The following is a 203037-nucleotide window of genomic DNA, read 5'->3' as shown; positions in this document are numbered from 1 at the left end:
GAGTTAAAGGAGCCTGCAGACCCAGACTGAACGATTCAGAAACGCAAGAAAGTCTAGAAATCCAAAGCAACACACACAAATCGCTGCTGCCTGACCGACTGAATGCCTCCAGAGTTTTGTGTATGTTCCTCCACGATTCAGTACGGCTTCTTCCCCTCCGTCACCAGATGTCGTTTTGCACTAATTTATTTTCGCATTTATAGCAATTTTATGTCTTTTGCTGCCGCAAAACAACTAAGTTCACGGCAAATGACAGTGACAGTAAACCTGACTGAATCTGAATTCGGATTGAGACAGTATCTTCTTATTTACTTTCATTGTAAAAATGCACTGTATAAAAGAAATACAAACATTCGTTTTGTACATTTATAGTGTTCAGTCTATACGTTTGTAATGTTATTGATTCTATATATATTGTGAGTTTGCGAATCACCATAGCATGCATTTATCATGGTTGATCATTTATAGGGGATCTGTGTACACTGTATAAATTATTTTGAGTGAATCAAAACTCAGTAGAGATATGGCCAAGTGGTTAAGGCGATGGGCTAGTGATCTGAAGGTCGTGAGTTCGAGCCTCAGCTGAGGCAGTGCCCTTGAGCAAAGCACTTAACATTGCTCCTGCACGTTTATAGCCCAGCGGCGGCAGTTGGTTCGGTATGAACAAGACAAAACTATACAAAACTATCTGAAATACTATCTGAATATAGAATATGAAATGCTGGAGGAACTCAGTCTATGTCTATGGAGGGAAATGAAGTTGATGTTTTTTTTGGGTTGAGACCTTTCAACTGGATTGTTAAGCTGCACAACTTCTCGTGTTTCAGGTTTTAAGCCTTTTAGGAGGTAGCTCCAAATTTCAGTGCCTCCCTTAGCACGTATCCCCACAGCCTGGAAAGTGTCCGTTGGCATTCTGTCGTACTGGAAAGCCAAAGTACATTTTTCACCTCATTGACTTTCGAAAAGCACACAACATTTGTGTCAGTATGCATCCTTAAGAATAGTCTTTAGATCAGAATCAGATTTAGTATCACCGGCATATAACATGAAATTTGTGGCCTTTGCGGCAGGAGTACAATGCAATATATAATAATAGAAAAATCATGAATTACAGAAAATATATATATAAAATATTAAATAAATAGTGCAAAATATAATTTTTTTAAAAAGTAGTGAGGTAGTGTTCATGGGGTTTCTGCCTTTCCAGTATTCATGAGATGTGGGCTTAGCCCACTGCTCTGCTCTCTCTACACACATGACTGTGTAGCTCGGCATAGCAGAAATGCCATCTATAAATTTGCCAGTGATGCAACCATTGTTGGCAGAATCTCAGATGGAGATGAGCGGGCATACAGGAGTGAGATATACCAGCTAGTTAAGTGGTGTAGCAGCAACAACCTTGTTTTTGAATCATTGATTGTGTGGCTTCAGGCTTCTGTATCTCCTCCCTGATGATAGCAAAGAGAACAAGGCATGACCTGGGTGATGGGGGTCCTTAATGATAGATGCCACCTTTGCAAGCGTCTCTCCTTGAAGGTGTCCTTTGTAACACAGCTGCTCGAGACAAACCTTGACAAGGACACTTGCATCTTTTTTCAGACATTCCTTGCAAATGCGCAATCCACAGAGATGAGAGATAACCTCGTCCTCGATCTGAGGGCAGCATGGATTGAGAGTGAACCTCCAAATATGCAGAAGAATCAGACAGGAAGAGCTTCTTTTACTGCCAGCCAAGCAGTAAAAGACCAAGCACCTTGGTGCTCATCGGTGAGTTCTGGTGATGCCAAGTGTATTGACAGTCTTCCACAGAATTATCCTGCGGAATCCCTGAAGTCCTTCTCCCACAGTGCATGCTAACTGCTGCCTGCTGAACTTGTGTTCAAAGATGTTTTATTGAAAGAACTTTTCCATGAAGGGCAAATAATGCAGCAGTGTACTACTGAATGGGTCATTGCTTAACAGTGGGGCCAGGCAATCCTTTGCAATACGAGTCAAGTACAAGGCTATGTACATCAGTGTTAGATATAGCTTGGTGCATCCACACACACAAAAGTGTCATCAGGGTGAGTGTGATGGTGGGTATGCTTCCCCCCACCCCACTGTTGAGAGACTTATCTATGGTCACCCATCGGACACATTACTGTTTGAATCCCTAAATGAAATAAAAAAGGACTGACTTTGAAGAGGGTTCAGAGAAGATTCACGAGAATGATTCCAGGAATGAGAGGGTTACCGTATGAGGAACGTCTGGCAGCTCTTGAGCTGTATTCCCTGGAGTTCAGGAGAATGAGGGGGCATCTCATAGAAACATTCTGAATGTTAAAAGGCCTGAACAGATTAGACATGGCTAAGTTATTTACCATGATAGGGGATTCTAGGACAAGAGGGTACGACTTCAGGATTGAAGGATATTCATTTAGAACTGAGATGCGGAGAAATTACTTTAGTCAGAGGGCGGTAAATCTGTGGAATTTGTTGCCACAAGTGGCTGTTGAGGCCAAGTCATTGGATGTATTTAAGGCAGAGATAGATAGGTTCTTGATTAGACAGGGCATCAAAAGGTATGGGGTGAAACAGGGGAATGGGGATGACTGAAAGAATTGGATCAGCCCATGATTGAATGGCAGAGCAGACTCGATGGGCCAAATGGCCTACTTCTGCTCCTATATCTTATGGTCTTTTGATCTTAAGAAACATAAAACAGACTATTAACATTTCCATAGTTGTGTAAGTAGGCAATATTTATCTAAAGTTAACACTGTTACCTTGTAGAATGAGACAGAAAAAATGTATTGTGAATAAGGGATTGACAGAGAAACAAATATTTGTAATTGTATTTACAGAAGAAGATAGTAAAAAAACCTTCCAGAAATAATGCAACACAACAGTTCTTGAGTGAACAAGGAGCTGAAGGCAATTATCATTACAAGGAAAGTATGGAGATACTGAAAACTGATAAATCCCCAGGAACTAATAACCTGCCTCTCAATTAACATGTGCAAAATGTAGGCAGCATCTATGGAGGGGAAAAAACAGTTGACATTTTGGGCATCTCAAGATTTTGAAAGTAGTACCTTAGAGTTGTGTTTGCACTGTTCAACATTTTGTGAACTGCCATCGATTCAGGAAAAGTTTCCATAACTAGAAGACAGGAAATGTAATCCCAGAAGTTAAGCAAAGAGATCATCATCATCATTATTGCCTGTTTCACTGCTGGCGTTTAGGGCAGCAATGAAGGCCTTTCATCTCTGGCTGTGTTCAGGGCTTCCTTCATCATGCCAGTAGCTTCCTCTCGGTTTTCACTACCTCTGTCTTGCAAGTTATGGGTGGAGACTCAGGAATACCATCGCACACAGGTGAAGAAGGATTCTTCATTGCTGTTTCCGTAACAATTTTGTTTTGGCAGTCAGGGTTGTTAGCCCTGAGCTGACCCCCCCCCCAAACCTGGAGGACCAGTGGACCACTCTTAATCTGGCCTCTACCCTTTGACCTGTTTGGCATGGGTGACCTTACCAAGAGCCAAAGCATAAAGCCCTGACTCCAGCCAACATAGCTCTCTGGGTGATTGAGGCACACAAGCCTCCAAACCATGACTAGGTTTTGGTCCTCTTGGAGATAAGGAAAGAGAGAGAAGTGAAGAACAGCTTAATATATGCAATAAGGAAATTCAAGAATATCGTTAAGGGAGTTGCTGGGCAGTAAAACAAGGAATAGGCTGAATCAGCAAGGTTTTATGTGTCACACAAGAGGTTATTAAACAGAATTATCCAGCATTGTTTGGGGTAATACACTGGCATGTTGCTTTGATAAAATAATGCAGAAAAGATTCAGGCATTAAATACAGTAAATGAAAAAAGGTGTGGCATATATAATGTGGAAAAATGTGGGACATCCAGTTAGATAGAAATTGTATGGCCAAGATATATTTAAATGTTGGAGACTGAAGGATGTGAATGTTCATTGAGATCTGGGTTACTTTGAATCTGCTTGTTCTCTGAAAGACAAACCTCCATTCCAGGAATCAATCTGTGAAACTTTATTGTATTCCTTCTAATGTAAACATATCCTTATTTAGATGGGCACAATATTCCAGAAAAAGTAAAACATCAGTCCCAATCCTAATGAATGACAGTAAGCATGACCCTGGTCCTGCTTTTGTTTCTTACACCCTTACTGTATGTTTTTAACAAGGAAAGTTGATTGACAGACTCGATGGGCCAAATGGATTAATTTTGCTCCTGTATCTTATGGGCTTATGGACAGAAAGTTAGAGAGTAGTTGAAGAAAAGAAAATTCCAGCCTTTGGTGTTTCTTGTCTCAAAGGATAGACTAGGCAGAAATCCTCACTGCATTTATGAGCAACTTGAAACACCAAAACCTGCTGAAATTGGGATTAGCGTCATCTTTTTTTAGCTGGTCTAGACCTCATGCACCATAAGTAAGTATGTTTATGGATTTATTCACTTGTTTTATGTCTTGTATACAAAATCCTCGAAACCAAATTACAAAGTCCAAACACAAAAGCTCAAATACGCATTCATTACAAAGTCCAAATGTAAGTTTTTTTTGTATAATCTTGGGTGAATACTAATTTACAGAGATTACAAAGTAGAAATGTTTTAGATCCTCCGGCCACTGAGTCTTATGTCAACCTTCAACCACACATTTACATTAAATCCTTCTTTTATTCTACCCACATTCTCCTCAACTTCACCCAGAAGATGTTCCAGATTGTTTTAACTATACTTTTTTTTTCAAGTGCAGTCACAATCGTAATGTAGGAAACATGGCAGCCAATTAACCTGCCTTAGTGATGTTTATCTAAGGGTAAATATTAACAAGGACATTGGGTTAACAATTTTGAAATCCTTGATATGATATCATGAGAGAGGGCTATGATACTGGAAGCTCTAGCCCATGCTCCATTATATGTCTCAATAGTGGGCAGATGAGGCCTCATCTTAACATCTTATCCCAAATATGACATCTCCAATAGTGGCTTACCTTCATTGTTACTTTGGATTCCAATGTACTTCTTGTGTTAGAATCTCTGGACTTTGACATAAAGCTTTTGGACACAGAACCTAGAGTGCTTCCAGTGGACCCCAACTGCACACTAACAATAAATGTCTAAATGCCAGTGCAATATTCAGAGTGGAGGAAAACTAGATTAATTTATGCTGAGGGTAAAGATCTGTACGGAATCAAATTAGCTTTATCTTGAAGTGCAATAAGACTTTTATGGCCTTTCAGGCAGCATATTACCTTAGTATTAAGTTCCTTTGCTTGGAGTCAATATAAAAGTCCAGAATTCCAGAAACTCCAGAACTTTGGCCGTTAATGTTGTCGAACTGTCGGTTCTAACGAGAAAGCTAAAACAACACAATGAGACTTTTAATTTACATTCTTTTCATTATGAACTGTGGGATCATTTCTAGACAACAAGGTAAGACTATTTCTGACACTATTTGATTCAGTTATAGTTGAAATTTGTTCCTCTGGTTAGCTAATTAAATCATCTGTTTTAGCTTTATCACAGTGGTCATCCATCCTTGATCAGAGTGTTTTCTTCTCTTCCTAAATGTTGGGCTTGAAATTCTGCCCTGTGTTCGTTTAGGAAGAGAGACAACCAACACCGGAATATTACAAAACTTGGGTTTATTGCAGAATTCGTAACTGGCACAGCGAATCCACGGAGTCGCTGGAGAAGGCGCGTTCCGTCTTCCCCTTACAATCTGCTCTTATTTATATCCCTTTTCCCCCCAGCACAACCCCTTGCTACACATATTTGGTAAGGCCGAACTTTGTTGTACGTATTAGGTAATATCGGGCACTTGTGTCCATCTTATTGGCCCGATGCCATTCACTCACGAGTTACCTGTTTCTTTTGTTTACTGAATCGCGTGACACTAGCAGTTTCGGTGTAGCGGAATCCCCAGTTTCGCTTCCCCCCTCCCTTGCATTCCGGTCTCCTAATATTACGTGAGCCACTCCTGACCTGTAATGGCAGTCTCGAATTAACCCTAACATTAACCCTAACACTAAGTTATGAAGGAATCCCTTTTCCCTTTTCTCCAGTGCATTATCCCTAATCCCAGAGCTGCCTTACAGCTCCAGAGACTCTAGTTTGATCCTGATCTCACTTTGTGGAGTTTGCACATCCTCTCCATGGTTATGCAATTTTCCCCCAGTTGTTCCTGATTACTCACACACCCCAAAGATGTGTTGGTATTTTAATTCATGACTGTAAGAAGTTTATTAACTAACTATTCTTAGTTAAGCTTAATGGCGAAAGGAATCACAGGGCTTTAATGAGCATGTGGAAGAGAAAATAAGTAGCGGGAGTATAAAGAGAGAGGGAATGGGACTAATGATATTGCCACCTTAGAAGCTGGCATGCTCACGATGAGCTTAATGACCTTGTGCTATGTCATTGAACACAATATTCCAGGTATGGTCTCACTAAGCTCTGTATCATTATAGTAACAAATCCTTGATGCTGTATGCAAAACTCCTTGCAACAAAAGCCAGTAAACAATTTTCCTTCATAACTGCTCCTGGAAAAGCATGTTTGCTTGCAGTGAAAGCTATACAAAAACACTCGTATTCCTTTTTTATATCGATATGTCCCAGTTTGTCATTCTGAGAAATAACAAATGCTCTGACTTTCTGTTTTCCTTTCAAAATGCCTAACTACATTTGTCTGCATCAGATTGCAACTGCGATGTATTTGTCTACTTGCTCAACTTGTCTAAGTTGCCTTGAAACCTCTTTCTATTCTCATCATAACTTTCAATTATACATTGTAAGCAAATTTACAAATACTACATTCTGTTCCCTCACTTGAATTATTAACATAAATTGTAAATAGACTGATACCTGTGGTAGCCAGGTAGTCCACTACCCACCCCATTTATTCCTCCCTTTTCCTGCCTGTCAATCAATTTTCAATCTATGCAACTACCACATGCTTTAATGTTGCGTTCCAATCTCTTTTATGAGACTTTATCAAAGGCTTTCTTAAAATCCAAATACATCACATCCGCTTGTTCTCTATTATTTATTACATCAGTGAAGAAAAAAATAACTCATGCATATTTATGAAATGCAATTTCCCATTTATAAGTCCATTTTGATTTTGGGTAATCCCATTGATAGTCTTTTAGTTTCCTGTTATCATATTCTTTATAATAGATCCTATATATTCCCTACTGCTCTTGTTAGGCTTATCAGGATATCGTTCCTTGTTTATTCTTTTCAACATTTTTAAAAATAATGCATTTGTGTTTGCCATCCTCCCAGAAACTCTTTCAAGCTAATAACTTTGACCAGTGTTTTCTTCTATTTATTGATACTGAAGCAAATGATAGCCAAACAACTACTTTAAGGTACTTAAAGTATTTGTCTATTCTTTTCCATAGATGCTGCCTGGCCTGCTGAGTTCCTTCAGCATTTTGTGTGTGTTGCTTTGGGTTTGCAGCATCTGCAGATATTCTCATGTTTGTACATTAAGATATACTGCCCGATGCTACGTACACCAAGATTTGGACCTAGGGTTTCTTACTTATTGATTTGGGAGTTACGGGGATTACTGTAAGGCTAGCCTCATTGAGCACCCACAACAGCCCTTGAACAAAGTGGCTAGGCCATTTCAGAGAGTAGTTAAAGTTCCTGAAGTCTGTTTTAAGAAAAATACTAGATTATTTGCTAGATGGAATGGTTCCAGTTTTGTGGTCACCATTGTTATTTATATTTTATTCAATATTTAATTAATTAATTGAATTTCAATTCCTTTATGCCGTTGTGGGAATTGAACTCCCATCATTAGATTACTGGGAGAGCCATTCTGTTTTTTCTAATGTTTGCAAAACCTTCGTTTGTGTTACTTTTTCAAGAAATATTTAAACGTGGCATTTTCTAAATATAAATTTGGTTCATTTTGCAGTTTCAGAGACTATGCCCTCTTGTTTAAAGCTCTCTGCACTGGAAAAATACTGATCTACTCCCCTCATGATTTTATGTACCTCTGTGAGTTCATAATCAGCCTCCGGGAAAAAATCCCAACCTCTCTACCTTCTCCTTATGACTCAAGCACTCGAGACCCAGTAACATCCTCGTGAATCTTTTCTGTATCCTTTCCAACTTATTGACATATTTTCTATAGCTGGGCAAAAAAAAAAGCTGCACTTAATACTCCAAGTGTGGTCTTACCAACAGTTGCAAAATAATGTCCCAACACCTGTACCCAGTGCCCTTTCTGATGAAAACAAAAATGCCAAATGTTTTCTTCACCACCATGTCAACCTGTGTCGCCACTTCCAAGAAACTATGGAGCTATATCCCTGCAACATTCTCCAGGGCCATATCATTCACTGTGTAAGTCTTGTCTTAACTTACCAAACTGCAAAATCTCATACTCTCCTGAATTAAGTTCCATCTACTATTCATTAGCACATTTCTCTAGTTCATCTACATCCTGTTGTAATGTTATATAACTTTCTTCAATGTTCACAACCAAACAATTCTGGTGCCATGATGAACTTACATACAATATGTCAACCACATGATTAATATAGATGACAAACAACAGTGGACCTAGCACCGATCCCTGTGGCACACCCATGCATCCAATCTGGATAAGAACCCTCTACTATCATCCTCTATCTTCTTCCACCTAGATAATTTTGTATCCATTTTTATAGCTTAGCCTGCATCCCATGTGATTCATTCTTCCATACCAGACAACCACATGGGACCTCGTAAATGTCCTTGCTAAAGTCCATGTAGACAACATCTACCACCCTGCCAACATCAGTCTTCTTTGTTAACTCATCAAAAAATCAAATTTATGAGACACAATTTCCCACACAGCAGTCAATGCTGACTGTCCCTTTTCAGTTCTTGCCTTTCCAAATCTTGTAGATCCTGTCCCTCAGATCCTCTGCAGTAACTTTCCCACCACTCACCAACCTATAGTTCCCTAACTTGTCCTTGCAGCTCTTAAGTAAATGAACAGCATTAGCTATGTTCCTGTCTTCCAGTACTTCACCCATGGCTAAAAATGATGTGAGTATCTCTGCAAGGCCTCTGTAATTTCTTCGCTAACTTCCCACGATGTTCTTGAAAACACTTGATCAAGTCAGGTGGAATTATCCATCTTTTTGCACTTTAAGATCTATAGCACCTTTCTTTTATAACATCTTCTAATACATTACTATTTATTTTCCTTAATTCCTTGGCCTCCATGACCTTCTCCATGGTAAAAATACAGATGAAAAAGACATTTAAGACTTTGATATCTCCACATATAGATAACCACATTGATCATTAAGGGGGTTTATTCTTTCTTTAGTTACCCTTCTGCTCTCAATATACTGCTATAATCTCCTTATCTGCCAAAAGCTATCTTTGCCCTCCTGATTTTACTCTTAACTATACTCCTACATCCCTTATACTCTTCAAGAGATATACTTGAGGAATATAAGAGATTCAACAATTTCCACCTATCAAGGCCTTTTGCACAGTCCCAGTCAATTTGAAATCACCTCCTAATGCAACCCTATTATTCTTACAGCTATCTCTGATCTCCCAACATATATGTTCCTCAAGTCTAATTCCTGCTGACTGTTGGGGGGCTCATAATACAGACCTGTCAAAGTGATCGACCCCTTCTTATTTCTAAGTTCCTCCCTTATAGTCTCATTGGATGATCCCCAATAATATCATCTCTAACTACTACTTTGATGTTCTCCCTTATCAGAAATGAAATTAACCCTCCTCACTTACCTCCACCTATATCATTTCTGTAGCATCTATACTCTGGAACTCTATACATTGGAGTTGTTAGGCCTTCCCTCAGCTATATTTAGATTAAGGCTAAAATACCCTAGTTCCATGTATAAATCCATATCCTGAGTTCATCTACATTACCTGCCAAGCTTCTTGCATTAGATATAAAAGTATATTAATAGATATCAAAAGATTGAAATCACCCCATTTGCAAATCCTTTATTGTATTGAAAGTAATAACTACGTCAGAGGAAGTGAGAGGTAAACATTCATCCCATCTACATATTTATTTCAGGTTACTTCTGGCATATCACAGATCTTCATTGGGATCCAGATTATAGTGTGACAGATAATCCAAAAGCTGTTTGCCCTTCATCTTCTAAACCCGTACCAAACCCAGGGAAGTGGGGCAGTTACCTCTGTGATTCCAACTGGGACCTTATCAATCTGTCCATTTATACCATGAAAAAGCTTCATCCTCATCCAAATTTCATTCTTTGGACAGGGTAAGTATTTAACTATCTGCAGAAAGCAGAATTTACCAGCTAGATTACAAAATCAATATAACTGAGATTGCCTAATAATTACCACCAGTTACTATAATTAAGGGGGTAGTGCTAATGTGTGATAGTGGACTATAAACATTAGTTTGCACATTAAATATTGAAATAGGAGCCAAAAATGTTGAAAATACTCAGTAGATCAGGCAGCAACCATGGAGAGAGGAAGTTCATGTTGATAAGCTTTAATCATCATCATCTAACTAATGATTTCCAACATCTGTTAGACTTGTGTTTATATATTTGGAGTTTGATATCATAGAGCAGTCCTTTGACAATAAGGATGACTTGCTTCCACTAGAATTCTATTGGTAGTGAGATGACCAATGAGGCTAATTTGGAAATGGCAGGATTTACCCACAGTTGGGGCAGGCAAGTGGGTAGTTTATAAAGTAGCATAATCTTTCTGTCATTTATGCAGGGCTTCTGTATGCTCCCAAAGCATGAACATAAAATTCTCAATGTCATCCTGAATACTCCATCTCTACTTTGGAGAGTCATAGAGAAGTGATTTTTCCAAGGAAGCTCTGGGCAGATCCTTGAATTTCTTTCTTTGTCTGCTTGCTGAAATTTGGCATTAGTTTTGTGTTGGGCAGTCAGTTGATGCAGCCTACCAATGAAGCCAACTAAGTATGCTAGAGGAACTCAACAGGCCAGGCAGCATCTATGGAAAAGAGTCAACGTTTCAGGCCGAGATCCTTCATCAGAACTGGAAAAAAATGTTGAGAAGGTGGGGGAAGAAGAAATACAAGGTGGTAGATGATAGGTGAAACCAGGAAAGGGGAGGAGGTGAAGCAAAGAGCTGGGAAGTTGATTCGTGAAGGAGATAAAGGGCTCAAGAAGTGGGAATCTGATAGGAGAGGATAGAAGGCCGTGGAAGAAAGGGAAGGGAGAGGAGCACCAGAGGGAGGTGATGGGCAGGGAAGGAGATACAGTGAGAGAGGAAAATGGGAATGGGGAATGTAGAGGAGGGGGTTCGAAAAATCAATGTTCATGCCATTAAGGTGGAGGCTACCCAGATGGAATTTAAGGTATTGTTCCTCCCACCTGAGTGTGGCCTCACCGCAGCAGTGGAAGAGGCCGTGGACTGACATGTCAGAATGGGAATGGGAATTAGAATTGAAGTGGGTGGCCATTGGGAGATCCCATTTTATCTAGTGGACAGAGCATAGATGCTCAGTGAAGCAGTCTCCCAATCTATGTCAGATCTCACTGATATACAAGAGGCCACACCAGGAGCACTGGATACAGTGTTTGACCTCAACAGACTCACAGGTAAAGTGTTGTCTCACCTGAAAGGACTGTTTGGGCCCTGAATGGTAGTGAGGAAGGAGGTGTAGGGGCAGCTGTGGCACTTGTTCCACTTGTAAGGATAGGTACCAGGAGGGTCGAATGGACAAGGGACTCGCGTAGGGAGTGATCCCTGCAGAAAGTGAGGGGGAGGAAAAGATGTGCTTGGTGGTGGGATCCCATGGAGATGTTACAGAGAATTATGTGCTGGATGCGGAGGTTGGTGGGGTGGTAGGTTAGGATAAGAGGAACCCTAACTCTGGTGGGTTGGTGGGTGGGTGAGATGAGGGATGACTTATGTGAAATTGAAAAGATGTGCATAAGAGCAGTGTTGATGACGGAGGAAGGAAAGCAGCTTTCTTTGAAGAAGGAGGACACCTCATTAGGTCTGGAATGAAAAGCCTCATCCTGAGAGCAGATGCGGCAGAGACGAAGGAATTGAAATAAGGGGGTGGCATTTTTACAAGTGACAGGGTGGGAATAGGTATAGTCCAGGTAGCTGTGAGAATCAGTGGGTTTAAAAAAATATCAGTGTATAAACTGTCTCCAGAGATAAAGACAGAGAAACTGAGAAAAGGGAGAGAGGTGTAAGAAATGGTCCAGGTAAATTTGAGGGCAGGGTGGAAATTGGAGGCAAAGTTGATGAAGCTGATGATCTCAGCATGGGTGCAGGAAGCAGCACCAATGCAGTTGCTGACATAATGTAAAAAAGTTGGGGAGTGATACCAGTATAGGCTTGGATCATAGACTGTTCCGTGTAGCCAACAAAAAGGTAGGCACAGCTGGAACCCATGCAAGTGCCCATGGCTACACCCTTTGTTTGAATGAAGTGGGATGAGCCAAAGGAGCAATTATTAAGAGTGAAGACCAGTTCTGCCAGATGGAGGAGAGTGGTGATGAAGGGGAACTGGTTAGGTCTGGTGTCCAGAAAAAAGTGGAGGGCTTTGAGACCTTCCTGATAAGAGATGGAGGTGTATGGAGACTAGATATATATAGTGAAAATGAGATGACCAGGGCCAGGGAACTTGTCATTGAAAAGGTGAAGAGTGTGTGAAATTTCATGAATGTAGATAAGAAGGGACTAAATCAGGGGAAGGAGGGGATAAGAATCAGTCAAGGTATGCAGATATCTGTGGGGGGGGGTCATCTACAAACCCCATTTCCAGAAAAGTTGGGATATTTTCCAAAATGCAATAAAAACAAAAAATCTGTGATATGTTAATTCACGTGAACCTTTATTTAACTGACAAAAGTACAAAGAAAAGATTTTCAATAGTTTTACTGACCAACTTAATTGTATTTTGTAAATATACACAAATTTAGAATTTGATGGCTGCAACACACTCAACAAAAGTTGGGACAGTGGCATGTTTACCATTGTGTTACATCACCTTTCCTTTTAATAACACTTTTTAATCATTTTGGAACTGAGGATACTAATTGTAGTAGATTTGCAATTGGAAATTTTGTCCATTCTTGCTTGATATAAGACTTCAGCTGCTCAACAGTCCGTGGTCTCCGTTGTCTGATTCTCCTCTTCATGATGCGCCATTCATTTTCAATAGGAGATAGATCTGGACTGGCAGCAGGCCAGTCAAGCACACGCACTCTGTGTCTACAAAGCCACGTCGTTGTAGCCTGTGCAGAATGTGGTCTGGTATTGTCCTGCTGAAATAAGCATGGACATCCCAGGAAGAGACGTTGCCTTGATGGCAACATATGTCTCTCTAAAATCCTAATATACGCCTCAGAGTCAATGGTACCTTCACATACATGCAACTCACCCATGCCGTGGGCACTGATGCACCCCCATACCATCACTGATGCTGGCTTTTGCATCTTTCGCTAATAACAATCAGGATGGTCGTTTTCATCTTTGGCATGGAGAACCCAACCCCCATTTTTTCCGAAAACTAGCTGAAATGTGGATTCATCTGACCACAGCACACGGTTCCACAGTCTTTCGGTCCATCTGAGATGAGCTCGGGTCCAGAGAACTCACCGGCGTTTCTGCATAGAGTTGATGTATGGCTTCCTCCTTGCGTAATACAGTTTCAAGTTGCATTTCTGGATGCAGCGACGGACTGTGTTAAGTGACAATGGTTTTCTGAAGTACTCCCGAGCCCAGGTGGCTATAATTGTCACAGTAGCATGACGGTTTCTTAAGCAGTGCCGCCTGAGAGATCGAAGATCACGCACATTCAACAGTAGTTTCCGACCTTGCCCTTTACGCACTGAGATGTCTCTGAATTCTCTGAATCTTTTCACAATATTATGTACTGTAGATGTTGAAAGACCTAAATTCTCTGCAATCTTGCATTGGGAAATGTTCCTTTTGAACTGACTAACAATTCTCACGAATTTTGGCACAAAGGGGTGAGCCACGACCCATCCTTGCTTGCAAAGACTGAGCCTTTGATGGATGCTACTTTTATACCCAGTCATGATACCTCACCTGCTACCAATTAGCCTGCTTAATGTGGAGTCTTCCAGACTGGTGTTACTTGAATATTCTGTGCACTTTTCAATCTTATTTTAACTCTGTCCCAACTTTTGTTGAGTGTGTTGCAGCCATCAAATTCTAAATTTGTGTATATTTACAAAATACAATTAAGTTGGTCAGTAAAACTATTGAAAATCTTTTCTTTGTACTTTTGACAGTTAAATAAGGGTTCACGTGAATTAACATATCACAAATTTTTGTTTTTATTGCACTTTGGAAAATATACCCAACTTTTCTGGAAATGGGGTTTGTACTATAACTGGTGCTCCCTGTGTGGCCTCCTGTACGTAGGTGAGACCTGATGTAGATTGGGAGACCGCTTTGCTGAGCATCCACTGTCTGCCAGAAAAAGCAAGATCTCCCAGTGGCCAGCCATTTCAATTTTACTTCCCATTCACATTCTGACATGTCATTCCATGGCCTCCTCTACTGCTGCGATGAGGCCGCACTCAGGTTGGATGAGCAACAGCTTATATTACGTCTGGGTAGCTTCTAACCTGATGGCATGAACTTCGATTTCTTGAGCTTCCCGTAATTGCCCCCTACCTCTGGTGCTCTTCCCCCTTTCCTTTCTCCATGGTGTTCTATCCTCTCCTATCAGATTCCCCCTAATCCAGCCTTTATCTCTTTCACAATTGACTTCCCAGCTCTTTACTTCACCGCTTCCCCTCTCCTGGTTTCACCTATCACCCACCACCTTTACCTCTTCCTCCCCTCTGATGCACCATCAATAACTCTCGGAGACGTGAGGCGAGGTATAGGCTTTTATTGGCTGGAAGAAAGAACAAGCAGCAAGTGACCACCACACTACATCCTGGAGACTGAGGCCGGGGCTGTGTCTCCAATCGCCTTTATACCGGGGTCTGTGGGAGGACCCACAGGAGCAGTCAGCGGGGGGGGGGGGGGGCTTGTCCAGACGGGTATATGTAGTTCACCACACCCTCTCCCCACCTTCTTACTCAGACTTCTCAACTCTTTTTTCAGTGTTGATGAAGGGTCTCGGCCAAAACGTTGACTACTCTTTTCCATAGATGCTGACTGGGCCTGCTGAGTTCCTCCAGCATTTTGTGTGTGTTACCTTGATTTCCAACATCTGCAGATTTTGTCTTGTTTGTGGTTAGCTTCTATACAATTTCTTTACCTTATTAATTTCTTCATAATTTTAATTACCTCCATCAGGTCACCTCAGTCACATATTTTCTCACTTCTGGTATTAGCTCTGTGAATCTTTATTGCATTTTTTTCCAGTGCTTCACCATCCCTTTCTAAGTGTGGAGAACTCCAGTACTCCGGATTTGTTTTAAATTGGATTGATATATGCTTAACATGACCTCTCTGCTTTTAGGTTCTGTCCAAGGTATTTTACATAGAACCATTCCAATAATTTTAATAGAGTATGATGCAGAGTGTCTGACATTGTGGTCAATTTCTGCTACTTCTTTTTTCAAGTCATAATCACTGACATTGCTAAACCACATGGGAAATTAAACTAACATAGCTGTAATCTTAAGGTTATAGGGTGCACAAGGAGAGTGGGTCTGCTATTTATAATAATTAATTATGTTATTCTTCTTGAAACATTCAGTGATGACACCCCTCATGTTGCTGATGAAAAGCTTGGTGAGGATGCAGTGCTGAGTATAATTGGCAATTTGACCCATCTTATACAAGAGGTGTTTCCAGGTATGTCAACCATAAACAATTAAGTAAATGTTAAGTGTAACTGTCTAGGCCAGGGGTTTCCAACCTGGGGTCCATGGACCCCTTTCTTAATGGTATTGGTCCATGGCATAAAAAAGATTGGGAACCCCAGGTCTAAACCATGGTGGTGTCTACATAAAGCTAGCTTGAAATGAATGGTACCACCGAACAGAACGACTGGCATTTCCATTGTCGAATGTACTTAGTTCACCTCACCATAATGATTTTGAAAATTTCTTCTAGTACAAACTGTGCATTTCTTGAACACAATATTCTAAATAAAATACTTTTTGTGAAAGAAAACTATTGATAAACTAAAGTTGGATGGAGAATGGCACTGTAATACACTGTAATACATAATACACTATAATTACATTTACATGTAATACATGAAAACAAGGAGATTAATGCATTTACTATTATTTGATTTGGGCACTTAAATGTTTTGTTTTTTTGATTTTTACAGTTTTATAAGCAAACCATAGTTAATATCTGCTGTTGGTTCAGGATCACAACTAAATGAAGTTTTCTATAATAGAGATTGAAAACTGAAATTAATCACAAAGAGATCATTTGCTAGTTTGTTGGAGATTCCTGTGAAATAGTAATTCATAATGAAGCCATATATTCTCCAGAAACAAGCACCACAGAAATATACTCATGTTTACAGGGCCCTAGAATGAATACACAGACTTGGAGTAATTGTCTATTGCATTATTATGTCATCTCATCTCGACAATGAGTGTATATACTGTTTGCACTTCTTTGACATAGTTTTTGAACATACTTTGAGACAATGGCCAAAGAAAATTTCAGTGTTTATATAATATTCAAAGTGTAGAATAAGATTCTGCAGGTTTTCTCCTATCTCCATTGCTATCCTATATCCATACAGTGTATTTATGTAACACAAATATCCAATATTGGGGTTGGAGGATCAACACCTCATGTTTTGTCTATGTAGCCTCCAACCTAATGGCATGAACATCAATTTCTCTGACCTGGTAATTTCTCCACCCTCCCCCTTCCCCCATTCCGGTTCTCCTCTCACCAATTCTCTTCTGCTCACCTGCCCATCACCTTCCTCCAGTGCCCCTCCTTCTCCTCTTTCTCTCATGGTCCACTGTTCTCTCCTATCATATTCCTTCTTCTTCAGCTCTTTACTACTTCCACCTGTCACCTTCCAGCTTCTTACTTCATTCCAACCACCTTTCCCTCACCTGGTTTCACCTATCAACTATCAGTTTGTACTTTTTCCCTTCCCCTACTTTATTATTCTGCCTTCTGCCCTTTTCCTTTCAAGTCCTGACAAAGGGTTTCAGCCTGAAACATCAACTGTTTATTCCTTTTCATAGATGCTGCCTGACCTGTTGAATTCCATAGCATTTTGTGTGTGTTACTCTAATATTGGGGTGTCTTCTTTAAGAATTGTACCATATGACCATTTGTTCTTCATGTATTTGACTTGCATTGCTGGTACTAAATTGGCTTGAATGGATTGTTTGCCTGGCAGTAAATGCACTGGAAAAAATGCTCCACCTCCTTAATAGATATGTTTGTTGTTTTATTGCTCAATCTAACATATTTTAGAGAGAAAATGAAAGAGGGACTGGTTATATACTTATCAACAGATGATAAACTATTTAAGCAATTTAAGAACTGAAAGTCCACATTTTATCATTGAACTTTACAGCACAGAGGAAGGCCAGAATTATTCAATTAATTCTTCCTTTGGACCTCAAAATCTTCTCTCCAAGTGTTTCTCCAATTCCCTTTTGAAAATTATTTTCAATCTGTTTCTACTTCCTTTTCAGATAACACATTACAGAACAGTATATAAATCTTACAGTTCTCTGCACCAGGTTATATGGGTAATCTAAAGAGCTTTTTCTTCTCTTTTTCCCAGGTTTTCTTAATTGACCATCAGTTCAATGTGATAATGATATAAATAGCTGGGATTCTTCCAGCTTATCCAAATGATCATATTCATTTCCAAAGATTACCCTTTGGGGATAACTGGGATCAAGCATTCATAATGTTATTGATTAGTCTTTTTTTTGCAGCTTTTTAAATTACTTATCCATTGTTGCCTACATTAAGCCAATCAACACTGGCTAAGTTATTTTACACCACTGTGACTATTTTCAAGGAAGTTTGCAGACCAGACTGATATTGTCATTTAGCACATCAAACATGGTCACAGGTCTCTTTGCTTCATTAATAATTAGATATTTGTGTGCTCAGAGTCATTAATTTTAGTGTCTGTGTTTTCTATCCTCTGAAGATTTTAGACCATCCTTGTGAATTACTTTGTCCCAGTCCAGTATTCAGAAATGTCTCCTATTGTAATACATAGCTCCACAGAAGCATTGTCAAACTCAAATTTCAGAGTAAATGTATTAGTGAAGTACAAATATGTCACCATATACAACCCTGAGGTTCATTTTCTTGCAGGCATTCACAGTAAATACAAGAAACACAACAGAATCAGTGAAAGACCACACCCAACAGGGAGGGCAACAGCCAATGTGTAAAAAAAGCTGTGCAGATACAAAAGGAAAGAGGAATAATAAATAGATTCCTTGAAAATGAGTCCATGGGTTATGGGAACAGTTCAGCGATGGCATGAATGAAGTTGAGTGAAGTTATCCCCTCTGATGGTTGAGGCTGTTGCTGAACCTGGTGGTGTGGGTCCTGAGGCTGTTGTACCTTATTCCTGATGGTAGTAGTGAGAAGAGAGCATGTTGTGGATGCTGGGGGATCCTTGATGATGGATGCTGCTTTCCTACAACTGCACTTTATGTAGATGTGCCCAATGGTGGGAAGGGCTTTACCCATGACTGGGCCATGTCCACTACATTTTGCAGGCATTTCTGTACGACTTTGGTGTTTTCATACCTAGCTGTGATGCAACCAATCAACATACTCTCTACCACACATCTATAGCAGTTTGCCAAAGTTTTAGATGGCATGCCTAATCTTCACTTCTAAGAAAGTAGAGGCACTTATATGCTGGATTCAGGACAGATCCTCTGAAATGATAAAGTTGCTGACCCTCTCCACCTCTGATCCCCCCAATGAGGACTGGCTCATGGACCTCCTGTTTTGCTCCTCCTGAAGTCAATAATCATCTCCTTGGTCTTGCTGACGTTGAATGAGAGGTTATTGTGCCACCACTCAGCCAGATTTTCAATCTCCCCCCCCACCCCATATGCTAATTCATCTCTGTTGTGGAAAAAAAATCTCAGGAGTAGCAGAGAGAATAGATCAGGCCGACTCAGAGAACTGTTTCAGACTAAAGGGTCTGAATGATATCATGGAGAGCCCAGACACCTAAAGTGGAGTAGTGAGACTCTACTCAACAATGGATTACACTCTTATTTATACCCCAGGTGTACGTGACAAGAAGCACTTAAATCTGAAAAAGGAGGGAACTTCAACTACACCTCGTTGGAATAGCGAAGTTGCACTATATATCCTTGATCAGTTATACATTTTCTTAAGTGTTAGTTCTCAGGATGTTATATCAGGCTTTCCCAAGCACAGACATGTGATGATTCGTAGAACAAGGAAGCACAGACATAGTTATTTTCCCATCCCATCTACAAAGCACATTTCAGTCACACAGATGTGCATTAGTCGCAGATAAGTGATTAGAGACTTTGAATTCACACACTAGAAGAAGGTCATTAACCCCTTAACGTTCATCACAATGTCTTACTATTTTTCTTCCACAGTTACCACCTTTGATTCAGTAAAGACAGTGGTGTTGTCAGCAAACTTCAACACAGCATATTATATTAAATATTAAATTCTAGGTCTCCAAAAGAATGCCTGCTTGTAGTAAAGAGTTAACCATTTATATTAACCAGTTTCAGTGACTCATTTTGTCACAACTGTTGAATCAACTACACAGTTAACTTTCTAATCCGAACCTGCTTTCTAAAGAAGTTACCTACTGCTATATTTTTCAATTTTGATCTAAAGATTTGTGTTTGTAAACTGAGTATATGTTCACAGATACTAAAGTCTACTCTGCAATGGGAAATCATGACTTTCACCCAAAGAGTCAGTTTCCTGATACCTACCACAGGATTTACAACAGAACTGCAGATCTCTGGAGACCTTGGATGGATTCTCAGTCTGTCTCCATGTTTAACAAAGGTATGACCAAAGGAAATCACTTCTCAGGTTACTGAATGTGAATATAAGTTGCTCTTTTATCTTCCAGATCACTGAGTCCTGTTACTTATAGTTTTCTTCAGGTCTTCTGTAATCTTACAGTACCTTGTCTACTTCACCACACTTAGTATGTGTATATAGTCATTAAATGTACATGGCTGGCTCTTTTGCAAAGGCAGACATCAGAGCTGAGTGCAGTGCTATGAAGTGAACACATTGCTGCAGTTAGTATTGTAAATAGATTTCTCCCTGTTAGTAATTTGTTGCCTAACAAATCTTTGCTACAAAGTAGGGTTTTATAAATTTAGTGTTGATTTTGTTCACTACCATGAAGGGTAGGGAACATATCTGGATCCTGTCTTTCAAACACAGGTTCGAAAAACAGTAATGAACAGTCTTTTTGATCAGGTTAAAGGGAAGCAGATGGTAAATAAATAAGCTAGTTAAATAGAGAGAAAAAAAAACAAACCTCGTGCTCTTCCTTCTGGCAGCAATGACCATCACATTCAAAGATTCAAAGTACATTTAATATCAAAGCATGTGTGCAGTTTACAGCTCTGAGGTTTGACTTAGTCACGGACAGCCATGAAGCAAAGAGGAACAATGGAACCCTTTCAAAAATAAAACAACCCCCACACACAAAAAGAAACAAATCAGGGAAATGGCAACCAGAAAAAAATGAGCGAAAGCACAGATTTATAAAACACAAATTCAAAAGGCATATTCATTTCAGCTCAGTGTTCGTTTTCTTCAGACCGCACCGATTCAAAATCACCCAAACTAGCAACAAAAACAAGAGCAACCAGAAAAACTACAAACACACCATATGGAATTAAGAGTCCACAATCCACAAACCGTGTTGATTAAACCTTGCTCTGGCACCATCCTCCGACAACATCAGGGAAGAGAGATAGTTTGAACGCAAGGACCTTCCCTCAGGAGCAATGAGCAAGAGGGAGAGAGAGATTGTCACATGCAGACACCTTCCTCCCGCAATAGCGAGCGAGAAACTAGTAGATGGCACTGAACACTCACTCAGCCTCCACACCTACCTTGACAATTTCAATTTTCCTCAGCGCCTTAATTGGCGAGATCGGTAAGAGATGCAGTTGATCATGGGCTCACAACCTGTCTCCTGGTTTCCTAGCCTCCATGCTCAGAGACAGCAAAGCTCCAGATCGCCTAATCAGCCTAAATGACATAAGATTTTGCCTGTCAAAACAAAATCTACTGTATTTTGTTTTTGTTTTGCTTTTGATGTACTGCATCCTGCCTAGAAGAAGGCTGACTAACTGTGGGTTTCTTCTCTCACTTTCCCCAGCAACTGGTATTCCCCACATAAGTTAAAGGTTTACTATTTCTCCTCCAATATGAATATATGCCCAAATATATGTTCTTTAGGAACCTAACAGCTGTGTTGAAAAGACGGATGAGAATATTTTGAAGAACAACATGGAAGTTCTTCTAATTCTGCATATTTCTCATCTCTCAGCCAAGAAGGCAAAGTGCTGCTCATGCATCTCACGGCTGCTCTGGGACTTACTGGAGTATAAAATTATTTCTCTAAGAGTGACTTCTAGTAAAAGTAAATGGCTATGAAACACTGAGCTCATCAATAACTACATTTTTTCTGCCTTCTTCTTGATAGATAGATAGATAGATACTTTATTCATCCCCATGGGGAAATTCAACTTTTTTCCAATGCCCCATACACTTGTTGTAGCAAAACTAATTACATACAATACTTAACTCAGTAAAAAAAAATGATATACATCTAAATCACTATCTCAAAAAGCATTAATAATAGCTTTTAAAAAGTTCTTAAGTCCTGGCGGTAGAATTGTAAAGCCTAATGGCATTGGGGAGTATTGACCTCTTCATCCTGTCTGAGGAGCATTGCATCGATAGTAACCTGTCGCTGAAACTGCTTCTCTGTCTCTGGATGGTGCTATGTAGAGGATGTTCAGAGTTATCCATAATTGACCGTAGCCTACTCAGCGCCCTTCGCTCAGCTACCGATGTTAAACTCTCCAGTACTTTGCCCACGACAGAGCCCGCCTTCCTTACCAGCTTATTAAGACGTGAGGCGTCCCTCTTCTTAATGCTTCCTCCCCAACACGCCACCACAAAGAAGAGGGCGCTCTCCACAACTGACCTATAGAACATCTTCAGCATTACTCCCTTTCTTGTGTCAAGAGCATTGAAGCCAATTTCAACAATCCAGATACTGTATTGAATACTTTATTTTCATGAAGTCCATGCTTTACTTTCAGGGGAATCTTGGATTATCTTTCCTCTTTATTCAGCCCCACATGACACACCGCATCTGTCCTTCCAGGGGCTGCAGGAGATTGGAACATTGAGACAGTGGGTTTAGCTATCGGAGGTGTCTGCCCTCTATCTATATATCTCTCTCTCTCCCTCTTTCTGCCTCTCTCTGTTTCCCTCTCTGTCTATCTGTGTGTGTGTGTCTTTCTCTTGCTCTCACTCCACACTCTCTCCCTCCTGTTTGGGGGGAGAGTCTGCTGAGCTCTAATAAATGACACCTCAAACTGTAACATTGAAACAGCGAGCTGTTTGTCTCCCCTCTTGCTGTGGAAGGGGTGACACTGCACCCTTGTTGAGAGAGAGAGAGCCTATGGCATGTGAAAGTGCTGGGCTATGAACTGTAGTTTTTCATAGGGCTAGATCATCATCTGTTTAGAGGCTTCACTATTGCCTGCATGGTGTGTGGAGGTGGGGGGGGGGGGGGTGCTGATCCTTCCGCTGGAACAAGTGAGGAAGGGGAAGGGTTGATGCTTTGCTGCTGCTTGTGTATGGGAGGGGGAGGGGGCTTTGGGGTTCTAACATCTTTCTTTCATTTTTTGGGGTTTTCTTCTGTTTCGTGGATGTCTGTAAAGAGTAAGAATTTCAGGTTTTGTACTGTGTACATTCTCTGATATTAAATGGAACCATTGAACTATCAACTCTAGACCATTTCAAGCCCGGATTTTAAAATTAAAATCATTTGGATCAATGGTTCCTCTTGAGTTGATGGTGATAATTGTTGACCTATATTATCTTGGTAGATTTTCAAGAGTTAGATCAATAGATGTTTAGAAAAATACGTAGCAATGAGTTAAGGTATAAATTAGTCAAGACTAATAGAATGATGGTATAACCATGAAGACAAATGGCATTCTCTTGATTCTATAGAAGTAATAGATTTGATAAGTAGACAGATAGTAGAAAAGAGAGCACATGATCAGTACTTCCTGTAGCTAAGCAAATGGCCACTGAGTATATGTTCATGATCTTCTGCTGCAGTAGCTCATCCACTTCAAGGTTCGACATGTTGTTCATTCAGAGATGCTCTTCTACACACCACTGTTGTAAAGTGTGGTTATTTGAGTTACTGTTGCCTTCTTGTCAACTTGAACCAGTCTGACCATTCTCCTCTGACCTCTCTCGTTAACAAAGCTTTTTCGCCCACAGAACTGCCAGTCACTTCATGTGTTTTGTTTTTCCCACCATTCTTGGTAAAACTCCGGAGACTGTTGTGTGTGAAAATCCTGAGAGACCAGCAGTTTCTGAGATGCTCAAAACACCCCGTCTGGCACCAACAATCATTCCATGGTCAAAGTCAACTTAGATCACATTTCTTCCCCATTCTGATGTTTGGTCTGAACAACAACTGAACCTCTTGACCATGTCTGCATGCTTTCATGCATTGAGTTGCTTCCACATGATTGACTGATTAGATACTTATATTTATGAGCTAATGTACAAACGTTTGTATATGTGTGCCTAATAAAGTGGCCACTGAGCATAGAAACAGTAATAATAAACTAATAGAAATTTATAGAGTGGAAGCTATGACATCATCAGTATTTGCTTCTTCCGATGCTTTTCTGATTGTGAATCCCTTTTAATGAATGCTTGTATTTTATCATAAGGATTTATCTTAAACAAAATATCCACAAAATGTAACAGAAAAGATGTCATCTCCTTGGCCCTGCAATATTCTATGGAGCATCTGAACAGTATTGTTTATTGACTACAGCTTCGCTTTTAATACTACTATTCTGAGAAAAGTCATCACCAAGCTCCAAGATGTGGGAGTCTTCCCCTTCTGCACTTATCCTCGACTTTCTAATCAACAGAGTAATGATAGGCAAGAACGTCACTGCTACAATTATTCCCAACACTGGTGCTCCACAAGATTGTGTCCTCAACTCCCTACTCTACTCCCTGTACACTCAGGACTGCTTGGCCAGATTCTACTCTAACTCAATCTACAAATTTGCAGGTGATATCACTTTAGTGGGCCATATCTCAAATAATGATGAGTCAGAGCTTGATAACAACCTTTCCTTCATTGTCAGCAAAATAAAAGAGCTGGACATTGACTTCAGGAAGGGAGGCAGTGCATATCCTCTTGTCTATATCAACAGTACCAAGATTGAAAGGCTTGAGAGGTTCAAGCTTCTAGGAGCTTGCTGAACATCACCAATTGCTTGCTGACTGGCTGCATCACTGCCTGGTATGGGAATTGTACCTCCCTTAATTGCAGGATTTTGCAGAGAGTGGTGCAGATAGCCCAGTTCATCTGTAGCTGTGAACTTCCCATGATTCAGGATACTGTATTTACAAGGACAGTTGTGTAAAAGGGGCCCATAGGATCATTGGGGACCCAAGCCATCCCAGCCACAATCTATTCCAGCTGCTACCATCTGGGAAGCAGTACCACAGCATAAAAGCCAGGACCAACAGGACAGCTTGTTCCACCAGGCCATCAGACTGATGAACTCACACTGACTTGAGTGTACTCTACATTACTGTTGTATTTATTATAAGTTATTATAAATTACTGTGATTGAACATTGCACATTTAGATGGAGATATAACGTAAAGATTTTTGCTCCTCATGTATGGGAAGGATGTAAGAAATAAAGTCAATTCAATTCAATAGCCCATCTTCATCCAACCACATAAACATCATGGCCGAGAAAGCTTACCAATGCCTCTACTTCCTCAGGAGGCTAAAAGAATTTGGCGCATCCAAATGGACCTTCATCTATTTTATCGTGAACCATAAAAAGCATCATCTCCAGATGTATTATGTTTTGATATTGCAGTTGCTTGGCCCATGATGCAGGAAGTTGTGGACACAGCTCAATACATCACAGAACCCAGCCACCCCTCCATTGACTCTGTCTACACTTCCCACTACCTCATTAAAGCAACCAACATAATGAAAGACCCCACCCAACCCAGTCATCCTCTTACCTACCCTCTCCCATTGGGCATAAGATATAAAAGCCTTAAAGCAAGCACTACCAGGCTCAATGACACTGTTAAAGGCTATTGAATGATTACCTAGTGTGATAGATAGACTTTTGATTTCACAGTCAACCTCATTATGATCTTGCACCATATTGTATGCCTGCACTACATTTTCACTGTAACTGTTACACTCTGTTCTGAATTCTGTTCCTTGTTTTCCCTTGTACTATCTTAATGCACTGTGTAATGATTTGATCTGTATGAACAGTTTTCAAGACAAGCTTTTCTCTGTACCTTGGCATATATGACAATTATAAACCAGTTCCAATTCAAGGTGCTTTAGATCTTTAGGATTATGGTTCATTGGATATATTATCTGGCAATAGAAGCTCAATCATTGTTACATTCTACTCAGCATAAGGAATAAATGGCTTTCATCCCCTTTGTGTGATCATAGGGCTGCCTTTTCTTTGTTCATTAGGAAGGTAAGAGCCAAATGCAAAAAAAAAAAGCAAAAAACTAAGTCCAGTCCAACATTGAAAAGAATGAACAAAGGAGAACTCAAGTAGTAAATGGCCCTTCTTACTGGATCTTTTGATTATCTTTAGGAGCTTTCTACACTGAGAAGCTGCAGAATCGAAATGACCAGCGTATTATTGTCTTAAACACAAATTTGTATTATACTAAAAATAAACTTAATGTTGGCCTAAGTGACCCCGCTGGTCAATTTCAATGGCTTGAAGAAACACTTTCAAAGGCAATGACAACAAAAGAGAAAGTAAGTACTGTCTGTTTACTGAGTTCAAACACAAAAAAGAAATGTCTATATTCAGAAATATGGATCTCCTGTTTAGGTCTCTTTTCCTATTTAAAAAAAATCATGAGCAAATAAACCTAACATTATTTATAAGGTAATTGTTAATCATTTTGCAATGGATTTCTGAAGGAATTTTATGGAGGCTATTACTCATGATGGAATAGGGAAAATCAGCCTGGAACATTATTGTAGGATAGGTCAGTAGGTCAGGCCAGCATTATTGTCCATCCCTAATTTGCTCTTGAACAGTTGGTAGTGAGCTATTGGTAAAAGTACTTGCACAATGCAATTGGGTTGGGAATTCCTTAACTTAGACCTAACAAAGATGTAGAAACAGAAACATTTTTTTTCAAATCAGTTTGGTGTGCAACTTCAAGGTTCGAAGTAAAATTTATTATCAGAGTACATACATGTCACTACATACAACCTTAAGATTCTTGGAAGCATTCCCACAGATGATGGTGTTCTCATGTGCTTGCTGCCACTATCCTTCTTGGTGGTGGAGTTGCAGATTTTGAAAACGCTGTTAAGTAACTTAGGCAGGAAACTACAATGTATTCTACAACACTGTAACTGGTGATTGATTAAATATGTGTTTAGGGTGGTCGGTGAAGTGTCCTTTACATGGGCTGCTTTGTCGTGGGTGTTGCTGGGTGCTTTTTAGTGTAGTTGGAGCTGCACTCATCCAGGCCAATGCAGAGTATTCCATCATGCTGGCTAATACAGATGAACCCTGCTTCTAAATTAATGACAGCAAGAGTCAAAGTGATGTTGATGGGCATGAATGGGAGAGAATATGTTGCAAACGTGCATGGAGATCCTCCAGGAAGACCACAGCCAATGACCTGGAGAGCTATGTTGTCTGGAGTCAGGCCTTTATGCTTTGACTCTTGGTAGGGTCACCCATGCCAAACAGGTCAAAGGGCAGAGGCCAGATTAAGAGTGGTCCACCAGTCCTCCAGGTTCAGGAGTTCAGCTCAGGGCTAACAACCCTGACTGGTAAAACAAAATTGTTACGGAAACAGCTATGACGAATCCTTCTACATTTGTTTGTGACGGTATTCCTGAGTCTCCTCCGGGACATGCATGACTTACGGTAGTCCTGTAAGCTATTGACACGATGAAGGAAGCCCTGAACACCGCCAGAGATAGAGGACATTCATTGCTGCTCTAAATGCCAGCGGTGTAACGGGTATTAGAGCTGCAGGGAGGAAGAAGGTTCACAGCAACATGACGAATGGGATTTCTCCCTTGGATATCAGCATGAGCTGAATAGCTTCCTTCAGTGACATTGAATATAATCTGTTAAAATACACATGAAATAATAATCATATTGAGATGCATGCAGAATCAACTAAATATCTGTTAATGCTCTGCATTCATAGGTTTACATTATTGGACATGTACCACCAGGCTCTTTTGAAAAGAAGAGAAAGGTTTTCTGGTTTCATCAGCACTTCAATAGAAGGTACACTGAAATTATTCAGAAGTATCACAGTGTGATAGCTGGTCAGTTCTTTGGACATCACCATACTGACAGCTTCAAGATGTTCTATAGTGATTCAGGTAGTGAAATACATTTTTATTCCTTTTTGTTATTTCCCTCCAAACAGTCATCAGAATCAATTATATGTTAATTGATCTGCTTTAAATTTTCATTGCTTTTCAGGCACAATTCAAGAATGGAGATCAAGTTATTAGTAATGCCAAGGATAACTAAAGAGCCAGGTGGAAAAAAAAATGACTTCTGAGAAGGTTTATAAAGAATAATCTCAAAAATATTCAGGAACGATATTCCAAAGAATAGAGCACTACACCACAGAAATAGGCCTGTGGCCCATCTACCCGGTGCCAAACTAATAGGCTACCTAGTCTGAAACTTTGCCACCAGTAGTAAAATGAAGCAAGTGTGGTGATGAGAAAAGATGAGGATAAAGAGGCTATGATTAGATTAGATTTATTTATTTATTTATCACTCGTACACTGAAACAGAGGAGTCCATACTAGTAACAATGAATTTATAGAGGTTATAAACTTAGGAAAATATTTAATATGCATGGTTGATGCATCCAGCTGATCCCCTACCACTTACCAATGATATCAAAGATTCAAAGTACACTTATTATCAAAGAATGTATAAATTATACAACCTTGAGATTTGTTTGCTTAAGCAAGCAAGAAACCCAGAAGAGAGCAATTATCAAAAAATAATGACCAACCCCGAATGTTCACAGAGGAGAAAAGAACAAATCATGCCAATAATAGAAGTGAGCAACAGCATTCTGAATCAAACTGAGTCCAAATACATAATTTATGTTAATGACAGAGTAGGAAAAGAATTACAGGTGCCCCTTCCCCCTTTACAAAGGTAGAGCATTCCTATGAAACCTTTCTTAAGCCAAAATGGCGTAAAGTGAAGAACCATTAATTTATATCGGAAAAATTTTCGTAAAAGCGAAAATCCTCTTGGTGATGCGAAAACAGGTTACTAATGTAGGTCTTTTGTAAAAGCGAAGTGGCGTAAAGTCAACATTCGTAAATTGGGGGACACCTGTATTCAAGAGACTGCAGCTGAAAGAACAAAAAAACCATAGGGAATGTGGGGAAGTAAAGCTTTAAACAAGTAGGAGGGGTGAAATGTGTATATGCATGAAGAGGAGGATCTGGAATTTAAATAGTATGCTTTAGTGAGTAGGTAACTAGTAAAGGTCTGTAAGGAAAGAAGCAATCAGTGAGAGGCAGGATACAAGAATTTTAATTTCCCAGAAAACATTTGAAGATCAGGATGTATGATAATATATCTTAAGTTTCATAGTAAGCCAACAGAATGCAATACAGGCTGACCACCACACACCCAGAATGATTGGGATGTGTGCAGTGCCAGATTAGTGATTTTGCCGAATCACAAGTGGCTAGGTTAGGATTAAATAAATAAACCCCTCTAATCCACTTGACGATCACCTTTAAAGTACTCTGTAAATAGTACAAGTTGGATAATAAAGAGAAAATAAATAACAAACAAAAAGCAAGTGAAATTTCAAGTACAGTACAGGCAAAATAGCTTACAAGGTTATCTCTATTTACATACATCAGAAGGTTAGTTATTGCCACTTCCAAAGTGAAGAGTTGGATTGTACAAATAATCATTCATGTCTTTCATTATTTTCCTTATTCACACCTGTTTTTTTTTATTCACTGTCAGCAAAGAACTGGAGCAACTTTTTTTTCCGTTTCTTTATATCATAAACTGAGGAAGAGCCGAAGTTATGCAAGTTGCATGTGCTTTTTACAGGCACGCCATTGTCGAGTCCAGCTTCCACCTTATCTTACTTCTTTTAAAGACAGTGCCAATAGCTGGTTCTGCTAATGGTGCCACCAAAACAGTGGCAAAAGGTCGGCACGTCGATGCGGGTAATTTGAAATTAGGCTGGTGTAAGTTATGTCCGAACCAGCTGTGGAATTGGATTACTGATTGCTGGAGTTGAGGTGGTCGACCTGTACAGCGTACTATAATATACATCTTTCAACCTTTTCTCAGGTTCCCCCATTGGAGTTATGTTTATTGCACCTGGCATCACTCCATGGAAGACAACACTACCTGGTGTAGAAAACGGAGCTAACAATCCAGGAATACGGGTATTTCAGTACAACACAAATACACTGGAAATTCAGGTAAGAGGGATCCATACTTGTAGCAATGAATTTGCAGAGGTTATAAACTTACGAATATATTTCAAATGCTTGTTTGATGTACCCAGCTGATCCCCTGGCAGATACAACTGATATCAAATCATACAGGCCCTAGATTTAATCCCTTGTCTATATAGGGTCAGCTGGAGTTTCGGTATGAAGTAAACTCAGAATCCACAAGATAAACAGGGTAAAATGACACATAAAAGGTGTGATTGATAGATAGATAGATACTTTATTCATCCCCATGGGGAAATTCAACATTTTTTTTTCCAATGTCCCATACACTTATTGTAGCAAAACTAATTACAACCAATACTTAACTCAGTAAAAATATGATACTCTCCAGTACTTTGCCCACGACAGAGCCCGCCTTCCTTACCAGCTTATTAAGACGTGAGGTGTCCCTCTTCTTAATGCTGCCTCCCCAACATGCCACCACAAAGAAGAGGGCGCTCTCCACAACTGACCTATAGAACATCTTCAGCATCTCACTACAGACATTGAATGACGCCAACCTTCTAAGGAAGTACAGTCCTTCCTGCACAAGGCATCTGTGTTGGCAGTCCAGTCTAGCTTCTCGTCTAACTGTACTCCCAGATACTTGTAAGTCTTAACCTGCTCCACACATTCTCCATTAATGATCATTGGCTCCATATGAGGCCTAGATCTCCTAAAGTCCACCACCATCTCCTTGGTCTTGGTGATATTGGTGATGTTGCAGTTTGGAGGCATTTTTTAATGGGATAGCTCGTAGTGACTGGGATGATATATGGAATTAATATTTTAGTTACCTTTACAATAATTGACATAGACTCACTGTAATCACAATAACTTTTGACTTTCTTTTAGAATATGATGACATATTACTTCAACTTAAGCTATGCCAATACAGTGACTCCAGAATGGCATTGCGAATATGGACTAACAGAGGCATTTGGCGTTCCGGATGGTACAGTTAAGTCTATGCAAACGGTTCTGGATAAGCTGTACAAAGATGACTATTACCTACAGAAATATTATAAATATAATTCTGTCAGTTATGATTTAAGTGAATGTGATAGGAACTGTAGAATAGATCAGATTTGTGCAATTAAAGCAGTCGACTTTGGTGAATATGAGGAGTGCGTGCAGAGGGAGAGCTCTTCTGCCACTCATACTGCAGCATGGTCTATCATTTCATTTCTGCTTCATTCTTTGCTGTTTCTTCAGTTCTAATATTTACCAGATCTCTATAAATCAGGGGCTCCAACCTGGGGTCCATGGACCCCTTGCTTCATGATATTGGTCCATGGCATAAAAAAGGTTTTGAACCCCTGGTATAAATGTACTAAGATATGAGGATTATTGATTAATGCACAATTTTAAAGTGATAATGGTTGTATTTCAATATATATATATATGTATTTGAGTCTGATTCACACAAAAAAAAACCTTTGACAGTTCTTTGACCATTGTTTCTGCATAATTGTGAAATTGACCATAAAGGAGGAATTAAACAGCTATTGTTACGGTCAATCAGTGTGAAAGATGATCTTCCTGAGTGCAGTTCTGAAGACAACTAACTTTGTGACATCATTGAAATTCTCAAAATGCTATTAAAACTCTGTATTTCAGAACATTGTTTGTTTGGTTGGATGTAAATAATTTGATGATGATTTATTCATATTTGTCACCATTATACTTGCCCAGTGTACAAAGAATGGAGGCCAACCCAACATATTGTGCCTAGGATGACTCTTGAGAATATTGTGGTAAAACAAGGGTATGACCAGTGAGGCAACGTTAAGATTAGCTTTATTTCATATTTCACATGTATGTTGAAATATACAGTTAAGTGCATCATTTGCATCAAATCAAATCAGTGAGAATTGTGCTGGACAGCCTGCAAATGTTGCTATTATTCCAGTGCCAACAAATCACTAGGAATCTGGGGTAAAAAAACCTATGCAATCACAGAGAGAAAGTACAAACTCTTTAAAGGCAGTGATGGGAATCTAACTCTGATCTTACGGGTGATACTATAATAGTGTTTCACTAACTACTACGCTACCATGCTACCCTTGGCACAGAGGGATAAGACAGATATTACCAAAAAGATTTTGTCAAATTGCCAAACCTGACCATTTATTCTCACCATTTTGGCTGAGTGGTCAAATATCAGCCTGTTGGATGTGGCTGGGATTTTTAATTAGGAGTGAATTGCAGAGTTGTATTTATTTGATCAAAAACCTGGGAGTAATTGTCAAGTGCTAAAGTCACCAAATATTGTATAGTCAACACTGCCTGGATTCTCTTTATTGTATCTGTTTTTTAAACTGATATGTAACGTGTTGATATGGAGACAAAGTTTAATGAATATTGTATTAAAATATTTTTGTCAGTAATTATAGTTTCTCTGTACATTGACTGAACAAAAAGACATACAACATTGTCAACAAACCTGATGGCCCACAGAGTCTGTGCCAATTACACACTAGTCTTCCACGAATCCATTTCTTTTCACATTACCTCCAATTCTCCCCAGATTCTACCACTCATGTGCACATTAGGCCAACTAGCACATCCTTGTGATGTGGGAGGAGACCTGCAATCTTTTACCCCTATTCTCTGTATTGGTCTCTCATATAGCTATCTCAAGTACAAAATTATGGTGTTTGTCCCATCAAATCTATACCACCTCAATGCCAATCCCATACCCCTCTCCCATCCCCAGTCTTGCAAATTCTCCAATTTCAGATACCTATCCAGCATCCTATAGAATGCTACAAAGTTTCAATGGTTCAATTTAATATCAGAGAATGTAACAGTATACAACCTGAAATTCTTACTCTTCACAGACATCCACGAAACAGAAGAAAAACCCCAAAGAATGAAAGACAGGAAACTGTTGGGGACCCAAAGCCTCCCTCCCCACTCCCACACACAAGCAGCAGCAAAAGCATCAACCCTCCCCCACTTGCTTCAGCAAAATCATCTTTCTCCCCCGCCCACCATACAAGCAATAGCAAAGCCCCGAGAGTCTATCAAAAAAAACCCCGTCCATCCCAACACATTGACATCCCACAGGCTTTGTCTCTCACTAATGAGGGAGAGAGAGGTATTGCTCCTGCCCAGCGACAGGGGAGACCAACAGCTCGCTGCTTCAATGTTACAATCTGCAGCGTCGCTTATTTTGACAGCTGCGCCGGCTGTCTCGATACTTCAATCTCCTGCGACACTTAAGTCGGTAACACTGGTGAGGAATTGGGTCATCCGCAGGGCCGCATTCCAAAGGTGCACATCTTCCACGTGCTCCCGGAGAATTGAAGCTGTCTTCAATACCACCTATGAAAGAATTCTAGAATCGGACCACTCTGTGTAAAAAAAAAAATTCCTTGTCGCATTTAGTTATTTTGTCTCCTTCATTCATTTTCTTGTCCAGCAGTGTGTTACAGTCCAAATTTGTAACTTTTGGAAAAAATAACTTAGCAACTGATCCCATGGGAGCTGGTGATGATATAGACATCGTAACTTAGGAGACAATATCTTAAGGAGAAGAATGTGAAATCTAAGATCAGAGAAACAAGACATCTTAAGGGCATAAGATATTTACGTTTCGAATAATCAACATGTATATGCGCTTAAAGGTGAAAGGGAGAAAATGGAAAACAGCAGATGCCAGAAATCTGAAATAAAAACAGAAAATGCTGAAAACACTCAAACGATTAGGCAGTATCTGTGCAAAATTAAATCCTGTAAATTTGTCCCCTTGTTCATAATTCTCCCATTAGCAGTAACACCTCAATGCCTGCCTTATCATGCTCCCTCAGGATCTTATATCCCTCCAAAATCACTTTTCAGTCTTCTAAACTCCAAAGAATATAGACCTAATTTATTCAGCCTCTCAGGATAGTTGTCCCAGGTATTAGCCAAAGTGAATCTCATCTGGACTGTTTCTAATGTCAGTATATCCTTTCTTAAATAGGAACCAAAATCATGCAGAAAGCTTAAGGTGTGGCCTCATCAGTATCCTACATAATTGTTACAGTAGTTACATCGGTAGCTGAGCGAAGGGCGCTGAGTAGGCTACGATCAATTATGGAAAACTCTGAACATCCTCTACATAGCACCATCCGGAGACAGAGAAGCAGTTTCAGCGACAGGTTACTATCGATGCAATGCTCCTCAGACAGGATGAAGAGGTCAATACTCCCCAGTGCCATTAGGCTTTACAATTCTACCGCCAGGACTTAAGAACTTTTTTAAAAGCTATTATTAATGCTTTTTGAGATAGTGATTTAGATGCATATCATATTTTTTACTGAGTTAAGTATTGTATGTAATTAGTTTTGCTACAACAAGTGTATGGGACATTGGAAAAAAGTTGAATTTCCCCATGGGGATGAATAAAGTATCTATCTATCTATCTATCTATCTATCTATTTCTAATTTCCAATCCTTCATTTGACTTCTTAAACACTTGCTGCACCTACCTGCTAACTTCCTGTGCTTCAAGATTCAAGATTCAAAAACTTCATTGTCATTCTAACCGTACATCAGCTCTGCAGGGCAGAATGAGACAGCGTTTCCCAGGAGCAGTGCAATCATAACATGACAAATGCAACACTAAATAATAAACATAACAATAAGTAGTAAAACACAACAGCCACATGTCAGTTAAAAACAAGTTAAAAGTGTCCAAAGCAGAGTCAGGTAGAGCAGCTATTTAGCAGTCTGACTGCCTGTGGGAGGAAGCTGTTTAGTAGCCTTGTGGTTTTAGTTTTGATGCTCCTGTAACGTTAACCTGATGGCAGAAGAACGAACAGTTCATGGAGAGGGTGTGAGGGGTCTTTAATGATGTACCGTGTCTTCTGGAGGCATCGACTCTGAAAGAGGTCTTGAACAGAAGGTAGGGAGACCCCAATAACCTTCTCTGCTCCCCTAACCACCCTCTGCAAGGCTTTTTTGTCGGCAGCACTGCAGCTGGAGTACCAGGTTGTGAGGCAAAAGGTCAGCACACTCTCAACCACTCCTCTGTAGAATGTAGTTAAGGTGTTAGTGGGGAGTGATGCTTGTTTAAGCTTCCTCAAAAAGTGCAATCTCTGCTGGGCTCGTTTCACAATCCCAGTGGTGTTCCTGGACCAGGTGAGATTGTCCGAGATCTGCACCCCAAGGAACTTGATGTTTTCCACTCTCTCCACTGTGGAGCCGCTGATGCTGAGGGGTGTGTGCTCAGACTGAGACCGTCTGAAATTGACGATCATCTCCTTGGTTTTGGTGACATTAAGCATCAGGTTGTTGTCACTGCACCAGCTCTCTAGGTGTTTGACATCCTCCCTGTACATTGTTTCATCATTTTTGCTGATGAGCCCCACCACTGTGGTATCATCAGCAAATTTAATGATCAGGTTCTCCTTGAATCTGGCTGCACAGTCATGTGTTAGCAGTGTAAACAGCAATGGGCTAAGCACACAGCCTTGTGGGGATCCGGTGCTCAGTGTGATGGAGTCAGAGATGTTCCTGCCAACACGGACTGACTGTGGTCTCTCTGTCAAGAATCCAGAATCCAGCAACACATGGCAGTGTTAAGGCCAAGCAGTGACAGTTTCTCCACTAGTCTCTGCGGGATGATGGTATTGAACGCTGAACTGAAATCAATGTACAAGATTCTGGCATAAGTGTCTTTGTTGTCCAAGTGAGAGAGAACTGTGTGCAGTGTGGTGGATATTGCATCCTCCATAGAGCGATTTGGACGATAAGCAAACTGTAGCGGATCCAGCGATGAGGGGAGGCTAGCTGTGATATGAGGCTTGACAAGCCATTCAAAACATTTCATCACTATGGGGGTCAGGGCAACGGGACGGTAATCAGACAGGCTACAACTGATTTCTTTGCTACAGGGATGATTGTGGAGGTTTTGAAGCATCTGGGGACAATGGCTTGACTAAGGGAGATGTTGAAAATGTCTGTTAGGACATCTGCTAATATATCGGCGAATTCCTTGAGCACACGTGATGCACAAAGACACCCAGATCCCATTGCATTTTGCTTATGTGTAATTGTTTTCTACTTCAAAGATGCAAAACACACTTATTATCAAAGAATGTATAAACTATACACCTTGAAATTTGTCTGCTTACAGGCAGCCATAAAGCAAGAAACTCGAATGACGCTGTTGTTTTGTATGGTGGATGTTTTTCTCTTCTAATTAGTTTTTGTCAAATCACTCCTCCAACTTGTGATTGCATTGATGGACCACAGCAAAGCTGTCTTGGATCTTGGTGAGAGGGCATGTTTGGACCAGGTGGGGGAAGTCCTGGGTTGGGGCACCACAGGGCCAAGGTGGGATTTGTCAGGCACCCCATCAGTGTAGTGTTTGCGCTGTTTTGGCATGTCAAATTCTGAGTCTATTTGCAGCTGTCCAATTTTTTTCTGGAAGCTGTAGTAAAACCCGGGAGGAGTGAGGTGAGGACATTGATCAGAAATTGAATAACCCAATTTTTAAAAAGATAAAAAAAACCACTGTGCAGAGAAAGAGAGCGAAAAAAATCCCTCTCATGCAAACAATAGAGCAAGCCAACAGCATCCCCATCAGTCTGAGTCGAAGATCTGCTCTCGGAGCAGCCAGAGGAGGCCTAAGCCAAGCCTCAGTTCCCAGTTTTCACAGCAGTGGGGCAGAAATGCAGAGCAGCTGGATCAATTCACAGCCTCGAAGCTGTGGAGAAAGGAATGAACATTTGTGGGAGAGCGAGCGAAATCAGTCCAACCCTCGCCTCCGTACCTGACACTTGGGCTTCCAGTCTATCTGTGCCAGCGTTTAATTGTCCAATGATCGAGTAGCGCCATGTTCTAGGACCTGGATCCTGGCACTCCGATACACCTGGGCCACCCAGCCTGAAGCCATTCTCAATCTCACCAGATCATTTTGGTGCTCGGAGCGGACCAACCTCGCACCCGGGTTGGGTGGACAGGCATCAAAACTCTTCCACATCGACTCCTCACCAAATCACTCACTCCACCTCCGGCAGCGATACGAATTCCGTCTCCGTCTACAGCTCAAACATGAACACATTGCGAGCACGTTGAACATGCAGATAATAGTTTACCTTAAGATTCCTCTTACTGAGGTGCATTATCTCACACTTTGCCATAGGATGAGTGAGAGAGCAATGGCCTGGCAAATGGCATAACATGGCAAATGGACTCTCCCTAGATGGAGAGTCCATAACTTGGGGGCATTAGTTGGGAGGGCATCCTCTTGCAGAGAGCAAATAACCTCATCACAACCTGTCTGCCCACCTATACTCATCTCATTAGCAAACTTAGATACCTTACAATCTGCTCCAGGTTATTGATTTTGAAGGTGAGGGGGGGGGGTAGGTTCAAGGGGGATGTGAATGGTTGTGAATTCCTGGTAGTGGCAAATACATTGATGCACCATCAATATCTCTCTGAGACGTGAGGCGAGATATCGGCTTTTATTGACTGGACGAAAGAACAAGCAGTGGTTGACCACCATGCTACATCCTGGAGACTGAGAGGCTGGGCTCAGGCCCCAATCGCCTTTATACCGGGGTCTGTGGGAGGAGCCACAGGAGCAGTCAGCAGGGGTCTGTGGGAGGAGCCACAGGAGCAGTCAGCAGGGGTGGGGGGAGGGGGGGGTGTCCAGACAGATATATGTAGTTCACCACATACATCAGAGGCTTTTAAGAGACATTTGGATAGGCACATAGATGTAAGGAAGATGGAGGGATATGGACATGGTTTGGGTGTTTTGGATTTGCTTTTTATTTGGTTGGCACGACAATGTGGGCAAAGTGGCCTGTCCCTTTTTGCTGTACTGTTCTATGTTAACTGAGGTGTTCTACTAGACCAGGGGTTCCCAACCTGGGGTCCATGGACCCTTCGATTAATGGTAAGGGTCCACGGCATAAAAAAAGGTTGGGAACCCCTGTTCTGGATATATTCTTCCAGCCTGTAAAATACTGTTTTGTTTTGACTCTCTGGACCAGTGTGGTTAACACCACTCACCACTGATTCTACAATCTACAGGTTCACTTTCAAGGACTCTTTACAATTCAAGTTATTAGTTTTTTAAAAAATATATATTTACGCTGCCTTTTTTACACATTGGTATTTATCAACTTTCGCTTAAGTATAGCTTACCGTAAAATTCTATTGTATTTATTTTTCCCTGTGAAAAAATCCCGGTAAGAAAATGAATTTCAAGGTAACATATATGCATTTTGATATTAAATTTACTTTGAACTTTGAGATATGGGATGAAAAAGCCACTTGTAAGAGTTGCAGGTTTTTTCTTAAGAATTTGGGAAATAACACTAGAGGGTGCCAAAGGCAATACTGTATTTAAGGCGTGTCCACTCTTGGCTATTTTCGTTTCCCCCGAAGGAAACTAAAAATTGAAGCGAAAAAATGCTTGGCGACTTAACAGTGGAAGAAAGTTAGTTATGCAGAGCGGGCAGCGACGACACGGAGCCGAAGTACGTCGGAAGGGGCAAGTGTTACAAAGAACACTAAGATATTAGCTCCAGAATAAATAGCAGTTAACTTTCCCCCGGAAGTTTTGTACAAAGAAAATGTACCCGAACAGTGTGGTTCGTTTCACTGTCTGCGACCTGCTCTTTATCGGTCTCGGTATGGGCACTTTCTTTCTGGACCTTGGGACTGATGTTTGGGTGATGGTCTCCTTCTACCTAGCTGGAGATTATTTTTGGGGCAGCATGGTGTTGAGTCTGGCGCTGTTGTGCTCGGTGGTCGTCCAACTGTTCAGCTGGTTTTGGTTTGCCGGGGACCGGGAGTCGGGTTCCAGCTACGGATTACCGAAGTTGAAGACCACGCCAGGAGACTGCGTCTTGGGCCTGTTGCATTGGCTGCAGCTGGGATTCCTGTTCAGGTCAGTATCGGCAAACCGAGTCACTTTACTTTGGGCGTCAGGGCAACAGCGTAACACCGGGACAAGAGAGAGAATAAACGGTACTGTAACACCGGGACAAGAGAGAGAATAAACGGTACTGTAACACCGGGACAAGAGAGAGAATAAACGGTACTGTAACACCGGGACAAGAGAGAGAATAAACGGTACTAGGAGGGAGTGAAGGAAATGGCGAGGATCGAAAACAGTGAGGATCAGGTGAAGTAAGTGACAGATTAGCAAAAATAAAAGAGAACAGACTATTATCCAGAAGCTTAAACTGTTGATTCAGGTTCTCAGGTTTTAATCCCACCAGCACCTCAGGGAATTTTAAAATTTAGGAAATGCATTAGTATAATGGGAGTGTAGTGGTTAGCCCAGCACTTTATAAGTCCTGTGGACCCGGGTTCAATTCCCGCCGCTGTCTGTAAACAGAGTTTATACATTCACCCCGTCGCCACGTGTGTTTCCTCCCACAGTCCAAAATTCACTGATCATTGTAAATTGTCCTGTGATTAGGCTTGGATTAAATAGGGGGATTGCCAGGGCCTGTGCCTCAATAGTTTTAAAAAACTATATTATTGAAAAGAAAGATTGTTGTCAAAACCCATCTGCCTCACTGATACCTATCTCTGCTGTCCCTGCCTTGCCCAGCCTAGGATGGTTGACTCTAACCTGGCCTCTGAAGGTTAAAATTATTATCAAAGCATGACACTGCACACAACCCTGAGATTAATTTTCTTGTGGGCATACGCTATAAACCTATAGAACAATAACCATTATAAATAGGTCAGCAAGGCACTCTGTTCCGATGGGCCATTAGAGATGGACATGAAATGTTTGCATTGTCACTGACGTCAATGTCCTTTAAGATCATGATGTAAATAGGTACAGAAATCAGATGGACATTTAATATATCCAATAATTTATTGCACTACAGGTGTAGTATTGTGTTTGTATTTGCATTTTACCAACTGAAATTGTTGTATGCAGTCTTGGGTTCCTAGATTGTTTTCAGGTAAACCATATTTTTCCCAAATATTAATTGCCTCCCTTCACCCTTTCTCTCTCTCCCCCCCCCCCCCAATTCCTGTTTTACCCCTCTCACCTTCTCTTCAACACCTTGTATTCCGTCTGGGTAGCCTCCAACCTGATGACATGAACGTCAATTTCTTGAACTTGCGGTAATTATGAACCCCCTTCGCCATTCCCCATTCTTGTTTCCCACCCTCACCTTATCTCCTTGTCTGCCCATCACCTCCCTGTGGTGCTCCCCGCCTTCCTTCCAGGGCCTTCTGTCCTCTCATCAGATTCCCCCTTCTCCAACCCTTTATCTCTTTCGCCAACCAATTTCCCAGCTCTTTATTTCACCCCTCCCCCTTTCACAGTTTGACCCATCACCTACCACCTTGTACTTCCTCCATTCCTTCTCTGCCCCCAAGTTCCTGCCCTGACTTCCCTTTTTTTTCCCAGTCCTGATGAAGGGTCTCGGACCGAAACGCCAACTCTTTTCCATAGATGTTGCCTGGCCTGCTGAGTTCCTCTGGAATTTCGTGTGTTGCCTAATGTTAGATAAGTTATTTTGTGGCAGTGGCACAGTGCAGAGATACAAGATCTGTAAAATAAATAAATAGCGCAGAAAAAAAGTGTTCATGGACCATACAGAAGTCTAATGGTGGAGGGGAAGAAGCTGTTTCTGAGTTGTTGAGTCTGTGGGTCTTCAGCCTCTTGTACATTCTACCTGGTGGTAGGCAAGGGAACAGGACACACACTGGAAGGTGAGGGTCCTTAGTGATAGATATCACCACATGAAGCACTGCCACTTGAAGATGTCTTTAATAACAGGGTTTGCTCACGATGAACAGTACAGTTCAGTATTTTCCCTTTATGAAGGCCCCATCTTTCCGCATGCTGCAGCTTGTACTTGGAGCAAAAGAAGCGCTAGGTGTAACACAGTGTGGGAAATTCATGGTCATGCACGTTGGTGGAAGTCTAAAAGGCAGATTTGGCAGGTGCTTTTCCAGTCATTGGTCATCTCTTACCCAGTCGAATGAAGTCACTAATGTGGGTGATCTTCTCATTTCTGCTTGTGGGACTTTTTTTGACAGTTTGCCTCCAACACGAGACGTCAGTAGTTCATTGGCTGTAAAGTGCTTTTAAGTCAAGTCAAATTGAGTTTGTTGTCATTTAATGTAATACCTGTGTGTGTAGACCTCCGTTAGTCTTGATAGACCATGGATTTGCGCCTTTGGAAAGTTCCCAGGGCGCAAGCCTGGGCAGGGTTTTTTTTATGGAAGACCGGCAGTTGCCCAAGCTGCAAGTCTCCCCTCTCCACGCCACCGATGTTGTCCAAGGGAAGGGCATTAGGACCCATTCATGTAATACCTGTACATGTATACCGTCGAACAAGACAACGTTCCTCTGGGTCAGGGTGTAAAGCGCTGTAGTACATATGACACAGAATAACTTACGAAAGTAAGGGTGAAATCTACAGGTGGATCGCACAGAAATAAACTAAAGTGCATAGATTAAATCTTGTAAGAATCAGAACAGATTAACCAGTGACACTTTGAATGCGATGCGGCAGCGAGTTCAGAAGCCTGATGGCCTGAGGGAAGAAGCTGTTTCCCCTCCTGACTGCTCTTGTCTTTACGGATCGGAGTCTCCTGCCTGATGGTAGGAGGTCAAAGAGGATGCTGGATGGATGGGTGGGATCCTTAATACTAAGGTCCCTGCGTATGCGGCATTCCCGTTGGATGGTAGGGAGACCCCTATGATCCTCTCAGCCCTTTTTAGGGACTTCCAGTCTGATGACCGTCTGCGTCCATATCAGATGGAAACGCAGCTTGTCAGGATGCTCTCAACGGTGCTCCTGTAAAATGCGGTTAAGTTGGCGGGGGTGAGGAGTTGGATGACGGAAGCCTTGCTTTCCTCAGTCTCCATGGTCCTGAAAAACGTTGTCTCGTTTTTACTGTGTACTGTACCAGCAGTTACGGTCGAAACGACAATAAAAAGTAACTTGGCTTGGGAAGATGGTTGTGTCGTAAGAGATGGAGCTTTCTTCCCCCTTTTCTGACAAAATGGGTTACAATCCACAATTTAAAAATAAGCAAATTAAGCCTAGCTGTGCAGAATATAGAACATAGAACAATACAGCACAGTACAGGCCCTTCGGCCCATAATGCTGTGCCGACCCTTAAACCCTGCCTTCCATATAACCCCCCCACCTTAAATTCCTCCATATACCTGTCTAGTAGTCTCTTAAATTTCACTAGTGTATCTGCCTCCACCACTGACTCAGGCAGTGCATTCCACGCATCAACCACTCTCTGAGTGAAAAACCTTCCTCTAATATCCCCCTTGAACTTTCCACCCCTTACCTTAAAGCCATGCCCTCTTGTACTGAGCAGTGGTGCCCTGGGGAAGAGGTGCTGGCAGTTGACTCTATCGATTCCTCTTAATATCTTGTATACAAATATCAGTGCAATTCTCTTGCAGATCATTTATCAGATCTTTGCTGCAGTCCTGGGGTCGATGCAGAGGCTGATTCCTGCAGATGGAGGGTTGAAGAACTGGCTTGAAGGAAACACACCAGATACTTGCCTATGTCGAAAAGTACCTGCAGATCACTGCATTAGTTTAGGATAAGAGTCACTAAGCTGTATGTAAAAATTATGAAAACAACCTAGGGCGGGTTCTTGGAACAAGGTGAATTTTCAGTAATTCATTATTCTATATATAGAGATTAAAACGCAGAACAGGTCCTACTGACCCAAAGAGCTGTGACACCCAGCAACTCACCTATTGAACCCCAGCCTCCAAGATGACCACAACCTTGTCATTGGGTTTGTAGGCTTGCGTGTCTCAATGACCTGGAGAGCTATGTTGGCTGGAGTCAGGGCTTTAGGCTTTGACTCTTGGTAGGATCACCCATGCCAAACAGGTCAGAGGCCAAATTAAGAGTGGTCCACTGGTCCGCCAGGTTTGGGGGTTCAGCTCAGGGCTCCCAGTGCTGACTGGCAAAACAAAATTCTTATGGAAACAGTAGTGAAGAATCCTTATGTGGATTTTCTGGTGAAGTCTGTTTTGTCTTGTGCTTTTGTGATATCATTCTGGAGGAACATTGTTTCATTTTTTTAACTGCATTGCAGTCGTGGTTTCTAAATGACAATAAACCGAAATTCAATTCAATTCTAAATCTGACTATGACAGTATTCCTGGGCCTACGCCCAGGACTCACATGACTGACAGCAGTGAGAACCGAGAGGAAGCTACTGACACAGTGAAGGAAGCCCTGGACACTGCCAGAGATGGCGGATCTTCATTGCTGCCCTAAATGCCAACAGTGTAACAGGCAGTGAGAAGAAATCACAGGATAATTTACAATCATCAATTAACCTACTAACCGGTGCGCCTTTAGACAGTGGGAGGAAACCAGAGCACTGGGAGATAACCAACGTGATTCACAGGGAGAACATACAAACTCCTTACAGCCGGCACCGGAATTGAACTCTGAACCCCAGGCTGTAGCAGTGTTGCGCTAACCGCTATGCTACCGTGATGCCCTAAGGCGTAGCCTGGTGCTGTAGGGACTGTAGGCACCTGAACTTGATTGGTGGGCTTGAGCTGAAGGGCTTTTCCTGACTGCATCCTCAAGGTTTTGAGGGACATCGTATGTTGGTTTTATCATTTGAATTTTGTTCCCTCAGGTACGTAACAGCACTGGAGCTAGGCTTCCGCGCATACAGAGAAGGCGAGCCCATGGGTGTACTCGGTGTCATTTACCTGGCCTGTGATATCAGCATGCTGCGACTCTTTGAGAGCATCTTTGAGAGTGCTCCTCAACTCGCATTAATGCTCTACATCATTATGCAGAAGAACCACGTGGAGATCCACCAGTGTAAGTGTTTAATCAACTTGTTTTTTTTTAAATTAAACAAAATATACTTTATTCCAAAATAAAATTATATACAATAACCATTCAAAGACTTTCAATTCTTTACAGTTGGTACCATTACTGTCTTTACATTTTCAAAGTTCTAATGTTTTGCCGCCCACGTGGCACTTTATTCTTTCATATTTACATTCACTGGGTATACCCCCAACCCCTCATACCTCAACTCCCGCGGGAGAAGGGCCCTAGACTGTGGTCCTTCCCCACCGGGCCCTTGCGGTGGCTGCACCGAGTTTGAGTGCGTCCCTCAGCACGTACCCCTGCAGCCGAGAATGTGCCAGTCGGCAGCATTCCCACACGGACATCAACTTGTTCAGTCACCTTTGTTGGCTGAGCTGTCACTTCATTCACACTTCTGCCCGCGGCCGCCTCTACTGTCGCGATGAGGCCACGCTCGGGTTGGAGGAGTAGCACCTTGTATTCTGTCTGTGGAGCCTCCAACCTGATTTCTCAGACTCCCCCATCCCTTCACCATTCCCCCATTCCCCTCTCTCACCTTATCTCCTTACCTGCCCATCACCTCCCTCTGGTGGTCCTCCCCCTTCCCTTTCTTCCGTGGTCTTCAGTCCTCTCCTATCAGATTCCCCCTTCTCCAGCCCTTTATCTCTTTCACCAATCAACTTCCCCAGCTCTTTACTTCACCCCTTCCCCCCCCCTCCCAATTTCACCTATCGCCACCTTTCCTACTTCCTCCCCTCCCCCCCCCCATCTTATTCTGACCTCCTCTTTCTTTCTGGCCCTGATGAAGAGCCTCAGCCCAAAATGTCAACTGTTTTCCATAGATGTTCCTCCAGCATTTTGTGTGTTTCTCTTTGATTTCCAGCATTTGCAGATTTTCTGCTGTTGGGAATTCATGCTTCTAGTTGCTCTAAGACTGAATGAGTGGCTGAACTGGAGCAGAAGGCAGTTAACAAGCAATCAGATTGTGCTGGGTCTGGAAACGTGTAATACTACCTGGTTGGATTTTGTTTATCTAAATGAATCAGTAAATTAGGTGACTTTCTCTGACAAATCAGTGTTTTGAGAAGATGTTTCCTGTGGTGGGGGAGTCTGAGAACAGAGGGCACAGCCTCTGAATAGAGGGACGTCCATTTAGAATGGAGGTGAGAAGGAATTTCTTTAGCCAGAGACTGGTGAATCTGTGGAATTCGTTGCCACAGGTAGCTATGGAGGCCAAGTCATTGGTACAGTATATTTAAGCAGAGGTTGATGTATCCTTGATTGGTCAGGGCATGAAGGGATATGGGGAGAAGGCAGGAGGTTGGGACTGAGAGGGAAAATGGATCAGTCATGATGAGTGGTGGTGCAGACTCGAAGGGCCAAATGGCCTAATTCTGTTCCTATATCTTAATGGTCTTAAGGTTTTCGTGGTCATTATTGCTGATAGTAGTTTCACATTCCAAAAATGTTTAATTAATTAAATGTAAGTGCCTTCTGTTGCAATTGTAGGATTCATGGGGGTCATGTAACAATACTGCAAGGATACAGGCCCTTTTACCCAACCAATTTCCTGTGTTTAGTCCGTACCCCACCAAGCCCTGCCCCTTCCCTGTACCTATCCCAAGTGCTCCTTAAATGTCACCGTTGTACCTGCCTTAACCACTTCCTCTGGCAGCTTGTTCCATATACACATCACTCTCAGCATGAAGATTTGCCTGTCGGGTCCCTTCACATTGTAAACCTATACCACCTAGTCTTGGACTCCTCCACCCTAAAGACTGTTTCATCCACTTTATCTACGCTTCTCATAATTCTAAACACTTATAAGGTCACCCCCTCGTTTTCCTACGTTGCAAGGAAAAATGACGTAGCCTTGTCTAGCCTCTTGTCCTGGCAACATCCTCCTATATCTTCTTTACACTCTTTCCAGTGTAATGGCTTTTTTCTTACAACAGGGGGAACTGAAACTCATTTTCCAGAACTGGAGTCTTATCCAAAGTGTTACATAACATGTTGGATACTAATCCAATAAATTAACTATTGACACCCTGGATACTGCTTAAGTAACTGAAACATCTGGCTGACATACCCTGCAAGCTCGTCCAGTTTAACTTCAGAATCGGGTTTAAATTTGTCAACTTTGTGGCAACTGTACAATGCAATACACGGTAATAGAGAGAGAGAAGTAAGCTGGGAATTACAGTCAGATATATAAATAGAAGTTTAAAAAAAGGTAGTGAGATAGCGTTCCGCTTTTAACTTAGCAAAGCAATGCACACACAATGCAGGAGGAACTCGGGGCAGACCAGGTAAAGGGTAAACAGCTGATGTTTTGGGCCCAGATCCTTCTGAAATAGGTTTCAATTGGTACATTTAATGTCAGAGAATATTTAATATACATCCTGAAATTCTTTTTCTTCCCAAACATCCACGAAAACAGAGGAGTGCCCCAAAGAATGAATGGCAGTTAGATGTTAGAACCCCCTCCAGCTCTGCCCTCATAAGCAGCAGTGTTATGAGTTTAGGGGGGGGTTATGTTACCATACCTGGATATACTAGTCAAGTAGCTTAACTACTGTGTTACTACACCCTGAACCCTGGTTTTAAGTCCAGTAACTTAACCGCCCCGCTAACACACTTCCGGATATTAGTTCAATAATATAACCACACCGTTTATATCTTCTCCTTGTGAGGAAATTCTTTTAAAGAGGAACAATGAGCGATATACTGAGTGTTATACTGAGTAGTAGAATTACAGGCAATGGTACTTTACTCTATCCAGGATAGAGCTAAACTAACAATGGTCTCATAAAGAGGTGCTTTGTATATTTTCAATGTCTGTGGAGTTGGAAGAGAGCCAGTGGAGTAAGTGTGGTGCAGATGGGATGCTTCTGTGGATCAATAGATATGGAGAAGGTAGAAAACATCCAAATTACACGGGCAGGAATCAGTATTCGTACGGAAAACCTGAAGCTGATCAGGGCAAGGAGGGTCTTGACTGGGATCTCCATACGGTCAGCTAACCCCTTGAAGCACACACACAAAATGCTGGTTGAACACAGCAGGCCAGGCAGCATCTATAGGAAGAGACACTGTCGACGTTTCGGGCCAAGACCCTTCGTCAGGACTGATGAAGTCAGTCTCGGCCCGAAATGGACTGAAGTGGACTGGAGATGGACAAGATCCTCAATGAATGATTCTCCTTTGTCTTTTTAAGAAAGACCTGAAGACATTCTAGGGATGTTAATGGGAATTTTTTTGGGGATAGCCTGCGTTACAGTAGACAAGGTGCTGGACATCTCGAAACAAATCTCCAGAACCTGACTGGATACATCAGAGGACAATGTGGGAGACTCAAGAAGAAATTGTGGGAGGCATGTCTGCATCATGGTTAGACAGAAGACAGATGTTGTGTCTTTAGTTAAGAAGGCATGCAGCAAAAATAAAGGGAATTGGGTCAGCATGGCTTTGTTAGGGCTTTTATGCTGTAATTGATCAGCATGATTTTCTTCATGGGATATCGTGTCTGAAGAACTTGATTGAGTTTTTTTTTTGATTGTGGGGTGAGGGCAGGGCGGTACACGTCTATATCGACTCCAGGAAGGGCTTTGATAAGGTGTCAGAAATTACTCTGAAGGTTAGATCGTATGGAAGAGCTAATGAACTTGGATACACAATTGGCTTGAGGGGAGAAAGTGGAGAGTGATAGCGGGAGGTTGTTCTCAGACTGGAAGCCCATGATCAGTGCAACACACACAAACAAAATGCTGGAGGAACTCAGCAGGCCAGGCAACATATATGGGAAAAAGTACAGTTGACATTTTGGGCTGAACCCCTTTAACAGGACAAGATTTTCATGGTTAGTGGTATGTCGCTGTGTATTTGGTGCTTGGCCCATCAGTATTTGTCATTGTTTTGGCCGTAAGATGCAGGAGTAGAAGTAGGCCATTTCATATTTCATCATGTCTGATTGATTTTTTTTTTCCTCCTCAGTCCCAAATTCCTGCCTTCTCCCCATCTCCCTTTATGCCCTGACTAATCAAGAATGTATCACCCTCTACCTCAAATATACCAAAAGACTTGGCCCCCTCAGCTGCCCGTGGCAACGAAGTCCACAAATTCACCACTCTCTGGCTAAAGAAATTCCAACTCATCTCTGTTCTAAAAGGACGCCCCTCTTCTGAGGTTGTGTCCTCTGGCCTTAGACTCCCCCACCATAGGAAACGTCCTCTCCGCTTCCACTCAATTGGAGCCTTTCACCATTTGATAGGTTTCAATTAGGTCACCCTTTATTCTTCTGAATTCCAGTGAGTACAGGCCCAGAGTCATCGAATGCTCTTCATAGGACAAGCCTTTCACACTCGGAATCATTTCCGTGAGCCTCCTTTGAATCTTCTCCGATGTAAGCATGAGAATATACAAGGCGTACTTTGTTTGCAGGCCTCACTAAAATAGGTGGTTATGTGGACGTTGAAGAAGCTTATCAAAAGTTACAGGGGGCTCTTCATCTGCATAACTGGGCTGTTGAATGGCAAGTAGTGTTTAATTCAGATAAGTGTGATAGGTGAGTTTTGGAAAGACAAATCAGGGGAGGGCTTTCACAGTGAATGTAATATCCCGGGGAGTGTTGTAGAACGGGGAGTTTGGAGTTCAGGTACGGTTCTTGGAAAGTAGACTCACAGGTAGACAGGATAGTGAAGAAAGCTTTTGACACACTGGGCTTCATCAGTCGGGCTGTTGAGAATAGAAGCTGGAAGTTAACGTTGCAGTTTTATAAGATACTGATGGGGCACGCTAGGGAGTATTGTGTCCAGTTTTGGTCATCCTAATGACGTTACACTAGGAAAAAGAGCAGAAAAGATTTATAAAGGTGTGTTATAGAGAGAGGGCTAGCACAGTTTTTTGGAGTGCAGATCTTATAAGGTAATAAGAGCAGAATTAGGCCATTTGGCCCATCGAGTCTGCTCCGCCATTTCATCATGGCTGATCCAATTTTCCTCTCGGCCCCAATCTCCTGCCTTTTCCCCGTGTCCCTTCATGTCCTGACCAACCAAGAATCTATCAACCTCTGCCTTAAATGTACATAAAAGATATGACCTCCACAGCTGCTTGTAGCAAAGAGAATGTTATAGAGGTCTATACTATCATGAGGGTGAATGCACTCAGTCTTCTTTCAGGCCTCAGGAGGATCAACAATTAGGGGCAATATTTCTTTTAGATAGATACCTTATTGATCCCAAAGGAAATAACAGTGTCACAGTGGCAATACAAGTACAGTGACATACAGATGTTAGAAGAGAAGAACTCAAAGATGGAATATAGATGGAGTGAGTTGCCAGAGGCAGTGGTTGAACCACGTACAGTAACAACTTTTATTTAAAAATAAAGTGAACAGTTACACAGGTAGGAAAGATTTAGAAGAATATGGACCAAATAGAGACATGGGACTAGCTTGGATGCGTATTTGGGTTGGTATGGACAGCTTGGTTCAAAGGTCATATTTCTGAACTCTCTAACTAGTAGAGACTTCATAATGTTAACTTGTGACTAAGAGTGTGGCGTTTGTTAGAACATTCCACTGGGCTCTGCTGTATTTAAATATGTTTTACTAATTAACCCTTTCAAGCGTGTTCTGCTCACTGTGATCCAATTTCCACAGATTTCTCCCTTGTGGCGTCGTTCCTCTCCATCGCCTGGGCTCTCCTGGACTTCCAACAATCCCTGCGCACCTCTCTTTCTGACAAACTGCAGCTTCGATTCAAGTCGGCTGTGCCTTACTTCCTGTGTAACCTGCTGCTCACCTGCCCCAGGATTATAAGCATTGCCTTGTTTGCAACTGTGTTCAGACAATACATCTTCCTGCACTTTGCTTTCGTTTGGCCGCCGATGTTCTTCTGGGTGTGGCAGCAAGGCACGAGCTTCATGAACCGATTTCCAGAAGAGGTCTTCTATCGAGGTACAGTGGCCGTGGTCTTGTATTTCACTTGGCTTAATACTGCCGAGGGAAGAACGTGCGTCAGACAGATTATTTATCACTCGTTCATAGCAGTGGATTGTGGAATTCTTATTGGATTTTGGTGGATCCACAGAGACCCAGTTCTAACTGCTCCCTACACATTTCTAATACTTATTGGTGTACCATTATCTTACCTCGCTGGTGTGATTGTGAAGTGTCTTTATTACGTGTTTCTCCATCCCTTAGTTGCAAAGGAACACATACCAAGTGATGATGAAACAGACAGTTTACAGGAAGATGGATTCCGATCGTTTTGTGAGAGGCCACCTTTCGTGAACAAGAGGATGAAAATCCTTTCCGATAGTTTTTACTATTTCCTACCTGAGGGGGAAAGTTCCAACACTAAAACAGAGGAAACTAAAATCTAAAGATGGAGTATTTTCTTAAATGCATGTTTGCACAAAGGAATTCCCTCTGCAATTGAACTAATGTTGGATTGATTTCAGGGCAAAAATGTGTTTTATGGGGCATATCTCAGCTTGAGGGAGCAAAGTTAAAGCAAGTTGTTGTATCGTTATTATTGCTGTAGATGTGTCTCCTCCTGTCCTGCCATTCTCAGGTGCCATGGGGCTGGAAAAGGAGTCAGTCAGTTAACTAACTATAATGAGTAAGTTGCAACTTCTCACTGTGAATCTTCAGGTTTGCACGTGCAGTGCAGCTAGTTCTTCCTTGCTGTCCGTTGCAATGGAGCGATATTGATTAACCACAAAGCTCATTAGTTCACAATCACTATTAATGATCCGTAGACGATAATGACTCTAAACCCTATTTTCCAATATCAACCTCGGCATCTGTTTAAGCCGAGAGCAAGGAGGTCACATTTTTTTGTCCAGACGATTGATAAACAGGTCAGGTCAAGTTTCACACACAAAATGCTGGTTTATTGTCATTTAACTATATACATGTATACTGTCAAAACGAGACGATGTTTCTCCGAACCGGGGTGTAAAGCACAGTAGTAGACGTAAACATACAATAACTTATGAAAGTAAGGATTAAATCTGCAGTGGATTACACCTGAATAAACAGCTGAAGTGCATAAATTAAATATTGTAAGGTACAGAACTGGTGACACTTTGAATACGATGCAGCAGGGAGTTCAGAAGCCCGATGGCCTGAGGGAAGAAGCTGTTTCCCATCCTGACTGCTCTTGTTTTTATGCATCGGAGTCTCCTGCCTGATGTTAGAAAGTCAGAGAGGATGCTGGATGGATGCTAAGGGTCTGCTCCTGTGAGAATCAGTTAAGTTGGGTGGTGAGAGCCTTGCTTGCCTCAGTCTTAGGAAGCAGAGGCACTGCTGTGCCTTCTTGTTCAGGGAGGTGATGTTGAGGGATCAGGTGAGGTCATCCGTGATGTAAACTCCCAGGAACTTTCTCTCTCTATGGAGGAGCCATTAATTCACCGAGGGGGATGGTTCGTCTGCACCTTCCTGAAGTCCACAGCGATTCCCTTTGTCTTCTCCACGTTCGGGCTTAGGTTGCTCCCCTCGTACCAATCCACCGGCCGCTCCACTTCCGCTCTGTACTCCATCTCGTCACCGTTCTCGATAAGGGCACCCACTGTGGTGTCATCTGCAAACCCGATGACACGGTCTGAGCTGGATCCGGCGACACAGTCGTGCGTCGGCTGTGCGAACGGCAGCGGGCGGAGCACACAGCCAGTGCTCAGTGTAATGGGACAACAGATGTGGCTGCCCACACGGACTGACTGTGGCCTTGCTGTTAGGAAGTCCTGTAACCTATTGCAGAAGGAGGTTTCGCAGAATTACTAGGAGGTACCTACTTAGTAAAAGGGCCGCTACCAGCAGCTTGGGGAGCGTGAAGCATTTATGTAAGATGATCAATAGAAAGGTTTAAAAGGAATTAATCAGGTTTTTATTCCCCACTCAGAAATTGGCAGTAGTGAGGAACCCACGGTCAAACCACATTTAATAAAGTCAATGGACAAGCTCTTGAGGTTCCTTAGCTTGCAGGGCAGTGGACTGAGAGATTAAAGTGGGATTGGACTGGATCGCTGTTCCATGGCCAACAAAATTATCTCCTTCAAAGCTGTACATCTCCAGTTTTTTTAAAAATCTTGTTTTTGTAAGGATTACAAGTGTACCAAATTTATGCCAATTAGAATAAGGTCTGTCAATATAATTTGAGGGAACAAAATTAGGCATAAAGAACTTAATGACTGATAATGCTTTGCTAATTTTTTAATTGCCTAAAGTATTAAAACAGTACCTGATTTCTCTTGCTATTCTACAATAGTGTCATAGAAAAGTACAACACAGAAACAGGCCTTTTGGCCCATCTAGTAGGTCCTGACTCATTTAAAACTGCCTACTCCCATCGACCTGCACCGGGACCATAGCCCTCCATCCCCCTCCCATCCAAGCACCTATCCAAACCTCTCTTGAACAGTGAAATCGAGCTCACGTGCACCACTTGTGCTGGCAGCTCGTTCCACACTCTCATAGCCTTCTGAGTGAAGATGTTTCCCCTCATGTTCCCCTTAAACTTATTGCCTTTCACCTTTAACCCCTGACCCCTAATTGTAGTCCCACCCAACCTCCGTGGAAAAGTCTGCTTGCGTTTACCCCATCTATACCCCTCATAATTTTGTATACGTTTATCAAATCTGTCATCAATCTTTTAAATTCCAAGGAATAAAATCCAAATACAAGGAACCCAGAGGAGGTGAATTGGAAGGACCTATTTCCCTTGGCATGGAGATGCATTGGCACTTAGTAAATGCACAGTTGGAATACTTAGTTCAGTTTTGGTCTCTGCACCATGTGGGATCAGTGCAAATTCACAAGACTGCTGCTTGGTGTGAATTAATACAACTACAAGGGCCTCATTGCACAATTCTCACTGGAACATAGGTTCAAAGAATGATTCTATAATTAGATTATGAGGGGAATTAAAGATTGTAGGAAATGGAATGAGTCATGAGTTTGCAATTACAGCTCGTGTTGTGTGGTTGAATGGTGAACTTTGTTGGTAGAATTTGCAATTAATGTCTCCTGCTCTAGAATATAGCATAGGAACAGGCCATTCAGCCCACACTGTTGTGCTGAACCAACCAGCTAAACAAAATCACCCAAGCATAAATCCCTCAGAATATCCATATCCCTCCATCTTCCTCATATCTAAACATCTCTTAAACCCTCTGTATTTGCCTCTACCATCATTCCAGGCATCCACCACTCTGAGTAAAAGAACTTGACCCTCAAATCCCTCCCTTGAACCTAACCCCCCCCCCCCCAATCTTCAATGCATGCCCTCTGGTTTTAGGCTCTTAACTCAGTGAAGATAAAGGAGTTCTCCTTCACGGCTGAATACTGATTTCAATTTGCTATTAAATAGCTCAACAACAGATGTAACGTGCGTTGAAGCTGAGCATCCTGAGGTTTTTAGCAGATGGAAGATGTCAGTTTTCTTCACAATGACTAACAAGGAGGAACTATGGAAAACACATTGGGTTTTTTTTTCAGATGTGCAACAGACAGCTTTTGCACTTTTATTCCTTTCTGCTGGTACATCACCACTGAACACGTTCCTAGGAACTCTGCAGGTTTCCACACAGTAGTGCACCAAGTTCCTGAGAGCCCACATCGCGGGTGACCTCGCCTGGTCCCTTGATACCACCTCCCTGAGCAAGACCCAGCAGCTTCATCCGTAGTTTTTATTCACAACTTCATAAGTTATCGTGTGTTATGTGCTTTACACCCTGGTTCAAAGAAATATCTTGCTTCTATATACATCGTATGGTTATATACATTATATGTATGTGTGTAGTTAAATGACAAACTTCATTTGACTTGAAGGTCACTAATAATTTTGTAACTTTATGAGAATATTTTTTGTGAAACCAAGGAATTGTATAGTACTAACAATAACATTTATTATTGATTATTAGCATACATAGATTTATCCTGTTCTGTGGTTACAAACCATTTCTTGATAATAGATGAAAGGCTCATTTACGCCTTCTGAATAACACCGATCATTGCTAGGTTCAGGGTCGTGGACTCCAAGGTTCGACTCTGCATCTCTGACTCTGATTGCTTTCTTAAGTAGATTACTTCATTGACTTCCATTTCTGCCCACCTGCAAACAGCATCCTTTAGCTTTTTGGTGAAATAGCTTGGATGTCATTGCAAAAGGCGTCCTACTACTGTAGGATGGTCCGTTCGCTATGTTCGGTGTCACTGCTCAAAGTAAAATTTATTGTCAGAGTACATACACGTCACCACACTCAACCCTGAGATTCTTTCTCCTGCGGGCATGCTCAGCAAATCTATAGAATAGTAAATGTAAACAGGATCAATGCAAGGGCATAGAAGACAACAAACTGTGGAAATACTGAATATAAATAACAAGAGCATGAAATAACAAGAAAAAGAGTCAAAGTGAGATAATTGGGTTCGGGAACATCTCAATGGATGAGTGTAAATACCCTCTTTGGTTCAAGAGCCTAATGGTTGAGGGGTAGCAACTGTTCTTGAACCTGGTGGTGTGAGTCCTGAGGCACTTGTACCTTCTAAATGATGGCAGCAATGAGGAAAGAGCATTGTCTGGACCTTTGATGATGGATGGTGCTTTCCTATGACACTGTTCCATATAGATGTGCTCAGTGGTTGGGTGGGCTTTACCCATGATGTATTGGGCAAATCCATCACCTTTTGAAGGATTTTCCATTCAAAGGCATTGGTGTTAGTCAATACACTCTCCACTACACATCTGTAGAGGTTTGTCAAGGTTTTTGATGTTGTGCCAAATCTCTGTGGCCTTCTAAGGATAGTGAAGGATAAAGGAGTGAAAAAAAAAACAAGGCCCAGTCCTTGAGATTGGAGACCAAGAGACTGCAGGTGTGGAAAGTCTGAAGCAGCACACAAAATGCTGGAGGAATGCAGCAGATCAGGCAGCATGTCCCGGCGAGTTGTGCCGGCTCTCGTGTTGCTCAACCCTTGGGGCTTCTCGAGTTACCTGATATCAGCGGCTGGGACTGGAACACTTCAGAGAAGGTTACTAATACACCGGACGAGCTCTGATGCCTTGTTGAGTTTCCTGATAAACTGTGAAATTAATACATGCAATAAAATAACCGAAATTTAAGTAAGATGCACCAGCTATAGAAGTTAAAGCAATAAATGAATGGATTGAATGGGAAAAGAATAGTGTTTAGGAACAGGATTTTACCCATTCAGGGCACAGTAACTATGCTCCCTATACTGTGCTGGTGATAAGTAGACTTTATGCCAAAAACAAGGGATGAGTATAATTCCTGTAAGGAGCTGTATGGAAACCCCCTAACCACTCCTCCTTTGTCATGGTGATCACAGGGAAATGTGTCAGAGCTCAAATAACACTCAGTGGTATGAACACTGAATTTCCAGTTCCAGCCGACCCCCACTTCCCGTGTGCCCTGCTTTCTCAGAAGTAAACAAGATGCTAGAGGAACTCAGCAGATCAGGCCGCAGGCGTAGAGGAAAGCGGCCATTTGCCGTTTTGGAGTGAAACTCTTCATCTGGATTTGGAAGGGGTGGTGGGCATGGTAGCATAGTGGTTAGCACAATGGATTACAGTGCAGGCGACCCGGGTTCAATTCCCGCCACTGCCTGTAAGCAGTTTGTACGGGACTGACTTGTGACCTTGACTGTGTGGGTTTCCCCCCAAAGACCAGTGGGTAGGTTGATTTGTCATTGTAAATTGGGGGTTGCTGGTGCAACCCCGCATTACTGGTGCTAGCCTACCAGCTCCATTTAATCTCAGAGAATGTGTACAATATGCACCCTGAAATTCTTACTCTCCGCGGACATCCTCGAAACAGAAGAAAAACCCCAAAATAATGAATGGCAGGAAAGGGCCAGTATCCTCATGAAGGATCCCACTCACCCTGCCCATGGACTGGTTGTCCCACTCCCATCAGGGAAGAAGCTGCATACCATCCACACCAGGACCACCAGACTCAAAAACAGTTGCTTTCCCCAAGCAGTAAGACTGATCAACACCTCCATCAACTACCCGCCTCCGCCACTACTTTATCATTCCGACAGTCACCTTATGTACAAACACACCTGTGCCTCACTTTATGCAATTGTTCTACAGTATGTATATAACTACCTTACATACTTATATTTATTGTGCTTTTTAATTGTTACTCTGTTCCTTATTGCGTTTTTATTGTGCTGCATTGGACCAGGAGTAACAATTACTTTGTTCTCATTTACACTTGTGTACTGGAAATGACATTAAACAATTGTGAAATTTTGAAAAAACACTGCCAGCTTCTGTATTCACTGATGCATTGACATTCTCAACCATCTTGTACAATGCTTTCTAAAGAAACACACAGAACTTAACCAGAATCCTTCATCGAGCTCTGAGATGCTGGGCATACTCTTGACTGTGCCTGTAAGTAAAATGTGCTGAAAAAGTACATTAGTTATCTTCAGTCCACAATTACAATGTTTCATCACCTTCTTCTCTAAACCTGAAATTTCAGACTTGTGTAACGCTTACGCGATTGTCTGGTGTACGTCTAGGGGAAGATTTGTCCACCCGCCAAACCGCACCTCCCGTATACGTGGATGCTGTGAAATGCACACTAATACAAACTTGCACACACAATATCAAGCGCACACCAGGTACGTTTACAGAATACACTTTATAAATCACTTGGCGATGTATCATTGGCCAAATTTTGTAGGCTTCTTCTCTGGTGGTTTGGCCAAATCCAACTTGAAGACTGCCTGTACTTTAAATCATCTCTAGATTACTTATAATACCTAATACCATGTAAATGGCTATGTAAATAGTTGTTATACTGTATTGTTTAGGGAATAATGACAAGAAAAAAGTCTGTACATGTTCAAACAACGAGTGCTGGAGAGAGAACTTCCGGATCTTCCTGATCCGCGGTTAGTTGAATCCGCGCATGCGGAACCTGCGGATAAAGAGAACCGTATTCATTTCCTGAAAGTCAGATGGAGCTGCACTCATCACTCGCTCCACACGCTGAGCCTGGCTTCATTCGAGATTAAAACTTCACTTGGATTTGTGTCTGGTTTAACAAAGCCCAGGCAACACTTAGATAAGGGAGGGAGGCAAAAGACAGGAAATTATAGTCGTTAGCTTGGCTTCAGTGGTTGGGAGGATGTTGGAGTCCATTATAAAGGATGAGGTTTCGGGTTACTTGGGGACATGATAAAATAGGCTGAAATCAGCATGGTTTCTGAGGAGGAAATCTTGCCTAACAAATCTGTTGGAATTCTTAGAGGACATAACAGCAGGCTCGGCAAAGGAGAATTGGTGGATATTGTTTACTTGAATTTTCAGAAGGCCTTTGATAAAGGTGCTGCACATGAGGCTACTAAACAAGATCATGAAAAAATTTATTTCTGGTATGTATAATCTGATTCAAAAACAGGCAATTAAACAAGGAAATTCATAAGTCAAGACAAAAATGGGAAACTGATTTGAATATTAAAATTGATGAAACAAGTTGATCAAGATTATGTCTTGACAGTATGACAAATACAATAAATTTTTGACTAAGTACAATATAACTTTTTACATCAAATATATATTACACCACAAAAAATAAATAGATTAAACTCAAATTTATCTGATCAATGTTTTCAATGTAATCAAGAAATTGGTACTTTTTTATACTCTACTTGGTCTTGTTTTAAAATTCAACCTTTTTGGATAAATTTAAGAGTTTTACTGGAACAAATTATTGGAATACAACTTCCACATAATCCAATATTATTTTTACTAGATGATATTGAAGGGATAAAATCGAAATCCAAATTGAATAAATATCAGAAAGAATTCATAAAAATTGCATTGGCAGTAGCCAAAAAGGCTATTGCAGTTACTTGGAAATCGGATTCATACTTAAGTATAGATCGTTGGAAGAATGAAATTTTTAGCTGCATTCCACTTGAAAAAATTACATAATTTAAGAGATAAATATGAAATATTTCTGAAAATTTGGCGCCCTTATTTACAAAAGATAGGATTAAATATATAGGTGCTCCGAAGAGAAAATTATTGGTTATCTGGGGAAAGAATTAAATATACATATTAAAGCTATTATGACCTCCATGGAGCATGTGGGGATCTTCCGATATCCAGGCATTCTTTCTTTTTTCTTTTCTCTTTTTTTTCTATAGGGATATGTTTGGGGGGAGGGGGGAAGGGTTGACAATTTTTTTTCCTTCTGTAACCTATTTGAAAATTCAATAAAAAAAATTTTTTTAAAAGATCATGAATAGGAGATTGGCTGACTGGCAGGAGGCAAAGAGTGGGGATAAAGAAGGCCTTTCTGGTTGGCTGCTGGTGTTCCACAAAGGTCTGTGTTGAGACTCGCTTCTTTTTACATTATATATTAATGATTTGAATGATGGAATTGATGGCTTTGTGGCCAAGATTGCAGATGATACGAAGATTGGCAGAGGCAGGTGATGTTGAGGAAGCAGGGAGGGCTGTAGAAGGATATAAACAGATTAGGAGAATGGGCAATGAAGTAACAGACGGAATATAGTGTCGGGAAGTGTATGGTCATGCACTTTGGTAGAAGGAATAAAGACATAGATTATTTCCTAAACTTCAGAAATCAGAGGTGCAAAGGGACTTGGGAGTCCTCTTGTAGGATTCCCTAAAAGTTAAATCACAGGTTGAGCTGGAGGTAAGAAAGGCAAATGCAATGTTAGCATTCATTTCAAGGGGACTAGAATATAAAAGCAAGGACGTAATGCTGAGGCTTTATAAGGCACAGGTCATACTGCATTTGGAGTATTGTGTGAGCAGTTTGGGGCCCCTTACCTAAGAAATTATGTGCTGGCATTGGAGAGGATCCAGAGGAGGTGCATGAGAATGATCCCAGGAATGAAAGGGTTAACATGTGAGGAGCGTTTGATGGCTCTGGGCCTGTACTCACTAGATATTAGAAGAATAAGAGGGATCTCACTGAAATCTATTAAATATTGAAAAGCCTAGATAGAGTAGATGTGAAGAGGATGTTTCCAACAGTAGGATAGTCTAGGACCAGAGAGCAAAGCCTTAGATAGAAGGATGCCCCTTTAGAACAGAGACGAGTAGCAATTTCTTTAGCTAGAGGGAGGTGAATCTGTGGAATTTATTGCCGTGGATGGCTGTGATGGCCAAGTCTTTGGGTATACTTAAAGCAAAGGTTGATCGGTTCATGACTAGTAAGGGCATCAAAGGTTATGGGGAGAAGGCAGGTGAATGGGGTTGAGAGGGAATATAAATCATTCTCAAAGGGTCAATTGGCCTAATTCAGCTCCTAAGTCTTATGGGCGACTTCATTCAACATTGAAGGTGCTAATGTCGTCAGTCTGGCTGCACAGACCTGAGACCCTCAACTAATTATTTTCAAAATCGACCAGTTCCAACAGGATAGTCGCATTGTGTTAGGAGACCAGGCTCTCTCAGACTCTGCGGATTAGCTCTGCAGCAGGATTTGAGACTCCATCGATTGCAACCTGGAACTTGTGGCTTGTAGATTATGGGGCAAAGGTGAGTCAATTTAAAAAAAAAATTATTTCAAAGTTTTATTATATTTGAGTCTTTTTAAAAAAAACACTCAACAGGGATACAGTAACAAGTGTCTACAATTACCGAAGGAACTCAGAACTTAGGAGAAACATTTATGAGTTTGAATTCCACAGCTGGGACTGTCCTCCCCAACACCCCTCCATCAGCTGGCAATGAACTCAATGGGCCAAGTGGCCTTCTTCCCTGAACTTTGACAGGAGCTAACCCCCTTAAAACAACAAGGGTCCGTTTCCCACATTCCCTTTCAACTCATTGCACCTGTTGTCAGGGTAATCTCTCCTGAGTTCCCTTTAAATTTGCCCTTTTGCTGGGAACGATATCTCTGCCATCCAATTTCTGAACGGACATCGAACCCATGAACACTACCTCACTTTTTGTTTCATATTATTTCTGTTTTTACACTATTTTTAATTTAACTAATATACATATATATTTTCTGTAATTGATTTTTTTTCTCTATATTATCATGTATTGCATTGTACTGCTGCCGCTAACAAATCTCACGACCTGTCTCAAAGGTGTTAGACCATTGTCTAACACCTTTGCTACAAAATACTGAATTAAATATGCAGAATTAAGCTGCAGAAAGTTGTAAAATCAGTCAGCTCCATCATGGGTACTAGCCTCTGTAGTATCCAAGACATCTTCAAGGAGCAATGCCTCAGAAAGGTGTTGTCTATCATTAAGAACCCCCATCACCCAGGATATACCCTTTTCTCATTGCTACCATCAGGATGGAGGTACAGAAGCCTGAAGGCACACACTCAGTGAGGAGAACAAGTAGGAGAAATCTAAAGGCAGGCCCTTACCTAAATGGGAGAAAATTGCTGATGAGCAAAGTACAGAGGGAAGTAGGGTTTCTTCTGAACAACTTTGTACGAAGTCATCAGTGGATACAGCAGGTGGTTAGGAAGGCAAATGGTACTTTGCAACAGACACAAAATGCTGGAGGAACTCAGCAGGTCAGACAGCATCTATGGAAAAGAGTAAACAATCGACGTATTGGGCCAAGACCCTTCATCAGGACTGAGAAGGAAGGGGAAAGATGCCAGAATGAAAAGGTAGGGGGAACAGGAAGGAGGCTGGCTGGAAGGTGATAGGTGAAGACAGGTGGGTGGGAAAGGTCAAGGGCTGGAAGAGAAAGAACCTGATAGGAGAGGAAGGTGGACAGTAGGAGGAAGGGAAAGGGGAGGGGCTCCAAGGGGAAGTGTTATGCAAGTGAGAAGAGGTAAAAGGTGAGAGTGGGGAATAGAGGAATGGGAGTGGGAGGTGGCAATTTGTTTACCAGAAGGAGAAATTGATATTCATGCTATCAGGTTGGAGGGTACCCAGACAGAATACAAGGCGTTGCTCCCCCACCCTGGGGGTTTTATAGAGTTGGAGTTCAGGAAGAGCACAATTTTATTACATTATGCAGGGCATTGAAGCCACACCTGGGGTACTATGCTGTTTTGGAAATTACTGGCATCAGAGGCAGTCCAGAAGAGAGTCATTTGATTAGTTTCTAGGATGATCTTATCACAAGCAGCTGAAGTAATTAGATTTTTTTTTGGAGTTTAGAAGAACAAAAGATGACCTTACTGAAACACAAAGCTATGAGGAAGCATGAAAGGTCAACAGGAGAATTTAGAAAGATGTTAAAATATTTGGGGCTGTCACGTGCATGAGGGTAACCACTCACAGAGGGTGGTGGTTCGCTGTAGTTCTCTATCCTGGTGAGGCTAAATCATCAGGTGTATTTAAAGAGGAAGCAGATATTAAAGATCAAGGAACTGAAGGTTCTGGGAAACTAGTAGAGTGAACCCTGGAACAGATCAGGCTTCATATTGAATAACGTGATAGATACAAGGGGCTGAGGGGGGGGGGGGGGTCTCCTAATAGTTTCTTCCATTCTTTGTTGGACACTTTAGAGGGAAAAACAACACTTGAACCTTAGCTGAGACACAAGAGACTAGATGCTGAAAATCTGGAGTAACACACATAGGCTCTGTAGGGACTCAACGGGTCAGACAGCATCAAGGGAGGGAAATAAGATGGTCGATAATTTTGAGTTGAAACCCTTCACTTGGACTCTAGATGAAGGGTCTCACCTGACAAGTCAATTTTCTATTGCGCTGCTCCCTGAAACGTAAATTGTTTTTAAAGTTCCAGATCGGCCCTAATTTAGCATTCAAAAAGTAGTGCCTCCTTTTACATGGGATGGGACAACAGTTTGTTATCAGATGAAGATGTACTTTGAAATCTGGAGCAGGGTTTGAACACACACAAAATGCTGGTGGAACACAGCAGGCCAGGCAGCATCTATAGGGAGAAGCGCTGTCGACGTTTCGGGCCAAGACCCTTCGTCAGGACAGGGTTTGAACACGCCTGATTTTGGTAAGGCTGACACCATACAGTGGAACAAGAAAATCCCAGCAGTGTAAAGGAAGGTACAGTGGCCGTTGCTGGAGATGGTGTAACTACATAAGAGAGGAATATGGATTAGGTAATAGAGGGATCGAATGGCTACGTAGACAATGGATAGAGGTGTCGAAATGCATGACAGAGAACGTCATCAAGCATTTATATTATGTTTTTAATGCTGTTAACAGGAGAACAAACAGATTAAATTCATCTAAGGCAATTGATCAGATACGAGTCAGCTAAAGGCAGATGATTTGGGAGTGGTTTACGAAGAGAGAGATATCACAGGCTGAGGTGCTGGAACAAAGGAAGTGGGGTACTGTTCTCAGGGGTGGCAAGACAGGGATGAGCAGAGCTCTGGAACTACTTGAACACACCTATAATAATTTGAGAGGTTTTGGTAAAAATAGGCTTCAATGTAGGCCATACTGCAGAGGGGTGACAGTTGAATAGAGTTACTTAGTTAGAGGCAACACACACAAAATGCTGGAGAAGCTCAGCACGTCAGGCAGCATCTCCTGTGTTGTTCCTTGTGGTGCATCGGGTGGGATTTTTGTCGTTTCCATAGCATTTGACTGTTTTTTTGTGTGTGAGGCCGAATTGCTAGCTCAACGCTCAACCTAGCATAGATGGAAAGTGTGCAAGTTGCTGGCCGAACCTGTAACCATTTAGATTGAAGTCCCGTGCTGATGCTATACACCACCAGCCAGCCCAGGCAGCATTTATGGAATAGAATAAACAGTTCGATGTTTTGGGCCGAGACCCTTCTTCATAACTGGAATGGAAGGGGGAAGATGCCAGAATAAAAAAAGGTGGGAGGAGGGGAAGGAGGATAGTTAGAAAGTGATAGGTGATACAGTTTCATGTTTCAGGCCGAGACCCTTCTTCAGGATTACCACTCGGCTGGAGGCCGAGGGGACATCTGAAAAAGCTATATATTGCAGGGTGGTCTTGCAATGGTAATGGGGGACACCTCCCTCTCCCTTATTAGGGAGAGAACCTGTGGTTTGTCGAATGCCGGATGAAATGCGATAGTCTTTGGGGTAACTGCAAGGTCTGCGTCTTTGCCATCGCCTAGCTCACGCTTGTACTCGGTAGCGGGTGCACATTTTTTTGCCGGGGAGAGGGGGACTTGGCGGTTCTCACATTTAACTGTCGTTCATTCTTTGGGGCACTTCTCTGTTTTTGTGGATGTTTGCAAAGAAAAAGAAATTCAGGGTGTATATTGTATACATTTCTCTGACATTAAATTGGACCTTTGATGTCTAATTAAATAATTTCCATATGGTGAGGGAATAATAATCTTCCACTGAGAGATGACAAAAACAACCCGTCAATCTAAAAGGAAAGTAGCTTCAAACAAAACCTCAATCAGCTGACTAATTTGCATTCCTGATTTGACTGGTATTAGATGTTTATTACCATCTTTAGCAGTACAAATTGGACAGTTGTTACATAACTGTATTTCATTACTTTGCTACATACAGTAGCTACCTGAATTTATGAAATATTTAAGCCAAGCACTCGACTTGAAATGAACTTTTATTACCTACATATACAGTAGTCGATTGGACCACTACGACCATTGGAACACAACAATTCACACAGCAGTGGTGTTATGGGTAAGTATGTATGGGACTCAAGTACCAATGCCATAGTTTGTATTCATGGTATGAACACAACAGGCATTAAGGAGATGAAGCAGAAAAAAGCACACATTACATTAGCTTACAAATCACAATGGTATCATAGAAAGCTTAAGGGAATTAGGTCAGTGCATTAGTAATGGCATTAGCCAAGAAGTCATGATACTGTTTGTATCACACTCAGAACTATTAAGTCCTGGGAGAGGGGAAGAAAAGGCAAAATGGTCTTCACAGTTTGGATAGTTTGTGTTCAGCTCTTGTCAAGTTCACCAACTTGGCCTTAGTATTGTACGTAAACCTCCAAGAGGACCGCAACCTTGTCATGGTTTGGTTTGCGTGCCTCGATGACCTGGACAGCTACGTTGGCTGGAGTCAGGGCCATTGGTAGGGTCAAACGGCAGAGGTCAGACTAAGTGTGGTCTACAGGTTCTCCAGGTTTGGAGGTTCAGCTCAGGGCTAACCCTGACGGGTAAAACAAAATCGTTACGGAAATAGCGATGAAGAATCCTTCTACATCTGAGTTTGACGGTACTCTCGAGTCTCCAACTGGACTTATAAGGCCGACAGTAGTGAAAACCGAGAGGAAGCTACGGAAGCCGACAGTAGTGAAAACCGAGAGGAAGCTATGGATACGATGAAGGAAGCCCCGAACACAGAGAGAGATGAAGGACCTTCAGTGCTGCCCTAAACACCAGCGACATAACGGGCAGTCAGTAAGTTGTACATAAACTCAATTTGTTGGAATATAAAACATTCATCTTGGGCAAGACGCAAGATATCTTAACGCACTATCTTGGTGAAACATCATAATTGAGCTTCGTTTGTAATATTTCTGGTACTTATTCCTGAACTTGAAGGGATTTAATTCTAAATGAAACAACTGATCTAAGTGCAGAGTCGTCTTGGAAGGGTTGAGAACTGCCTGGGGCTGGGCGGCAGGATACGGGCCCAGAGCGTTTCGCTGCGGCGGAACCCCGGTCGCAGTGCGCTCCAGATAGACCGAAAAGGCAGGGTGTCGGGACCGGAGACGAGAGTCGGGCCCATTCCACCCAGTCTTCCGCAACGTTTACTCCACTCTCCGCCGTGATGCCGAGGCCGTGAGACTACTCCAGCTGCTAGGTGCTTTGTGACCACGAGATTTGCGGCGATTTACCCCGCTGAGTGATGAACTGTCACCGAAGCCATGGGTCTACAAGGGGCTCCAGGTCTACGGACTCAATTTGGTTCAGAACACTGTTGCTTTCTTTTATTGTTTGCATGATTTGTGTTTTCTTTCCCCCCTTTCTGCGCATCGGGTGTTGGTCTTTTTTTTAATTGGGTTTTTCCAGTTTCTTACTTCGTGGCAGCCTGTAGGTTGAATAATTTATACAGTCTTTGATAATAAATGTACTTTGAATCGTGCAAACTTCAAAATGCAAGGCAAACACTGATCAAAGAGAATGAAAACTAATTTAACATTCCACTTTCATTCAAAAGTTAATAAATATTTTAAATAAACAGCATTGGGACCAGCCAACTATTTTTTTTTGTGTTGCTTTATTTACTCAGGGATGGACTAATACACTTTTTATCAGCATCTCAGATATCCACGTTGTTCAAGTCAGGTATTTTCTGGGTGACAGTTGACTAAAAAAAAGGGAAAGTAGCAAACTCTGCTTGTAATATCATAAAAATATGCCTGAACAATCTGACCGGAGCTGCTAACAGCAAAAATAAATCACTAATATAGTGATTCTGTTGACACTAAAGAGGACAGAATGAAGCTGTGAGGGAAATGGGAGAAGAACAGGCACTGTTAATCGGCATATTTCTCGTACCGTTACTGCCCTTTGTCACGTCACCTCCTATTCCATTCCTAACACACACCTCCGTTATTCCTCCACATCTTTGCAACACACCTTCTTCCCCAACACTACCATCCCCCCCCAACCCAAACATTTCCTGCTTCAAGTCAGTTCCATTTTCCAGTTTTGATAAAAGGTCCTCAACCTGAATCATTTCCTCCTTTCTATGGTTTTAGCCGAGGCTCCATCCTCTAGGTCACCGAGCAGTGTTAAAAAAGGAAGATTGGCGGCTGAGTTCAAGGTTCTATTTCACGCTGTGCCCTGCATCAGCATGGGAGCATTCAGAAATAAGGTATTTATTAAAAACTCTAATAGAATTAAAAAGACACCAACTAAAATGAAGTTTTTTTTTTAAATGTAGATAGGCCTGCTCATTCAAATTTTCCACACAAAAAAAAATCTCCAATGCATTTCTGCAGCCAGTTTCCCTATAATAACACTGCTGGATCGGATAATGCTGAAGAAAAGATGTTCAGGAACATTTACACAGCAAGATTTCCAAAGAATGTCTTGCACAAACTCTCCTTATTAATAACAGCAAAGATTTCAGTGCATTTAAAAAGGAACAGACACTGGCTTGACTAAAAATTCAACACAAGATTATGACCTTATTTTAAAGGTCCAATTCAAAAGATTTGGATAGATTTAAAATTTTAAAAAAAACAAAGGTGGTAATTTCACTCTATAAAGCTCTTGCAACCTGTGCATGTCTATTCTTAAGTCAATGTCCAACGTTAATAAGCAGATCACTCAGGTAGCTGGGCTGCTCAATGTCCTCAACGTTTTGTCCATGGTTGACAAGACACGTTATCAACAAAGTTAGTGGTCCACACTGAAGCAAGATGCAAGCCATTTGTAGCAGTAGTTCAGATTTGTGTTCCTTTCCAGTTGTTCACAGATAGTCCAATTCCAGAGCTTGATGCAATGACATCAGGTCACCATGATTCAAAATTCTCCAAAATGGCATGTTGTGCTAGAATTGAAGAGCATGCAGTAAGGAAGCTAATAGGCAAATTCTAAACAAACTTTGCAAGACAAACATTATTTTTAATTGGGACAAATTATTAAATCTTTGATGAATTTCACTGTTTTACTGCTTCCTCTAATTCTTAATGCGATAAGGACGTGTAAGACTGAACACTGAACTTGTATAGAGAAGAGAGACTGCAGATGCTAGAATCTTGAATGCAAACAGAACACTGGAGACAGTATCTGTGGAGTAAAAGGTATAAGTTGATGTTTTGGGGCGAGGCCTTGCATCAGTGCTATGTTTGCAAGTTGTTGCATCCACAAAAGAGGTGATCACTGGAGTCAGAAACCTGAGTGGTATTTTTATTTTTATTTTAATGAGATACAGTGTGGAATAGGCCCTTCGTTTGGCCCATTCAGACATGTTGTTCAGCAATCGCCTGATTTAATCCTAAAGTAATCATGGTGCAATGACCAATTAACCTACCAACCAGTACGTCTTTGGACCGTGGGAGGAAACCGGAGCACCCGGAGGAAACCCACGCGGTCACAGGGAGAACATATAAACTCCTTACAGGCAGCGATGGGAATTGAACCACAATCACCTGTACTGTAAAGCGTTGTGCTAACCACTACGCTATTGTGCCGCATCTGTTTTTGAGCCTGTGCTCATACTAACAAAAAACTTCGCATTTACAAAAATTTGTGTTTAAGGATTGCAACAAATCTTACACACGCTCCCAAAAAATTACTAATCTTTCATGTGATCAAAGCCAATGTTTTATCAAACTTAAAAGATCAGTTAATGCTACTTATGACACTTATTCCTCTTCTGTGCCACACATTACTTTCACTGAAAAACGTAGCAAGTTAAATTTACCTGTTTTGCTGCGTACTCCTCATCCCGACCATCTCCAATGACGACGTATGTAACTTTCTTTCCAAATCTGGACACAATACGTTCAAAACAGCTTTCTTTACCTTCAAACACAAAGTCATCGAATAGAATGAGTCTGTTGCTAAAAGTATGGAATTTTTCTCTACCAACACTGCACAGTCAACTTTACAACGGTGGCTTCAGTAAAGCAATTGCTATTGCTTAGTAGGACAATGTGAAACATAGGGAAATATTCTCCAACATATAAGGTATGGAATACCTACCTTGTCAAATGGGTTCTCCTCCCAGATTATCAAGGAAAAAAATTCCAGTGCCTTTATTCACATTTCTCTCCAAACTACTGCTCAACACAGATCTATCATGTGCTTCATCTCACTGTATGTAGACCATTGATGCAATGAAAAACTATCTCATTTACCCACTACAATTAATGCACTCCATGAAAATCAAAATTAAAGTTATTCAACCTATTTAGAATCAGAATCAGTTTTAATATCACTGGCACGTGTCGTGAAATCTGTTAACTTTGCTAAAGCAGTACAATGCAATACATGATAAATATAGAGAAAAAACTGAGTTACATTAAGTAAATATACATATAAATAAAAATGTGGTCTGATCTTCATCTAAGTCACAATAATAGACTCTTGTGTGTGTATCTCTATATAGTCACACAACATATTTTACTTTAAATAAATACTGCAAAATTAGAAACAAAAAAGTAATGTAGTATTCATGGATTCAACGTCCATTCAGAAATCATATGGCAGAGAGGAAGGGGCTTCTATTTTGGCTTACACTGGGAAGAAGAGTAAATCTCATTCTAAAGCTCTTTACCTCAGTGTACAACACAGACACAGATCAAATCACATACACTGACAGATTATAGGAGGTCACTGTCTGATACATAGGGGAATGTGCTGTAGGGGAATAAAGGGTTATAGTATTAGATCATAGGAAACAGGAGCAGGAGTCGGCCATCTGGCCCATTGAGCCTGCTCCGCCATTCAATAAGATCATGGCTGATCTGACCATGGACTCATCTCCACCTACCTGCCTTTTCCCCATATGCAATTCCCCTACTATGCAAAAATTAGGCAGAAAGGAAAATTTGAAGCCAAAATCAGATGATTGAATGGTGGAGCAAATCAAACGGCTGGATAGCACACTCCAGGACTCCGATTCATTATGTAATAGAATGAGTTGAAATGAACCCCATGATATTCTTCAGTGTGATAAATTCATAAGCTTTGAAGAAATCCATCTTACACATTTTGAAAATGTATAAGATAGATACCTTCAATGGGCAGCACAGTAGCGTAGTGGTTAGCACTACGCTTTATAGTACAGGCGACCCGGGTTCAAGCGACGCTGCTTGCAAGCGTGACCACATGGTGGAATTTAAACATCTGCCTCAATCAATTATTTAGAATATTGGCTGTTAGTTCAGTATCATCCCCTGCAACACTGGCATCCAATCAATCAGTCCGATTGCATATGATCTGAGGTGGCGAATCAAACCACCATCTCCTCAGGGGTTTTAGATTGCATTGAGCACTGATAGCATTGGGTAAGGCGCCACATCGGTGATGATTCTTATTCAATTTACACTTAGAACAACAAAATATTTTAAACCACACCACAAAGGCAGTGGATTGGCTATTTAAAGTTAAAAGTACATTTTACTATCAAAGTACATATACATCACCATATACAACTCTGAGGTTAATTTTCCTGTGGACATACTCAATAAATCTCTAGAACAGTAACTATAACAGAATCAATGAAAGATGATGCAACTAGGGCGATCAACTGGAGTGCAGAAGAGAACAAACTGTACAAGTACAAAAAGAAATAAATAATAATATACGAAGGGTGACTGATAAGTTTGTGGCCTAAGGTAGAAGGAGATGAGTTATACAGCTCTCGTTACATGCACATACAGTTCAACTCTTTGAGTGATTATGTAGAAAGTTTGAAGTTAATAATCATCTCCTACCTTGGGCCACTAACTTATCAATCACCCCGATGAGTTATTAACTTCAAACTTTCTGCATAATCACTTAAAGAGCTGAAATGCATATGTGTGTAACGAGAGCTGTATAACTCATCTCCTTCTACCTTAGGCCACAAACTTATCAATCTCCCATTGTATCTGAATGTATAAATCTGACCTGCACGACTGGCATGCAAATGAAAGCTTTTCACTGCACACACAAAATGCTGGTGGAACACAGCAGGCCAGGCTGCATCTATAGGGAGAAGCGCTGTCGACGTTTCGGGCCGAGACCCTTCGTCAGGACTAACCGAAAGGAAAGATAGTAAGAGATTTCCTCCCCCCACTACTTTCAAATCTCTTACTATCTTTCCTTTCAGTTAGTCCTGACGAAGGGTCTCGGCCCGAAACGTCGCCAGCGCTTCTCCCTACAGACGCTGCCTGGCCTGCTGTGTTCCACCAGCATTTTGTGTGTGTTGCTGTTTGAATTTCCAGCATCTGCAGATTTCCTCCTGTTAGCTTTTCACTGTATCTTGGTACAAGGGGCATTAAAGGAATACTTATCTCGTTCCATCTACCACCATGAACCTCTGTGCCTACCCTTTCTCCTTTCCCCCCTCATTTGGCTCCATAGGATTATTATAATCTTACTGTGATGAATGTATTGGTGGACATTTGTGAAGCAAGATGTGAAATCCTGTGTTTTGGTTTTTGTGTAATTATAGGCTCATGATAACAACTCCCCCGCATTCTAAAGAAATGGATCTCCTAGAGTGCAATGATCCTTTCTTAAAGGATCATGTTGGTATAAGTGGGGAGGGAGAGAGAGTGTGGTATGGTGAGGTGTATTTCTTCAGTCTGAATTTTTGGAGCTGCAGTCCTAAAGGTCAGATGGTATATGTCTGCATTTTTTTCTTTTGTCACTTTGCCATTTTTTTTGCACTGCACTGTAAATATTTTTGACCTTTTTCTAAAAGTTTTCCACCTCTGGCACACAATAAACGCCTTTGTACTGAATGTGCTGTTGTGGCCTGCTGTCTGATTTTTAAAATCCACACCTTCATAACAACAATGGTGTTACACTGAAACATCAATAATTCTTTACATTGTGATACCGTGCGGTCTCAAAATTTTCCAGTTAGCTGTATTACATGCAATTGTCTAACACAGGGGTTCCCAACCTTTTTTATGTCACGGAGTGTTCCATTAACTCTGGGGACAATGGACAATGGATTGGGAAACCCTGATAACAGGAAATAACTGAAAGATAAATTCCTTACCTATTTTCGTGGCGCTGTAGATGTTTTCAATAGGGAAGATCTCACCTAATCCATACAGCAACACTTTAGCCAGAGCTGGAATCAGTTGCGTTGTGGTGACCAGGATATTAATGCAATTTCTTCTGAAATGGAAAGAAAAAAAAAATCAAACTGGTCTATTTACTGTTTTAAACATTCATTCTCTTGTGTTCGTCCTTTGGTTAACAAAACAAGTTCAACTTCAAGTCTATTGTCACACATATACAGCTAAACAAAACACTTCTCTGTGGCCAGGGTGCAAAACACTGTACATATAGTCACGTACAGCACATGTAATTATGATCCAGCACATATGCTCACAAGATATTTGCACACATCCCAGAACAGCATGGCCTGAAGCCTGACAGGTTGACATAAAGTGTGAGATACATGTTTAAAGTTACTGGCATTATTATAGTAAAACAAGAGGTCGAATAACTATGTGAAACAGTAGGAATAAAAGATGAAAAGTGACCGGTGCAGGATGAGAGTGTGTCTGTGAGTTGAGGGGGTGGAGATTAGGATAGTCAAGATACGGTGTACATTTGTGCTGGCTGGCAGCAGGGTGTTACAGCCTGGTATGGTGGGGGGAAGAAGCTGTTATCCAGCCTGACAATTCTGGGGTTGTGCTGCGATACCTTATGCCCGGCAGGAGGTCAGAGGATTTGAGGAAAGGATGGGAGGAGTCTTTGACAATGCTGGATGTCCTGCGTATGTAGTGCTTCTGATACACGTACTGAACGTGGGGGAGGAGAGAGACCCCAATGATGTTTTCTGCTGTCCTCACAATCCACTGCAGTCTTGTGATCCGATGCACTGCAGTTCCCATCTTGGATGGTGATGCAGCCAGTCAGGACGGTGGTGGGAGGTGTGGAGGAACCTCGCTTGCCTCAGTCACCTCAGGAATTGGAAGCACTGCTGTGCTCTCTTGCCTAAAGAGGCATTGCTGAGGGAGCAGGTGAGATCGTCAGAGATGTGCACGTCAAGAAACTTGGCGTTCCTGACTCTCTCTGTTGATGTGCAGGAGGGAATGAGCAGCCTGCACCTTCCTGAAGTCCACGATCATCTCATCAGTCTTGTCCATGTTGAGACTCAGGTTGTTGTGTTTACACCAGTCCACAAGCTGCTCTACCTCCTCCCAGTATGCTGTTTCGTTATTGTTACTGCTGAGCCAACCACTGTTGTATAGTCAGCAAACTTAATGATGTGGTTAGAACTGGACTTGGCATGCGTTAGCAGTGTAAAAGATAGTGGGCTGAGCATACAAGCTTAGGGTGGAGGGGGGGGGTAAGAGTACTAGACCTCAGTGTGATGGAGCCAGAGACGTTGCCCATATGGACTGACAGCAGTCTCTTCAATGGGAACTCCCAACATCCAGTTACAGAGGGAGGTGTTGAGACTCAACATGGACAGTTTTCCCACCAGTTTCTGGGGCGTGATCGTATTGAAAGCAGAACTGAAGTCAATGAAAAGCATTCTGACATTTTCCAGGTGGGACAGGTGTGTGTGTGCGCGATGGAGACTATGGCATCGTCAGTGGACCGAATTGGGTGATATGCAGACCGGTAGGGGTCCAACATGGGAGGAAAAGCCGGATTAATTAAGCCATTATTATCGAAAAAGGTCACTCTCTCATTTGGTCATCCAAAGTTCAAAATAAATTTATTAGCAAAATAAGCATATGTTACTATATACTGCCATGAGATTCATTTTCTTGCAGGCATTTACAGGAAAAATAAATAAAATAGACAGCCTTAGCAACATCCTTGTAAATTTTCTCTGTACTCTTTCAGCCCAACATGTGGTTTGATGACTCTAATCCTATTTCAATGTCACAGCGCTATCTAGATGTAGAAAGCAACAGAATGATAAAATAAACATTTTGACTTCATACAAAAAAGCATATTTTGATCAGCTACCTTGATTGAATTAACGTTAATGATTTCAATGCAGTTGCTAGCCAGGAGTCTGTCAAAGCTTCTACATCTGCTTTTAATTGTTGTAATGAATCCCTCTTGGCTGGGTTGAGGAGTTCTGCGAATTAAAAAAAAAAAAAGCATTTATTTGTTCCTTCCCGCAGCAAACAAGAATGAAAAAAAATTCAAAGGAAGTAGCTTACCTTCAACGTTTGTACTATAAGTGTTGTAAATTTTCTTCACTTGTCGATATCGAAAGGCCAGCTTTCTCATCCAATCAACGCCTCCCTGACCAATACCTCCTGAGGAGTGGCTCGAGCCAGGCACTGATCCATGGAAACCATCAGCAGCAAAGTCATAGTTCCTGAAACCAACATGTTACAATAGATTAAAAGTTAAATACCAACAAGAAAATCCAAGACACAAGGGAGGCTGCAGCTGCTGGTAATCTGGAGCAACACAAAACGTTGGAGGCACTTACTGGGCCAGGCAGCCTCTGTGGAGGGAAATGGACTGTTGATGTTTTGGACTGAGACCCTTCATCAGGACTGATGTCTACCTGTACTGCACTTTCTTTATTCCGCGTTCTGTTTCGTTTTGCTTCGCTTCATACTACCTTAATGCACTGGGCAATAATTCGATCTGTACTCTACTTGGCCCATGTGACAACAATAAACCAATTCCAGTTCCTACTGATTTCATTCCAGTATGTTATTGGAAGCCATTGTTGGATCTCTGTTTATTTTCTGATCCTTATGGTTCTTCTAGGAGTCAGGAATGACGAGTAGTCTTATTTCTAAGATTTCAGTTTACTTTAGAGTACAAACAAACACACAGATACTAAGGAAACTAAATAAAGAGCTGAGAAATGATGCTGAGAGGTGAATGCATGTGGAGTCGGCTGGTGGCGCAGTGAGATCAGCACCGGGCTTGAGAACGGAGGTTCCCTGAGTTCGATCCAGTGACAGACCACTCCCGAGCACGCTCTCCATCCGTGCTGGGTTGACGTCAAGCTGGCAACTCAACCTCGTAAAAAAAAACACTGCCAACCTCCAGTTTAAATTCCCACATGGAATATTGTGGAGGATACCCAAACCCAAACTCAAAAGGAATAAAAAAAACAAAGAGAAGATGGTGTCTCTGCAAAATCCATCAGTGTTATAAGGAAAATTCTTTAGATAGGAATTAACTAACTAACAGGCTACATAATTAAAATAATTACATCATGTGGGTAATGTGCTAATACTTAGCCAATGCAAAATGAGAAAAGTGATAGTTTAGCTGCTATACCGCTTTCTGCCAGTGAGTGGGGATGAGCCACCATGTACAGTGAAAAGAACATGAGTTTGTTAAAAAGTACATATCTTATAAAAAGTATTTTAAAAAGCAGCTGTTTCCAACCGCCCAAAAAATTAGATTTGTTTATAAACACAAGAAATTAATAAGTTAAATGAGAAGCCCAATTCTCCACAAGATGTTCAGTACTGCCTTTATAATCAATTTACCTATTCTCTATAGCAGGGATTCCCAATCTTTTTCATGCCATGGATCTTTAAGCAAGGGGTCTGTGGACCCCAGGTTGGGAACCCCTGCTCTATAGGTAAAGTTGTGTAGAATTTGGCTCTATCCGAATTCAAGACTATGTTCACTCAGTCCTTGTGATCCATGTACTCGCAAGCCGGTGTTTCTAAACATTGTACAGTCCTCCAGACCGCTGACCTTTTGAGCTTATGTATTACGACAGTACAGTGTAAGGCTTCCCAGAAAAAAAAAGATGATGTATCCAGCCTCTCTCCAATTAGAATGGAACCAGTAACATTAACTGGGAGCAGGGTGACCTCGAGTGGCAGCTGCATCACCTAAAAATCTTCCCTGACTCACTAGCTTCAGAATAAAACATGGCGAAGCTCCAGAAGTTAAAAGCAGTGGTGGCTTGTCACCTGAAACGGATTATCTGTGGAGTCTGAGAGGTTCTAATTTAGAGCTTGTTAGGATGGAAGTTGCTATAGAGAGAATCACAGGATGACACCTCCCTTTCACAACCACCACTGAGATTTCACAAGGTTTAAAACTTTCTGTGATTTAGTCATAGGTGGTGTCAATTCATTTTAATGTTTTTATTTATGACAGGGAGAGTATTTGAGATATCTGTGTTTTTTTTGTTATCCAGCAGAAACCAATGCCAATTGCATTCAGATATGTATTGAAGCATTCAAATTATCTGCACGATGGTTTATGGTTTTCTTTCCATCTCTACAGAATCAGAGTTTTGAGTAAATAAACTGGCCTTTTGGCCCATTACATACATTCCTACCCATCATTTTCTGGTGGCTACAGAGAGTCACTTTTTAATGAAGATCATGTACGTAAAAATGCAAGCCATCAGCCAAGTACAGTCGGCCCTCCTTATCCACAGGGGGTTGGTTTCAGGACCCCTCGCGGAAACCAATATTCGCGGATGCTCAAGTCCCTTATTCAACCTGTCTCAATACGGTGGACCTTATGACCTAGTGGAACCCCAGACCTTATTTAATCTGTGTCAGTGCTGTGGACATTAGGATCCCGCTACAGAGCTCTGAATCTGCAGTGTTTCTGTTCGCGAAAATAATCACGAACACGATTGAAAATAAAGTGAAAATAATAAAGCGATCGGAAAGAGGTGAAACGCCATTGGTCATTGGTAAAGCGTTAGGCTACATTGGTCAACGATCGGAACAATTTTAAAGGATAAAGTGAGAAAGGCTCTGCCCCGATGAAAGCTACAATTATTACTAAGCAACGCAGTGGTTTAATTATTGGGTTTTGGGTTTTTGATCCTCCACATCAACCCGGCACGGTGGAGAGTGTACTCGGGAGCGGTCTGTCCCGAGTCCCGAGAACTTCCGTTCCCGAGCACAGCGCTGAAACATACGTTCTTAAGTGTTTTATATGCATAGAAAGGTAAAATATATACTATATACTAAGACAAACGTTTGACTAACTGACGCTAAATAATACTGGATGTATCTGTTTCGACTTACTTAGTAAGAGAACTTCCGATTTTTTTTATCCCGATCCACGATAATGCACGCACATCCCCCCATATACTTTAAATCATCTCTAGATTACTTATAATACCTAATACAATGTAAATGCTATGTAAAATTGTTGTTATACTGCATTGTTTAGGGAAAAATGACAAGAGAAATAAAGTCTGCACATGCTCAAACAACAAGTGCTGGAAGAGCACTTCTGGGTTTTTTGCGATCCGCAGTTAGTTGAATTCGCGCATGCGGAATTCGCGGATGAGGAGGGCCGACTGTATATCCCAAGAAATGAGAGTAAATCTTTCCTTCCCTCTGCAACGAAAAATTCCCAGCAGATGACTTTGTACCTTCCTCAGACAGCCTAAATGAAATTGAATTTGTGGGCTATAAATTTAACAATTACAAGTGTAAATGTATATCATAGTTACATCTGCACATCTGTACAATTACACAGAGGAATCGGCCATTCGGTTCTTCAGATCTGGTCCAGCAATCGTTCAGATCATATCTGATCTGTACTTTAAGTCCTTTCACGAATGTGAGTAACAGTGGACAGCCTTGCATTAATAGAAATCTATTTCAGGTTTTTAAATTTGCATTTTGATCCCAGCCTCAACAGCATTTACAGGAGAGGCTGGACTTTGTACCTTTTGCATGTGAAGTAATGTAGTTCAGAATTTAAAAAAAAATTAAGTAGTGGAAAATGTTCAAAATCTAACTCATTTATTAATCCTGTGTAGTAATTAATCTTGAGTAGTCAAAATGAGCAAACAAAACACTTTGAACTATGAGCAAAAAAAAGTTTAAATGCATTACGTTAAATCTTGTCCGTTGTCATCAGCCGCAACGTCCTCCACGTGAACTTGGTCACACTCCTATTGAATAAGCAAGATAAAGACTGAATGTATCAAATTAACATGTCTAATTTTCACTATTTACTAAAAGCCTAACAAACCGAGGAAACTTGACCTGAATTGATCACTAATTACGACTTTGCTTGAATACAATATCCTTCGCCAAATTCTCTTCGCCAGTATAAAAGCAATCCATATCTGACTTCAAAATGCCGAACAGGAGTGTAGAAACAAACACAATCTAAATGGGAGAGGACGGTTGGGGGTCAATGATCGTTCTGAATAACTGCCATTCTGTTTTTGGTGTCAGTGGGGTGGGTGGGTTTGCTGTTTCTCTTTGAATGACTTCTATGGTTTTCTTTTGTTTCATGGCTACCTGGAGAAGACAAATCTATACATACTTTGATAATAAATGAACCTTTGAACCTTTAGAACATTAATTGGAATCTATCATTAACCAATTCCAATTGCAAGCAGATTAGAAGATCAAGCTTTATTCAATCTCAAAGCTTAAACAAAGAGATGAACACAAGTATTTCCGATACATCAATATTATGCAGTTATCCAATATTCATTACCTCTAAATCGTTGAAGAATAAGTGAGTGTCAGCAAGATTGAAGATCATTTCCTCCATCCGCAACCCTAAGGTCAGAGCCGACGCAGGATCCTGTAAATTAATCAATAATATAAATTGGAATTAAGTTATATTAATAGTAATGCTACCTCCTCTAGTTCTGGAAGGAGTGACTGAAATGAGTCAGAAAAGATAAATTAAACTTTGTTTTTGATCGGTCTCCAGTTATCATCGCTGCAAGATTCATATGGTATCAAACAAGGACAAGAATGCACTCGGCCACAAAGCTAGGGATCAAAAACACAGAAAAATTTACATACGGGAGATTACAATGTCTTACTGGGACAGTAGGACTCATCAGTGGTAAAACATAACTGGAAAACAGGAGGTATTAATGAGATATATTTCACTAGGTTGCAGCATCAACAGAACAACATAGCACTGGAACAAGTTTCTCGGCCCGGGATTTTATGCCAAAATCCCAAGCACGGGTAGGTCTGCAGAGGTTAGAAATCCAAAGCAAGACACATAAAACACTGGAGGAACTCAGGCCAGGGAGCATCCACGGAAAAGAGTAAACATCTGATGTTTCGGGCCAAGATCCTTCATCAGGACTGGAAAGGAAGGGGAGAAATCAGAGTAAGAAGGTGGGGGGAGGGGAGGGAAGAAATACAAGATAGGTGATAGGTGAAACTGGGAGAGAGAGAGAGGGGGGGTGAATTAAAGAGCTGGGAAGTTGATAAGTGAAAGAGATAAAGGACTGGAGAAGGAGGAATCTGATAGGAGAGGACAGAAGTCCATGTAAGAAAGGGAAGGGGGAGGAGCACCAGACAAGTATGGGAAATGTTGAAGGGGAGAGCAATTACTGGAAGTAAATGCCTCCCCTCCCCCTATCTTCTGACTTGTCCCCTTCCTTTCCAGTCCTGATGAAAGGCGCTGGCCTGAAATGTCAACTGTTTACTCTCTTCCATAGATGCAGCCTAGCCTGCTAAGTTCCTCCATTTTGTTTTAAGTGCTGATGTGTCTGTAATTAACTGCTGAACCAGCTTAACACCACACAGTTTAGTCATCTCCTACCTTTCCAAATCTTTGTGCATATGACCCAGTTAGCAACGAATGAAAGACAATAATGGTTTCATCCAAATCCCAAACAAACACACGCTGCAAAAGAGCACATAAATAATTATATATTTTCCTATATGCATCAGAGATGTTGCCATTCTAAAGCTGTCTGTGTGAGGTATCTATTATTCTGAAGACAGCAATTTTGTTAACGCTCCTTACCATTACTCTTGATCACCATTATTCAATGTTAGAAATGGAAATAATTTCCGATCAAGTTTACAAATTCTGGTTTACGTCTTAGTTTAGAATATGACTCTTGCAGCACAGTGCATTGCAAGGAAAAGCTACACTGGGACAACTCTTCCACCTCAGCTTCCACATAGAGACAGATCCAAATATCTATGTGGAAGTTCCTGCATCAGTAGTTGGGATCGCGTTAAATTGGAAGCAACGTCTTTCAACTGAGCACATCTACATGAAATGCTGTCGCAGGAAAGCAGCATCCATCAGAGATCCACACCACCCAGGCCGTGCTCTCTTCTCGCTGCTGCCATCAGGAAGAAGGTACAGGAACCTCAGGACTTGCACCACCAGGTTCAAGAGCAGTTACCACCCCTCAACCATCAGGTTCTTTAACAAAAGGGGATAAACCACACTCCCTTGCCTATCTATTGACATGTTCCCACAAGCAATAATCATGCTCTATGAACATCAATTTCTCGAACTTCTGGTAATGCTCCCCCACCCCGGCGCTCACCATTCCCCATTCCCTTTTCCCTCTCTCACCTTATCTCCTTGCCTGCCCATCACATCCCACTGGTGCTCTTTTTCCCCCCCTTTCCTTTCTTCTGTGGCCTTCTGTCCTCTCCTATCAGACTCCCCTTTCTCCAGCCCAGTATCTCTTTCACCAATCACCTTCCCAGCTCTTTACTTCACCCCCTCACCCTCTTCTGGTTTCACCCATCACCTTGTGCTTCTCTCTCCCCTCCCCCACCTTTTAAACCTACTCCGCATCCTTTTTTCTGCAGTCCCATTGAAGGGCCTTGGCTCAAAAAGTCAACTGTACTCTTTTCCATAGATGCTATAGATTCCTCCAGCATTTTGTCTGTGCACTTTTAAGGACTCTTTACCTTGTTATTTCCTGTTCTCATAATCTATTGCCATTTATTTATATTTGCATCTGCACAGTTTGTTGTCTTCTATGCTCTTGCTCCTTCATTAATCCTGTTTATAGTTACTATTCTATAGATTTGATGAGTATGCCCACAGGAAAATGAATCTCAGGGTTGTATGTGGTGACATATATGCACTTTGATGATAAAATTTACTTTGAACTTTGAATTTCATCCAGCCCCGCCACTTGTGACTGACCTTATGCTGATCTGTACCCCATGTTGCAATACAACTTTCTCTAGGCCTCTCAGCTCCCAAACTGATAAACCTGCTCACTGAATCAAGCTCAGCTGTACCCATGCAATGAGTAGCAGCAAGCAACTGTTTATCTTTCCTCTAAGAGTTCTGCTTCTTATGAAATTATTTCAGTTTTCCAAAAATAGTTGGCTTGCCACCATTAGCATCTCCAGCTCCATTTCTCTTCAAAAGGTTAGTGAAAAGCTGGACGTACCTCCAGTTTATTATCAGGTGGTGGGGATGAACAGCTTTTCTTTCCTTTCCCCCGGGACTTCCCGCTTGGAATTTTTTGGGATTGTTCCTTAAGCTCCTTTATTACTGTGGTTGACAGAGTTTGATCTGCAGCAGAAACTCCTGAAGAATAATCAATGTTAAGTGGGAGCCTTGGAAAATGACAATACATTTAAACAAATACAAGTCCTTAAAGTCTGCCAATTTTAATTTTATACTAGTGTAAAATCCTGGTTTCAAAGCTCTCCTGATTTTTTTTAAAAAACCAGCTTTACTCAGTCCTGTTCAAAGCTAAGCATTTGTAAAAAAAAATTGGATTTGTTTTCCATAAATGTAGAAGACCATAAAATATAGGAGCAGAAGTAGGCCATTTGGCCTATCAAATCTGCTCCACCACTTGGTCATGGCTGATCCAATTTTCCTCTCAGTCCCAATCTACTGCCTTACCTCCTCCTGTATCCCTTCATGCCCTGACTAATCAAGAATCTTTTGACCTCTGCTTTAAATATGCTTGGCCTCTACAGCTGCCTGTGGCAATTAATTCTACAGAGTCACCACTCTCTGGCTAAAGAAATACTGTTCTAAAAGGACGCCCCTCTATTCTGAGGCTGTGTCCTCTGGTCTTGGACTCTCCCACCATAGGAAACACACTCTCCACATCCACCCTATCAAGGCCTTTCACCATTTGATAGGTTTCAATGCGGTCCCCCCTCACATACTTCTGAATTCTAGTGAATACAGCCCCAGAGGCATCAGACACTCTTCATATGATAAGCCATTCGATCCTGGAATCATTTTTGTGAACGTCCTTAGAGCCCTCTCCAGTTTCAGCACATCCCTTCTACGATAAGGGTCCCAAACCTGCTCACAATACTCCAAGTGAGGCTTGCAGTGCTTTATAAAGTCTCAACATTACATCTTTGCTTTTATATTCTAGCCCCCCCCACCCCCGAAATGAATGTGATAGCCATAAAGAATTTAACTTGTAAGGTAAATAACTTTCTTTCAATTAGTGTTTTCCTTCCACATGCTGTTAGACTGTTGTCTGCAGGATGTTAATGAGGTATTAGATCAGCTCCCTAGTGGATGCTATGACAATTTTTATCCCAGTAAAAACTGCCATACCATCCACAAAACAACAACAAATAATCTAACAGAACATAGAACATTACAGCAAACCAGGCCCTTCAGCCCATGATGTTGTGCCAACCCTCTAATCTACTCCAAATTCAATCTAGCCCTTCCCTCTTACATAACCCTCCATTTTTCTATCATTCACATGCCCTTCGAAGAGTTTCTTATCACAACAAAAGTGCAACCTTAATTTGTAGCCTAACTGAAACATAGAAAATTCTCCTGCAGCATGAGAAAGAAACCTTGACCGAAATCATGAAAGATTATATTTGGATTATTTATAGGGGAGATTTTAAACATTTTAATTCAATGCTATAAACCTGGAGACGTTTTGAGGAAGTTACTAGTCAATGGTCTGATAAATCTCATTGCATTCGCATCTGCAAAAATAATTGTAATGTTCTTGATCCAGCAAAAAGGATTATGGAATTCTATTTTTACTATAAGCCCTATCCGTCATGACAAAATAGTCAAGGCTGGTAAGGAAGGCGGGCTCTGTCGTGGGCAAAGTACTGGAGAGTATAACATCGGTAGCAGAGCGAAGGGCGCTGAGTAGGCTACGGTCAATTATGGATAACTCTGAACATCCTCTACATAGCACCATCCAGAGACAGAGAAGCAGTTTCAGCGACAGGTTACTATCGATGCAATGCTCCTCAGACAGGATGAAGAGGTCAATACTCCCCAATGCCATTCGGCTTTACAATTCAACCGCCAGGAGTAAGATATGTTAAAGTGCTGGGGTTAGGACTCAATGTATTTAAGTAAACTACTTAAGAACTTTTTAAAAGCTATTATTAATGCTTTTTGAGAGGGTGATTTTAGATGCATATCATATTTTTACTGAGTTAAGTATTGTATGTAATTAGTTTTGCTACAATAAGTGTATGGGACATTGGAAAAAATGTTGAATTTCCCCATGGGGATGAATAAAGTATCTATCTATCTAAACTGTTCAATATAAAAGTTTAATGACATTAATCCTTTGAAAAATAGATACTTGCATGGAAATACATACTCTCAGGCTTGATTACCTTGGAATTGTAAATTTTAACCATGAAAATAGCATGCCTTACAAAGCCTCAGCATGAAAGAAACCGAGATCATCGTCACTCTCTGGATTTTTCCCAGGTGGAATATGAAAAGAGGCCGTAAGATCATAAGACATAGGAGGAGAATTAGGCCATTCAGCCCATTGAGTCCACTCTCGTCATTTCATCATGGCTGATCCCAGATCCCATTCAACCCCATACACCTGCTTTCTCACCATATCCCTTGACTCCCTGACCAACCAGGAATCTATCATCCTCCGCTTTAAATATACCCACTGACTTGGCTTCCTCTGCAGTCTGCGGCACAGCATTCGACAGATTCCCCACTCTTTGGCTAAAAAAATTTCTCCTTACTTCTATTCTAAAAGGGTCATCCCTTGAATTTTGAGGCTGTGCCCTCTAGTTCTGGATACCCCCACCAGAGCGAACATCCTCTCCTCATCCACCTTATCCAGTCCCTTCAACATTCAGTAGGCTTCAATGAGATCCCCACGCATTCTTCTAAATTCCAGTGAGTACAGGCCCAAAGATGCCAAACACTCATATGTTAACCCCTTCATTCCCAGAATCATCCTTGTGAACCTCCCGTCCAATGACAATACATTCTTTCTGAGATAAAGGGCCCAAAACTGTTGACAATATGCCAAGTGTGGTCTGACTAGTGTCTTATAAAGCTTCAGCATTATCTCCTTGCTTTTATATTTTATTCTCCTTGAAATAACTGCCAACATTGCATTTGCAATCAGGAGTTGATAAGAACATGGGCAGAATAAAATGGGATTAGTGCTTAATGGTTGGCAAGGACTCTGAGGGGCCTGTTTCCATGCTGACTGACTCCAAATATGGAAAAACTACCACTTCCTACAAGTCAAAAAAAATTAAAAGCCCTCACAAAAATAAAACTGATATTAGTACCTGGAAGAATCCAAATAGTGAAATAATGATTTTTGTGTCTTTCATGCTGAGGCTTTACAAGGCATTGGTCAGACCACATTTGGAGTATTGTGAGTGGTTTTAGAACTCATATCTAAGAAAGGATGTGCTGGCCTGGGAGAGGGTTCAGGAGAAGTTTATGAGAATGATCCTGAGGATGAAAGGGTTAACGTATGAGGAATGTTTGATGGCTCTGGGCCTGTACTCACTGGAGTTTAGAAGAATGGGTGGGGGGTTCTCATTGAAACTTACCAAGTATTGAAAGGTCTAGATAAAAATGACAGTGAAGAGGAAGTTGCCATTAGTGGGAGAGTCTAGGACCTGAGTACAGCCACAGAATGCCTCACATCCCTTTAGAACAGAGATGACAAGGAATATTTTAGCCACAGGGTGGTGAATTAGTGAATCTATGGAATTCATTGCAACATATGGCTGTGGAGGCCAAGTAATTGGGTATATTTAAAGTGGAGGTTGATGGGTACTTATTTAGTAAGGGCATCAAAAGTCATGGGGAGAAGACAGGAGATTGGGGTTGAGAGGGATAATAAATCAGCCATGATTGAATGGAGGAGCAGACTCAATAGGCTGAATAGCCTAATTCTGTTCGTGTGTCTTATGATCTTAAAACTGTTCAAACTTCAGTTGGGACTAGGCAAAACTTCAGTTCGGACTAACTTTAAAGATGCTTCCATATACTTACAGGCTTCAGTAGAAAGAAGATTGCTAAATGTAATGAAAATTGCTATTTTTTAATGCACCTTAAGATATAGGAGCAGAATTATGCTATTTGGCCCAATGAGTCTGCTCTGACATTTCATCATGGCTGATCCATTTCCCTCTCAACCCCAATCTCCTTAACTGCAACCTTTAAGTTTTTTGGGAGGAATAAAGGCTGTTGTTTTTTTAAATCTTAGTTAATTTGAAGTTAGTCCAAGGTTCAAATCCCACCTCCCCAGACCTTGAAATATTAAAAGTTAAGTTTGCCAAGGAATTTTACGTAGAAAGCACATTTAACGTAAAGTAATACAGCTGCAGATTAGTACTGTAGAGATTAATATTTTTGAAAAGAATGATATTATGACATTACCTGATTGAAAACTCTCATCTTTGGAATTAGAAACCTCTGCTTCTGTTTTTTGCAGTTGGTAAGTGACAGTTGTGGTGCTGGCAGGTTGAGGGTTTGAAGTCACAGTTGACGCATAATTTGAACTCTGAAAATATGGCACATATTGGTTTTGCCCAAGGGATGTGTAGGAATGGTACTCCTAGGTAAATAAAAACGAGGGGCAATTTTTGTTTTATTTTTAGCATAGTTCAAGATAAAATTACAAAACTAAAACCGGAACAAAAGACATGGTGTACCTGATTAGAACTGCTGGGAGTTGCTACATTGGCAACGACAGCGCCACCAGAATAAATACTAGTTCTTGGGAATCCTGCACCTGATGGAAAGGAAAATTAAAGCAACTTCAAACACAAACGTGCTACAGTAAAACTGATAATCAGCTATTCATTGTTCAGAAATTCAGAAGGTAAAGCACCTTGCTCAGCAGGTGATGTTTCTTGTGCTCCCTTTCACTCAACAGAGCCCATTCCCACACTGCCTTTCAGCTTAGCCAACTGATCTAAAAATAGCAGATTCAAGGAGCGTTGATATCTGATTAGCTTTTCCCCCTTTCCGCGCCTTGTAGTGCATCAGGCGGCACCTTGTGATTTCCTTAGCATTTGTCTGTTTTATGAGGCCAAGTTGCTAGCTTAACACTCGACCCAACACGGATGGAAAGCGTGCAAGGAGCTGTCTGGATTCGAACCCAGGACCATTTGCTTCAAAGTCCAGTGCTGATGCCTCTACACCACCAGCCAGTTATAACATCTAATATTCTGGAACATCTGCAACCCAGCACAGCCAATATCATCAGCATGTCAGATTAATAGGTCTTTACTGTGCACACTATCTTACAGATTTAAAAACTATTACAATAAAACTCTGTATAATGTTTTTTTTTTCAGAAATCCTGATGGTTTAGCATCTGGCTCACTTATGGGTGTGGACGGAACCAGGGTTGGAGCCGGGGGCACCTGGATTAGAAACATGGGCAGGTTTGCAGCTGGAAACAATACCCTGGAGTGCTTGCCTGTTTCAGCTGACAAACTGAAAACAGACAAGCTGAAGCATACAGGACTGTATTTTCTACTAGATTTTATCACACCGGTTCACTGGAAAATTCATTACATTATTGTACAATATGTGAATTCTTTTGTTGTATCATTAAGAGTAACATCAAATAATCTGGAAAATACTTATGTCTGTTTCCATCAAAATGGCATGATTGGTTTTACTGTAATTAATCAGAAACGTTACTAACATTTAGAACATTTTACACAGTAAAAAATGCCTAAATTGTGAAATGTGGTAGCGTACACATTTACTATACATAATCCTTTTATGCAGAGACTTTAGGCATAATACCATTGTTGATACAGAGTCAGAACATTCATGATGCAAGTTGGGAGTGGATTGGGGAAATATAGAATCCCACGTTAAATGCTATTGAAGAGTCTACCTACAGACCCCACCCCCCCACACCAAATGCTTCATTACAGCAGAGAGATGTGAAAAGACATAATTAATAACAAGGTAAGCTATGTACTTCTACCTTGAACAGGGTATGTATAGTATGCTGGACTGGTTTGGTCTGAGCTAAATCCTGTACTGTAACTGAGGTATCCCGGGTGACTGTGTGATCCATCTTCTGTTTTCACACCAGGCCACAATGCATCTAAGATTAAAATAATTAACATAAATATACATTATGCACTTAACCACTTCACAACATAAAAGACAAAACTGAAGAGATGTAGGTATAAATATTCAAGGATAAGCTACATTATGGAGGGTTTAAAACATTAATGAGAGAATTTCAGCCTTCTTGATTGCACACCATCTCTTCTATATCAAAAATTATAGTCTGTACCTAAACCAAACATATCAAAGCCATTGTAAAAAAAGGCATGACAGTGGCTATATTTCATCAGGAGTTTGAGGAGATTTGGTATGTCACCAAAAACACTCGATGTACCATGGAGAGCACGCTAGCTGGTTGCACCAGCGTCCGGTATGGTGGAGGGGGGGTGGGGGGGGCTACAGCACAGGATCGAAAAAAGCTGCAGAGAGTTGTAAACTTAATAAGCTTCACCATGGGCACTAGCCTTCCCACCATCCAGGAATAATGCCTCAAAAAGACAGCGTCCATCACTGAGGGCCTCCGTTACCCAGGACATGCCCTCTTCTCATTGCTACCATCAGGAAGGAGGTTCAGAGACCTGAAGGTACACACTCAATGATTCAGGAACAGCATCTTCCCCTCTGCCATCCGATTTCTGAATGGACAATGAACCCAAGAACACCACCTCAATATTTTTTTTATTTCTAGTGTGTGTGTGTGTGTGTGTGTGTGTGTGTGTGTGTGTGTGTGTGTGTGTGTGTGTGTGTGTGTGTGTGTGTGTGTGTGTGTGTGTGTGTGTGTGTGTGTGTGTGTGTGTGTGTGTGCGCGCGCGCGCTCATACATATTTACTGTAATTCAGTTTTTTTCTATTATGTATTACATTGTAATGCTTCCACAAAGTTAACAAATCTCATGATATATGATGGTGATATTAACCCTGATTCTGACCTACTTAAAACACAATTCAGTCTGAAGTCAGTGACTTTTTTAGCTTGAAACTGTTACTAGGGCTTACCAAACAGTCCAGATAAAGGCTATCAACCCAAACCATCAACTGCCCATTTCCTTCTATAGATGCTGCCTGACCTGTTGAGCTCCCCCAGCAGCTTGTGTGTTGTAACTGTTAGTGTAGTTGGATTTTCAGAAGATCTTTATTAAGCAGCCGTATTAAGAGTTTATCAAGTAAAATCACAATGTGTAATAATGGGGTAGTACACTGACCTAGATCAAAGATCAGTCAACAATAAAACACACCTCATTTTCAGGTTGGAAGGCTACGACCAAAACGGTACCACTGGGGTTATGAGCAGCTGGAGCCCCAGAGTGAACCTTATCAATAACGTGGCTGAAAGAAACTTAGTATAACAGATCCAAGTTTGCCAGTAACACAGAAGCAGATGGCAATTGGGCTGTTGATTCTTCACGGAGCTACAGACTTAGCATATGGTAGATAGAACATAGTGCATGGTAAAAGTCACTTTGACAAGAAAATTGAAAGGTATAGTATTTTTTAAATGGCAAGCCGCCAAAACATGTTGGTGTTCAGAGAGGCCTTTGTGATCGCGTGCTTGAATTAACATAAGAAGACAAAACAGTACATTAGCCTTTGTTGTAAGCTGACTTGAGAGGTAAAGTACAGATGCCTTGCTTGTTGTTACATGCAGTCTTGGTGAAGCTGCACCCATAATGTGCCTTGTTGTACGACTCGGGCGATCTTGGTCTTTCCACGACCATGATTGTTCTTGGCAAATTTTTCCTACAGAAGTGGTTTGCCATTGTCTTCTTCTGGGCAGTGTCTTTTACCTCAGCCACTATCAAGACTCAATAAACCAGCCTACCAGATTGATTCCTGCAATGCACTCAGAGGTGTAATAGAATGAACCCATTTAGAGCAAAGAATGAGTGGATGAGACACCTGTTCCACCCAGAGGATAGTAAATCTTTGAAACTCACTACTCAAGAAAACTGTGGCAATTCAATTACCAAATATCGTCCAGAAGTTGTAGAGTTTTATTTGTGATAACTTGGGAATCACGAGATACAAGTTCAGTGCATGAAAAATGCCAGAGTTAGTAGATCAGCCATAAATATATTTTGAAAGGTGGAAAATACAAGCCGAATAATATACTTCTGTTTCAGTCTCCTCAATGCCCTTTAAATGGCCTTCACATTCTTCCAAATATATTTTTATAAATTTTATTGAGATAGGGAGTGTGGAATAGGCCCTTCGAACCATGCCACCCTGCAACCCCTGATTTAATTCTAGCCTAATCACAGGACAATTTAGAACAACCAATTACAGGCAGCAGCAGGAATTGAACCCGGGTTGCTGGTACTGTTAAGTGCGTGCTAACCACTACACTATCAATGTTGCCTGGAACTGGGTTTAATATTCCAGTGGGGAGCAAATGTGTTTGCAGGTTCAGAAGTTGACAACACTACATACGAAGCCCCAATATCCCTCCCCCCATTTTTTAAGCTGCTTTATTCACCTGTCTCAATACTTCAAAATATTTTGTGCAGGATTTAATTCAAATAGATTATATCATTGCTAAGACGCATGTTGCAGAATGAAACATTTATGAACAGCTTTCTAGATTAGGTTTGGAAATATTTAATTTCAATACAACCAATAGTAAAGCAAATAAAGAAAGCATATTTGAAAATATTTTAATTTATTTTACATATATGAAAGGGTGGAAAGTCCCCTTACCAAATGGAGGTAGTCCGTAAGGCTGACTTGACTGGGAATATGCAGGGTAAGATGCTGACTGCTGCATTGCTGAATACCGTGCCTCTCCTATGTAAGAAGCTTGCACTATTGGTGGAGAGAAAAGGTGTGGATATGGCCTAAAAAGATGAGAGATTGTTGAAATACCAATAACCTTTAACTCTCTGCATATTTGATTTAAGTAAACTTAAAGCGACTTAGAACTGCCTTTAATTAAAACTCTATTTGTCAATAGTTTGACGAATTCATAAGCAATAATTGCAGAATAACAGCATAATGAGTACCAGAAAATTATTAATCCTTTTGAAATATTTGCTGAGGAATTGAACTAAGAATGAATTTATTTCTTGCCAATAATGTAAAAGCATATAAAGTTATGATTGTACATGCCTACAAAATACTAAAAGCCATTACAGAAACTATTTCAACAAACACTAAATATTAAAACACTCGCTTTAGTAAACCAGGGTTCAAATAAGTTCCAAAGACATTATGAACAAGCACTACCTATACAATCCCATTTAGATGAAAAGGAAAAGTTATCGGGGCACCGTCATGACGGTGTTTCCGTAGCAAGCTATTCTTGTTTTTACGAGGCCAAGTTGCTAGCTCGACGCTCAACCGACTTGGGTTCAAACTCGGGAACCTTCGCTCCTGAGTCCGGCGCTGATATTATTGCACCACCAAGCGGGACCATTTAGATGGAAAATGATATTTATTCTTCCTTTGGGATGCAGGCATTGCTGGCCATAACGAAATGTCTTTGTGAAAGTGGCGGTGAGCCATTTTGAACCATTGTAGTTTTTGTTAACTGTGCCATGGACAATCCCAAGCCCGGCTGTGAAAGGAGGAGGGCTGGGCATGGGGGCAGCAACCCCATCCTGTAAAAACCCAGTTCTACAGAAAAGGAAGCTCCTGAGATCTCATCCTTGGGATGAACTACACCAGGGGGACAGTTTGAGGGACTGGCCCAGGACCAAGGACTGTGGTGAGCTGCTGTCAGCAGCCTATACCTCAGATCAGCTTAAGTATGTAAGCAGTTCTTTGATGAAGGCAATTCCCACATTGTTGTTGGGAAAGGTGTTCCTAGACTTAGACCCAGTGGAAATATAGGAATGGTAATACATTTCCAAGTCAGGGTGGATTGCAGCAGCAGAACCTGCAAAAAGTGGCATTCCATTCACCTGCTGCCCGTTACGTATTATAACCCAAGTAATTGGGAGAGTTCATGCAGAAAATAAAAGAGAATAAAGTACAATGTTTAAAGCAAATTTATTATCAAAGCACATACATGTCACCATATACAAACCTGAGATTCATTTTCTTGCAGTCATTCACAGTAAATACAAGGAAGACAACAGGATCAAAGAGTGACTGTCACCAACCAAAAGACAACAAGTACAAAATGAAACATTATTAATAAAAATAAATATGCAATAAATATCAAGAACATGTGATGAAGATTTCTTGAAAGTGAGCCCATAGGCTATGGGAACAATTCAGTGATGAGGTGAGAAGTTGAGTCAAGTTATCCCCTCAGGTTTAAGAGCCTGATGGTTGAGGGGTAATAACTGTTCTTGAACCTGGTGGTGTGAGTCCTGAGGCTCCTGTATCTTCTTCCTGATGGCAGCAGCGAGAAGAGAGCATGTCCAGGGTGGTGGAGGTCCCCGATGATGGATGCTGCTTTCTTGCGAAAGCTCAATGGTGGGGAGGGCTTTACCTATCATGGACTGGGTCGTATCCACTACTTTTGTAGGATTTTCCATTTAAGGGCATTGGTGTTTCCATACCAGGCCATGATGCAATCAATCAATGTACTGTCCACCACACATCTATAGAAAATTGTCATAGTCGTAGATAGCATACCGAACCTTCGCAAACTTCTAAGAACATAAAGGCGCTCTCACATGGTGGATTGGATAGTGGACTACTTGACAGATAGACCTCAGTATGTGCGGTTGGGAGACTGTAGGTCTGACACGGTGGTCAGCAGCACAGGAGCGCCACAGGGAACCGTACTCTCTCTGGTCCTGTTCACCCTGTACACATCAGACTTCCAATATAACTCGGAGTCCTGCCATGTGCAGAAGTTCGCTGATGACACGGCCATAGTGGGGTGTGTCAGGAATGGACAGGAGGAGGAGTATAGGAAACTGATACAGGACTTTGTGATATGGTGCAACTCAAACTACCTGCGTCTCAATGTCACCAAGACCAAGGAGATGGTGGTGGACTTTAGGAGATCTAGGCCTCATATGGAGCCAGTGATCATTAATGGAGAATGTGTGGAACAGGTTAAGACCTACAAGTATCTGGGAGTACAGTTGGACGAGAAGCTAGACTGGACTGCCAACACAGATGCCTTGTGCAGGAAGGCACAGAGTCGACTGTACTTCCTTAGAAGGTTGGCGTCATTCAATGTCTGCAGTGAGATGCTGAAGATGTTCTATAGGTCAGTTGTTGAGAGCGCCCTCTTCTTTGTGGTGGCGTGTTGGGGAGGAAGCATTAAGAAGAAGGACGCCTCACGTCTTAATAAGCTGGTAAGGAAGGCGGGCTCTGTCGTGGGCAAAGTACTGGAGAGTTTAACATCGGTAGCTGAGCGAAGGGTGCTGAGTAGGCTACGGTCAATTATAGAAAACCCTGAACATCCTCTACATAGCACCATCCAGAGACAGAGAAGCAGTTTCAGCGACAGGTTACTGTCGATGCAATGCTCCTCAGACAGGATGAAGAGGTCAATACTCCCCAATGCCATTAGGATTTACAATTCAACTGCCAGGACTTAAGAACTTTTTTTTGAAAGCTATTATTAATGCTTTTTGAGTTAGTGATTTAGATGCATATCATATTATTACTGAGTTAAGTATTGTATGTAATGAGTTTTTGCTACAACAAGTGTATGGGACATTGGAAAAAAAATGTTGAATTTCCCCATGGGGATGAATAAAGTATCTATCTATCTATCTATCTATCTTCTAATGGTATTTGTGTGCTGGATCCAGGAAAGATCCTCTGAAATGGTAACATGAAGAAATTTAAAGTTGCTGACCCTCTCCACTTTTGAACCCCCCCCCCCCCCCCAAATGTTGACTGGCTCATGGACCTCCAGTTTCCCCCTCCTGAACTCAATAATCATCTCCTTGGACTTGCTGACATTGAGTAAGAGGTTGCTGCTGGCAACACTCGGCCGGATTTCCAATTTCCCGCCCATGCGCTGATTTGACATCACCTTTGATTTGGCCAACAACGGTGGTGTTGTCATCAGTTTTAAATATAGCATTGGAACTGTGCTTAGCTACACAGTCATAAATATAAAGTGAGTAAAACAGGAGATAAGCACACAGTCTTGTGGTGCGCCTATGCTGATGAAGATTGTGGAATAGATGTTACTGCCAATCTGAGCTGACTAGGGTCTATAAGTGAAGAAGGTTTTTAAAATTATTGATTAGTTCTGAGGGGACGATAGTATTGAATGCCAAGCTGTAGTCAATGAAGAGCATCCTGATGTATGCATCTTCACTATCCAGGTGTTCCAGGGGTTGAGTGAAGAGCCAATGAGATGGCATCTGCTGTGTGGACCTGTTGTGATGGTAGGCAAAATGGAGTGGATTCCAGTCGCTTCTCAGGCAGAAGTTGATATGTTTCATCACCAGCCTCTCAAAGCACTTCATCACTGTGGATCCAAGTGTTTCTGGGCGATAGTCATTGGGGCAGGTAACCATGTTCTTTTTAGGCACTAATATAATTGAAGGTTGCTTGAAGCAGGTCGGTACCTAAGATTGCTAAAGTCAGAGGTTAAAGATATCGGTGAACACTCCAGCCAGCTGATCAGCACAGCTCTTTAGTACTCGGACAGGTACCCAATCTGGGCTAGATGCTTTCTGTGGGGTCACTCTCCTGAAGGGTGCTCTTACGTCAGCCACAGTGAACAAAATCATAGGGATATTGGGGACTGTATGGAGTTTGTTCACGATTTGATGGTCAAAACAAGCATAAAAAGCATCAAGCTCTTCTGGGAATGAAGCCTTGTTGTCACCACTTTGTAGGATGTGATATAATTCAACCTCTGCCACAGCTAACAAGCATCATTCAGAGATTCAAGTTTGGTTCAGAATTGCCACTTTGCATGTGAGAAGCTTTCTGGAGATTGTACTTGGACCTCTTGGTCACCAGACCTGAATGCCACTGATTTGGCCCTGAGCAGATGCGGATCCCATGGTTCATTCAGGGCTTCTGGGTGGGGAAACCTCTGAATGATATTGTGGGGACACACTTGTCTGTGCCTGTTCTTATGAAGTCTGTGACAACCGTGGTGTATTCGTTCAGATCCACTGATGAGTCGATGTCCACCAACTCAAAGCAATCCTGTAGCTGCTCCTCTCCCTCCTGCGACCACCTCTTTGTTGTCCTCATTTCTGGAGCTTTGTTCTTTAGAATCTGCCTGTATGCAGGTAGGAGGAGGACAGCGAAGTGATCAGATTTCCTGAAATGTGGTCTAGGCATGGAACGCCAGGCATTCTAGATTGTAGTATAGCAGTGGTCAAGTGCGTTGGCACCCCCTGGTGCTGCAAGTGATATGCTGATGATAAGTAGGAAGAGATTTCTTCAAACAAGCCTGACTGAATGTCCCCGACAATGATTTGAAAGGAGTCGGGGGAGATGGTTTGCTCTTTGCTGATGGCGACACTCGGTGCCGAGAGCACCTGCTTAACGAATAATGCAACGCTGCTCTCTTCCATCATTTCCCTTTCACATTATATAGTGACAGTGGAGTAGAAAGGAGGAAAATTGAAACCAAAACAAGTAACATAATTTTCAATAAGCTTTTGTAAATATTACTCTAGTCAGAGCAGCAGAAATGTTTAATTTTATCAACTTCAGAAATTTTGCACTCAGGGTTTTATCTAGTGAAGAATAATAATAAAAGTAAAATCTTATGGAGTGAATTACGATAGAATAAAGTTATTTAAGAGCAACTAGGAGGAAGGGGCATGGAAAGGAGACTTAAGTTGATTGTTCTTCCATCTTTTTCTAGAAAATATCATATATGTTGTAGCTGGCCATGATTTGAAATTATTCAATAATGAAAATCCTTAGTAATTTCAAGTCAACACTGCATACTTAAGCTGAAACTTACTTCGTAGGAAATAACAGGGCACTGTCTTGATTTGGTACCCGAGGATTATAACCCGTGCAAGTTATAACTGTAAAAAGCAGAAGTTATTCATTTTAGTTATCTGGAGTCAGTGCTAGAAATACGGAACCACATTACTATATTGCTAAATGAAAGGTAAATGCTCTTGAAACTCAAAACCACTAAATCACTTGTCAAACCTTTTGAGAGTCCAATCATCTTGGTTCTAGTTCACTGTATAATCTGCATGACTTACAGAGAAACAAACTGAGCTGACCTTCCATATCTGGAAGGAGCCCAGCAGAGTGTGGTGGGGTGTGAGGCAATTCACTACCAAAATTCTACTCCCAAACCAACCTCACTGCTTGAGGCAGGAGACAAAATGGAGGATAATCTTCATTTCCTGTCAACATCTATGAGAACTGTATTAAAGTATTTTTTTTTAAATGTCTAATTTAAAAATTAATACAACTGCAATATATATTCTTAAAATATAAAGCTTATAAAAATAAAATTAACCAGAAGTACATACTACCAAGAAATACTGTAATTAAGGTTAAAATAAGTAGAGCAAAAATTGTAACACTCCTTATCACAATCTGGTCAAGAATGTGTTGGCTTTCGTTGCTCAGGTATTGAGTTCAACAGCCATGAGACAATGCTGCAGCTCTATAAAACTCCGGTTAGACAGCAGTTAAGAGTATTGTGTTCAGTTTCTGTTCGCCTCATTACAGGAAGGACGTGGATGTGAAGATTCACCGGGAAGCTCCCTGGATTACGGAGCATGTCTCATGAGGAAAGGCAGAGCGAGCTCTTTGGGGTGAAGGAGGATGAGAAGTGACTTGACAGAGGTGTATAAGATGGTAACAGTCATAGATAGAGTGGACACCCACTGCCTTTTCCCCCCCAGAGTGTTAATATGGGGGACATATTTTTCAGGTGAATAGAGGAAAATACAGGGAAGATGTCAAAGATAGTGTTTATTTTCATACAGAGAGTGCTAAGTGCATGAAACACATTGCCGGGGTGGCGGTAGCGGCAGATACATACATAGAAACATAGAAAACCTACAGCACAACACAGGCCCTTCAGCCCACAATGTTGTGCTGAACTTTAGAAATTACCACTGTTTATCCATAGCCCTCTATTTTCTTAAGCCCCATGTACCTATCCAGGAGTCTCTTAAAAGACCCTATTGTATCCAACTCCACCGCCGTGACATTAGAACTATTTAAGAAACTCTCACAGACGCACTGTTGAAAGAAAAATGGAGGACTACGTGGAAAGATTGATCTTGGAGCATGTTAAAAGGTCAGCATACCATTGTGGGCCGAAGGGGCTGTATTGTTCAATTCCCATTAAGACGAAAGGCGTCTCCGGCCCATGGTCAGGATCAGAGAGGCGAATTCCTTGACATTGCCAACAGCGATTCAGTGTAACCCAACTTTAAACCCAGTGTTTACAAGTCTAGGACTTGCTTATGTGGCAGTACAAATCCAAGTAACAACCAGCACACCACAGCCCAGATACACAACAATAAATCAATCTAACCATGTATTTTATCTCAAATATGTCAAGTTTAAAAAAATAAAAAATTCTGAAGAGGGTTTAACTGAAAAATAGAAACTTACAGCTGTGGAGGAGGAAGGGGGTGCAAACAATAGACTTGGGGTTAGAACACTAGGGCTTGGGTAGATTTGTGGCTGGAACCAAGGTTCAGACTATGTCACAGAATCATACAGCATAGTCACAGGGCCATTCAGCCCATCTATTAATTGTGTATTTCCCACTCCATTTAAATACACTGGGGTTATTGGAAGATTTATTATACTACTGCACAATCTGTGAAAAAAGATAAAAGTGAGTTTGCGAGATAACAGGAGTAACATAGGATAGTCTGGTAAATCTGTTGTCCAACACTATCAAAGTTCCAAGGGTGGGAGGTTATTAATTTTGCTGTATCACCATACATTGCTGTTATCAATCAAGAAAATTACAATATCTTTCCCACGAACGGAGAGCTAAGAAATGCAAAGGAAAGCAATCTCACTATGAAATGGATTTTCAACATTGGATAAGAGCACAGTGGAGCTCAGTATGCTGGAGAAATTGACCACACTGATCAACGGCAGCATTTAAGTTCCACTCCAGCTATTATTCCCCCTCAGACAAGTGCTGCGTCTTTTGTGGTTAAAGCTGCTACAAAAAACAAATTTGATGATCTTCTAATTGTTTTTCAGACTTATTCAGCTGATAGTGGAGCTACGGCCTTTGTGTGCCTCAATGACCTGGAGAGCTATGTTGGCTGGAGTCAGGGCTTTATGCTTTGGCTCTTGGTAGGGGTCACCCATGCCAAACAGGTCAAAGGGTAGAGGCCAGACTAAGAGTGGTCCACCGGTCCCCCAGGTTCTGTGGTTCAGCTCAGGATTAACAACCCTGATTGGTAAAACAAAATTGTTAAGGAAACAGTAATGATGAATCCTTCTACATCTGAGTGCGACGGTATTCCCAAGTCTCCACCTGGACTTCATGACTGACAGAAGTGAAAACCGAGAGGATGCTACTGAACATGATGGAGGACACCCTGAACACTGTCAGAGATAGAGGACCTTCACTGCTGCCCTAAATGCCAACAGCATAATGGGCAGTAAGTAAGATAGTCATTTAAAAAACACTATTGTTCCTATATTTCTGGCCTCATATGCTCTACCACTGGCAGCATGTACTCAGCTGATTAGAATTATTAATTTTTATAATTCTTTTCTGAAATCCTTTAACCTTGTTTTCCTCCTCTCGGACATTTTTGAAACATCAGCATCTTTGATCAAGGTTTTAGTCAACTGTCCTAACATCATAAGATTCAGATCTAATTTTGTTTTATATTGTGGATATTTGGGGATTCTTTATCATGTTATATACAGTGAATAAAAGCGACAATGAATACAGGCAATATAAATTGACAGACATTGCCAATATCAAATGCATGGCATGCTGCTTTTCAAGGGTTTCAGAATGGAAGTGAAACGAGTGTTTCAGCTTCCAGCAATGGTTACGTTCTCTCAAACCAAGTCCTGCTACTACCTGGGCTGCTCCCAGTGGAATTATTCGTGAAGTTCATTCTATGAAACTCATTCTTTATCATTGTGTATGATCCATGCTAACCAGGCAAACTGATGGATCTAACTCTACTGCAAACCTCCTCCAGAAAATACCTTTCCTCTTTCAGTTCTGAACCAGCTCCACTGGGGCAAAACTAGAAAACAGGATGGCAAAGCTTGGTGGTGCTTGGCCAGTCCAGTGGCATCTCCCATCACATGACAGTTGTGCCTCTCAACTTCACATGATCATCCCGGGTTTTAAATGCTTTACCAAGAACCAAGTTTTGGCTACATCTTTTAAAAGATGATGCCAAACCTTACCCATACAAGCATTTACCAAAATGTCTCTGTCAAACTATACCAATTTTTTCCCCTTACAGGTCTTCTAATGTAGTTAATATTGCCTGCCTTCATTTACTTGTTGCTACTTCTCTGCACTTGGGAGATGGGAATCTTGCCTGGCTAAAGGGGGAGGGAGTGGGAAGCACCAAAGGGACATTCTGTAATGATCAATAAACCAACTGTAATCAAATGACCTTGTCTGCTGTCTCAGGGCTGGGTGTGCCAACTCTGCTGCCCCAGCACTCCTTCTCCCTGCCCCACACCCCTCCCCTAGCGCTCCACCCTCACCATTCTCAACATCCTTTGCTCCCGCCAGATTTACAAACTGCTCCCCACTCCACATTGACAAATACAGTACTGTTTTATATAAAAGTTTTATATATATCTATGGTGCTTAAGACTTTTGTACAGTACTGTAGCAAGTCTGAATTTGAAGGAAACAAACTTGACTGCAAGTGCTTTTCACCTTTTTAACCGATCTTTAGCAACAGTTTTGATTTCTTTCATAAAACAACAATTTTAGACAATGTAAATACGAAGATCTTACCTGAGCCCGGATATGCATCAGCAGATCTGACTTCTGTTGCAGCCTCAGATTCATTGCCTTGAACTACTTCACTTTTAACTACACAGAAAACACAAGTTATTCAAAATAATCTCTGGTTCCGAGAAATGGAAGTTTTCCATTTTGATATGCAGTATATCAGTTATCACATAAAGAAATACTCCATAAAAATGGGAAAGCATCAATGGATGGCAATGGTCAGTGAAGAACGTGATGGGAAACGTTTTAACATAAATGCAAGAAGTTTTAATCCAGTGGGCCGAAAGAGTTGGAAAACAAAAGGATAAGTGTACAAATAAAGCTTGTAGGGATGAACAAAACTAAGCAGAAGATGATCAAAAATATGTTAAACGAGAAGGTAAAGGAAAATTGGATTCACTTAAGTCAATAGCGGATGAAGCTATGAAGTGGATGAAGTGGATGAGGAAAATTGAAGGTTTTGTTTAAATTCAAATAATAAAGCTGAGCTCAAATGAATATCCCTGGACTCTTTAAGATTTTGTGTTTAATATTTTGTAGTGTTTGCTTGTTTTTTTTTGCCGATTGTGCAGTTTGGGTTTTTTTGCATGTTGCGAGGGGGTGGGGTTTGATGTCTTGCTTTGAATGGGTTCCATGGTTTCCTATGTTTTGTGGCTGTCTATAGGAAGACTAATCTCAGGGTTGCATACTGCACACACACTTTGATAATAAATGTACTTTGAATCTTTGGAAAAACTCCCATCAGTAATGGTCACTTTGAAATTCCCAGATGGTTTCAGTATTCACCTGGCTTGGGAATGCTAACTAAGGGAAAGAAGTTGCCATCTCTGAATCTGATCTACTTGTCACTCCAGACCCAACAATAAAGTTCATATTAAACTATCTCTTCAATTTAAAATTAAATTGAAATGGACACTATGTGTCAGCCTTGAGAGGGAAACCTACATCATGTGAACAAAAAAAAGTGTAGCTCAAGATGCAGAAATATTCATTCACGGAGAATATTTACATGTTTAATTACTGATATGTGTTGTCTATTTGTTTGAGTCACTGCGGATAAATATAGTAATTCTGAATCAACTACAGTAAGTGTGTGTGTATGTATATATATTCAATGTAATACATAGTATAGAAGAAAAAAAATAAGTAAATCAATTACAGTATACATATATTAAATAGATTAAAAATCGTGCAAAAAACAGAAATAATATATATTAAAAAAGTGAGGTAGTGTTCAAGGGTTCAATGTCTATTTAGGAGTCAGATGGCAGAGGGGAAGAAGCTGTTCCGGAATCGCTGGGTGTGTACCTTCAGGCTTCTGTACCTCCTACCTGATGGTAACAGTGAGAAAAGGGCATGCCCTGTATGCTGGAGGTCCTTAATAATGGACGCTGCCTTTCTAAGGCACTGCTCCTTGAAGATGTCCTGGGTACCTTGCAGGCTAGTACCCGGATGGAGCTGACTAAATTTACAACCCTCTGCAGCTTCTTTCAGTCCTGTGCAGTAGCACCCCCCCCCCCCCCCCCATACCAGACAGTGATGTAGCCTGTCAGAACGCTGTCTATGGTACATCTACAGAAGTTTTCAAGTGTATTTGTTGACATAACCAAATCTCTTCAAACTCCTAATGAAGTATAGGCGCTGTCGTTAGGTCCTCAGAGATCTTACATTTACATATTATATATATATTTTTTTCTTTCTATATCATCATGTATTGCATTGTACTACTGCTGCAAAGTTAACAAATTTCACAACACATGCTGGTGATATTAAACCTAATTCTGATTCTGAAGTGAACCTGAGTGAATATATCCCCTTGGTTCAAGAGCCTAATGGTTGAGGGGTAATAACTGTTCCTGAACCTGGTGGTGTAAGTCTTGAGGCTCCTGTACCTTCTTCAGGACATAAGGGGAGAGAGGGAGTAGACTGGGCTTACTTACTTGGGATGGGGGGGGGGGGGGGTGGTATAGGCAAGATGAATTGATAATGCAGACAGCCAGAAATCAGAGGGCAAAAGTCAAGAGGAAGCAATTTTAAAGAGGATCTGAGGAGAATTTTTTTAAATATGCAGTGCCTATAAAAGGTATTCAACCCCTCCCTGGAAGTTTTTGTGTTTTATTGCTTTACAACATTGAATTACAGTGGATTTATTTTGGCTTTTTTGACACTGAACAACAGAAAAGACCTTCGTGTCAAAGTGAAAACAAATTTCTACAAATTGGTGTAAATTTATTACAAATATTAAACACAAAACAATTGATTGCATAATTTATTACCACCTTCAAGTTAGCATTTAGTAAATGCACAGCCTTGAGTCTGTGTGGATAGGTCTCTATCAGCTTTGCACATCTGGACACTGCAATTTTCCCCCATTCTTCTTTACAAAACTATTCAAGCTCTGTCAGATTTCATGGGGATCTTGAGCAAACAGCCCTTTTCAAGTCCAGCTACAAATTCTCAATTGGATTGAGGTCTGGACTCTGACTTGGCCACTCCAGGACATTAACTTTGTTGTTTGTAAGCCATTCATGTGTAGCTTTGGCTTTATGCTTGGGGTCATTGTACTGCTAGGAAACAAATCTTCTCCTAAGTCGCAGTTCTTACAGACTGCATCAGGCTTGATTTCCCTGTATTTTGATGCATTCAGTTTACCCTCTACTTTCATAAGCCTCCCAGAGCCTGCTGCAGTGAAGCATCCCCACAGCATGATGCAGCCACCACCATGCTTCACAGTATGGATGGTGTGTTGTTGACGATGTGCAGTGTTTGACTTACACCAAACATGGTGTTTAGACTGCCAGGCAGCATCTATGGAAAAGCGTCGGCAGGACTGGAGAAAAATGCTGAGGAGTAGATTTAAAAGGTGGCGGGAGGGGAGAGAGAAACACAAGGTGATACGTGAAACCTGGAGGGGGAGGGATAAGGTAAAGAGCTGGGAGGTTGATTGGTGAAAGAGACAGAAGGCCATGGAAGAAAGAGAAAGGGGGGAGAGGAGGCTTTTCTACTACTACTCTTACTAAATCTACTCAACTTTTTTCCTCCATCCTGCCAAAGGGTTTCAGCCCGAAATGTCGACTGTACTCTTTTCCATAGATGCTACCTGGCCTGCTGAGTTCCTCCAGCACATTGGGTGTGTTGCTCAGATTTCCAGCATCTACTGATTTTCTCTTGTATAGCATTTAGTCTGATGGCCAAAAATCTCAACTTTGGTTTCATCAGACCATAGACATTCTTCCACCTGACTTCAGAGTTTCCCACATGCCTTCTGGCAAAGTCTAGCTGAGATTTCATGTGATTTCCCCCCCCCCCCCCCCAACAGTGCTTTCTCTTTGCCACTCTCCCATAAAGCTTGCAACTGGTAAGGCACCCAGGCAACAATTGTTATATGCGCAGTCTCTCCTATCTCAGTCACTGAAGCTTGTAGCTCCTCATAGGTTGTCATAGGTCTCTTGGTGGCCTCCCTCACTAGTCCCCTTCTTGCATAGTCACTCCGTTTTTGAGGACATCCTAGTCTAGGCAGATTTACAGCTGTGTCATATTCTTTTCATTTCTTGATGATTGACTTAACTGTACACCATGAGATATTCAGTGACTTGGAAATTTTTTTGTATCCATCTCCTAATTTGTGCTTTTCAAAAGCCTTTTCATGGAGTTGCTTGGAGTGTTCTTTTGTCTTCATGGTGTAGTTTTTGCCAGGATACTGACTCACCAGCAGTGGGACCTTCCAGATCCTGGTGTATTTTTACTACAATCAATTGAAGCACCTTGACTGCACACATTTAACTAATTATGTGACTCTTAAAACCAATTGGCTGCACCAACGATGTTTTGGTGTGTCATATTAAAGGGGTGAATACTTATGCAATCAATTATTTTGTGTTTTATATTTGTAATTAATTTAGATCACTTTGTAGAGATTTGATTTCACTTTGACATGAAAGAATCTTTTTCTGTTGATCAGTGTCAAAAAAGCCAAATTAAATACACTGTGATTCAATGTTGTAACACAATAAAACATGAAAACTTTCCGGGGGGGGTATACTTTTTATAGGCACAATAAACACACAATGTGGTTGCTATCTGCATGGTGCAGTGAAAAGAAATAGTGGAACCAGGGTCCATTTAAGAGGCATTGAGACAGCTACTTACCTAGGCAAGGTATACAGTCCTAATGGGTAAATGGAATCAGTGTAGATGGGAATTAGTGGAATTAGTGCAGATGACATAGTGAAGGGCCCATTTCTATAGTTTGCAAACATTTGGTCCTTGATTTGAAAGATAAAGTGTGAGAGAAAAATAGGGTAATTATTAGGATCCCTACTGAAAATGGACAGAGAGATACAGGCCTTCACAAAAATGAAACAGGTAGTCAACCAAAACTCTTGGTAGGTAGAAGTTCAACTCACCTTCCGCTTCATTCAGCACGGTTAAATTAACAGCTTGACTACCATCCTCAAACTTTTGCTTATCGTTTCTATTGGTTTGATTTGGCAGACTCATAAAGTTCTGCAGTTCCCTAGATCTGAAGAAACACGAGAAAAATTGTTATCCTTGGGAACTTTCCTTTTCCTCATCTTTACAGTTCTAACTCTGGGGTATAATTAAGAATCACCTCCTTAACCACTATTTTCTTTTAACAAAGAACAATAGTGAAAATCCTGTCTGATCTCTTTCTCTGCTGATGGACAATTTAGTAACAATATTAATTAGATCTCGAGCAATCAATATGCTAAAAGAGTGGGCCCTGGCAACCTGACATTAAAGCAGAAAATACTGGAAATACTCAGTAAGTCATTGACCTGATGACAATTTCCTGCATTTTCTAATGTAGTCAGCAATTAATGTATCCTATACCAATTCTCACTATAAATTTTGTGTCAAATACTTACATAAACAAGATGTTTATTTAAATGTTGTTTGTAAGTTAATGCCAGTTATAGCTGTAAGTACATATATTCAATACATCAGTCCACAGAACTTCAATATATAAGATGGCAGCCATTCAATTTCAGCTGCTTCCACAGAGTCAACCAAAGGTGTTACCATCTTTTTTATGATTGCAAAACATTGTAGAACATTGAGAACTTAAAAGTACTGCAAGTCTACCTCATCAGCGAATTGCGCATTGGTGGAGAAACTGAAGGAGCTGGATTTGGGGTGGATCACGCTGCCACCCATGTTAGAGAGTTGTCGGGGGAGTGGTGCACAATGCAGTGGTCATTTCAGTCACTTTTCTTGTGATTGCAAGACCCTGTTTCACATTGTTAATGAGGAATGTTGCAAGTAATATTCACTAATTTATTGGCGAACGGCAGGGGCGGACCGCGGGGGAGCTGCGTGGCCTGAGTCGTAGCTAGGACTGGGACTCAAGCCGAGGTACCACCTGTCTGTGGCCGCTCAGGAGAGAGGTGGTGTGGCATGGCGACCAAGCTTGAGTCAGTGCTGTCTCTCAGTGTTTGCTTGTGTTCAACTGCAGACTGCTGTAACATTCATGGACTTGGGGTCTTGGATTATAGTTTTACTGTGTATGTATTTTACTGATATCTTATTATGTGCTTGCTATATGTGCCTTATGTGCATTGTGCTGTGAATTACTGTTGGTACTGTGTTTTGCACCTTGGCCCTGGAGTAATGCTGTTTTGCTTGGCTGTATTCATGTATGATTGAATGGCAATAAACTTGAATTTGAAGAAAAACAAGCTACTTAGCAGGCTTATTGAAAAAAAACAATGATAAATAAAGTGAGGTGATGTATTTTGGGGTGGGGGTTGCACTAGTAAGGGCTTAGACCATGTACTACAAACTGTAGGGAGGACTGAGAGATCAAAGTGTACAAGATCATGGTGTACAAGCCTAAAGATTCATGAAGGTGGTAACATGTGAACAGGTTGGTGATGAACACATACAAGATGCTTAACTTCATTAACCAAGGCATAAAATATAAGAACAGGTAGATCTTGGCACAACCTTATAAATGCTTTGGTAGGCTGGAATGTTATGCACACACTATGGAAAGGGCATTATTTCAAAGGACAGAGGATTCACCAGGGTATTACCTGGGACAGAATGTTCAGCTAGGTGGAGAGTCAGATAGATTGGGACTGTTTTCCTTGGAAGAGGTGAAGTTGGGGGTGGGGGCAACCAGCTGGGGGTATACAGAATTATGAGGGGCATAGATAGGGTAGATATTAAGAAAATATCTTGCTGACAAGAAATATGTAAATAAAGTTGAAAGAATACAGAGAAAATTTACAAGGATGTTGCCAGGACTGGAGGACCGGAGTTATAAGGAAAGATTGAATAGGTTAGGACTTTATTCCTCAGAACATGGAAGATTGAGGGGAGATTTAATAGAGGTGTACAGAATTATGAGGGGTACAGCTGGGTAAATGCAAGCAGGCTTTTTTCCGCTGAGACAGGATGAGACTAAAACCAGAGGTCATGAGTTAAGGGTGAAAGGTGAAAAGTTTAAGGAAAACGAGGGGAAACTTCTTCACTCAGAGGATGGAATGAGCTGCCTGCATAGGTGGTGCATGCGAGCTCAATTTCAACATCTAAGAGAAGTTTGGTTAGGTACATGGACGGTAGGGGTCTGAAGGGCTATGGTCCGGGTACAGATCCATGGGATGAGTCAGTTTAAATGATTCAGCATAGATAGATGGGCGGAAGGGCCTGTTTCTGTGTTGTACCGTCTTTTTTAAACATATGACTATGACTCTAAACTTTGCGTCATGACAAAGTTGTCTAAAACCAGAAGGCAGAAATTGAATCCAAGTACAGATGTCCCCCGCTTTACGAATGTTCATTTTACACCACTTCACTTTTACAAAAGACCTACATTAGTAACCTGTTTTCGCATTACAAAGAGGATTTTCACCTTTACGAAAATTTTTCCCATATAAAATTAACGGTTCTTCGCTTTACGCCATTTCGGCTTAAGAAAGGTTTTGTAGGAACACTCTACCTTTGGAAAGGGGGAGACACCTGTGATAAGATATTTAGTGGGCACCAAAGAAGATTTTTTTTCACCATGCTCGAGAAGCTGAAATCTGGAACACACTGCCTGAGAAAGTGGTGGAGGCAGGTATTCGCGCATTGTTTAAGCAGCATCTGGATGAGCACTTGACAAGCCAAGGCATAGTATGCTACAGATTTGGAATAAATACAGATATAACTCTAATGGTGAAAGGACTGTTCCTGAATGACCCTCCCTCTCCCACACATATACATAGTTTTATACCTTATAGAATCTACAATACTTAGTAACAACATCTTGATCCTTTTGGTTTTGGGTAATTAAAAAAATTAGATGAGTATTTTCACTAAACCCCTCTTCATTTTTAACAGCAGGCAACGCAACCCACTTCTTCCACACAGTCCTGTAACAAGGTCTTTTATTAGTTCAACAAATGCAATTCTAAACTTGCTTACTGGGAACAAAGCCTTTCGATTCTGAGGTGGGAATACCATCTTGCATCAAATTGCGTTACTTAAAACTTGGACTTCCACATATAGCAGAATAGTGACCACACTTGCTGATTCACTATGAAACAAAATATTTACAATTGGCCAGTTAAATGGGTGAAGGCAAGCTAACCAGCTTCAGTCACTTGTTTTGCAGTATTTATTTATTCATTCATTGATATTCAATGTGGAACAGACCCTTCTGGCCCTTTGAGCCATGCTGCCCAGCAATCCCTCAATTTAATCCTAGCCTAATTGTGGGACAATTTACAATGACCAGTTAACCTATGAACCGGTATGTCCTTGGACTGTGGGAGGAAACTGGAGCAACTGGAGGAAACCCACGTACAAACTCCTTACAGACAGCAGCGGGAATTGAGCCTGGGTTGCCTGTACTGTAAAGTGTTGTGCTGACCAACGGATATGAATTGAATCATTTACTGTACATACACACCAACCTTAATCTTTGCTCATCTGTTGTGTCCAAATCATGGCGTATTTTTTTTACCTTCAAAAAAAAAAGAAAAATGAACACAATAGTGGTCATCAAAATTTACATGTGCTAAAAGTCACAGATTAGATTCCCCATCACTTGTAGTTGGCTTATTATTGTCAACTGTACCAAGATACAGTGAAAAGGATGTTTGCATTCCATGTTTCCAACCATTTTAATGCCATGGACCAAGGGTCCGTGGACCCCAGGTTGGGAAACCCTGAAGACGGAAAGTAATAAAAGAAAATAGAGAACACTGTGTTACAGAGAAAATGCAGTACAGGTTGAAAAATACAGTGCAAGGGCCGTGATGAGGTACATTGAGAGATTAAGAGTTCACTTTTATCATATAAGAGGCTTTGTTTTTTGTTAGGTACAGTAAGGTGCAAGGCCACAAGGAGGTGAACTGGTTATGTCTGGACTCCTCCAATTTTGTGTTCTATGTTCAGTGTTTCTCGCTCGTTTCTTTTTGTTAATATTTGTGTGATTTGGTTTTTTTTGTGTGTGGCGGGGGAGGGGTGTTGGTGTTTCTCTTTGAACGGGTTCCATGGTGTTTCTTTGTTTTGTGGCTGTCTGTGTGGAAGATGAATCTCGAGGTTATATACTGCATACATTGTTGTTGTTACTGTTCCTTTTCATGCCTTGTGGTGGAAAGGGAAGAATTTTTCCCATTTTCTTAGCATTTGTCAGTTTTTTAAAAATAAGGCCAAGTTGTTAGCTGAACGCTCAACCCAGCATGGATGGAAAGTGTGCAAGAGGCTGGATTCGAACCCGGAACCATTCACCTTGAAGTCCGGTGCTGATACCACAATACCACCAGCCAGCTACACTGCATACATACTCCGATAATACATGTATTTTAAATCTTTGAATTGTGAAGTCAAGAATCCATCCTATCGTACTAGGGAACCATTCAATAGTCTTATAATGGCAGGATAGAATCTGCTGCATTGTTTTGCTGATATTGAGAGACGGGTTGTTGCCACGACACTGTATCACAAGGCACTCTTATTTCCTCCTGTACTCCGATTTATCATTACGTGACATTCAGCCCATTACCGTTGTATCATCTGCAAACTTGTAGATGGAGTGAGAGGAGAATCTGGCTATAGGGAGTAGAGTAAGGGGAGCTTTGTGAGGGAGCAGTATTGAGAATAATCCTGGTGGAGATGTAGTCCTCGAGGCTGCTAGTACATATTCTCATGCGTTTGTATCTTCTGCCCAGTGGAAATGGGGGAGGAGAGAGAATGACTGGGGTGGGATTATGTTGACTGTTTAGGATGGTGACTGCATGGATTGAGGCGTTTGATGGTGTGGTGTTTGCCAAGCTTGGCAATTAGATTGCAGGTGTTTTGTCACCAGTCGAGGTAACATTCTCACAGCACAGCTGTTGGTGTTTCTGTCTGGGAGCGCTCATGTTTATATAGCCCCCTGTTCGCTTGCCTCGGTCCTGATTGGCTACCCTTTCAGATCACCTTTGAATTCTACTGCCTCATTTTTCTTTGGTTCTTGGGTTTTTGCAAATGGCACCTCATTTGATATGATTGTTTACGGAGTTATCAGAAGAGAACCACGCTTCTAAAAATTATTGTGCCTGCTTCATGTTTGCCTGCGCCAGAACCTCTGCGGTGTCCCAGTTAAAGTTGGTTGTTTTCCTAAGGCAGCAAGAATCAGTGGAGGGGAGGATTGTTTTTGAGATGGTCTGGGCTGCATTCACAACTCTCTGCAATCATACTAAAATTGCTATTCGATTGTGAAACGTAAAATGTCAGTACATAAACATTGTCCCTTTTTCCTAATAAAACAATTCTGTAAAAGGGGCTCTTTCCTCCCATGTGACATCAATGACAGTAAATTTTCCAGGGAGGAAGAGATCACGTGGTATCAATTACTGCCTCAGGAGCTGGATGATCACCGATATCAGGTATTGAGGATTGAAACTATATTAACAATTCAATCATTTTCCAGCTATAGAAAGGAAAATAAAAGATAGAGGTTTATAATGTTGGAAGGGCAGGGAAGGAGGTCTGCCTGTTCCAAATGAATAAATCACTTTTGGCAGCAGTGTTATACAATTCTTCTCTTTATTTTGGAATCACTTTCCCATCTTGGGTGAGTGTGTGATTAGTTAAGTTAAAGTTTACTGTATACAAGACAGTAAAAACTTTGGCAATCTATCAATATAATGCCAGGGATAGAAAATATTGGCTGTGAAGAAGGGATTATTGACCTAAACAAAGGCTTTTGAAGGTACAGAAAATGCAAAAAGTCCATTACTCTGTGATCTTAGTAATCTACCGTAGATTCCGGACTACAGAGCGCACCTGATTAAAAGCCGCTGGCTCTAATTTTAGAAATAAAATCAATTTTTTAATTGTACAGGCCGCACCGGATTTTCGGCGCACCTGATTTTCGGCGCAGGTGTCCCACGTTGTAATATGAGATATTTACACAGAAAGATATTACACGTGTTGGGCTTCAAATTCTGCCCTGTGTTCGTTTTGGAAGAGAGACAACCAACACCGGATTATAGTGCAGCGTGGCTTTATTGCAGAACGCGTTTTGCCTTCCCCTTACATTCTGCTCTTATTTATACCCCTTTTTCCCCCAAACCAAACCCTCGCTACACATATTTGGTAAGGCTAAACTTTGTTATACCTACCGGTATTTGGTAACATCGGACACTTGTGTCCTTATTGGCCCGATACCATTCACACACGAGTTTTACTGTTTTTTTGTTTACTGAATCGCTAGCAGTTTCGGTGCAGCGGAATCCTCAGTTTTGTTCCCTCCCTCCCTTGTACTGCTGTCTAATATCACGTGAGCCACTCCTGACCTGAAGCGGCAGTCCCAAATTAATCCTAACACACGTGAGGATTTTTTAAACTTTTAATTAAATCCGTATGGTAACATAAACAAATACATATTGCAAATGCTTTTTTTCGAACCGTGCCTGTAACACGGCTACTTTTAAAATACATACCTATCGGTAACACACAAATTACGTTGGGTATACTTTTTTACTGAACAGTGCATGAACAACATTCCAACATCTCCTAACGACTGGTTAAAAAAAATATATATACTGCAGCCTACCAGGAAAAGTTATTGATCGCCTTCTTCATCTTCCTCCTGCGCACTAAAACCATCAAAGTCCTCTTCTTCAGTGTCCGAATTGAACAACCTCAGGATCTCATCACTCACTTCAGTCTCTTCGTTGTCGCTCTCACTTGAGCGCACGCGATCCTCTTCATCACGCAGCAGTCCAGCCTTTCGAAACCCGTTGGTGATGGTGGATGTTGTGACATGGCTCCAAGCATTTAGGATCCACTGGCAGACTTGAGTTAAAGATGCTCTTCGCATGTGGCCTGTTTTGGTAAAGGATTTCTCGCCGCTCGTCATCCAAGTCTCCCACTCAATGCGTAGTGCCACTTTAAATGCCCGGTTCACGCTGATGTCCAGTGGCTGCAAATACTTCGTGGTGCCCCCAGGAATCACAGCTGGAATTGAGTTTGTACTCTTGATGGCAGCTTTCACTGAATCTGTTATATGAGCCCTCATGCTGTCCATAACGAGCAACGCTTTTTTTATGTGAAAAAATCCCCCCGGTTGCTTGGCGTAGCACTCTCTGAGCCAATCCTTCATTAGACTCTCCATCATCCAACCTTTCTTATTGACTTTCACCATGATTTCTTTTGGGAATTTTTCTTTTGGCATTGTCAGCCGCTTAAAAATCACCATCGGTGGAAGCTTTAGTCCGGATGCTGTGCAGCTCAGAACACAAGTAAAATGCGTTCTCTCATGGCCACTTGTTTTCAGTGTGATGGACGAGTCACCTTTTTTATTAACAGTCCGAGTGAGAGGCAGGTCAAACGTCAAAGGTACTTCATCCATATTTATGATTTCATCTGGCCCGATGGAATTCTCCGCTATCTTTGTTTGAGTGAATATGCGGAAGTTAGCAAGTTTTTCCTCATGGTCGGGAGGGAGCTGCTGACAAAGAGTCGTGCGTACCCTGATGGACAGGCCTTTTCGTCTCATAAATCTAAAACACCACGATGGCCCACCTCTAAAATCTTCGATTTTCATTTTGGTGGCGATTGCTTTAGCCTTCAGTCTGATCTGCACGGTGGAAACACCGCGGCCGCCTGCTCTCTGTGTGTTAACCCAGTCTTCAAGAAAGTTTTCAAGTTCGGGCCATCTGCTGTGATTACCTCTGAAAGCTTTTGTCGTCTTTTTGCATTGATTCAGTTCATCGCGCTGGCGTCTCCACCGTCTGACCATCGATTCATGTATGCCAAGATTACGCGCAGCAGCTCGATTTCCTTCTTCAACCGCCAGATTGATTGCCTTTAACTTAAAAGCTGCATCATATGCTTTTCTTCGAGTGTTTTCCATGTTGATGAGGGTGAGTACAAATGGCTGATTTACAATAATTTGTGAAGTGTGCTTGATTTATCGTACAATTTCATTGGACCTCTGTGAACTACTCATCAATTTTATTGGTCTACTGTTACGAGGTAAAATGTTTTGGCGGCATGAAAAAAACCCATCTATTAGCCGCACCGTATTAAAAGCCGCTGTGTTCAATGCTGTTCAAAGCATGGGAAAAAAGTAGCGGCTTATAATCCGACATCTACGGTATTAGAATTTTTTGAAAATCACAGGTCATTCAACCCGTGCTTGCTCTGATGCTCCATTTGAACCTCCTCTCATTCTGCCTTGTTTAACAGCCAAAGTAATTTTTTTTTTACTGCTTACTGCCTGTGCTTTCCCTTGACTGCACCCAAGCCTTCACTACAATCATTGGTTCAATTTACTATCAGAGAATGTATACAATATAGAGCCTGAAATTCTTATTACTCTTCACAAACATCCACGAAACAGAGAGAAAAAACCCGAAAGAATAAATGACAGAAAACATTAAATCCCAAAGCCACCACTTGCCCCTCTCACGCACAAGCATCAATAAAAGCAGGAACTTAATCTCATCTGCTCCAACCCCTCTCACCCTCCTGCTGCTCACCTTTTAGCTGCTAATGTGTTATGAACCAATGTCATGAATATAATACAATCACTTTAAGAATTCAACAGACTTCCGAAGAAACTTTTTACCCAGAGTGGTGAGGATCTAAGATGTGACATCGGAACAGTGAGCTGTTGGTCTCCTCCCCTTGTTGTGGCAGGAATGATATCTTTCTTTCTTCTTCATTAGTGAGAGAGAACATGTCTCAGTTGTCAAAATGTTGTGGTGGATAGTAGTTTTTGATGGACTCTACATCATAGTCTCTGGGGGCTTTGCTATTGCTTGTATGGTGGGGGGGTGGGGGTTGACAGTTTTGCTGGAGCAAGTGGGAGGAGGAGGGTTGATGCTTGAGTATGAGAAGGGGTGAATGGGGCCTTTGGGGTTCCAATGTTTTCCGTCATTCATTCTTTGGGTTTTTTCCTCTCTGTTTCGTGGGTGTCTGTGAAGAGTAAGAATTTCAGGTTGTATATTGTATACATTCTCTGATATTAAATTGAACCATTGATTGTAGTGAAGGCTTGGGTGCAGTCAAGGGAAAGCAAAGGCAGTAAACAGTAAAGAACTATGCTGACTGTTAAACAAGGCAGAATGACAGGAGGTTCAAGTGGAGCATCAGTGCAAGAATGGGTTGAATGACCTGTGATTTTTTTATATTCTAATTGATTTCTAGGATCATGGAGTAATTGGCTGCTTGCATTTCCTGTACCTTCAATAGCCTTTGTTTAGCTCAATAATTACAATAGCTCTGGTTCATTCTTCAGAGTCACTGTTTTCTGTCCCTGGAATTATATTGATGGATTGCCAACAAAGATTTTACTGTCTTGTACATAGTAAATTTTCACTTTGTTAATTAATCACACACTCACCCAAAATGGGAAAAAGGGGAAGGAGATCAAAGAGAGGCAGAGGAGATAAGAACGAGCGTATCCGTTACCTTATATCATTGCATCGACAGCTGAAAGAGACTTCAAAATTATGTGCAACAAGCAATCTGTCGAAGAACTCAGCAGGCCACGCACCACCTACTGGAGGATAGGAATTGTTAACGTTTTGGGTTGAAACTCTGCATCAGGCCTCATGCGGGGCTTTGACACAAAATGTCGATAGTTTCTTTCCTCCCACAGATGCCACTTGACCCACCGAGTTCTTCCACAGCTTGTTCATTGCTTTGGATTCCAGCATCTGCAGTCTGTTTCCTTTGAAGTTTATGAATATCTGCTGAACAGTAGTATCCAATAAATGAACTATAAATCAGGCCCCTGAGCAATCCTCCGTTTAACAAAGCACATACTGAAACACGTTGCTTATATGGACACTTACAGGCTGTTCCTGTGAGCCCCGTGGACCTTCCATTAAAGTTGAGCACCTGTGTTTTCCTCCCCTTCACAGCTCAAGACAGTGACACGACTTTATCTTCAAAGGTGAGGTTTGTCAGAAAATTACGAGCCTTATATATTGTCATCACAGATCATCTGTAACAGAAGGAGCAAACTACAGATTTAATTCATTATCAAATTACATGGGAGAAGCCAATATTAATGCACAGAGTGAAAAAATGGAGTCTGTTTTATGGTTAAGCCTGGAAAGATCATTTAACCAATTACAAAACATTACACATTCTATAAACAACTGCAAGAACTGAAATAACAAGGTCAACTGCCATGTGCAAGTCCAATTCTTTACAAACATTTCTCCAGAATCAAGGTCAAGATACACAATTTGCCTCATCTGATATCAAGTTAATCACAGGGTCATAATAGCTATTCACTGACTAGGTGTGAGTTGGAAACTCCTGTGAATTCAAATGAATCTACATTAATTAAACATTCTCTGTGAAACAAGGCAAAAAAAAACTGAAGTACAGCTAGTAATTTGCAAATTTTTGTGGGAAGAATCCCCACCAAATTATCACATATATCCAGACTATCTTCTCCCACTCTCCTCTTTTAATATGTATTTTCAGAAGCCACTTGACAAGTCTCATATAAAACAATGGCAACCAAATAGAATAACAAAAGGTTCAGTGGCTGCGTGGTTATCAATTACTCCTATGGTATCATAACTGGCTGAGTTGATAAAAGGAAAATGACACCTTGAAAGAGCGGATGTGGAGAGGATGTTTCCTATGGTGGGGGCGTCTAAGACCAGAGGACACAGCCTCAGACTAGAGGGGCGTCCTTTTAGAATGGAGATGAGGAGGAATTTCTTTAATCAGGTGGTGGTGAATCTGCGGAATTCGTTGCCACAGGCGGCTGTGGAAGCCAAGTCACTGGGTATATTTAAGGTAAAGGGTTGATAGATTCTTGATTAGTCGAGGCATGAAGGGACACGGGGAGAAGGCAGGAGGTTGGGGCTGACAGGGAAATGGATCAGACATGGATGAAATAGCAGAGCAGACTCGATGGGCTGAAAGGCCTTATTCTGCTCCTATATTTTATGGTCTTATGGTCATATACGGCAGAGGGAAAACCAAAGCAAGGGAGTATATGATGGATGTTGAACAGGTAGTATAAAGGAACGTTTTGAAGTGTCAGTCCAAACTCCCAAGAGAGTTATGTAAGGGGATTTCTTCTTTCTTTATGTTACTGTGTGTGTTAATCAAAATGGCTTCTTTGTTTGTTAAAAGTAAAAATGCTTCTGTGTTATGCTAACTGGTGAGAGTGCTTTCTCTCGCAGCTTGTTTGGGTTATAATTACTGATAACGAGAATTGCATTTGTTTGTTAACCAATGGGGATAGAGGTTATTCTTTCTTGTGGGTCTGTAAGCTAGTGTTGGGCGGACTTTGGGGGAGACGGCGTGAGGGGGTTAGAGGGAGAAGACGCAATGTTGTAAGCTGGGCGACGGAACGGACCCCGAGCAGGGGTCCCAGGCCCAGGGTTTTCGACGAGGACAGATTTGTGTGGAGCGTCTGGTCGACCACCATTGTTGGTCCCAGGCGGTGGGCTGAGGAGGTCGGAGGGGATCAAATGGTGGCAAGAAGTCTTCGTTAACTGAGCTCCAATGGTAGTACATGAAGTGGTTGGACTTTGATAAGTTTGGCGCCTTTTACTTTTCCTTTTATATTGTATCTCTATTAAGTACATAGTTCCAGTAAGATCTACAAAGTGTAATCATTTAATTGCATATAGTGTACTGTCTGTTATTGGGCTTGGAGGGGACATCACACAGCACCTACACAAGCTGATTACTCAGTTTGGCGGGGCCGAAGGCTGCTCCCCCTAGACGGAAGCGAGCTGAGTGAGCCTGAGGCTTACCAGGGGGCTACAGTTAGAAAAGGCTGAGAAGGTATATTAGCAAATTCCCTCTAGTGTTCAAGGTTATGAAGATCTGTATTAAACAGTGGTCCAGCCATAACTTAAGTACTGCAGCAACACAGAATAAATGCTGGAGGATCTCAGCAGGTCAGGCAGCATTTATGGAAAAGAATACACTGCCAACATTTTGGGCCAAGACCCTTCTTCAGAACTGAGAAGGCAGGGGGAAGATGCCAGAATAAAAAGTGTGGGGTGTGGGGAAGAGGCTAGCTGGAAGGTATTAGGTGAAGTCAGGTGGGTGATTGAGGTTAAGGGCTGGAGAAGGAGGAATCTGGTAGGATAGGAGAGTGGATCATAGAAGAACAGGAAGGAGGAAGGGACCCAGGAGGAGGTAATAGGCAGTTGAGAAGTAAAAAGATCAAAATGGGAATAGAGAAAATGGGGGGGGGGGGGGTGGGGGGAGTTGTTTACTGGAAGGAGAAATTGATATTCATGCCAGCTAACCAGACAGAATACAAGGTTTTGCTCCTCCACCCTGAGGGTGACCTTATCTAGGCACAAAAGGCAGCCATGGATCAACACGATGGAACCGGAACGGGAATCGGAATTAAAATGTTTGGCCACCAAGAAGTCCCACCTATGGGTGGTGTGGAGGTGCTCGAGGAAGTGATCCCCTATTTACGATGGGTCTCACCAATGTATATGAGGACGCATCAGGAGCACCAGATACAATAGACGTCCCCAGCAGATTCGCAAGTGAAGTGTTGCCTCACCAGGAAGGACTGTTTGGGGCCCTGAATGGAGGTGAGGAAGTGAACGAGCAAGGATAGCACTTAGGCTACCTGCAGAGATAAGTGACTAGAGGGAGATTAGTGGGAGGGACGAATGGACAAGGGAATAGTGGAGGGAGCGATTCCTGCGGAAAGTGGGATGGGGGGGAAGGAGGTGAACTGCTACATACTTTTCTGGTCTCCGCCCTACAGAAAGAATGCTACAGCACAAGAATGTGCAAAGGAGATTCATGACAACGTTGTCAGTGCTGGATAATTATAATAATCAGGAAGGAACGTCCAGGCAAGAATAAAAACAGAAAGTGTTGAAATACACGCAGGCAATGTTTCTTATTTGTGTGTTTTTATGCTCTTTCAACAGGCTTTAACTTAGTTTTAGCTGTTTTTTAAAGAACTAGCACAATGAAGCTAAATTAAAAATTAACTCAAAGCAAAATTCGGTAAGGCCGAATTTGGAGTATTGTGTACAGTTCTGGTCACCGAATTATAGGAAAGATATCAGCAAAATAGAGAGAGTACAGAGAAGATTTATTAGAATGTTACCTGGGTTTCAGCACCTAAGTTACAGGGAAAGGCTGAACAAGTTAGGTCTTTATTCTTTGGAGCGTAGAAGGTTGAGGGGGGACTTGATAGAGGTATTTAAAATAATGAGGGGGATAGATTGAGTTGACGTGGATAGATTTTTTCCACTGAGAGTAGGGGAGATTCAAACAAGAGGACATGATTTGAGAGTTAAGGGACAAAAGTTTAAGGGTAGCATGAGGGGGAACTTCTTTACTCAGAGAGTGGTAGCTGTGTGGAATGAGCTTCCAGTAGAAGTGATAGAAGCAGGTTCGGTATTGTCATTTAAAGTAAAATTGGATAGGTATATGGACAGGAAAGGAATGGAGGGTTATGGGCTGAGAGCGAGCCACTGGGACTAGGTGAGTGTAAGCATCGGCACAGACTAGAAGGGCCGAGATGGCCTGTTTCCGTGCTGTAATTGTTATATGGTTATATTCAAAGACTGAGAAAAATAAGAAGAAAAATTAGAAGCATTTCAGTTCCGTACCAATTTTAACAAAAAGGCCAATTCCAAGTTGGCAAATGAAACTAATATGGGGACCCACAAATATTCCAGATGGTGTCTGACACAGCAGGGTTGTACCAGCTTGTGGGCTTATACAGAGCATCTGGGTGTTCCTAATATGTGACTTTGAAGTTCTTGATGCCATGCTGAACGTTCCTCCTTGTAGAAATGTACAGTGCCTATAAAAAGTATTCACCCCCCCCCCCCCCCAACCCCTTGGTAGTTTTCATGTTTTATTCTTTTACAACATTGAATTGCAGTGGATTTAATTTGGGTTTCTTGACACTGATCAACACTGCAGGGGTAGCCAGCTGAGTTAACGGCTGCAGACAGGGACAGAAAAAAAAGAGGTAGCTTGCCCTCCTTAAACCACTGCTCCTGTATCTCAAAGCATTTTCTTTCTTCCTGAAGCTAAGGCTGTTTCTTTCCTTCTCACATTTTTTTTTCTTTGTTTTACATCTTCCTTGCTCTTTCAATTACATGTACCCTTGCTGCACTTCCACAGCCACTCTTTTACCCATTCTAGATGAAAGCTGAAACCTTAATTCTTCCTGTAAAGGTGTGGGATTAAATATACTTAGTGGTCAAGGAACAGAGGCTGTCTCAAATAAAATCCTGAGATATTTTACAACTCCTCTCTGCCCATTCTCTATTTCAACATGTTTATTAAGTTTAATCAATATAAATCTGTAGATTACATTGAGTCTTTTTTTTAAGCTTGCATTGTACATAGCAACTGTGAACAGAAGAGAAAACATTTCTGATGTACACGGCATCCTGTGATAACTCCTATTTTTAAATAGATGTGCCTTAACCATTTTGAAAACAAATGAAAAGAGAATGTTCATGATTTAGCTTTCCTTTAAACCAATAAAGCAGAAGGGTAAATACAAGCAGGCTTTTTCCACTGAGGTTGGCTGGAACTACAACCAGAGATCATGGGTTAAGGGTGAAATGTGAAAAGTTAACGGGAACATGAGGGGCAACTTCTTCACTCAGAGGGTCGTGAGAGTGTAGAATGAGCTGCCAGTGCAAGTGGTTCATTTTAATTTCAATGTTTAAGTGAAGTTTGGATGGATGGCAGGGGTATGGAGGGCGATGTGAGTAGGCAGTTTAAATGGTTCAGCACGGACTAGGTGGGCCAGAGGGCCTGTTTCTGTGCTGTACATAGAAATGACTGTAAGACTATTCTTAAATAATTAACTTAATTTTTCCTCAGTCGTTGATTGCCTAGATTTTGCCAGGTACATCAAAACTATGTTACTCTGCCACAGACTTTACAGATTATTGGATTCATGAGAGATAAATTGAAGATCCTGGAAATCCAGAGCAAAAAAAATACACACACACGTAATTCAAAAGAGGTATATCTGCCTGGACTGCTGAGTTCCTCCAGCATTTTGTGTGTTGTTTGGATTTCCAGTATCTGCAGATTTTCTCCTGTTTATGATTGGATATCTAGAAGTTCTAGCTGGAGATGGACGTGTGAAACACAGAGGAACATCTGGTGAAACTTTTGAAATGCCTGTTTCGCTGCTGCTGGCTACTACTGTGCGATCGGAAAAATCTCCGGGAGGAAGGCCCCGAATCCTCGGCTTTGCCTGTTGCTTGGCGGCCGGGGCCGGGGTCGAAGCGCTCATCAGAGATGGTGCTGGGTTTCGGAGGGCTGGTCAGAGGCTCAAAGTTTTCGGACGGACTCGGAGTTGGCTGTGGTCGGGGCTCCCAGAGGCTGCATCGGGAAGCTGCGGCGCTGGAGGTTCATGGCAGGAAGAGTTTTTCTTCCTTCTACCGTCTATGTGAGATAATGGGCTGTCGGGACTTCGAGACTTTCTTTTAAACTGTGCCATGGACTGCTCTTTATCAGATTATGGTATTGCTTTGCACTGTTGAAACTATGTGTTATAATTATGTGGTCTTTGTCAGTTAGTCTTTTATCAATTATGGTATTGTCTGCACTGTTGAAACTACCGTAGATTTCGCACTACAGAGCGCACCTGATTAAAAGCCGCTGGCTCTAATTTTAGAAAGAAAATCAATTTTGTACTTGTACAGGCCGCACCGGATTTTCGGCCGCAGGTGTCCCACGTTGTAATATGAGATATTTACACAGAAAGATATTACACGTGAGGATTTTTTAACTTTTAATTAAATCCATATGGTAACATAAACAAATACATATTGCAAATGCTTTTTTTCGAACCGTGCCTGTAACGCGGCTACTTTTAAATATACGTTGTGTATACCGTAGATTCCGGATTATAAGCCGCTACTTTTTTCCCACATTTTGAACAGCTTTGAACTCTGCGGCCTATAATCCAGAGCGGCTAATACATGGTTTTTTTTCATGCCGCCTCGTAAACATTTTGCCTCGTAACAGTAGACCAATAAAATTGATGAGTAGTTCACAGAGGTCCAATGAAATTGTACGATAAATCAAGCGCACTTTCACAATTAAATTATTGTAAATCAGTCATTTGTACTCACCCTCATCAACATGGAAAATACTCGAAGAAAAGCAAGACCCGAGCGCGTCAGACCCGATTAGACCCGATCGCATTGCGCAAGCGCGTCAGACCCGATTAGACCCGATCGCAATGCGCAAGCGCGTCAGACCCGATTAGACCCGATCGCATTGCGCAAGCGCGTCAGACCCGATTAGACCCGATCGCAATGCGCAAGCGCGTCAGACCCGATTAGACCCGATCGCATTGCGCAAGCGCGTCAGACCCGATTAGACCCGATCGCAATGCGCAAGCGCGTCAGACCCGATTAGACCCGATCGCATTGCGCAAGCGCGTCAGACCCGATTAGACCCGATCGCATTGCGCAAGCGCGTCAGACCCGATTAGACCCGATCGCAATGCGCAAGCGCGTCAGACCCGATTAGACCCGATCGCATTGCGCAAGCGCGTCAGACCCGATTAGACCCGATCGCAATGCGCAAGCGTGTCAGACCCGATTAGACCCGATCACATTGCGCAAGCGCGTCAGACCCGATTAGACCCGAGCGAAAACGCTGCTTTTAAGTTAAAGTCGATCAATAACTTTTCCTGGTAGGCTGCAGTATATATATTTTTACCAGTCGCTAGGAGATATTGGAATGTTGTTCGTGCTGTTCAGTAAAAAAGTATATGCAACGTAATTTGTGTTACCGATACGTATGTATATTTAAAAGTAGCGGTGCGGCCTAAAATCCGGTGCGGCCTTTACAATTAAAAAATTGATTTTATTTCTAAAATTAGAGCCTGCGGCTTTTAATCAGGTGCGCTCTGTAGTCCGGAATCTACGGTACTTTTTTACTGAACAACATTCCAATATCTCCTAACTGGTAAAAAATATATATACTGCAGCCTACCAGGAAAAGTTATTGATCGCCTTTAACTTAAAAGCAGCGTTCGCTCAGATCTAATGCCGCTCGCGTAATGCGCTCGCCCCCGCCTTCCCATTTATCGCAAACCGGTATCCCACAAGACGCGGCGAAACCGGGTGTGACGTCATAGCATCCCGCGATGTAGTACAGAAAACAAATATAGTTAAAACACTTCTAACTTTAACTAGAAAATGAATTACTAAGCGAAAATATTATAAACTAAATAACTGCCATAAAGGCAGCACAATGCTTTTCTTCGAGTGTTTTCCATGTTGATGAGGGTGAGTACAAATGACTGATTTACAATAATTTAATTGTGAAAGTGCGCTTGATTTATCGTACAATTTCATTGGACCTCTGTGAACTACTCATCAATTTTATTGGTCTACTGTTACGAGGCAAAATGTTTTTGGCGGCATGAAAAAAAATCATGCATTAGCCGCACCGTAGTAAAGGCTGCAGTGTTCAAAGCTGTTCAAAATGTGGGAAAAAAGTAGCGGCTTATAATCCGACATCTACGGTATATGTTAACTATAACTATATGTAACTATGTGGTTTTATGTAGGTCTTGTAGCTTTAGTTTTGTCTGATGGGTTTGTAGTTCCTTTCTGGGGAAAGTGCTAAGATGGTAGCACGATATTGATATGCAGCAGCCTCTCCAGACTCTGGATTGGGGATTACCAAACGTTATGTGGTTTTTCTTGTGTGGTCTGTTTTGTGCTTTTTCGTGATATCATTCCGGAGAATGTTGTCTCATTTTTTAACTGCATTGTATTTGTTGTTTATAAATGACAATAATCTGAATCTGAATCTGAGAATGTCACTGAATCCATCATTAAAGACCCCCGCCACCCAGGTCAAGCCTTGTTCTTATTGTTAACATCAGGAAGGAGGTACAGAAGCCTGAAGACACACACTCAACGATTTCAAGAACAGCATCTTCCTCCTCTGCCACCCAATTTCTGAATGGACATTGAAGTCATGAACACTACTTCATTACATTTTTATTTCTATTTTTGCACTACTTTACCTATTTAATATATGTACATATTTACAGTAATTAAAATTTTTTCTCTATTATTATGCATTGCATTGTACCGCTGCCGCAAAGACAACAAATTTCACAACACTTGCCAGTGATATTAAACCTGATTCCTGATTCTGAAAGATGCCATCATCTCACAGTAACCTATCCTATTCTGCCAAAATGCATTAATCAGGTTTGTAACTGTTAAAATCATTATTTGGCAAATACCATATTTCTGTAGGGTGCCAGACAGAATAATAGAACATCCAATGATTAGGTCTTAATGCATACTTAATGGAAAGGCTACAGGTGTTATGAACCAGTGATTCTTTATACTCCTTCAATCATGTTATACATAAGCTCCATTCCAGACACAATCTTTTCAGCACCATTGGTGAGAAAAGTGAAAGGATGCCTGTATTCTTTGAATATCTTTTGATCCCAATTACTAACACAAAGAACAAGACCTGGGCTTCAATGCCATTGCCTCCTACAAAGCAAAACCAAGCAATATAAAATAACAATGAGGTTTTACTCCCAGATGAGTTCAATGCCTTTTATGCCCGCTTTGACCGACAAAACATAGAAACACATTCATGAACCTCTGCTGTCACTGATGAATCTATGATCTCAGTCTGAGCGTGATGTGGGAGCATTCTTCAGGCAGGTGAATCCACAGAAAGCATCTGGCCCAGGTGGTGTACCTGGCCAAGTACTGAAGCTAATCAACTGGCTAGAGCGTTTACAGACATCTTCAACCTCCCGCTTCAGCAGGCTGAGGTGCCCATCTGCTTCAAGCAGTCGTCACTCATACTGGTAGCAAGGAAGAATGTGGTAAATTGCTTCAATGACTATCCTCCAGTAGCACTTAGATCCACTGTGACAAGATGTTTCGAGAGGTTGGTAATGAAACACATCAGCTCCTGTCTGAGGACTGACCTGAACACACTTCAATTTGCTTATGGTCATAATAGGTCAACCAACTGCAGATGCCATTTCATTGGCTCCCCACTCAGCTCTTGACACCCGGACAATGAAGATGCATACATCAGGATGCTCTTCATTGACTACAGCTCAGCATTCAACACTATCACCTCCTTGAAACTCATCCCTAAGCTCAAAGACCTGGGCCTCAGTTCCTCCCTGTGTGAATGTAAGAGCCAATCCTCATTAGGTAAATGGAGGTGGGAAAGGTCAGGTCAGTAGCTTTAAATTCCTTGATGTTAACATATCAGATGATCTGTCTCGGGACCAGCACATAAGTGTCATTACAAATACAACACAACAGTGCCACTATTTCATTAGAAGTCTATGTAGATTCGACATGGTACAAAAACCTTGACAAATTTCAAAAGATTTAAATAAGATTGAAAGAGTACAGAGAAAATTTACAAGGATGTTGCCGAGTCTGGAAGACCTGAGTTATAAGGAAAAATTAAATAGGTTAAGACTTCATTCCTTGGAATGCGGAAGATTGAGAGGAGATTTGATAGAGGTATAGATAGGGTAAATGCAAGCAGGCTTTTTCTACTGAAGTTGGGCGGGACGACAACCAAAGTTTATAGGTTAAGGGTGAAGGGTGAAAAGGAGAATGAGGGAAACTTTTTCACTCAGATGGCCATGAGAGTGTGGAATGAGCTGCCAGCACAAGCGGTGCATACAAGTTTGATTTCAACGGTTAAGAGAAGTTTGGATAAGTACATGGATGGTAGGGTACAGCGCACTATAGGCAGTCTAAATGTATCAGCATGGAACAGATGGGCCGAAGGGCCTGTTTCTCTGCTGTACTTTTCTATAACTCTATAACTAGAGTGAAGAATATCTGGTAGCATCACAGCTTGGTATGGAAACACCAATGTCTAGGAATGGAAAAGGTTACAGAAGGTGATTATTGCTCAGTCCATCACAGACAAAGCTCTCCACATCACTGAGTATATTTACATGAAATGTTGCCATCATCACCAATGACCAAAACCATCCAGGGCATACCACCTTCTCATAACTGCCATTGGCAGGGGCTATAGAATCTTTAGGTCTCACACAACTAGGTTCAGGAACAGCTATTACACTACAACCATCAGGCTCCTGAACTGGTGTGGATAAGTTCATTCAACTACCGGTAATTCTACAACTTACAGACTCACTTTCAAGGACACTTTACAATTCATGGTCAGTATTATTTTTGTTTGCAGTTCATGTTTTGCACATTCGTTTTTTAATTTGTCTGTTAATGTGTAGTTTTTCATAAAATTCTATACCATTTCTTTTTTTTACTGTGAATGTCAAGGTAGTATTTGGTAATGTAATGCAGACTTTGATAATAAATTTACTTTGAACATTACTAAAATACCTTGGACAAATTTCAGCTGAAAAGCACTGGTTTGTTTACAGCCAATCTTTTGAAAGATGTACTTTTAATAAATTCACTTTGGAAAGTGCAGTCCTTGGCAGTCATGGTTTTCTTATTTATTCAAACAGCATGAAATTTACAACTTCCCGGTGGCCAAACATTTCAACTGTTATTCCCATTCCCGTTCCGACATGTTGATTCGTGGCCTCCTCTTGTGCCGAGATGAAGACACCCTCAGGGTGGAGGAGCAACACCTTATATTCTGTCTGGGTGGCCTCAAACCCAATGGCATGAATATCGATTTCTCCTTCCAGTAAGGAAATCTCCCACTTCCTCTATTCCCCACTCTGATCTTTTACCTCTTCTCACCTGCCTATCACTTCCCTCCAGGTCACCTCCTCCTCCTCCTTCTCCAATGGTCCACTCTCCTCTCCTATCAGATTCCTTCCTCTCCAGCCCTTGACTTTTCCTACCCATCAGGTTTCACCTATCACCCTCCAGCTATCCTCCTTCCCTTCCCACTTTTCTTATTCTGGCATCTTCCCCCTTTCTTTCCCGTCCTGAAGAAGGGTCTCGATCTGAAACATCGACGGCTTATTCATTTCCATAAATGCTGCCTGACCTGCTGAGTTCCTCCAGCATTTTGTGTGTGTTGGTCAGAATTTCCAGCATCTCTAGACTTTTTCTCCTGTTTATGATCAGCTGCTAAGTTACACCACACCCTTAACAAGCAGAGGCTAAAGTTAAATTTACATATTTACTGTGTGAACAGGATCTCTGCAATATTTATCAATACTGGATTCACAATGAACACCAATTTTTAAAAAAGGTCACAGCTTACTAACAGCCTAATGAATAAAAATAAGTGTGTGAATTTGGCCTTCATCTCATGGTAATAACCCCTCTTTCACTACTACCTCACACCATCATTCTATTCTGACCTTTCCACTGTTGGTCTTCTACTTTCTTACAAATAAGCAAAAAGATTTCATGAACAGTATGCCAGGCCTCTTCCAGGCAATGTATATCCGTATTTAAATTAATGTTGTTATTCACTTAAAACCCAAGCTCTACTACAGGAGGCAATGTTCACTGGGAACTAAAGTTCAAAGTACATTTACTATTAAAGTATGTATAATTTATACAACCTTGAGATTCGCCTGCTTACAGGCAGCCACAAAGCAAGAAACCTGAAGGAACCCAATTGAAATAAGATCAACACCCAATACTCACAGAGAGAGAGAAAAACAAATTATGCAAATAATACAGCAAGCACCAGCATTCAGAACAAAAGTGAGTCCATAAACCCGAAGTCTGGAGTAAGCCCATAGCCTCAATCTCACAGTAGGGCAAATCGCCGCAGAGCTCGCAAACACAAAAACCCGGAGCAGCCGAGGAACGACACAGCCTCAGTGCCAAGGAGAGTAGAGCAAAATGTTCCGGAGCAGGACCGGCTGGACCCTCTCCTCTGGTCCAATGCCCTGCCTTTTCAATCCACCTGGCCCAGTGTTTAAATTATCCAAGCACTGGGTCATCCCCTGCACTAGGACCTTGGCCCTGCCACAGTGTTACGCGTCCGGCCCGTACTCGACGTTCCCAGATCGGCCCAGTGCTTAGATGGATCCAACCTTGCACCCGGTTTAGGTGGACGGAACCAGAACTAGTTATTCAAAATGGGGGAGTAAAAAGCTACGAACTGTATGTCAAAACATGCAATACTTGTGGTGGTGACATTTTAACACTGGTTTTGTTACTGACAGGCCCAGTATTGTTTTTGGGGCATTTGATCATCTTTGACTCAAACAAGCCCCAACTCCTCCTGAACAGTATTTTTACTAACACAGGTCTCTTTAGTGTACAATTTACTTGCAAACATTTCATCACCATGCGAAGAGAGGTTGTCAGTACACTGTTAACTGCAGTGTGTCCTCCAAATGCTTGGCCTTTGTATACTTTACAATCAGCTGATTGATTCCCTTACACGCCCTAGTCTCTACCCATGGAGATCAAGAGGGGCACAAATTTGACTGGGCATCAGTGTTAAGTTATGGTGCAAGCAAACATGCAGCATATAAGAGAATTCCTAGAAGCAGGGTTTTCCGCAAACAATTCTGTAAACAAACGCGTAGACTTCGATCCTATTTATGAGCCAATGTGGGCAAAATTCCAGACCACGACGCTCAAAGTTCACCGCACAGCCAATCAGCCACGAGATTTGCTGCCCACATCACAATTGAGTTTCTGAAATGATGTTTAGTGCTGACTGAAAAGTATATAAAGGCCAAGCATTCAGAGGACACACCACAATCAACAGCACAATGGTGTCTCCTTGCATGGTTTTTGAAACGTTTGCAAGAAAATTGCCAAGATCAGAGAACAATTCAACCCAACCATCAACCACCCAAGCTATACATCTTCCAAATTATTTCCAATCAATTCCATGCTGTATCCCACTCATTTTAAAAGGACAGACTGAAAATGGTAGGGTTGAGTTGTTTTCTGATCTTGGTAATCCATTTGCAAAATGTTTTGTCACTATACAAGGAGACATCATCAGTGTGCTGTTTACTTGTGTGTCCTCCAAAAGCTTGGCCTTTATATACTTATCAATCAGCTGATTGGTTGTCATTACAGAAACCTGATTCTGATGTAGGGAGGGGATCTCGTCACTAATTGGTTGCATGGCAAACTCTGTGTGCTGTCTGGAATTTTGCCCAGATTGGTTTATAAATGGGATCGAGGTCCACGAGTCTGTTTATAGAATTGTTTGCAGAAAACCACGCCTCTAGGAATTATCGTGCATACTCTGTATTTACTTGTGCCATGACTTTACACCCAAAAACCTGGCCTCCACAGCTGGCTGTGGCAATAAATTCCACAAATTCACCACCATCTGGCTAAAGAAATTTCTCCGCAACTCTGTTTTGAACGGATGCCCCTCTAGCCTGAGGCTGTGTCCTCTTGTCCTAGACTCCCCCACCATGAGAAACATCCTTTCCACATCTACTCTGTCTCGGCCTTTCAACCTGTTCATGGATCCATGTGGATAGTTTTCTCTTTGCTTGGTTGACGTAATATTTGCTGCAGTCCACACACTGGTCTTGTCCAATGGTCTTATCCTCTAGCATGGTAGAGCTAAAGCATACAGAGGAGAAATATCTCTTCGAAGTATTCGCACAAAATGGATACCCACATAACTTCACACAAAGATGCCTATGAGGTCGACAATGTGCCAAAGGCCAAACAAGTTGTCCTTCCATACATTCGAAATATCTTGGAAATGACAGCCCGACTGCTCAAGAACATAGAATTTTAGTCACGCATAAACCGACAGCTATGTTGTGGAGAGTACTCTGCAGACCAAAAGAACGAACCAAGCTACTGGACAAAACCAATGTGGTCCGCAAAATCCAATGTGCGGACAACAGCAAATGTTAGATTGGCCAAATAGGGAGAAAACTATCCACAAGGCTCCACAAACATCAACTGGCTGTAAAGTGTTATCACCGACTTTCTCTAGTCTCTACCCATGAAGATCAAGAGGGGCCCAAACTGACTGGGTGCCAGTGGAAGTGCTGGTGCAAGTGAACGTGGGGTCCGCAAGAGAATTCCTAAAAGCGTGGTTTTCCACAAACAACTCTATAAACAGATATGTAGACCTTGATCCCACTTAGAAGCCAATGCGGGCAAAATTCCAGAGTTCACCACGCACCCAGTCAGCGACGAGACCCTCTCCCTACGTCACAAAGGAGTTTCTGTAATGACGACCAATCGACTGATAAGTATATAAAAGCCAAGCATATTGAGGGACACATAATTGAAAAATGCACTGATGATGTCTTCTCGTACGGCAATGAAATGCTTACAATTGAAGAACAGCTCAACCAGCCATCAAACACATGAGCTACACATTTTCCGAGTTATTTCCACTAGACTGAAAGCTCTAGCATAGCGAATGGGAAGATAAACCAGGGCAGGACTTGCATAATAAATGGCAGGGCCATAAAGAGTATTGTACAGCAGAAGGAACATAAGGTTTAAGTACAGAGTTCCCTAAAAATGGCAAAGCAAATGGACAGGGTGGTGAAAGCAGCATTTGACACACTTTCCTTCATTGGTCAGAGAGCTTGAACACAATGTTGTAGCAATATAAGATGTTGGGAAGACAGCATTTGACACACCATGTACATCCTGGTAGAAGGATGTCATTAAGCTAGAGTGGGTGCATAAAAGATTCAACAGGACATTGCTGAGACTTGACTAAGTTATAAGTAGAGACAGGATTGTCTCTGGATGTTTTCAATGGAATGTGACATTATGGAAGTATTGAGGTGCACAGATAAAGTGATTGGTCACCTTCTTTATGGAAATGAATAAATAGTTGATGTTTCAGGCCGAGACTTTTCATCAGGATCCTGATGGGTCCTCACAAGGGTCTCGGCCTGAAACATCGACTGTTTAACCTTGTCTGCAGATGACCTGCCAAGTTCCTCCAGCATTTTGTGCGTGCTGCTCGGGTCTGTCAGCATCTGCAGAATCTCTTGTGTTTATGGTCACAGTCTTTAGCAGGGGAACCTAGAAGTAGAGTGTATAGATTTATGGTTTGAGGGGAAAGACTTAAAGAGGAATGGGGTGGAGAGTGATTTTATCCTACACCAAGGCTGGACAGTATGAACTGCCAGAAAAAATGTTAGAGGCACGTACAATGGCAATAGCTGAAAGACATCTGAACAGGTATATGGATACGAAAACCTTAGAGAGATATGGGCCAAACAAATGCAAATAGGCCCAGTTCTGCTAGGTGCTTTGCTTGCCATGGAAAAGTTGGGGTCAAAGGTCTTTTTTCCTATGCTGTATACTCATCACTAAGTTTTTCTGGATATAGTTTTTTGCAAACTTGCAATACGTGTGCTGTTTCATTCCTTAAATTTATCCTTCAACAACAAATTTCACAACAGTGACATTAAACCTGATTCTGATTGATATGTGTTCAATTTTAGGAAAGTATGAGGAAAATGTACAGTCGCAATGTTCCTTTTGAAAATTACAGCACAGAACTTAAGAAGCCGGAGTGAACTATTATTTCAAAGTAGATTAAAAATGACCAATATAGGAGGCCAATTATAAATAGCCAAGTAATCACATTACCCATCCCTTTCTCTTCACCTGCCCATCGCCTTCCTCTGGTGCTCCTCCCCCCTTTTCTTTTTCCCATGGCCTTCTGTTCCCTTCTATCAGACTCCCCCTTCTCCAATCCTGTATCTCTTTCACCAATCAACTTCCCAGCTCTTTACCTCATGACTCTCGCTCCCAGTTTCACCTCTCATCTTGTGTCTCTCTCTTTCTCCTCTCCCTCACCTTTTAAATCTACTCATCTTTTTTTCTCCAGACCTGCCGAAAGGTCTCAGTCCAGAATGTAGACTGTACTTTTTTCCATAGATGCTGCCTGGCCTGCTGAGTTCCTCTAGCATTTTGCGTGTGTCATTTGGATATCCAGCGTCTGCAGACTTACTCTCGTAAGTAATCAATGTGTCAAGTTTGCCCGTGACACGATGGCGGTGAGGCTCATCTCCAACAATGACGAGACAGCCCTCAGAGAGGAGCTGGAAGAGCTCAGGACCTGGTGCCAGGCAAATAACCTCTTCCTCAATGTCAACAAGACAAAGGAGGTGGTTATCGATTTCAGGAGAACTTGCACCACTCACAGCACTTACACTTACACACACTTACATTGGTAGCACAGCAGTGGTAACCTCTGGGAGTGCATGTCTTGCACAATCCCTCAAGGTCCCAGAACACATTATACACAATCCAACACCCCTACTTTGTGAGGAGGCTGAGTGAGCTGGACTATGTACATCTATACTCAAGTCATTGTACAGATGTGCAGTAGAGAGCATCTCTAGCTGTACAAGCTGGACACCAGGACCACCAGACTCAAAAACATTTACTTTCCCTGACAGTAAGGATGATCCAACCGCTAATCCACCCCTCCACAATCACTGCCACTTTATCACTTCCTCTCAGTCACCTAACATACAGACATTCCTGAGCCTAGTGTCACGTCATGGTTCACACAATCAGTTCATGTATATAAGCTGTCCTACACCTTCCCTGGTAATACTTCCCAACTCTTCCTGCACTACATTGATGACAAGATTGGTGCTGCTTCAAAGCACCCATGCTGAGCTGGCCAATTTCAACAACCTTGCTTCCAACTTCCACCTTGCTCTTAAATTCACTCGGTCCATTTCTGATACCTCCCTCCTCTTTCTCAATCTCTCGGTCTTCATCTCTGGAGAAAAAAAAACTATCAACATCTTTCATAAACCTACTGATTCCCACAATTGTCTTGACTATACCTCTTCCCACCCATCTCCTGTAAAAATACTATTTGCTTTTTACAGTTCTTACAACTGTTCCCAGGATGAGGCTTTCCTCTCCAGGAGAGATGTCCTCCTTCTTCAAAGAATGGGGTCTCCCTTCCTCCACCATTGATGCTGCCCACACCCACATCGCCCCCATTTCCCGGACATCTGCACTCATTCCATCTTCCTACTATCCCACTAGAGTTCCTCTTGTTCTCCCCTACCACCCAATGAGCCTCCACATCCAACACATCATTCTCCACAACTGCAGCCTTAACCTCCTCCACTTCACCTACAAACCTGCTGGGGTTGTCTATTGTATCCATTGCTCTTGATATGGTCTCCTCCTACATTGGTGAGACCCGATGTAAATCAGGAGACCGCTTTATTGAGCACCTCTGCTCAATCCGCCAAAAGCAGAATTTCCCAGTGCCCAACCATTTTAATTCCTATTCCCCATTCCCATTCTGACATATCAGACCATGGCCTCCTCTTTAGCCACAATGAGGGCACCCTCAGGATTGAGGTGCAACATCTTATATTCCATCTTGGTAGCCTCCCAACCTGATGGCATGAATATCGATTTCTCCTACCGGTAAAAAAAATTCCCTCCCCCTTCGCTCTTCTTCTATTCCCCACTCTGACCTCGTATCTCTTCTCACCTGCCTCTCACTTCCCCTAGGCTTGGATTAAATCAAGGAATTGCTGAGCAGTGTGGTTTGAAGGGCCTATTCCATACTGTAGTTCAATAAATAAAAAAAAATAAACATTGTGAGCTGAATATCTTGTGCTGTGTTCTAGTTTTCAGGAGAGAGAAAGGAATTTTAAAGGGGAAATTTTGGGGTTAATTTTTCACTACACTATATTGTTGAAATCTGGAATGCACTGCCAGTAAAAGTGGCCCATTTCTATACTATACAACTACAAATATTAATGGTTATGTTAGTAGAAAGATAAACATAAATTTAAAAATTCTTAAATAGTGGAAAAATGCAATTACTGGGAAATTGTTATAGGAATAAGAATTTATGAAATACAGAGATAAGAATAAAAATTCTGGAAATTCACAAAAATATATCAATGTCTGAAGGAATGATAAGGTTGGTAAACAGGAAGCTGTACCAACAATTAATATTGGATCTTAAGCCAGCAAGGTTGAAATCCAAGGGGAAAATCCATGCTTTTAATCCCAACACTTTAATTTTCTCAATCCATAAAGTGCACTAAAATCAACAGAACAATTTATCAACAATAGCAGACAGGTAGGTATAAAAGTTCTTTAACAATTGAAAATAAATCAATGCCTTATTTTCATTAAAAAGTTTAGAAATTCGACGTACCAGTATTCACGTTAAGAGCAAACAAGGGCGGGAAACTCATTAATCAAAGTTTTCTTAATTATAAAAATGTTGATGGGCGGCAGGAGACAGCTTTATTCCCAGTCGCTGTGGAGGGGCTCACGATTTAGCAGGAAGTGCCGCTTGGCAGCTAGTGCGCAAGCGCGACGCCCCGTCCTGGCCTTGGTGGCCGTGGGCACTCACTATTTGGCAGGGGCACACTCGCGGCCCGTGTCCTCACTGCCCCATCGAGCCTGCTCAGCCAGACGGACGCGAAGACGCTCTCCGGCCGCGCTCAGCGCCTCGGCGATCGCGCGGAAGGAGGGGAGGCGGGAAGAGCTGAGCCGCGCGGGGGTGCTGGAGTCCGAGGAGGCGAACACGAAGACAATCTACCCTTGATTCCAACCTCATCCCGCCGTTTGCCTCAGTGGTTGGACGTCGCTGGCCGCCATGCTAGCGTCGCGCTGCAAGCCGGGATATCCGGTTGGTCCTCCGCACGAGGGGAAGGGGAGGCCCGTCGTCGTTCAAACCGAATACCTTCCCGCCAAGGGAAAACTCAGCGGCAGACAGACAACTGAATCCTTAAGAGCCCCTTTTCCACAATGCCCAAGCTATTTTCCTACCCCCTCCCAACTAAAACCTTCCTATGCGCACCCGTGGTTCCTTGTTCCAATATTAGAGACACAACAAACAAATTGCACGTAGCAACACTCCTACAAACAACCAGGTAAGCTATTTTAGTACTTGGGAAAACCAAGTGGCAGAGGATAGACATCTGAAGTAAAAGCGGAATTCTGCAGGTCACTGCAAGCTAGTGGGAGAACTGTGTGGTTGATGACTTATGGTTTGAGGTTGGCAACTACATTGATTTAAAAACTCTTGGAGAGCGGCGAAAATCAATGGCTCACAGCAGCGAGAAAATCTGCGGAGTCTGGCAGTCCACAGCAGCACACGCACAAAATGCCGCAGGAACTCAGCAGGCCAGGCAGCATCTTTGGAAAAGTGTAAACAGGACTTGGTGGCTGGTCCCAATGAAGGGTCTCGGCCCAAAACGTCGACTGTTTATTCATTTCCATAGATGATGAGTTCCTCAAGTATTTTTGTGTTTGTTGCTATAGCTCACAGCGAGTTTTGCAGCTGATAATACATCTGTCAGGAAAAGCAAAACCAATTATTTCACAGATATTGTATAGCAATTTTATGCCAAGATTGTCTTTCCCTGAGTTGACCTGCTTAAACATTTGTACTTTTCAATATTTTTCTTAATAAATGTCACTTTTTTTTGCCGAAAAAAAGCATTTTTCTAACAATTGGGATTTTAGATGCAGAGGATTCATAAGCGATAATAGTTAAAAATGATATAGGCTGTGAGTCAAAGGAATAAATCCTGAATCAATGGGGGATGTTCTAGTCAGAATCAGCTTAAATAATTGTATATGTTGTGAAATTTTGATTAAGATTCCATGACTAGTGTGACTACCAATAAACAGAATCTTGAATTTATCACTGATATCAGTTGATGTGATAGTGTTATCTCTCTATTTAAAATGTACAGTTGCAAGAAAAGGTTTGTGAACCCTTTGCAGTTACCCAATTGCATTAGTTATTCATAAAATGTCTGATCTTTAAGTTATAATTACAGACAATAACACCCAAAAAATTGTACTTTTTATGTCTTTATTGAACACATTGTTTAATCATTCACAGTCCAGGCTGGAAAAAGTATTGGAGCCCTTGTATTTAATAACTGGTAGAACCTCCTTTACCAGCAATAACCTCCACCAAATGTTTCCTGTAGCTGCTCATCAGACTTGCACAATGGTGAGGAGGAACTGTAGACCATTCCCCCATTTAAAAAAAAAACTTTTAGTTCATCAGTATTTCTGGGAGACCTTGCATGAACAGCCCTTTTCAGGTCATGCCATGGCATCTCAATTGGGTTAAGGTCTGGGCTCTGACTTGGCTGTTCCAAAAAAACAATTTTCTTTATAAACCGTACTGTTGTTGATTTACTCTTGTGTTTCTTATCATTGAATTGGTGCATCATCCAACTTCTATTAAGCTTCAGGGGATGGACTGCTATCCTGACATTCTCCTTTAAAATGTCTTGATACAATTTTGAATTCATTGTTCCCTCAACGACTGCAAGCTGTCCAGGTCCTGAGGCAGCAAAGCAGCCCCAAACCACCATGCTTCACATTTGGGATGAGGTTTTGATGTTGGTGTGCAGTGCCCTTTTTTTCTCCAAAGATAACGGTGTTCATTCCTGCCAAAAGTTCAACTTTTGTCTCATCTGTCCACAAACATTGACCCAGAAGAGTTGCAGAACATCCAGGTGGACTCTTGCAAACTTGAGGCATACAGCAGTGTTTTGGGTGTTTTTGGGTGTTTCAGCTGTACTTCCATGAACACCATTCCTGTTTAGTATGGTTTTTTTTTAATATAGTGGACACATGAGCAGAGATTTTAGCAAATTCTACAGATTTCTGTAGATCTTTTGCTGCTCCCTTGGGTTCATTTTCATTTCCTTCAGTATTGCACATTGTGCTCTTGGTGTGATCTTTGCAGGATGCCCACGACTAGGCAAAGTAGCAACAGTACTGAGTTTCCTCCATTTGGAGACAATTTTCTTACTGTGGACTGATGGACACTCAGGTCTTTAAAAAAGCTTTTATAGCCTTTTCCAGCTTCATGCATCTCTACAGTTCTTCTAAGGTCCTCTGAAAGTTGTTTTGATTGTGGCATGGCGCACATAAACAGATCTTTCTCGAGAAGAGCAGGCTCTGTCAGTAACCTGACTGTGTGTGTCTTTCTTATAGGGCAGGGCACCTCTGCAACCCACACCTCCAATCTCATCTCATTGATTAAAACACTTGACTCCAAATAGCTTTTGTAGAAGGCATTACTGCAGAGGAGTAACATTACCTCAGAGGTTCACCTGCTTTTTTTGAACATTGACTGTGATTGTTTAAATGGTGTACAGTAGTAGTGTGTGTAGGCCACCGTTAGTCTTGATAGACCACGGATTTGCGCCCTGGAAACTTTCCAAGCAAGGTTTTTTTTTTATGGAAGACCGACAGCTGCCCAAGCTACATGTCTCATTCTCCACGCCACCAATGTTGTCCAAGCTTGGCACCGGTGTCGTCGCAGAGCAATGTGTGGTTAAGTGCCTTGCTGAAGGACGGACACTCACACTCACTCTCACTCTCACTCTCACTCTCACTCTCACACTCACACTCACACTCACACTCACTCTCACTCTCACTCTCACACTCACACTCACACTCACACTCACACTCACTCTCACTCTCACTCTCACTCTCACTCTCACTCTCACTCTCACTCTCACTCTCACTCTCACTCTCACTCTCACTCTCACTCTCACTCTCACTCTCACTCTCACTCTCACTCTCACTCTCACTCTCACTCTCACTCTCACTCTCTCTCTCTCTCTCTCTCTCTCTCACTCTCTCACTCTCTCACTCTCTCACTCTCTCACTCTCACACTCTCACACTCTCACACTCTCTCACTCTCACACTCTCACACTCTCACACTCTCACACTCTCACACTCTCACACTCTCACACTCTCACACTCTCACACTCTCACACTCTCACACTCTCACACTCTCACACTCTCACACTCTCACACTCTCACACTCTCACACTCTCACACTCTCACTCTCACTCTCACTCTCACTCTCACTCTCACTCTCACTCTCACTCTCACTCTCACTCTCACTCTCACTCTCACTCTCACTCTCACTCTCACTCTCACTCTCACTCTCACTCTCACTCTCACTCTCACTCTCACTCTCACTCTCACTCTCACTCTCACTCTCACTCTCACTCTCACTCTCACTCTCACTCTCACTCTCACTCTCACTCTCACTCTCACTCTCACTGCCTCGGCCAAGGCTCGAACTAGCGATCTTCAGATCACTAGACAAACGCCTTAACCACTTGGCCATGCACCTACAGTGTACAGTACTCAGTATTGACAAGAAGAAGTACAATTGTTTGTATGTTATTAGTCTAGGCAGAATGTGTTTGCCTATGATTGTGACTTAGATGAAGATCAGACCACGTTTTATGAGTAATTAATGCAGAAAACCAGGTAATTTCAAAGGCTTCGCTAACTTTTTCTTGCAACTGTATATGCTTTTGCTCAAGGAAGTGGGTGCTGTAACTCGGACTATTGGGACCCAGACAAGGCGGGTCCTGTGCTCGAGGGCGCTGGTCAGCTTCCATGAAGAGCTGAGATTGAGAAATTTGGGCAGGACTTACTGTGGAGACAGAGACAGTCAGATTTTGAGATTAGAGGACCTCAGCTAAACTTGGTACTTCTGGACCTGCTGTGTGTCATTTTTTAAAACTATTATCGCATTTGAAATCTTGGTTGCATTAAAATTTTATAGTATAAGTAAATCCTTAGCCTGCTGTAGGCAAGGGTTAAATCTTTTAATTTCTGCTTAATTTTTAACAATTGGAATTTAGAATTGATTAATATTGTTTCATGTACCAAAGTACAGTGAAAGGCTTGTCTTGCATACTGTTAATGCAGATCAATTCTTGGGTCAAGTTTATTGTCATTTGACTATATACATGTATACTGCCAAACGAGACTTTTCTCCAGACCAGGATGTAAAGCACAGTAGTACATGTAACACACAATAACTTAGGAAAGTAAGAATTATATCTACAAATGAATTACAATAGATAAACAAGTACTTTGCATAAATTAAATATTGTAGCCAACAGTACAAATTATCCAGTGACACTTAGAATGTGATGTGGCAGGGAATTCAGAAGCCATCCTGACCTTTCTTTGTTGTTATGCATGGAAGCTTCCTGCCTGATGGTAGAAAGTCAAAGAGGATGCTGGATGGATGGGTGGGATCCTTAGTAATGCTAAGGGCATTGTGCATGCAGTGCTCTGATAAATGTCCTCGACAGATAGTAGGGAGACCCCTATGATCCTCTCAGCTGTTCTCACAGTCCTTTGTAGGGACTTCTGGTCCACTGCTCTCTGCTTTCATACCAGATGAGATCCAACTTGTCAGGAGACTGTCAATGGTACTCCTATAAAATGCAGTTAAGATGAGGGTGTTGTTGGGGGGGGGGGGGGGGGGGGAGAGCCTCGCTTTCCTTAATCTCCTGAGGAAGTGGAGACGTTGTGCCTTCTTGTTCAGGGAGGTGATATTAAGGGACCAGACGAGGTCATCCGTGATGTGAATGCCCAGGAACTTGGTGCATTTAACTTTCTACAGAGGAGCCATGTATTCACAGAGGTGGATTGTTCATCTGCACCTACCTAAAGTCCACCAGTTACTCCACTTCCTCTCTGGACTCTGATTCATCATCATTGATGGGGCCAACCACAGTTGTGCCGCCTACAATCTTTTTTTTTATTAGTTTTTCAAAACATTTTACAAAATTAAAAACCCCAAATCCCAATGAGGAGCATTAATACAGAGCAAGGTTAAGCATACAATAACAATATGCTACACAGGAAGAGAATTTAACAAAAAAGCACCTAACTTAAAGACAAGTGAGCTTAGTGTCCTCCCCAAACCCCACAACACAAGAAAAAAAAACAATTCCAGACCAACCACCACACAATATAGAGAGTATAAGTCCGGACAGTCAAACTCCCAGACTGTAAATACACTTAGCAACAGAGGATAATAATGCCTACTACCAGAAAAAAAAGGAGCTGAAAGCAAGGGACTGATAAGAAAAAAAAACCCTAGTCAAGAGGAAGGTTATGAAAGTACTCGATAAAAGGCCCCCAGATCTTATGGAACTTTAAATCCGAATTGAGAACTGAATAGTGAATTTTTTCGAGGTCCAAGCAGGCCATAATGTCGTTAAGCCATTGTGCATGAGTGGGCGGGGCAACATCTCTCCATCTAAGGAGGATCAAGCGTCTCGCCAGGAGAGAGGCAAAGGATAGTATTCGGCATTTGGTCGGACCCAGACATAAATCTGTCTCGCCCCAAAAACCGAACAGAGCAATTAAGGGGTTAGGTTCTAGGTGCTGATTCAGAATACCCGATAGTGTAGTGAAGACATCTTTCCAGAATTTCTCCAAGCTAGGACAGAGCCAGTACATATGGATGAGAGAGGCCACGCCCCTCTTGCATTTATCACAGAGCGGACTAATGCCAGGGTAGAATCGAGATAGTTTAGATTTAGACATATGGGCTCTATGAACAATCTTAAACTGTAAGAGACAATGGCGAGCACAAAGAGAGGTTGAGTTAACCGATTTGAAAACTGAGTCCCAGCTCTCCTCGGATAAGGAGATATTTAAATCCTGCTCCCAGGCCATTTTAACTTTATCCACAGGGGCCCGTCGTAAGGCTGCTAGTTTATCTTGGATAATTGAAATTAAACCTTTACCTAGTGGATTAATGGAGAGAAATAGGTCCATAGCATTTTTCGCAGGCATTTCAGGAAAGTTAGGAATTAAAGGAGCAGTAAAGTGTCGGATTTGGAGATATCTGAAAAAGTGAGCGTTAGGCAGGTTGAACTTAACAGAGAGCTGTTGAAAAGAGGCGAAGCGGTTATCAATGAAGAGATCTTCAAAATGTCTAATGCCCTTCCTGTACCAAACATGGAATGCTGAATCGAACGTGGTAGGTAAAAAAAGGTGATTATGTGCGACAGGGCTAGAAATGGAAAACCCCAGGAAACCATAGCATTTCCTGAACTGAGCCCATATACGCAAAGTGTGTCTAACCAAAGGATTAGCTATTGATCTGGGCAGACTGCTAGGGAGTGCAGAGCCAAGAAGTGCAGATATAGATAATTCTTTAGTGGAGCTCAACTCCATTGCCACCCAGTTAGGGCACTCAGGTTGACCATGGAAGAAAGACCAGAAGGCAGCACAACGTATATTAGCTGCCCAGTAATATAAGCGAAAGTTAGGTAAAGCCATGCCACCCTCTTTTTTAGATTTTTGGAGGTGGATTTTATTAATTCTAGAGCGCTTATTCTGCCACAGATATGACAAAATAATAGAGTCTAAGGAATCAAAAAAAGATTTGGGAATAAAAATTGGGATAGATTGAAATAAGTATAAGAATTTGGGGAGAACATACATTTTGACAACATTGATACGACCTACCAAGGACATAGATAGAGGTGACCATTGTGCCAGACTCTGTTTTGTAGCATATGAAAGGTTGACAAAGTTTTCAAGAAAGAGATCTTTAAAGCCGCCTACAATCTTGATATTGTTTGAGCTAAATCCTGCGACACAGTCATGCGCAAATAGTATGAACAGCAGCAGGCTGAACACACAGCCGGTGCTCAGTGAAATGGAACTAGACATTGCTGTCCAGACCGACTGACTGTAGCCTTTCTATTAAGAAGTCCAGAATCCAGTTACAGAGGGAGGTGTTGTGACCTAGCAAGGACAGTTTCCCCACCAGTTTCTGAGATATAATGGTATTAAACAGTGCATTGAAGCAGTACAAGGTAAAACAATAATAGAATTAAATTTTCCATTGTTTGCTAATGAAAGCAATGAGAGAGATTGAATCACTGAGGTGAATGTGGGAGTTGTGCTGGCTGTCTAGCTTTTGATCACTGGTGCGATTGCTCTGCTGCCAGAGAGGGAAAGGCCTGCCGCTGTGCTGGGAAAATGTTACCCATGTTTTCTGCATTTTGGATATGGACTTTGTCTAAAGACTTTTTTCAGTCTTAGTTTTTTTTTTAGTACTCTGTCTTTTTTGCCCAATCTTTCTCATTCTTTGGGAGAGGAGGATTTGGGATTGATATGCCTATTCCATTTTTGTTCATTCTTTTTCTGTGGGGAGGAGGCATTTGGGGGCTGATGATCATGCTGCTGCTCTTTTCTTGATTTGGTTTTGTGGCTATCTGGAGCAGAAGAATTTCAGAGTTATCCTTTGATATGAGCCTTCAGAATGCAGATTAAAGTGCAACAGCTAGAGAAAATGCAGGTAAACAATAAGGTGCAAGGTCATAAGTTAGATTGTGAAGTCAACAGTCCATCTTATTATACAGGGAACCATTCAATATTCTTGCAGAAGCTGTCCTTGAGCCTGGTAGTACATGCTTTCAGATATTTGTATCTTCTGTCCAGTGGGAGATGGAGAAGAGAGAATATCCAGGGGAGGGGTCTTTGATTATGCTGGCTGTATTACATAGACAGCAAGAAATATAGATGGAGTTCACGGAGGGGAAGCTGTTTTCTATGATGCGCTGATGTCCACAGCTCTAATTACTTGCGGTCACAGGCAGAGCAATTGCCATGCCAAGCCATGATGTTTTGTTCTGCATCGTTGAGGGTTGACGGTGTCACGCCAGATTTCTTTTAGCTTCCTGAGGAGATAGAGGCATTGTGAATAGAGTAGGTGTTGGAAGTAGAGGCTTTCTTGGCCATGGTATCTACATGTTTGGATCAGGACAGGATATTGGTGATTGAAAAGCTTGACCTCAGCTCTGTCCCCATTCCTGAAGTCAGAAACCACCTCATTTTGTTTTGCTGATGTTGTCATGACACCATGTTCTCTCTTTGTGTCACCCTGTGTGTGTGTGTGTGTCTGTCTGTCCTGTACTTTTGACTCATCGTTATTTGAGATACAGCCCACCTGCAAATTTGTAGATTGGGGTACCCAACCTTTAATCATTGGACCATTAACTCACTGGTCTGGATCTCACGTTAGATGGAATTAGAGTGGAATCTAGCCACTCAATCGTGAACGTAAAGGGAATAGAGTAGGGGACTGAAGATACAACCTTGTGATGCACCAGTGTTTAGAGTAATTGAAGTAAGGTGTGCTTATCCTTACTGATTGCAGTCTGTTGAATGTTGAAGATTGAGCTACAGAGTGATGTGTTGACTCCTAGGTCTCGGAGATGATGATGAGTTTGCTTGGAGTTGCAGTATTGAAGGCAGAGCTGTAGTCAATAAACAATAATCTAATATGGGTGTTCTTACTGTCCACATACTCCAGAGATGAGTGCAGGGCCAGGGAGATGCTACCAGGGAAATTGCAGTGGGTTGAGGTTATCTGGGAGCCTGGAGTTAATATATGTCATGACCAGCATCTTAAAACACTTCATGATGGTAGGTGTCAGAACCACTGGGTAGTCATCATTAAGAAATGCCATCTATCAGTTGATAGTGGTCCTCTTGAAGCAGATAGGAACCTCAGTGAAGCAGAGAGAGGATAATGTCTATAAATACCATCATCAGCTGATCTAAGGACACAGCCACGGGCACTCATCGGGCCAGATGCAATCGCAAAGCAAATTTTATTTATTGAAATACAGTGCAGGATAGGTCCTGGCCCTTCGAGCCAGTAATTCCCTGATTTAATCCTAGCCTAATCGCAGGACAATGACCAATTAACCTACCAACTGGTATTTTTTTGGTCTGTGGGAGGAAACCGGAGCACCTGGAGGAAACCCACATGGTCAAGGGAAGAACGAGCACACTCCTTACAGAGAGCAGCGGGAATTGAACCCCGGTTGCTGGTACTGTAAAGCATTGTGCTAACCACCACGCTACTGTGCTGCCCCCAAATACAACTCCAAAATCCTCAATACTAATGAGGCAATGTACCTCAACAGAATCACCCATTTAAAGGAAAGATTACAGATGTGCACTAGCTACTGTGACATTGAGATCCCTTAAGTGAATTAAAAGGCTCAGGAAAGGATTTGAGGAGGCATGTCAGCAAGAGTGGGTAAATATTCAAACAAATTTAATAGAGTGCATGATAAAACCATGGGCACTAAAAATAAATAATTGATGTACAGCCAAAATAACTACTGACAAATATTGGTAGCTGGCAATTGGCTTATTGTTGTCAGAAATGTCAAGATAATGTTGAGGTAGAATGAGATATCAAGTTCATTTTTTTATTCTATGAGAGGTTTAGGAGCCATGTATCTATTTTCTGTCTTTTCTGTATTGTGTGTTTTTATTGTAGGTTACAGCAATCTGTCACATGGGTTGGGACGTGGTAGAAGCAAATACGTGTAGTCACATATTAACCCTTCGTACCATTAGTTTCAGAGAGAGGGAGGGAGAGCGCGCGCCAGGGAATGGATTTTGTTTGTTGACTGCTAATTTGGATATGTTAACTTCGCTTGTTTCACTTATCTCACTATAGCTATGCTAGTTTTGTTAATTTTTCTTTTATCCCTATACAAGATTATTTTGTATAGGTAACACTTTGAGAGCGTTAGTCCATTGCACATGGCCTAAAAGCGGCGTCAGCAGAGCTTTACCGAGAGGGATTTCTCGCAGGTCGGTGGCAGTTATTTAAAAAGGGAGCTTTGAGAGTGTTAGTTCATTGTACGTGGCCTATCAGCGGCTATAACCGGAGCACCAGTTGGAAGTTAAATAGCAGTGAAGGTTCAGGCATAAAAGGGAGACGCTGCCTAGCAGAGCAGTCATCAAAGGAGCGGTCATCGACAGTGATCTGAGGCAGAGTGGTAGGGCTTTGGCAATTACAGGTCAAGGTGAGGTAAGTTACCTGTGAGGAATAGAAACAGAAAGTATGCCTGTGAGGCCGGTGTTCTGTACTGAGTGTCAAATATGAGAAGTCCGGAAGACTCCCAGCCTCCCGGATGGCCACATTTGCATCAGGTGCGCCGAGCTGAGGCTCCTTGGGGATCAGATTAGGGATCTGGAGATGCAGCTCGATGACCTTCGTCTGGTCAGGGAAAGTGAGGAGGTGACAGACAGAGCTATAGGCAAGTAGTCACACCGGAGCCTCGGGAGACAGATAAATAGGTAACAGTCAGGAGAGGGAAGGGCAGGAGTCAGGTAATAGAGAGTACCCCTGTGGCTGTCTTCCTTAACAATAAGTACTCCTGTTTGAATACTACTGGGGGGGAGGCAGAAATGGCCTACCTGGGGGAAGCAACAGTGGCTGCACCTCTGGCACAGAGTCTGGCCCTTTGGCTCAGAAGGGTAGGGAAAGGAAGAAGGCAGCAGTAGTAGGGGACTCTATAGTTAGGGGGTCAGACAGGTGATTCTGTGGATGCAGGGAAGAAACGCTGATGGTAGTTTGCCTCCCAGGTGCCAGGGTCTGGGAAGTGTTTGATCACATCCACAATATCCTGAAGTGGGAAGGCGAACAGCCAGAGGTTGTGGTACATATTGGTACCAACAACATGGGTAGGGAAAGGGAGGAGGTCCTGAAAATAGACTACAGGGAGTTAGGAAGGAAGTTGAGAAGCAGGACCTCAAAGGTAGTAATCTCTGGATTACCGCCTGTGCCATGTGACATTGAGTATAGGAATAGAGGGAGTGGAGGATAAATGTATGGCTGAGGGATTGGAGCAGGGGGCAGGGATTCAGAATTCTGGATCATTGGGACCTCTTTTGCAGCAGGTGTGACCTGTACAAAAAGGATGGGTTGCACTTGAATCTGAGGGGGACCAATATCCTGGCAGGGAGGTTTGCTAAGGCTATTGGGGAGAGTTTAAACTAGGATTGCTGGGGGGTGGGAACCGAACTGAAGAAAAAGAGGAAGGGGCAGTTGGCTCACATAAAGAGAAAGCTTGGAGACAGTGCGAGAGGGAGAATAGGCAGGAGATAGAGAAGGGACACGCTCAGACCGATGGTTTGAGATGTGTCTATTTTAATGCAAGAAGCATCGTGAACAAAGCAGATGAGCTTAGTGCGTGGATCAGCACTTGGAGCTATGATGTGGCCATTGCAGAGACTTGGATGGCTCAGGGGCAGGAATGGTTACTTAGAGTGCCAGGCTTTAGATGTTTCAGAAAGGACAGGGAGGGAGGCAAAAGAGGTGGGGGCGTGGCACTGCTGATCACAGATAGTGTCACGGCTGCAGAAAAGGAGGAAGTCATGGAGGGGTTGTCTACGGAGTCTCTGTGGATAGAAGTTAGGAACAGGAAGGGATCAATAACTCTACTGGGTGTTTTTTATAGACCACCCAATAGTAACAGGGACATCGAGTAGCAGATAGGGAGGAAGATTCTAGTAAGGTGTAATAATAACAGGGTTGTCATGATGGGAGATTTTAATTTCCCAAATATTGATTGGCATCTCCCTGGAGCAAGGTGTTTAGATGGGTAGAATTTGTTAGGTGTGTTCAGGAAGGTTTCCTGATACACTATGTAGCTAAGCCTACAAGAGGAGAGGCTGTACCTGATCAGGTATTGGGAAATGAACCTGGTCAGGTGTCGGGTCTCTCAGTGGGAGAGCATTTTGGAGGTAGTGATCACAATTATATCTCTTTTACCATAGCGTTGGAGAGGGATAGGAACAGACCAGTTAGGAAAGTGTTTAATTGGATTAAGGAGAAATATGAAGTTATTGGGCAGGAACTTGGAAGGTAAGCTGGGAACAGATGTTCTCAGGAAAATGTATGGCAGAAATGTGGCAGATGTTCCGGGGATATAAGGCGAACAGGAAAAAGCTTAAGTATGAAATTAGAGAGCCAGAAGAGACCATGAGAAGGCCTAAGCAAATAGGATTAAAGAAACCCTCAAGGCATTCTACAAGTAGGTGAACAGCAAGAGGATAAGACGTGAGAGAATAGGACCAATCAAGTATGACAGTGGAAAAGTGTGTATGGAACTGGAGGCAATAGCTGAGGTACTTAATGAATACTTTGCTTCATTATTCACTATGGAAAAGGATCTTGGCAATTGTAGGGATGACTTACAGTGGATTGAAAAGCTTGAGCAAATAGACATTAAGAAAGAGGATGTGCTGGAACTTTCGGATAGCATCAAGTTGGATAAGTCTCTAGGACTGGACAAGATGTACCCCAGGCTACTGTGGGAGGCGGGGGAGGAGATTGCTGAGGTTTTGGCAATGATCCTGGTTCCGGAGGATTGGAGGGTTGCGGATGTTGTTCCCTATTCAAGAAAGGGAGTAGAGATAGCCCAGAAAATTATAGACCAGTGAGTCTTAAGTCAGTGGTTGGTAGGTTGATGGAGAAGATGCTGAGAGGCAGGATTTATGAACATTTGGAGAGTCATAATATGATTAGGAATAGACAGCATGGCTTTGTCAAAGGCCTTATGAGCCTGATTGAATTTTCTGAGGATGTGACTAAACACATTGATGAAGGAAGAGCAGTAGATGTAGTGTATATGTATTTCAGCAAGGCATTTGATAACGTATCCCATGGAAGGCTTATTGAGAAAGTAAAGAGGCATGGGATCCAAGGGGACCTTGCTTTGTGGATCCAGAATTGGCTTGCCCACAGAAGGCTGAGTGGTTGTAGACGGTCATATTCTGCATGGAGGTCAGCGACCAGTGTTGTGCCTCAGAGATCTGTTCTGGGACCCCTTCTCTGGTGATTTTTATAAATGACCTGGATGAGGAAGTGGAGAGATTTTTGATGACACAAAGATTTGAGGTGTTGTGGATAGTGCGGAGGGCTATCGGAGGTTACAGCGGGACATTAATTGGATGCAAAACTGGGCTGAGAAGTGGCAGATGGAGTTCAACCCAGGTAAGTGTGAGATGGTTCATTTTGGTAGGTCAAATATGATGGCAGAATATAGTATTAATGGCAAGATTCTTGGCAGTGTGGAGGATCAGAGGAACATTGGGGTCCGAGTCCAGAGGACATTCAAAGCTGCTGCACAGGTTGACTCTGTGGTTAAGAAGGCATATGGTACTTTGGCCTTCCATCAACCGTGGGATTGAGTTTAAGAGCCGAGAGGTAATGTTACAGCTTTATAGGACCCTGGTCAGACCCCATTTGGAGTACTGTGCTCAGTTCTGGTTACCTCACTACAGGAAGGATGTTGAAGCCATAGAAAGGGTGCAGAGGAGATTTACAAGGATGTTGCCTGGATTGGGGAACATGCCTTATGAGAATAGGTTGAGTGAAATTGACCTTTTCTCCTTGGAGCGATGAAGGATGAGAGGTTACCTGATAGAGGTGTATAAGGTGATGAGATGCATTGATCGTGTATATAGGCAGAGGCTTTTTCCCAGGGCTGAAATGGCTAACACGAGAGGGCACAGTTTTAAGATGCTTGGAAGTAGGTACAGAGCTAAGTTTTTTACGCAGGGAGTGATGAGTGCATGGAATGGGCTGCCGGCAATGGTGGTGGAGGTGGATATGATAGGATCTTTTAAGAGACTCCTGGGTAGGTACATGGAGCTTAGAAAAATAGAGGGTTATGGGTAACCCTAGGTAATTTCTAAAGTAAGTACATGTTCAGCACAACAGTGTGGGCCAAAGGGCCTGTACTGTGCTGTAGATTTTCTGTTTCTATGTTTCTATCTTTGCTGGTTTCGTAATAAAGGATCAAAAGTACTTTTTTCAACTTGGAACTGAGTTTTTTTTAAGCGAGTCACACAGTGTTAATTCCCTCACTCAGTCCCTCAGCAGTTCTGGTTTGTTTTTCGAGTAACTACTGGAAGAGGTCTGTTCAAGGATAGAAGCTGTCCTTGAGCTGGTGGTACAGGTTCTCAACTTTTTTTTGTTTCCAAGAAAAGAGAATGAGGTATCTTTGCTTACTTGGCTGTTTACCAAGGCAGTGGGAAATGCAGGCAGTCAGTGGAGCGGAGGCTGGTTCAGATTCAGATTTATTTATCACATACACATGGAAATGTACAGTGAAATGTGTCAATTGCATTAACAATCAACACAGGATGTGCTGGTGGCAGCCCACCAGTGTCGCTACACATTCCAGCGCCAATATAGCATGACCACAATGCTCGGCAGAACAGCACAGGAAACAACAGCAGCCAAACAAACTGAGTCTCGAACCTCCAGTAAAACCCCCACCTTTACCATTCCCCATTCCCATTTACCTCACTCACCATTTCTTAACTGCCCATCATCTCCCCCTTTTCTTTCTCCCATGGCCTCTGTGCCCTCTCCCATCAGAGTCCCCAGTCCTATATCTCTTTCATCGAATCAATTTCCCAGCTCTTTATTTCATCCCTCTGCCCTGATTTCACCTTGTGTTTCTTTCTCCCCTCTCCCACCTGACTCTTCCCACTCTGGCCTCTTACCTCTTCTCACCCTTCTCCCATTTCTCCCATGGTTCACTCTCCTCCTTTATCAGTTTCCTTCTCCACCCCTTGACCTTTCACATTCACCTGGCTTCACCTATCACCTTCCAGCTACCCTCCTCGCGCCCCCCCCACCTTTTTATTCTAACATTTGCCCCTTTGCTTTCCAGTCCTGAAGAAGGGTCTCGGCCCGAAACATCAATTGATGATTCATTTTCATAGATGTTGCCTGACCTGCTAAGTTCCTCCAGCATTTTTTTTTTGTGTGTGTGTGTTGCTTTCGATTTCCAGCAGTTAACGGTCCGTTGTAGTGGAAATAATCAAAGTTGAGGTGCTCTTGTGCGTATGAAACCAGTGTCCACAGAGCCACTAATATGAAGCTGCTTTTAAATTGGTCATGACAGAGTTGTGGGCACAGCTCAGCACACCATGGGAACCAGCCTCCCCTCTATGGAATTCTACTGTCAAAATGAATCCAAACTCAGGTTGGAGGAGCAACACCTTGTATACTGGCTGGGTAGCCTCCAACCTGATGGCATGAACATTGACTTCTCTAACTTCCGTTAATGCCCCTCCTCTCCTTTTTACCCCATCCCTGACATACTTAGTTGTTTGCCTGTTCTCCATCTCCCTCTGGTGCTTCCCCCCCTCTTTCTTTCTCCCGAGGCCCCCCGTCCCATGATCCTTTCCCTTCTCCAGCTCAGTATCACTTTCGCCAATCACCTTTCCAGCTCTTGGCTTCATCCCAAGTCCTCCGGTCTTCTCCTATCATTTTGCATTTCCCCCTCCCCCCACTACTTTCAAATCTCTTACTATCTTTCCTTTCGGTTAGTCCTGATGAAGGGTCTCGGCCTGAAACGTCGACAGTACTTCTCCTATAGATGCTGCCTGGCCTGCTGTGTTCCACCAGCATTTTGTGTGTGTTGTTGTTTGAATTTCCAGCATCTTCAGATTTCCTCGTGTGTGGAATTCCTCTATGGAATTTGTCAATACTGTTTGCTGCCTCAGTAAAGCAGCTAGCACAATTAAACACCCCGCCCAACCCAGATGTATTCTGTTTTTGCCTCTTCCATCGGGCAGAAGATACAAAATCCTGAAAGCACATATCACCAGGCTCATAGACAGCTTCTGCCCACTGTTATAAGACTATTGTATGGTTTCTTAGACTCTTCACGTTACAACTTACCTCATTATGAGCTTGTGTCTTATCAATTACTGGCACTGCTCTTTCTTCTGTAACTAATGCTTTATTTGCATTCGTTTTGTGTTAGCTTGTTAAATGCACTGTGTAATGAGTTGATCTGTTAGGAGAGATTGCAAGACATCTTTATATACACACACAGATACAGACACACCACCCCCCCCCCCCCCAACCTGGGGGAACTCAGCAGGCCAGGCAGCATCTATGGAAAAGAGTAAACAGTCAAAATTTCAGACTAAAACCCTTCAGGAAGCAACAGAAAGTTGTGAAATTAGTCAGCTCCTTCTTTGGTAGTAAGTCGCTTCAGTAGTATCCAAGACACCTTCAAACAGTGGTGCCTCAGAAAGGTGACGTCCATTATTAAGGACCCCCCCCCCCCCCCCCATCACCCAGGACATGACCTTTTACTGTTACTGTCAGGAAGGAAGTACAGGAACCTTAAGGCACACACTCAGTGATTCAGGAATGTACGTCATTATTCCCCGACACCTACGGACCTGCAGGACCAGAATCGAAGTGAATTACCCTAGATCACAAGAACTGACTGAGAAGTAGAAAGAATTATGTTAATCCAACATAATTTGTATGTCACCTTTCACAGCCTTGGTGCATCACAGCTTGGTATAGAAACAGTAATGCCCTTGAAAGGAAAGTCCTACAACAAAATAGTGGATAACGGCCCACTCCATCATGAAAGCAGCATCAATCATCAGGGACTCCTACCATCCAGGACATGCCCTCTTCTTGTTTCTGTCATCAGGAAGAAGGAGCAGGATCCTCAGGACTCACACCACCAGTTTCAGGAACAGTTATTACCCCTCAACCATCAAGTTCTTGAACCAAAAGGGATAACTTCACTCAACTTCACTCGCACCATCATTGAAATGTTCCCACAGCCTATGGGCTCACTTTTCAAGGACTCTTCACCTCATGTCCCTGATATTTATTTCTTATTTATTTACTATTATTTCTTCTTTTTGTACTTGCGCAGTTTGTTGTCATTTCATTTCATTTTTCAATCTTTTTATTGATTTTCAAATAAAGAATATACAAATCAGAGGAGGAGTTTAGCAAACAGATAATATAAAAGACATATAAACAGCAATAAAAAACCAGAAAATATAATGTCAAACCAGATAATGTCAAAATCAGATAAGTAAAATGTTACGCTGTTATATATACAATGGTTAAAAAAAACTACAACTCCTCATAGCAATCATTAAAAAAAAGATAGGAAATTTTATTTGATAAAGGGAAAAAAACCCACTAACTAAGATGAAAAAAAGAAAGAAAAAAAAAGATTGGGCAGGCCAATTGAGGATAAAATTTAAAAAAAAGAGAGAGAGGAAAAGAAAACATCCTTCCAGTCATCTCCAAACCTTCACGGATAAGGATTTTCCCAAAAGAGTAAAGAAAAATAAATTTTTTTAAAATAAATTAAATCATGTGAAAATATTGAATAAAGGGTCGCCAGACTTGTTCAAAATTAAAGGATGTAATTTTGAAATGTCCGGCTTCTAATTTTCTCCAAGCTTAGACATGACATAATGGAGGAGAGCCAATAAAAAACATTAGGTGGGTTAGATTCTTTCCAGTGTGGCAAAATAGCTTTCCTAGCCAGTAAAATTGAAAAGGCTATCATATGTTGAGCGGAAGCAGACACTTTGCTTGCTTCCTCTGGAATAATCCCAAAAATTGCTGTAAGTGAATTAGGTTGAACATCCACAACTATAACTTTAGATAATATTCCAAACGCATCCCTCTAAAAATTGTTTAAGCTTACACATGACCAAAACATGAGCTAGAGTAGCCAATTCTGCGTTACATCTGTCACAAATAGGGTTTATATTAGGAAAAATATGCGCCAATTTATCTTTGGACATATAGGCCCTGTGTACTATCTTAAACTGAATTAAGATATGGCGTGCGCAGATAGATGAATTATTGACTAGATAATAAATTTTACTCCATTGATTGTCTGAAAGTGAGTGTTGAAGTTCTACTTCCCAGATGCGTTGAACCCTATCATTAGCTGACATGCGAGCATTCATTAACTGTTTATAAATGCTAGCTATTAATCATTTTTGAAAAGTTTTAAGCTGAAAAATAGCATAAGCAAAATTTAAAGAGCAGGCCAAGGGGTAGTTCGGTTAAAAAAAATCACAAAAAATTCCTAACCTGTAAATATCTGAAAAAATGTGTATTAGAGATATCATATTTATCCATTTACTGTGAAAAGGACATTAAACAGTCTTGTAAAAACAAATCTAAAAAAGTTTTTATTCCCTTACTTTTCCATGTTAAAAAAACCTTATCCAAAGTTGATGGCTTAAAAAAAAAGTTAGAATAAATATTACTAGAAAGTAGAAAATCATTTAATTCAAAAAACCTACGAAACTGAAACCAAATTTTTTAAGTATGTTTAACAATAGGGTTGAGAGCTTGTCTACCTATTCTGGAGAGCGAAAATGGAAGAGGAGCTCCTAATAAAGAAGCTAATGAAAACCCCATTACTGAATTTTCCTCCAACTGTAACCATGAAGGGCAGTTTGTTGTCTTCTGCACTCTGGTTGAACGCCCAAGTTGGGCGATCTTTCATTGATTCTGTTACGGTTATTATTCTATAGATTTCTTTGAGAATGCCCACAAGAAAGTGAATCTCAGGGTTGTATATGGTAACATGAATGCGCTTTGATAATAAAATTTTACTTTGAACATGAAAGCATACCAGTGTTTGGAATCTGATCCCTAAATCCACATTAAAATCTGGGAAAACTATTGGAGAAAATGAAATTTGACATTCACTCAACCGAAGTCAGTGCCAAGCTGGTGTTGATTTTTGGCCATAAATTATGTAGCTGCTCCTATTGGGGAAAGCAGCCGATTTATAGGAGGCACACAGGAGGAAAATAGTTAAAACAGAATCAAGATTTGTGTCAGTGAACCTTCTGACATCCTAAAGCAGTATCTTTAGGCTTCTGTCTGGAAGTGTTTTAAGTAATTGGCGTAATGAGTTTGTATGTTCTCCCCATGACCGTGTGAGTTTCCTCCAGGTGCTCCGGTTTCCTTCCACAGTCCAAAGACGTACCAGTTGGTAGGTTAATTGGTCTTGTAACTTGTTCTGTGATTAGGCTAGAATTAAAAATTGGGGATTACTGGACAGCGTGGCTACAAGGGCCTATTCCACACTATATCTCAGTAAATAAATATACATATACAAAATGCCGGAAGCAAGTGGGGCAACATCGCTGGAAAAGAATAAACAGTTGATGCTTTGGACCGAGACCCTTCTTCAGGGCTGGAAAGGAAAGGGGGGAAATGTCAGAATGAGAAGGTGGCAGGAGGGGAAGGAGGCTAGCAAGAAGGTAACGGATGAAACCAGGTGGTTGTGAAAGGACAAGGGCTAGAGAGAAAGGAATGATAGGAGAGGAGAGTGGACCATAGGAGGAGCACCAGCAGGAGGCGGTAGGCAGGTGAGCAGAGGTAAGAGGCCAGAGTGAGGAATAGAAGAAGAAGGGAGGGATTTTTTTTTTACCAGAAAGAATATAAGGTATTGCTCCTCCATCCTGTGGACAGACATGTCAGAATGGGAATCGGAGTTAAAATTTGGCCACCAGGAAGATTTGCTTTTGATGGGTGGAGCAGAGGTGCACAACTGTGTTTTTCTTATGTTTGACCTGGGCTCATTTTACAGAGGAACAGATACTGCAGTTCAGAATCAGAATCAGGTTTCATTATCACTGACATAAGTCAAGAAAAATATGTTGTTTTGTGTCACCAGTACAGTACATGCATAACAGAATAACTTGCAATGTAAATTAGTAACACATTCAGTCACTGGTGCAAAAGAGGAACTGTGAGCTAGTGTCCATGAGCTCATGAACTATTTGGAATTGCTTGGCAAGCAGGATGAAAATGTTTCCAAACCACTTGAGTGTCAGTCCTCCAGCTGCTGTAAATCCTCATGCAGGTAGTAATATGAAGAGGACAAGTTCCAGATGGCGGGTGGATCTTTCATGATGGATGCTGCCTTCTTCAGGCACAGCCTTTTGAAAATGGTGGGGAGGCTTGTTACCAAGATGGAATTGGCTGAATCTACGACACCATGAGGCCTCTGATCATCCTGTGCATTGGTGTCGCTATGCTAGACAGCAGTGCAAACAGTCAGAACATTCTCTATAATACATCTAGTAGTAATGTGCTGGGGTCGTTAGCGACACACCAAATTCCAAACTCCTAACGAAGTAGAGCCATGTGATTTATCAAGTCATATCAGCAGCAATGGCACGTGTCTTCAATTTTAGTCAATCAATCTCTGAGGATCTAACCTGGTCCCAACATATTGATGTAGTCATAAAGAAGGCAAGACAGGAGTTTGAAGCGATATGGCATGTCGACAAATGTACTCAAAAACTTCTATAGTTGTACCATGGAGAGCATTCTGACAGACTACATCACTGTCTGGTATGGAGGGGCCACTGCACAGGACCGAAAGAAGCTGCAGAGGGCTGTAAATCTAGTCAGCTCAATCTTGGGCACTAGCCTACAAAGTACCCAGGACATCTTTAGGGAGCGGTGTCTCAGAAAGGCAGTGTCCATTATTAAAGACCTCCAGCACCCAGGGCATGCCCTTTTCTCACTGTTACCTTCAGGTAGGAGATACTGAAGGCACACACTCGGTGATTCAGGAACAGCTTCTTCTCCTCTGCCATCTGATTCCTAACTGGACTTTGAAGCTTTGGACACTACCTCACTTTTTTTTAATACTGTATATAATATTTCTGTTTTTGCACATTTTTGAATATTCAATATATGTAATTGATTTAATTGTTTATTATTGTTTAATTTTTTCTCTCTCTGCTAGATTATGTATTGAACTGCTGCTGCTAAGTTAACAAATTTCACGTCACATGCCAGTGTTAATAAACCTGATTCTGATATCCTAAAGTAGCATCTTTTGTGTTTTATTTCTTAAACAGTTTCAAATGATCAAGTTCTAAATCACAGCAGAGAATCACTTTATTTGGGTTTCAAGCTGATACGTGGAAGTTTTTATAAGATGTGACAACAGCCCCACCAACTGGCCAAATAGTTTATCATAATCGCAAGAAAGTCTGCAGATGCTGGTAATCTAAAGAAACACACACAAAATGCTAGAGGAACTCAGTAGGTCAGGCAGCATCTATGGAAATGAATTGATGGTCAATGATTTGGGCTGAGACACTTCATCAGGACCAGGAAGGAAGGGGGAAGATGCCAGAACAAAAAGGTGGGGACAGGGGAAGGAGGATAGCTGGAAGGTGATAGGTGGGTGGGAAAGAGCTGAAGGAGGAATCTGATAAGAGAGGAGGGGATCCAGGGGGAAGTGATAAGCAGGTGAGAAGAGGTAAAAGGTCAGAGTTGGGAACAGAGTGGGTGGTGACATTTTTTTACTGGAAGGAAATTGATATTCCATGCCATCAGGTTAGAGGCTTCCCAGCTGGAATATAAGACATTGCTCCTCCACCTCGAGAGTGGCCTCATCTTGGCGTAACAGGAGGCCATGGCCCGACATGTTGGAACGGGAATAGGAACCACGATTTAAAACATTTGGTTACCGGGATGTTCCACTTGTGGAGGACAGAGCAGAGATGCGCGACAAAGCGGCCCCCCAGTTTTTGACGGGTCTCACCAATGTAGAGGAGGCTGCATCTAGAGCTCCGGACACAATAGACAACCCCAGCAGATTCACAGGTGAAATGTTGCCTCACCTGGACGCACTGCCTGGGGCCCTGAAGAGGTGAGGGAGGAGGCGAAAGGACAGGTATAGTCCTCAGGCCACTTGCAGGGATAAGTGCTGAGAGGGGCTTAATAGTTAAACGGATTATTACCCATTCCAGTTATTTCCTGTTTGGGGGAGATGCTGGTCTTAATATTTTCTCATGAGTTGGCTGAAGAATATATATTTGGTGCCACTTTCCCCTATTAGAGGCAGCTCGGGTGCTAAGAAAGCAGGGGAATGTGTCCAGAAGCAGGATGATAACTTTGTTTAAGCTCTGTAGGCCTAGTTTTTATCATGTGTTTGTACTTGACCTGGGCATATTTCACTGAGCAGATGCAGAAAGGGGTTGCAAGGTGATCACCCACAGTGATCCCGCCCCCTGAGAACTGTGCACAGCCGCCCAACTACTTGTACATGAGGGCAATGTTTGGTAGAGCAAGTAAGAAAATGTTATTCTCATGAAAAGCTTTAGAAGTATTGTCAGTTATTGATGTAAGTGCATCATTAATTTCACATGACCTTTTGTCAGGTGTGTGATCATTTTAAAGGTTGCTGCGACTTAGCGCGCAGAGGGCTTGCTGCTTCAGCCTCATTTTCAGAGGTCAGAGGGTTCATTTTATTGTCAAAAGTGTGCATATACAATACAACTCTGATATTTGCCTTCTCCAAATAGTCATGAAATTCAGAAAGTGCATGGAAGCTGATAAAAGAAAAGACATCAACTCCCTCACCCACAGCATGAAAAAGAAACAGAACTCGCAGACCCTAAGTCCCCCCCCCCACTGCAGGAAAAGACATCGATAATAACAATCCCTGACCCCCTCACCCACAGAAAAAAGCAGCGACTATTCCTAAAGCATTTTGAAGAACCAGAAAAAAAATCATCCAGTATTGGAGGCCACCGGCTCTGTTAATGACAATTTCCTGAAATGATTCCTCTGCCTGCACTTCCATAAAGAGTTCCATTTTCTATTGGTCAGCAAAGCCATCAACTGTTCAACGGACATTCATTTCAAGAGGTCAAGAATATTAAAGGATGTTATGCTGAGGCTTTGTAAGGTACTCATCAGACCGCACTTGGAGTGTTGTGAACTGTTTTATCTAAGAAAGGATAATAGACAATAGGTGCAGAAGTAGACCATTCGGCCCTTTGAGCCTGCACCGCCATTCTGAGATCATGGCTGATCATCTACTATCAATACCCGGTTCCTGCCTTGTCCCCATATCCCTTGATTCCCCTATCCATAAGATACCTAACTAGCTCCTTCTTGAAAGCATCCAGAGAATTGGCCTCCACTGCCTTCCGAGGCAGTGCATTCCAGACCCCCACAACTCTCTGGGAGAAGAAGTTTTTCCTTAACTCCGTCCTAAATGACCTACCCCTTATTCTCAAACCATGCCCTCTGGTACCGGACTCTCCCAGCATCTGGAACATATTTCCTGCCTCTATCTTGTCCAATCCCTTAATAATCTTATATGTTGCAATCAGATCCCCTCTCAATCTCCTTAATTCCAGCGTATACAAGCCCAGTCTCTCTAACCTCTCTGCGTAAGACAGTCCGGACATCCCAGGAATTAACCTTGTGAATCTACGCTGCACTTCCTCTACAGCCAGGATGTCCTTCCTTAACCCTGGAGACCAAAACTGTTCACAATACTCCAGGTGTGGTCTCACCAGGGCCCTGTACAAATGCAAAAGGATTTCCTTGCTCTTGTACTCAATTCCCTTTGTAATAAAGGCCAACATTCCATTAGCCTTCTTCACTGCCTGCTGCACTTGCTCATTCACCTTCAGTGACCGATGAACAAGGACTCCTAGATCTCTTTGTATTTCTCCCTTACCTAACTCTACACTGTTCAGATAATAATCTGCCTTCCTGTTCTTACTCCCAAAGTGGATAACCTCACACTTATTCACATTAAACGTCATCTGCCAAGTATCTGCCCACTCACTCAGCCTATCCAAGTCACCCTGAATTCTCCTAACATCCTCATCACATGTCACACTGCCACCCAGCTTAGTATCATCAGCAAACTTGCTGATGTCATTCTCAATGCCTTCATCTAAATCGTTGATGTAAATCGTAAACAGCTGTGGTCCCAATACCGAGCCCTGTGGCACCCCACTAGTCACCACCTGCCATTCCGAGAAACACCCATTCACCGTTACCCTTTGCTTTCTATCTGCCAACCAGTTTTCTATCCATGTCAATATCTTCCCCCCAATGCCATGAGTTCTGATTTTACCCACCAATCTCCTATGTGGGACCTTATCAAATGCCTTCTGAAAATCGAGGTACACTACATCCACTGGATCTCCCTTGTCTAACTTCCTGGTTACATCCTCAAAAAACTCCAATAGATTAGTCAAGCATGATTTACCCTTGGTAAATCCATGCTGGCTCGGCCCAATCCTATCACTGCTATCTAGACATGCCACTATTTCATCTTTGATAATGGACTCTAGCATCTTCCCCACTACTGATGTTAGGCTGACAGGTCGATAGTTCTCTGTTTTCTCCCTCCTTTCTTAAAAAGTGGGATAACATTAGCCATTCTCCAATCCTCAGGAACTGATCCTGAATCTAAGGAACATTGGAAAATGATTACCAATGTATCCGCAATTTCCAGGGCCACCTCCTTTAGTACCCTAGGATGCAGACCATCTGGACCTGGGGATTTGTCAGCCTTCAGTCTCATCAGTCTACTCATGACCGTTTCCTTCCTAATGTCAATCTGTTTCATTTCCTCTGTTACCCTATGTCCTTGGCCCATCCATACATCTGGGAGATTGCTTGTGTCTTCCCTAGTGAAGACAGATCTAAAGTACTTGTTAAATTCTTCTGCCATTTCTCTGTTTCCCATAACAATTTCACCCAATTCATTCTTCAAGGGCCCAACATTGTTCTTAACTATCTTCTTTCTCTTCACAAACCTAAAAAAGCTTTTACTATCCTCCTTTATATTCCTGGCTAGCTTGCGTTCGTACCTCATTTTTTCTTCCCGTATTGCCTTTTTAGTTAAGTTCTGTTGTTCCTTAAAATTTCCCAATGATCTGTCCTCCCACTCACCTGAGCTCTGTCATACTTCCTTTTTTTTTAAAATGCTATGCAATCTCTGACTTCCCTTGTCAACCACTGTGGCCCCTTTCCCCCCCTTTGAATCCTTCCTTCTTCAGGGGATGAACTGATTTTGCACCTTGTGCATTATTCCCAAGGATACCTGCCATTGCTGTTCCACTGTCTTTTCTGCTAGGATATCTGTCCAGTTAACTTTGGCCAGCTCCTCCCTCATGGCTCCATAGTCTCCTTTGTTCAACTGCAACACTGACACCTCCGATCTGCCCTTATCCTTCTCAAATTGCAGATAAAAACTTATCATATTATGGTCACTACCTCCTAATGGCTCCTTTACTTCAAGATCGCTTATCAAATCCTGTTCATTACACAACACTAAATCCAGAATAGCCTTGTCCCTGGTCGGCTCTCGTACAAGCTGTTCCAAGAATGCATCCCGTAGGCACTCTACAAACTCCCTATCCTGGGGTCCAGCACCAACCTGATTCTCCCAGTTCACCTGCATGTTGAAATCCCCCATAACTACTGCGACATTACCTTTGCCACATGCCAATGTTAACTCCCTATTCAACTTGCACCCAATATCCATGCTACTGTTTGGTGGCCTGTAGACAACACCCATTAGAGTCTTTTTGCCCTTACTGTTCCTCAGTTCTATCCACACAGACTCTACTTCTCCTGATCCTATGTCCCCCTTTGCAAAGGACTGAATCTCATTCCTCACCAACAGGGCCACCCCACCCCCTCTGCCCACATTTCTGTCCCTACGATAGCACGTATACCCTTGTACATTCATTTCCCAGGTCTGATCTCCCTGCGGCCATGTCTCCGTTATCCCAACAACATCAGTTGTTGGCATTGCTGGCATTGGAAAGGGTCTGGGAATGAAAGGGTTAATATATGAGAATTGTTTTTGTTCTCTGGGCCTATACTCGCTGGAATTTAAAAGAATGGGGGTGGGGGTGGAATCTCATTGAAACATTGAATATTGATAGAGGCGATGTGGAGAGGATGTTTCCTAGGGCCAGAGGGTACAGTTTCAGAATACAAGGTTGTCCCTCTAGAACAGAGTTGAGGAGGGTGCAGACACTAGAAAAACTGCAGATGCTGGAAATCCAAAGCAACACACAGGAACTCAGCAGGTTTGGCAGTATCTGTGGAAATGAGTAAACAGTTGACATTTTGGACCGAGACCCTTCTTAGAAACATAGAAAATAGGTGCAGGAGTAGGCCGTTCGGCCCTTTGAGCCTGCACCACCATTCAGTATGATCATGGCTGATCATCCAACTCAGAACCCTGTACCTGCTTTCTCTCCATACCCCCGATCCCTTTAGCCACAAGGGCCATATCTAACTTCCTCTTAAATATAGCCAATGAACTGGCCTCAACTGTTTCCTATGGCAGAGAATTCCACAGATTCACCACTCTCTGTGTGAAGAAGTTTTTCCTCATCTCGGTCCTAAAAGGCTTCCCCTTTATCCTTAAACTGTGACCCCTCATTCTGGACTTCCCCAACATCGGTAACAATCTTCCTGCATCTAGCCTGTCCAATCCCTTTAGAATTTTATACGTTTCAATAGACAATAGGTGCAGAAGTAGACCATTTGGCCTGCACCGCCATTCTGAGATCATGGCTGATCATCTACTATCAATACCCGGTTCCTGCCTTGTCCCCATATCCCTTGATTTCCCTATCCATAAGATACCTATCTAGCTCCTTCTTGAAAGCATCCAGAGAATTGGCCTCTACTGCCTTCCGAGGCAGTGCATTCCAGACCCCCACAACTCTCTGGGAGAAGTAGTTTTTCCTTAACTCTGTCCTAAATGACCTACCCCTTATTCTCAAACCATGCCCTCTGGTACCGGACTTTCCCAGCATCTGGAACATATTTCCTGCCTCTATCTTGTCCAATCCCTTAATAATCTTATATGTTGCAATCATATCCCCTCTCAATCTCCTTAATTCCAGTGTGTACAAGCCCAGTCTCTCTAACCTCTCTGCGTAAGACAGTCCGGACATCCCAGGAATTAATCTCGTGAATCTAGTAAGATTCAATAAGATCCCCCCTCAATCTTCTAAATTCCAGTGAGTATAAGCCTAGTCAATCCAGTCTTTCTTCATATGAAAGACCTGCCATCCCAGGAATCAATCTGGTGAACCTCCTCTGTACTCCCTCTATGGCAAGAATGTCTTTCCTCAGATTAGGGGACCAAATCTGCACACAGTATTTTAGGTGCGGTCTCACCAAGACTAATAGGAGTTTATTTAACCTGGGGATGAATTTCTTTAGCAAGAGGGTAGTGAAACTGTGGAAATCATTGCCACAAATAGCTGAGGAGGCCAAGTCATTGGATATATTGAAAGCGGAGGTTGATAGGTTCTTGATTAGTCAAGGCATCAAAGTCAAGAGGGATAATAACTCAGCAGATTCAATGTGCTGAATGGCCCAATTCTGCTCCTGTGTCTTATGCCACACCTGCTGAAGGGTCTATTCATCCTAAATTGGCTTCATTAAACACCTAACTATCTGTGGAATGGAATGAAAGTGAATTACTCTTCAATGCAAGGGCCATCCAAGGAAGAAGGATGATACTAATCCAACATAAATTTCCCCGTTGCTTTTCACATGAAAGCTGTCCGGTGTTTGGAACGTGACCCCTAAATCCTGGAAATTAGTAGGAGAAAATGAAATTTTACATTTATTCAACCTAAGTCAGTGACAAGCTGAAATTCATTCTCTGCTATAAATTATGTAGCCGTTCAGGTTGGGGAAAAAAAGTTTTTTAAAAAAGGCACACTGGGACAAAATGGTCAAAACACCAACAAGACTTGTATTTTCAATTTTAGTCATTGAAGCTCCTGATAATCTGCAGCACAATCTTTTGAAATTTGTTTGAAAACGTTTCAATAATTTTTGTCCAAAATCGTTGAAGAAATTTCAAAGTTCTACTGAGACTTCTTCCTCAGGTGTGACAACAGCACCACCAAGTGGCCAAATGGTTCATTACCCATTCTAGTCATTTGCTTTATTTAGAATTATAATCAGGTTTAACATCACTGGTATTCGTTGTGAAATTTGTTATGTGGCAAGAGTACAGTGTAATATGTAATTAAGAAGTGAATCACTAAATATATATGAAGTTAACTTAAGTAGTACAAAAATGTAGTAAGGTGGTGTTCACAGGTTCAGTGTCCATTCAGAAATCTGATGGCAGAGGGAAACGGCTGTTAGTGAATCGTTGAGTGTATGCCTTAAGGCTTCTGTAGCTCCTTCCTGATGTTAACAATGAGAAGGCAGCACTTATTTGGAGATACAGCGCAGAACACGCCTTTAGAGCTCACTGAGCCGCGCCGTCAGCAATGATCATAGGACAATTTACAATAACCAGTTAACCGGTACACCCTTGGACTGAAAGGAAACCCATGCGGTTCACAGGAAGGAATGTACAAACTTGCTTACAGAGCATTCTGGAGTTAAGCTCCGAACTCTGACACCCGGAGTTGTAATAGTGTCAACATTAACTGTAACACAACCATGCTTACTTCTTTTTGCCAATTTCTCTAATGAGCCACTCTGATGCTAATAAATCAGGGTGGGGGCATGTCCAGAAACAGCAATAACTTTCTATAAGCTTCGAACATGTCGAGAATTAAACTCCAGTCACCTGTACTGTAAAGCATAGTGTTAACACCAGGTTGCTGTGCCTGGGGCACACTTCACTGAGGAACAGATGTGGAAGGTGTTGCAAGATGAACATAAACCACAGTGATCCCACCCCCTAAGAACTGTGCACAGCTGCCCAACTACACATACAGAAAGGAGCAGCTTGGCAATGAAGCCAAGAATGTAATTCTCATGGGAAACCCAAGTATTGTCAGCTGTAGATATAAATGCACTATTGAATTGACAAGATCATGAAACCAGTTGGATTTTAAGTCATGTGTGTGACCAGTTGAATGTTTGCTGTGATATAGTGCTGAGGGATCACTCAGTGCATTTTAAAATATTTCTTTTTCCCTAAACTTCATCAATGTCTGCGCATTTACTGCTGACATCCTGAAGGAGCCATCAGAATAGTTCTGTATGTCTACTCTTCCATTATAGCTCTGAAAATGTTTTCTTTTCTACTGGCCAGCAAAGCCATCAGTGGTCATGTTGGTCTTCAGCAAGTTATGCTTTTGTATGCTTATGAAGGCTGTGGCTTCAATCCCCCCAACCCCCCCGGAAATTTAAGCATCTTTGCTTTGCTGACTTCTCTCACTATAACACTCCAGGATTCCTCTGATCTCTGTAGTATCTTATTTAATATTCTCTTGCTTCATTCGCTCAGGCCCAGTGCTCAAACTTATTTGGATTGGGTTCCATTTGTCTATCCACTCAGCCTTTCCCTTCAAGTTTACAATGCTTCGCTGTTCGAGGCAAACATACCTGAAGAGACATTGTCCACAAGTTTAAAATGATGCTCATAAGAAAGATACCTTATATTAAAATAAAAAACCCACTGTGGAAATATGCATTTTTATTTATTCAACATTTTCTTGATTTAGAAATAGGATGCAGTTATGTCAATAACACCAACAGATGGTCTGATCTTGCACTGCAAATGTATACACAACATAACTACAGATTTATTTTATTAGTACAACTCAATTCATTTTTGTATTAAGTATTTCTTTCTAAACACAAGGTCAGGCAAATCTTCATAAATCCATGCATGAAAACCTAACCTAAATAGGCTTTAAATTTGATTTCTGATTTAGAACAAGAACTTTGATGCATGAATAAGTTTACGGTTTCTACACAGTTGGTTGGCACTCCAGTACCAGACAACAGGCTTCTGTTGGATGCTATAGTTAATATGGAGATTGCAGGGAGGGTTGCTGGCTTACTTAAAACATTTAATCCTCTGACTACATTTCTAACTGAAATGCTTTGGGTTTAATGTTAAGTAGGTGAAAATCTGCTTTCCTGATGACTCTTGACATCATTCAAGTAGCCACAAACATAGCTGCACATTAGTGACGTTCTAGTAACAATTCCAAATCCATCTTCCAGTTTGTAACACTAGCAACATTACTGAAACAGCAGGTGGCAAATACAGTACATTGTCAAATTCAGTACAAGCTGAGATCTTAAAAAAAATAAATTCTCAAAAATCTAAGATATGTACCATGCCCCTTAAACATCTAAAATGTTTGTAGATACAGAAATATCTTCCAAATGTGAAAGAAATATCAATCCAGTTATTAACATTGTGCACTGAATATCTCATAGCTTAAACAGCAGTAGTTGGCATATCTGAAGATAGCCTGGGATTGGTTTACTTCCACCTCGAGGAAGAGTAAATCCTCAGATCCTCAACTTCATCTCCAGCAATCTCATTTTTTAATGGATTGTGATGGAACCACTTCATTCCTTCTTTTCCCCCCTACTTTTTAAATCAGCAAGGTGGGGAGGGTTTCCTACCTCACCCCAAATGTAACACTGTTCCATTTAGAAGCTTTGGCTGTGGTAAAAATGTGCGACCACCACAAGTCTTTTCTTCCTCCTAAAAGCCAAATGGCTTTTATGAATAATCTACTCACCCAGCAACTCTGTTCTGATCAAATCTTTTTCCTCCAGCCATGCTGTTGATACCCCTGATCAGACTGGGCTTCAAATATCAAACACAAACATTAAATGATTCATAAATAACAATTCTCTTAGCTGAAGGACTGGTACATTTCATTTTGAAGTAGAGACGACAACAAGTCATGGGCTAAGGGTTCACATTGAAAGATTAGTTGGGAAAAGCTCAACTTAGAACAGAAACAAAATATCTTCAGTCCATACTCTGCCAAAACAGCTCAATGTTCACAAAAGCTTTACTTCTGCTGCTGAGAGGTTAATGGTCCCAACTGCACGACCATTAAGACCACAGTTCAGATCCTTCATGGAATGTGGCATCTTGGCAATTTCAGGTAATGGGAGAGTTATATCTTGCAGCCGCTCCCAGTAAGTAGCAGCATCAGTTGCTCCGGATGCAATAAATCACTTCACATGTACAACATTTCCCCTCGGCCTCTTGTGTACGAGCTGGCTTTCTCATTAGAAACTGGAGTCGTGGTAGTGGTGCAGATTGCAAGGAGTGCCCAAGACAGCTCCCTGTCACAAGGGCTGGCTCTGAAGGCATTTTGGTTGCCTAACGATTGGAAAGTCTGTCTCAAGACTTTACCGCAAAGTGAAAAAGCTGAAGGAAAATTAAAAATTGACATTTGGCAATGATCTTGACTGTTAGGTGCTCCACACAACATCCAGAGGAATGTGTCCCTAGAGAAAGAAAAATTCTCTTCACTGAGAGATGGGGGGCAACTTGTGCATGAAGAATAAGGTGCACTGTGTGCAGGTTTGAACCTCAGCCATTTGTCAATTTTTTTTTAAAGTGCCAAACTCCTTGGCATTATAGATAGGTATCTACAGGAGGCACGTAGGAGAAACCAAGGAATGCCTCAGCAGCCTCTCGCATGCTGGCTGTAATTGGAACATCTTCGGGGGAGTTTGCCACAGAGTTCGGAACTGGCTGCTGTGTAAATTCAGGGTCAAAGTGCTGCAGGTCAGTGGGTCCGGACTGAAAGAAAATTAAAACAAACTACCATCAATTTTTCAACTTGGCCTAGGGCATAATTTGCCCAAAGCTCTATTGTAAGTGAAATTGCTGACTGGAAATCCCCCTCCCACCCAGATGTCTCTGCTATTGAAGCACTTTAACAGTTTAGTGCACATGCACTGGATAAGGATTATCACTTTAGTGTAAGCCGTTACACTGAGAAATGCCACACCCAATACCAGGAATAAAATTATAACGCAGCAGGTCTTATCAGGAAACTACACACCATGTACACCCCTTGAGACTGATTGCCTTCAAGCAGTTCTGAGAAAGCAGGATGCACCATAGATGACTCATCAATGATCAAGGGTTAACTTTATGTGTCATACGCTTACATATTTTAGGAATTTGCTGTGCTGTTGTGACATGCAACAGTAAAAATATTATAATTATATAAAAATAAGTTAAAGTACAGATAGTGAGGCTTTATAAAGCAATAGTGAAGCCTCACTTGGAATATTGTGAGCAGTTTTGGGCCCCTTACCCAAGAAAGGATGTGCCAATATTGGAGAGGGTTCAAAGGAGGTTCACAAAAATGATTCTGGGATTTAAAGGCTTATCATAGGAGGAGCATTTGATGGCTCTGGGCCTGTACTCACTGGAATTCCGAAGAATGAGGTATGACCTCATTGAAACCTATGGAATGTTTCCTGTGGTGGAGAGAGTCTAAGACCAGAGGACAGAGCCTCAGAATAGACAGGGGTCCTTTTAGAACAGGGATGAGGAAGAATTTCTTCAGCTAGGGAGTGGCAAATCGGTGGAATTCGTTGCCACTGGCGGCTGTGGAAGCCAAGTCATTGAGCATATTTAAGGCAGAGGTTGATAAATTCTTGATCAGTCAGGGCATGAAGGGATACGGGGAGAAAGCAGGAGATTGGGGCTGAGAGGGAAAATGGATCAGCCGTAATGAAATTTCAGAGCAAACGCGACAAGCCAAATGGCCTAAGCCTAATTCTGCTCCAATCAAATGTGCATCAGTACCAGCATGTATTTACAACATGAACAACATTAGAAAAAGTCATTTATATGTGCATGTCAGCAACTGAGGTAACAGTGAATTTTCCAGTCTCTTCTGAAAGTTCCAAGGCTGTATTGTTAGTGTACAGCCCCCAGTGGCATGTGGAATCACACTGCCACTGAAAGGAAAATGAGATAGAACTCTTGAAAGGGGGCTGGACAAATTCGAACCCAGGACCTCCCTGATCCGGATGCCACTACACCAGCACAAAAAAAAAGTGTTCCATGTGGACACCAAGCAGCTTATGGAGTAGGTCAATTAACACTCATCTGCCTTTAAACTTTACAAATACTTGTTTAATGTATGGATCTTTATTGCGATGAGCAACTTCCTGCAAGTCTTAATTACTTGGTGCCTCTTAATAAAGAGGAGCTTGACATACCGTCAAGGTCCTTGCTTCTCTTACACTTCACAACTACACCACCAGTGAAGTATCTTTAAAGCAACAATCACACAATTACAGAAATCATCCCTTTACTCAACCAGTCTCTGAAAGATTCCAGTCAATAACACGTCCAGTACTCACCACTGTAGGGACAAACGGAGGAGCTATTTTCCTGGCCATGAGATCATCCCAGTTAATTGTTGAGAAGAACGAATGGAACTTCAGCTCCAACTGTGAATTGGAGATTAAAGACAGTTAAAGGGGGAAAAAATGAAGTGGACCTTGGCAGGTTTGTTTACTTTTTATTTAGATATACAGCACAGTAACAGACCCTTCTGCCCAACAAGCCCATGGAACCAATTAACCTACTAGTTCACAGTGTTTGCAACTGGGAGGAAACTGGAGCACCTCAAACCTACACAGCGATGGGGAGAAAGCACAAACTCCTTATAGACCAGCAGTGGGATTGCTGGCGCTGTAACAGCATTATGCTAACCGCTATTCTACCATGCTGCCCGCAAGTTAGTTGGCTGACCTCAGGAAAGCAAAGATGAGGGTGGACACCATTCACCAATCACTGAATTCCAGTATCTGGTTTTGTGATGCCCTCATGCTCAAACAACTTGTCTACTGTCCCTTCAGCAGGACAGGAGTAGGCTTGGTTCTGACACCAGAACTATGCCCCAGCAAAAACAGTGCCCTCGAACAGCGGGTAAAATTGGCAAATTGAAACAAGGTCCAGAGCGTACGCGCAGTGGCCACTTTATTAGGAACACCTGCTCGTCAATGCAAACACCTAATTGGCCAATCGGGTGGCAGCAACTCAATCCACAAAAGCATGCAAGCGTGGTCAAGAGGTTCAGTTGTTGTTCAGACCAAACATCAGAATGGGGTAGAAATGTTATCTTAAGTGACTATGACCATGGAATGATTGTTGGTGCCAGATGGGGTGGTTTGAGTATCTCAGAAACTGCTGACCTCCTGGGATTTTCAGTTTCTAGAGCATGGGTTCCCTACTTTCCTTTTAATGCCATAGACCCCTACCATTGACCAGGGCGGTCCGTGGACCCCAACTTAGGAACCCATGCTCTAGAGTTTACGGAGAGTGACAGCTCTGAGGGCAAAAAAAAAGCCTTCTTAATGAGAGAGATCAGGGGAGAATGGCTTGACTGTTTCAAGCCAACAAGGCGGCTACAGTAACTCAAATAACCACGTGTTAGAAGAGTGGTATGCAGAAGAGCATCTCTGAATGCACAACATGTCAAACATCAAAATGGATGGGCTGTAGGAGCAAAAAACCACACTGGGTTTTACTCCAGTACCTAATAAAATGGCCATTGAGTGTCTAACTGATACTGGGACAAGTCACACCCAGGGCTAAAAATTTAGTGGTTGAAGATAAAGTAAAAAGCAACATTAGTGTATTTTCCCAACAGTTGAAAGTATTGGGGCAATTTAGTGATTATGTTACCAAGCTAGTATCTACACTATGATCTAGAGACGGGGGTTAGAATAGTAATAGGAGGCAAGGAATTTAAAGCCATCAGTTGGAGTCAAAATCCACTCAATACCCTAATTTTTCAGGAATGATTCCATCAGGGACCCCCCACCATCCCAGGATATGCTCTCTTCTCGCTGCCGCCGTCAGGGAGGTGGTACAAGACCCTCAGGACTCGCACCACCAAGTTCAGGAACAGTTATTAGCGCTCAACCATCAGGCTCTTGAACCAAAGGGGATAACTGCACTTGCCCCATCACTGAAATGTTCCCACAACCTATGGACCAACTTTCAAGGAGTCTTATCTCATGTTCTCAATATCCATTATTTTGTTTTTGTATTTCCAGTTTGTTGGACACTAGTTGAACACCCAAGTTGGTATGGTCTTTCATTGATTCTATTGTGGTTATTATTCTATAATGTATTTATTGACTATGCCCATAAGAAAATGAATCTCAGGGTTGTATATGGTGACATATATGTTCTTTGATAATAAATTTACTTTGAACTTCGAATGAAAAGCCAACCTCCTCTTTTGGCCTGAGGCTTACAAGCAACTATTAATAATCAATGAACAGCTGCCTTACCAACAAAATCCAAATCCCATCATTAGCAAAAAAAGCACTTGCTATTCAAACACAATGAATGGTTTGTCATTTCAACTGGATTTTCCTTTACTGGATTCCATCCCTTCCCCACCATCCTCCCCAAAACACAGCCTTAGTCATGGTACTCACAAAATCATTCTTGGCCCCCAGTCGCTGTGCTTTGTCCTTTTGCAGCAGACCTTGAAGGAGATCCTGGGCAGAGTTCGACACATTGGGTTTTAGGAGCAGGGGCTTGTGAAGGATGTTGTTGTACATCTCAGCCATGTTTCGACTGTAAAATGGGGGCTAGGAGAAAGAATACAATCATAACTTACAGAATTCAAAAGACACAAGGTAATAATGTTGTTATTACTTCTAGCGCATTGGGTGGCAACCTTTAGCATTTTGTCTTTTTTTACGAGGCCAAGTAGCTAACTCGACACTCAACCCAGCAGAGATGGAAGGTGCCAGATTCGAACCAGGGACCACCCTCAAAGGCCGGTGCTGATGCCACACTACACCACCAGCCGTCAATGTTGCAGATCTATAAACCGTGGTTAGACCACACTTGGGAGTACTGTGTTCAGTTCTGGTCGCCTCATTATAGGAAGGATATGGAAGCTTTAGAGAGGGTGCAGAGGAGATTTACCAGGATGCTGCCTGGATTACAGAGCATGTCTTAGGAGGATAGGTTGAGTGAATTGGGGCTTTTCTCTGGATGAAAAGTGACCTGATAGAGGTATACAAGATAAGAGGGATAATTGAGCGGATAGCCAAAGACGATTTCCCCCAGCGCTAATACGAGGTGGATTAATTAATGTGATTGAAGGAAAGCATAGGGGGAGGATGTCAGCTAGTTTTATTTTGACAGAGCAGCAAGTGCATGGAGCTTGCTGTGGTAGAGGCAGACTAGTGACATTTAAGAGACTCTTAGATACATGTTTGATACAAAAATGGAGGGCTATATGGGAGGGAAGGTTTAGATTGATCACAGAGTAGGTTAAAAGATCAGCAAAATATTGTGGGCTGAAGGACACATATACTGTAGGATTCTATAGTCTGAAACCTTAAAAATCTCACAAAACTTGGGTCTGGAACACAAAATATGATGCATTGCATTGTCAGACAGTATAGAACCAAGCCCTACAGCAGGGGTTCCCAACCATTTTGATGCCATAGACCCTTACCATTAACCAATGGGTCTGTGGACCCCAGGCTGGGAAGCCGTGCCTTACAAGGAGGTACGTTCTCTGAATGCTACAGAGCAAAAGAGATTGCATTCAGTGCAAGCCATGATATGATACCTACCAATCCATATAGCATTTCATACAACACAGATCCCAGGCACCACCAGTCAACTGTTCGGTCATAAGCTTGCTTCTGTAACACCTCAGGAGCCAAATACTAAAAAAAAACACAAATGCATTAGTATTAGGCTTTCACAATGTAGAAATGCACAACACAATACAGGAATGTACCGACCTTTTAACCCAATCTAACTCTTCCCTCCTATAGAGCTCATAATAACCCTTCCATCTTTTACCCACAAGCCTATCTAAAAACTTAAATGCCCCTAATGTATCCATCTCTACCTCCAACCACAGCAGTGCAGTCCAGGAGCTTACCACTGGAAAAAAAAACACCTCTCACTTCCACTAAAACCCCTAAAACAATGTTGTCTGATATTAACCACTGCCACTCTGCGGAAAACAGAAAATGCCAGAAGGTCCAAATTCCAGCAGCGTCTTTGGGGCATGAAATAACGTTTTGGAACAAGGATGGAACCAGCTTTGCAGAGGGGGAGAGGTGTAGAGAGAAGAGGGCACTATCATGATATAGTAAAGTCTAAAATATTAAGGTAACAATTGAATAAAAACCAGCAGTTAAGAGCACGTGGATCAGGTCAAGAGATCTGCTCTTCAGGGATAGTGTAACACTATTACTGCGTCAGCATTCTGGGTTCAATTCCTGCTGTTCTCCCCGTGAGCGCGTGGGTCTCCTCCAGGTGCTGCTGTTTCTTCCCACAGTCCAAAGGCGCTCGAGTTAGGAGGTTAACTGGCCATTCGAGTCACAGAAATGGATCATATAGCCCATCCAGCCTGTGCCGGACTGTTATTTTGCCTGGTCACGGGGAGCGGCGCAGGCTCATTGGGACGAAAGGGCCCCATTACCGCGCTGTAATAATTTATTATCAATAATGAAATTGCCTGACTCTCGAAGTCCAACCCCTGTCATGAGAGGTGGAAATGGGCAAGGCTGGCCAACAGGGCTCTGGTGAAGCTGGATAGGCCAATCCCCAGTGGACACAATGGATTACACAAACTCCAACCATACCATCAACTTTGGACAATGGATATGGAAGGTCATCAATGGCCTAAGCTCCACTGGGGGGCTAAGGGCCCAAGTAATGAAACTGCATGCCTGTTCTCCTCCTGCAGCCTGACTTTATAATAGGTGCACGCAATCCTGGTCTAGTACCTGGGCCGGATGTGCAGTCAGGTGGGATTCAGTTAGCTTACTTTCACGCGAGAAAACTTCTCATCACTTACCTCTGGGGTGCCACAGAATGTGGAGGTAGTTCCATCAGGTTCCACCCCTTCTTTGCACAGCCCAAAGTCTGTGAGGACAATGTGGCCCTCAGAATCCAGCAGAATGTTTTCAGGCTTCAGGTCTCTGAAAATAATAAAGTACAATTAACACAGGAAAATGCTTTTTGCATAAAAATTCTGCAAAGGTCCTTCAAGAGGACCTCTGACCTGGAGAGCTGGAGTCAGGGCTTTAGGCTTTGGCTCTTGGTAGGGTAATCCATACCAAACAGGTCAAAGGGTAGAGGCCAGACTAAGAGTGGTCTACCAGTCACCCTGGTTTGGGGGTTCAGCTCTCCAGGTTGGGTGGGGGGGGGGGGGGGGGGTCAAATGAAATTGTTATGGAAAGAGCACTGAAGAATCCCCTTCTACATCTGAGTGTGACAGTATTCCTGAGTCTCCATCTGGGAGTTGCATGACTGACTGGTGAAAACCAAGAGGATGCTACTGACACGATGAAGGAAGCCCGGAACACCACCAGAGGCCGAGGAACTTCACTGCTGCCCTAAATGCCACTGGCATAAGTACTAAGTCTGCAAAGGTAATCTCAGTGTCCAACGACCAATCTAACCCTTCCCTCCCACACAGCCCTCATTTTTTTCCATCATCCATGTGCCTATCTAAAAGTTTCTTAAATGTTCCTAATGTATCTGCCTCTGGCAGTGCACTGCACGCACCCACCACTGTAAAAAATAAATAAACTGCTGACATCCACCCTATACTTTCCTCCGATCGCTTTAAAATTATGCCCCCTTGCATTATTCAGCCCAAAATATTAACTCTACTCCTTCCCATAGACATGGTTCGAATAGCAATGCAAACTCACCTGTAAACAATGTTCAGGGCGTGCAGGTAACCCAGGGCACTGGCAACCTCAGCAGCGTAGAACCTGGCTCGAGGCTCCAGGAACACATGTTCCCGCTGAAGGTGGTAGAACAGCTGGAGGGAATAAAGTTGTATTTTAATTCGATTGTTACAGGCATTACAAGGACAGTGCCCAGAGTTATATGGAAACCATCTTTACACTACCGTTCAGGGGATTTGCTGTTGGAATCGATGGCATGTTTGTGAACACCAGCTGGTCTTGACAAGTGTCACAAATCTGCACTCAATCAGGACATGGAGAAGGGACTTTAACTAAAACTTCCTTCAATTTGCATAATAAACCCATTGCAATTAATGTTCCATGACTAGGGATGAGCTGACATTGGAGAGAATCCCAGGGATGAAAGGGTTAATGTTCAGGGCCTTGAAGGTTGAAGGGTATTAACTGTTCCCGAACCTGGTGGTGTGGGATCAAGGCTCCTGTACCTCCATCCCAATGGTAGTAGTGAGAAGACAGCACGGTCTGGATGATGGGGGACCTTATTGATGGATGCAGCTTTCTTGTGAAGCGCTCTGTGTTTAATGGTGGGGAGGGCTTTGGGCTGTATCTTTCTGTAAACTTTTCTGTTCCTGGGCATACCAGGCTGTGATGCAACCAGTGATGATTGGATACTCTCCACTGTGCCCTATAATGACTGAGCCAGTACAATCCTAATCCCAACAGTATAGCAACACTACGACCACTCTCCACTAAAATGGACTTTGTTCTACGATGTCATGTGCCTGTGTTGCTACTACAGCTAAGTTTTTTTTTTAAATTTATTTATCGAGATACAGCACAGAATAGGCCCTGCCAACCCTTTGAGCCATGCTGCCCTTAATTCCCCAAATTTAATCCTAGCCCAATCACAGGACAGTTTACATGGCCAATTATCCTACAAAACAGTATGTCTTTGGACTGTGGAAGGAAACCCATGCAGTCATTGGGGGGGTGGGGGGGCACTCCTTACAGAAAGTGGCAGGAATTGAACCCGGGCCGCTGATACTATAAAGTATTGTAAAGCACTATGCTACTGGACCACCCCATTTGGCAGCCAGGTACTCGAGCGTACAACAGCAAGCCGACTTTAACTCAGATGTGACACACTTATCCACATACTTTCTAGTTCAAGCTTCTCAATTTATCACAGCTCAGTTCAAATCAACTGAGTTTTATTCAAAAAACTCAGCACCCACCCCCGAGAGTCATGGCTAAACCTCGACCCCTTGCTAGTGACTCCACAGAAATAAGCAAAAGCGATTGACTGCTCGTGGTGGTGGGGGGGGGGGGGGGGTTTGAAACTAGTAGCGGCCTTGTGCAGACTTTGAATTATGTATACAAAAACAGAATACTTCTTTAAATGAGGCAAGTTTGCAATGAAATACTCAAGTGTTACATACTTCACCACCATTCACATAGTCGAGGACAAAGTAGAGCTTGTCAGCAGTTTGGAAGGAGTAATGGAGTCCCACTAGGAACGGGTGCTTCACGTTCTTCAGGAGCACACTGCGCTCTGCCATTATGTGTTTTTGCTGAAGAAAGATAAACACTTTGCTCAATGCTAAAGGACAGAGGAAGTTACATTCATCTGCTAAATTACCCCAAGTCTCCCCTCCAATCGGCCTACGTTTGTGTACATGTGAATGTCAATGGCTTACCTCTTTCTTCTTTAGGACCACCTTCTTCTGCAGAACCTTCACTGCAAAATATTTTTCCGTTTCTTTGTGCTTGGCAAGCAGCACCTGAAATGAAATGGTCACAATCTCAAGAACTGCAGTGGAGCAATGTTTCTCTTGACTAAGGTTGCTTTGTGAATGAATTACTAATGACCGGTAGATGAAGGAAAACAAATCAAGCCACACAAGCTCTTAAAGCATGGTGTATAAAAGGTGTGGTGAATTCTACCACTGTCAACACCCTCCCCCCCCCACCCACCTTGGATTTGTTATACTTGTATGACGCCTCTCAGTTCCAAAAGTCCAAGATATGAATTTGATATTTTATTAGCAAACATACTATCTTGAAGCAATGTAACTTAAGTATACCCAAGTATAAATGAGTAATTAACAAAAATAATGACATTCATCAGTCCCCAGCAGCAAACTGCCTCGAACGAAGCACAAATATGGAACTTATTCCCTTCACTTTTACCACACTCCCACTCATGTGACTTATTACCATAAACATGCAACACAGAATACAAAGCAGATGGAGAATGTACGACTGTACCAACCTTTCCAAAACTCCCTTTGCCAATTATTCGAAGGTAATCAAAGTCTGATGGCTTCACACTATTTAAACAGAAAGAGAAGTTGACTTTAAAATGGGAAGTAAAGGCCATCCTTACTCTTCATAAAAGATTAAAGATTAGCTTTACTTTTCATATGTACTTTTAAGCAGTGAAATGCTTATTATCAAATCAGCGAGGATTGTAGTGGGGTAACTCGTAAATGTTGCTACACTTCCCCACAATTAACCCTGCATTTCGGGAATGTTGGAGGAAACCAGAGCACCCGGAGGAAACCCTTGTAGTCATGGGGATAAGGTGCACAACTCCTTACAGATAGTGGCGGGTATAAAACACTGATTAGTGACCACTGGTGCAATAAAGCAATTGCGCTAATCTCTCTACATAGCATTAATACGTCAGACATTAAAACTACATAGTAGCAGGAAAACATTAGGAAAATTTGCATAAAGTTTTTCTTGAATCTATCCCATTGATACCTACTTAATATGATAGCTTACCTATTACACTAAAATAGCTCTTCTACTAATGAAGGCTTTTCTTCTTACCAGCCCAAATTACAAGCTTAAACTCTGCAGGATTTAAATCTAAAATAATCTGTGAACTATGTGCTCCTGTTGAGTAACCTAGAAAAGATGGCCCAATCAAACTAACTGACCATATTTGTACAAATTTTACTCTTACCTATTTGATGGTGAAAGATCAAATTCATCTGATCCAATAGTTGACTGGAAGGAAGAAGAAAAGTAGCATTGTTAGGATTCATATATCATGTAATGTGAAAGATGCATTTTCCAGAAATGAGACATTTACTCACATCAGAATAGGCATCTGTTTCCTGTGGCTGGTTTTGGTCAATTTGTAAGAAAGCACGGACATCAGGGCTGCAAAACAAGCATTTAGTACAATCAAAACGGGGCACAAGGCAGAACTGATATTATGGATGTGTTAGTTTTTTTTAAAAAAACACAAAGAATGGAGATGTTATTTTATGAAACCACAAAGCAATGCTCTGAAGCCCAGAACTGCCCTTGAAAGTACCAATGGCTGCGAGTGCGGTCAACAACTTTAACCACACATTTTGTGACAAATTTAAAAATTACCACCAGATGGCGCGCTTGATAACTTTCTGCCAAGAATCACTTTTCTAACGTGCACTTAACTATTTCAAACTTAGGAAGCTGATGCTTTGGACCATTCAGCACCTCCCTGGTTACCCAAACTTAAATTTGGTCAATTATAAGAAAACACGAGGAAGGCGGCTGCAGAACGAGCATTCAATCAAATACAAAGGCATAACCATTTTGATCTTTGCAGTTAGAAAGATCACTTTATACTCTCACTTTTTAAACTATGTTTAGAAGCCCAGAGCTGCCCGTTTACGAACGCCACTGAGTGCAGGCGCGAGAAAACCTGCAAACGCTGGAAACCCAAAGCAACAAACAAAATGCTGTAGGAACTCAGCAGGCCAGACAGCATCTATGGAAAAGAGTAAACACTCGACGTTTCGAACCCGAGACCCTTCATACTCTTGTATACTCTTTTTCATAGATGCTGCCTGGCCTGCTGAGGTTCTCCGACGTTTTGTGTATGTTACTGAGTGCAGGCGGCAATGTTAACCGTACATTTACAAACAAGAGAAAACCTGCTGGAATTCCAAGCAACACACAAAATGCTAGAGGAACTCAGCAGGGCCGGGCGGTATCTACTGCTGAAGGGTCTCGGCCCGAAACGTTGAATGTATTCTTTTCCATAGATGCTGCCAGCATTTTGTTTGTTAGCATACATTTTGTGGGCAAAATTAAAATCGCCACCAGGTGGCGCACTTTGCTTACATTTCTGCAAGACATTAAACGTTGACTACTTCAAACCTATTAAATTGATTAGTTGGATTATCCAACTGCATTGTTGGTTATCCAAGCTTAACTTCATTAATAATGTACCATTTTGCACTCCATGGTGAAACTTTATTAGTATAATTCTGCATTCAGGTAAGTTATCAAGGCGCATCTCATACCCATCAAAAAAACAAAACACACTTACTGTTGGCAGATCTGAGGGTTGGACACCAACTTCTGTATGAAATCATTCAAGCCGATCTTTCGTTGTTTTATGAAAGCTGGAGATTATAAAAATAAAAGAGAACGAGTTTTAAATTAAGCTCCAAATGCTTTCTCTTTGTTGGTGATTTCGTTTAAATGCTGCCCTGCTACAAATGTATTATTTTCCTTCACTGCTTAATCTCAAAACAGTAAAATCACGCCGAGACACGATATGATGTTACACGAGTAACAATCCCGTTTCGTACTTCATGGAAATAATCAGCCGCTTATGCAACATTCCAGCTTTAAACTCAGTAACGATTAAGAAATAACCGATTTTCCAAAATGACGCATTCTTTCAGAAAACAAAATAATTGCAAACCTACAAGAGCCATTTAAACCTGCTCTACGAGTTGACAATTTTAAGATTGCAATCTTCAACTTAGTAGGAATCGAGACATTGAAGTCTCGTTAAGACACGAAAACATGGAAACAGTTCAGAAGCCAATCACAGAGAGCTGCGGATAATTTCAAGTTTACAATAAGGCGCAGCACTGACATTTATCTAAATACAACAGGCCACCTGAAACACGAGGACAGATTGTGACCCGGCGGGCACAAGAGTCGGTGCAGACTTCACCAGAATGCCGAAGCGCTTACTGGAAACGAGAGCAAGGATCTCATCGTAAATCGAAACCCCTCAACTTAAAGACAAAAGTCCCAGTGTTAACCGGGGCCTCGCTACATCGCCGCCCAATTCGGCTCGTTATGGAAGCTTACTGAACAAAGTGGATGCCACGTTTCTCATGTTGTACTGACTTGGATCCCAGAACATTTAACTCGCAGCACAGACACTAGGAGACGTGGCGAGGCCGCGAAAGGCTCCGGAGAATCGCGACCCCTAAAGGGGAGAAGCTTACCAGACAGGAAGACAACGATGCCTCTCATTTTGGAATAAGTGAAATCGCTTGGTGTTTCAGTCATAGCCATGATGGTAACAATCCACAGGGCGCGGGATCGAAGGAGTGTCCTGATTTAATTCTTTGCCATTAAAAGCCCTGCCTTATACGTCGCAACCCGGGACTGGCGGAGACTGAACAGCAGACGCTGCCCCGACCGCCCCTCTTATAAATTCGCACCGTTTCCCCGTCCCGCCCCCCTCATGCGACACATATATGACGTACGTCAAAGGAGGGAGTCCCCCACCCGTCGGCTGCAGCCGATTGGCTGGCACTCGTTGGAACAGTCCCCCCCTCCCCACTGGTAAATGTCAATCATAGTTGATGGCACTGAGTAGTGGGGGGTTGGCAAGAGACATTATTAACCCTGCTCACATACTTTGGGGGGGGGAAGCAACTAAAGGCGTTGGAGTCCCGTGGACTGTCCTTGTTTGCATTTCAATGTGTTTGCTTTAAACCATTTAAACACCGGGATGAAACACCAGAAGGCAAAATTAACCCCACGGTTGCTGGAACCAAATGCACACAAAACGAGCGACATCTTGCACCCGCAATTAATTGTTCTGCTTTTGTACCATTGACAAGAAACCAGCTTTTGGTCCACCTGATGGCCCGGTGACCTGTTAAGCTCTCGGAGCGGTTAAAGATTGAGCACCCTGAACTGGTTGTTTCACAGCTTGGTGTGCAGGCTCCACTGCAGAGCATCACAGGAGACTGCGGAAGACCGTCGACTCGGCCATCAGCATCCAGGGCAACTTCAAATGGTCGTGCACCGTCCAGGACATCCCCTCTTCTCGTTACTATGAAGTACGGGAGTCTGAAGACCCATAATCAACATTTTCAGGAATAGTTTATTCCCCTTGGCCATCGGATTTCTGAATGTTTCATGGATAATGAAAACTCTCTTATTTTTTTGTACTTTGTCTTGCACTGTACTGCTGCCATAAAATTATATTCTCTATCCAAAGCCTCTGAACAGAAAATCCTACACAATCCCTCCCAACTATTAGACACATCTAGATGAATCGCTGTCACAGGGAACCAGCATCCATCATCAGGGACCCCCTCCACCGAGGTCACGCTCTCTTCTCGTTGCTGCCATCAGGTAGAAGGTACAAGACTCACTCCGTCAGATTCAAGAACAGTTACTACCCCTCAACCATCAGGCTCTTGAACGAAAGGGGTTAACTACACTCACTTGTCTCATCATTGAAACATTCTCAGTTCTTCACCACACACCCCCACCCCCGCATTGGACAGAAGGTACAAAAGACAGCACGTATCATTCGGTTCAAGAAAGCTTCCACCCTGCTGTCAAAATTATCCATAGAGAAGTGAATAGATTATTCAATAAGACTGTCTGTTCAATTGTCTATTGTTAGTCTATTCAATTGATTCAGCAGAATGAAGGTAGAAGATGAGAGATTTGATAGAGGTATACGAAATTATGAGGGTATAGACAGGGTAAATGTAAGCAGGCTTTTTCCACTGAGGATGGGTGGGACTACAACCGGAGGTCATGGGTTAAGGGTGAAAGGTGAAAGGTTTAAGGAGAACGTGAGGGGAAATCTCTTCATTCAGTGGGTGGTGAGTGTGTGGAACAAGCTTCCAGCACGTGGTGCCTGCGAACTTGATTTCAACCTTTAGGAGAAGTTTGGATAGGTACATGGATGGGAGGGGTATGGAGGGCTAACGTCCCGGTGCAGGGGTATTGCGGGAGTAGGCAGTTTAAATGGTTCCGCACAGACTAGATGGGCCAAAGGGCCTGTTTCTGCGCTCTACTTTTCTATAACTCTAAGAATCAATTCAATTGAACCGTCAATTCAATTACCTATTCAATAAGACTATTGAATATTTCCCTAGTATAATACGATTGACTCTTGACCTCACATTTTACCTTGTTATGGCCTTGCACCTTATTGTCTGCCTGCACTGCTTTTTCTCTGTAACTGTGACATCTTATCCTGCATTCTGTTATTGTTTTTCCCCTTGTACCGGTGTGCTGAACTGACAGAGTTTTTCACTGCACCTTGGTACAGTCAAAGGTTACTGGAAGAAGGCACGAGAATGGGGTTGAAAGGGATAATAAATCAGCTATGATCAAATGGCAGAACAGATTCAATGGGCCCAATGGCCTCATTCTACTTCTATGTCTTATATGGTCTTGTGACAATATTAAACCAATCACACAGGACAACAAAGATTTTGCTTCCTAAATACTTTTGCATGCATCTTATGGATTTCGGGCTGCTGATCATGAAAATCACCGTGAAATTTACCCATCATGCATCATTGTTTAAAAATCGCCTATATTTAAAAAAATTTCATTTCATAGTTCAAGTCAGAATAACTGATGCCAAGATTAAGGAAGGCATTATTGTTGGTCCACAAATCAAACAGGTCATCGATGATAGACAATTCAAAGAACTTCTACTGGGACCGGAGAAAATCACATGGAAGGCGTTCAAGGCTGTTGCTGAAAATGCTCTTGGCAACTACAGAGCACCAAACTACGTGCAGCTGGTTGACAACATCCTTCAAGCATACAAAACCGTGAAGTGCAACGTGTCACTAAAGATACATTTTCTGCATTCCCATTTAGACTTCCCTGCAAATCCCACTGCTGTCAGTGACGAGCACAGTGAAAGGTTTAACCAGGACATTGCGGTCATGGAGAAACTGTCTCAGGGCAACTGGAATCCATCAATGCTGGCTGATTATTGTTCGACACTTAAGTGAGAAGCCTCAGACACTGAGTACAAATGAAAATCAACAACATATTTTTAGCTCAGTTGAACGCGTCACTACTGTTACGCAATTAAACAAATTATATTCACTAAAATCTATTTCTTCCTATGTGATACAAGTCATCTGAAATTATATTTGTGTTCAGCTTCAAGCAGTCTATCAAAAGCAAAAAAAAATTTTGAGGAAGCAACACTTATGAAAAAATTTACAGTCCTCTTAGACTATGATGGTTCTTTGAAAGTGCCTTCAGTTTTTTTTTGCCCTCCAAATATTTATCTAATTCTGCACTTTGAGATCAGCCTTGTATTGCTAATATAATATTTCATAATGGTGTTCTACCTTCGCCACCCTTCAGCCAGTATTTCCGCAGCTAGGAGCAGATTAATTGGAGGGATGTGAACTAGTTTGGATTTTCTTTCAGCCCTCCCCAAAAAGACCTGAATATGACCTAGAAGAGATGTGAGTCACAGGATAATGAATCTTGAGACAACATGGTAAGATTTTATTCAGCAAGTCCTTCTTTGACCAGAACATATTCAATGGGCCGAATGGCATCTCTCTCCCCCCACCCCCCCCCACCCCCAGCACCGTGCTGTAAATTTTCTTCAATTCTTCCCATGAACATAATGAGCAGGAGAGCCCGCTGCCACTTACACAGTTTTAAGGAATTACAGAAGTAGAGTCTGCAGTTCCTAACATCAAAACCTGTGGGCAAAGTTCAGATATATTTTGGCAGTAACTTCTATTAAGGGAAATGTTCTCAAGGTCTGTGGAATGGAAATTTACTGAAGAAGTGAGTAATCTGAAAAGAGACAAAATAAAAGCCTCTCAGATCAAATTCTAGTCCAGTCACAAGAATTATGCAAACTTGGCAAGACGCTAATGATCACTGCTGATGTTGAAACTCTTCCTAAATCGTGTCCTGACTATTTGTGAGGCAGCAGTCAGTATTTAAATCTAACAACAGAATCAGAATTGGAATCAGAATCTGGTTCAATATCACTGCCATATGTCGTAAAATTTGTTTTGGCATCATCACATTCATCATCAATACGTGCCCATCATCATTATATGCCAAGTTGCCTGATGTGGACGACCTTGGTCTTGTAAGCACGATTGCTCTTGGCAAATTTTTCTATGGAAGAGCTTTGCCATTGGCTTCTTCTGGGCAGTGTCTTTACAAGACGGGTGACCCCAGCCATTGTCAAAACTCTTCAGAGATCGTTTGCCTGGCGTCAGTGGTCGCGTAACCAGGACTTGTGATGTGCACCAGCTGTTCGTACGACCATCCACCACCTGCTCCCATGGCTTCACGTGACCCTGATCAGGGGTGGGGGGGAACTAAACAGGTGCTACACTTTGCCCAAGGGTCACCTGCAGGCTAGAGGAGGGAAGGAGCACCTTACACCTTCTCTGGTGGAGACATTTCTCCACCCCATCACCCCAGTAAGAAGTATATTTTATAGTACTTGAGTTTCATAACCCATGAACAGTACCTTACTCTCCATATTGTACTGCCCAGGCTTGCATACCTAGACAGCAAGAATGCAACATTCTTGGTCACACTCAAATATGTCTTTTTCTGCAGTATTCTTTTGCACTTCTGCTTTTTAATTATTTTATATAGCATAAATTGTTCCATTTAATATTTTGCCTGCAGTTTCCTATTATTACCAATGGACTGACTAATGAAGATGGCTCATCAGTTGTGCCATGTTGAAACATGGTGGCTCAGCACTGGTATTCTGCCTAATCCCAAGGACCAGGGAATATCATGGGATTGTCCAAGGGAAGGATAAATAGGACTCAAGTGGAGAAGGAAAAAAGCGTGGAAAGCTGGAACTCTGAGATAAAGACTGGAAATGGATACAGGCTGAGATCGTTGAGTCCTGGAAGGTGAATGGTCTTTAGATTCATGGAGTCATTTAGAGTCATACAACACATCCACATTGACCACAGTACCCATGACTACTAATTCCATTTACCTGCATTAGGTCCACACCTTCTGTGCCTTGTTTTTTGACATAAGGTGGAACAGTGTAAGAAAACAAAGGCAGAGACGTCAGCCTTTACCAGCACCGCCACCATTAATGGCGGTCGATGCCTCAGTGTCACCAGCCTTCTCTTAATCTACCAGTCTTTCCCCGCACACCTATGTTTGTTTCAATTCCACCTCCTGTTTCGATTCTGGTTACTCTTTTCCTTTTGCCGGTTTTTGAGCGGTCTGTTCGATGCGGACTGGGGTGCTTCAGCGAAGAATGGCTCTGCACTGGCTAGCGGCGTGGCGCTGAACGGAGCTAAACCGAACACCACTGGCTTGATGTTTGGCACTCTACGGGTCGCTCATTGGCTTTTTGCCGTTTGCGCGATCTGTTTTCTTTTCCCCTCGCGCGTTGGGTGTTCGACGTTTTCTTGAATGGGTTCTTCGTTTGGTGGCTCCCTATGGGCAGATGAATCTCACAATTGTCTTCTGTTTACATACTTAGACAATAAATGTACTTTGAATCTTTGAAAGCTCACTGATCTGAAACTTTGACACGGTTTCTAACTCAAATGTGGCTGTCTGGTCCATGGACTATTTTGTCCACTGTTCTTATATTAGCTCTGGGATGGTGATTTTTCCTCAGTACACCATCATCTTGGACCACTGAGGTGATATGAAAGAAGGTGGAGTAGGAAAATTATAGTAGCACAGGGTTATAGAGCATTGAAAAGTCCCTTCTGTGCAACTCACCCATGCTGATTAAGGTGTTAGAGTCACAGAGCACTAGAGCACAGAAACAGACCATTCAGCCCATTTAGTCATCTAGACTGTTATTCTAGGTGGAATCTCATGTGGATAGGGTGGTGAAGAAAGCTTTTGGTATGTTGGCCTTTATAAATCAGAGCATTGAGTATAGGAGTTGGGATGTAATGTTAAAATTGTACAAGGCATTGGTGATAGATAGATAGATACTTTATTCATCCCCATGGGGAAATTCAACTTTTTTTTCCAATGTCCCATACACTTGTTGTAGCAAAACTAATTACATACAATACTTAACTCAGTAAAAAATATGATATGCATCTAAATCACTATCTCAAAAAGCATTAATAATAGCTTTTAAAAAGTTCTTAAGTCCTGGCGGTTGAATTGTAAAGCCTAATGGCATTGGGGAGTATTGACCTCTTCATCCTGTCTGAGGAGCATTGCATCGATAGTAACCTGTCGCTGAAACTGCTTCTCTGTCTCTGGATGGTGCTATGTAGAGGATGTTCAGAGTTTTCCATAATTGACCGTAGCCTACTCAGCGCCCTTCGCTCAGCTACCGATGTTAAACTCTCCAGCCAAATTTGGAGTATTGTGTACAGTTCTGGTCACCGAAATATAGGAAAGATGTCAACAAAATAGAGAGAGTACAGAGGAGATTTACTAGAATGTTACCTGGGTTTCAGCACCTAAGTTACAGGGAAAGGTTGAACAAGTTAGGTTTTTATTCTTTGGAGCGTAGAAGGTTGAGGGGGGACTTGATAGAGGTATTTAAAATAATGAGGGGGATAGATCGAGTTGACATGGACAGGCTTTTTCCATTGAGAGTAGGGGAGATACAAACAAGAGGACATGATTTGAGAGTTAGGGGGCAAAAGTGTAAGGGTAACACGAGGGGGAATTTCTTTACTCAGAGAGTGGTAGCTGTGTGGAATGAGCTTCCAGTAGAAGTGATAGAGGCAGGTTCGGTATTGTCATTTAAAGTAAAATTGGATAGGTATATGGACAGGAAAGGAATGGAGGGTTATGGGCTGAGTGCAGGCCACTGGGACTAGGTGAGAGTAAGCATTCGGCACGGACTAGAAGGGCCGAGATGGCCTGTTTCCGTGCTGTAATTGTTATACGGTTATATGTTATATAGTACCATCCATAGCCCTCCATACCCTCCCATTCATGTACTAAATCAAATCTCCCCACCATTGAGCATATCTGCACAAGGCGTTGTTGCAGGAAAGCAGCATCCATTATCAGGGACACCCCCCCTACCCCTCACCCCGCCAGGCCACGCTCTCTTCTCACCACTGTCATCAGGATGAAATTACAAGTCTCACACCACCAGGTTCAGGAACAGTTATTACCCCTCAACCATCAGGCTCTTGAGCCAAATTCATTTGCCCCACCCTTGAATTGTTCCCACAACCCGTGGGCTCACATTCAAGGATTCTTCATCTCACGTTCTTGACAATTATTGCTTATTTATTAATTATTATTATTTCTTTCTTTTTGTGTTTGCAGAGTTTGTTGTCTTTTGCACACTAGCTGAACACCCAAGTTGGTGCAGTCTCTCATTGTTTCTGTTATGGCTATAATTCTATTATGGATTTATTGAGTATGGCTGCAAGAAAATAGATCTCAGGGTTGTACATAGTGCCATATATGTACTTTGATAATAAATTTACTTGAATTTTTCAAAGTTCCAAGTAAATTTATTATCAAAATACATGTATGGGTTGCATATGGTCGATTGTGGGGTTGTTCGCCGAGCCTGGAGGTTAGGTCGCAAACGTTTCGTCACCAGTCGAGGAGACATCGTCAGTGTGTAACTGAGTGTTGTTTCTGCTGAGTGCCCCTGTGTTATATTGGTCCGACTCGTTGTTCTGACTGGTTGGCTGTCACGCCGGCCGCTGGGTTCCAGCCAACTGGATAACTGAGTGATCTCTGCTGGCCTGTATCCCTGGTTATCAGCGTTGTGACTGGTAACCAGGGATAATGGTGGAGAGAAGGAATCAGGAATGGGGAGTGGTGAAGGGGGAGGGGGCAATTACCAGAAGTTCGAGAAATCAATGTTCATGCCATCAGGTTGGAGGCTGCCAAGTGGAATATAAGGTTTTGCTCCTCCAACCTGGGTGTGGCCTCATTGCAGCAGCAGAGGAGGTCGTGGACTGATTTATCGGAATGGGAATGGGAAGTAGAATTGAAATGGGTGGCCACTGGCGGACAGAGCATAGGTGCTTGGCGAAGCGGTCTCCTAATCTACGTTGGGTCTCACCGATATACAGGAGATCACACCTGTTTACTCTTTTCCATAGACGCTGCCTGGCCTGTTTGAGTACTTCCAACATTTTTGTGTGTGTGTGTTGCTTTGGATTTAATGATTAAATATTGGATTAGCTTTACTTTTCATGTGTACATGAAAACATCGAAACGCACGGTGAAATGCATCACTTGTGTTGATGGCCAACATAGTCCGAGGATGTGCTGGGGGGGGCAGCCCACAAGTGTCGTCACGATTCCGGCACCAACATAGCATGCCCACAACTTACTAACCCTAACCTGTTTGTCGGTGGAATGTGGGAGGAAACCGGCGTGCCCGGAGGAAACCGGGAGAACGTACAAACGCTTTACGGGCAGCGGCAAGAATTGGACTCCAATCGCTGGCGCAGGCCGCTATGCTACCGTACTGTGGTTTTACTCAGAAATGGTTCACTTTGTCCTCGGTCCCACTGGTCAGCTGGCTGTCAACCACCTGAGTCTATTGCAACAAATTATAAAAGTGCAGAGCATGCAAAGGGCCTGCACTGTCTCACGTTCTTGATTTTTGTTGCCTATTTAGTCAGTAATACTTTTATTTCTTTTTGAATTTACACAGCTTGTTGTCCTTTGCAGATTGGTTGTTTGTCTTGTGTGTGGTCTGCCATTGACTATATCGTGTTTCTTTTTTCCCCTCGCTTTTTTCTTGCTTTAGTAGGGTTTTTTCTTCTCTTTTTTTTTGTGTCACCATATTTTTCAATCCTCAATATTGTTTCTTTTTCTCTTTTGAGACATTGTAAGTGTTACTTACTTTGATGTGCTCTTGTATTTTGGATAATAATAATAATATTAAAAAGATTTGAAAAGAAAAGAAAGACTATCATGTTTCTTTGCAGTTACCGTGAATGCCCGCAAGGAAATGAACTTCGGGGTTGTATATGGTGACATATACCGTGCCTTGCAAAAGTATTCAGCCCCCAACCCTTTGTTCACATAAATGAGTATCACAAAAAGGGATCTTGATCAAACTAACAGAGAATTTTTTTTTGTGAATCACATGCTCCTTTCACAATAGAGCCCAAAAAAGAGGAAAAACTGTAAAGCACAAAAATTAAAAATCCAAAAGCTGAAATGTTAGCAGTTCAGAAGTATTCATCCCCTCTTTGCTCAGTACTCCGTTGAACCATCTCTCAGAGCTACTCCAGCCAGGAGTCTTTTTGGATAAGTCTGTACTAGCTTTGCACAATGTGATGGAGCGAGATTTTCCCATTCCTCCTTGAAAAGTTGCCCAAGCTGTGCCAGGTGAGTTGGGGAGCAGCAGTGGACAGCAACCTTGAGGTCTTGCCAGAGACGTTGAATGAGGTTAAGGACAGGACTCTGACTCAAGGACTTCAATTTTCTTTGTGTGAATCCATTTCATGGCCGCCCTGGCAGTGTGCTTTGGGTGGTTGTCCTGCTGAAAGATGAACTTCCTCCCAGTTTAAGCTTTCTGGCGGAGGCTAGCTGGTTTTTACCCAGGATTTCTCAGTATTTAGCAGCATTCACCCTCCTATCAATCCTGACCAGATTTCCAGTCCTAGCTAGAAATTTTTCTTTTGACTTGACACGATGCACAATGTTTTGTAGATTAGCTCAAAATAATCCTACTTCAATATATTTTAAGTTTAGAAAATAGGAGAGCAAAATGTGAAAATATTTGAGGGGACTGAATACTTTTCCACAGCACTGTATGTAGTTATATGCTACTTTGATGACTGCCCGAGGAGAGATGTAGACTGCAGTCAGGATGATGGCATGAACTTCCGTGGTTGGTAGGACAATCCAAAGAGTCAACAGTCCATTTCTCTCCATGGATGCTGCCTGACCCATCGAGTTCAGAAAGGGAAGGTAGCTGGGCTGGAAGTATGATCAGCTGAGGGGTATTTTGGGACGTCTGCTTTCAGTGGCGAATCCTGATGTTCTGGGCAATTACACTGTAAAAGCCAACAGTTGCAAATGGATTTGCTGAGCTTTGAGATTCAGGCCCTGGTTTTGTTTGTGCCGTATTCTGGCTTCTTCAGCAAAGTTCAAGGGAAGATACAATCAGGAATTTCCACATTGGAATTTATAAATGAAAACATAAGCTTTCAATACGTCTCAGCCTTCCCTTGAAAGACAGGATTATGAGCGCCAACATCTGGCTCCTGAGGGAAAATAGTAAATAATCATTCACGCAGCAGCATATCGAAGAACATGTAGCCACGTGTAGATGCTACTGAACGCAGGCTACATCCTGCCAGCGATCAAATCTCTTGCACTTTAGTAAGACTGCTTCATTCCCAGGACAGCAAGCTAAACAATAAACTAAAGCCTTGTGAAATTTAGATCAGATCCAGATTGATTTATCACATGTCTGCTAAAGCATACAGCAGAATGCATCGTTGGTGCCAACAGCCTACAACCTACACGCCCAAGGCTGTGATGGAAGGAGGGCCAGGCCAGAAGTGTTGCCACCCAATCCTGCGTCAGCATAGCATGCCCACAATGCTCAGCAGAACAACACAACAACAAAACCAACCCCTTTCCTCACACAGTCGGGCCTGCAACCCTAGGTCTCAGCCTCCGGTTTCTCATTTAAATTAAGCAAAAAAGAAATCAGCTCATTGAGGCTCAACTTCTTGGAAACATAACTCCAACATCAAGGTATATTTGGAGCTCTTTTGTGAACGCAGTGTAATATTCATGTCATTGGGCTAGTAATTCAAAGTAAGCAAGATCTGAAGAATAGAAAACAGAAATTCACAGGAGTTTTTCTTTTAAGAACAGATTACATCTGTACTGCAATGTTATATTTGAAATAAGAATCCCAAGTCCTCTCTGTGCAGTAGCAAATCTCCCTAGGCTCTGGTAATTGCAAGCTTTTTGTTAATAAGAATAGAACAGTGCACAATGTAAGGCCAGGCCTCCAGGCGTGGTATCTCTTTAAGGCTGTAATGTGTAACCGCTCTATTGTTGGAGAGGACAGTTTTATTACTGACGAGCAACGCTGGCTTTGACGCTGAAATGGACAGCTCGATCTGTCGGGGGAAGGTTAAGTAACTTGGACAACTGAGCTCACCTCAGTGGCCTGATCAACATTTCACATACAGTCAACATCACTAACTGCTATTACTTTGCTGTTGTGTGATGGAGATGATTTAAAATGAAGGTTGCCAGGTTCTTGATTGGTAAGGGTGTCAAAGGTTATGGGGAGAAGGCAGGAGGATGGGGTTGAGAGGAATAATAAATGAGTCATGATGGACTCGACGGGCTGAATGGCCTAAATTTGTTCCTGTGCCTTGCGTGTTATAGAATCTACATTGACCCCATGAGTCGAATTCCCAGCATCTGCTTTGTAACCATTCCATGAAACTGAGTACCACTAAATACACTGTAAAAACATCTCGTTGTCTCAAACATGAAGACTTCGATTTGTGTGTTGACTTTTATGTCCCTTCAGCATCTGCCAACGAAGGTGGTCGTGTGAGGAGGATCCATCGCAGACAAGGGTGCGAACTCATTGCTTCCATCCTGAGTTTCAAACAGAGTGAAATTGAGGCAGCTTCCACATGGCGAGCACCATTGGAACAGGTATGCAGGTAGGAGAGGTTTAGAGCAGGGGTTCCCAACCTGGACTCCACGGACCTCTTGGTTAATGGTACGAGTCAGTGGCATAAAAAAGGTTGGGAACCCCTTCTTTAGAGAGATTTGGACCAAATACAGGAAAATGGGACTAGCTCAGAAATCCACAATTCCTTGAAAGTGGCATCACATATGGATAGGGTCATAAAGAGAACTTTTGGCACATTGACCTTTGTAAATCAGGTTACTGAGTACAGGAGTTCGGATGTTATGTTGAAGTTGTATAAGACATTGCTGAGGTCTAATTTGGAGAATTGTGAGAAGTTCTGGTCACCCACCTACAGGAAAGTTGAAAGAGCACAGAGAAAATTTACAAGGATGTTGCCAGGTCTGGAGGACCTGAATTGTAGAGAAAGATTAAATAGGTTAGAACTTTATTCCCTGAAACGTAGAAGATTGAGAGGAGATTTGATAGAGGTATGAAAATTGTGAGGGGTATAGATAGGGTGAATGCAAGCAAGCTTTTTCCACTGCAGCTGAGTGAGACTATGAGAAGTTAAGGATGAAAGGTGAATTATTTAAGGATAACTTTTTCACTCAGGGGATGTTGAAAATAAGGAACTTTGCAACACTTAAAGTTCAAAGTAAATGCATGATCAAAGTACATATATGTCACCATACATAGCTGGTGTTTTCCTCTAGAAAGGTTTACAAAGATAGCCTCTATCCTGGGCAGAGGGTATTGATCTATATTCAGTACTGGGTTGATGGTGACCTTAAAATTGCCACAGATCCTGACAGGCCTACCCTTCTTAGTTACTGGGACCACTGGCGTTGCCCATCATCTCCACTCAACCTTGGAAAGAATTCCTTCAGCCTCCATGCTCACTGGCTACTTTATCATGGTTAGTACAAGGAACCGAACAGGCTTTGTAAAATTTGGGTGTGGCTTAGTCTTTCTAAAGTCCATCACCATCTCCTTTGTCTTACTGATGTCATAATGATGTCATTCTGCAAATGAAACCTAAAGTGTTCTACAACTTATAATAGTTTTGGTTCTAAGGGTTCCTGTATTACTTTCTTGATATCAGCAAAGCTCATATTGGCTGGTTTAGTTGGATGAGTCAAACTTCTAAGCAAACTGTATACACTCAGCAAAATTGGTACTTACTTCTTATTGGCTATTCCATTTGCTTTAAAATACCGCTCAATCCGTACAGGGTACAAAATCCAGGTGTCTCGTGCAATCGAATGCATCCATCTTTCTGATGTAGCCAGCCCTTTCTGCTTTTATCTTTTAAATTAATAATTATTAATAATCATAACTATTTATGAATCTATGTATTTGTCCATTTTCTAACTTTTATAACTCAAACTTTCTCCCCTTGTGAAGAAAAAAAACCAGCTTCCCTGCTTTTATTATTCCACTCATCCATTTCTCACAATGCTTTTTTTTCAACTCAAATGTCTTGCTTAGCTTCCATAGGTAGATACCTCAAATTCATTTAAAATTTCCTCATTGCCACTGTTATGTTTTGCAACACCAAAACATAAAATTAATTGAAAGCAAAAGTGTGGAGCTAGGAATAATTTTTACTTTAAGTGAGGCATGTACATATGATGTGGCAGCGTAGTGACGTATGCCATTTACATACTTTTATATACAACCTGCAATTCATTATGTAAACAACAAAGAAAGCTTCAAACTATATGTTTAGAACATTACTCAAATATTACTGAAATCTTGACACAACAGTTTCAGCTTCCTGCGAGCGGGGGTCTCCAGTAATGAGATGGTGGGGGGAAGCACACTTTTTGCTCCTGGCAAGTGTGGCTGCAGGTATGGGTAGAGTCAAGTTCAGTGGTGATACCACAACCTACACGAGCAGTTGAGTCTTGTGAAAAGTTTTGGGTTCCATTCCAGTTTCAAGGAGCAACAACATCTCTAGGCTGGTGGCAATGAAAACCCAGGGCTGATACTTCCCATGAGTGAGTGAGTGTGAGTGTATGGATAAGGGTCTGGTTGAGACTGCACAACCTCTTTCACTAAACACCTGGATGCATGTGCCACCAGGTTTGAGGACCTGCCCGTTTATAAGGAAGGCAAGATAAGCAGCTATGTTTCATTAGGAGTTTGAGAAGATTTGGTTTGCCACCTAAAACACTTGAAGACTTCTACAGAGGTACTGTGTAGAGCATTCTAACAGGCTGCATCATTGTCTGGTATGGGATGAGATAGTTACTGCAAAGGAAGTTGTAAAATTAGTCAGCTCCTTTATGGGTACTAGCCTCCATAATATCCAACACACCTTCAAGGAGCAGTGCCCCAGAAAGGAGGTGTCCATTATTAAGGACCCCCATCGCAGGATATGCCCTCTTCTCACTGTTTCTAGCAGGAAGGAGATGCAGAAGCCTGAAGGCACACACATCGTAATTCAGGAACAGCTTCTTCTCCCCTACCATCCGATTTCTGAATGGACATTCAACCCATGAATACTACCTCACTACATTTTCTTTATTATTTCTGTTTTTGCACTATCTTAATTTTACTATTCAACATACTTACTCTAATTGATTTATTTTTTCTATATTGAATGGACCTGCTTCTGCTAAGTTAACAAGTTTCACAACATATAGCAGTGATATTAGACCTGATTCTGATCAGATTATTGAACAATCCCTTTGTATGATAAGATGGCTTCTTGACCTCACGATCTCCCTGATAGTGGCCCTTGCACCTGATTGGCTACCAGCCCTGCACTTTTACTGTAACTGTAACGCTTGATTCTGCCATTGCTTTTCCCTTGTTTTCCAGTGTACTGATGTGGTGAGCAATCTGTATGGATGGCATGCAAAACTGTACCTTGGCCAACATGATGAAACAACTAATTTAAATTTAAATCACCTTCCGGGGTATTTACATCTGAATTAGAGCAGCTTGAAATCAGACTAGGTAAGTAATAGGAAGCAGTAGTACATCAAAGCAACTGGACTTGCTGTGCTGTCTAAAAGGCATTTTGCCACTCATCTGAGAGGCTTTTTCAGTTCTGATCCATTGTGGGCAGTTTTCTGGTTTATAACTCTATGAGTTGTTTAAATATATAGCCATTACATGAGGGTCATTAAGCATCGTAGAGGTAATAAAAGGGTCATTAGTCTTACCTTTGCATGAATGGGTTTGTGAGAGGCCGGGGTAGAGATGTTATGACTTCATTGTAAGCAGCTGATAAGTGGAGTCGTACCCTGCCCTCCCCCACCCCCCATTCAGGGATGGGTTTTCCAGTTTGACAAAGCTGCCTTCTTTAACCCCTCTTTCAAACCACCTGTCCTCCCTGTCCAATAAGTGCACGTTGTTATCATCATAGGAGTGTCCCGTGTCCTTTAGGTGTAGGTATACAGCTGAGTCTTGAACTGAGGTGTTAGCCCTCCTACACTGGGCCATCCGTTTGTGAAGTGGTTGTTTTTTCTTGCCCAACCCTGAACAGAGGGGGTGGGGTACAACACCACCTATCAGCTGCTTACAATGCAGTCCTAACATCTATACCTCGGCCTCTCCACAAATGTTCACTCCTCCATTCATGCAAAGTTGAGACTAATGACCCGCTCATTACCTCTACAACTCTTAACGACCCTCATATGATTGCTATACCTTTAAATAACTCAGAGTTTATAAGCCAAATAGCTACCCACCATGGATCAGAACTGAAGAAGCCTCTCAGATGAATGGCAAGGCATCTTTGAGACAACACAGCAAGTCTAGTTGCCTTGATTTACTACTGTTTGATATACAATGAACTGGATGACTGAGAACCTTCATAGACACAAGTAATAGGAAAAATTGCAGCCAAGTCACAAAGGCCCCCATTACCTGACAGAGTGAAATAATATTCCCCGGGCACAGGATATTGATGGCCAATCTAATTGAAGCACTTAAGATGATTAGGGATTTGATAGGACGGATAAAGCAAGGCAATTTCCTCTGACTCACAAGCCCAAAATAAACAGCCACCACAAATTTGAAGTTCAGAGATTTGTCAGTAAGAACTTTCTGCACACAGGGAAATGGATGTCGAGAACTCTTTCTCCTATCTGAGGCCCAGGAAAACCTTTAGATCTTTGCTATGAAATGTGTCCAGGGATATGGGGGGGGGGGGGAGGAGAATGAGAAAATAATCTAGCTGAGATATGGACATGTGCCTGTTGAATTTCAGACTAGCATTCCCACTTTGGTGGGGGATAGTTAGCTTTCAGATTTTATCCTAATGTTGATCGCGAACGATGAGACATAAACTGAATAAATTTTTTCAGTGTCATGGCAATCTATACAGTGAACTTTATATCATGAAAGAAATCACATCAGAATCTGTGGCATGGTTTCCCTGAGCCGGATCTATTTTCTAAAAGGTTTCTCTTGGAGACAGTGCTCCTTTTAATTGGGCACGCTCTCTGAACCACTCTCAGTAATTAATCTTTAACCCAGCCGAACATTGCTTTCAATCAGCGCAGAAGCAGCAGAATTACTTTGTGCACCAGAAATAAGAAACCAAAGAAATATGCTTTAGCGAGTAGTAATTTAGTCAGCCGGGATTAACGGAGAGCTTTCACTCCTGATCCCAATACATGGTTCCTCATTATTGCTTTTATGAGCGAGCTTTGCTGGGTATTCAAGAGTTAGAGGTGCTCCCAGAGGTACTCAAACCAGAGAAGAACCCTTGGGAAAGTCCAGATCTAGAAGGCGGGTCTCAGATTAATGGAGTGCCATTTAAAGTTCAAAATTAAAAGTTCAAGTTACATTTATTATCAAAGTATAGAAACAGAAATCTGCAGCACATTACAGGCCCTTCAGCCCACAGTGTTGTGCCGACCATGTAACCTACTCTAGAAACTGCCTAGAATTTCCCTATCTCTAAAAATGGCTCCTATCTCTATCCCTATCTTCCCTATTTCCCTATCTCTAAAAGGGCTCTAAAAATAAAGAGCCCTTTATTTTTCTAAGCTCTGTGTACCTATTTATCTCTTAAAAGACCCTATTGCATGCTCCTCTACCATCATCACCGGCAGTGCATTCCACGCACCCACCACTCTCTGAGTGAAAAACTTACCATTGACATCTCCTCTGTACCTGCTTCCAAGCACCTTAAAACTGTGCCCCCTCGGGTTAGTCATTTCAGCCCTGGGGAAAATGCCTCTGGCTATCCACACAATAAAAGCCTCTCATCATTTTTTACACCTCGAACAGGTCACCTCTCATCCTCCGTCGCTCCAAGGAGAAAAGGCCAAGTTCTCTCAACCTATTCTCATCCACTCTCCAATCCAGGCAACATCCTCATAAATCTCTTCTTCCCTCTCCTCTGTATGTATGCAATATGAGATTTGTCTTCCCACAGACAGAGATAAGGAACATTCTGTCACCCAGAGGGGTCATGTGACTTTACAACTCCTTGCCATGGAGGGCATTGGAGTCTGTCCTCAATGATTTAAGGCTGATATTGATATGATTTCACATCAGTAAGGGCAGGAGAGAGAATTTGAGCAATATTGGATAAGCCATGATCCATTTGAATGTAGGGTAGGCATGGGAGACTGAAAGTCTTACTCCTGTTCCTTCCTCTAGTTGACTCTTATGATCTTATGACTATATATCATGTTTCCTGCTTCCTTGACACAGGACCAAGATCAATTGCTGTCAAAGAATTGGCAGCAACTTCCGAAGTCCTGTCAAGATGGCGCTGAGCTTTGGTATCCGTTGAGGTCACGAATAAGGCTTAGATGCTTTTTTTTCTGTACATAGGGGTGGTTTTAGGGACAGAGAGGGGAGTTAGGGGACAGGGATGTGGTGGAATTAGAGGTCAGGTCTCTGCTCCGTGCTTGAAGGTCAGCAACATGGACAAGTGAGGGAAGACATCCATGGAAGTTAGGCCATCCCAGGTCGCTGGGTCCTGGGATCGGATACCTGCGCACGCAGGAGGTACAAGGGCTGGTGAGCCTGGAGCTTGCTGCCCAGTCATCGGCTAGTCCGGGAGTTGATACTGAAAGGTTGAAACCTGGAGTCTGGAGGTCAAGACCCAGTGGGTGAAACCTGGAGTCTGGAGGCCTGGATGCCTGTCTTGGGGTTGGAGGACTGTCTGTGTGTGGGTGGGAGGGGAGAGAAAGGGGCTTCCTTTTGCTGTTGCTGTTTTGTTGCTGGTTGTGTTCTGTGTTGATCTGCTGAACGTTGTGGGCCTGCGACGTTGGTGCCAGACTGTGTGGTGCATTCTCAGCACATCCTTAGATTGTGTTGGTTGTTAACGCAAACGAGGCATTTTGCCGTACGTTGCGAATAACCTGAACCTGAAGCCACTCACTCATTCCTGCACTTGGAAGCTGGAGATCTCTCCATTCACTGCTTTATTTGCTCTGTGTGTTGGAATGTCTCGGAGCCCCGCACACATGCCTCTCTGAGGATGCACCGATCTCAACACTGCCACGACCCTGGCAGACGGCACTGACACTGCATGCTGCTTGGCCAGTGACCGCAAAACAAAGCAGAGCCTCCTTGTAAAGCTGGCGTGGTGGCGCAGTGGTTAGTACTGCTATCTCACACTTCCAGGGACTTGGTTAGATCCTGACCTCAAGTTCTGTCTGCACACAGCTTGCATTTTCTCTCTCAGATTCTGCCGAACACCTTAAGGTTCTTCCCCGGCATCACAAAGGTGTGCTGGTTGGGTTAACTGGCGACTGTAAATGAACCCTTTGCCTTGCTGTTCCTTGCCGCGCCTTGTGGCACAGTCGGGCGGCCAACTTGCCGTTTCTTTAGCATTTTGGCCTGCTATTTTTTTACGAGGCTGAGTTTCTAGCTTGATGCTCAACCCAGGACGGATGGAAGGCGTGGAAGGAGACGGCCAGATTCGAACCTGGGACCACTCGCCTCGAAGTCCTCAAAGAATTAAAGAAGAGGTGAGAGGTGCGTGAGAGAAAGATTGACTTGCAGGGTACAAGGGGAAGGAAAATTCAGATGGATTTGTATTTATCCCACCTACATTGGAACTTACAGTGAAATGTAACAACCAAAGAATGCATTAACAAAATTTGCATTAACAACCAAAGAATGTTCTGAACAAGATGGCCCCAGCAAACAACGTGACCAAAGGTGACATCCTTCAGACAGTTCACAAAGCTACTTCTTTCCCTCCTTTTACTTCTTTTTCTATCAAATGTGGTTCTGCTACTGTTGGAGCTGTGATCTGCATTTCGGCAGTGAGCTTTTGGCCGGTTGAGCGATCTGGCGCTTTGCTGTCTCCAAGGGGGTTTGGTGAGGTTTCAAATGGAGTGTTCTGCCTGGAAGCCAAGGAGCCTGGAGACGGGGCACGAGCCCATGATCGGCTGTTTCTCGCTGATCTTACCGGTTAAAGCATCGAGGAAGGTTGAAATCAACAAGGACGAGAGGGGAGGGCATGTGAGTGTTCAACACCATCTACACGCGTCTGATCTTTCTCTCTCTCTCTCTCTCTCTCTCTCTCTCTCCTTCACTCCCTCCCTCTCCCCCACTGCTGCCAGAAGAAGGTGCCTGTGTTCGAATGATCTGTCTCTCCCTCTCACTTGTTGCTGCCAGAGGAGGATAATGCCAGATTCCTGGTTCCTGGGCAATGTTTAATTGACACGATTGGTGCAGAGCCAACAACCTGTCTCTGAATGTGAACAAAACAAAAGAGATGGTTGTTGACTTCAGGAGGGCACGGAGCGACCACTCCCCACTAAACATCGATGGCTCCTCGGTAGAGATTGTTAAGAGCACCAAATTTCTTGGTGTTCACCTGATGGAGAATCTCACCTGGTCCCTCAACACCAGCTCCATAGCAAAGAAAGCCCAGCAACGTCTCTACTTTCTGCGAAGGCTGAGGAAAGTCCAACTCCCATCCCCCATCCTCACCACATTCTACAGGGGTTGTATTGAGAGCATCCTGAGCAGCTGCATCACTGCCTGGTTTGGAAATTGCACCATCTCAGATCGCAAGACCCTGCAGTGGATAGTGAGGTCAGCTGAGAAGATCATCGGGGTCTCTCTTCCTGCCCTTACAGACATTTACACTACATGCTGCACCCGCAAAGCTAACAGCATTAAGAAGGACCCCACACACCCCTCATACAAACTCTTCTCCCTCCTGCTGTCTGGGAAAAGGCACTGAAGCATTCGGGCTCTCATGACCAGACTATGTAACAGTTTCTTCCCCCAAGCTATCAGACTTCTCAATACCCAGAGCCTGGACTGACACCAACTTACTGCCCTCTACTGTGCCTATTGTCTTGTTTATTATATATTGTAATGCCTGCACTGTTTTGTGCACTTTATGCAGTCCTGGGTAGGTCTGTAGTCTAGTTTAGTTTTACGTAGTTCAGTGTAGTTTTTGTATTGTTACATGTAGCACCACGGTCCTGAAAAAGTTGTCTCATTTTTACCGTGTACTGTACCAGCAGTTATGGTCGAAATGACAATAAAAAGTGTCTTGACTTGACGACGCGTTTTCTGGGTTGGACTCTGTGGTTCACGTTACGATGTGTTTCTGGTTTCTGGTCACTCCTTTTTTGTTGCTATTTTGTGCAGTTTTGATCGGGGCAGCTGGCTCTGAGGCCTGCAGTCAACGAACAACACAACACTGGATTGAACTGAGCTGAACTGAATATGGCTGGACTGTTTCGATGACTTTGTGGTTTGGTGTTTTACATTCTGTTTTTTGCTCAATTTTTTTTGCTACTTGCACAATTTGTTCCCTTTTTTGCACGTTGTGGGTTTGGTGTTTGTCTTTGAACAGGTTCCAAGGTTTTCTTTGTTTGTGGGAAGTCGAATCTCAGGGTTTTAAACTGCATACACTTCGATATTAAATGTACTTTGAATTTTGAATCTTGAAAATGGGAGTGAAATGATTGATTCCTTGGTTCCTGCCCTGGAGCTTAATGGTCAAATGGTCATATCCTGGACTGTTTTAAGTACAATATATTGTGGCAAAGCTTTTGAACTTAACTTTACAAGGAGGAAAACATAAATTTCTGAGATAACCTTCATCATTTGGCTGTCCGTGTGAACCTGCTGTCGCAAGGCAGGGCAGTTGCCCTCTGTCACGAGCGCTTCCTTCGCCGGAGTGCACCTTCACGTTTACTGTGCTGGAAGTACTGAGAGCTGCCAGAGAGGTCCACATGCGAGAGGGCCTGACTGACAGACTAGAACTGCAACAGAGCTGGCCAAGCCAAAGGCAGATCATACGATCGCTTCGGCACGCCGCTGCTGACACACTGGGCGCATCTGACACCGTAACGTGCTGCCCGGTTGACAGCTGTTACGTTCAAAGTTGAAAGTCAACGTCCAGGATAAATTTATTATCAAAGTATGTATTCATTTTCTTCCAGGCATTCATAGTAGAACAAAGAAATACAAGAGAATCAATGAAAAACTACACACAAAGATGGCCAATCAATGTGCAAAAGAAGACAAACAGTGCGAATACAAAAAGAACAAATAATAATAATGACCAAATAATACTGAGAACATGAGTTATAGAGTTCTTGAAAGTGAGTCCATAGGTTGTGGAAACAGTTCAGTGTTGAGGTGAGGGAAGTTATCCACGCTGGTTCAGGACATGTGAATTACATGTGACATTAGGCAAGGGCAGGCACAGGAGTGCGGGAAGTACAGAACCTGCTGATCTCTGGGGCTACAGTCTACAGATCACTGAGTGACACATTCCGAGTCCCGCTGCCCACCTGTGACTCCAGTTAAAACAGCCCCTTTTTGCAAGGAAAATAAAGTTCAAATTTGCAATCTTTAATCGAAGATATTCAAGTGCTTGATATTTTTCTTTTACCTAACTGTTATCAGCTCCCTGTGGCACTCTTACAAGTGTGTACTTCACTCCCTACTCCGCGTGTTCTTAAAACAGAGAATACCTGTTTTACAAAACATTTGATAGTGGGATTTTCCTTAGGTGCCACCTGTACAGATGATATTTATAGAGCTGTACCGCACAGAAACAGACCCTTCAGCCCATCTAGTCCATGCTGAGCCTTTTAAACTACTCCCATCAACCTGCACCAGGACCAAAGTGGCATCTGTGTACCTATCCACCCATGTTGCCCTTAAACTTCTCACTTTTCACCCTTAACCCATGACCTCTAATTGTAGTCTCACCCAACCTTAGTGGGGGGAAAATGCCTGCTTGCATTTACCCTATCTATACCCCTCACAATTTTGCATACCTCTATCAAATCTCCCCTCAATCTTCTACGTTCCAAGAAATAAAGTCCTAACCTATTCAATCTTTCCTTAGAACTCGTGTCCTCCAGACCCAGCAATAAGTTGTAAATTTTCAGTGCGCTCTACACATGTACTGTATTTCACCTCAGCGCTTGTTTATACCCTGCTGTACATCCTCACTTTACTTCTGCACCACATTCCAATAATCTGCTGAATTAGCTAATTACACACACACACACACACACACACACCACCCCCCCCCCCCCCCCCCCAGTAGTGTATTGGTTAGCACAACACTTTACAATGGCGGTGACCAGGGTTCAGTTCCCGCTGCTGCCTGTAAGGAGTTTGTACGTTCTCCCCGTGACTTCATGGGTTTTCTCCAGGTGATCCAGTTTCCTCCCACAGTCCAAAGACGTACCAGTCGGTAGCTTAATTGGTCATTGTAAATCGTTCCATGCTTAGGATATGGTTGAATTGGGGAATTACTAGGCAGCAAGACTCAAAGGGCCGTATCTCAGTAAATAAATAAATGTCTTGGTAGCTCATTTTCACTCTCATTCTCCATAGCAGGTTGTACTCCCTGATCTCACTTCACTTTCCCTCAGATCCTGACTGTCCCGAGGTTCTCCTGACAAGCGATGTTATGTAGATCACATATGTCACATTTCAAAGTTCAAAGTAAATTTATTATCAAAGTGCATATATGTCACCAAATACGAACCTAGAGTTCATTTTCTTGAGGGCATTCACGGTAAAAATGATGGGATCAATGAAAAAAAAACCGCACAAGTTAAACGCCAGCCTTGATAGAATGGAGTCTCCTCTCTCTGTGACGTTAGGCCTGTGATTCGTGTCTGTGAACTTTGGGGCGATTTGACCCCCTAATATGATGAACTGAGAATGAGGCTTTGGGCCTACTCTGGGCTGCTCCGGCAATTTGGATCTAAGGACTCAATTTGGTTTGGAATGCTGCTGTTGTTTGCATGATTTGTTTTTTTTCTCTCTCTTTCTCTGTGCACATTGGGGGTTGGTTTCTTTGAATTGGGTTCTATCAGATTTCTTGCTTTGTGGCTGTGTAAAATGTATATATTCTTTGATAATAAATGTACTTTGAACAACAAGACAAGCAACCACCGTGCAAAAGGCAACAGAATGTACAAATACAAAAAGAGAAAAAAACAAACATAATAATAAGTAAATAAATAAGCAAAAATACGAGAACATGAGATGAAGAGCCCTTGAAAGTAAGTCTATAGATTGTGGGAACAATGCAGTGTTGGGGTGAGTGAAGATGGGTGATGTTGTCTAGTTCAAGAGCCTGATGGTTGAGGGGTAATACTGTTCCTGAACCTGGTGGTGTGAGTCCTGAGGTTCCTGTGCCTTCTTCCCAATGACAGCAGCAAGAAGGGAGCATTTACCACCTGCTCTGATTTGACCATCCCCTGAACAACCTTCTTTTGTCTAGAAATCTTCAGCTGTAAAATTTACCTCACGTTTTCTGTACTTATCTTACACTTCACAGAAAATATCCTCCATGCATCTCAGCCAGCCTACACTGTCTGACTTACCCTGATCAGAGACCCTCACTCTCTAGGGTTGCTACCTATTCTTAGACACTATCGGGCCTGATGAATAGAGGCCTGAAGTCCCACGACACCAGGTTCACAGACAGCCACTTTCTTCAACCATATGGTTGTTAAAACTTTAATCACAAACGCAAGAGTTTCTGCAGATGTTGGGAATTTAGAGCGACACACACACAAGGTGCTGGAGGAACTCAGCAGGTCAGGAAACATCTGTAGAAATTAATTAACAGTCGATGTTTCAGGTCGAGACCCTTCATCAGGACTGAGAATCTCCCACAGTCCAAAGACCTACTGGTTAATTGTTCATTATAAATTGTCCTGTGCTTGGGCTAGGGTTCAATCATTGTTGCTGGGCAGCACGGCTCAAAGGGCCTATTCCACACTGTATCTCAATAAATAAACTGACTGGGAATATTCAGGAAATTGAATTTACATTTCCTACATTTTAAGACCATAAGATATAGGAGCAGAATTAGGCCATTTGGTCCATTGTATCAGCTCTGCCATTTCATCACGGCTGATCCATTTCCCTCTCAGTCCCAATCTCCTACCTTCTCCCCATATCCCTTCATGCCTTGACTCATCAAGAATCTATCAACCTCTGCCTTAACTATACCCAATGACTCGGCATCCGCAGGCGCCCGTGACAACGAATTCCACAGGTTCACCACTCTCCATCCGGCTCAAGAAATTCCTCCTCAACTTCAGGGAAATGTCAATCAGTACAAATTTACCTGGAGTATTGTTGTTTTTGAACAACTTCTTGGCAGGAATTCTCATCTGGAAATTGGGATATTTCTTCTTTATCTGCAGAACAGAGTATTTTTTACATTAATTAATGAAATTCTTTCGAGTGAAACAAGCTCAGGAAATGGTGGTGGTACTTAGCACCTGTGGTAAGCGAGACCTCAAATGAGCCTCTGATGAAGGGTCCTGGACTTGGGACCGTAACTGCTTCTCTTTCCACAGGTGCTGACTGACCTGCTGAGTGCTTTAAGCACTTCCCGTGTATTAATTGTTCTTTAATTTTCAGATTCCCAGCAGCTGTAGGTTCTGTTTTAATTTTGAACAGGGTTTAAGTTTTTTTTTGGTTGAATGAAGATTGACTGGGTTGTTTGTTGTGGAACACAAGAAACAGAAAAGATTTGAGAAAAATGGTTGTGATGGATAGGGGCCACAAGATATCACCGCAGGAGTTCCCCCAAACTGAGTCCTCGGCCCAACTACCTACAGCTGGTTCTGTCTATCTATCTATCCATCCATCTATCTATCTATCTATATATCTATCTATATGTCTATCTATACACAGGTGTTCCCCCCTTTACAAAGGTAGAGCATTCCTATGAAACCTTTCTTAAGCCGAAATAGCGTAAAGCGAAGAACCATTAATTTATATGGGAAAATTTTTCTTAAAAGCGAAAATCCTCTTTGTAATGCGAAAACAGTTTATTAATGTAGGTCTTTTGTAAAAGCGGAGTAGCATAAAGCGAACGTTCATAAAGCGGGGGACGCCTGTATCTATTTGTATGTCTATTTATTTATGTTTGTTTGTTTATTTAGGGCTCCTCCAGCTCAACCCATGCCTCCTGATTAGGCCCATGCACCGAATTAACCTATTAACCCGTACGCCTGAATGAACATTGAACCCATAAACAGTACCTCACTACTTTTTAATTTCTATTTTTACACTACTTACTTAATTTAACTATTTAATAAAAATATACTTACGATAATTTGCATTTTTTCTCTATTACTAGGTATTCCATTATACTGCTGCCACAAAGACAGCGAATTTCACGGCATATGCCGGTGATACTCAACCTGATTCCGATTCTGGTCTTTGGTACGTGGGAGGAAATCGGAGCATCTGGAGGAAACCCAAGCAGGGAAGGGCACAAACTCCTTTCCGTCAGCGGCGGGAATTGAACCCGAGGTCGCTGGCGCTGTAATGGCATTCGGCTACCGTGCAACCCCCCCCCCCCCCCCACCGGCCCCCGATCAGTGAGTGTCCTTCCTTCATAAGGTCAGAAGTGGGGGATGTCTACTGAGGGGTCGTAGTGCACTCAGCACGTCCTTAGGTTGTGTTGGTCGTTAGCGCAAGTGACGCACCTCACTGGATGTTTCAATGTACGTGTGGTAAATCTGAATCTGTAACTGCACAGACGATTAAGCGGCCCTTCCCCACATGCAGTAAGACCGGGATAACATTTCAGACCTGAGTCGATTAGTGTTAACTGACACGGGAACGCAGTACTGTAGCGGTTAGCATAATGCTATTACAAAGCCATCGACCACTTTCAACCCTGCCACTGACTGTTGGGAGTCTGTACGCTTTCCCTGTGACTGCGTTTCCTCCCACGTTCCAAAGGCGTAAGGACCAGGGTTAGTAAGTTACGGGCTTGCTATGCTGGCTCTGGAAGCTTAGCGAAACGCAGACTGTGTTGGTTGTGGATGCAAATGATGCACTTCACGGTACGTTTTGATGCCTCAATCAAAGTTTGACAAATGAAGCTAATCTTACTTTAACACAAGAGGTCCTGCAGATGCTGGAAATCAAGAACGATGCACACAAGATACTGGAGGAGCTCAGGAGGTCGGGCAGCTTCTACGGAAAAGTGTAAACAGCCAACGTTTCAGACCCAGACCCTTCATCAGGACTGGAAGGGAAGGGGCAAAAAGTCAGAATTAGAAGCGGGGGCAGTTGGAGGGGAGGAAGAAGTACAAGGTGACAGGTGATAGGTGGAACTGGGAGAGGGGGAGGGGTAAAGTAAAGAGCTGGGAAGTTGAATGGTGAAAGAGATAAAGGGCTGGAGAAAGGGGGGATCTAATAGGAGACAATAGAAGACCATGAAAGAAAGGGAAGGGGGAGGAGCACCAGAGGGAGGTGATGGGCGGGTAAGGAGATGAGGTTAGAAGGAAACAAGAATCTTCATTCTTATCTTTAAAAGTGGCATTTGTTCCACAACAATTATCTTTAACAAGTTAGAACACAAGTCAGAAACTCATTTGGATCCAGCTGCAAAATACTGTGGCTAGAGCAGGTCAAAGACTCTGTATCTGTGGTAAATGAACCGCCTCCCCGGCACACCATCATTTACAAGACATGTCAGGAATGTGATCCACTTCCCTTGTGTTTACAGAACAATTCTCAAGAAATTGAACACACCCCCCCCCCCCCCACCCCCAGGACAAAGCAGCCAGTTTGATGGATGTCTCATCAACTACTACTAAGTAGTCACTTGAACAAGACACACACTCACACAAAATGCTGGAGGAACTCAGCAGGTCTGGTAACATCATTGGAGGGAAATGAACAGTCAGCTTTTTTTTTGGGCCGAGATTCTTCATCAGGACTGGGCAGGAAGCCAGAATAAGAAGTTTGGGGAAGGAGGTGGAGGGCAAACAGGGAGGGGATAAGTGAGACCAGGTGCAGGGGGAGAGTGGGTAGGGTGGACAGAAAAAGGGAGGGAATGATGAAGTAAGAAGCTGGGAGGTGATAGGTGGAAGAGGTAGAGGGCTGAAGAAAAAGGAATTTAATAGGAGGGTCGGGGGGGGGTTATGTGACGATGTAAATAAAGAAAATGTCTTCTGTCTTTTCCTATCAGATTGCTTCTTCATCAGCTCTTTACCTCTCCCAGCTTCTTACTTCATACCCCACCTTCACCACCCATCCACTCACCTTCCCCCTCACCTGGTCTCACCAATAATCTGCCATCTTGTATTCCTTCCGCTCCCCCACCTTCCTATACTGGCTCCTGCCCCTTTTCCTTTCCAGTCCTGATGAAGGCTCTGGAGCCAAAACATCACCTGTTCACTTCCCTCCATAGATGCTGCCTGGCCTGCTGTGTTCTGCCGGCGTTTTGTGTGCCTCGTTCATGCAATCCATCCCAACGGCTCTCTCCCCTCCACACAGTTTACATCCAGCACAGTTTTACCTCCCGAGGAAGGAGTGAAGTGGAGGAATTCATTTCCCTTTCTCAACCCCTACCCCCATCTGCTGAATGATGTTACGTTTCACAAAAGCCACTTCACTCACAGCCTTTCCAGAGAAAGACGGAGTTTAAGGTGTTTACATGGGATGAAGTTTTGAATTTCACCTTCTTTCCAGTTTACTGCACTGTAGGTCTTTTACTACACCCACCATCCTGCTTCTTCTCAATAGTCTTGTGACTCAGCCTGGTGCCACTAGCTGTTAGTGATGTAATCAGGGAGCGTGGGATGATTGTTTGTCTTTTTAAATAGATTATGGGCATTAATCAATAAAGGAGTTGGTTTCGCAAATATGAGTATCACCTGCTTTGAAGGGGTTAGGCTTGATGCAGCTACTTGTGAAAGGGATGTAATCTGATTCATGGGTTTACAATGGCAATATCGTTCTTGCAAAATGGTTGATGTCAGATGTCCATTGTTGATAAAGGATGAGATTCATAAACCCAGATGTGCACTTGAACAATGTGCATTACATTGCATCATGCCTACAGGCTGCATCTGAACCCCTTTAGTCTTCAAGGGAGAAGTGAAGATGATCACATACAAAGTGCTGGAGGAACTCAGCAGGTCAAAGCAGCTTCAGTGGGGAGGAATAAAGAGTCGATGATTTGGGCTGAGACCTTTCATCAGGACTCAGTGAAGATTAGAACATAGAACATAGATATCTAGAGCACATTACAGACCCTTCAGCCCACAATGTTGTGTCAACCATGTAACCTACTCCAGAAACTGCCTAGAATTGCCCTACCACATAGCCCACTATTTTTCTAAGCTCCATGACTTATCCAAGTTTTTTAAAGGAGCCTATTGCATCCACCTCCACCACCGTTGCTGGCAGTGCATTCCATGCACCCACCACTCTCTATGTGAAAAACTTACCCCTGACATCCCCAAGATTATAAAGATTCAATTTAATATCAGAGAACGTATACACTATATAACCTGAAATCCTTACTCTTCACAGACATCCACAAAACAGAGAGAATAAATGACAGAAAATGTTTGAACACAAAGCCCACCTCCCCCTCCCCAATTGTGCCAGAGAAGCACTGTACCACCACCCCACCCCTCCCACCCACCCACCGGTCACCATGTAAGCAATAGTAAAGCCCCATGTGTCTTTTTTGTAATACTGTACTCTCAAATGAGGCGATGAAGCTATCAAGATTGCAGGAATGCTTCCGTAACATCATTTGAAAAGTGTTGCACACTCAAGTCATTTGGCAAGGAAGCTAAAAATGACCTTAATCATGGTCTCATTGCTTCTTATAACATTTCCAAAATGATAGAAAAGTGTGGAAAATCTCATACATTTAGTGAAAGATTAATAATGCCTGCTGCATCAGAAGTGCTCACCACTGTTCTCAAAATGGACACCAGTATTTTAAAAATCAATTCTTCTGAGTAACATCTGAGACAACGAGGCATTGCTAATGGCATATGTACGGTTTATAAACAATGGAAAAGTTTATGAAGCGATTTTCTTTTGTAAAAAATTAAAAACAAATATCTACAGAGAATCAATCTACAATGAGCTCGAAATGTATATTGAAGATAAAAGTATTCTGACTAGGAACATGATTTCTCCAGATATGGTGCTCCATATATGACTGTTCACTACACTGGTTCAGTGGCACACATGAGAAAAATTCAAAGTCTGTTTGCAATCCATTGTGTAATTCATTGTCAACATCTCGCAGCTAAAAACCTCAACCAGTGACTTTTTAAAAGCATGACTCTTGTAATATTTGCTATCAACAAAATTAAAGCTCATCCATTAAATAGCAGAAAACGATGATAATGATGAAGTTTAATTGCTTGCTCCTTCACACTAAAGTGCATTGGCTGTCAAAAGGCTGCTGCTTAAAACATTTCTTTGATCTTTTTGACAATGTGGTTGAATTTTTGCTCAAAGTCAATAAGAGCTTGGGAAACAAGATTGAACTTCTATATGGAGATGAGGCATACTTAGCTGATCTGTATGACAAATATGAAACTTCAGGGTGAGAATTTCAATTTAATCCAGGCATAAAGAGCAGTGTCCAATTTTATGGAAAATTGGAAATATATAAGCAAAACATCGGGAGAAGAATATTCTCACAGTTTCCCTGCATGGAAAGTATGGCACTCTCTCTCACAGATGGTGATTTGCAAGAGTATTGCTTACACCTGCAGTCACTGAAGAAGGACTTTCAGAATCGATTCACGGAATTGAATGATCTGGAAATTCCGGACTGGGTAATTAGCCCATTTCTTGACAAGGTGGAAGAACAGGAAGAGAGCTGGTAAGAAGGAATTATCAAAATTCAGAACGATGAAGAAGCAAAAATGCTTCTCAGAAATGCTGGCTTTTATGGTATGTAGCTACACTGTCATACGAAGTTTCTTGGTCTTTGGAGAAGAGCCAAACTGCTCTTCATTGCATTTCTATCCTCTGACCT

At 42.2% G+C, this 203037-nt stretch overlaps 4 protein-coding genes and 1 long non-coding RNA gene across 9 annotated transcripts; 3 read left to right on the top strand and 2 right to left on the bottom strand.

Annotated features, from left to right (window-relative positions):
* Window positions 1–5324: 5324 nt before the first annotated feature.
* smpdl3b (sphingomyelin phosphodiesterase acid like 3B) lies at window positions 5325–32164 on the top strand. The gene is made up of 8 exons (XM_073027943.1): window positions 5325–5446; window positions 10085–10295; window positions 15728–15825; window positions 19864–20007; window positions 25899–26068; window positions 27493–27673; window positions 29646–29779; window positions 30650–32164. The coding sequence occupies exons 1-8, from the start codon at window positions 5386–5388 to the stop codon at window positions 31013–31015; spliced, it is 1365 nt and encodes a 454-aa protein (XP_072884044.1). The 5' UTR covers window positions 5325–5385; the 3' UTR covers window positions 31016–32164.
* Window positions 32165–38163: 5999 nt separating this feature from the next.
* On the top strand, window positions 38164–55891 carry LOC140715907 (XK-related protein 8-like). The gene is made up of 3 exons (XM_073028429.1): window positions 38164–38693; window positions 43421–43611; window positions 49265–55891. Exons 1-3 carry the CDS (start codon window positions 38377–38379, stop codon window positions 49987–49989), a joined length of 1233 nt encoding a protein of 410 aa, XP_072884530.1. The 5' UTR covers window positions 38164–38376; the 3' UTR covers window positions 49990–55891.
* Window positions 55892–62997: 7106 nt separating this feature from the next.
* Window positions 62998–130049, bottom strand: LOC140715906 (protein phosphatase EYA3-like). Of its 5 annotated transcripts, none has more exons than XM_073028426.1 (19): window positions 129980–130049; window positions 111327–111478; window positions 104946–104995; window positions 101430–101545; window positions 97027–97104; window positions 93043–93109; window positions 87888–88024; window positions 85106–85228; window positions 83811–83890; window positions 83536–83713; window positions 79313–79452; window positions 77701–77784; window positions 76627–76716; window positions 76011–76069; window positions 72372–72532; window positions 72172–72286; window positions 70235–70356; window positions 66941–67041; window positions 62998–66064 (listed from the first exon to the last, which is right to left on the bottom strand). In XM_073028426.1, exons 2-19 carry the CDS (start codon window positions 111357–111359, stop codon window positions 65984–65986), a joined length of 1815 nt encoding a protein of 604 aa, XP_072884527.1. In that variant the 5' UTR covers window positions 111360–111478; window positions 129980–130049; the 3' UTR covers window positions 62998–65983. The 5 variants fall into 5 exon arrangements, with proteins under 5 accessions (XP_072884527.1, XP_072884526.1, XP_072884528.1 ...); XM_073028425.1 differs by having other exon boundaries at window positions 129967–130038; XM_073028427.1 differs by having other exon boundaries at window positions 70235–70353; window positions 129577–130021.
* Window positions 130050–159116: 29067 nt separating this feature from the next.
* Window positions 159117–173601, bottom strand: LOC140715905 (serine/threonine-protein kinase Sgk1). The gene is made up of 13 exons (XM_073028423.1): window positions 173407–173601; window positions 172488–172563; window positions 171262–171328; window positions 171129–171172; window positions 170430–170487; window positions 169855–169938; window positions 169597–169728; window positions 168158–168270; window positions 167296–167419; window positions 166055–166150; window positions 164897–165052; window positions 162803–162892; window positions 159117–161219 (listed from the first exon to the last, which is right to left on the bottom strand). Exons 1-13 carry the CDS (start codon window positions 173474–173476, stop codon window positions 161052–161054), a joined length of 1278 nt encoding a protein of 425 aa, XP_072884524.1. The 5' UTR covers window positions 173477–173601; the 3' UTR covers window positions 159117–161051.
* Window positions 173602–183738: 10137 nt separating this feature from the next.
* LOC140715909 (uncharacterized) lies at window positions 183739–198487 on the top strand. The gene is made up of 3 exons (XR_012096211.1): window positions 183739–183874; window positions 184671–184801; window positions 198364–198487. It is a non-coding gene; the product is annotated as an uncharacterized lncRNA (long non-coding RNA).
* Window positions 198488–203037: the final 4550 nt, after the last annotated feature.

The sequence above is a fragment of the Hemitrygon akajei genome, chromosome 24 (genome assembly GCF_048418815.1).
Source record: "Hemitrygon akajei chromosome 24, sHemAka1.3, whole genome shotgun sequence".
Classification (NCBI taxonomy): domain Eukaryota; kingdom Metazoa; phylum Chordata; class Chondrichthyes; order Myliobatiformes; family Dasyatidae; genus Hemitrygon; species Hemitrygon akajei.
The sequence above is the reverse complement of the archived record's forward strand: the minus strand, read 5'-3'. Positions and strand labels throughout refer to the sequence as shown.

Bases quoted from the DNA above. Each gene is read 5' to 3' on its own strand.
- smpdl3b (XM_073027943.1), top strand. From the start codon at position 5,386: ATGAGACTTTTAATTTACATTCTTTTCATTATGAACTGTGGGATCATT. The intron at 5,447-10,084 runs GTAAGACTATTT...TATTTATTTCAG, and splicing joins GATCATTTCTAGACAACAAG to GTTACTTCTGGCATATCACA. The intron at 27,674-29,645 runs GTAGTGAAATAC...ACCTTTTCTCAG, and splicing joins GATGTTCTATAGTGATTCAG to GTTCCCCCATTGGAGTTATG.
- LOC140715905 (XM_073028423.1), bottom strand. From the start codon at position 173,476: ATGGCTATGACTGAAACACCAAGCGATTTCACTTATTCCAAAATGAGA. The intron at 170,488-171,128 runs GTAAGAGTAAAA...CTGTTTAAATAG, and splicing joins GATCTTTCACCATCAAATAG to TGTGAAGCCATCAGACTTTG. The intron at 166,151-167,295 runs GTAAGTGATGAG...GTTTTTTTTTAG, and splicing joins CATTCTGTGGCACCCCAGAG to TATTTGGCTCCTGAGGTGTT.
- LOC140715907 (XM_073028429.1), top strand. From the start codon at position 38,377: ATGTACCCGAACAGTGTGGTTCGTTTCACTGTCTGCGACCTGCTCTTT. The intron at 38,694-43,420 runs GTCAGTATCGGC...TTGTTCCCTCAG, and splicing joins CAGCTGGGATTCCTGTTCAG to GTACGTAACAGCACTGGAGC. The intron at 43,612-49,264 runs GTAAGTGTTTAA...CAATTTCCACAG, and splicing joins CCACGTGGAGATCCACCAGT to ATTTCTCCCTTGTGGCGTCG.
- LOC140715906 (XM_073028426.1), bottom strand. From the start codon at position 111,359: ATGGAAGGTCCACGGGGCTCACAGGAACAGCCT. The intron at 93,110-97,026 runs GTAAGATCTTCG...TGCTTTTTACAG, and splicing joins TGATGCATATCCGGGCTCAG to TTATAACTTGCACGGGTTAT. The intron at 72,533-76,010 runs GTAATGCATTTA...TGTTGGTTTCAG, and splicing joins GACAACGGACAAGATTTAAC to GAACTATGACTTTGCTGCTG.